Consider the following 218,644-nt stretch of genomic DNA (forward strand, 5'->3'; position numbering starts at 1 on the left):
GCGTGAGGGGGGGCGGGACCGGCTCGAACCGGATGGAACCGGTTGGAACCGGTTGGGGCCGGAAGTGGAGGCCCAGGCCTCGCCCCGACGCCAATTCCGTCGCCCTTTTGGGCTTCTCTCCAATCTGCCCAACGACCACCTCAACACCAACACCCCCCGAACCGTCATTATCGACCCCTTCCTTAAGCCTTTATTAAGCGCCGGGCGCTGTACTGAGCGCCGCGGCGGAAAGAAGCTGATGAGGACGGACACAGGCCTCGCCCCGCGGGCAGCTCACCGTCTTCATCCCCGTTGAACGGATGAGGGCACTGAGGCCCTGAAAATAATGATTTTTAATAATAATAATAATGAGGAGGATGGGATTTGTTAAGCGCTTACTATGGACCCAGCACTATTCTAAGCGCTGGGGTTGCCCCACAGGGGGCTCAGTCTTCATCCCTGTTGTACAGATTAAGTCATTGAGGCCCAGAAAATAATATTTCTTAATAATAATTAATGACGAGGATGGTATTTAAGCGCTTACTATGGGCCCAGCACTATGCTAAATGCTGGGATTATCCCACAAGGGGCTCACAGTTTGCATCCCTGTTGTACAGATGAGGTCACTGAGGCCCTGAAAATATTTCTTAATAATAATAATGAGGAGGAGGATGGTATTAAGCGCTTACTATGGGCCCAGCACTATTCTAAGAGCTGGGGATGTCCCACAGGGGGCTCACAGTCCTCATCCCCGTTGTACAGATGAGGTCACTGAGGCCCAGAAAATAATGATATTTGTTTATCGTAATAAGGAGGACGGTATTTGTTAAGTGCTTACTATGGGCCCACCATTATTCTAAGCGCTGGGATTACCCCACAGGGGCCTCACAGTCTTCATCCCTGTTGTACAGATGAAGTCATTGAGGCCCAGAAAATAATAACGATATTTGTTAATAATAATAATAATGAGGAGAATAGTACTTGTTATGCACTTACTATGGGCCAAGCACTATTCTAAGGGCTGGGATTATCCCTCAGGGGGCTCACAGTCTTCATCCCCATTTTAAGGATGAGGTCACTGAGGCACTGAAAATAATGATATTCGTTAATAATGATGGTATTTAAGCATTTACTATGTGCCAGGCACTATTCTGAGCTCTGGGGTAGATACAAGGTAATCAGGTTGTCCCACATAGGGCTCACAGTCTTCATCCGCATTTTTCATTGAGGCACTGAAAATAATAATGATACTTAATAATAATGAAGGTATTTGTTAAGTGCTTAACTATGTGCCAAGCACTATTCTAAACACTGGGGTAGATACAAGGTAATCAGGTTGTCCCATGTGGGGCTCACAGTCTTAAGCCCCATTTTACAGATGAGGGAGCTGAGGCAAAGTGAAGTGACTTGCCCAAGATCACGCAACTGTCAAGTGGCAGAGCTGGGATTAGAACCCATGACCTCTGACTCCCAAGCCCGGGCTCTTTCCACTGAGCCATGCTGTTTGTTAAGAGCTTACTATGCTCTAAGCGCTGGGGTAGATACAAGGTAATCAGGTTGTCCTGTATGGGGCTCACAGTCTAAATCCCCGTTTTGCGGATGAAGTCACTGAGGCACAGAGAAGAATAATGATATTTCTTAAGCGCTTACTATGCTCTAAGCGCTGGGGTAGATACAAGGTAATCAGGTTGTCCCACGTGGGGCTCTCAGTCTTAATCCCCATGTTCATTGAGGAATGGAGAAGTCAAGTGACTTGCCCAAAGTCACGTAGCGGACAAGTGGCAGCTGTGGGATTAGAACCCACGACCTCTGACTCCCAAGCCCGGGCTCTTGCCACTAAGCCACGCTAGATCTCACAGCAGATAACGTGGTCCTTTGACTCCTGAACTTGTGCTCTTTCCACTAGGGAACACTGCTTTTCCCAAGCGCTTAATACGGTGCTCTGAATATAGTAAGCGCTCAACAAATCGATCACAGCAGGAGAAGATGAAATGAAAGATTAGTGAGTGAGACAGGAGGGAAGCGGGAACAAACGAACTGACTGCACAAGAGCCCCCAGATTTAATCCTCAATCGAGGGGAATCGAAAAGGCCTTCAAAAGGAAGAAAGAAGGAAACATTTCTAAAAATTAAATAGCAAATCATAGGCAAAAACTACCAATGAACTCAAGGGAAGAGTTGTAGTTCCTAGAAAGAATTCAACAGTGACAGAAAGATGGTATCGAAATAATTTTTTTAAAAGTTACAAAGTATCTTGGGAAAGGGACCAATTAAAAAGAGAATAGACCTAGTAAGAAAACTGAAAACAAAGACTAGTGAAAAATTGCAAAAGTAATTTTTTTTTTAATTCCTCCACCCCTTCCCCAGTCCTATATAGGCTGAACTTGACCTTGAGACACAACTGGGTCCTTGAAGTCCATGACTTAAATTGGAACAAATATTCTTAAAGGAATTATGTTAAAAAATGAGGAATTGGTTCATGAACCAACTCTGGATTCCTAATTTCACTAAAATTAGCCCAGATTGTGTACTCAGTCAGTTATAGAGGGGTACTATAACTACATTAATTTACGGAGTCAGAGAGGTTCCAAGATCAGATAACTGACTTCAGAAGTGAAATGGACATATCGAGCTTCCTGGTGACTCCACATGGCAATCAGGTAATCCCTTGTTTCAGACTTCTCCCACTCTTTCCCCCTACTTACCCTCTTTACATTTTCCACCTTTTTCTTCCTTTCCCCCACCTCCCCCACAAAGCTGTCTTTTGAAATTGCTTTCCTATTTTCCCATGGTTACCATGAGCCTCCGGTTACTCCACACCACCCACATTCCTGGAACTCATGCCATAAAGGAAACTAGTGTTGGAGGGTTAAAACTGATAATAATAATAATGATGATAGTATTTAAGCACTTACTGTGTGCCAAGCACTGTTCTAAACACTGGAGTAAATACAAGGTAATCAGATAGTCCCATGTGGGGCTCACAGTCTTAATCCCCATTTTACAGATGAGTTAACCGAGGCACAGAGAAGTTAATAATGTTGGTATTTGTTAAGCGCTTACTATGTGCCGAGCACTGTTCTAAGTGCTGGGGTAGATACAGGGTCATCAGGTTGTCCCACGTGAGGCTCACAGTCTTAATCCCCATTTTACAGATGAAGGAATTAAGGCCCAGAGAAGTTAAGTGACTTGCCCACAGTCACACAGCTGACATGGCAGAGCGGGGATTCAAACTCATGACCTCTGACTCCCAAGCCCGGGCTCTTGCCACGGAAACATGCTGCTTCAAGTGACCTTCGGAATTTCAGGAAGTTAAGTGACCTTCCCAAGGTCACCCAGCAGTCAAGTGGCAGAGCCGGGATTAGAACCCACGTCCTCAGTCTCAGAAGCCCGTGCTCTTACCACTAGCCCATGCTGCTGGTTGTAAAGCCAAAGCTAAGTGTGGATCTAGTAATTTAGCTGCCATTCATCTTAATTGGCAACTTCTTAAATTGTGAACTACCTGTATTTCAGGTTTTCAGTACAGATTTAATGGAGAGAAAATCATGAGTCGCGAATCATCCAGCAAAAAATCCCAAACATGTCAATTTTCCCTTAATGGTAAATCCAGAGTTCCACAACAAAATATGAGAACAATTTTCCCACCAAAATTGAAGTGTGCAAGACAAAGCTAAGAGAATTGAAGGCTCAATTTGCTCCCAGAGCCTGCTTTAGCTTTTTAGCATTCTTAGGAAAGCTGGCATTCTGAGAAAGAAAGCGGGAAAGGTTAAAAGGGGAAATTACTTCTCCAGTAAGGTGATTAGATTTTCCGGAGGGCTTTAAGTGGGAAAGAGCTGGCAACCTCCCCTACCCTCTCCCACTCAGCCGCAGCTTTTTTGCCAGGGTTGCTTGCCCACTCCTGGCTACTCCTCACACGGTCCCCTGGCCGCAGCAATTCTGCAGGGCCAGGAGCTGGTAGCGACTGCACTTTAGCCACCACCAAAACTGGCCTTCATGGTCATAAACAGATGTGGGAAGATAGGATATTTCAGTGTCCAAGTTTACTGAAAGCTCCAAGGAAACATTCCAGCCCTGGTGGACAAGACAGCTTTGGCAGCAAATCTTTTGCAAGCCCAACTGCAACCTCTAATTAACTCTCCTCCCCTCTTCAAAGCCCTACTGAGAGCTCACCTCCTCCAGGAGGCCTTCCTAGAGTGAGCCCTCCCTTTCCCTCTGCTCCTCCTCCCCTCCCCATTCCCCCGACTCCCTCCCTCTGCTCTTCCCCCTTCCCCTCCCCACAGCACTTGTGCATATTTGTATATATTATTACATTAATGATGTGTATATATGATTCTATTTATCTTGATGGTATTTACACGTGACTACTTGTTTTGTTTTGTTGTCTGTCTCCCCTATTTAGACTGTGAGCCTGTCGTTGGGCAGGGATGGTCTCTATCTGTTGCCCAATTGTACATTTCAAGCCCTTAGTGCAGTGCTCTGCACATAGTAAGCGCTCAATAAATACGATTGAATGAGTGAATGAACGAACCTCCAAATCTGAGGGATTCTATTGGGCTTCTCCAGCTGCCTCTCAGGGTGCAAGACAGAATCACAAAACAGGGGCAATCTTGTTTAGAGCAGAACTTCTGGTCACCTATATAAACTAGAATTACCCTTCCCAAAGTGGAGGTCCTTGTCACCCGAAGCATGGCTTAAAGGTTAAAGAGATGTGAGGGTCTGGCAGTATGGAGCAATTGTGAGTTTATTCCAGAAAATTGTATATATTTGTCCTTTATATTTGAAGGGCATCACTGATGGTGAAGCAGCGTGGCTCACTGGAAAGAGCACGGGCTTTGGAGTCAGAGGTCATGGGTTCGAACCCCGGCTCTACCACTTGTCAGCTGTGTGACTTTGGGCAAGTCACTTAACTTCTCGGTGCCTCAGTTACCTCATCTGTAAAATGGGGATTAAGACTGTGAGCCCCACGTGGGACAACCTGATTCCCCTGTGTCTACCCCGGCGCTTAGAACAGTGCTCGTCACATAGTAAGCGCTTAACAAATACCAACATTATTATTATTATTATTATGGTGAAAATTGTGTGTGTATGTGTCTGTAAAGGCCAAGGTGGAACCCACAGTTCCAGTCACAGTGTACAAACAAAAACGTTACCCCTTGTTGTCAGAACATACCGCGTTACTAAGACCTGTAATTGTCTTCACACAGGGAATGAAAATTGATACAGGTCAATGACAGAAATTATATGCTTTTTCAGAATGGTTGAAGTATAGAATTTCATGTGAATTTTATCCAGTAAATATATCATTATTCTTACATTTCAATGGTGTTCTTCATTCTAACAATTTCCCATTATTCTATCTGGTACTCTGTTGTATTGTACTCTCTCAAGCATTTAGTACAGTGTTCTGCACATAGCACTCACTAAATACCATTGATGTATTGATGTAAATCACTTAACTCCTCTGTTAAAATGGGGTTAAGACTGTGAGCCCCATGTGGGATGTGGACTGTCCAACCTGATTAGTTTGTATCTACCCCAGTGCTTAGCACAGTGCCTGGCACATAGCAAGTGTTTAACAAATACCATTAAAAAAACACCCAGAAACAGCGGCTTTTTCAAATTGGCAGCACTAGACAACAATTCAGTTGACCTATCCACTTATAATACAAGCCCTGAGAATTCAAAAGCAGTTAAAAAAGGTTCCTTCCAACCCGTCATGTGTAAGCTAAATATAAGGCATTTTCAGACTAGAGGCATGATAAACCTTTGTTTTCTGAGGCAGGAAATTTAGTTTATTCATTTCAAAACTGATTTCAATTATTGAGGAAATTTGTTCAAATATGCTGTTACACAGTGATTAGTAAATGGGTGAAGATCTAAATGTGAACTCGGGCATTTAAATGAGTGTGTTTTAACTCCAGTTTGATGAGTCCACAGAAGAACTGAATGTGAACTCTGAGACATAAATAAACGAGCGTGATTTCATTCCAATTTGAAGAGTGTATAAACGCTATGCACGAGTACCTAAATGGCATTTTAAAATTTGCTAAGCAAGAATTTCTCACTGAAACTAGGTGGAACTAAATTCTCTCAGGAGTTTCCTCGGGTTATGCTCCAGGCCCATACAGCACAGTCATCATCACCACTGCCCTCTCCTCCTTCCCCTTCTCTCTTCATCCTTTTCTCCCTAACTGATTTCCCCCCTCAATCGCTCAGTAGTATCTACTGAGCGCTACTGTGTTCAGAGCACTGTTCTAAGCACTTAGGAGAGTACAACAGAATTAGCAGACATGCTCCCTGCTCATAATGAGTTTACAGTCTCTGCTTCTCCCACATTTTTCTATCCTCCTATCTGCCCCCACCCATTTGGCCCAACCTCATCCTACTTTGGGAGACGAGAAATCATCACTTCAATATATAAGCATCAATAAAAATAACAGTCCCAACTGAGTAAATAACTACTCAAAAGCTGATATGTAAGCTCCTTTTAGGCAGGGAACACGTCTGCCAACTCTGTTACATTGTACTCTCCCAAGATCAGACTACAGTGCTCTGCACAAAGCAAGTGCTCAAATACAGTTGATTGATTTGCTGAGGTTTGTGGGGGGTGAGATGACCGTGGTTTATTGAAGATTGCATGGAGAATATTTTTTGAGAGAATTTGAACAGAGAGGAGGCGGGTGGGCAGAGAAGAGAGAGGAGAGCATTTCAGAGGAGAATGATATGAGCAATGATATGATATGCTATGATAGGAAAATGTTTGGGCATAGGAAAGTCGACTCCAGAGGCTAGCTTGGAGAAGTTACAATGTAAGATAAGTTGTAGGGAGAAGAGGGGGAATGAGTTAAAGAGACAGCCAAAGACCAGGAGTTTCTGCTTGTTGTGAAAAGGAATGGAAAGCCACTGAAGGCTTTTGAGAAGTGGAGAGAAGTGTTCAGAACAACTTTTTAGAAAAAATGATTGAGACAGTAGAGTGAAGTCTGAACTGGAGAGGAGTGGGCTGGGGACAGAGAGATCAGGGAAGAGGCTGATGTAGTAGTCGAGCTGGGATATAATGAGCATCTGAACCAGGGTGGTGGCAGTTTGGTTGGAGAGAAAGGGGTGGGTCTGAATTTGGGAATCTAATTGATGTTTTATAAAATTGACTTTGAGCAATTATTTATAGGTTAAGCTGAAGAAGAGAGAGATTGGAGACAGGAAGACCAACAAGGAGATTGTTGCAACTGGGAGGAAGTCCAGAGGCTTTAAACTGTAGAAGGTGAGACCACAGACCCAGACCTCCATTCTGCCTCCAAATGGTGCTCAGGTGACATCGTGTTAGTCTGTGTTCCTGGTGCGATGCATATGTCTCCAAATGCACCTCTGTTTTCAGTATTTTTGAGTGCCGTCGGAGTCGTGTGTTTGCACCCGTTTGACCTGAAAAGTCTGAATAGTGTTTCAAAATTGCCCTGCCAAACCTAGTCTAGCTGTGACAAAGACAATAATTGACCGAATGGCATAAAGATGGTCATTTGCATACCGATGGCTCAATGCCACTGCCTGGCTTAAAGAAGAAAAAACAAGGTAAGGGCAAGGAAAACATAAACTACCTATGATGGACAGGAACTGAGGGACTTTTTACACTTTCATTCATTCATTCATTCAATAGTATTTATTGAGCGCTTACTATGTGCAGAGCACTGTACTAAGCGCTTGGGATGAACAAGTCAGCAACAGATAGAGACAGTCCCTGCCGTTTGACGGGCTTACAGTCTAATCGGGGGAGACGGACAGACAAGAACAATGGCAATAAATAGAGTCAAGGGGAAGAACATCTCGTAAAAACAATGGCAACTAAATAGAATCAAGGCGATGTACAATTCATTAACAAGATAAATAGGATAACGAAAATATATACAGTTGAGCGGACGAGTACAGTGCTGTGGGGATGGGAAGGGAGAGGTGGAGGAGCAGAGGGAAAAGGGGAAAAAGAGGGTTAAGCTGCGGAGAGGTAAAGGGGGGATGGCAGAGGGAGTAGAGGGAGAAGAATAAAGTATACAGTACGTTTTCATTTCCCTTTTTGAAGAGGGAAAGAGAATCAGTTTGGCGGAGGTGAGGAGGGAGGGCGTTCCGGGACCGCGGGAGGACGTGACCCAGGGGTCGACGGCGGGATAGGCGAGACCGAGGGACGGTGAGGAGGTGGGCGGCAGAGGAGCGGAGCGTGCGGGGTGGGCGGTAGAAAGAGAGAAGGGAGGAGAGGTAGGAAGGGGCAAGGTGATGGAGAGCCTCGAAGCCTAGAGTGAGGAGTTTTTGTTTGGAGCGGAGGTCGATAGGCAACCACTGGAGTTGTTTAAGAAGGGGAGTGACATGCCCAGATCATTTCTGCAGGAAGATGAGCCGGGCAGTGGAGTGAAGAATAGACCGGAGCGGGGCGAGAGAGGAGGAAGGGAGGTCAGAGAGAAGGCCGACACAGTAGTCTAGCCGGGATATAACGAGAGCCCGTAACAGTAAGGTAGCCGTTTGGGTGGAGAGGAAAGGGCGGATCTTGGCGATATTGTAGAGGTGAAACCGGCAGGTCTCGGTAATGGATAGGATGCGTGGGGTGAACGAGAGAGACGAGTCGAGGATGACACCGAGATTGCGGGCCTGAGAGACGGGAAGGATGGTCGTGCCATCGACGGTGATAGAGAAGTCTGGGAGAGGACCGGGTTTGGGAGGGAAGATGAGGAGCTCAGTCTCGCTCATGTTGAGTTTTAGGTGGCGGGCCGACATCCAGGTGGAGACGTCCCGGAGGCGGGAGGAGATGCGAGCCCGAAGGGAGGGGGAGAGGACAGGGGCGGAGATGTAGATCTGCGTGTCATCTGCGTAGAGATGGTAGTCAAAGCCGTGAGAGCAAATGAGTTCACCGAGGGAGTGAGTGTAAATGGAGAACGGAAGAGGGCCGAGAACTGACCCTTGAGGAACTCCAACAGTTAAAGGATGGGAGGAGGAGGAGGCTCCAGCGAAGGAGACCGAGAATGACCGGCCAGAGAGGTAAGAGGAGAACCAGGAGAGGACAGAGTCCGTGAAGCCGAGGTGAGATAAGGTATGGAGGAGGAGGGGATGGTCGACAGTGTCAAAGGCAGCAGAGAGGTCAAGGAGGATCAGAATGGAGTAGGAGCCATTGGATTTGGCAAGAAGGAGGTCATGGGTGACCTTAGAGAGAGCAGTCTCGGTAGAGTGGAGGGGACGGAAGCCAGATTGGAGGGGGTCTAGGAGAGAATGGGAGTTAAGGAATTCTAAGCATCGATTTTACACCAGAGTAGGGTGCCAGGAGAGCAAACTGCCGACGCTGTCCATTTTCAAAGAGCTGAAGAAAGCCACAGCTTGAGGAAAAGAATGTTGCCCTGAGAGCAAAAACAGTGACCATGATTTTCATCCTAGCTCAGGGAGTAGGAACATCCTTAACAGGATGCAAGTTTCAGCCCTGAAGTGGTATTTACTCAATCAATCAATCAATCAGTGATACTTATTGAGCACTTACTGTATAGAGAGCACTATACCAAGAGCTAAAGTGTTGAAGTTCCATCCTTAAATTCCACCCTCCCCGATGCCCTGAACAGACACCCTGTTCCTGTCTTCCCACCCTTTCTTGAAATAAGAACTGTGTTGAGCTGCTGCTTTGTGGGGCAGGATAGGGAGGAGGGGCAGTTTATTTGGGTATGGCTTGATGATGGTGGTGATGATTTTGATGATGTTGATATGTCCATTATTTTCCTCTCCCTGCCACTTGCCATGGCCAATGCCATGGTGGCATAAATTTCACTGGAGGAGAGGCACTCCCTAAGGTAAAGGGTGCAGAGCAATTGCCTCAATTGGCCTTACCCGAGGGACAGCCAGGCTAAGTGGGTTTATATTGTCACAGTTTGGAAAGCTATGAAATTAGCTCAGGTCATTAAATTCAGAAGCAAGGGCTAAATAATTTAGTGCACAGAGTACCCTGCTTTTGGTCTACAAAAAAATACAAAGAAATTTTTTTTCCCAGCCCTCCTGGCCTTTAGAGGTTTTCTGTTTTTACCCTACTCTGAGGTTTAATGTCTTTCAGTTGGGACACCGAAAGACTGGTACAAATTTAAAAAAAAAATGGTTGGATAAGAAAAGTTAGTTGGACATGAAAAATTACCCATCAAAGGTGTTTTTTGCTTGAGCAGTGATACCCTTTTCGAGGTGCTTTTCATGGGCAATGGGAAAATAAGTAAGAAACAGGAAGTCCAGTACATAAAAGGCTGAAGGGGTCAAGAAGAAAGATGACCAAGGAATAGATTTCCATTTTAAAGATATATTAAAGAAAGAAGTAGGATTTGGTGGCGGCCTGTATGTAGGGACTTCTTAAAGGTTAATTATGACAGGATAGTTAATTATTAACATGTTAAATGGCGTGTACTGTTATTACATGGTAATGCATTTGTAATGAGATGTTAAAATACAAATTATGTAAATTTGCATTAATTGAATAACTGATTGGCAATCGGGGTACCAAGAGTTATTGTACTAAAGGAATTGCTGAGATAAGACTGACTCATTATTGAAAATAAGAAATTTGACAATAGAAATGGTTATCTCCTTATAACATTGAGGAGGGACACCCAAACTACATCCACGCAGAAGCCAAATTACCCCTGCATAGGCCCCAAATTGTAGCATGAACTTCTGACAGGTTTCTCTGTGCATTCTTGAAACACCTGAGCACATGAGATTTCCCAGAAATGGATGGATATGTTTCTCTGGAAGAGATTGTTTGCACAGCTTTTAAAAATGTGCTCGGAAAGCTGATGTGAATGTTGAGAAAGAAGCCTGGTGAACACTGAACAATTCAGGGTTCAGAGCTGGTTAGAGGCGTAGGCAAAATGGGCAATTAATCTGAACCACTGATCCTCAAGGGACTGACATTATGAGGAAAAGTTGGCGCCAGGACCCATGTAAGGAAAAAGCTTTAGGCTCATAATTTGGGGGTGGTTTAAGGAGCAGAACTACTGCCCAGAAAGCCATTTTGGTCCATAAACCCCTCTCCACTCTGTCAGAAGTAACTCTGGTTGAAAGTGGACTCTGTGCAAATCTCTAACACTGACCCTGTCAAGGTTTTTCAAAAAACACTTTCAAAAATGAAACTTCCCATGTGTTTTTAATGGTCCAATTCTGGTAGGAAAACGTATAAGTGAACCCAACTCTGGCTGAAAGGGAATTTTGCGAAGCCCTGCACCAGGCATTCAGATGATGCTTTTGGCGGTGAAGCTATGTGTGTCTAAGTGTGTGCAGGGGGAGAATTAAATTTGCCTTTATTAATTGGCTATCATTTCATTGGTCCTATGCAAACTGGACTTGGAGTTTCTGCTCCCAAGCAACTTAGTAATTTGAAACAAAAATCAAGTGCCCACTAACATATTGAGAAATGAAAGGGAGAAATGCTAAAACCTAGAAACCAACCTTTCTACAACCATTTCAGGGGACAACCCTTCCTGAATAAAGTATACAGTACGTTTTCATATCTGGGAAGAGAAAGGTCATGGTTTTCCTCAGATACCTCTATTATCAGTCAATCAGTCCATCAGTGGTATTTATTGAGAGCTTATTATGTGCAGAATACTATACTGAGTAGTTGGGAAAGTAACAGTACAACAGAATTAGCAGACCCGTTCCCTGCCCATAACGAACTTACTGTATTATCCAACTTCTCAGGCAGCTGTGGAGCTGTTTGTTTTCTTAGGAATCAGTCATTTTGAGAAGTCAGCAGGTAGGAAAGTGAGGATTTGCTAATTAGAAAATGGATTGTTCCATTCCCCATGCTGAGCATTGTAACTAATGGTTTATTCTGACTTTCCACAGTATTATTATAGAATCAGAATGGCAATTTCTATTTGCCTTGATGTTCACACATAGCGAGATCGCTTTCCTTTTGTCTCCCCCAGGGAGTTTCATATCCATGATCATAAGTCTTTGGTCTTCAACCATCCACCTGCTGTGCGTTATTTTTACTCTTTGAAAACTGCTGCAGTTTTAAAATCTGAAATCTTCCATCTTCAGAGCACCGTCTGCCATACCCAGATCAAAAATCGTGGTTTTTGAAAGTGTAGTTTCCTCGCAGAGGTCATAGGTTTTGGGGCCATCCATGAAGTAGAAGCAGCAGGCAACCACTTATTACCTGTGCTAGCCATGTAACAGTGTACATCCACACCATTCCCGCATCACCACCGTTTTCCCTTTGGCAGGCACCTGAAGTCTGGGAAAAAAAAAAGACAACAAAAAAAAACAAATTGTGGTAAATAGCAGGCAAGCCCCAAGTCAATGCTGACAATTAAACAGTGCTTCTTATTAAAGTAAAATCACCCTGATATCATCCATTCCCCGCATTCTTCCAAGGACAGTTATCCGGGACTATTTCAAATGGAAATTTTGTGAGCATGCTCCTTTGTATGCTTCTTTGTTGCACTGCCGTATGGCAGCAGCAAGAAGCTCTTACTGAAAGGAGCTGTGTTATTACATGCAGGTTCACTGAAAACCTTCTTCTTCTATCCAGTTTTAACTCTACATTTTTCTTGAAGGGTAGACTTCCCTCAAGTACCTTGTGGAAAGACTCAAGTGGCCATCACAGAGAGGAAGAAAAAAATGTGTGGCATTCACGGTCAGGAAAACAAAACGTGTTTTAGGCTTTGAATAACGTTCTCTTACTGCAGTTAAAGTTTTTTGCGTTTTCTAATGATGCGCTTGATGTTCAATAACGTGATAGCCATCAATAGGCTGCATGATACAGTAGATAAATGGACAACATCATGGCCAATCATTTACAATAAATTCCTTTAATTTTTTGGACATTAATTAGCAGATTGAAGATAATTGGATCGATTGCTGCTCTATAAAATGACTATAGCTACATGGCGGTATCACCTGCAATCAACAATACAAGCTTCCGTGGGCTAAGAATATCTTTCTCTTACTCCCTTGCAAGGAGATCCGGGTTCAATTTCAGATTCCTCTCTCATTTGGAGGCCCACAGGGAACCCCAATAAGCTGCAGGGCTCAGCTTCTGCAGAACAGAAAGGAATTATTCACAATGCGTGATAATGCTCTCTTCAGTCAGTTAAAGAACATGTCCGAGAGTCCGAAGAGATTCCTGGCTAGCTTCCAGGATTAGAGGATGTTTGTCTTTCCTTATGATAGGGCCGGACAGGGAAGATGGAGTAGGGATGGAAGGAGAGATATATTCTAAGGCAGATCAGAGAGGAATGGATGAGTAACAGAACTCTTGAACCTCAGTTTGCATTTACACAGCATTGTGCTTATAAAACAGTGGCCTGATCATCCCTTCCCCCTCACCCTTTTTATTGTTTCCTTAGGTCAGGTTTATACCCAAGTGAAAGAGCAAATAGCTTCCCAGCTGCTATCCAATGAGCTTTGTTTTGCTACCTCAGAACTGGCATAAAAATTGCTCTCCGGGGAGCATACCAGCAGCTATGTGAACAGCAGAACTGCATTTTATATGCAGATTTAGGTTCCATCCCCACAATATTCTGGTCACCCCCCTCTTTGGAACAAAGAATTGAGTCCGTCAGAATTGTGATTTAGGTAGAGTGACCCTTCATGGAAATAATCTTCAAATCAATCAATCGATGGTAGTTATTGAATACCTGCTAAATACCAAATACCTTTCTAAGTGCTCCAGAGAGTATGATAGAAACGAAATACCCAGCCCCTGCCCTCAAGGTGTGTAAAATTTGACTTTTTTGAATTATTTCTAGGGTGGAAAGAACCAGGGTACCCATACATAGGGAAGCAGCATGGCTCAGTGGAAAGAACCTGGGCTTCGGAGTCAGAGGTCATGGGTTTGACTCCTGGCTCTGCCACCTGTCGGCTGTGTGACTGTGGGCAAGTCACTTAACTTCTCTGTGCCTCAGTTACCTTATCTGTAAAATGGGGATTAACTGTGAGCCTCACGTGGGACAAGCTGATTACCCTGTATCTACCCCAGCGCTTAGAACAGTACTCTGCACATAGTAAGCGATTAACAAATACCAACATTATTATTATTATTAGAAACAGAAGCAAAATGCCTTATCCCTAAATAAATATCAAGGCTTGCATTCCAGGGTGACAGAAACCACTATTGATATCTCACTGATTCTGTCCCTCTGGTTTCGGTGCACCACTTCATCAGCCCCAGGAGAACATCAGATCCTAGAATCTTGATAGGATTAGTTTATTCTATCTTCTACTGAGGGCATGAGACATTATTTCACAGGACTGGGAATCTAAAGTTTGGTTCAGGAGCTCCCACTCCAAGGACTGTGATCCACATCCCTCCTTTAATCTTATCTTCATTCAAGGAAGAGTTGAGGTGTAATATAAGGAGAGTAAAATTGATGGTTATTATTTAGATATATACACAACTGTACCCTTTGTGATAATCACCTAAGGGTAAAAGTACAAAGTTAGAGTACGTGAAAGATAAAGTGCATAAAAATGTAAAAGCAATTAGCAACATTATATTTTAAACATTCTGTGAGAGCAAGCTAGAGTAAATATGCTCTCTTGTCGCTAATGCTTAATTATCACCACCTAAGGTCAAACCATGGTGAGAGTAGATGTATCTTGGTAATATTCGTGGTAATGAATGTAAATTCTCCAAGGGGGTTTCTGTGGCATCCAGGATACTCTCCTCTCCAGTGGGTTCAGCTGTTCTTCTCAGTGAAAAGAGTTTCTTCTCACAGCAGCAGCAGTGTGCCCTCTCACTGGCACTGACTTTTATTCTTAAAAGTGAACAGCACTGACTTTTATTCTTAGAAATGAACACCTGAAGATTCGTTATGAGGATGGTTAGTGGGGTTTTAGCAAGTTTCAGATTAATGGGAAGAGGGGATTGGGGCAACTCACACTGTGATGGGTAAATGCAAATCTGTCCTAGAGCCCTCATTTTTGAAAGTAATAATAATAATAATAGTAATAATGTTGGTATTTGTTAAGCGCTTACTATGTGCCAAGCACTGTTCTAAGCGCTGGGGTAGACATAGGGGAATCAGGTTGTCCCACGTGGGGCTCACAGTCTTAATCCCCATTTTACAGATGAGGGAACTGAGGCACAGAGAAGTTAAGTGACTTGCCCACAGTCACACAGCCGACAAGTGGCAGAGCTGGGATTCAAACTCATGAGCCCTGACTCCAAAGCCCATGCTCTTTCCACTGAGCCACGCTGCTGTAATAGTAATGGTGGCAGTATTTGTTAAGCACTATGCTAAGCACTGGGGTTGAAGCAGCATGGCCTAGTGGGTAGAGCACGGGCCTGGGAGTCAGAAGGACCTGCGTTCTAATCCCGGCACCGCCACGTGTCTGCTGCGTGACCTTGGGCAAGTCGCCTAACTTCTCTGAACCTCCATTACCTCTTCTGTAAAATGGGGATTAAGACTGTGAGCCCTACGTGGGACAGGGACTGTGTCAAACCCAATTAGTTTGCATCTACCCCAGCACTTAGAACGGTACTTGACACATAGTAAGCGCTTAATAAAATACCATCATTATTATTATATTATTATTATTTCATCCAAGATAATCAGATCGGAGACCGTTCCTGTCTGACATGGGATTCACAGTCTAATGGGAAGGGGGATGAGAAATTGATTACCCATTTTACAGATGAGGAAACAGGCACAAAGAAGTTAACAATTCACCCACAGTTACACCTCAGAAAAGTGGCAGAGCTCGGGTTAGAACCCAGATCTCTTGACATCTGCCTGATTTCTTCCAAGTTTCTAAATTATCTGGTTTCTCTGATATTTGGAGACTCAACTTCAGTGACATAAACATAAGCTTGGCTGAGACCATTCAGGAGTTTCTCATGATACAGGTGCTTGTGGGAAAGGATTTACTGAGTAAAATCTTTACAAATGAGATTGAAACAATCCTAATTTGGGAATCTTGTTCTTTGGTCAGAGTGGTTCTGTGGTCAGAAGATTTTTAGAAATTGTGCCAAATTCCCACCCCTCACTCCCACTGTCCTTCTCTACCCTGGATCATTTTCCCTTACTCTAAGTCCCTTTCCAGCTCTCTCCCAAGAGATATCCAACAGTACACTAAGAGAGGTGGAAGAGGCCTCTGGAGAAGTTCCAGCCTGATGGGCTTAATTTTGTTAACAGAATAGTTTGTGGGGTCATCAGGGCCAAAGGTATGAACTCTTCTCCCAAGTAGTGGGTGGTTCGGTGAACATAAGGTCATTAATGGAGGAACTGGGAAATTAGATTTACCTCCACCTATAAGCAGCTACTGCCAGTTGAGCTAGAGCTGCAGCAGGAAGAACCAACAAAGCCAGTCCAGCCATCAAAGAACAGCTGATTACTAGGTAAAGAATTTGGTTGGATTTAAATGCAAAGGTAAGGTGAAGGTTGACGGTAAAAATTGGACGTGGATGGGGATTGTGGATTCAAGATGAAGACAGTTGGACTGGGGACGTGGCTAGACATGAAGTTGACGTGGGTGGAGGTGGCTAGGCAGAAGGTCTATGGAGAATGGGGTAAAGGGAGTCTGAGTGTCATTGATTAGTGGGGGCAGATAATCTCCCTAAAAATAGGGGTCCTCGGGGCCTAATTTCTCTCTTTTCCCTCTTTATCCCAACATACATTATTGGCAGGTTTAGCTCCATTGCTATAAATGTGGGATCGGCAAAGGCCAATGAAACACATATGGAGTATATGTAAATTTTAGTATCATCTGGCCCAGGTGCCTTGTAAGGATGTTTTGTTTTTCCCCTCCACATTATTTATAAGGACCAATGAGAAACTTCTTTATTATTCTCATAAATTGGGAGAGTTTCCTGTAAAATGATAGCAATTGGATGTTAGAGATTGGTAGAATCCTAGAGCTAGTTTATTTTAAATGGTAGTTTTTCCAATCGTACAGCTGCTGAGTTAATTTTGATTGTAATAATAATAATGGTATTTGTTAAGCTCCTGTTTTGTGCCAAGCGATTCTAGAAGGAACAGATCATGCTAAGACTGTGAATCTAAATCAGAGAGGATGGCTCCTTATTTGCCCTTCAAATAACTGCGGAGATCTGTGAATGTCTACTTGTCTACCCCAGTGATTATCACAGTGCTTGAATAATATTGAATGGAGTGTACAGTTATCTTCACATTCACACTGAGTTTATCAGTAGGTTCTCACCTAGGGAGGAGGAGGTGGTGGCATTTAAGGGGTGTGTCTAAGTGAAAATGGGACAAAAAGACTTCTTTTGATAAGGGATTGTTGCTATTCTGTTCTCTATTCTGTATTCTGTCACTCTGAAAAAGTGCAAATGGAGCCAGTCATGGAACGGGTCCCCAAGCACATATCAGAGTGCACTTTGGAATAGTCCGACCCTGGCGGTGGGCTGAAGTTGGGGTTTAGCATGTCAGGACCCATGCAGGCAGATGGTGTGGAGCCCAGGCCAATGGGCATGTAGTCAAGAACTAGCATGGGCTAGGGAAGCAGTGGTACCTAGTAGAAAGACCCTGGGCCTGGAAGTCAAAGGGCCTGGGTTTTAGTTCCAACCCTGCCACGGGTCTGTGGGATCTTGGGCAAGTCACTTATTTTCTCTGTGCCTCAGTTACCTCATCTGTAAACTAGAGATTAAGACGGGATATGGATTGTGTCCAAACTCAGTGCCTGGCACATACTAAGTGCTTAATCAAGAAATGATATTTATTAAGCACTTACTATGCACAGGCTATAGTAACCACCTGGGAGAGTACAGTACAGCAGAATTAGCACCCTCATTCCCTGCCCCTAAAGGGCTTACAGTCTAGGAGGCGACAGACATTAATATAAATAAGTAATTGATAATATATAATTTAAAGATATGTACATAAGTGCTGTGGAGTTGAGGGTGAGGCAAATATCAAATGTCCAAAGGTCACAGATCCAAGTACAACAAATACCATAAAAAAAAAGAAATAGCTGTGGGCGTCATCATCCAGGATGGTGAATGAACGTTTCTCACGTCCTTGTATGATATGGCTCGGGGTGTTTAATTGAAGGCAAGTTGAAGTGTGATTGAAGTGAATGAATGACTTCAGTGAATAATTTCAAGTGAATGAAATATGACTGAACAAAAGTGTGAGTAAATGACCAGTGATTTGTTAGCAATTGTTAACTTCAAGTAAATACCCAGTTAGCACCTCGGAAGAGTGTTAACCCAATCTGGGGGGATTAATTCTGTTATTTAGCCTGCCTGGATTAAACAGTCGCCTGTATAATTTAGCTTCCTGGTTTTTCCATTCACTTTATATCTGAAAAGAGAAGGTAGAAAGCAGCTAATGACCTGTAATCCGTTAGCAAATGGAAATGTAAAGTTCACTTATTATTATTATTATTAGGGGTAGTTGTAGTAATAACTACATGGTAATGATCATGGGTTCGAATCCCGGCTCTGCCACTTGTCAGCTGTGTAACTGTGGGCAAATAAATACTATTGAATAACTTCTCTGTGCTTCAGTTACCTCATCTGCAAAATGGGGATGAAGACTGTGAGCCTCATGTGGGACAACCTGATTACCCTGTATCTACCCCAGCACTTAGGACAGTGCTCTGCACATAGTAAGCACTTAACAAATACCAACATTATTATTAATAATCTTCCCATTCCTCCATACTAAAGTCGATTCACAATTCCCCTTCAGGGACATGCTCAGTTTGTTGAAGGACAGGAACAGAGGGGCTGCAAGAATGATTGGCTATCTGTGTCTAAATTACATTTTTCTGTGAGACCAAGTGGAGATCGGGGACAGAAATACAAGGCTGCCACAGGCACAGATGTACCCAATCGTGGCCCTGTAACCTTTTTTGAAAAAAAAGAAATCACGAAAAATTATCCTCCTTTAAAATTTTATTTTTTATATACATTCTAAAGCTATTCGCTCAAACTTGAATTTTAGAAACGTAAGCAACGGTCTCACATAGCAGTGAAGGCATTCCATAGTCAGCCAAACCCACGATCTCGGGATGATGGCACGAAAGGACACTTGACCACAGATGTGCGAATGACTGTGTGGTAGAGGTCAGGTAGGCAGCCACAGAAAAATGCCCTTTAAGAAACCCTGTTGGAGATAATACGGCAGCGTCCAAATCCCGCCTAAATCCTCTGTTTAGACCGTGAGCCCGTCACTGGGGAGGGATGGTCTCTATCTGTGGCTCAATTGTACATTTCAAGCGCCTACTACAGTGTTCTGCACCTAGTAAGCGCTCAACAAATACCATCGAATGAATTAATAACACCAATAATAATAATACTAAGGTTGGTATTTGTTAAGCGCTTACTATATGCAGAGCACTGTTCTAAGCTCTGGGGTGTACAGGCTAATCAGGTTGTCCCACATGAGGCTCACAGTCTTAATCCCCAATTTACAGATGAGGTAAATGAGGCCCAGAGAAGTTAAGTGACTTGCCCACCACAGTCACACAGCTGACAAGTGGCAGAGCTGGGATTCAAACCCATGACCTTTGCCTCCCAAGCCCCTGCTCTTTCCACTGAGCCACCGTGCTTCTCTAAAGGGAAGCACCAAGGGAACGGTGCCACCGATGCCAACAGCTCCAAAGGGGCACAACCCCACCCACCCACAGAATACAGAGACATGCAGAGACAGGCCGAGATATGAGAGAGAACAAAGATATGCAACAGTAAAGGGTTGTAGAAACCGATGAAGATGGTGGGGAACCCACACACTACAGAACAGTATTTTAAATATTCTGAACCGTGAACGTTTCCCCCTGTTCTTAAAAGTGTAGTTTTATTAAAGCAGCTGCTTCAATGCATTTTTCTGCCCGGACCGCCAGAGGGCTTTTGACATCCCACGCGAAAGGACCGCATCCGCAGGACATAAAAACATTTCCAGTAAAACACTGCGGGGCTCAGATTTTCGGGGCCCAACTTAAGCCGTCCAAACCCCATAAGCAGCAACTTCAGGACACGTAACGCCACACATTTCTTTCCCCTTAATGTGGGACACAAGCAGCATGGGGAGGGGGTGGCATTCAAAGCCCACCCTACCACCCCCGTAAGCCCAGCCCCGAAGGGTCTTGTCGCAGGCCGGGTCCGGCCTAGGCGTAGCTTTAAATTTATAGTACTTCACTCTGACACGTTCCCCCGAATCCTCCGTTCACAGCCCAAAGAAAGAACCTGCAGCAATGAAGATAGCATCTCTTCCAAACGCTCTCCATAGAGCTGATGGATCCATCACTGGGATTTATCGAAGGCAGAATGCTGTACTAGACGTGGGGGAGAGTATGACACAACAGAGTTAGTATACAAGTTCCCTGCCCATCAAGGGCTTACAGTCTAGAGGAAATCGCTCCAAGACACTATCCAGGAAACCCTGCCTTGAGGGCTGTGTGAATGCAGGGACCTGGGAGAAATTCTTAAAATTATTTGCATATCTGGGTAACCTCTGGACTGTAAACTCGTTGGGGGCAGGGAATGTGTCTGTCTATTGTTATGACACTATAACAATATAACAATAAATATTGTACGCTCCCAAGTGCCTACTACAGTGCTCTGCGCACAGTAAGTGCTCAATAAATATGACTGACTAAGGATTTGATGGGTTGTTTGTAGCCACAGAGTTAGAACTCTCCTTTTTCTTCCTCCCTACCCTATTCATCAAGATTCAAATTGTATTTGGGAAGTTGATTAGGTAAATCAATCAGTGATATTTATTGAGTGCTTACTTTGTTTAGAGCAGAAGAACAGATATACTGTTTCTCCTTTTTTCCTCTTCCTAAGGATGTATATGGAGGGTCACCACTGTTTATCATCAAAGCCTTTCTGAAACCCCACCTCCCCTAGAAGGCTTTTCCTCCATTTTTCCCCTCCTCAGGTCACATCCTACCAACTCTGCACCAATCAATCAATCAATTAATAGTATTTATGGAGCGCTTACTGGGTGCAGAGAGCATGATACTAAGCTCTTACAAGAGTACGTTATAGCACACTGGGTGGATACGCTCCCTGCCTACAAGGAGTTTACAGTGAATAGTCACCACCTTAGCACTTTTGCACTCCCCACCTTCTGTTACACTTTTGTAAATACTGATTCATATACTCCACCATTTATACACTCCTGCCTCTTACCTGTGAAGTATTTTGTTCTTCTTTCCCCCATTACACTGTAAACTCCTTGTGGGCAGGAATTGTGTCATTTACCTCAGTTGTCCTTTCCTAAGTGCGTAGTAGAGTATCGTGCACACAGTGGGGGTTGATAAATACTATTGATTGATCGACTGATCGATCAACAGCATTTTTTGAGTCCCTACTCTGCACAGAATAAGCTTGGGAATAAAACACAGAGTATAAAGCATGATCCTTATTCTCAGAAATTTATTCATTTATTCATTTATTCACTCATTCAATTTATGATATTTAGAGATCCGTATTTTAAAGAAGCCATTAGAGGACCCATTTTAAATTAAGAAAACTGTTCTCATAGTTTTGTAGTACTGCAATGTGGTCTACACTAGAAAATTATCCTGGTAAAGTTCCCCCTGAAATAGCTGTATAATTGAGTCCAGAGGGTTTCTTCAGGCCTGAATTTACCAGATAATCTCTTAGTGTGGTCCCAGTAAAAATTGTGGAGAATGCGCCACTCTAAAATCTGTTGTAGGTCTTATAAAAAACACAACTGGAATGACATCAGAGATCTAAATATGTTGCTGTTTTTTTGTACTAACAGGGTGTGGGAGGAGGATTCATATTGTAGGAAGCTGTTTATCCAGCTTCAGTTTTCCAAACAATTTAATAATAATAATAATAATGCTGGTATTTGTTAAGCGCTTACAATGTGCCAAGCACTGTTCTAAGCACTGGGGTAGATACAAGGGAATTAGGTTGGCCCACGTGGGGTTCACAGTCTTCATCCCCATTTTACAAATGAGGTAACTCAGGCACAGAGAAGTTAAGTGACTTGCCCAAGGTCACACAGCTGACAAGTGGCAGGTCCGGGATTAGAACCCATGACCTCTGACTCCCAAGCCCGGACTCTTTCCATTGAGCCACGCTGCTTCTCTTCAATTTATTATCCAAAGCTGGTTTTTAATACCATATTTCCATTTTATAATCCAGATTCCTGTGTCTACGACAGCCCCCACACTCCTAAAATATCACATCACACTTCTTTGGATATTGATACTCACCCTTCAGTTTGGCAAACATGATTCCTTTTGCTTTTATGTCATTCCAGGTAAGTGATAAAAAGTGCTAAGACATTTAATAATGATGGTTTTTATCAAGTATTTACTATGTGCCAAGCATCGTGCTAAGTGCCAGGGTAGATTCAAGATAATCAGATCAGACACATTCCTTTCCCTCAGCCTAAGAGGGTGGAGAGCAGGAATCTTATCCCCATTTTACAGATGAGGAAATGGAGGCAGAGAGAAATTAAATGACTTGCCCCAGGTCATAAACAGGTAGGTGGAAGAGCCAGGACTAGAACCCAGATCCCCTAATTCCCCAGCCTATGCCATTAGGCTATGTGAGATGATACTGGTAGTGTAATGTTTAAACAGAGCACCTAAATTGTTCATGGGTCAAGGAATTTTCTCAAAGGGAAATTCCAAGACACAAGATTTGAACTATAGGGCCAAATTTAACACTATGCACCCTTATTAACAAATTCAGTTCTTAGGAAAAGCATAGGAAAATTAATTGATCTGGATTTTTTAATTATGCCAAATACTCAACGTAGGTTGTACGTTTCATCTGGAAGTTAATATCTGCCCTGACTTTGGCTATATTTCAGCAAAAAATGTTTGGTTTTTTTTAAACAATTCTTTTTAAATAAGATGGGTGCTGTGATGGTGGTCGTGGAAACGGAAGTTAAGCAGCATCAGCGATTGATTGAGACATGTTCTTTGACCTCAGTGAGCTTACACTGGTGGTGAAGACAGACACAAAATCAATCAATTGTACTTACCGAGTGCTCACTGTGTGCAGTGCACTGTACTAAGTGCTTGGGAGAGTACGATATAACAGACGCGGTAGACACATTCCCTAACCACAGTGAGCTAGCTCACAGTCTAGAAGACGAACTCAATATTTACAAGTACAGTAATCAGAATAAATGATTTACTGTTTAATTGGCTATACTTAGCTATACACATACATGGATGTCTAAACAAGATTTAGGAGGGGTTACCGCTAGCAGACTTCTGTTGGACTCACTGTCCTTTCATTAGAACTAGTTGGACTTCTGCTTTCAGTTCTTCCCTAGAAAATGATGTGCGGAGCCAGTGTGATCATTTGGGCCTAAGAATATCTACTGCAGCAGCAGAGAGGCAAGGAAAGGTTCTGCAAAATCAGCCAGTTTATTGAGGACTTACTGTGGGCAGAGCTCTTTACTAAGTACTTGGGAGAGTACAACACAATCAAATTGGTAAGCAAGATCCCTGTCCACATGGAGTTTACAGACTAGAGGAGTCAGACATTAAAATAAATTACAGAAAGGGGAAATAGCAGAGTCTAAGGTTATGTACATAAATACTGTAGGGCGGGTGGTAGAGTGAATGTAAAAGTGTTGAAGGGTTACAGAGCCAAATGCATAGGCGAACCAGAGGGGAAGGCAAATACGGTGAGGAAATGAGGGCTTAGTCAAGGAAGGCCTCTCGGAGAGGATATAATTTTAGGCGGGCTTTGAAGGTGGAAGGTGGGGAAAGTGGTGGTCTATCAGATATAAAGAGGAAGGACATTCCAGGCCAGAGGGAGGATGTGGGCAAAGGGTCGGCGTCGAGACAGATGAGATTGAGGTAGAGCTTGGCATTAGAGAAGCCAAGTAAGTACATCGGCTGGGATCTAATAGGAGATCAGAGATAAAGTTACAGGGGACAGAGAATTGATAGAGTGCCTTGAAGGTGATAAGGGGTTTCTGTTTTATGCGGCAATAAATGGGCAGCCACTGGAGATTTTTGAGGAGTGGGAGATGTGGTTCTTTTAGAAAAATGGACCGGGCAGCAGAATGAAGTGCCTTGTTCTCGCCTGTCCCACCGTCGACCCCTGTCCCACGTCCTACCACTGACCTGGAATGCCCTCCCTTCTCACATCCACCAAACTAACTCTCTTCCCCTCTTCAAAGCCCTAATGAGAGCTCACCTCCTCCAGGAGGCCCTCCCAGACTGAGCCCTCCCTTTCCCTCTGCCCCCTTCCCCTCCCCATTCCCCCGACTCCCTCCCTCTGCTTTACCCCCTTCCCCTGCCCACAGCACTTGTTCATATTTGTATCTATTATTTATTACTCTATTTTATTAATGATGAGTATATATCTATGATTCTGTTTATCTATTTTGATGGTATTGATGCCTGACTACTTGTTTTCTTTTGTTGTCTATCTCCCCCTTTTAGACTGTGAGCCCGTTGTTGGATTGTCTCTATCTGTTGCCCAACTGTACATTCCAAGCGCTTAGTACAGTGTTCTGCACACAGTAAATATGACTGAATGAATGATTTTTTGAGAGACTGTCAGTAAGTCAATCACATTTATAGAGTGCTTACTGTGTGCAGAGCACCGTACCAAGTGCTTAGAAGAGTACAATATAACAGTGTAACACATATTCCCTGCTCAGTGAGCTTACAGGCTAGAGGTTGTGAAGTTAGAACTACCAGGATTTGGTGACAGACTAAATATATGCATTTGAATGAGACAGATGAGTTGAGGATAACATCAAGGTTACAGACTTGTAAGGCGAGGAGGAAGGTGGTGCTGTCTACAGATATGGGAAAGTCTTGGGGAGGACAGGGTTTGGGTAGGAAGATGAGCTGTGATTTGGACTTAAATTTTAGGTGTTGACGGATCATCTATAGAGGGAGGTCCTGAAGGCTGGAGGAAACGCAGGACTGCAGAGAAGGAGAGAGGTCAGGACTGGCGAAATAGATTTGGCAATCCGTCTCGTAGAGATGATAGTTGAAGTCATGGGAGGGAATGACATCTTCAAGGGATTGGGTGTAGATGGAGAATAGAAGGGGACCCAGAACTGAGACTTGAAGGACTCCCATAGTCAGAGGGTGGAAGGCAGAGAGCCGGTGAAGGGGACGGAGAAGGAGCAGTCAGAGAGATAGAAGGAGAACCAGGAGAAGGCAATGCCAGTGAAGCCAACATTTTTTTTTTTTGTGGTATGTGTTAAGCACTTACTGTGTGTCAGGCACGGTTCTCAGTTTTAGAAACTGTTTCCAGGAGAAAGGGGTGGCCCGCAGTGTTGAAGGCAGTTGAGTGACTGAAGAGGATGAAAACTGAGAGGAAGAAAATGTGGGAAATAAAGATTTAGAAGTGTATTTTAAATCCCTATTTGCCCAATCAATCAATTGTATTTATTGAGCACTTACTGTGCACAGAGCACTGAACTAAGCGATTGGGAGTGTTCAATATAACAGTTAATAATAATAATAATAATAATAATAATAAGTATAATAATGGTATTTGTTAAGCACTTACTACGTTTCAACCATTGTTCTAAGCGCTGGGGTTGATACAAGCTAATCAAGATAGACCCAATCTCTGTCCCACATGGGGCACACAATCTTAATCCCCATTTTACAGATGAAGTAACTCAAATAAATGAAGTGGCTTGCCCAAGGTCACACAGTAGACAAGTGGCAGAACTGGAATTAGAACCCAGATCCTTCTGACCCCCAGGCCCCCTCTATCCACAAAGCAATGCTTGTTGGTAGACTCCCCTGCCCAAAGGAACTGACAATCTAGAGATGAGCGTTAAATTCACTCATGTGATTAGGGTCAGTCCAGATTTTACCCACTTTGAGAATGAGGTTAGCTAACATCTTTTACTATTGACAAAGCACCTACTATGTGCAGAGAAGACTGTACTAAACCATTTGGAGTGTACAAAGTGAAAGAAAATAATAATGTTGGTATTTGTTAAGCACTTACTATGTGCCAGGTAGAGTTCTGGGGTAGATACAAGGTAAGCAGGTTGTCTCACGTAGGACTCAGTCTTCATCCCCATTTTACAGATGAGGACACTGAGGCACCGAGAAGTCAAGCGACTTGCCCAAGGTCACACACCTGACCCCATCCTTGTCCTCAAAAGCAATGTAATTATTCATTCAATCGTATTTATTGAGCGCTTACTGTGTACAGAGCACTGAACTAAGCACTTGGAAAGTACAATTCAGCAACAGAGATGATTGCTGCCCACAATGGGCTCGCAGTCTAGAAGGGGGAAGAGAGGCATCAAAACAAGTAAAGAGGCATCAGTATAAAGAAATGGAATTATAGATATATGCACATCATTAATAGAAATAGTTATAAATACGTAGATATATACCCAAGTGCTGTGCAAAGGGAGCGAGTTGGGGCGATGGGGAGGGGGGAACCAGCCATCAAAACGAGGCATCAAGATAAAGAAATGGAATTATAGATATTTGCACATCATTAATAGAAATAAATAGTTATAAATATGTAGATATATACCCAAGTGCTGTGCAAAGGGAGCGAGTTGGGGCGATGGGGTGGGGGGAGCCAGGTATCAAAACAAGTAAAGAGGCATCAAGATAAAAAAATAGAATTATAGATATATACACATTAATATAAAATTGTAAATATGTAGATATATGCCCGAGTGCCGTGCAAAGGGAGCGAGTTGGGGCGATGGAGAGCGGGGAGCCGAGGAAAAAGGGGGGCTTAAGAATTTGCAGGAGCATTTAAAAGCTTCAGGAAGAGAGAGACGGAAAAGTGTCCGGCGCCCCAAAAGCTGGACAAAGGGAACTGAGTGGTAGAGACCAGGGACCCACCGAAGTGGCAGCGGTGAAGCGAGAAGCAGCCTGGCCCAGTGGCAAGAGCCCGGGCTTGGGAGTCAGAGGTCGTGGGTTCTAATCCCGCCTCGGCCACTTCTCAGCTGGCGACTCTGGGCAAGTCACTTCAGTGCTCTGCACGGAATAAATGCTCAATAAATACTACCGAATGAAGGGGCCTCGGGCCCCTCATCCGTAAAATGGGGGTGAAGACTGTGAGCCCCACGTGGGTCCGCCTGGTGACCTCGTATCTCCCCAGCGCCGGGGTAGCAGGCGCTGCAATTACGAAGTGCCGAGCGGCGGAAAGGGGGACAAAGGAGGCGCTTATTGTTACAAAGTGCCGCGGTCTTCTGACCCATGGAAAGAGAGGTAGCGTCCGGGCTAACGTTTTTGGAGCGTCGGCAACGTTTGGGCAGCGTTGGTGGGGCGCCGGTGGGGCGGAATGGGGCGACGGGTCCAGCGCCCTCTCGTGTCGGAGGGAGGGAGCGGCCTTCGGCGGCGGCGGCGGCTCCTGACCCGGAGGCGGCGGCGGCGGCGGCAGCGGCGGCGGTGCCCGGATGGAGGCACGTCATTGTCCCCCGCCGGGCGGCTCAGCCTCTGTGCGGCGGCGATAGCGGCGGATGGAGGTGGAGGGAGCGACGAGCAGAGCCCGGTAATTCCCCCCCATCCTCCCCCCCCGGGGACGGGGCCGCCCTGCCCGCCTCCGCTCCTCCAGCCCGGGCCCGGTCCTCCGCTCCCGGCCTCGGGAAATAATGCGGGGGGGGGGGGGCTCCGCCCCTCCTGCTCGACCCCCGGGCTCGGGAGACGTCGAGGGACAAGGCACGGTCTGTGTGTGTATGTGTGTGCGTGCTGGGGGCTGCTCCGACCCTCCCCCCGAGATCGCCGGTGCGGGCACCGGGCTTGTCCTTCTCCCCCCTCCCATTTTACTTGGCGGGGGGTCCCCTGGACAGGGTGAGACCCCCCCCTTCCCCGCTCCGGTTGCCATGGACACTGCCTCCCAAATGGCGAGTCCGCCCCCCCCTTCCCTCTGTCCGCCGCGTTGCCTCGGTGGCCCGGGGGGGCTGACCCTCCGTGGGGTGGGGGGACGGGATTGGGGGGCCGGGGAGGCCGGCTGAGCCCGCTTCCTGGTTGTCCGGTTTTGGCGGGGGGCTGCGGCTAGGCCCCGCAGCCGGGGTCCTTCCCCAAGGGGCGGGGGTGTGTGTGCAGGACCAGCCTCGGCAGCAGCAGCCGGGGGCATGGAGACCACCGGGAGGAGGAGGAAGAAGGGGGTGGATGGGGGCGGCGGCCTCCCTCTCTCTCTCGCTCCTTCCCTCCCGCAAGCCGCTCGTCTCCGCTCCGCCCCCTTCCTCCCCGCCTTGGACTCCCTGCCGCCTCCCCTCACGTTTTCCCCGATTTCCCTCCTCCTCATCCCCGGTCCTCTAGCCACTCCCCCGCTCCCCATTTTAGCTTGATCCTCTCCCACCCGTGGCCTCCCTCCTTCCCCCCCCCCCAGCGGGCCCCTCATTCCTGCCCCGTTATCCCCTGTCCCCGCGTACCCTTTCGTTTTGGGTTTTGTTTTGGGGTGGTTTTTTTTGGCCTTGCCACCGTTCAACCCTCTCATTTCAGCTCCCCTGCCCTTGGGTGAACCATAAACCTAGAGACGCTGCCTGCGTCGCTTCTGGTTTTTGTGTCTGTGATTTTCCAGCGCCAGCAGAAAAGGGGAGGAGAGAGAGAGAAAGGGAAGGAAGGCGATGTAACACGGGTGAGTGGACGGGGAGTGTTTTTTAGGAACAGTGCACCACCTTGGTACTGGCTTTTTTTTCCCCCCTTCAAACGTGGCTCCCTCCCACTTCTTTTCCCCTCCCCTGCCGTATTCTTCCTCGCGAATGATGAAATGAGAAAGGGGGGTTGGGAGGTTGAATGAATCAAGGGAATGGCTCTGTAACGATTTGAAATGAAACGGAGAGCCGTTGGGATGGATATTCAGACCGGAGCTCTCCGTGCGTTTTATTTTTATTTTTTTTACCAAATCGTAATAACGCGCCTCGGCGGTATTGAAATCTCAGCTCCTGCTTTTGTTGGACGGCCCTGTCCGTTTTCCAAAAGGTCTCACTTCAGTGCTCTTAGTGCTAGCGTGTGGTGTGTGTGTTTATGGGAAGCATGGTGGCTATTTACAATAACTCCATTCAAATGCCATTAAGGTTGTAAAGTCGGCAAGTAGTAAAATCAAAACTGAGTCACTGTCGTCTCGTTAGCTCATTCCCTTTCCTCAAATTAAAGGGCGGCAGTCGGCTCAACCGCAGTTATTTTGATGTTCCCTAATTTTACATGTAATTCGAATGAAATGTCCCATTATGCTCCTGTCTCGTCTATCAGAAGGGAAAATTTGTATACACCTTTTTATCATTTGTATATTTTCTTGTAATCATCCGTCCGGATTACCCGTGGAAAATGAATGTCAATTTTATATGTTTTGCGTTCAGTTTCACTTTCTGTTTTATATTACAAATCTAAATGTACATCATTTGAGTTAACTGTGTTTCAAGGCTCAGAATTTAGTAATGGGATCGAAACATTGAAAATATTTCCTTTAGAAAGTGCGATTTACTAGAACTCATATTTGGGACCCAATCTATATGTGTCCAGTTTTTTTATTTTTTAGTTTTTTAAATTCTTACAAGTAGATGTGGCGAGATTGACCACAGTGCTGTATGCTCTTCTTGAGAGTAAAAGTTTCTTTTCTGTGCTAAGTAGAGACTTTGGATTAAAGGTCAAAAGTTTGTGAGAGTGTAATACAGTACTCTGTACTGTAATTATTAAAATGAAGTCTGAAGACTAATCACATCAATAATTGGATAAAATATTCTTAAGGAATAATTCTGTGAAAGTTTTTTAATGAAAATAAAAGACTGTGGCTTTAATTATGTAAACCCACAGACCATTTCCCGACTACCTAGAATGTAAGTGGCCAGGCACTTTGGGCAGACAGGTTTCAATCTGAGTTGCTGTTGAGTATTGTAACTTTGTTGTATGCCTATTGTCAGAAGCACGTGCTGCAGTGGAAGTTAACTCCTCTTTAAATAGTGGTTTCAAAGCGCTAGTGGTCATAACAGTGGTGATTCTAATTTAAGAATTAGTAAAGCGGTGACCTTACTAATCCTGTGTTTTGACAATCTTCACACACCATTGTTTGTACTGCATAAAGAAACTTGTGGTGGTAAGTGGGTTCGGTCTGATTTAACAGATGGTTTTAGAAATCCAAGAATTCATTAAAGGAAAGTACATATTTAGCCAGGAAAAAAGGAAAGACCTGCATACATTAATGTGTGGAAAACTCTATATGACCTCCTTGAATTATGGGTCCAAACTATCTAAATTAACAGTGATCATTTTTCTTTTAAAAAAACAAAATCAGAAGAAGTGAAGAATGCTTTCATTTTTGACATCTTTTGTTAATGGCTATCTTAAAGGAAATTTTATTCTTGGTAATCCAAAACATTTTAAAATCATAATTGTATACTTTTTTTTGTGTGTGTAGGTGTTTTAAATAAGACTAGGTTCTCTTCAGATCACAGAACTGTATTTTTCTTTCCATCTTAATATTTTTCCAGTGTACTAGCTGGTGCCATTGAGGCACCTTTCCTATTGACTGGAAAACAGTCAAAGGGACATCAAGTGGGTGTCCTAGCCCACTCTTTTGTTCAGGTCCTTATTGGACTCTGAGGGAGTTAACTCTTTGGGCCAAGGACCTGTTTTTTTTCTTTTCTAGTTGGCTATGGTCTAAGAGAGCTCCACATTTTTTTTAGAAGTCACTTTAGCAATTTAAAAAAAAATCTTTTTGTTCTTTTAAATTTCAAATATCATTTGAAGAATAATTTCAAAGGAAGGACAGCAAGAGATATGAAATTTCAAGTTTATTCCACTTTCTCATATTCACAAATTTTGTGGCTGTATGTTTCAGTACTTTGCCACAAGCTCCTTGGGCAGTATTAAAATCCTTTTCTAAAAATGCTAAACTTCATCAAAATATACCCCATTTGAAGGCTATAGTGTAAACAAAGGAACTGTTGTAAATTGGCAATGAATTTGTACTCTGATTATTTTTATAAAAATTTTCCGTAACTTTCTGAAATCCATTCTTTCAAGAGAACAAATCAAAATAGGCTCGTGAAGTTATAATCATTAAAATTAAGGCCTTGGGTCATGTTCAAACTATATAGTGCTTTAGGGGAATTTTCTCCTTAAGCATTATATGCATGATAAGAATGTAATGGTGTGAATGACTATGCTTCAGCATTTTACCATATGATAAAGCACTAAGTATATTACCTATTTCAACTGAGTCTGCGGAAGTCTTAAGTGATTATTGGTTAAACTATACAATGCATTTTAAAAGTTCTAGCAATAAGAGTGAAAAATGAGATCTCTTTTTCATTTTTGGCAGAGATGCTTGATAAATGTAAAAAATCTGGAGATATATTTGGAGTCGGAGTTGGACTATTGTATTTAACTGAAATGTTTTTGCCCAGTTGAGACACCAAAAATTGCAAGAGTTCTTTCCTGGATTGTGAGTGGATATACCAGTACAATTATAATTCCTATTAGAATGCAGGCTGCATTTCAGTCAATCAATTGGGGCATTTATTGAGTGCCGACTATGTGTGGAGCTCTGTATTAAGTGCTTCGGAGAGTACAGTCGAGTTGGTAGACAGTTTCTGCAGTTAAGGTGTTTGTAATCGAGCATGGGAGATAGACATCAAAATCAATTACTGGTAGGAGAAGCAGGAGTATAAGGATCTGCACATCAGTGCTGTGGGAGTGGGGTGGTTGTCCAAGTGCTTAAAGAATACAAGAGTGATACAGAAAGGTGAGAGAATAAGGCAGGGAGGTGAGAGGTTCTTTAGGGAAGGCTTCTTGGAGGAGATATGATTTTAGTAGGGTCTGGGAGATGGGGAGAGCTGTGGTCTGTTGGATAAATAAGGGGGGAAGAATTGCAGGCAGGAGGAAGGGAGCGGGGTGGGGGAGACAAGAAGTTGAAGGCCAAATAAATGAAATCAAGGCATAGTAAGTAGATTGTCAGAAGGCTGAAATGTGCGGGGTGAGTTGTAGTGGGAGAAGAGGGAGAGCAGATAGTGGGGAGAAAGCCCTGATTTTGTTTTCAGAGTTTGAAGGACTAGCATGAAAATATTTGTTCAGAATTAGCTTGGGGAAATTTTACAGTAGAAACATTTCACAATAGAACAAATTGATCTTTTCCCTCTGATCTTTTCAATATAATTTACAACTGTACTTTCTTTCAGATTCTTACTCAACAATGGTCATTTTTCACTTCTGCAACTCTAAGCCTTTCAGCTCGTCAGACCCAGCCTGACAGCTCTGTGCCATCTTCATCTGAAGACATGGACTCAGGCTCTGCAAGTTGGGGGCCTGTATCTTCTCTGACGGATGGCCCAAAACACATAGTTTCTCTAGGAACAGTAAATAATCCTGCAATTTATGCTAGCCCGTCTGTTTCCGATAAACCGAAGCCATCAGCACAGAAAGATCAATGTAAGTATTTGTTTTGCTTTTTTTTTTTTTTATACGCAACCATGACCAAAAATTCCCTGGAGTAACTCACTCTTCACTCTTTAAAAGCCAAACAGGATCTTATCTTATTTTGCAAAGTATGTTGCCAAGAAGTGAACTTCATTTTGATAGACTTCGTTTCCTCTGCTTTTATCTCGTGTGAGGTAGACATATAAATCATTCACAGACAGAAGGCATGTTTTTAGTTATTACAACTTTTGTAAATTGTCTTGTTTCTAAATCTCTGTAGCCTAAGCATCCTCCTAAGAGGAAAGTGAAAGGGTAGAACTTACCAAAGGAGGATCTGCAAATTGACAGTTGCTTACTTAACTCTAAGGACTCCGTGATAGATGGGGCCGTATGTGCAGTATCTGTCCACAAAGCATTTTATATATATATATTTTAAAATAATAAATACATGTATTTAAAACAATTTTTGAATAATAATTTGCGGGAGCAAGTAGGGACTCAGTTTGATCCATGTCCCTTTGAAAGTAACTGCTCAAGTAGGATTGTAAGGTTGTTTTGGGCAGGGAATGTTTTTCATTTATTGTTGTAGTGTACTCTCCTAAACGCCTAGTACAGAGCCCCGCACACAGTAAGTGCTCAATAACTATGATTGAAAGAATGAATGACTGTCCTAGAGCTGGTTTTGTCCTTACCTAAGTAAATTCACCACCTGTAACTTGAGAGTTGATGAATTTTATACCATTACTCTTTTTTTTTAAAGACCTGAATTTAGTTCCTGACCAAGCAGTTTACTTTAGTACTTAAAGAAGGACCAATCTGTCCCTGGTGCATACTTCCAGGTGGCATAACCTATATTCCCCTTTCCAGTTTTTTTCAGTTCCATGGCCATTTTTGGCCTGCCAAAGAACAAGTCCTTGCCCCACTGTTAACCCACTTAATACCTTGCCCCAAGCAGTCCTTCAGAGGCCCTCCTAACTGCTCCTCAGTTTTCTGAACGGCCTCATCCCTGAAAGACCCTGTTACTTCTCCTTCTGACACCCACCGAGGCTTCATTACTTTTCAATCCCCACTCTGCCCCTGCTCTTCCCCTACTGTATCCTCTCAAGCTGCACTTCTGCTTGAGGGCAATTTGGAGGTATTCTGTTCCTGTCAGAATCTTGGGCCTGCAGGAGATCCGTCCCCTTTCTCAATTTTGTGTTCTGCGAAGTCCTCAAAACTGGAAGCGAGACAAGATCTCTCAAGGGGTTCCTCCAACCTGGATTGGGTCTCAGAGGCCATTCAGAATTTAGATAGGCTGGGACAACCTGGGAATCCCTGCGAGGCTGCCTGGAATTAGGGGACTCTGGTGGGAAGGGGCATTGGAAGGGCATTAGAGAAGCAGCATGGCTCAGTGGAAAGAGCACGGGCTTTGGAGTCAGAGGTCATGGGTTTGAATCCCGGCTCGGTCACTTGTCAGCTGTGTGACTTTGGGCAAGTCACTTAACTTCTCGGTGCCTCAGTTACCCCATCTGTAAAATGGGGATGCAGACTGTGAGCCCCACGTGGGACAACCTGATTCCCCTGTGTCTACCCCAGCGCTTAGAACAGTGCTTGGCACATAGTAAGCGCTTAACAAATACCAACATTAACATTAATAATTCAGCTGCTTGTCCTGGCTGCCATTCCCTGGGTGACAGAAGCACGATGATCCTATTCCAGTTGGTTCTGAGTGCTGTTTTATGGTGTTGGGGGAAGTGGTCGAGACATCTTCTTTCCCCCTTTCTCACATAAAGCTGTGGAGGGCACCTTTCACAGTTACCTTGATTTGGCCATGCCACCAAGGGAGAATGACTCACTATTAATAAACTTTAGGCTATGTAAAATACGACCATCTTTAAAGTTCCGAGTGCTGGTACAGAGCATGACTTGTCCGGAAAACCTGCTCAAGGAACAGCTGTCAATGTGTTTCTCAGGTTAGCCGAATATCAATTAGCACAATTACTAAAACCAGTAAAATAACCTGTCATCCTTGCTAGACCCTAAAAAGGATGTGTTTTTCAATTATATGTTATTTCAGCCACAGGTGATGGCATTGCTCCTCCCCAGAAGGTCCTTTTCCCAGCTGAGAAGATTTTTCTGAAGTGGCAGCAAACTCACAGAGTTGGAGCTGGACTCCAGAATCTGGGCAATACCTGTTTTGTTAATGCTGCCCTGCAGTGTTTGACTTATACACCACCTCTTGCCAACTATATGCTTTCTCATGAACACTCCAAAACATGTAAGTCCATTTTCAGGATACGTATTTTTATTACTTTTGATCCAAATATACTTTGATGTCGCCGGAAGGGAAAATATGAACAGTGCCAAGAGAGCTGGCACCTGGTAGCTAGATGTCTTGGTGTCTTATAAAATACCAGGAAACGGATTTCTCACCCAATATGGCATTCTGAAACTTGGCAGCACAAGAAATATTTATTTATTTAATTGTTTGCCTATATTGTAAAGTAATGAGTTTAATGAGTATTTGAGATTTCCTGGTCTCCCGTTATTTTCCATCTTTTTGAAATATATAATTTTTGCTCTGGGCAGGATGGGTACTGACGATAAAGAATATCCCACTTTTCAATATGTTTTATGCAATCAATCATAGTTATTGAGCGCTCACTATATGCTTAGCACTGTACTAAGCACTTGGGAGAGTCCAGTACAACTGAATTAGCAGTCATGGTCCCTGCCCCTAATGTATTTACAGTCCAGAGGGGGAGACAGGCAATAATATGACTAAATAATGGATAATATATTTGTGTTTATGAAACAGAAGGATGTAATTCTCCTAATTGTCACCATTTACTTTAAAATTCTGTGACATTTAGTGTTCTGAGTTGAATATGAGTGAGTTTAAGGACCCCCAAGTGACTAGCAATGGCATGACTATGTTCCTTCTAATTTTGTTTTTCCTATGAGATGCATAGGGCTTGCTAGAGTCACTAGATAGTTCCCCCTTGTCACTTGGGCGGAAGAATTGGCTCAGTTTGAGGCAAGGGGGAGCCTCATTCTCATATCTCCTGCCACTGACTTCTTGCTCATGTCTACTTTGTGCCTGGAACTTCCTCTCCCTTCACTCCCAGTAGCCCACTGCTCTCCCCTTCTTCAAAGCCCTTCTGTAATTACTTGTCCTCTAGGAGGTCTTCCCCTCTCAGGGTCGCACCTGAAGAGTTTCCAGTACTCTACCAGCCTTGACTACAGGAGGGAGAGTCAAGCAGAGGTGTACCCATTCCATTCCTAGCTTGGGCAGTGGGTAGTGAGTGGAAGGCAATCTGCTACAAGTCAAAACTCCCCTGTGCTGGGCAGGAGCGGCATGGGAGAGAGTTGAGGGCAGAGACTCAAGTTTACTGTGCAGAAGGAGGCAATGGTAAACCACTTACGTATTTTTACCAAGAAAATTCTATGAATACACTACTAGAATGATTGCAGTGGAGAGTAGAGCGTTCTGGGAGAAATGTGTCCATGGCGTCGCTATGGGGCGGAGGCAACTCGACAGCATAAGACGACACAGAGGTCTTCCCTGATTAATCTATTATCTCTCCATCCCATATTTCCCCATCCCAACCGCCACTTCAACACTTCTCTGTCACCTAAGGACTTGGTTAATTATTGCCCCCCCCATCCCTCCCTGGAGTACTTACTTGCACGTCATTGTTGCTTTCTCCTCGTAGTCTCCCTTGGCTGAATTGCAAGATCCATGAGGACAGGGATCGTGTCCACCAACTCTCTTGTACTCTCCCAAGGGCTTAGTATAGTGCTCTGCCCACAGACACTGAATAAGTACTATTAATTAATTGATTGTTGCTAGGAGAGCTAGTCTCCTGGCATTGTTGCATTACTCTATCTCACTGTGCCCTTGGAGTATCCTGGGAAGGCTAATGCGGGTCCTGACAATTCGTCCCTCCAGTTATATGCCCTGCTATTTTTAATGCACAGCATCTGCATGATGATTTATATGACCGTATCCTGAGTCGGTGGGATGTGATAGTGGAAGAGAGATGGAAAACAAGGGTGGTGGTAGTGGGAGAGAAGGCCAGAGCTCGTCTAGAGGAAGTCTGTCATGCCAACTTCTCAAGTCCTGAGCTTTCCATGTCACTACTTCCACTCTTCCCCAAGGCTTTATCTCTGACTGTTTTCCCCTGAGCCTTTCTGCTGCTGCTAAGGGGGAGCAGTGGAACGGAGGTAGTTTGGTCAGAAACTCCTGAAGCGTGCCTAGGAGTTTCTGGTTTCCAAACAACATTAATATAGTAACTGTGTGGAAGTTGATTGACTTGCATTAGCTGGTTGTCATTCAGGTTGCAGTTTTAGTTTCTCTGTGGGAGAGGAAGGCCTCACTGAACAGATCTACATTTATTTTGGAAGAAGAAATTCTCTTGCAAAAAATTTTGTTTTGGCTTTGTTTGTTGACAGAACACGTCAGTGCTAAGAGCAAACTGGATAATAATAGTTCGAGAGTCATGTAGACGAAGAGAGGAGCAAAGCACTATTCCTCCTTCCGAATGCACCTCCCAAATACTGGTGTCCCTATATCCGGCTCACCTGGCCCCTTAATTCTTTAGCCTCTTCCTGTTGTTCAAGTAGTTTTCAGAATTCTGATAGGATGGGAATAGGGTACGGGGATTCATTCATTTTATTTTAATGATTTAAATGTATTTTCATTTCTTAGAAAACTTAGGCGCTTCATTTAGACATGTTTGTTAAGAATTTAAAGTATGTTTGTGACTGCCATCAGGCTCATTAGAACATTTTTAAAGCATTTTATCGCTGGGACTGAGATCTCCATCTTCTTATGCCCCAATTTCATTCTCAAATGGGATGTTTTTACTGGCTTGTACTATTTACTACCATGATTTTAACAGTACCCATTCACTAAACTAATGAGGTATTACATTACAGATGGATCTACGGTTACTCCTCATTCCCTCCCCATCTGAATGTCTGATTGCCATAGTCGTCATGGCATTCGTACTCTTAGGGAATGTGGGGGGGTATGGATGAAAATAGTAGAAGGAAAATACTAGAGGCTGTCTGTGAGAGGAACAAGAGTAAAATGGAAAAGTACTTATGGCCAGAGTGAAGCAGATTGAGTTCTTATCAACACCTTCCCTTCTTTATTCTTAGATTGCAAGAGTCCCTTGAGGGTCTCTAGGGACTGTGTCTCGATATTTATGTACTTTTTTCTCAGTGCTTAGTATAGTGCTTTGCACAATAGAGGCACTTCACAAATACTATTATTACTACGACTTCATCATTACCACAGTGATTTTTCTCTTTTAGCCACATGGAAAGGCTTTTCCTATTGGTAGGCGATTCTCAGGTGAGAGAAGTGTGAGAAGACGATATCCTTTATTCCCATTTTTTTCCCTGAAATAATTATTATTAGAATATTGTATTTAAGTGCTTACTATGTGTCAAGCACTGTTCTAAGTGCTGGGGTAGGTACAAATTAATTAGGTTGGACATAGTACCTGTCCCACATAGGACTCACGATCTAAGAGGGAGAATAGGCTAAGTGAATCCCCATTTTACAGATGAGGAAACTGAGGCACCTATAAGTTATTACTCTTATAGCATTTGTTAAGCGCTCACAGTCCTGTAGGAGAGAAAACAGGCATTGAACCCCTCTTTTTCAGATGAAGAAAATGAGGCACAACAAACTCAAGTGACTTGCCCAAGGTCACACGGAAGGCAAGTGGCGGAGCCGGAATTAGAACTGGGGTGCTCTGAGTCCCAGGTGCCCAAGGTCACCCAGCAGGCAACTGGCAGAACTGGGATTAGAATCCAGGTCCTCTACGTCCCATGCCCGTACTCATCTTTTATCATCTCTGTTGCCTATCTCTGTTCTATCTCTAATTTGAGATGCTTCCTGTCTTGATTTTTCAGGTCATGAACAAGGATTCTGCATGATGTGTACAATGCAGGCTCACATTACCCAGGCTCTCACCAACCCTGGCCATGTCATCAAACCTGTGCCTATCATCAATGATCTCCGTCGTAAGTTATTTTGGATATTTCTTTGCAGAATGTTTCGATATTTACTTGTTCTTTGTCCTTACTCGCCTCCATCTACCTTCTGGAGTGGGATTTCATCAGGAAAGAATTGTTAAAATGATGCTAAGTTGAAAATTCAGAATTTAGTATTCAGTATCTTATGAGAAGCTGCATGATCCAGTGGCAAGAGCATAGGCTTGGGAGTCAGAGGACATGGTTCTAATCCCCCTCCGCCGCTTGTTCCTTTGTGACCTTGGGCAAGTCACTTAACTGTTCTGTGCCTCATTTCCCTCATCTGTAAAATGGGGATTAAGGCTGTGAGCCCCATGTGGGACAAGGACTGTGTCCAGCCTGATTAGCTTGTAACTATCTACCCCAGCACTTAGAAGAGTGTTTAGCACATAGTAAGCACTTAACATATACCATGATTATTATTATTATATCTGTTATGAAAATTTTATTTTCATGTTGTAGGTATAGCAAAACACTTCCGTTTTGGAAGCCAAGAAGATGCACATGAATTCCTACGCTATACAGTGGATGCTATGCAGAAAGCATGTCTGAACGGCAGCACTAAGTAAGTGCATTCTAAGTAACAACTACTATTCTTCCTTGTATTTCTGGTTTATAAAAGCAAGTAGTCAAGTGAAAATTCTTTGATGCTTTAACATCTCTGTAATAGCCAGCAGATACACACAACTTAAAAACAGAGAAGAAAAGAATCAGGACTTTTTTAGTCCTAGAGGGCTGTCCTCAAATCAGACATGAGTTTATTACTCCTGTAAGAACTTGTTTTTGCGCTCTACTAACAGACACCAGCTTAGAGAATTATTGTGTTATACCTTGAAGGTCATCAGATTCTGGCTGTCATGCTGATGGGGGAGTCAACTTCAAAGTCAAGGGTTGTTCCCTAAAAATGTTTTGCTTCTTAGCCTTTTGAAAAGTCATTTGTATTCAGCCAGTTCTCCTACAATGTGCAGGTTGCATTCTTGACAAACCCCGCTCGTGACCTGAAAAACGAAGGCAGGAGGACTTGTTATGATAAATACGTGCACCTTCACTGATGCTGGATGCATGTGCACGACTGTTTTTTCCAACACCGTTTCTCAGGCTACTCAGGGAGACACTCATTGTCAGAAGAATGTAGAATGTGGAAAGTGGTGTGGCTCAGTGAAAAAAGTACAGGTCTGGGAGCCAGAGGACTTGAGTTCTAATCCAGATGCCCCCTTGTGCCTGGTGGGTGACCTTGGACAAGTCACTTATCTTTGCCTCAGTTTCCTCAGCTGCAAAATGGGGATTCAGTACATGTTCTCCCTCCCATTCAGAATGTGAACCCAAAGTGGGACGGGGACTATATCCGGCCCGATTAACTTGCGTCTACCTCAGCACTTAGAACAAGGCTTCACATGTAATATGCATTTAAATACCATAAAGAAGTACTCTCGTCCCCAAACAGCATTCTGTTCAAATGCACAATGAAACCCCCACTCAGAGAGAACTGGCTGCTTTATAAGGATAAGGAATAGGATAGGTTTTTAAGAGTAGAAACTTTGAGGAGATCATGAAAAAAAGAAACAGGGTTGAAAATTCATTCAATAGTATTTATTGATCGCTTACTATGTGCAGAGCACTGTACTAAGCGCTTGGAATGTACAAATCGGTAACAGAGACAGTCCCTGCCCTATGACGGGCTTACAGTCTAATCACGGGCTTACAGTCTAATCATGACACCAAGCATTGCAAAAGCCAACAACACAGCAAAGAGCAATTTAGTCTGAGAATAGTGTGGAAGGAATTGAAGGTCATGGATCAATCTTTTCAGCCACACCCATTGTGGCTTTCACCATCATCTTCAAAAAGAAGGCGAGTTTCCAATATATTCATGCACATTACTCCCCCAGTAAAGAGGCCTGGTGGTCATGACCCCTCACCCTGCAGGTTTAGCCTCTCTATGATCTAACGGTTAGGGACCCGGGGTTGTTGAGCCACTTCCTCAAGTGTCCCTCACTGGGCACTCTCCCCTGCTTGTGCCAACTCCTTGGTCGTTAAGTATGCTGAGAAGTGTTGAGGGGCCCAGATCAATTTGTATCACTCCCTGGGTTTCTCAGCAGTCAGCTGCCGTTTCTCAGGGACTGACTACTGACAGTTCACAAGTAAGTAGGAAGTAGAGTCATGGGAGCTTTGGGGAGCTTGTTCCAGCTCTGGACACCTCCCTCAGCGTTCTCTCCTGCCTGAGTCCTGAATAGCGGTGGCACCAGCAGTGACATCAGAAGCTTGTCAGCTGCTTGAAGCTCTCATGGTGCTTTTAATGTATATTCAAGATGGTGGGCACGTGGAGCCCTGAAACCTGCACCATGGAAGGGAGCAGGTTGGCCTCCTGCTTTTTTACTGCCCCCGACACTTAGAGATCTCCTGCTGGCAGGGGAGATGGCCAGGGCCTGCCCAAGACCACGGAGGGACTTAACTGTCCTGTGTGTATATCATGATGTAGAAAAGCCGCTTGGATAGTGGATAGGCCAGCACGGGCCTGGGAGTCAGAAGGTCATGGGTTCTAATTCCGGCTCCACCACTTGTCTGCCGGGTGACCTTGGGCAAGTCACTTCACTTCTCTGGGCCTCAGTGTCCTCATCTGTAAAATGGGAGTTGAGACCGTGAGCCCCTTGTGGGACAAAGGACTGTGTCCGACCAAATTTGCTCGTATCCACCCCAGCGTTTAGTACAGTGCCTGGCACATAGTAAGTGCTTAAATATCATCATCATTATTATTATTTTTATAATGTAGTGTAGTGAGGAGTGTTATCGATAGTGACCTAGATAAAGAAGCTTTCTCATTTTTGGTGGATGCTTTATGTAAGGTTTGCTCCTTTGTGAACTGCTTTGGTCTGTGTCTTTTCTAGGTTTCCCTGTTCACCTTCAGGATGATCTCCTGTTTGGTGCTGTAGCACTCGCTGATAACTTGCAGCTTCTGTATCTACTATTAGCAGCAGAAAACTGCCCAAAAGCTGTGTATCGCTCATTATTCCTCCCTACTTAATGTATTTCCATTTGCACACACACATTAGCTAAAATCGTTGGATGAAGAGTTTCACCTGATTTCTCTGTTAAGGATAAGCAGAGGCCATATTTCTCCCAGAACTAGCCGAGACTGAGACTGTGCAGTGTTTTATAAACTAAAACTAGAATTTTAAACTGAAATTAAATCGACAGGGTGCTTATACTGGTCTGTGAGCTTCTACTGGAATCACAGTCTACCCATTCAGGGATGGTTGAAGTGGTTCTCAAAGATGTCCCTCAATGAACAGGCTAGTAGTCCAGCCATGAGGCCATTAGTTTAGAGATAAACAGTGAGATTCTTCCATGAGAGAGAGACTTTAAGATTTGCTAACTGCAATTGGTCATGGTTATTGTCGGGGAGAAGCAAGGGGTAAAGTTCTAAAGAGAGGAATGAATGGAAAGAGGAATAGACCTCCAGATTAAATTCTTCAGGAAAAGGGCATTGTATTTAATATGGCCACCGCACCTCTTCGTATCATCTAAAACCCTTATTTATGTGATTTGGTACAGCTCTGTGATATTTTAACTCTTGTCCACCATTTTATGATGCTTTATGGCATGTATTTTGTAGGGTTGTTTGATCTTGCCGAACATCTATCAAAACTCTTCTTAACCGTTTTAGCCTCTGAACAAATTTTCATTCTGATTTTATTTGCAGATTGGATCGGTACTCCCAGGCTACCACCCTTGTTTGTCAAATATTCGGAGGCTACCTGAGATCTCGAGGTATACTTCTAAAATATTTTAAAAGTTCATAATCCGTTAACTATCTGTACTGTAATGTTAGAGTTTATTTATGGAAATGCATTTATATTCAGTCGTAATGGCCTTTAATGACTAGTCTCACCTGTGTGTGTTTTTTTTCCCCTCCAGGGCTTAGTACATTGCTTTGCATACAGTAGGCAGTTAATAAATATTATTACTACTGTTATTACCGTCCTCTGATGAGTATTTATGTTTTCATTTCAGTTAAGTGTATGAACTGCAAAGGAGTTTCAGACACCTTCGATCCATATCTCGATATCCCACTGGAGATAAAGGTAAATTATGTGTTAGTTATGGTAGTTGAACTTAATGTAATGTGCCATGTGACACTTTATGCACTCCAGTTCTTTGAAAATCTAAACTGTTACTTAGCTGCACCGCTATCAAGTGCATGTAAATGAATAGAACAAGATTTTCAGGCTTATTGTAGGTAGTGATATTCCAGTCTCTTTAGAAAGCTTTTTAAGAAAAAAATCTCTCACCCGCTCACTCTCCATTTCTACAGCACTACTGTCTTCCAGAGAGAGAGGTCAGACTGAAATAACCACAACTTAAGTCTTGGCTTTCTATGTGATCATCAGGTTTCATTGGTGTGTAAAAGTATAAAACCTTCCCTCCCCCCTCCCCCCCATCCTTCCCTTTGGGCAAGTGTTTTTTGTTTTTTTTTGTTTTTTGAAGACATCTGGGGCAGTGGTACTCAACATTGGAGGGTTGGAGACCCACCAAAACAGAGTCTCTAAAAGCCACAAAATAAGGAGTAATGATTAGCTCTGAGGCAAACTTCTAGCTAGCATGCCCTCATGGTTTTGTGCCCTTTATTGCTTCAGCTCATCAGAGATTCTTCTCCCTTTCCATTCCTGGCTTTTTAGAGAGACTTCAGTAATTAAAGCCTTATTTACACCATGTTTCCTGCCATATCTCACTTATATTAGGCATCATGGGAACATTACTGAGATTGGTGTTCCATTCGCTGTGCCAGAAAGTAGGCAAAGCAAGAGGAACCATAACGAGGCCTTCAGGCTCCCCAGAAAACTCAACAGAGTGTCCTGAAATGCTCCAAGGGAAAAGTTGAGTATCACTCAGGAAAGCCCCATGTATGTTAAATAATAGCTAGATTCACTGCAGATTTCGTCGTCAGGTTAACGAACGTGTTTGCGGTTAGAAAAAGGTGGAGGTCTTAACTGCAGTCCGGTGTCTCTCAGAATAGCTCCTGGTCTTTTTACCCTCACACACAGTTTTTTCTTCGGATTCTAGTTGAGGCTCACACCCATCACTGATGCAGTGCTGCACTTTTAGAGATGCAGTCCTCCAGCTGAGACACATTTAAACCCCAGTTTTTTTTTTCTTCTCGTCCTTTATGTCTGCCCTGAGGTCTTTTGGGAAAGAGTCAAGAGTAGTCTGGCCAGGGTCCTAGATTGTATTTTTGTTCTAAATGTACCAAACTCTGTTGATGAGTCTTTTCGAAGTACAACTCGGGCTGTCTGAGTCTATAAGTGATCAGTTTAAAACCCTTGAAAAACTATACAGTGTTGGAAATGCTCTAGATATGAAGGTTACTGTTTAAAATCTGTAGATTATAAACTCCTCGTGGGCAGCGATCGCAGCTACCAACTCTGTTGTTTTGTGCTTTCCCAAGCGCGAGTGCAGTGCTCTGCACACAGTAAGTGCTCAATAAATACCATCGATTGGTTGGTTGAGTGGGAAACATACACGGACTGCTTACCGTTACACACACGAGGATACTTTAAGCTAAAACAATAGAATTTGCTTTTTGCCATTGATCAATTGTGTTTATTGAGCACTTACTGTGTGCAGAGAACTGCACTAAGCGTTTGGGAAAGTATAATAGGGTTAGAAGACGTGATCCCTACCTACGAAGAGCTCATGGTCTACAGGGGGAGACCCTCTGAGTCTCCATAATGTTTATGGGATTGGTTTAGTAATATTAATATAGTTGTTTTTGATAAGTCACTATTTTATCCTTGTGATTTTTAGGCAGCCCAAAGTGTAAACAAAGCTCTGGAACAGTTTGTGAAACCTGAACAACTAGATGGAGAAAATTCCTATAAATGTAGCAAGTAAGATCAATATTTTTTTTATCTATAATAGTGGGTTTTTATGCATTGCAATTAAATAAACTTCAATGATTGTGGCTTATGCAACCTGTCAGTACCCTACAGGAAGACACACATTTCTTTTGAAATAATATAGTATTTTCACTCAAAGAGAAATAGAATCAGCAGTCCTTTCTCTAGTGGGTCTGTAAGCTCCTTGGCAGGGAACTTGTCTACCCAATACTGTTGTATTATACTCTCCCAAGCATGTCATACAGTGCTGTGCACACAGTAAGTCCTCAATAAATTCCATTGGTTGGTATCTTGTGTATGAGGTGGATTTTCAAGAAGACAGGATGATGTGTGATCCACAAAGAGATTGGAATAAGGCAGGGCATACAAGCCCCTCATTATTAAGCAAAGTACCGCAATTATACCTGTAACATCTAATTTTAAATGGGGGGGAAATTACCTCCAGAAATTATTGTATGCCTGAATTTCAGTGCACCCATCTTCTGTTTTTGGGAAGGACTCTGTAGAAGTCTATTTTGATCCACAGATTGCTGAATTAACCTTTTAGCTTTAATTTAGGCAGCTGATCCCTTAGTATACTCCAATCAGAAAGTTCAAAACTTGTTCCCTCTTTGCACATGTATCAGTAGCTTCTGTGGTTTCATCCAGATTTGCTTCAAGGAAAGTACAGTGTGGTCCATTTTAGTAGGCATCATTTACTTTTTAGAAAAGACCATCGTTTAAAAGAAATGTTCAATTTGAAATAACCCAGGGCATATTTGATTTCCATCTGTTCAAAATCAGAGTGTCTGTGTGGTTTTCCCTCTTGTCCCTTACTCTAAATTCTGTCTGTAGTGAGAGCAGCTAATTAGTTTACTTTTGTATAATCTTTTAACTTGATCTACATTGTTTGGCAAAACTTGGAAATGTAAAAAAACCTGTCTCCTTTTATTTTGGTTCTTTGTTTCTGATCACTTGGAGTTGAGCTACAAACAATTTGTTTCAGGTGTCAGTCGGTTATATTCTTGAGATCATCCTTTTAAAATGTCTCCAAATAAATGATGAAGTAGATCTCCCAAAGTATCGAATTATGGATATTCAGAATTTTTGAAATTTCCTAGAAATCTGGTGGAGAATGTCAGGGGAACAACAAGAGTTGGCGTGTGCCAAATCTGTGGAACAACTGTTCTATTTTGTGCTATTCTGATTCAGGCCTGGGGACCATTACCAAACTACTTTGTTGGTAAATCAAAGCTATTAAACATGAACTTCCCCACTTCTCCCCTTCATCTTCCTTGATACTCTACTTATGCTTCATTTTGCTCCTGCTTCCCAGCTGCCTCCAAGGTGAAATCTCCCCCCTGCTCATTAAATCCACTTTACCTTTCTGTTCTCTTCACCTACTATTCCCCAACTTACTATCTTTGTTCCTCTCAAGCCAGTCTTTTAGCTTCTCCTCACTCTTGGCTTTCCTACCCTGGTCTCCTTGCTCCTGCTTTTCTCTGCCTTGGAACTCCCTCCATCTCCACTTTAGACAGACCACAGATTTCTTCCACATATTCAGATCCCTCCTAAAGCCCCACCTCCTCCAAAAAGCTTGACCTCATTGATTTTCCAGCACCCTGAACAATATGATCCCTTCAGTCAACTCTAGCACCTAGGAGTTTATTTACATCTTCCTTAGCACTCACATATAGATGTCTGCTCAGTTTATTTATTTTGACCACTGTAGGTGTTAATATTTTTATGACAGTTTCTCCCACTGGAGTCAGTGAGTCGTACTTATTGAGCACTTACTGTATGCAGAGCACTGTACTAAGAGCATGGGAGAGAACAGTACAGCAGTAGATAGACCCAGTCCCTGACCACAATGAGGGTAAGGTCTATTAGTTCCCTGTTAGCAGGGAATTTGTCTCTCCTTTGTTCGGTACTTCCCAAGCACCTAGTACTGTGCCACACACTTGTCTTATATCGTCAAGTCGTTTCCGACCCATAGCGACACCACGGACATATCTCTCCCAGAACACCCCGCTCTCCATCTGCAATCGTTCTGGTAGTGTATTCATAGAATTTTCTTGAGAAAAAATACAGAAGTGGTTTACCATTGCTGCCTTCCGCACAGTGCACTCGAGTCTCCATCTTCGACTCTCTCCCATGCCGCTGCTGCCCAGTACGGGTGAGTTTTGACTTGTGGCAGTTTGTCTTCCATTCGCTAGCCACTGGCCAAGCTAGGAATGGAACGGGTAGGCCTCTGCTTGACTCTCCCTCCCCTAGCCGAGACTGGTAGAGTACTGGAAACTCTCCAGGTGGGACCCTGAGTGGGGCTGCCATACACTTCTGCTATTTAATATGGATTTTTTTTTTTAATTTCAAGTAAGAAAAATGAATGTGCCCCACATTAGCCGAAGGAGTGATTTGAGGAATATTTGTTAGGTCTCTCTTAGAGATTTAAGAAACTTGTTGGAGAGTTTTTTTCAAATAACTTTCAAGGTTTGTTAGAGGTCTGATACAGATGTGCTGTAGGAGGAAGCTATCGTTTGTCCCACTGTGATAACATTTAGAATTCTTTTTATCTCTGCTCCACACCCTAATTCACTTGAAAGTTTCTTTTGGAAAGCTTTAGGAGTAATAATAATCTGCAGGTTTGAATAAGGAAGAACATCAAATACTCAGGTTGGCCTACTGGCTAGAGCACAGGCCTGGGAGTCAGAAGGATCTAGGTTCTCATACCGACTCTGCTTTTTGTCTGCTGTATGACCTTGGGCAAGTCACTTAGCTTCTCTGTGCCTCAGTTACCTCACCTGTAAAATGGGGATTAAGACCGTGAGCCCCATGTGGGACAAGGAATGTGTCCAACCTGATTTGCTTATATAGTAAGACTTTAACAAATAACATTATTGTTATTGTTGTTATCTATTTTAAGGCTTAACTAACTGTATGTGCTTACTTAAAGGTGTAAAAAGATGGTTCCCGCTTCAAAGAGATTTACTGTACACAGATCTTCTAATGTTCTTACCTTGTCTTTGAAACGTTTTGCAAATTTTAGTGGTGGAAAAATTGCAAAGGTAAGCAGGACATTGTACTGTTGTCTTTTATTGAGATTTTTGCAGTATTAAAAAGCTGCAATGGATGTGTGACTTTAATTGTATCAAAGGATGATATGCCACAATTCCAGCACATTTGGGGGAAGGAAAAAAGCCTTCATGAAATAAAGAGCTGATCTAAGCTTTTTTCACTTATCATATCTTCTTGGTAGTTGACTGTCCAGACTGTAATGTCACAATATATTAATTTGCCTAGTTAAGCATTGGTGCTACTAGAACTTTCAATATGATTGTCTCTTGAACCTTCAGTCACTTATTGTTGTGGGCCAAGGAGAGCAGGGAAGTACCAGAAAACCAGATAATCCAGAAAGCATTTTTCAGCTAATGTTACAATACCCTCCAAACCTTCAACTAGAGAAGCAGCTTGGCCTAATGGCAAGAACAGGGGCTTGGAAGTTACAGGAAATGGGTTCTAATCCTGGCTCCACCACTTGTCTGCTGTGTGGCAAGTCATTTAACCTCGGGCAAGCCACTTAACCTTTCTGTGCCTCAGTTACGTCACCTGTAAAATGGGGATTAAGACTGTGGGCCCCATGTGGGACAGGGATTGTATCCAAATTGATTACCTTCTACCTACTCCAGTGCTTCGAACAGTGCTTGGTACATAGTAAGCGCTTAACAAAGGCCGTAATTACTATCACTGGAGCAACTTCCATGTCCCTACAATAACTGTTTTAAGCTTTGTCTTCTTTCCATTCCCCTCTCCATCCTTTTATGATGTAATACGGAGGACTTTAATAGTCAAAAGGCAGGGACCAGGAAGGAGAAGAATAATCAGCCCCTGAAAATTTCCAGAGATGATCATAGGTGTTTCTTCATTTTTAAACATTTATCTAGGAGACTGAAAGACTTGAGTTTAAATCCCATTACTGCCTGCTAATTGCTTCATCTTTTTTGGATCTTTATTTTTATAGTGAGGATAAATAATATTTTAATAGGAACATAAGAGCTAATCTACAATGGAAATTGATATAAAGTGTTGTTATTTAAATGTGCTTTCAAATAAATGATTTTTTTTTCCTTATCCCTCTTTTAGGATGTGAAATACCCTGAGTATTTGGACATTCGGCCATATATGTCTCAGCCTAATGGAGAACCAATTATTTATGTTCTGTATGCAGTACTAGTGCATACTGGTTTTAGTTGCCATGCTGGCCACTACTTTTGTTATATAAAGGTACGATGTTGAATTTCTTTTAAAATCAGTAACTTCAGAGCATTGACCTAGAAAATGGTGCTTTACAATATTACAATAATTGCAGCATTTATTAAGCACTTAATATATTCTAAACACTGGACTAGATAAAAATAGATGTACTTTACAGATGTACTTTCTTTTGACAGCTGTTAGTTTTTCAGTATTTTCCCGTGAAAGTTTGAATTCTTGTAGAAAATATAACCATTTTGTTGGTTTTCTTTTTTAGGCTAGTAATGGGCAGTGGTACCAGATGAATGATTCCATTGTGTCTACTAGTGACATCAGAGCAGTGCTTAATCAGCAGGCTTATGTTCTCTTTTATATCAGGTACTACCGTACTCATCGTTTTTCATATTTCTGTTGTTTTACAATTCCTTCCATCTCTTCGTTCCTAAGCAAAGTTCCGTCAAACAGATATTTGTAGTTTCTGGCTGTCAATTTTGGACTATCAGTTGCTAGCAAGTATCAGATCAGGAAGGAGTTGGAGGACGGGGAAAGAGAGAGGCACCAGGGTAAGAAGTGAAGGGTCAGAACAAGTTAACATTGTGGATGCAGGCAGGAAGGAAGTTTCTCCTTTGAATTGTACACATACACACACCTGAATAGGAAGAAGGGTAGGGTCAGAATGGTCACCATATTTATTTGCATATTTGCCTGACTTTGTTGGATTGCAAAAAAAATAAATAAATTGGGGCAATTATGCAAGTAAATGTGGTATTTGTCAATTCACATGAAAGTACATATCCAGTGGCACAAATACTCATAGATAACTGATTAGAGCTGTCATAAGTTTCAAGTATTTGGACCCGTGGGAAAAAATTGTGGTTGGGTTTGTGAAATTTGACTGGAACCAGGTAAGGTTGAATTGGACCTTGCCAGGCAAATGAATAAGTGACATTTAGGGACCTTTCTCTAGGTAATTATAATAACTACTCTGGTCCTCTGTCAATTTGAGAATGTTCCCCTACCTGTAATTTATTATTATTGTCTGTCTCCTCCTGTAGACTGTAAGCTTCTTGTGGGCAGGAATCACATATATCAACTCTATTGTATTGTCCTTTCCTAAGTGCTTAGTACAGTGCTCTGCACACAGGAAGCTCTCAATAAATACCCCAGTTTGATAGTTTGATCTTCATTTTCAATTCTTATTTTAGTTGAAGTTTTTCTGTTGAACAATAGTAATAATAATATTTAAGTGTTTACTATCCGTCAAACACTGTACTAAGCCCTGGAGAAGGTATGAGATAATTGGGTCCTACATGGGACCCACAGTCTAAGTACAAGGAGAACAGTTATTGAACCCCCATTTTGCAGATGAGCCAACTGAGGCCCAGAGCAGTCAAGTGACATGCCCGAGATCACACAGTAGGCAAGTGGAAGAGCTGGGTTTAGAACCCAGGTTCTCTAACTCCCAGACCCCTGCTCTTTCCACTGAGCCACATTACTTGTACATCGTTGCTGCAAAACGGCTAAATTATTCTTCTCGTCGTGGATCCCAACCTTAGAGAAGTTATTGATTTACAAGAGATGTGCCTCGTAACAGTGAACTAAATATTACTGTATTGTCCTTTTAGGTCATACGATGTGAAAAATGGAGGTGAGCATACCCATTCCATTCATACTCCCGGGCAATCTTCTCCCCGACCAGTCATCAATCAGCGAGTAGTTAATAGTAAGCAGGCTGGATCAGGCTTTATTGGACCACAACTTCCTCCTCATATGATAAAGGTAAAATTTTCATTATTCAGAAAATGCCGCAGAGTGGTGCTATACACAAACACACACACACATATACACACACAACACACACAGAGCCACCTGTCCTGGGGCGCTGGAGTGGGTCAGACAGCAGAGCCATGCCCCGGGACTGGTAGTGGGTAGGAAGTGCAGCGTGCGGGCATGGAGACACCGGCTGAACCCCGTGGAGGAGACTCCCAAGTGGTGGTGGCTCAGGCCCTGGTCGGGTGCTGCAGAGAAGAAGGGACAGGGAAGGAGAAGGGTGGCGTCAGTTGGTCGAAGCCTCCTCTGTGCGCCGCGGGGCCTCCTTGAACCACGGGGGCAGCAAAGTGGCTTGATTCTCCCTTCTCACACTGCAGAGCTCAACTCAGACTCTTGGGGTTTGGAGGTGGGGAGGGGAAGAAGCAGTAAGGAAAAACCACCACGTCCGTCCTGGGACGCCCCATGGCAGCCAAGGCTCTAACGCACAGGCCTCCGGGTTAGAGACCGTGCGGGGCTCACCTCTTTACCCTGGAGCCCTACCCTGAGGAAAGCAAGGCTAACAAGTGGACTGACAGGCATTTCTTCCTAACATCTTTCAAGCTTGTGAATGAGTAGATTTAAACTGTGAAAGTTGATCGTCTCCCTCTTTGAAACTGTATACCCCTCAATTCATTATGGTAGCCAAAATGGCTGAAAATGCTCTGAGACTCTGGAAAAACATCACTCTTCCATTGGGTGCTTAGGGTGTGTCTTTTCTAGCATTTTAAGAATGCAGTGCAAACTTGTCCATTGAAAGATTGGAAATCTTGTGCCCTTAGTGTAGACAGCAAGGTAGGTAGCTTTAAATTACATTATGAAATCTGACCCAGTAACATCTGCATGGAGCAAAACCTAACATTTGGTTGAATGATTCAGAATCCACATACTTTCTAACATCCCTGATACTCATTTTCAATCCAACAAAAGGAGGATTTACAATTAGTGGCTTTTGTCATCAATTCCCAGGAGTGGCTGAATCATCATCAGTGATATTTATTGAACACTTACTGTGTACAGAGTACTGTACTAAGCACTTGGGCGAGTACAAAAAAAGGAGCTGGTCGGCGTTTCCTGCCCACAGTGAGCTTTCAGTTTAGAAGGGGGATGGTTCTGGAGCCTTTGAGGAGTAGCCTGCAAGCAGCAGGGGGGATGAAGAGGTGCATGTGCTCTTCTAGTCCTCCCCTTTTGGTCTCTCCTCCTCCCTGGTTTTTAATGCTGGGAATTTCCTAAGTTTTTCAAACCAGTCTAGGTGAATAGTAGACTCTTTGGGGTTGAGGTTTCTACCCCAAGATTCTATGTGACAGGCTGCTGCCTGGGTGGCTGATTCCTTTCTTTTCTTACTTGCTAAGGATTTGCAATTTAGATTTTTTCCTCTGGCTGCCGAGCCCATGTGAGAACTGAAGAAGCTTTGGGGCTTTTGTTGTTTTTTAATACAGTAATCTGGAAGGGAAATAGCTTTTTTTAATTCTCTAAGTACGAGTTTTCTTCCCTGGGATATGATCATTCGGCTCCTACTATGTTAATCAGCAGTAGACAAGCACTCTTTAATAAGGTTGCAAACAGCTTCCTCTTTAGCCTGACTTTTCCCTAAATGAGGAGCCTTCTCTCCCCCTCAGAATATCGTAGAATTGGCAAATTAGTAAGGGTTCAGGGTTGGGATAGGTGAAAAAGCTCAAATACAGTCTTGTCAGTCAACAGATGGGCTGAAATCAGAGTTCTCTAGCTGGGCTCAAAGATAAAACTAGAACATGGCTCCAAAAACTTTAGCTTCATCTGTACGAGGAAATTTCTAATAACCTTAGTTTGGTGTCGAATGTTAGGTTGGTCCAGTGCAGATTCAGTTCTTTAAAAAAAAAATGCCTGAATCTTCCACTGTAAATATGCTTTCATCCATAGGCCTGATTTGTTCAGACTCAGCCAGTAGCTTCCTGGTAGAAGTCCCAACTAATCTAAAGTAAGAAATAGTTTAAGGCTGCTTTTTAATCTCCCATCTCAGGAAAACATATCTAATTTATGTCACCATTTATATTGCAGAGGTTTAGGTGATTTTGTTTTTTTCTTGATACGTTTTACTCATCTTTTAAAATGATATTTATTATGCATTTTCCTTGTGCCAAACATGATGCTTAAGTGCTGGGGTAGATCAAGAATTCAGATATTAATAATTGTAGTATTAAGTACTTACTGGGCATCAGGTACTGCATCTCCAGAGGAGATAGAAAATAATCAGATTGGTCACCATCCTTTTTTCACAAGGGGCTCACAGCCTGAGTGGGAAGGAGAATCTCCATTTTACAGATGAGGAAACTGAGGCACGGAGAAGTTAACCAGCCCAAGGTTACACGGCAGGCGAGTGGTGGAGAATAAACACATTTCATGTCCCCCACAGGGCTCACAATCTATGAGGTTTGCTGGCTCCCAGTCCCATGCTCTTGTCCTTAGGCCAGGCTGCTGAACTAGCCCCAGAGTTAGCGACTAGTCACTTTTAACAGTGTTACACAATTGGATTATAGAGCTTGAGCGTATGTGCAGTTTTAAAAATGATTAGAAATTAGTTGCCAGATTGCAAAGAAGAGTGCTGACTTCAAGAAGCAAGTATAAGGAATCTGTTCTTTCATTCTTTCCCATCCCTCCCAGTGCTTTTGAATCTCTGCAAAGGGAGAGGGGTCATCAGAGGAGTGGGAGAGTTCCTTTCTGATAGAGGCAGTGGAAGATAACTCAGGGATCTCAGGGGAGAAGGGGTAAGACATGATCTGCGGGTTAAGAAACGGTCCTTCTTCCTGTTTCCTTTAGGATAGTCAGGAGTTTGTTGGGGGCCCAGGAGGGATGTGGGTGACAAAAGAAGTGTAACCGCTTCTTGATCCTTCTCCCACCTTCAGTCTGGTTGTCAGACAAAATACTTGATTCTCAGAAGTAAATCAATCAATCAATCAGTGGTATTTATTGAATGCGTCCTATGTGCAAGGACACTGTACTGAGCGCTTGGACAGCACACCACTATAACAGACACGTTCCCTGCCCACAAGAAGCTTACAGTCTAGAGGGGCTTACAGTGAATGTATATGTATGTCTGCTACAGGGGTGGAATGTTTAAGATTCTGATTGGTGAAAAATGGAAACAAACACAAATTGTGACTTGATTCCAGGTGCATTATTAGAAGTCTCATCTTTTTGTTTATGATTCATTTTTAACAGCAGAATTCTAATCACTTGAATGGAAATGGACCATTGAAAGAAAATCCAAGTAGCTCCGTGGCAAGTGCTAGCAATTCAAACTTAAATAGGGCAAGTCCCGCTCCCACTTCGACTATTCAAAACTGGACAGTTAACAGACCGTCAATTATCCCTGAACCTCCCAAAAAGCCGAAAATTACCATCAGTATTCATAATAATAAATTGCCTGTTCGTCAAGGCCAGGCGCCAGCCAACCTCCATAACAGCTCTTTGGAGACTCTTAACAAGCCTCTTCCGTCATCTACCGTTACTAACTCTTCTGCAATACAATCTACCTCAAATGCATCGACGATGTCAGTTGCTACTAAAGTTTCTAAGCAGATTGTGCCCGGCGAGTCTTGTTCCAAGCCAGTAATGAATGGTGACTCCAAAATGAACTCCAATCTTCTGGTCCCTTATGGTGCAGAATCTTCAGAAGAATCAGATGAAGAGTCGAAGGGGTTAGGTAAGGAGAATGGGCTCTCAAAACCTTTCAATGGACTTCTGACAGGAAATGGAGTTGGTACCCTACAAAACTCCTCTTCCTGTCAAGATGCTGAAGATGAGTCTTCTCAGCATGAACTGCCAGAAACTGTTACTGTAAATGGTGCTAATAGTATAGCTTGTGACCTTAAAGAAAACGGACTGGTGTTTGATGATTCCACTTGCCAAGTCAAGCCTGCTATACACACGGAAAACCCCTTTTCTAAAACAAATGGACTACACGAAAAGGTAAGTGTTTTTGTACAGAGCACATTTAGAATGCTTTCTAGAGTAAAAAAAAAAATGAACTCAACAATTGCCTGAAAATGGGCGTGAGTGCCCACTTCATGATGGAGTCCCCATAGCTGCCTGAGCGGGACTTCCACAGTTGCTCATTCCAGGACTCTGACCAGGCCCGAGAGTTTCCAACTGGGACTGAAAAGACCCAAAATTGAGGCCTTTTTCCCGGCTAACTCTCTGAAGCTGTCCTCTCTCGGTCCACATCCCTACCTAAGGTCCCTGCTCCCTTTTCACCCCTGCCCTCAAAGTGAAAAGTTGGCACCTCTGTAGATGGGTAGAAATGCAATGTTTTACATAAGTGTGTGTTTTCTATTGTAGATGGTCACTGCTCCTTTACCACTTCTCCCTGAAGACAGAAATGTAGAGTCTCTCAGATTCAATAGCAAATTGAAAAGCCCGACTGATGACATAAGGTAAAATCAGAATAATCAAATGAAATTCCAGGTCGGGATTATAAGGGAAATCAAACGCTAAACCTCTGGAGTTTAATGATATTGGCTTGTTAGAAGTTTTTTGGTGCTTTCCTGAATATCACTGTATTCATATCATGGATTTCTCTGCAAGACTAGACTCTGTCTTAGGAAAACATGAGAAATGACTCTCTTAGGAAATGAGCCCAATTCTGTCCCCTTCTGGAGTAGGAAAATGGACTGTCCTAATCCTCAGAAGAATGCGAGAGGAGCAAAATCTCTTTCCCTCTCTCTCTCCAAACTGGCCCAGAATTGAGACGTGTGTCAGAAGCTGCTCTGCAGGGCTTTGCAGTTTTAAACACAAACAGCCATCAGACAGAGAATGTGTGAGGTTGGTTCTAACAGAAAATATGGCAGAGGATAGAAGAAAGTGGTTATCCTCAGGCACCCCCAGCAGGAGGGGAGCTGCAAGGAGAAAATACAGCTCATTGACCATATATAACCGAAAGAGTTCCAGGTGTTTTTTTTTCATGAGCAGTCTACAAAACTTGACTGCATCTCTTCTTTCCCTGTATACTCTGATATCTCTTTAGCTGCATTTCATGAGTAACATCACTTAAGTGGTATCTGGAATTTGATTGGCCATTGGTTACCATAGGTACCGTGTTGAGGGGAAAGAGTGTGTGGTGGGGGATGAGGGCAAAGCTGCCATCTCAGCCTTTTTTTTTTTCTTGTGAAGGACTTAGTATTGTATTATACACTGGGGAAGATACAAGATAATCAGGTTCCATATGGGACTCACAGCCTAAGTAGGAGGGAAAACAGATAGTGAATCCCTATTTTGAAGATGGGGGAACTGACGCACAGAGAAGTTAAGTGATTTGCCCAAGGTAACAGCAGGCAATTGGCGGGGCTGAATTTAGAACCCAGGTCCTCCCAGGCCTGTGCTCTCTCCCTTAGGCCGTGCTTTTAGCCAAGTCTTACAGAGATAGATCTTCTTGAGGGATGGTAATGTCCTGTGCAGGTCTCCCCAACTCTGGCTTCAGTGGGTGCACCTCCTAGCCTTCCTCACCCGCTCCCTGTCAAGCCTAGGCCTGGGCTCTCATTCTCCACTGCACCTAGGGGCAAAAGAGAGCCCTGCCTTCACCAACAGGAGGGTTGGCCTCTCCAGGCCGGCCCTCACTGATGGGGAAACCAAGGTTAGGCTTTCTTTGCCTCCTGTATTCATTCATTCAGTCGTATTTATTGAGCGCTTACTGTGTGCAAAACACTGTACTATGCGCATGGGAAAGTACAGTACAGCAATAAAGAAACAGTCCCTGTCTAGAGGAGGGGAGACAGACATTTATGCTCCCCTCTCTCCCTAATTCTTTTTCTGTTCCCCACCCCTTTTGCCTGTACTGCTGGCTCTCCACATCAGGTGACTCCCGTTATCATCATCCATTGTATTTATTGAGCATCTGTTGTCTGCAGAACACTGTACTAGGCACTTGAACTAGAAAAGTAAGCTGATCCAAGCTGGAAAAAGGATTTTTTCTGGTTGTTGGGCTGTACCCTGGGGAGATTTTGATTCTAGGAATATTTTCCCCCTTGTTCCCTACAAGTTCCATCCCTTATGCTGGGTACATGCAGAATTTTGCTGTACCTTTCTGTATTGTAGCTGATTTATAAATAAGTTTTCACACCTTAAGAGAAGCCCAAGTAATTTACCAAGCAACTTCCATTCTCAGTCAGTAGTAAATAGTTATTTTTGTGGGTTTTTTCCCTGCTCTCTCTCTCCTCTGCCACAGAAGGGAAGAAAGAGCTTGTCTGATTTGCCAGTGATTCCTTTCTGTATCAGTTCTAGTAGGTAGAAGAGGAAGTTTGCCTATCAGCTTATTTTTGTCCCTAAGTTGAAACAGAACCACGAAGACTGCTGCTTTATGCTGAGCAGGTTCTGTGGTCCCTTGAGCTTTTAAAAAAGGCCAAAGACTGCGTGAATAAGAATTCTGCTATTAGGAAATAATGCAAATCCTGCTGTGCAATATGTATTGCTTTATGCATATGTTGGGTCCTTTTGTTACCGTGGTCCTGCCTCTCAGTGTTTAATCACCATTTCCTACCTGTAATACAATGGCAACTCAAGGGGCACTTCCTGAAATAAGTGTGTTGCATTTTTAATGTGCCAGGCAATTTGCTTATTTTTGGGCAGTGCCCAGGTTGAGAATCGAGTCATATTCTTAGAATTTATTTTGATTTTAGCAGAGTAGACCTTAGCTGCTCTCTCAAGTTCCACTTCTTTGACGTATTAAGATATTTTTCAATCCTGAATTGGGAGGTTTTTGGAAGTGCCTCCCTCCAGTGTCTCCCTCGTGTGTATTTTTCTGCATTCTATAAACAGCTGACAACACTTCCCAGGGTTTCAAAATCACATTCTTGGCCTTATTTTAGGTCACATAGTTGAGGCCACGATTATTGAATGACTTCCAGGTGAAATAAGCAAGGTGTAAAGCCAGGGCATTAGTGTCCTTCCAAAATATATAAATAACAGTTACTTCATTGTATGTAAAGTAGCAGTCCAATCTCCCCCATCACGTCACCACCGCAGGCCTTGTTCAGTAGTTGGAGTCCTGGCTGAACCAGGCTGTTTGGAAGTAATATTTTTGATACAGGTGATACTTTTTACAAATCATGACTTTGGGCATTTACTTTGAATCTCCCCTGTTCGTCTTCCCCTTTTTGGTTAAATTTTGTAAACTCTTTTTGGGGGTGAAAAAGACCTGACCAATCGATATACCTGAAAATACTGTTTGAAAAAAGACAGCCGGTTCATTTTCTGTTTCCCCCGTATAAGTCAGTCAGACAGTCAAACAGGCTTACAGTGAGCAAAATACGGAATGCCAGGGAGACTTCGGGGATATTGTTCAGATACAATCCCAACCCACAAGGGGTTCAGTGTCTAAAGTGAAGAAGGAGTTGTAAAGGGGAACAAAATAGACATTGGGGGAAGGAGAGGAGATAAAGAAAACAGGACAAATGAAAAACAGCAACAGTGAAATGACCGTTACTGGTTGCTGATTGGAGTTTAGGTTCCCCATTGGCCCAGAGGATGGGGCCAAACTGCCATCAGGTCTCCAACATTCCACATTTGGTTCATGAGCTTTTCTCCCACAGGAGTGGACAGAAGGGGGGGGGCGGGGGGAGGAGAGGCAGCCCCCCCCCAATCAGCTGTGGAGGCTCTGGTCCACATGGATCTCGGCTTCTGAAAGTCTTTGTACTCTTCTTATTGGCCCAAATGAGGGAAGGCTCCCTTTTGGAGACGTTTGTTTTGGTAATCTAGGCTTGTGTGAAATTTACCGTTAGTGTGAACTTTTCTTGGGCAATTGTGAATATGCCTTTCATCTTAAGAGGAATTGGTGTCCCCGAGTAAATACTAAAGGAAAATTGAATGAAATTAGACTATCTGTGGCCAGATGTTTTTTTTCCTCAACTACTTCTGAGCACTTAGCAAAACATCTTTTATTAAATTGAAAGAGTTGTTCTCTTTCTCCTAGTAGTTATAATTTGTTTCTTCTGTAGCCCTAAGGGGAGGCAGAGTGATATGGAAAGTGTAAATAGGAAATAGAGGGTGCATGGAAACGGAGTCAGACCTAGCCCACCCCAAAATGCAAGTGTGTGTCGGGGGAGGGGCTGGGAGGGGAGCAGGGATGGGATGGAGAGTAGTTGCAGGCCCTCGTAAAAAAAAAAAAAAAAAAAAAATTCCTGGTGAGTGAGAGAGAGAAATGTTTAAAGGCCCTGAATGTAATTCCTCCACTGGATTCCAATTAAAAATTCAACCATTATTAAATATATGCCTAAAGTGCTTCTGAATAATTTTTCCCTGGTGGTACCAGCAGATGTTTTATAAGGGATTACAAAAGCACTGCATAATTGTGGGCATTTCTTATGGAAATTGAACCAATTTTAATCTTAACTTTTTTTCGTGTGTGTGTGCACAGTGCAACTGGAACTGAAAAAACTCCTGAAGATGGTCATTCCACAGATGTCGTGACGAGTAGCAACAATATTCTTGCTCACGAGCAGTTAGAGAAAGTTTCTGGAAGCCTTGGGAACAAAATAAAGAAGGCTTTCCAACCCTCAGATCCTGATGCCATTGGAAACAAAGAAGAAATCCCTGACAGTATTACAGCAGAAACGGAAGCCCCACATCCTGACGTTGGTGGACACTGCAGCACTAACAAAAGAAGCAGCAGCAGCGAGGAAGAGCCCTTTCCAAATGTGTGCGATTCTGGGAATCACACAAACGAGAGCATAGGATTACCCCAAGAAGCGACAGGCTCTGCAAAAGAGAACTCTCTGAATGCTGCACCACTCGTAGTGACTGTGGCCAATTTAGGCCAAACCCCCTTAGTAGATTCAGACCAATGTGACACTAATGAACTTTTAGTACTCAGTAGCACAGAAAAGTGCAAAGAGATGAAAGACGTTTCTAAAAATAAGGATACCTCTACTAATGAACTCCCAGTTGCCCAATTAGAAAAAGTTAGCGAGAATCATTTTTCGAAAGGCACTGAACCAGGCAGTAGCGGTAGTAGATGTGAAGAAAATAAGGTTAGGCAAAAAGTTAAGGGTCACTCTCCAGCTAAAGAAAAAACTAGTACCCCCCAAAAAGTTGACAAAGGACATTATCGTAACAGGAGAGGCCATTCTTCCAGTGGAGAGCGAGCAAGACAAAGCAGGAGCAAAATGGAGAACCATTATTCCAAAAAGAGGCATTCTTATAGCAGAGAGGGAGCCAAGCAAGATCGCTATAAATCAGAACACTGCAATGGAAACAAATACAGACCCTTTTATAATGAAAGAAGCAGCCCTAATAATAGACGATCTTTAGGAAAATACTATCACTACCGATCCAGAAGCAGAGGGAAAAGTGAACAGGAAAGGAGTAGATATTACCATTCAAAAAGAGAGCAGTCTTGGAGCAAAGAGAAATATTATCCAGATACAATGAGGAGATGGGACAAATGTCGTTATTATAACGATTATTATCCATCGTATGCAGCAAGAGATAGTAGGGACTGGAGGGCATTTCACAGTGACCGTGACTATGATAAAACAAGTCAATACAATAGATCACATAAGGATTATTATAAAGGCAGGTGGAGTCGTGATCCAGGAATTAAAGAGAAGGAAAAACACCATTTTAGCAGTCCCAGAATAAATCCATACTATTGTTCTAGTCTTCACCTCCATGAGAAATATTCCCCTGAGAAAAATGCCCTTGTAGCTGAAGAAAATAGTTTTAATCTTCCAAGTCAGTGTCATAAGCATGAGAACGCTAAAGAGAGAAAACGGAAATTGGGTAGCGTAGAGAGTAGTGAGAGTGAACTAGAAAAGAAACCCCGAAAAAACTTGCAGAATGAGCCACTGGAAGAACAAAAAGTGAAGAAGCACAAAAAGTCAAAGAAGAAAAAGAAATCCAAAGATAAACATAGAGATAAGGATTATAAGTGAGTGTGTGTGTCTGTGTGTCCGGGGTGGGGTGGGGGTTTCCTTATCAGGGTTTAAATTATATCTAAATAGCATTTTAGTATTTGCCTTAATTGGGATTTATTTTCATGTTTAACAGCAATTGAAACGACCTATCATTCCTGTCCGTTTGAGTTCACTGTCCAGATGGTTTGTGGAGATATTTTGGGGGTCCCTACTGTGGAAACCCAAAATAAAAAAAAATACTTAAGCTTTCTGAAATTCAGAGATCATAGATGGTAATGATATTTTTAAGAAAACACTGAAATTTTTGCTTTGAAAGTTTCTCTTTTCCCCTCCTGTGTGCCCCAATATGAAATCTCTGGAGTACGTTGGTTCTGAATACACTCAGCTGAACTGAGTGCAGCAAAGGAACTAAGTGAAGGCAAGTTCACAGTCTTATGAATTAAGTCCTGAAGTCCAGGCCAGTGTATTCGCTACCTTTTTAATCAGGTATGAACATATTAAGTGAGCATTATTCCCTAGGTCGTCTTCTCTCAATCTCATATAAAGAACAATATGATTGTAATCTGAGGAAAGAAACATGGTACAGTAAAGGACTAGTTCACCCTTGCTTTCTGGAAAAAGTGATTCATGTTTTTTCATTCCATTGGTCTATTTGTCCTAGTCATGATCTGGTAGGTAAAGGGAAGAGAGAAGAAATAAGGTAATTCGTCTGTTGCTGAATGGCCCAGGCAGAGTGGGGAAATTTTACTCCCAAGCCCATCCTCTTTGACCAGAATAGCTGCTGAGGGAAATAAAAGGGTGGAAGGGAGGGAGTTTTACATTTCTGTATATGAACTGTAATCAGTGAGAGCAGCTTTGAACTCAGAACTTAAGTCCTGGAGAAATTCAGGTGTTTTGTTTTTATTATTATTCTAGTGAGTGAACTAGAATGTATGAAGCAGAATGAACATCCATGACAAGACCGCTTTTCCTAATAAACTCTGGGTTCTTTTGTGTGTGTGTGTGAGTGTGTGTGTGTGTTTGCACGGGGTTTTCATCTAATTTGTATTTCCTTCAGGTTTAATATGTTTGGGAGCTGCTCTGACTCTGAGGTAAACAAATATAAAAAGAAGAAGAAGAAAAAAAAGAAACATGCAAAGAAATCGGAGGACTGTACTGAGCATTCAGATCTTCATAGGGTGGAGATTTCCAAACTTGAGACTGATAGCAACAGTAAGAACCAGGAAAAAAAGGAAAGTTTTTCACTCAAAGATGGCATGCCATCTGAGAACTGCCAGAAACACAATAGCAAAAGACCTTTGGAGGAAGATGGTGGTCTCCTCCAGAAAGCAAAACACTTAGGAATGGAAGGCCAGGAAGATGGCTGTCACCCCACTGAGTTTGACCAGGGTAAGAGAAGTAATTAAGAATGTAGAATTGTTTTACAAGAAAATGACATAAATTATCTAAAGCCATTTAATCGATGCATGTGTTAAGTGTCTGTGTGCGACTTCATATTACAGATCTTGAAAAATGCAATTAGGACAGCTATTTTTTAAGAGGGCTATTGCTTTCTCCCCTTCCCCCTATAATTCATGAGCTCTCTTCTCTAATGCACCCTAATGCTACAGCAGTAGGCACTATGTAAATAATTAATGGAATGGAATAAAAAGTTCTTAGGGAGATAACCTCCCTTAAGTTGGAATGCAGCTGAAGATGAGACTTGTCCTGCTATTAATGCCTGTTAGTATTTAGATCTAAGTACTTAGATCTGTTACAGAAGCTTCTGTGTCCCATTGAATGGTGAGGGGACCCCAGAGATATTGGCCAAGGGATCATCTGCTCTTCTGGTTGCTCTGGGCCTGTGGGTCAGTGAAATGTGTGTACTTTGTTTTTCCCCAATGCTCAAGATATCGTCGTACTTTTGGCCCTTTGGACTGTGGTTCATTTTGTAGCTCCCACTGTTGGGCTGGAACCAGGAATTCTGGCCTTTGACATTTAACATTAAACTATGAGCTCTTATTCCACCTGCACCCACCCCCAGGGCTTGTTGTCTCAGCAATAGCAGTGGAGCAGCAGGACCGTCTCACCCGTTTGCTGCACCAAATTGTTGAAAACCCTTCAGGACGGAATCTTTTGGAGATTCCAGTGCGGCCAGTCTCCCACTTGTACGTTTCATCATAGGTCACTTATCCTTCTACTCCACCGTGGGCTCTCCCACTTGAGGATTTAAGGATTCAATGAACTGGGGCAGTACTGTGCCAAAAATCAAGAAAGGACTAAAACACGACAGGAAATTAAAATGCCTCTTCTCCCTTGGAGTCTTAGGAATCAACACGAAGTCTTAGGAATCAACGTTATTTCTACCTGAAAAAAGAGAGATGAGCTGGACTATCTTCCTGTCTCTTTCATAATTAGTGGCGTGTACAGCCCATTTTTCAGTGGACAGGAAATTCAGTTGACTCCTATCTTGTCTACAATACAGCTTCCTCATATTCTGCACTCAGAGAAGGAGGCTTATTGATTACTCTCCCATCAGGATTTTAAGAATTCTACATCAGTATAAGAAACTTCATCTTTAATTTTAAAAAAACCCTCTCTCATAAAGCCTCTATTCCATTGGCTGACAATTCTACAGATGCAGCTGAAAACAGATGGCCAGCACATCCAATTTATCTGCTTTTATCCTGGACAGTTGGTTTTCTGATGGTCTATCCCCTCACCAGTCTGGATGCAGCACCAGGTGCCCTTAAGTGTGACATTTTTAGTTTCGTACTTGGCCTCTGCCTCGGCCCTTGCAGCCGGGTCCCATGGCTCAGAAGCAGTGTCCACGTTCACAGAACTTTGGGAGGGAAACACAGGGGCTCTCAAGAAAGGGATAGCTGCCAGGAATCCCTTCTACCCAGTGGCACACTCTGTATAGTTTCTCTGATTTCTGCAAAACATACATATTTACCTCCAGGTTGGTAAAAGGGGAATCTTTGAGGGCCAGTAATTGCCACCCTAATTTTGCATCATATGTGATAGAATAAATCTTAAAGGGGCAAGGTTAGTATGCACCCTATGCCTTTTGAACGTTTTAACAGTTCTAGCAGACTGGCCCTGTGGGAGCTGACAGAGGAAATTCAATTAGGTATACTATTGTCACTGGTGAGGATTTAAACCCTCAGGATTTCTCTTGCCAGAGCACCTATCCCAAGCAGCTGGTAAGAACCGTTAGAAAGGTTCTTAGCAGACATCTTTCATTCCATTTGTTTAAATAAATTTTTAAAAAAACCTTACTTTCCCAGTAACCAGTTTTTGTTATTTTGTTAAAAAAAAATTGTAAATGACGGTAAATTAGTTTTAAAATCTTTAGGCATGTTTAATCAAATACTGCAGATAATCAACATTAAACTCATATTTGGTTTGTTGGCACTGCACTTGTAGGACAGGAGATTAAGACCTCGCAAAAACAAATTTCCAAAATGTCCATTCCCCCTCCCCTCTCCCCGTGCTTTTTCTAGATGATTTTCATCCCGAAAAGAAACAATTATCTAGTTACTGGATAAGCCATCTTATATTTGCCTTGACTGCTTTTAGATTTTGAAGTAAAGAGAGCCGCTCTGAGAATTTCACTTGTTCGCGTAGATGAGGAGTGACATCAGGCACCACCCAGATCAGTTTTAACTTTACAAAAAATAACACCACGGGACTTAGTTTGTGTTAGTAGTTTTGTTGCTGTGCACATTAAGTCATTAACAGCGTGCTGTATTCTGCTATTGCTGTGATCTTGGGAGAGGTTATAGGTACAGGCCAAAAACTGGAGTCAAAGGATTTGAACAATCTGCTTTTTTCAGCTGGATCTAACTCCAGACTGCAGATCTTATGTAGAACAGAAAAAAGCTAAAAGTCAGAAAACTAGTTCATCGCATTCCACCTGGTCAGAGTTCCTCTATTGGCCTTTGACTTTGATGGGGAAGTCGTCCCTCCTAAATCATGCACCAAGAAAGAAGTCAGCCGACAGACCCAAGCAACAGAGCTGCTGGGAGCCCGTGAACTCTTACAAAAGAAGGGTGGTGTAGGTTACCTCCACGTACCAAATTCCTGCAGCCTTCCGCAAACTCCTGGGGCCGACGTAGAGGTTTCCGGAGGCACTCGATGGCAGCAGCGCTTCAGTTGAGTGCTGAAACCTTAATGAGGAGTTAGACATCAATGTTTGAAACCGCTCAGCTCTAAGAGAGACTATATTTCAACTTTTTCTGAGCCAAACTAGTTAAGTTGAACAAGGTTCACCCCTTAGCTCTGTTGGCTTCTTTGGATTTAGAGCCCAGCAGAGTTTTCCAAAACGAATTTACTTTAAAGGTTGCTGAGGCACCGACCCCTCTGTTGGATGCACTTGTGGAGCTGAATTTGGGGTGGTACCTTGCCTGCCCAGGCTAGTGTTAACAAATTTGCAGACCTGCCAGCTTGCCTTGTCCATCAAAGAGTTGTGGGATGAGGAAGTATCCATTTTTACCGGTCTAGCCCCTTAAGAGTTGATCAAAACCTTTTGAGTTGTGACTTAAAAATGAGTTCGCCAGAAACGGTGAAAATTGCTTCTTAGGATCCATTTGATGCACGGACACGGGCCAGTTACTATTCGCAATTGAAGTTTAAGAGGAAAGGCTTTTACCTTAACTAGGGGAAGTAAACCATACAAGCCCAAGAAGCAGGGTGGAGGGAGGGAAATAAATCAAAATTAGCCATTGATTTGGGGGCATTTTCTCTTTTAGTCAGACATCTGAAGTTGCCGGGGCCGGCTCTCTCGGCCCTGAGTGTCAGCGGCGCGGCTGTGTCCGGGCGCGGGGCTGGATGGAGGATCAGGCTCTTTCTGTAATGGAAGCCAGAGTGCTGTAGCAGCCCCCACCCTTCCCCTTTGCGGCGAAGATCCGATCAGGATCGTTCCACGTTGCCGCATTTTCGATAGGGTGGAGTGGTGCTGGCCGGATGGATCTTCAAGGAGCAGGATTTCCAATTCACCGACGGTATTTTTCCCTCCGACGTCCCCAGTGCATGTCTCAAGGGGGTCGGGTAGATTCCATCTGTCTGCTGCCCGAAACCATTATGTAGCTAGCCTGGTCACACTTCAGGAGAGGGTGAAGTCATCTGTCCAAAAAGAGAAGCTCCCTCCGTGTCCTTTGGGATCCTTCTGGATGCAAACTACATGAATAAGTGATTAGCATTAAGAAAACGAGAAAGAGCTGCCCCGCTGCGCCAACTCGGCTCTTTGTTTCTGAAACTTCCTGTCTTTGGAATGACTAATATCTACAGTGTATCTTGTCTTTCAGATTCAGAGTGTTCAACTGAAGCCATCCCCAACACAGCATAAATTACACTTACAAATATAGAAAATGTCTAAACATTCAAATCCATAAGTGGTGCTTCTTCAGTAAATACTGTACAGGATTTTACCATGGGAGAACTTTTTTTAATTTTTACCTTGAGACTTTTTCAATTACCCTTCATCCAAATGGATGAAAACTTTCTACAACTGTTGACCGTTGTAAAATACCATGTGTGTGTGTGTGTGTGTGTGTGTGTGTATATACAGATATATATATATATATATCACATTGAAAATAATGCCCTGGAATAGAACATCTCAAATGCTGCTTAATTACAGACTCAGGTTGATTACTTGTATTTCATGTAATGTTACTCCAAGTTAGACATCTGGTGCAAGACCAACCAGGAAACCATGGAATTATAAAAAAAAGAAAAGAAAAAAAACTGACAGTGTATATTTAATTTAAAGACTATTTAAAGATTCACAAGCTCTTACCTAGAATTTTTGAGAGCTGTCTGTGTTTTGTGATGTCTGATACTAGAAACTAATTTGCTTCACATTTTAGTTGTATTCAAGATTTGAAGATGTATTTTATAGACAAGTTCTGTTTCTGAACTCTGTGAAACACACCAATCAATTTACCAGTTATGATGAGCATTTACATTATGAATGTATAACCCAACCTTTATTTGTAAATCCTACAGTATGTTTTTTATGACATAACACTTTTTTATACAGTGTCACTTGTCTTGGCTGTACGGTATTGGAGTCTCAGTTGTCAGTTTTGTCCCTCTACAGTTTCTAGTTACAGACAAATTCATACTGTGATTTTATTTTTTAATATGGAAATGCTATCAAACTGTGATACACTTATAATTCACTGGTCCTGCATCAGGAGATGGAGTGGGGAAACTGTATTTAATACAGTTTATATCTGAATACTCTGTATGGTTTATACAGTCTGTGTTGTTCAGAGATGTCTAAAGTATGATCTTTGTTTTTTTAAAGATTAAAAAAGCACTTGCCCCACTGTAAATTATACAGCATGTAAAATTTATATAGAATATAAAATACAGCAAAAAAAAAACGACAACAAACGAGCAACCTTGGTCGTTATATTTTCTTCTTAGTTTCATGGAAGTGATAGTCACCAACTAAAGATGGAACAGGATACCTACATTTAACTGGAGAAGGTGATCGGCAGAGCACCCCAACCTCCTTGATGGTTGTTGCTGGGATGGGCGTGGAGAGGACTCATTACCCCAGGACCTCCCCCCCACAAGGTGCTTGGAAGAGTGGTGTTTTCCCTAATTCAAAGGAAGATTACATTCCTACTTAAGGCATTTAATACCTTTTCATTTGCAAAACTTCACACTCTGGTTTAACCATACTTTTAGCTTTTATTATAGTAAATGAACACAGTATTTGCAATAGGATTTTTACAGGTGTACAAACATATTATTAACTGTAGATGTTTTACAACAAAATAGTCTGAATACCTACAGAATGTTTCTTCATGCAAGACATGGGTGTACAATGAGTAACAAACACTCCAGAAATATATAGCTGTACATTACCTATTTACATATACACTTTATATTTAGCTGTAAATACAAATATTTTCCAAGAAAATATAAGAAAATGGTAAATCACAAGTCATAACTAGCTTCTGGTCTACAACAGACCTTACTTCTCAGCAAGCATATCTATTTAGATACATGAATTTATAACTTTAAATATGCTTTGCTTTATATGAAGCATTAAATGCTGCTCCATCTATAAATACTTCTTCTGTTTTGACCCAGTTTTTAACCACACACATCGAACTGCTCTAAATTTTGCTAAATGATACCATAGAAGATCTTACTTGACTGGAAAGCCAGGATATTGAGCATCTGAATTGGAGAAATGCCTTCTAGATGATACTCAGGGCTTGAGTGCAGTGATAACTGAGGCCAACAGTGGGGAGAGATGATGGGGAACAGCACACTTTCTCCTTACTAGAGAAAATATCCATTGAAGCTGACCATCGACCTCCTCATTCCCCATCAGACTAAAAGCCTTCAACTCTGAAGAGTATGCAGTCTTCGACTAGAAGTAGAATGATTGTATACGATGCAAGTGGGGTTTTTGGGTTTTTTTGGGCCCGAGGGAGGGGAGAAGAGGGAGAAGATTTTTCACAACACCAATCAGGAGGAATTAAAACACATGAATCAATCTATTCAGGCAAGACAAAGTCATGGCATTTTGGGGGGGGGGGGTGACTTTTCCTAATGGAGGCTCTAAAATAGTCCCTCAAGAGAAGAACTCAAAGTGCTAGGAGGGAGCTTATTTCCAACTCCCTTGTACACCGTACCTGATATGGCCCCCATTTCAATCAGTCACTTTCTCCCTGCAGGCCACCAAGGGGCTTGCCCTTTGGGCCTGATTGGTAACTGATGGAAAGGTTGGCCTAATTTCCATCCCTTAATACTGCTTTGAAGTCTGCAAATCAACCATTTCACACCTCAAAAAAACTGCTCTGTCACGCAGCTGGGGACATTGCCTTAAGGCCACCCAAATCTTACTGCCCTCCGCCAAAGGTGAAAAGAGCAAAAAGGAAAAAAAAAACTTTGATTTTTTAAATACAGAGAAATAAACCGCTTCCTCCTTTTACTACATCATTTTGGTCACAGAAGCTGCACTTGTCCCACATAAACATCTGGTTAAATCAAGTTCTTTCACCACATGAATATGGCAAATGAATAAATACGCATATCTAGTAAGGCATTTCCTTCATGCTTCCCTTCCCAAAGTATCAGTTTAAAGAGAAGGTTTCAGTGCAGTCCGACCAAGGTATCGTGTTCAAATGAACAGTTTGTGACCCCGCTCACTTGATGGAAGGGAATAAAGAGAAAACATGGAAGATTGAGCGCTTCCAGTTCTCGGGAGTGTGCACCATTAAACTGACTGCAACCGGGAACCCATTTGGAACTGGGAATATTCATTCTCAGCCTGAGTTGCTTAGTGTTACTGCTATAAACCCTAACCAGCGATGACTTGATCTGGCAGGTCCCAAAAGCCTTACAGCATGCAAAAGGTGTACGGGAATTAATCAGATACTGGCTAAGCTGGGCACGACTGTCTCAAAATTCAGAATTTTAAATCTGGGGTCTTAGTACAGTTGATAAGGCCTGGGAACACATTTCACATTTAACTTGACTTTAAACAGATGGATAAGGGAGGAAGAGTTGTGACTTGAGACACCTTTTGCAAAGCATCTAAAATAGGGCTTAGTAGATGAACTGCATCATTCCCTATTCACACCACCAAATGAAGGCTCCATTCTTTCCACAGAGCCACTGAGATTCTCATCGTTATCAAAACACAGAGCTCAAACATTATTTCTCACACGTAAGGTTGAACTTCAAAGTAGGAAAGAATAGAATTGAGATTTTTTTTTTTCCCCCACTGATTCTCTCTCTACAGCAGGTACTAAATAAAACATCTGTGGCCACTCCCTTTGGCAGTGCCTTTGCACTCAGGGCAAGTTTAGGGGGAGAAGGTCCCTGGTTTCCGACTTCCCTTCATGTAAGAAAGAACACTTTCAGCAGTGTTAGCTTCATAAATGAAATCTACAGTGTGAACAGACAGGAAAATAAATACATCTGGCATAGAAAAGCACCATTAATCATCATGCCCATTCCTCAGGAGCCACTGTGCCAATGTCCTCTAACTGCACTTTACAGGACTTAGGGGTGGTGGTTCTTCTGTTGGCTTGGAAATACACCTTCAGAAAAATATCTGCACCCCTACTCTAAACTCATGAAGTTAACTGCCCCTTAAAACGTTTAGTTCTGGTGAGAGCTGAAAATTCACAATTCTCAATGCCATGGACCTCAAGAACTTTTACCAAGGCTGGTGAGTGAGTTTGGGATTTAAATTGTATATGAAAATCAGCAGAGCAGGTCAGTTCGGTGGGGTAATATTTTGAAATGAAATAGTTCTCCCACACTTTTTTTAGCTATAAAATAGAATCACGAAACTCTTTAACAATAAAATGTGGTGAATTGGAGAGCTATGATTTGTTCACTTTTCTGCCTCTAGGACACACATGGCCAACTTGTTCAAAATACGTAGAATATAAGTAAGACGTACTGTCCAAGAAATTAGACAGTGTACATACGTGGAGGAGTGAGTGGGACCCTCAACAGTCAGATCCATATAGGACACATTTGTGTTGGGAGATTTAAGCTCAACTCCTTATTCTCCCAAATCTACATCTGAGAATCAGTGGTAGAGGCTCAACCCCCACATTGTATATTCTTTGGCTAAGTGGTTTTCTCTATAGTATTTAACAGGAGAAACAAAACAAAATAAAAAAAAAAAAAAACCATGAAGAGGCCTAAGGCAAGTTCTCTTAATGATCAAGAGAGTTGCCCTCTCTGATCACTAAAGAAGTTAAGCTAATGATTGCTAGTCCGGGCATGCCGGTTTTCCTTATCTATTCTAATAACTAGCCCTTATGGAAACTGACAAACATTTCAATACAGGACAGTGGGAAGGCTGTTCCGCATAAGATGGCAGATAGAAGAAGAATAATGCTGCTTTTTCTTTACTGCTTGGCAACTCAGTCTGAATGCGAGCAGCAAACTCGGTCCACCGGAACGCCCCACCCTCCCTCAGCTTCGGCCATCACTGAAATGCAACCCCTCATTTCCTAAATCCTTGGAAGCTGGGTATTTTCACAGCACACTATATTGTTGTGCCCAGGAGCTACTGATTTAGCTGCCGTTCCAAAAATACTATTGTTAGAAAGTAAAAGTCTGTCTCAATTTCAGAGTACAAAAAGCCATACAAAAGTATTTCCATAATATCTGAAGAAAAGAGTTCTAAATAAAACAGTGTGGTAGATTTCCATTTTTTATGAAATGATGGGTTTGGCCCCCTGCTGCTAACGATTATGGGTTTTACAGCTGGTAATGACAACAATTTTTACATTCAGAAAAAATATGAATTATACTGTACACCGGTTTTGAAGGCTTAATATGAAGCACTTTTGTTAAGTAAAAATCACTAAAAGAAGGTTTTTCTGACATCTCCTGTGTTGGGCAATATGCTCAACAAACAGGAAGGGATATTTCCTATTGGCTGTTAGCCTGATCAGTTGCTGTTTTTTTTTTTAATCTCTCATAGATGGATTGAAAAATCCAAAATACACATAAGGCTTCCATGTCTTCAGTTTAGTAAATTAAAATAATTCCAGTGCAGCTACCCCTCAGGAAGCTTGCTCCAATGCTGTAAGCAAAATATCACTCTCCCAAGCAGGGTCTCTCAGGAAGGTTTTTCGGTGAAGAGTTTGGTTTGTCCATTCTCCAATGAAATAGCGAATCATGTTCTCCAATTGCTTTTTGCCCATGGCGGTTTGGTTTTTATCTCTACCTGGTCAAATGTCATGGGACTAGTGCAGAACCTGATCCAGCCGGGAAGAGCTATTTCTTATTGGCAATTCGTCTTTTCCTCGTTGCTAACATATCGTAAAAAGGATCTCTGCTGATACTCGCTCTGGTGATGGAGGAGGAGAAAAAAAATCAATCAGGGAACAAGAGAGCGCTTAACACTTTTCTTTCACCAATTAACATAACAGTAGGGCCAAAAGAGAAGATCGACTTTCAATTCTTTGAAATTCTAAAACTACCCACCTTTCCTCCTAAACCCACTCCTAACCTTTCCAGCTCACTCAATGGCATAATCATACTAATTGTATTAAGCGCTCACTATGTGCCAAGCACTGTTCTAAACACTGGGGGAGATACAAGATAATCAGGTTGTCCCACGTGGAGCTCACAGTCTTCACCCCCATTTTACAGATGAGATAACTGAGGCGCAGAGAAGTGAAGTGACTTGCCCTAAGTCACACAGCTGACAAGCGGTAGAACCCACGAACCTCTGACTCCCAAGCCCGGGCTCTTTCCACTAAGCCACGCTGCATCCTTGCTGTCCCAAAAGCCTTTATCTCAGTGTAATCCTCAACTCCTCCCTGTCCTTGCGGTGCCACAGTCAATCTATTGCTGAATCCTGCTGATTCTTCATACACAGCTCCCGGTCCTGCCCTTTCCTTTCCGGCCAAACAGCTATCACACTGATACAAATTCTGGTCACACCAGAGCTAGACCACTGTACCATCCTCCTTGCTGCTTTCCTTTCCTCTAGCTTCTCCCCTTGCATCCTTCAGCACACTTCTCCACAGGCTTCCTGTGGCCCTTCACATCAAGAAAAAACTCCACACAATCAGTCTTTTCAACTGCTCTTCTCCAATTTGCTCTCTTTATTCCTCCCAAGCTAACCTTTTAATTAACTGCCCTCTCACTTCTACTTTTGCCCCAACCTTGACCTCCCTTGCCAAATCCAGAAGACCACAGCTCTCCTCATCTCAAAGCCTTCCTGAAATCCCACCTCCTCCAGTAAGCTTCCCCTGATTAATTCCCAGAACGAAGTTACATAAACCCATCAGCCTTTTCTAGCACTTAGGTGCTGGTGCTATCTATAACTATATCTGATATCAGCACACACATATATACATATTAGTCAACTACACATTCAATTCTGTATTTTGATTACTCTCTTTGTAAATATACTTATAACCACCTCCCCCATTAAAAAGTAAGTTCCACGTGGGCAAGGAATATATCGATTTGCTTTGTACTTCCCAAATGCTTAGAAAAATGCACTGAACCCTGTGGATGCTCGATACATGCTATCATTACTTTGATTCCTTAAAAGATGAATGCCTGTCAAAAGAAATTTAGGAAGGAGTATTCCAGTGCCCCTTAGGTTTATGGAATGTGAAGTTGGAACATTATTTGTTAGGGCATGGGGTAGGGAAGACCACACTGAACAAATCCATTGCTTTCCATTTAAGCCTTGTTACTCACTTAATCGACTTGATCCATTCTTCCTTCTCCTCGGGGGTAGGGGCAGAGATTCGATACACAACATGGTTACCTTCTACCACTCGGCCATCCGCCTCTGTTTTACAGGCTTTAATGACTTGTCCCTTATGGCTTGGGTTGTAGAGCTCAAAACAGTTCTGGGGAGAAAACCAAGATGAGAGGGAGAGACGTACTTGTGAATACTGGAACCTGAAAATGGGGAGAGCTCTTTCCAAAATATTTTCCATTCTATGTGCAAATTATGTCCACCATGGAAATGTAATTAAGAAAATAGACTTAGTAAAAAAGATCACTCATTCATTTAATTGTATTTATTGAGCACTAACCCTGTGCAGAGCAATGTACTAAGTCCTTGGGAGAGTACAATGCAACAATAAATAGACACAATCCCTGCCCACAGTGAATTTAAGTCTGGAGGTGGTGGTGGTGACAGACATCAATACAAATAAATTAGAGATATGTACATAAGAGCTGTGGGGCTGGGAGGGGAGGGAAGAGCAAAGGGAGCAAATCACAGTGAAGCAGAAGGGTGTGGGAGAAGAGGAAAGGGGGGACAGTCTGGGAAGACCTCTTGGAGATGTGCCTTCAATAAGGTTTATTAATAATGGTATTTATGAGCACCGTGCTATGTACTTAGGTAGGGACAGGATAAGCAGATTAATAGATTTGATTATAAATTCACTGAAGGTACAGACCGTGTCTTCAAAGTTTATTGTATGCTCCCGAGCACCTAGTACAGTGGTCTACTCAGAAAAGGTGCTCATAAAATACTGAAGAGGATGATGACGGGAGGGGAAGAGGGAAGGGGTGTGATGGACAAGGGTGGCGAGGAAATGTCTTACAGGTTTTCGTGGATCTTCCACTTCTCTTATGCTCAGGTTTTCCAAAGGGATAATCCCCCTAGGCTCTTTGTCCTAGAAGATATAAGAGCATTTTCATGTACATTTCAAATCACTCTCTTGGCTCTCGTTCTGGCGTCTGGTTACTTTTGGCAAGAGGATTAGGCCGAGTCGGAGCCTTATACTCACTGTTGTGTATTCGAAGTAATAGAGGCAATTATCTGTCAAGATGAACCACCGGCGCTTCCAGGTTTTCACTCTTCCTCCTAAAAACCCAAAAACCCAGTAAGTCAAATGTAGCTGGAGGAAGGAGTTTGGTCCTGGAACCTTATCAAAGAAGTTACAGTTTTCAAAACAAGCACTATCCAGCCTCAGAAATACTGCCAGGAAACTAAGCCCTGCTTAAGGCCTTTCCTTCCAGTCAGGGAGGGTTCGATGTTTTTAACAGACAGGGAAAATCTGAAACCAACGTTCGTTCGTGCACCTGAGTGATGAGGGGGCTTCAGGGCAAACTCATGAATAACTGAGAAGCAAGCTTACCCTTTCACAGCCTCAGCCTAAAACAGTGTAGCAGGACATGCCCTGCTAGAAATCCAAGTCAAGGAAACCCACCTACCAAAACAAAACAAAACAAAAAAGGGTCCCGGCTCTAGGCTTTTGTTCCCTCTAGCCCTGTTCTGGTTTGTTTGGGAAACCCTTTATAAACTAATTACTTTTCCAGGAGTTTCCAGGAAGAACTGGGAGCAGAGAAGACCCACACCTTAATGGGTGAACTTTACTATTCACCCCTCCTTCCCAACCCCCACCCTCCAACCCAGAGAAATGACTGCTGAATCACCTGCCTGTTCCTGGATTTATCAGTAGTCTAATCTCATCACACAGCGGTGTTTACCACATTTACTGCACAGTCTGGGCAGAACTGACAGAGATTATTAACCATTACCCCTTCCCCTGGGGAATTATCAGAGGGAAGGAATCATCACCAAATCTTTGCACTACCTGTTGCTTGCTCTCATACGGACCTCTTATTCTCTTTTTACCTTAAACAGCAACCATTTTAACAAAGAGAACACGACAGATACAGCAAAATTAGGCCCAGACTCTGACCTGCTATTCCTAACAAGCACCCTGTTGCCCATGAAATGTTATTTGGGGTGAGTAGCATCCTTCCAAGGCTCCGAGTCACTGATGTGGGAGCTTCGCAGGTGTTGAGCCAAATTGTTGCGTGGTCTCCCACGGTTTTACTGTGGGAATCTGGATTTAAAACGGGGGGGGGGGGGGGGGGGGGGGCGGAGACACAGGGAAGTGATCCAAAAGCAAGCGGAGGCAAGGAGGCAAGTGCTGAGATGCTGGAAACCCACAAACTGGGATCAATGCTGGAAGAGCTTGTGGATGGGTTGTGGGGGAGGGACTGGTGATTTAGTATTCTAGAAGAAGTGCACAGACAAGAGGCTGTCAAAGCTGATGAGGACCTGGATCTTGGTCTCTGAGTCTTAAGGTTTGCTCTGGCATCCCGGGGCTGGTAATGCCATCTTCATATAAGAAGCCCATTCCCGGGCCCCTGCTAGAAATACCTAACAAAGTGCCTGAATTTACCCCCGTGTGCCCAGATCTGGCAGAGAAAGAAACCAAAAATTGGCAGGTAGGGAGAACAGCTGTAACTGCAGCTATAAAAATTTCATCTAAAAAGAGCTGCACGGCCTAATGGAAAGAGCATGGGCCTGGATGTCAGAGGACTTGGGTTTTAATCCCGATCTGCCACTTGTCTTTGTGACCTTGGGCAAGTCACTCAACTTCTCTGTGCCTCAGATACCTCCTCTGTAAAATGGGGATTAAGACTGTAAACCGCATGTGGGACAGGGACTGTGCCCTACCTGATTAACTTGTATCTACCCCAGCACATTATAAAGTGCCTGGTACACTCTAAGCACTTAAATATCATTTTAAAAAAAGAGAGAGAAAGCCCAATGCCTAGTCTGGAGCTCTAAATTCTTCTAACATCATTGAGTAGTCCGGGATGGTGCTGTCTTCCCAGGTAAATTCTTGCAAGGGTGGGGGAAACACCTTTCAGGTGCTCATGACCTCCATTTTGGGGTACCCTTCCTTCTGCTCCAGAACTCAGACCTAAACAACTGGAAAACACCAGTGACTAGAAATTGTCCAGTTTTTGTTAACTCTTTGATTTAGAATGCCTGCTCCTATTCATAATCCCATCAGCATCCAGTCACCTCTTAATCTTATGACCCCTTAAAGTCTCTTCCTGCTAATTGCTTTCTGCCACTGTCGCTGCCTAAGAAAAGTGATAGGGGAAGAAGTGTGCCCTAGTGGCTAGAGCACAGGACTGGGAGTCAGCAGGACTTGGGTTCTAATCCTGGCTATGCCACTTCTCTGCTGTGTGACCTTGGGCAAGTCACTTAACTTCTCTGTGCCTCAGTTACCTCATCTGTAAAATGGGGATTAAGACTGAAAGCCCTATGTGGGACAGGGACCGTGTCCAACCCAGTTATCTTGTTTCTATCCCAATGCTTAGTAGAGTGCCGGGCACATAGTAAACAATTAACAAATACCACAATTATTATTATTGTTATAAAAGCAGGAGTGTTATGGAATGGGAGGTTTGAACCTCATCTTATCTCTGTTGTGCTCTGTGGCTTTAGGTAAATCATTTCCCCACCTAGTGCCTCAGTTTACCCATCTATGCAGTGGAAATAAAGGTTAGGCTCCCACAAAAAAACAAAACAAAAAAACACCACTGAGGCCCTCAGGAAGTTGAAGAAAGGATTGTAGTGAGAAAGTACAGTTGGATAGATGAAAGTACTTGATTACCCAACGCCTAGGATAAGAAATCTGAGAATATGCTATTGACCCAGAAGTCCTTTGGAAAGAGGAGACAACTTGATGTCCTGAACTGTCTAGTTACCCACCTGCCGGGAGGCAGGGGTTGAAGCAGATGGCCACTCGGACTCTTTCCAGCACTATGATTTTGTGGCTACAAAACTGGCATATGAATGCCACATTGGTGTAAATACCTAGTAGCAGAGAAACAGCATGGCCTAGTAGAAAGAGCACTCAGATGACCTGGGTTCTAATCCCCACTCTGCCACTTACCTGCTACTTGACCTTGGGCAAGATATTTCACTTTGTGCCTCAGCTCCCTCATCTGCAAAATGTTTTCCCTGCTACTTAGGACTGTGAGTCCAATGTGGGATCTGATTATCTTTTATCTACCCCAGCCCTTAATACAGTGCTTGGCACATAGTAAACCCTTCCTGAATACCACAGTTATTGGTATTAGCAATGGCACACCTTCGGCACTCTACCCTACCTGTTCACAGGACCAGATTCTGGGACGGGGGCCTCGGACCCTAACGGCCGATTGGGCTACGGGGCACCGGCAATGGGCTCGTATGAGCTGCCTCGGAGGGCAGATGTACTTCAGGTGGAAATGAGGATGGGGAGGTGGGGTTTCTCTTTCTCTCTGACCCACTCCACGGGGGAACCCTGACGATTAGCACTGAGAAGGAAAAGAAATAAACTAGGTTTATTTCTAGACCCTCTAAACAGTAAGTTTGTTGTGGGCAGGGAACATGTCTAAGATCTCTGCTATATTATATTATGTCTGTCTCCCCACTTCTAGACTGTAAGACTGGTGTGGGCAGGGATGGTCTCTCTTTATTGCTAAATTGTACTTTCCAAGTGCTTAGTACAGTGCTCTGCATATGGTAAGTGCTCAATAAATATGACAATGAATTATACCCTCCCAAATGATTAGTATAATGCTCTGCTCAATAAGTCTCAATAAATAGCACTGATTGATCAATCAATTGATCGATCCTTTTCTTTGGCTTGCTGAGCAGAATTAAGTTAAAGGACACCTTTCCCTTGTTATGGCATTAGGAAACCCTGTATTAAAATGCCAGGAATCAAATCTTCTTCCTCTCCACTCTGAGTTGTTCTTGAAGCTACTTGTTTTGTCCATCCTGTACCAATTGTTCTAGTAATACTATTTCTTGAGCACCCACCTATTACTTGTGAGTTCCTTGATGTTAGAAATCCAAATTCAAAGATTTTATGTAACCTGCTCTAGGCCCCTGGGCCATCTTGAACTCTGGTCAGATGCTAAGTAGAGGGACCTTTCTTAGCTGGTGCGTTTCCTAAAGGAAGCTTTGGGACAAAGAAACACTCAGGATTTCTTTTTTTTCCCCCAAAAAAACCTACCAAAAATCTTGGTTCCTATTTTCTCTAGCTTGCTCTTCCATGCTTACTGCTATTAGACAAACACAAATCACACTTGATTTGAGCATACTGACTGACCATTCTACAATTATTATAAAATAAGAGGACCCGAAAGGTAAAGGGAACGAACAGACAAGATAGATAAGGGTTTTCACACTAAATGAGATGTGAATGCACACCCCAGCCTGGAATCTCCTACACCTTCATATGTGACAGACCACCACTCTCTCCATCTCCAACAGGCCTTCCCTGATTAACCTCTCATTTCCCCACCTATTTGACCTCCCTTCTGCATCACTTATGCACTTGGGTCTTCTCCCCTTTAGCAATTTGACATTTACTCCAGCCCGGCCCCACAGCACTTATGTACATCTCAGTCAATAGTATTTATTGAGCGCTTATTGTGTGCAGAACGCTGTACTAACTGCTTGGAAAAATACAATAGAATGGGCAGACAGAATTCCTGCCTACAAGGAGCTTATAGTCCACAGGGGGAGAGGGACATTAAAATAAATAAATCACTGATAGGAGACCACCTGAATGCAAAAACGATAGAGAGGGAAGGGTGAGTAGGGAAAATGAGGGCTTAGTGAAGGAAGCCTTCTTGGAGGAGATGTAATTTGGGGCGGATTGGAAGGTGGGGAGAGTGATAGAGTGTTGGATATGAAGGGGGAGGGAGGTCCAGGTCAGAGGCGGGAAGTGGGTGAGGGTCGGCAGTGGGATATATGAGATCAAGCTACAGATGGTAGGTAGGTTGGTGTTATAGGAGTGAAGAGGGTAGATTGGATTGTAGTAGGAGATCAGCAAGGTCATGGAGGAGAGAAAGCTGAATGAGTGCCTCAAAGCCGACCGTAAGGACTTTCTGTTTGATGAGGTGGATGGGCAACCACTGGCGTTTTTAAGGAGTGGAGAGATAAAGACTGAATGGTTTTTCAGAAAAATGATCCGGGCAGAGGACTGGAGTATAGATGAGAGAGGGCAGAGTCCGGAGGCAGGGAAGTCAACAGAGGCTTTTGCAATAAAGGCGGGATATAATAAGTGCTTGGATTAGTATAGTAGCAGTTTGAATGGACAGGAAAGGGTGGATGCCATTTCCCCTAGCTGTAATTTAATGTTTGTCTCTCCCTCTTGACTGTAAGCTTCATGAGGACAGGAATTGTGTCTACCAGATCTATTGCAATTGTTCTCTACCAAGCACTTAGAACAGTTCTCCACACATAATAATAATAATAATAATAATGTTGGTATTTGTTAAGCGCTTACTATGTGCCGAGCACTGTTCTAAGCGCTGGGGTAGACATAGGGGAATCAGGTTGTCCCACGTGGGGCTCACAATCTTAATCCCCATTTTACAGATGAGGGAACTGAGGCACAGAGAAGTTAAGTGACTTGCCCACAGTCACACAGCCGACAAGTGGCAGAGCTGGGATTCGAACTCATGAGCCCTGACTCCAAAGCCCGTGCTCTTTCCACTGAGCCACGCTGCTTCTCCATAGTAAGCGCTCAATAAATATGATCGATAGACTGAATGTTACGATTATGAAGTCAAACAAGTGACTTCCTGCCTCATTGGAACATGCACTTTGCTTGGAAAGTGAAATTTCTAGTTTTAATATCTAAAATTCCTTGTGTAAGCATTTGGTAAAACATGTTTCTCTGTGCATGTCTGCGAGTGTCTGACATCTTATGGTCATTTCTGAAGAGAAATCTCTTTGAATGTTGGCCCACATCTTTCTCTGCCGTGCTGACCACCCGACTGGGGAAATCGTTCTAACAGGAACAATGGGTCTGCAACTGTCTTTTCCTGTAGGCCTTTCTTGGAACCCCTTAGGGTCCCTCGAGATCAGGGGGTGGGCGAGGGTGGAGAGGGTCTGGTGTGGGGCCAGATCAACAGAGCAGGTAGTAGGAGTTCAGATGGAGAAGGGTCTGATCTCTCATAATTCTGGCAACGAGTGTGGGAGGTGGAAGGATGAAAGTGGGGCACGGATAGTCTCCAAACGTTGCTGGACCTGTCAGTGATCGCAGAGTCTGATTAGAGAAGCGGTGTGGTTTAGTGGAAAGAACATGGGCTTGGGAGTCAGAGATCATGAGTTCTAATCCCAGCACTGCCACTTATCAGCTGTGTGACTTTGGGCAAGCCACTTAACTTCTCTGTGCCTCAGTTACCTCAACTGTAAAATGGGGATTAAAACTGTGAGCCCCACTTGAGACAACCTGATTACCTTGTATCTACCCCAGAGCTTAGAATAGTGCCTGGCACATAGTAAGTGTTTAACAAATACCACCATCATCATAAGTCACTTTTCCTGCCTGTCAGGAAGGTCCTCTCTGATTATCCTGACTCACCAGGAGCCCAGCATTGTCAGACGGTGACTGAGAAAAGTTTCTGATAGTCACGAAGACAGCAGGGTTAAAGGAGGGCATTTAGACGTAGCACAATAATACAGCTTCAGGAGCGCTGGAAGTTACAGCAACCAGGCCCACTTTCTGAAGGAAAAAAATACTTTCTGGTGTCCTTTCTCTACCTCTCTGGGTCGATTAGAACAATTATGGGCACTGTTACAGCAACTTCTCAGATATTCAAAATCATTCGGAACAATCCTGCTTCAGATTACAGATTCTTTTGGACTGCTGGAAGTCAGAGGATGCCTGGGTGGCATTCTCACACCAGGGGTATAGTCCAAGGCTGAGGCAGGGATAGGAAGGGGAGGGAAAGGATGACCCAGAGGCAGAAAGAGGACCAGGCATCCTCTCTCTTTCCTGCGGCCTTGACCCCTTATCCTTGTCCTTCTCCTCCTGACATGTGTAAACTATTTTGTATATGTCCTTCCATTAGAATGTAAGCTCCTGGAAGGCAGTGCTTACTTTTGTTGTAATCAGTTCATCAATGGTATTTACTGGGTGCTGTGCACAGCACAGTACCAAGCCCTTGGAACAGTACAACAGAGCTGACAGACCCGTTCCCTGCCTTCAAGGAGTGGTCAGTCTTATTCTACCAAACAGAACAGTGCTTTGTACTTTATAGGCACTCAATAAGTACCACTGCTGATGGTGATCCCCAGCAAAGGTAGGCTAAAACACACCTCCCCCACTACCATCTTCAGAGAACAAGGTTGGAATGGAGGCAGAAGGTGCCAGGATCTTATTTTTGTCCCAGTGCGGGTCCAGAGCAAGTATGGAGGAGCTATTTTTAGTTCAATCCCTATTTGGAGTCTTGGACTGGAGGGAAAAGAGGATTCCCTGCATTATTATAATGATTCTCTGAATTATTATAATTGCTAGAGCCACCAGGACCTGGATTTTCCCTAGCAGCTTTCAACCAAGTGCCAAGTGCCAAGTGCCTAAGTGCCTAGTTTCTCACCCTCATCAGTCCTTGGGTTGGGTCTATAAGGGAAGCAGCGTGGCACAGTGGAAAGATCAAGGGCTTGGGAGTCAGAGGTCATGGGTTCTAATCCAGGCTCTGCCATCTGTCCGTTGTGTGACTTTGGGCAAGCCACTTAACTTCTCTGTACCTCAGTTACTTCACTGTAAAATGGGGATTAAAACCGTGAGCCCCATGTAGGACAACCTGTTTACCTAGCAACTACCCCAGCGCTTAGAACAGTGCTTGGCACATAGTAAGTGCTTAACAAATACCATCATTACTATTATTATTATTACTACATCCCTGCTAGGTAGTCGAGGCAAAAATTGTCATCCCTGTCAAACATTTGGGTGAAGCAGAGCTCGGAAAAGAAATGACTTGTCCCAGGTCAGCAGCAACCCAACTTGTCCAAACAGCCTCAGTGTCAGGGCCTCAAGAGCAGTGGAGATGTAGGGAAAAGTTCGAGCTCCCAGGTGCTCCTGGGAGTTGTTTTCCCAGACAGAGCTAAGAGCCTGTGTCATAAGGGTTACAGGGTTAAACATGTTCTAATCAATCAATCAACCCACGGTACTGACTGAGTGCAGATCACAGTCTTGAGTGCTTGGGAGAGTACAAGAGATAAGATGATAAGATCCGTGCCCATGAGGGGCTTACCATCTAAAGGGAGAGACTTATTTTCAGAGAGGAGGAAGACATGCTTAAATGGTAGAGTACATAGACGGTTAAGTCCTTTGGGAGGTTAAATGTGCAAGCGCTGAGACGATGGTTGGGAGGATGTGGATTAGGAAGAGGAAAAAACCAATCAGAGAAAGCCTCCTGGAGGAGGTGGGGACTTCAGGAGGAATTTGAGGTTTGCTCTAAGGCCCAAACATGGAATTTGGGGCTCATGCCAAGGCTAGAGGGCGATGGCAATGGGTAAGGAATCCTGAGCTTTGCTGAGGCAGCCAGGGCTGCCCAGCCTTATGAATGTACCAGCCCTCTGGGGGTTCCAACGGCTGACCTGCCCCTTCCAAAGGTCATACACAGTGATGGAACTGCTACAGCCTTACTTGGGATGCCTGCCATGGCCCAGCTAGCCTCAGTTCTGGTCCCTCCTACTTGCCCCAAGCCGCACCCTAAAATCCAATATCTGAGCCTGGGCTGGATCTAGTTGTGATCGGAGGAGACTTGGGCCTCACTCACTTTCTTGGGGCTCTGCCCTGCCGCAGCCCCCGGCCAAAGCATAGCCCGATCCTGAGGGAGAGGGATGCTGAGGTCATCTGAGAGTAGCTAAACCTAGCTGGTTCTTCAGAACCAGCATGGTCCAACGTGGCCCACGGCACAGAACCAGTGGGATGACCCGAGTCCGAGCAGGACCGTAGGAGCTCCTCTACTTGCCTTCTGTGTGACCTCGGGCAAGTCACTTAACTTCTCTGTATCTCAGTTCCCTCATCTGTAAAATGGGGATGAAGACTGTGGGACAGGGACTATGACCAACACGATTATCTTCTACCTACCCCAGCGCTTAGGACAGCGCCTGGCACATAGTAAGCCCTTCAGAGATACCACAGTTATTAGGAGCCGGGGCTGCCTCTACAACACTCCACAAGGGCCCAAGACTGTAGGCAGTTCAGGTGAATTCTGTACTTTGCCGGGTCATTTTACCTCCTTGACCTCCTTCGCGTTTCAGCCGTGAAGGGGGTTAGAAAATGAATTCTTTAATGACCACTAGGAATGATCATGCTGCACTTCCACCACAAGAGGGAGCATATTGGCTAAATCAGTGGCCTGAGACTGACGCCTAATTAAAATTAAATGATCCGGACATCTGGTCCAAGATTCATTTGTCAGTACTTTGATACTACACTTTCGGGAACTGAAAGCTGCCAGCGGCTTGATTTTGCTGAAGGGCAGGCGGGTTGCGTGGAAAGATAGTTTTGGAACTCTGGAGCCAGGTATCCCAAACATCTCGCCGCCGGCTCCCCGGGCCACCACTCATTCATTCAATTGTATTTATTGAGCACTTACTACGTGCAAAGCACTGTACTACACGCTTGGAATGCACAGTTATTACTGTTGCCCCCGAAGCTCCACGCGGCAGCCCATCAAACCAGGCCATGAGCAAAAATGGCGGGAGCTGAGATTAAGCAGCCCAAAACTCACTAAAGGCTTAAACCATCCAGATTTGTAATGCCTGTGGTTTGTCTTTCCTCGATATAAAAACCATCGGCGTTATTGGGGACTGTGATGATTTATCCACCCAGTGTATCCACTTGTCTTCTGGGCTCTGACTGAAACAAGGCATTAACGAGTCGGTTCACTATTGAACCAACGCCCTGGATAAATGTCAAAATATGGCTCATGTCACAGTTCAGAAATAGCAATAGTAGTTATCCTTCATCTCTCTAAGGCGAGATCACTTTATTTTCAGTCCCAAGCCTCTTAAAGACTTAACCGAACTTTCCCGATCGGCTTGGCTTTCTTCCACTGGCTCAAAACTCTGCAGAGGTATCTCCGAGGCTGAAATGCCCCCGGTCTGGAGTAGGGGGGGAAGAGGGGCGGGCTCCCGGATCAGGTGAACGCCTAAGCCGTAAATTAAAGCTTCAGACAAACCGACAGAGGAGAGGGGGAAAATCAAGAGAGAACTGAGCAACTGAAGAAGGGGCTGGGAGTCATCCGGTACATACCTCCTAATGCAGAACAAGCAGAGACAGCCAGTCACAGAACAGAAAGGTGACAGTAGTCATAGGCCAGAAGGAAAACAAGAAGGCACATTTAAACCACTCATTAAAAAATCATAGCCAAACCAAAGCAAGAGAAACTCACAAATAATATGGAAAAATAAAGACACACACAAAAACAACTCTTTGGCGGTACATGCATCTGGCTTCTTGTACACAACAACTGAGTGGAAATTTTACTTAGAAAATCACTTGACAGTTTTCTGGGAAGGGTTCATGTAAACCTGGTGTGTGATTTCTCTGCCAAGGAAACTGGAGAGGATTAAAGTGCCAGTCTGCTGATGCCTCAATTATTAAATGCCACCATTTAAACACTTGAGATTGCAAGAGAGAGAGAAAGAGAGAAATTACCACCTCTGGGAAATATAACCACTGAGAAACGTATCTGCAGGTCATTGTGACTTTAAAAAGCTACTGCTTTTAGATTAGGGGCTGTTCTAAAAGGCTGAATTAGCAATTCAGTAGTTGTTAGATTTGAAGCAAGTGGTTAATCGGGGTAACAACCTATGGTTATACACACAAAGCAAAGTAGCAGAGCAAGCTGTTCTACTAACCTAATTTCAGTAGCCAGCCTTCTCTATCCGGATTAAAAAATGTGTGTGTCAAGTCATTCCCGTCGTCCTCCGGAATTTTAAACGGCTCATTTTTAATACTTTCATATAAATTCTGCAGTGGGGGGGAAGATAGCAAATTCAGCAAAACATAGGTGAAATATTTCTGCTAACACAAGCCCGGCCTACAGTGGGAACCTATTATAGTGAGAGAAAACAAAGACATTTTGTTATACATGATCATGTGACCATCGTCGGATATCGTGGACCATCATTAGAGGGAGTATTTTGCAGGAGGCTATGAATGCTGACTATCACGAGCTTTCGTTTGTCCAAGAAAAACATCCCCTCTTTACCCTTGGGTAGAGGCAGAGGAAAGACCAAAGCGGGATCAGAGGAACTGTAGCACTCCCACCAATTACACGTTCAATTTGTTTTTCGGTTGACAAATTGTTACAGATTGAGACAGAGAGAAAAATTTTACCTCTAAAAGCGAACAAAAGGCTAGAGACACTGAGGGGAACCAAGTCGGCAAGCTATCGCATGCACGTTCCAAATGTAACTTACCCTCAACAACTCCTCAGGGAGATCCCCGCCCTCATTAATGCCGCGGTTCATAGATATAAATCGCTCCACCGTTGGTTTATCCCTCACATTGTGGTTGTGGAGACTGGTGTTTAGCATAATGATTGCAAAAGACAGCACATAGCATGTATCTGAAGCAAACCAGAGACACTATTGAGCTAGCTGCACCAGGAGGCTGAGAATTTATTCCCAGGGGAATAAAATCACTCACGAATCTTAATGGGAGCATAGGAGGAAAGCCCTATCGGGGTGGTCAACCTGGACTGGAAACAATTCCTTGTGGAATGCCAATTCCGGAAGGTTTCTCTGGGGCCCTGAGTGTTCAAGGAGCCCATCTTTTAGAATCAGCTAAATAGTTTGAAGAATGATTTTCTCAGGGTGGGTCCATTAGGGTCACAAAACAACTTCTTGAAGGCAGGAGGCCCCCAGGAATGGCCTAGTTCTTAGAGAAGTAGGAATTGGGGAGGAAGAAGTGACTGCAGGGAACAATTTTAAATACTGTGATTGCTACTGGAAAGGGCACTTTTAGCGCAGACTTGAGCTTGGTTGACTGTCTAATGAGTTTTACAGAGTTTAACAAGGGAACTGAGGGACAGAGCTTCTTGGCTAGAAAATGCCATGACTCACCTGTAGATTGGAAGACTCCAGGGTTACACAGGCAATAGCGTGAAGCAAAAGCTTCCATCATCCGGTCAATTTTTTGAGCCTCTCCTGGAAGTCTGAAACTCCACAGAAACTGCCTGGAAAAGTGTGAAGGAAGAAAAAAGAGCAGTCAATCAATAACCAAATGCTCAAACACCCTTCAGTGCATGATGTAATTCTCGTGACTATTATAATTTACAAAGTAACCCATGCTTTCCGCTATGGCCAACCTGTGGGCCAGTTTCACTGTTTGATAGCCCCTCCATTTGGGAGTGTGCAGGATCAAAGAAAGGAAGTGAAATTCGGTTCGGGAAAGTCAATTTTGCTACTTGCTAGAGATCCTGGGGGGGGGGGGGATTGTGATAGGGTTACTGAGGTTGAAATAAAGGCCTAAACTGTGTTTTTCATTTTCAGTGGCATTTACATTATGCACACTATCCCAGCCTTCCAAAACAGAGATAATCCACTGGCAACTTTACTAACTAGACTTTAAAAGGAAAATACGCCTCTCTATATAACCGCCATTTCACCTTTGGCTCTCAGACAAGAAAGACAATCCCCAAATTCATGACCTTACTGAAAAAGAAAGTTCTGAATGTCCTCTTATCCTATGCTGCCTTATGCTGGAACAAATTCAGGAAATGAGGAGCAATGGGGGCTAGACGCAGTGAGGTAGGGAGAGCTTCCCTTTGGGGATTTCCACTGGCAACTGAATGTTACAGAACCACTTTCAAAGCAATGGATTGAGATGACAGGGCCGAAGAGCCCTTCATTCACCCCCTCCCACTCTATCAGGGGACTGTGCCAAGGGCAACATACCACCAAACTGAGATAACAGCTTGAACTCAGTTTGTAGCTCCAGGTGTCAAATGTCTTTTTTTAAAAAAAAATCAAGAACTCTACACAGATCTTGACATGAAGCTAACAAACGGTCGGAATTTAAGGTTTTAAATGCAGCGGCATAAGCACAAGAAATCAACCAATTTACTGAGGCTGTTATTCGAGATATATTTCCCATGATAACATCTCATTCCCTGTGACTTGCATTTCTACAAAATTGAATTAAGGGGGAGGAGACTAAGCTTGTTCAATATCGTTTCAGTATATCGCTGGGCCCAAAGACTGCCAGAAAACTCTAAACACAAAGATGGTAGTGTTTGGCAGGGAAAAGAATGCCAACACTTCAGATCTTAGCTGAAATGAGAGCGAGTCACAGACCACGAACATGGGATGATTCTGTGGGGAAGAACAGAGTGGGCACAGAGGAGGAAAGCATGTGGAAGTGATGCGGCAGGCTAAATTATTTTCACATTTCCCTCAGTCCCAGATCTGTTAGAGAGCTGTGCTACCCCACATCAAAGTGCTATTTGTGAGGGGTAGACGGGGCCGAAAGTGGGGGTCTTTGTCTGGGACGAGGCTGGGTGGGACCAGACCCTGCTCTTGTGCCAAGATAAAAGCTTCCAATAGTCAAAGAAGTGAACAAGAGAAAACGAATGAATGAGATGACCTGGACTGGAAGCATAGGCACAAGATTAAGACATGAAAAAGAAGAAACACTCTTCCTTTCAGTGCTACTAGGAGGAAGCACTTTGCTAAACAATCAATCCTATTTATTGAGCACTTACTGTGTTCAGAGCACTGTACGAAGCACTTGGGGGGAGTACAATATAACAGCAAGGCCTAGTGGATAGAGTATGGGCCTGGAAGTCAGGACTTGGGTCCTAACCTCAGCTCCACCACTTGTCTGCTGTGTGACCTTGAGCAAGTCATTTAACTTCTCTGTGCCTCAGTTACCTCATCTGTAAAAGGGGGAGTAAGACTCTGAGCCCCATGTGGGACACGGAAAGTGTCCAACCTGATTACCTTGTATCTACGCCAAAGCTTACAACAGTGTCTGGCACATACTAAGCCCTTAAATGCCATGGAAAAAAAAAAGTTGGTAAACACATTCCTTGCCCACAAGAAGCTAGAGGGCAAAAATCAACAGAGAAGCAATTAAAAGACATGGAAAGAAACTGTTGATATTCACCCCAGCCTTACAACATTTATGTACATATTATTAGACTCAATTTCCCCAACCTGTAATTTATTTAATGTCTGTCTCAGACTGTAAGCCCCTTTTGGGCAGGGATTGCACCTAACAATTAAAGTGTGCTTTTCCAAGTGCTTAGTACAGTGCTGTGTACATAGTAAATGTGCAATAAATATCACTGATTGATGGTGTTTGTAAAGAAAACTTATTCTGTTGGGCAGAAATGTGGTAGAAGCAGCAATGGGTCACCTTTGCTCTACAGGACAGGTGATGTCCCTCTATCGTGTGGGAGGCAAGATGACCTGTGGGCAAGGGGAAGGCTAATACCAATTTCTAAGCAAAATCTTAGACACTCTTGATCCTTGAGTTCTCAGCTATGCCCCTGACACTCTCAAAGGCCTTGAACAAGACATTTTTCTCTTTAGACCTTGGGCTTCTTTCCTATAAAATAAGGCTAGTGGAATGTAATAAAGTTTGCAGTGCATACCTGAGTATTAACTGCACTAGCCTTGCTATGCCTCTGTCCTTGAGCTTCCAGGAATAGCTCTGGCCATATCACTTAAGAATAAGCTTGGCATATCCAGGTTTTGGTCAAAACCAACAGTTCTTTAATAGTCATAAAAGGGCAAACGAGCTAGCTGCACTGAAATTCATCTGGGGAGGAATGACAGCAGACAGAACTGATTTAGTAGGGTGTAAGTTCCTTGAGGGCAGGGGAAATGTGTCTTTCTTCTGTTGTGCTCTTCTAGTGCTTCACATTCAGTTGGCATTCAACAAACACCCCTGACTGCCTGAAATGAATGAATCTCCACCTCAACATAATCAATCAGCAGCATTTATTGAATGCTTAATCTGTGTACACAGGGGTGCTCTGCACACAGCAAGTGCTCAATAAATACCAATGATCAACTGACTGATTGAAATACATAAGCGTGATCCCCTGCTCGCCACACCTGGGGGTAAAGTCCCACCCTGCAGTAGCAGGGTCAGCAGAAGCTGTCGTCAAATGGTTACGTCAGGAAAGCTGTACTCATCCCGGCTTTGCAACAGCCCTGCCAGAGGAGTGAGAAGCTTGAAAGTTGTTCCTTTGGCAGTAATGGACTTGTTGTCTCATTGTTATGTTTGATTTAATGTTTTTGATGCATTTATCATGCATATTCTTCTACGACCCTTTCTCTCCAGTAACCTATTACGGACCTTGCGTCCATGAATGTACCAATCGCTCGAAAGTACTAAGTGCCTGCTCTGTGCAGAGCACCGTACATTTGATATTCACCCCACTCCTAACCCCACGGCACATATAAATATCTTTAAATTACATATTATAAATTATTTACTATTTACTATTGCCCATCTCCCCCTCTAGACTGTAAGCTCATTATGGGCAGGGAACATGTCTGCCAATTCTGTTTATTGTACTCTCCCAAGCGCTTAATACTGTGCTCTGCACATAGTAAGCACTTAATAAATACCACTGATAGATTGGAAGAGCCCAACAAAATTGGTATTCATTCATTTATTCAATCGTATTTATTGAGTGCTTACTGTGTGCAGAGCACTGTATAAGCACTTGGAAAGTATAATTCAGCAACAGAGACAATCCCTATCCAACAACAGGCTCACGGTCTACAAGGCGGAGACAGACAACAAAACAAAACAAGTAGAGGCATCAATAACTTCAATATAAAGAGAATTATACCCCTGCCAACAAAGGGTTTACAATCCAGTGGAGGAGAAAAGCATTAAAATAAAATAAAGCAACAAAATATAAGGATATGAACATTAAGTGCTGTGGGGATTAGGGACAGTTGAGTATCAAAGTGCTTATAGAGTATGGACTTAAGGGCATAAGTGATGCAGGAAGGAGGGAGAATAGGGCAAGAAGATGGGAAGGCTTCCTGGAGGAAATAAGATTTTTGTACAGCTTTGAAGATCGGGAGAGTGTCTGTCAGACATGAAGATGGAGGGAGTTCTAGTTCACGCTGAGAAGCAGCGTGGCTCAGTGGAAAGAGCACGGGCTTTGGAGTCAGGGCTCATGAGTTCGAATCCCAGCTCTGCCACTTGTCGGCTGTGTGACTGTGGGCAAGTCACTTAACTTCTCCGTGCCTCAGTTCCCTCATCTGTAAAATGGGGATTAAGACTGTGAGCCCCACGTGGGACAACCTGATTCCCCTATGTCTACCCCAGCGCTTAGAACAGTGCTCGGCACATAGTAAGTGCTTAACAAATACCAACATTATTATTATTATTATAGAGGAGGAAGGGTGTGAGCAAGGGGTTGACAGTGGGAAAGATAAGGCAGAGGCACAGTAAGTAAATTGGTATTAGACGAGTGAAGTGTGCAGGCTGGGTTGTAATAGGGGAGGAGCAAGTGGGGAGGAAAGTTTTGGTTGCCTACAGGTTTTGCTCTGTGGCATTCATTTTATCTGACCCCCTAAAACAGTAATTTTTAAGAGCCTCTCGACTTTTAGTAAGTCACTTGTCTTTTTAGTTCTTGTTTCAAGCTTTTTCCAAAGGTCTACATTTTTTTCATAGTTCTTCCTAAAATTAAATGTTGGCTATTATGAAGAGTGATCTTAAGAGGACATGATGCCTCTAAAATAGAATAGAAAGTAACAAGGACCAGGACAAAGAATGTGGGTTGTGATATTTTTTTTTCTTAATGGCATAATGCCAAGATCTTAGCACAGTGCTCTGAACAGAGTAATCACTTAATAAATACTACTGATTGAAAAACAAAATCTTACCACTTCAAGTTAGGTTCTCCTTATGGGTAAAAACTACCCGTAAGGGCAAGAACTGCATTACCATTTCGTGTCTTCATGAAGCAATAATTTACCAAAAGGGACTTTAGTGGCCTAAATTAATGCCATTTTCAAAAATACTTAATGCTACCAAGGAGTACTAAACATCCTGATAAAATCTAGTTCAATATGTCCCACACAGTTATGCACAGTCCATCAATCAATGCTATTTATTAAGCATTTACTGTGTGCAGAGCCCCATAGTATGCGCTTGGGAGAGCACGATATGATTCAGTTGGTTGACACATTCCCTTCCCACAAGGGGCTTACAGTCTAGGGGGGAGATGGATGTTAATATAAATAAATAAATTACAGGTATGAATGGATTACAGACATAATAACTATATTATGACTATTTCTCAAGTCGTTGAACCACTGAACTGAAGGCAAAATAAGGAGAACATGGAAGTTGGGCCCACCCCCATTTACAGTTGATGAAGTTTATTTGGACTTATTAAAGAGAACAGACAAATGATAATAAAAAATGTAACTCTACAAAGCACAACACACAAAACTTGCCTTAAGGCCTGTACAAGGTTGAGGTCGGCAAACTCATGGAGTTCAACAAAGGCTTGAAGAACTTTAATATTAAATTCATCCCTAGGAAAGAAAGGCAGTGGTGAGAAGACAAGTTATGCTCAATACCTACATTCTGACCTTTTAAAAATGGGAAACTAGCTGATATCTAAAATTTGGAAAGCCTGGATCTAGAAAACACAAAACACCTTCTGGTTGCCAGGTGATACTATCTCAAAATCTTCCTAAAACTTGCATTTTGAGACCTTGAGATTTCTAGGGCAAAGAAAGGGAAAAATATTTCCTGCACTGTTTACAGGAATAGAACAGACAGCACTGCATGGGTTTTTTCTTCCAGGAAGACTATGAGTTGGCAAGATTTAAGAGGTGGTACACGCCAAACAAACTAACATGTGCCCTGGGCCTGTAACATCATCTTCCTGATTAGTGGTGAAATTTGCCCCAGCATATAAAACTCTTGGAAGAAAGCAATTTCACACTCAATCCTTTGTGCTTACTAACTTTTCAAAGCAAAAACAAAATACGAGGTTAAAGTGACTGGGCCTAAAACTATGTAAATTTAAATAATGCAACTCAAAGGAAAATGAATGCAACAGAATCAAGTGACTCAACTAGAATTTCAAAGTAGTCTCTCCATCCCCAGGCTAAAGATTACTGATACGCAGAAGTTCCCTGCAATTAGGGCAAGTTGCAGACATATCAGTCAGTGAAATGTTGCAGATCCTCTTCCACCCAACAACAGGTTTGGGGCTTAATTTCAGACTACAAAAACACTGTCAACTGCATTACAGAATAGATACATGCTGAACAATTCAAACATCTTAACAATGGAAAAGCCTGGATCCCATACTCACTGGAATAAACAAAGCATAAACACTTAAAAACAGAATGTTCATTAATTAGGATATACCCGAGATATTTTAGCATAAATATCATACAAACCGTGTCAAGAAGCCAAATGGATATGTCACCATAAGTAGAATAAAAGTGCTGTAAAAGTGTGTTTTTTAGAGTGGTTTTGTGGGGGTTTTTGGTTTTTTTAAATTTGAGGTCTTTGGAGACCCACACACATATTTTTTAATGGCATCCACTTTGGGGTGTTTCACTGCAGTCTTGGTTGACTGAAGTGACTGGAACACTGCCAAGGGTTTCAGATGAGTTATGTGTTGGACAGGCAGTTGCTCTTGAGTTCCAGCCATTCTCCCAGCTATTTGTGGCTCCCAAGTTCTAAAGAGCCCAGAAGGCTGCATCATAGGCAAGGTAAGGGAAGTGTTTTCTTGAGAGGTCAGGTCAAACCCGAGGGTCCCTCTGCATGAGAGTACTTTGTGGAAACCAAGGGACTGGATTTCAGTCTCTTGGGCCCAAACGGTCCATTCTGCCCCTTTTGAATGGTAGGTCCTGAGCACGCTGATGTTTCAAGACCGCTTTACAGTGGAGTATTGAACAAGGTTAAGTGAGGGAGGCTTTTCTCCTTCTTCCTTTTGTGTTAGAGGAGAGAGGGGTGGTAGCCAGAATCAAAACAGAAGGCCCAGGATTAGAAGCTGGTTTGGCTCCAGAAATCTGCAGTTACATGTTGTCTGCCTGTCAACTATGTCAGTTGGTGTCCAGGAGACCTGCAGAGGTAGTGCTAAGTCTGCCTATATATCTGAGACCTTTCACCATACCCAAGTCTGTTTTATTATGCATACTCAGTCCCACCTAGGGCTTGGAATTTTTATTGTCACGGGATCACGACAGGAAGTTTAGACAACAGTTGGTCTCTGAGGAGTGTTGGTTCCCCGAAACTCAAGGCAGCAGCTGTCACCTAGGGCTTTAACGTTTCCCTTTCTCTGTCTTCCTCTCCCCACTCCATACCCTGCCACTCTCAGCATCTAGTAGGGCAGGCCAAAAGGAAGGCTTTTTTTGGAATCCAGCAAAAACCTGAAGACTCCAGGCTGAAATAGGAATTAACAGCTCTAACAGAATCCTTTCGGAGAATTCTCTCCCATCGGGGAGGACTACAAAATGGACAAAACGGCCATTTTAATTATGAGTGAAGGGCAAAACTGGAAAAGAAGATAGAAAAATCATACTAAAGGGCATATCCAAATACTGGCTCAAGTAGCAACCTCCTGAGAAGTATCCCTCTTCACCCCCCCCACCCCCCCCACCCCCCAAAACACACACTCTGCTTTCAAATTAGCTCTCTTTACAAGTCAAAAGGTTTCCCACTCCACCTGGGACCTAAAAATCTCCTACCAAGCTAGGTGCTTGGGGCTCCTTCCCTCCCTCCTTCTACCTGACAGCTAATAAAGATTCTGCTCTAAGACAGATCTGTGACTGAGGCAGACCAGATCCCAGGTCTGTTAAAAAGCCTGGCCCTTAAGATGAGAAAAATAAAACAAAACCACACTCTCTCAGTCACGTCAGCTGTTAGAGCTGAACACATGACAGGAGTGAGCAGGCTAGAGTAATATGGGGTCAAATTCACCTGGCATTATCTTTAACTCTGACTGCTAGGTTCTCAGATTTTTTTACTTGGAATCCCTCTTTTTACCTCCATGACTTTGCAAGCTGCCAAACTGGTTCTGAAAATAACTTTGGTGGATCCTGGTTTTCTGTTTTTCTAGCATAGTATCTGGCATCTGATCAGTGTCCCAATTTCATTCCAAGCTCACGGTTTTAGACTTGGCTTCCTCTTCTAAACTGTACACCGGAAGCTTGTTAGAAAAGGATTCTGGGGTAAGTCTTGTTCAAAGCAGCCTATATTTGTCCCATCAAAACTAGTGAAGTCATCACCTACTTCTGAATGCAACCTAATTTTGAAAACCATTACACTGAAGCTACAAAACTTCAATGGGAATTGCTCAGGTAGAGAACTCTCCCTGTGAGTTCATTAAAGCAAATAAAAGAGTCAACTCTGGGAGCTGGTTTCACTCCTTTTTCTCAGCAAATCCCTTGGTACAAGGGACTCCGTCGGCAAAACCGTAACAACCCAGTGTAGGATTTTCAGGCTGCGCACAGTAAAAATGTCATTATATAATAGTAACATGTCTATTGTGCACAATGCAATTTCCAAAGTTACAGAACAGCTTTAAGGTTAATATGAAATAGCTGGGGCTGCTGCTTCTCGAGCACATTATGTCATCTAAGTTTCAGAGACCATGTTTAACTTCTGCTCTAGCATTTTTAATAAAGAGCTAGAAACATACACCCTTTGGCAAACAGCTGCTGAGCACCCCCCTTTTTTTTTTTTGAGAAAACACTTACTTGGGTTAACTGCAAATGCCTGCTTAGGGTACTCAGGGGATATGAGCTCACTTCTAAGTCACCACCCTGGCCTCCATTAACTTTAATGGAACTACCCACATAATGAGCAGACTTTTCACTAGGGAAGGGTGTGGGATAGGTCTGACTAGCCACGCCCCCTCCTTAATACTACTTTTTTCCTACATCCAGCCTTCCCACCGAAAGGGGAAAACACTATTAAAAAAACTGTAATTTCCACAAGGCCCCACTTCTGGGCAAACCATCAAGGCGTGATTCTACAGGCTTCCAAGAAGGTCTAAAAAGAGCAGTCACATCCACCCAGCAGGAACCCTTTTGGTTAAAGATCCCAAAGCCACAGACAGTCCAAGTGGGTGTCAGGACAATCCAGAGTCCTTCCCCATCATGCCCGCTAACCCCGGATGAAAGTGGAGGCTCAGCAAATTAAGTAATGTACTGGGGCAGAGCTGGAAGTAGAAATAAAGAGTTCCTAATTATTATAGGTTGCTTGGAGAATAACTTGAGTAAAGCCATCACTGAAAGAGAACAACTGTGCAGAAGCCTTAACTTGCCCAGGACCGATGACAGGACACCATCCTGAGCCAAGAACTGTATATGGAGCCCCGGGGTTGCTGTTCCAACAAAACTGCTTATTCACAATCGACTTACCTTTCACCAAGGTAGTCCCCGATTACTGTTTTATTTAGTCCTTCCCCTTTATAAAGGAACTGGGCTATGTCTTCTGGGGTACTCTGCAGCAGGTCATTCTCTATAAGAAACTGAATCCCCTGAAGAGGAAAATAAAGAGAGAAGGCATTGTTTGGGAGTTCATGCTGACATTCATTTTCAAAGACAAAAACATGCTTAGTTTTAAATACGTTCCTGGTTGAGACACACTAGAGAAAATGTCCACAAACACTGAAGCATAGGTAAAATGACAGCTACAACGAAGTTTAGTAGTAACTAAAAAGGAAACTAAGCTCATTCCCTCCTGGAATTCAAAATGTGGGATAAACTGGAAGATTACCTTCTCCATTCAAATAAGCAATTGTTAATTAACTTTGGAAAGATTACAAGGCAGAAGAGATTTAAAATTTCCAGTTTTAGGAATCTCATTTATTGGTGTAATCAGTTCCCATTAGCCTTGAAAAGCAAACTGCAGGGAACTATACTGTATTACATCAAGTTTAATTCAGTCAGGACATGTCCCCACCCTAATGACTGGCAGAAAATATGGCAAGTGAAACCACATACTGAAGAGCTACCCAGGGTGCTGGTGACCCACATAAGTTTGTGCTTCCCCTCCCCGCCCTCCGCCCCCCTCAAAAATCCCAGAAGTATGCGGCAATACAGAGTTATCACTGTAGCAAGTCCTCTACCTGAGTTCATAAGAAGTTTTCATACCTCAAGTTCTGACAAGAAGGGTTAGAGGAAATAGCAAAGGAATGAGAAACAGTGTCAACGCTCAAGGATTATTTAGGTGAAAATTAAATTTTTACAAATACCAGTGCTCTTCCAGGGTTAAACAGTAGGTTGCGTGGCAGCTAAAAAGAATGGCCACCTCATCCTAATTCCTTTGCAAAGAGTCATTTAGTACCAATAAGTGCTTAGTACAGTACAGTAAGTGCTCAATAAATATGACTGAATGAATGAATGAGTTTAATTCACCGAAAGCCTATTTGGGAAACAAGCCGGTAAAAAAAAAAAAAATTGATAGGTTCATAAATTTCTCATATTTATAGGCAAGGCTACTTGAAAATCTAATACTGACTGATGCACTTCTAAAGAGTGTTTTCTATATAGAGGAGTGTAGTGAAATCCATATTCACTGGAAGAGCAACTCAAAGAAAAAGAAGGCCCACAATTGGAATGAAATTTTGAGCCTGACTGGAATCTCATTTGCATAAGATCTGAAAAAGGAATAAGCTAATAGAGGGTAACATATAATAACAATCCTGTCAGTTTTTCCTCCACAATATTTTGAGATCCACACTTCTTCTTCAGCCATTCTGGCGACCATGCTGGTCCAGAGGCTTGTCATACCCGACTTGGCTACTCCATCAGCCTCCTTACTTGTCTCCCTGCCACCAGTCCCTTTCCTTTCCAAACTTCTCTCTGCTGCCCAGATCATTTTTCTAAAATGTTGTTCTGTACATATAATAATACTAAATAATAATTATGGCATTTGTTAAGCGTTTACTATGTGCCAAGCACTGTTCTAAGCACTGGGGTTGATACAAGACAAACAGGTTGTCCCACACCGGACTCACAGTCGTAATCCCCATTTGTCTGATGAGGTAACTGAGGCACAGGGAAGTGAAATGGGTTGCCCAAAGTCACACAGAAGACAAGTGGCGGAGCCGGGATTAGAACCCACATCCTCTGACTCCCAAGCCCATGCTTTTTCCACTAAGTCATGCTGCTTCTCATCTTCTCCACACGAAGCAGAATTTTGACTTCAGGGTATTCAAGTGCTCTTTCCTTCTTGTTTATCCCTTCTCTTCTCTCACCTCATCCCAGCTCATACTCTGCACTCCTCTTTAAATTAACCTGTGCTTCACTCTTTGTCTCTCCTCCGCCCTGCCTGGAACTCCCTCTCTCAGGGCGGGGAGAAATCCCAGCTTTCCCCATCTTCAAAGTCCTTAAGAAATCACATCTCCTCCAGGAGGCCTTCCTCAATTAATTTTACTATTATTATGGTATTTGCTAAGTGCTTATTAAGTGTCAAGCACTAAGTCCTCTGGTAAATACAAGTTAATCAGGTTAGACACCCCCCATCCTACTGAGGCTTATAATCTAATCTTCCCAGGATATGTCCCACCAACTGCCATTTTTGTGTCACATGAGCATTTGGGTACTCAAAACTTCCTGAAGCCCTTAGGTTCTTATCTTGCATACCCTCTTTCTTAAGCATTAAATCCTTCTCTCCTCTTTTCTTTCTTCCTCCTATCTGCAAATTATTTCAGTGCCTGCTTCCCTGGTTGGAGTGTAAACTCCTTAAGGGCAGGGAGCATGTCTACTTATTCTGTTGTACTCCAAATATTTAATACAGTCTTCTGCATCCAGGGATTGATTAAAAACAAGTGAAAGGGGGAAAAACTCAAAGCATCTTGCTAAATTCAACTTTTCTTGTTGGGCCCATATTAGCAAAATACCCTTAGATAAAAGGAATCATAATGGAGGAAGAGAATGACGATTTGCTCATCTGAAAGTTCTGCCTTAAGAAAACCCATCTCTGGCGATGTTGACAAAGTTGGACATCAACGGAATTGCTATCGCTGTGTGAGTACAAGCAACCCTTTTATACTGTCCTCTTCCAAGCGATGAGTACAGAGCTCTGCATACAGTAAGTGCTCAATAAATATCATTGATTGATGGATTGATTTTCATAAGCTATCGTCTCCGGTCTTTCATGAAGAGATCCTCAAAACATTTTAAAGGGAAATTGTATTTATTTCATTAATTCTCTCATCTTTGTGAATTAGAAAGGCTATAACCACCAGGCCCATTGTTCATTTAACAGAAGTAAAGCAAGAAGTGTAAAAACCAAATTGACTTAGACCCCAGTTAGCCCATATTGACTCAGGAAAATGTAACAAGGGAGCACCAGTCCTATGTTCCCAGCTCTGATCAGGAGAACGAACTTCTCCTTGGACACTTGGCTCCCTAACAGTGTCTATTCCTAACACTTCATCAAAACTGCTAACTCAAGATGTTGGTTTTGACTCCTTGGTCAGTACAAATCATTTTAAGAACAAATGGAAGCTGGGGCTTTCAGTTACTTCTTTCCTTGATTTATAATTCCCAGGAAGTCAGCATTTGGGCGACACACACTGTACACAGGATTTCCCAAGGAAACAGACAGCAGGGCCATGAAAGTGTATTGAAGTTTTGAAGAAAAGCCCTTGCTGTCTGCAGCCTGTGAGAGAGCTGGCCACGGCAGGGAAGTAGAAAGAAGATTCAGCCCAGTGACCCCCCTCCCCACTGCTGGGGTCAGCAGTTCTTTGCTTCTGCTCTGGGCTGAAGGGGCAGAGTGCTGCTTCTCTCAATAATTTGGGAAAGTTGACTTCCGAGCATTGTTACGGTTATACCATCTATCGCCTCTAATTTTCTCTGCAATAACTCATCTACCTCTCATCCGTGAATTTCTCCACATCTTGCTTGAAGTACCTGATATTATCTAACTGCACTATTTCCTACAATTTAAAAAATCCTACATATTTACCAGTTGCTTTGAGAAAAATCATCTTTTTGTTTTGAACTGTCTACCTTCAAGCTTCCCTGGGTGCCCCCTAGCTCAGGTGATGTGGGTCTTGGGGAACAACAATTCCATGCTTGCCCTGTGCCCAGTCTTACAATTCCAAAAATTCCAATCATGACCCTTCTCGGTCTTCCCAAAGTGAAGATACCTAATCTTTTTAGTTTATCCTATGAAGCTCCTTTACCCCCTGATCAACTGCTCTCTTTTGTACCTTCTCCAATTCTACTATGGAAAGGGCACAGCTTTGGGAATCAGGAAACCTGAGTTCTAGTCCTGGTTCTGCAAGTAGGAGAAAGCCTGCTGGAGCTATATCACGAGAGGTGAAGTTTTTTGAACAAAAAATTACCTAGGATATAACACGAAGTTGGCAGGCCCAGCAGGAATCCTGAAAAATACGGGCAATATCGGGGCAATATCCTGGCAAAGACCAAAGTGACTAACAAAGAGTAAGAGTCTGAAACTCCAACCCCATTTTCCTAACAGCTATGATGATAAACGTGCACAAATATATCAAACACATTCATGTCCCTCTGCTCTTTCTGGGAGTTCCAAACCTTGGCAGCTTTCAGGAAAGTGGAACCAGGGTTTCAGATGAGCACTCAGAACTTAGCTTAGAACTGGCCCCCAGGACTTGGGCCTATATCACTGTGCTCTGACCACACGGTCATATGACACACTGCTCACCTACCCGGAGAGGAAACAGACCCCTGCAATGATGGTGAGCTTTTTCAGGACTATAATCCCATTTCCAGAAATGCCATCCTTTCAGTCACTGCAATTGCTTTTGTGCTCCATAGGCCAGTTTTACAACGTGTTCAGAAGGATATTGAGAGGAACCTTTTAAACTGTTGAGGAAAACTACAAACTGTTTCTGGAAATTGAAAACGATTTGGGGTCAGATAAGCTAAGTCTTATTTTCTGAGATGTACACACACTCCCCAGTATTTACTCACAAACAGATTCCACCTGGCGTGCTCTTTCTGCACTAAAAAACAGCAGTACAGCAAGTGAAAAATGATACACTGAGGGAAAACTAATCAAAATTACAACTACATGATGATGACAATATCAGAGATCACTACTTGGGAAAGAGAGATCTCAGCATTGCTGGTGAGTCTTCTTTGTTGCTGAGTCCAACATGCGACAACTGCAGCCAAAAACACCAGCCAAATGCCAGTGATCATTAGGAAGGTGACATAAAATGAAACACAAGGAACGGTTTGGCAACTCTGTAATTATGACTCACTGCTTATAGTTTTGTATTCTATTACTCCACCCTGTCTATAATTTAAGTGTCTTTCTTCCTCACTAGAATGTAAGATCCAGGAGGGCAGCGATCACGTCTTCTCTTTCGTATTTTCCCAAGTGTTTAGTAATAATAATAATAATGTTGGTATTTGTTAAACGCTTATTATGTGCAGAGCACTGTTCTAAACGCTGGGGTAGATACAGGGTAATCAGGATGTCCCACGTGAGGCTCACAGTTAATCCCTATTTTACAGATGAGATAACTGAGGCACAGAGAAGGTAAGTGACTTGCCCACAGTCACACAGCTGACAAGTGGAAGAGCTGGGATTCAAACTTTTGACCTCTGACTCTCAAGCCCGGGCTCTTTCCACTGAGCTGCACAGAGAAGATGCTCAAAAATGTGATCAACTGACTAATTGATTTGTAAGTAGGAGAATTAGGGCTGTAGAGGGGTAAACACGGGGTTGGCAGGTGGTATCTCTCTAAACATTAGATTCAATATTAAGGAGGGCAAGCATTACCTGGTCCCTCTAAAGTGGTGTAGGTTTGGCAGAGGCTGACTTTATCCAATGCTGGCATTTCCTATGTTCTTCGTAGGTCCAATTTCCATTCCTGGGATACCCCTCTCTGCTACTCCTAGGAATATTCTTTGGGTCCCCTGCCTATAGGATCCATAACCCAGGACTCATAATCTCCTTGAGACCCACACAGTCTGGCTCACTTCACTTTGAGAAAGAATCTGTGGTTCTCCTAAGCTACTGCTCTTTGCACTGACAACAGTTTTCATTTTACTTCATCACAGAAAATAACATCCCTTTTTATGGTATTTGTTAAGCACTTACTATGTGCCAAGCACTGTACTAAGCACCGGGGTCAATACAGGCTAATCAGATTGGGCACAGTCCCTGTCCCACATGGGGCTCACAGTCTTACAGCCAGAATTAGAACCCAGGTCCTTCTGACTCCCAGGCCCATGCTCTATCAACTAGGCCATTCTGCTTCCCAAGATTCCCAGGATTCTTTCAGGACTCTTCCTGAAGCATCATGGATTGTTGAACATGAGTGCCCAACATGGCACTTTCTGTAAAGATCACTGATTTTTTTTTCCCGTAGAAGTGAAACTTAAAGCAACATGTAAGTTATCATTTTTAGGCACTCCATAAAATTCTAAAAAAATTGTTGAAGGTAATTACTTCAGTTTCTGTTTATTCCTTCGTCTGTAATAATTAAGTTTCAGAGATTTTTTTTTTAATATGGGAAGAAACTGAGCAAAGCAGTTACAGTAAATGGTAAAAAAATAAAAGCCTTAGCGAGAACAGCACAAGCAATCCAGGAAAAGTTCTGAATGTTATATAGACAAATGGGTCAGAGAGATCCGTTTTTTCAAAAATGTTGAAAGGGTAAGAGAATTATTGCATTGCATTATTGCATTGTTGACCATAATAAACACAGAATGCTAGCTGTCTGAAATTTCCAAACTAAACTCTGTTCCATTTCCAAACCAATCTCAATGTCATCAGTGTCTGCCTTTTAAGAGATTTCAGCCTTCTAGATCTGATATATTGAAGCGGCAACAACGCAAGCATCCAGAAAACATTACAGACCTCACATAAAATAAATGAGCAGCGAGAATAGGTTCAATGTCAGGGACCTGGACACCCATACTAGAAGGAGTCACTTTTCAGCTCCAAGGACCAGTTGGGACAATACATATAACTCATCTGAGACAGGAGAGAAGAACTAAATCAACTCATTCTCTAGATCTAAGACTATGGTAAGCATTCTCAGGAAAATAACCTGGAAACTCAAATCCATGGGGAAAGGAGTCATATTCCCAAATATCCTAAGCAGAGGGCTATTTCTGATGGCCTACAAAGAAATTCCCTAACAGTCAACTTTATCACCCCGTGAAAATTCAAACATAAGCAATGGCATCCCGGGTGAAGACCAATGGCCAGCTCTATGATAAACAGCATTCTGTCTCCATTAGTGGTAGTTCTCAATGGCTTCCCTCCAGGATATTCAACAGCACGGTTCAGCATAAGGGCATATTTTTCTTTTTAAGGAAGAGGAAAGGGAAGGGGGTAGAAAAAGGAAGTTGGAAAGATGTAGAAAGACCAGTTTTTAAACTACTTTCAGTGACACTTTTGAGGCTAGAGAAACTTGAAAGAACTCAACTTCTTCCTTCCCCTGTGCTTGAACCTCCAATCAAATCTGGGTTTCTAGAGAGGCTATGAAAACTATTTTGTGTGCTACTATAGCAATCTAAAATAAGCAGCAGCAGGTTTCAATTTTCTTTAAGAATTTATTTTACAATTTTAGAGTACAGTTTTCCTAAAAGGCTGGCCACTAAGACAGGTGTCTTGACTCTGCAGACACTGTGCTTCCTTCTGTACAGAAAGCTGTCCTTGAATCTCTTTAAGAAGAGCAATGGGCCTAGCTTAACTGTGAGGAAGAAAAACTACTACTTACTCTGTTGTCTTTCACCAGTGAAGTTATTCACCTCATAAATCCTGTTCTCCCTATTAGAGCACTCTGATGGATTTTGGAAATTGTTTTGCCACATCTGACAACAGGTTGGAATAAGTTTGGCCTGCTTTGCCAGAAAAAAATAGATTCTACAGTTTTATTATTATTATAATAGTTTGTTAAACACTTACTATGTGTCAAGCACAGGTCTAAGTGGGATGGATACAAGCTAATCAGGTTGGACATAGTCCCTGTTCCACATGGGCTCACAGTCTTGATCCCCATTTTACAGTTGAGGTAACTGAGGCACAGAGAAGTTAAGTGACTTGCCCAAGGTCACACAGCAGACAAGTGGTGGAGACGGGATTAGAACTCAGGTGCTTCTGACTCCCAGGCCCATGGTCTATCCACTCAGCCACGCTGCTTCATAAGCTTATCAACCTTTTATGTTATTTGTTAAGCACCTATTGTGTGTCAAAGACTGTTCCCAGTGCTGGAGTAGATACAAGTTAATTGGGTTGGACATAGTCCCCGTCCCACAAGGGGCTCAAAGTAAGTAAACACTTCTGGGAACCTCACCCTGGCAAAGAGCATAAAAACACAATAGGACACTGTCTTCTTTGCATCATCCTGTTCAGCTTCACAACTCACACGTGGACTATCCACAGTATACAGTGAGTATATGATTTCTGCAAAGTGGACAGGCCTAGGTACTTAGTAAACAACAACAAAGAGTTACTCAGTTCCAACCAGTTTGCACTTAGAGTCCCTGGCTGGGTTCACAAGCAAGTCCAAAAGCAGTTTAAAAATGGGAACACTATAACTCCTCGCCACACTGTTCCCTTCGTAAATTATGATAGTGCAGGAGCCCAGAGGGATGTTACTATAAAGGAAATACCTTCACCATCCACCACAATATCACTAATTAGAAACAATCTACCCAAAAGACTTGGAGGATGAGGACCACAAGAAAAACCAAAACTCAGAGCTTAGAGAAGATTGGCAAACTAGCACATGGAACTAGACTGTAAACTCTTTGAGGGACAGGAATTTGTCTTTTCTTTCTATTGAAAGATCCCAAGAACCTAATATTGTGCTCTACAAACAGTAGGCACTCAATAAATGCTGTTGCTGAATAGCAATTAAATAACTAACAGGGTGTTTTATGTCTTTCAAATACATTTTGATGACTTTTGAATGCACATGTCAGCTGATACATTTAAAATTCTATAAGGTCCTTGGGACCGCTGTGGTGTTGCAGTCATCCTCAGTCCAGGTACTTCGTTAGTCAAGCCATGGTCTGACTGCTGTAGAGGAAGTGTCCACAGCACATTTCTGTTTCTCTCTAGTGAAATAACCCTTGCAGGGGAAGACAGGAGGCAACATGATGGTTGGAGTAACGTGATCAGAGCCAGGGTGGCTATACAACGAATGAGATGGGTAGATCAAATATGGGTATAGCTGCTTCGTGACTCTCAAAGAGTTTAGAAATTGCAGAGCCCTGGTAACCTCCTGCAGGTGTCTTCCTTCCTCCCCAAGCTTGCAGGGAGCTTTATCCCTACTAAAGTGACTGCCCCTCTCCAAATCCCTGTCCTGGCATGGTCAAGTTCCTTCCTCCTTCCTTCCCTCCCTCCCCACAGAGGATGACTGCCGCTACCTGGACAGCTCATAGGCCTTTGGCCCTCTGGCTCCTTCCCTCCTCTCTGTAGTGGCTCATCTAATTCCTCTCTTCCCCCTTCCCTTTGCTACTGCTCCTGTTGGAGCAGCATGAAGTGCTTAATAAGGTACTCCACCCAAAGTGCTCAATAAATAATATTGATTGATTGGGTCCCCGTCTCGCAGGGACAGGAGGGCAGCCGTGTTCGGCTTCTAGTCCCAGGTCCTGTTGAGACTGGAGGGGTAGAGGAAAATGGACAAAGGTATATGCCATTCATATCTGCTCCCCTGACTTCCCCAAGATGCAAGAGCCACCTTCTCCCCACTACCCAGGGCCAGCCCACCTACTCGAGCAAGCAGTCCTGAACCTAGGCTTCATGCTTTCCTAGATACAGAAATGGAGTTTAATGAGAAAGGAAGGACAAGAGAGTTCTTTAGCCAACTTCAAGGCAAGTAGCATAACCTACTCTAGCCAAAGAAGATTGTCATGACAACATTAAAATAGGTTAAAAAAGCTGCGGTGGAGGTAAATGAGGATGGGCAATTAAGACTTTCATTCACTAAAGTGGAAGGAAAGAAGATAATAATGAAAAATAATCGTCTTTAACCACAACTATGTAATCCTGTCTGTTCCATACACCAGTGGCATATATGCCATTTACTCAGCAAATACCACTTAAACTCTGAAAGGAAAACTGGGCTGGCTTTATTCTTATTCCCACTTCAAATGACCACATTTGACAAATCAATTATGGGCCATCTCATCCGTGTTCTTTTCTCCCAGCACTCAGTACAGTGCTTAGCACATGGTAGGTGCTTAATGAATACAATTACTTCTACTACTACACCTTCATAGCACCAAATCCCTAGGTAATTTACCCCATTGCTTTCATTCAACTGTATCTATAACATTAACTCTCATCATCTATCTGCCATGGGAGAGATTATGGCTTAAGCAGTGTTGGCCAAGGAAGGGATACCACTCTTTCCCCTTTTCTAATTCCAGTTCTGCATGTGAAAAGGAGGGTAGCCTGAGGGAGCATCAGCTTTGGGAGACAGTGAGATCTGATATAAAACAAACCTCCTCCCGCCTTGATATCTAACTGTCCCCCAATCATTCTACCTTAAGATGCCCTTCTAAAACCTCTTCTCCTTCAAGCAGTCTTTCCTGATGAAGTCCTCATTTCCACTATTAGCCTTTCCTTTTGCATTGCCTATGCACTTGGATCTGAACCTCCTAAACAGTTGGCATTCATCACACCCTCAGCCCCACATACATTCATAGTCTTACACTCTGCCATTTATCCCACCTGTTATTTACTTTAATGTCTACCTCTCCCACTGGACTGTAAGTTCCACACAATAAGAACTCAATAAATACCACTAATGGATGGGGCTGGGAGTCCTGGGTTGCAGTGCTAGCTGTGTCAACGACCCGGTGTATGACCTTAGGCAAGTCACAACCTCCCTGGGCCTCCATTTCCTCAATTTCTCATCTGTAAAATTGGGATAATAATATTTGTCTCTCCCACCACATACAGATTATATGAATGGACTTTAGAAGAAGAAAAGTGCTTAAGCCGGTGCAAGGTACTATTATTATTACTATTTCTATTTGGCCAACCTAGGTCAAGAAAGATGGCGACGATGATTACTCTTGTCTTGCTAATAGTGTGCTGCCAATCCAAAATAATTTTAAAATTCTATTCTTACACTTTTTTCCTCCTAATTTGAATATTTTAAATTAAACATCTGAAAATGGATCAATTTTGCTAACATACCAAGCTGAGAAGGAGAGTGCTTCTGTGCACAGGTTTCCTGAATTTAATGAATTGGTGGTATTTACTGAGCACTTATTGCATGCATGCAGAGCACTGTACTAAGTGCTTGGGAGAGTACAACATAATAGAGTCAGTAGACATGTTCCCTGCCCACAAACTGAGAGGGGGAGACAGGCATTAATATAAATTACAGATATGTACATCAGTGCTATGGGGCCGAGGGAGGGATGAATAAGATGCATATTCAAGTGCAAGGGCAACAAAGAAGAGAGTGGGAGAAGAGGAAATGGGTTAGTTGGGGAAAGCCTCTTGGAAGAGATATGCTTTTAATAAGGCTTTGAAGGAGGGGAGAGTGATTGTCTGTCAGCAATGAAGAGAGAGGGCGTTCCAAGCCAGAGGCAGGATGTGGGCAAGAGGTCGGAGACAAGATAGACAAAATCGAGATAAAGTGAGTACGTTGGCATTAAAGGAGTGAAGTGTGTGGGCTGGGTCATGGCAGATAGGAGGGGGCAAGGTGATTGAGTGCTCTGAGGCCCATGGTAAGGAGTTGGATGGGCGACCACTGCAGCTAAATGTCAGTGAAGAATCCCCGCTGAACATGTATGCACTAGCCGTGTTCGCTGAATCACTTGAGTTCAACGATAAGTTACTGCATTGAGTAATTGCTTTCACCCGTTAGAAAGTAGGGCAAGGCTGGCAGGGGTAGGGGGCCCCAGGTTCACCTCTCTGGCCTTTTTGACGTGGACCAGAGGTTCAATGCTCAGAATGGGCACAGACCCTGCTGAAGTCCTTGGAACCAGGGTAGAGTTGGGGTAGGGAAATGATCTGTGGAGCAAGCAGAAGGTGGGGAGGCATGGGGGTGGATTAGGATGATTTAGCCCAGAATGGTATTACCACATACCTGTGGGCCATGAATCACCACTGATAGGCAACAATTTTAAAAAGAAGACTTTTGTATTTCAAACAAGTCTAAATGATTTGTTTACCTTTTTAGGATCCATGTTGAATTTCTTCCTTCCCATAGCTATTTGCTTATTCCTCTGGGTAGTTTTGCTATTCATTTGAAATTAAAACAAAATGATTACCAGATGTTCTCACAAAATGCCCCAATTTGGGGGATTCTTGAAAATGCAGCTTTCTCATACATTTTTCATTTAAAAACAATAGAGTAGAGGGAGGAGCATATTTACTCTCAGAAAGACATCCCTTAGAAGCTTTATGGTTACTCTGGATTACGGCTAATGTTCAGCAATTTCACATACACTTTCTCAGATGAAGCCAGTAATCACAGTTTCATCTCTCCTTACACAGGATACACTAAGCCAAAGCTGATTGTTCCTGAAATACTTCAGTTCAGCTCAGAGGAAATAAAACTAAACAATGCACTAAAAAGCAGAGAATAAGGAATACAACCTGAGGGAAGGAGGGCGGGGGGAGTGAATTATTTTTACCTGGTCTTGCATTTTGTGGGGAAGGGAGAGGAGGACTTAACTGCAGGTGTGCAAACAAGTGGCTTACCTCTCCTCTACACATGTTAGGTTATCGATCTCCGTCATCACTTCTGCTATTTCAAATTTTAGCCTCTGTTGAAGAAGGAAAATAACTCGGTGAAAGAATTTGAATCCTCCCTGGCCTCTGGAAGGTGATTTGGGCCTCCTAAAAATACTATCTACTACAGTTTCTACTGGGACACCAAGTATTATTGTTCACTGGCATGTTGGAGGGTTAAGGATAGTTAAAAATAGTACCGAGTTTCTCAGAACAAGTCCAGCAGAAATCAAAAGCAGTAATATTGAGATTGCCATGTCAAGGAAGAGGCCAATTGACCACTGAGAGCTCCTGAGTAGACGGATGCTGGAACACCCTCAATTTTTGTAAAATACACTAAGAAAAGACTTGCAGAGAGTATGACGATGAAGTCAGTCCATTGAACACTAGCCTGCATATGGTCTCCGATATTCCCTTTAATAACCAATCATGTTCTCGGAAGAATTTGACAAGGGCCCTCCTCTTCCTAATGAAGACGGCAAATGGACCTTATTATCATGAGCAGTTAACAGGGGGTAGATTGGAAATAAACCAACCAAAGATAAAAAAACCTTTTCTCCCACATCGAGTGCTTGAACTAGGCAGTCTGATTTCCTCACGCCAGGAAAGGAGAATTTCAAGAGGAGAGAGTTACACAGCTTAACGCTTTGTAAACAATGCAGAAAGCCATTCTGGATCTTGCTTCTTTTTGTGCCAAAATAAGCAACATGAGACGATTGGGGGTTCTATTTTGGGACCACACTTCTCCTTCCAATAAGTCCTCTGTTCTATTAGATTTACCTTGGCACCACCATGAGTTTCTTAAAAGGAATGGTAACATTGCTCCATAAGTCTTCTCCTTGTATCAGGCAATTAAGCTGTATTAAATAAAGCCTGGGCCTGCTTAGGTTTCGATACTTTCTCTGGCATTACTTTCCTGGGCAGGGAACAAACACCCCTAAGTGGTTGCTGACTCCTTTTAGTTTCTGCCTGATTTTGTACCCTCTAAAATGCACCCTCTGCCAATTCACTTAGCCATCCCCCATGTTCCTCTGAATCCCACTTTCTAATAGACCCTAGTAATTAAAAAATTATTACATTTCTTTGAAAAAATTTCATTAATAAACCAAGTTACTGGACCGCTTTCCTAGATTTCAGGTTTCATCTGAAACAAAGATTTGTTACCTCTATATCGTCAATAAGTTCCTTTTTTCTGCGCCGAATGTTTACAAGTTCTTCTCTCTCTTCTAATGAAAGGTCATCTGGCACTGAAAGTAGAAGAATGAGAAATTACTATATAAGCAGAATTCTTACACCAGAGATGTCAAAGGCTTCACAAGTCATAATCTGGAGAAATTAAAGAGAAAAGTTATGCTTTTCTAAATCAGTGGAGTAAACTGAACATAACAAAACTGAACTGTACATACTATTTCTCACATAGTAATACTAATAATAATTGTGGTATTTGCCAAGCACTATACTAAGTGCTGGAGTAGATACAGATAATTAGGTCCCACATGGGGCTCATATTCTAGGTAGGAGGGAGCACATTTGGCAGATTGGGGAACTGAGGCACAGAGAAGTGAAGTTACTTGTCCCAGGTCACACGGCAGGTGAGGAGCGGAGCCAAAATTAGAACCCAGGTCCTCTGGCTCTCAGGGCCATGCTCTTACCACAGTGCCATGCTGCTTCATTTCAGTAAATCTCAGGATCCCTTCAATTCAGTTATTACTTTTAACATCACTTGTGGCTGAAATCAACTTTCTAAACTGGACATAAATGGGTCAAACACAAATAGGTAAGATGACCTATGGCAAAAACTTTCTTGCTCTACTTATCTCCCACTAGAACGATTACAAAATCCAGTTGCCACTTCTACAGCACTTGCAAGATCCATTTCATCTCTCCCTCCCTTTATGACATTACTGACCTGGATCATGGTTAGCTAATGTCTGTAATTCAGGTACTACCTCCTATCTACTGCCTCACCTCATAATGCTCACCCTTCAATCTGTCCAAAATTGCCTTGCCAAAATCATCTTTCAAGTCTCTCATTCTGTCATAATTCCACTCCACTAGCTCACCATCCCTCCAGAGCATACTCAAATGACAGTATTTACACTTCATTTCAGGTTTTTTAACTGGTTTAAATCCACTGTGGGCTACACGGCTTCCCTCATCTCCCACCACACTACTACCCACTCGATTTATTCCACCCAAGTAAAATTGATCCCAGATCATATTGCTTTCTTCTATTTTTCTTTCTTCCAGGCCCTTTTCAATGCCATCCTTTGTCATAAACTACTCAGTTCTTTTCCCACATTTAGAACTCTTCTAAGCCCTACTTCCTTTAGGAAAATTCTCCCAAAAGAGTGAGTTGGAGAATGGATGTGGTCCTTTGAATCCCTTATCTCCAATTTGTTTTCAGTCACTCCTCCATAGATGCAAGTCAACAACATCTCACCATTCAAGTCCCTCCCAAATATTCTGAATCCAACTGGGTCTGCCCAGTAGGCTCTCGGTGTTAAATGCTGGCATTTCAGCTCCTGGGTCTAAGCTGCTCCACCCATCTTCAATCATCCATTTGGAATATCCAAAATTTGGGCACCTGTACATTTCCTAATTTCTTTGATAGGAATGCTCTCTTGAAGTTCTATCTCCTTTTCATTGGCCTTTTTAATAATAATAATAATAATGTTGGTATTTGTTAAGCGCTTACTATGAGCAAAGCACTGTTCTAAGCGCTGGGGTAGATACAGGGTAACCAGCTTGTCCCACGTGAGGCTCACAGTTAATCCCTATTTTACAGATGAGGTAACTGAGGCACAGAGAAGTTAAGTGACTTGCCCACAGTAACACAGCTGACAAATGGCAGAGCCGGAATTCGAACTCCTGATCTCGGACTCCCAAGCCCGGTCTCTTTCCACTGAGCCACGCTGCTTTCTTCATTACCAGTCCAATCCATCAATTAATGGCAAAACAGTGGCATCAGAATGTCCTTTTTTCCACAGATTGTTTACCAATGTGTACAGTCAATCAATCAATCAATGGTATTTATTGAGCACTTGTGTGCAGAGCACTCTACTAAGTCCTTGACAGAGTACAATACAACAGAGTTGGTAAACACATTGCCATTATCATTTCAATGAACCAGATTTGCACTGTTCTCCTGTTCTATTCTCTGTTAAATATAATGGCTCTACTTGTGTCCTGGTCATGGTAGGTGTCCCTTTCCATTTCTTGGGTTTCTCTTCCATTATCCTTTTGAGAAATATTTGCTTCTAGCATTATCCTTTCCATTTCTGCAACCTCCTTTAAATACACTTCAATTGCCAGTGAGGAGGTGTGTCAGTGTGTCAAAACAAATTCCTCCTTCTCATTGGAGTTTCCTAAAAATCACAAATCTAATGTGGTTGTGCATAGCATAAGCAAGATCGTGTCACTCTGGTCTCTCTGTGTGGGTTTATATAGCACGGGCAATCAATCACCATGATTTTCAATTTCCAATTGCAGCTCATTTTCTCCACGAGTTCTATGTAGGTCAAGTCTATTCCAGCTTTGTTCCAGCACATGGGAAATGGTGCTAAATTCCCCTAAATTAAATGCAAAGCATTCTAGGTTTGGGTATTACAAAAAACTTTCATATGAACAATTTTTCCAATTGTGCCCCGCAAAATAGAAAAGAATGTTGTAACAAAGAAAACAATACATTGGTTTTCCTTGTTTGTGGCTGCCCATAAGTAAATCTGAAGTAGGAACAGAATGGTTGCCTAAGTGAGACAGTCTATTTTGTTATGTTTTTATTTATTTTATTAAGTGATGGACAATACAGATTGAGTGGAGTAAACTAGCTAAAGAAAAAAACAATGGAAAAAATTGGGTTGTGATGGAATTATTGTCATTGATCTCCTATAACAGCGCCATCAATTCCTTTGCTAAAAAGAAGGTAAGGCACCGTGTGCTGGAAATTCCTAAATAAGTTCATAATATAATTACGGTATTTGTTAGGCATTTACTATGTGCCAGGCACTGTTCTAAACACTGGGGTAGATACAACATAATCGGGTTGGACACGGTCTCTGCCCCACATTCCAAGCGCTTAGTACAGTGCTCTGCACATAGTAAGCGCTCAATAAATACTATTGAATGAATACGGTTTGCAGTTTTAATCCCCATTTTACAGATGAGGGAACTGAGGCCCAGTGAAGCTAAGTGACGTGCCCACGGTCACACAGCAGACAAGTGGTAGAGCTGGAATTAGAACCCATGACCTTCTGACTCTCAGGCCCAGGCTCTAGCCACTAAGCCATGCTGCTGCAGTGGTCATTTTAACTTCGATCACAGCATCCATACTGGACATAAATATGTTTTTATATTTGTTTTTACAATACATTAAAAATTTTTATAATTAAAGTTCTATCATTAATAAACTAAGGGGTGGCAATACGCTTTGTGCCAATGCATGGTAAGAGGATGAATCCCACCCGCACTGCAGTGGGAGTACAAGTGATGAATAATTGAGTATCACGAGCCGAACCCTGCTTACTCTCTTTCAGAATAGACTTTGGAGTCATTCGTGATGTGGTTTAATATAATTCTGTTGAAAAGTGTGCATGTGTGTGAGAAGAATTGAAGGATACTTTCAAAAATCTTTAGCAACTCCTTTCTTCATCAGGAATATTATTTTCATTACCCTCCATGCACTTGGGGTGTCTTTTCCTGACAGTTTTGTTGAATCATGTTGCCAGTCTCAATAAAGAGGGACTGCTGCTTTCGCTCATTCTAACTATATATTATTGTTGCCTAGGCATTTTCTGCTTTTCAAACTGTAATCTGTTTCAACATCTTCCCAAATTACTCCCAGGCCCAGTTCTTGTTTAACTCTTTGTTGAATGCAATTTACAACCACTTTAGATGAATAACAGAGTACGGTATACACTTCCCTCTTCTTGCTTATTGTACTCTCTCCATTTTTATCTTTCAGTGTTACTGAGATATTAGGTTTAAATTTTATATCACTTTGGACCCTCTTCAAAGCTATCCTTCATTTCGGCTTTTAATTTCTTTCATTTGAACTCTTCACAGTCTTTTTTAATCATTTCCAAATATTCACTCAAGGCATCTGAATTCATCCTCGTGTTGCCTTTGGATTTCATGCTTTTGGTGGATTTCTATTTTCAGCAGCTCCTCCTTGAAGCTTCATTTTGTACTTGGTGCTATTTCCACTTCTGCTTCATTTGTTGATGAGGTTACGTGTGCAAGGAATACATAAAAATCATCGTCCATTTCTCTGGTAGAACTATATTTGAAGATCAACACATGCAGTGCCTCAGCAATCACTTCTGTGCCAAAACTGGGACTTCCACACTGACTACTGAGCTTAACGTTTGTTTCTGGACGTTCTCACAGTTAACTTCAAGGCCTTCCACCACTTCAACCCTTCTTACAACACTGTCCTTTTCACCCGCTACTCCCCTCCTGTCTTTGTTCTTCCCAAACCAACCTTCTAACTGTACCTCATACTAGGCTCCCCCACCTACTTCCCCTATCTCACTCTGTTTCCTTAGCTTGGAACTCCCTTCTCCCCAAAATCCAACAGATTACAACCTGCTCCATATTTAAAGCCCTCTGACACATTTTCCTTGAGTAATGCCCAGCACTCAAGTTGTATAAAGCCATCAACCAACTCTAGCAGTTGGGTACTTGGTCACTTTCAGCACTTCTGTATATATATGTTCATTCACCTGTGCATTCAATTATTTAGAAATATTGTATTTGTAAATATTTGTAAATATTTTTATGAGCTTGTCTCCCCTGTGAGAATGTAAGCTCCTTGGAAGCAGGGAATGTATCACTTCTTTGTTTGGGTCTTCCTAAATGTTTAGTACTCTGGGTGGGCCCTCAATAAATATTACTGCTGCTAAAGTGGTCATTTTCACTTCAGTCATAGCATCCATAGCAATCATGTCTGGATCAGCACAACTGACTCACAAGGGCTGGTAATCCAAATACTCTTCTGAAAAAAACACTGTCCAAGAACAGAGAAAGTGACCAAAAAAACCTTCACTGGAAATCTTGGGAAGGAATGAAAAAGCAGCAAATAACCATGGGATAAACATAAATGAACAGAAACGCAGTCACCTTAGGTGACTGGGAAGGTGAAGAGAAGCAGCATGGCCTAGTGGATAGAGCACAGGCCTGGGAGTCAGAAGGTGATGAGTTCTAATCCCAGCTCCACCACTTGCCCAAAGACAAACAGTAGACAAGTTACAACTTCTCTATGCCTCAATTCCCTCATCTGTAAAATGGGGATTAAGACTGTGAGCCCCATGTGAGACAGGGGCTGTGTCCAACCCAATTATCTTTTCTCTACCCCAGTGCTTAGAATAGTGACTGGCACATAGTAAGCACTTAACAAACACCATAATAACAATAATTATTATTATTAACCAGGGCATATCTCATGGCTTTTTGCAGGGCTTTGAAGGAGGAAGTATAAATGCAGTAGCAAACAGTAGAAAACAGCTACTAATATTTTTAATGTCTACATTTAATAATCCATCATGAGTCAATCCAGGTGTCTATTTAGCTCTTTTGGGGCCTTCTAGTTTATCTAACTTTTCTTTCTAGTAATTTATTGTGGATTCTTCCAATGAACCAGTACTATTTGAGTATAAACTGTGTGCAGATCACTGTGCTGGATTTTGTGGGGTTTTTTCAGTATTTGTTAAGTGCTTACTATGTGCCAGGCACTATACTAAGCACTGAGGTAGGTACAAGCTAATCAGGTTGGACACAGTCCCTGTCCCATATGGGGCTCACAATCTTAATCTCCATTTTACAGAGGAGGTAAGTGAGGCTCAGATAAATTAGGTGACTTGCCCAAGATCACACAGCAGACAAGTGGTGGAGTCAGGATTAGAACCCTGGTCCTTCTGATTCCCTGGCCTGTGCTCTATCCACTATGCCATGCTGCTTCTGTTTGGGAGAATACAACAAAATCAGTACACATGATCCCTACCTTCAAAGAGTTTACAATCTAGTTACTGGGAAGACATGTGCTTAGGTAGTGTAGAAGTGCTAAAATGACAACTGGGGTTATAAAATAGGTAGATTATAAATGGTCAAGGAAGGCCTCCCGGAGATGTGACCTGCAGAGATTAGAAGATGGGTACAATTCTTTGAACATATTAAGTGTTCAATAAACAGCAGGGAGATCTAAACAAGAAGGAGGGAGTGAGCAAGAAAAGAATGGTGAAAGAGATGAGAATAAGGCAGAGTGGGATGAGTTTAAGAGGAACAAAGAGTGCAAGCTGGAAAGACGTGGAAGAAGGAAGATACGTGGAGGGGGGAGAGAGAGGGAGGGAGAGAGAGATGGAGGGAGAGAGAGAGAGAGAGGGAGAGAGAGAGGGAGGGAGAGAGAGGAAGGGAGGGAAGGAGAGGGAGGGAGAGAGAGAGAGGGATTGAGAGTTGACTGAGTGCCTTAAAGCCAATAATCAGGAGTTTCAGCTTGGTGCCAAACAGGCAACCACTGAAGGTTTTTGAGTGAGGAGATATGTACAGAACAATGTTTAAAAAAATGATCCAGCTAGTAGAGGGAAGTATGGACTATAGGAGGGAGAGATTGGAGGCCAGGAGATCAGTGAGGAGTATGTTTTGTTTGCTTGAAGCCTAACACCTTCAAAATCCAGAGGGTGGTCCTTCATCCTGGATTTATGGGATTTGAAGAACAACCATTCCATGTTTACCCTGCCCATAATCCTTCATGATTCTGTCAAATTGGGGGCCCCAGGCAACTGACTCCTTCACCTGCCCCTAAAATCAGCTTGTGCACTGATCCTCCTGGGTACGGCAAGAAAGAAGGGATAAGTAGCCTCTGGACAACCCCCACCCCCAACAGTACACTTCAATTACGCCTTCCTCTGCCTCTGTGTTTCCAGAGTTAACAAGATCTAATCTTTTCATATCTATCCTTCTGTGGAAGAAACGCTAACCCCCTGATCATTTTGGTTACCCTTTACTGTACCTCGATTATGTTGCTTCTTATGGGGGCAACAGTACCTCACTCAGAAATATAGGTGTGGATGTACTATTGTTTTATATAATCAATCAATAGTATCTATAATGCTTTTTATTTTGTTTTGTATCCCTTTATTATTATGCCTGCTTTTTTGTTCACTTTTTGTCTGTGCCCTACATTAAACCAATAACCTGAAAGAGAAATCAATGGTGATTTCAAAAATTTATTCCTGAATCGTGTCTGGTAGCTTAAACTACAAAATGTGATTTTTAGTTTGGATTCTTATTTTCTAGATACATTACCCTGCATTTGTTCAAATTAAAACTCATTTGCCACTCTTTTTGCTTACTCAACTTTTATGAGATCGTCCTGTGGTTTATACTCATTTTAAGAAAGATGATATGTGCTTGTACTTAAACCAGTCTCTACACTGCATTCAACTCACTATAGCAATATATTCGGCATTGTCTAAATGTTAGCCACTCAAGTCTGGTTTTGGATATGATTTCTTTTCACCTTTGAAAGCACTTATTCTTAGAAGCAGGAGAGCACCCGCCCATTTGAAGACCACTAACTGTTCCATTTACTTTAATTATTTGTTACTGCCCTGCTGCTAGGAATAATTGCCATTTAAGACCCAAGTGCAGTTCTACTATCAGTCGAACTGATTTGATTCACCTAAAAACCCAACTTCACTGGGGAAGGGCCAGTTCTGTTGTTTGCACTCCTGAAGAAGAGCTATCCCCCTTAATGGTCTACACACAGTAGGCGCTCAATAAACATGATTGAATGAACTGGTCATTTCATCCCAGCCGGTCCTAACTCTACCCTTTGCCAATACAGAAATGGTATGCAGGGAAAAGGCAGGAGACTAGGAGGGGTGATTTCCAGTCTCATGGCCCACAGCTCAGCCCCAAGTCTGAGGGAATGAACTCGGGGGCGGATAGTCAGGCTGTAATGGTGGTGAGCTGGGGCAGTTGGGGCACGTTGGAGGTCCAGAAAGCAGGCCAGCCTTGGCTGCAGGGTACCTGGACTGATGTTGAGCCAGGCTTGCCACCCAGGGGGACATTATCCAGAGGTTACTCCTCATTTAGTACAGTGCCTGGCACATAATAAGCACTTAAATACCATAATTATTATCCCCCTCCTTCCTGCAGTGCTAAGTAGGGTCAATGCACAATTGGTTTTAGGGGCAGGTGAAGCAGGCAGTTGTCTGGGGCCCCCAGTTTGAAAGAATCAACAATTCCATGCCCAGCTCCTCTCTAGCTGTCCCCATGGGTTAAAGATCATAGCAAGAGCTAGAGAAAATCCCTCTATCCCTCTACCCTGCCACGGATAATAAAGGTACAACAACAGTCCTGGGCAAGTCAAAGATGGCAATAATGCCGGGGAGGAGAGGATTAAAAAGTGGACATTTCTGTCCTTGCAATAGGTGGGTGTTCTGTCATCAATGGTATTTAACATCATGTGTACCTGGCAGAACTAATGATAATTCATTCAATTGTATTTATTGAGCATTTACAGTGTACAGAGCACTGTAATCCATTTTAGCCTGGAGCTTTCCCCAAAAGAGCTGAATCTGTGTTAAATGAATCCATCCAAATGATAATAAAAGGAGTTTTATGCAGAAAAATCCTTTGTCCAAATATTCACTAGTCCTTTACAGGCATGGATCCTGTATGCCTGTCATCAAACTCATGGAGAGAGGTCCTGGAACACAGTGAGACCACCAGCATGAAGCAATGGGCCGCTCATCATACCTTAGATGGGCAATACAAGTGAGGGGAAGGAATGCTAGCAGGGGAGGCAAACAACTACTCTCTTATGAACTGAATAGGAGAAACCATAAAATAGGTGGACAAAAATATTTTAAAGGCACCTTGAAGCAAACCTCAAACTATGTAGTATCACAATGGACAGATGAGAGATAGCAGCAGCCTGGGAAGCAATTAATCAGTGATTTTTGGGCCTTAACTGTGTGCAGAATTGTGTACTAAGTGCTTGGGAGAGCACGACACACCAGAGTTATTAGATATGTTCCCTTCCCACAAGGAACTTACAGTCTAGAGGAGGAGAAAGTGTGGCATAGTGATAAACACAAGCCTAGGAGTCAGAGGACCCAGGTTCTAATCCCAATTCCACCACTTGCCTGCTGTGTGACCTTGAACAAGTCACTTCACCTTTCTGGGCTTCAGTTTCCTCAACTGTAAAATGAGGGTTAAATACCTGTTCTCAGGTACTGCTACTGGAACCTCAACTTAAATTGGACTGTCTACTTCCGTTAAGTGTGACTACTTTGCCTAAAACTCTCTGTACGATGTATTAGATTTTCTCAAAAACATCTAACATCTAACTGGTTGGCTGTTTCTGAATGTCCAAGATTTACTTTAAATCCAGTAAACACAGGGATTTAATAAAATTCCTTCATGACTTTTTGCATACAAAATAACACCTCAGCCACATGATCTTTGGAAAACTACCCAATTTTGTATACGCAAATACCATTCTCAAAACTACATGCCAAGGAAATTTGTTTACTCCATAAGGACACATTTTAGGGTTTGGATTCACTTGCTGACACCACCCAAGAATTTGTACTTGGAACCTGACAGTGAGATAACACACTTCAGAGATATTTTTTCTCCCCAAATTCTAAAATTCAATCTTTTTCAAGGCCACCCTAGTTTTTATGGGAATTAAAAGGCTAAGAAAGGGAAGTAGCCTTGGAATACAGGAATCCGCTGGAATGCAAAATTGGAAATATAAAATTACAGTCCTGGCTGCACCACTGACTTACTGGGTGGCTTTGGATATGTTAATTGATCTCTCCCTCAGCCTCCACCTCAACCTGGTAAATGGAGATAATAACTACATTTGTAAGTGCTTACTACATACTAATACTGCACTAAATGCTGGGGTAGCTACAAGATTATCAGGTAAAGCACAGTTCCTGTTTCACCGACTATTTCATAAGGAGGTGGGTGTCTTGGGTTTTTCTGATATCGTGTAAACTCGAACAAATATGAAAGGGACCCTCTTTTCTTCCTTTCTCTTGTTTCCAAAAGCGGAATTATCTCAAAACTATCGACTTTGTATGAGGCTTATTATTATTCTTGGCTGGTTTGCTAACAAAATCAGATCAAGCAAGCTTTTCACATACCCAGACGTTTGGCCCCCAAATCCTCTTAATAAGTGCTGAGATTCAGCTTAGAAGAAACCAGTATATAGTGTTGGCAATGGAAATGTAGCTGGAGGAGTCAAACAAGCTTGGTATTACAATTGTTTCCTGAACTAAAAGTACTTGGCTGAGAAAGAAAAATAGATCATTTTACTGTTCTTTTCCATGTGAGTTCTCAAAGGAAGATTTCTCACTCCTTAAAATGGTTCCGAAGCATTTTCAAGTTGTGATAATCTTAAATAGAATGATTGTTCATATTATTGTGGCTGTGGGGGGTGTGAGTAATTTTATGATTTGAGAATTAAAAATAACCAAAGACTGTCTCCTATGAGTCTTAGATAAGGCATCATATGACAAGTTTAAAATCATGGAATTTTTTCAAAAGTAGCACTCCCTATTTAGTCAAATGTAAGTGATCGGTTATTTGAAATGGCTTGGGTGTCTTTAAACATCATCTCAACCTTATTAGTCTATTCTAAACTATTGGTCCTGCAAAAGGCAAAATGACACAGGAAGAGGGCTATTTTAACTGAACTTTACCGACCCCACTCTAAGCGAATTTTGCACTGTGAAAATTTACTGTCAGAAGCAGATTACATAAAATTTACAAGTCTGGCAGCTCAACCACTCCAAAGTATTCATTAGGTCTTAAATTACAGCCATTAGATTTTAGAGGTTAATAATTCAAAAAGCCTGAAATGCTGAAGTCCTGTATGTCTACTTACATCTCACTAAATTATCAAATCATTCTGTAAACTGCCTGAGCTCAAGTAATGTGATTATGAGACTTACTGCAGCATGCAGTGCTGGCCAAGTTAGCTTATTTATGCAAGTTCAGATATTTAAATGTGGGAGCCAGAGATGGAAAGAACAGAGGGTCAGTACTGCTTGCCCCCTGAAATTGCAAAGAAAATGCTCCTAGGGAATACACCCACCTAAATCCAACCCAGATACTTCCTGCTCCCAAGAAGGAGGAGGAGGGGAGAGGGGAAAAAATGTGCAAGTCCATCACCAATTTTTTGGATGAGAAAATTCCTTCTCAATCCCCAACTTTGATATAATTCTTATCCGCGTATATGTGAGCTCTAGCTCAACCAATCTACCAATCAATCAGTGGTGTTTATTGAGTACTTACTGTGTCCAGAGCACTGGACTAAGCATTGGGGAGAGAACAGTGTAACTGAATTGGTAGATAAGTTCCCTGTCCACAAAGAGTTTACAGTCTGGAGCCTCACTTGCCTATTTCAGACTTCTATTGGTGCAATCTTCCTGTTTAGAGAAATCTGGGAGACAAGCAGATTTCAGTGGCTTATACAATGATACGAATGTTTACTCCTCTCAATGGCCAGGCAAAAAACTGCGAGCAAGCACAATTATTCGATGCATTTCCATTTCTGTAGTACTAGTTTTAGTATCTATTTAAGAATTACTTGAGGTAATGCATCGTTCTAAGCGCTTGGGAAGCATCAATCAATCAATCGTAATTATTGAGCATTTATTACGTGCAGAGCGCTATACTAAGCCTTGGGAGATACAATATAAGTATAAACAAGGAGGCACTTACCCTGCAAGGACCATGCTCCTGAATGGGAGTTAATCACATCCCAATAAGTCAAATTTGCAAGGAATCAAATGGAATTCCACCCATTAAACTTATCACCTATCACATTCCATTCTGACCCTGGGGGTTCATGTCTTGACTAAAGCAAGTCCTGGGAAACCCCTTAAATCATTAATAGTTGTGGGGAGGTCCAGACTCTGCCTGATTTTAAGGAATCTGTGGAGACTATACATTCGCTATGGGCAGGGAACGTGTCTACCAGCTCCGTTATATTGTACTCTCCCAAACGCTCAGTACAGTGTGCGGCACAGAATAAGCAATCAATAAATACGAATGATTGACTGATGGTTTTGGCTCTTAAAACCTTCTGGGGTAGGGGTTCTAAGTTAGGCAGCCCTGGGACAACCCAACTCTCCCAGAGGCCCCAAGCTGACCCCATCTCTCCAGGGATGACTAGGAAAATAACGCTAAAGGGAATGGACTCTTTTCATGCCAAAGAAGGGAAATTTCTTTTTGAAGCTATGAGGGCAATGAGGATTTTGCCCAGAATGGGTCAGGAACAGGCCATTAGCAATGCAAGAAAATTATTGGGCAGAGTCACTAATAGTGGCATTTTAAAGCACTTGCTATTTTTAAGTAGTGCAGTAAGCTCTGGGGAAGATGATCAGGTTGACCTCAATCCCTATCCCACAAGATGCTCACAGTTTAAGGTAAAAAAATGGCATTTAATCTCCATTCTACAGATGAAGAAACTGAAGCAGAGAGAAAATTAAGTGACTTGCCAGGCAATCAATCAATGGTATTTGAGCACTTAGTATGCACAGAGTACAACACAACAAAATTAGCAGACAAGTTCCCTACCCATAACATGCTCATAGTCTAGAAGCAAGCAGCAGATCCACTCCCAGACCCATGCTCTTTCCATTAATAATAAAGCAGATACAACCTCGTTGAAACGAGGAATGGGCTGGCCAAGCTCGGCTTCAGATGGTCACTGGCTGAGGCCATCACTGTCTCAGTGGTCAGTGGCAGAAGGAGCGAGATGTGGTGTGGCAGAAGTTAAAAATTTTAAATTGCCTGTCCGAGTCTGGGAGGTTCCTATGGGAATGGGGGCTAAGGAGGGGTTTTCAATGGAACTGGGGCAAGGGGCTTGGAGGGGCCCAATCAGTCGATCAAGAGCAGGTGATTAATAAATATTACTGATCGGTCAAGACTGTTTATTAAGCATATACAATGAGCAGAGAGCACAGTTCTTAGGAGAATACAACAGAATTTGTAGACATGGACTCTGCCCTCCAAGAGTTTACAAGCTTGCAGGTGCGGGTGAGACAGACCATAAATTACAGATAGGGAAGAAGAAGAATATTTAAGCACTTACTACATGCCAAATGTGTCTGTTTATTGTTATACTGTATTCTCCCAAGTCCTTAGCACAATGTTGTGTACCCAGAAGCTCTCAAAAAATACAATGAAAGAAGCACTCTACTAAGCACTGGGGTAGACACAAGATAATCAGGTCCCACATGGAGCTCACTCTTTAAGTAGAGGTAGAACAGGAACTGAGTTTCCATTCTGCAGATGATAGTACTGAGGCAAAGAGGAAGTGAAGTGACTTGTCCAAGGTCATCCAACAGCAAAGTGGTCGAGTCAGGATTAAAACCCAGGGCCTGTGACTCCCAGGCCCAGGCTCTTTCCACTAGAATATGCTGCTTTCTAGGATGGGGGTTTAAAAAGACTTCTGAATGACATCATTAAGTGACGTTGTATACACAAGCAACACAACGTAATGATATCATATTGAATGGAGACATGGGGGTGAGAAAGAGGTGGGGAAAATTTTCCCCCACCTCACGATAGCCAAGGACCAGCTGACAAGAATGGGAGTTTATTCCATGATTGAGGAACATCCTCATTTATTAAGTAACTTCCTAGGCTGAGGGGCGTTACAAGAGCAGCATAAGACAAGACCCCTACCCAGAAAGCCTAATCAAGAATGGGGAAAGACAGGTAAACAAACAACATGAAATAAATCAGAATGTAAGAACAGACATGGACATAATTTCTGTGGAATCACTGGATAATGGTGCAACGGGATAGCAAGAATTAGTCAGATGAATTTACGAAGTGAGGTTTTTGTAGACTTCTCGAGGGTGTAATGGAAACATTTCCCAAAGAGAAAAAAGAAAGGATGTGGAGAGAGCAGAACAGGATTGGTTCCAAAATCAGCAGCAGAGTATAATTTACCCTCTCCTCTCTTCTTTTCCTAATACTAAATGAGAAGCTCTGAAAACATCAAGGCCTGGTAGCTCGATTGATCCAATCAGCTAAGAGGGCTTTAGCCTTATTTTGTCTTGTCTTATGCTGTAGAGTCTCATGGACTGTGAAAGCCTAGAACTCCTATAAAAAAGACTTTTGTTTTCTGTGATAGGTCATTTGGGGTACTAGTGTCTCTGTGATTGGTGAAAGAAAAATGAAATCATAGAAGGTGCTCAATAATGCAACACATATCAAGACAACAAACAGGCTACTGGCATTAGTACCAACATTACTGGGGAGTCTGTCTTCTCTCCCCACTTCTCTTTTCCGCCCCCAATCTGCCCCCACAACCATTTTAGTCTCCCAGCCAAGCTAAGACCTCAGGAAAAAAGAGAGACACTGTCTGAATATTTTCAACCTCACAAATCACTGCAACATGTCTAAACAATCAGGAGCTTTCCTTGGTATGTGAATCAAGGTGAATTTTCAGCCAAGACTGTTTCCAGCTCACGAAGATGAAAAACATACTGGAGCTGTTCCTGAAAACCATTTCCCATATATGCACTGCCTCGGATGAAAGCTCCTTTTTGCAAATTTCCAACTATTGTACAAAAACACCTTGTAGGGCACTTCGACCCTTCTGCCTCTCAGATGAAATGTAACAATTGGAGTGTTTGGCTTTTCTGTTTGGTGAGATATACATAAAAACCTCCAGGCACAAGGAGCACAAAGCCACAAACCCATAACCACCCTTCTGTTTAGGATAAGAAGGGAAGTGAGCCACTTCCGAATTCCACCAAAACCTCAGGGGGAATTTGTAGAAGGCAGGGCGACTGTGCAGGCTGGAATTTTGCCAGGGCAGGTTGGAAACTCCATCGAGGCATTTATTTTATCCACGTCCCGCCCTCCCCAGAAGGATGTTCTCAGAAAGCAGGCATGATCTAATCATCTTTGTTCACTTTCTATTGAATCACTCCCCAATAAAGGGATCCTCTTCCCTTTAGAACATAAAAATATACAAGAGAGATGGGCTTCTCTTGAGCCAAGCAGAAAAGCAGCTTCCTAAATTCATTAGACAATGTGTGTTTCAGTTTAGTGGCATCATTGTAAAAACCAGATACTTCGTTAACATTGTTGACTCTGTCCATGAGAAACACTTTCCAGTGATGAAGTAGTAGAAGAATCAATCCATTTATCGGGCCAGATGGATTCTGTGTTTCCGGGAAGCTGTTTTGATCTTGTTTGTAACTGCAACAATCTAACAGCCCCAATAATCAAGCAACCTATATCATCTGAAAAATCAGTTTCAAGACCTTTCTTTCCCTAATCATGACCCTTTAACTGGCTAACCATCAAACTGTTTTGAAAGATCAATCAATGGCATTTATTGAGCATTTACTGTATGCAGAGCACTGTACTGAGCACTTGGGAGAATTCAATAGAGTTAGTAGACAGAATCCTTCCCCACAAGGAGCTTACTGTCTTTCCATCCTTTCCTCTCTCCAGACTGCTACTATGCTGATCCAAGCATTTATCACATCCCACCTTCACTACTGCACCAGCCTCCTCACTGACCTCCCTGCCTCCTCTCTCTCCCCAGTCAGGTCCTCCACTCTTGTCCCAGGATCATTTTTCTTAAAAAAAAATCACTTCACATCTCCCCATTCCTCAGAAACCTCTAGTGGTTGTTCATCCACCTCCACATCAAACAAACTCCTTACCATTGGCTTTATAGAGCTTGATCAGCTTGCTCCCTCCTACCTTACCTCACTGATTTTCTACTGCAACCCAGTCTCCCCCAAAGCCAACCTACTCCCTGCACCTCCATCTCGTCTATCTGGCCACTGACCACTTACCCCCAACCTCCCTTTGGCCTGGAGCTCCCAACCCTTTCACATACAGACTACTTCTCTCCCAACCTTCAAAGCCTTATTAAAATCAAATCTCCATTAGGCCTTTCCCAACTAAACCTTCCGTTTCCCCTAATTCCTCTTTCTTCTATGCACTTAGATCTGTACCTTTTAAGCACTTGATATTCAACCCCCTCAGCCCCAGAGCACTTATGTAAATATCCATAACTTATTTAAATGTCTCACTCCCCCACTAGACTGTAAGTTCCCAGTTCTCTCCCAAAACTATAGCACAGGGCTCTGCACATAGTAAGCATTCAATAAATACCATTGATTGATTGACTAGAGGAGGCACAACTGTCTAAGCAACAGGTTATATGGTTTCACATCGTTTCCATGTCCTACTACAACTCTACTACTTCCAATGGAAACCGGCCCTTTTTAATAGTTTGTGTGCCTCATAAAAGCCAATCATTTGCCTTACTTCTAACTTCTTGCCTACATTTCCTTCTTCTTTTTTCTTTCCTTAAACCTCTCACTGATCTAAATTTACACTGAATTGTTAATGTTTTAACTTAGAAGTAGCCGTAGTTCCCGTGAGAGAGGTAGGGGAACATAGGGAGTTGGATTCTTTCCGTGATTTGCAATGTGAGATGAGGGGAAATTCCATAGAAGACTGGCTCTTGCTGGTCCTCATTTTCTCCCTCTGGGAAGAAGGGAATTGTACTAATTTCTGGTCCTAGCAGAATATCATGAGTGAAATGTCTAAAATGCAATGACATCCTTGATGCTACTGAAGTACCTATGGAACTGAAGGCTTGATTTTTCTACAGAGCCTGGCAAAAACAAACATGGTTGCTATACTGTTGAAATTCAGAGCACCAGTATTTGTGTTTCTTGCTCTGGATCCCATTTAAGAAGGTTTTACCATCAATAAAAGGACAAAGAAAACCCACAATCACCCAGTTAACAAAAGCAGTCATGCATTAGCAGAAAATATTAAAATCGAAATCAGCAGTAAAAGTCTATGACTAACTGTGGTTCCCAGAGTTCATATTAACTCCTATAATCACAAACTTCTCTCCCAGTCTTTTGGCCAGAAGAAGCAAAAGTGAGAATTTTAAGATCAAAATAAGCAGTGAAAAGAGCATGGGCTAGGGAGACAGAAGACCTGGATTCTAATCCTGGCTCTCCCACTTGCCTGTTGTGTGATTTTGGGTAAGTCTCTTTAACTTCTCTGGGCCTCCATTTCCTTAATTGTAAAACTCTTCCTCCCACTGAGACTGAAAAGTGTCCCCAGGTGGGACAGAGACTGAACCTAACCTGATTATCTTGTGCCTACCCCAGCACTTAGTACAGTGCTTGGCACATACTAAGCACTTAAGTACCTACCACAATTATCATCATCATCAAGAACTGGCCATTCTTTTCCAAGAACTTCACTTCTGTGTATTTCTGTGCATCAAATTCCAGTTCCTTGTGCTGCTATTATACAGCGTTTAAGTTATTAACCGATGTCTACTTTTCAAATTCCCTATGTTTTGCTGAATTCTGTATGCCAAATTTGTTCCCGCAAATATCTCATAACAAGAAAAGTATTTTAAAGACAAGCAAATTGCTTCAAGAGACTGCTCACAAAAAATACAAATCAATAACAATGGATTACCAGAAGTATAAAAAGGAAAAAGCACAGTAAACTGCCTTGAGATCATATTTCTAATGCAGTTGCTGCTGTTCATGGCAGGTGAAGGTTTAAATTCAAAAACAGCCAAGTGGGTAATCTGGAGTTTTTTTTGTGGGTCAATATAAAGAGAGAACAAATTATCTTAAAAATAACTTACCACCAAACTGCCTCTTAAGACCTTCTAATGTAAGAGACTCAGTACACCTTCGACTTTTCAGTATCCATGGTCTACTATACAGTTTGGGAGGTACCTAAGACTTCGCTCAGGTCCTCATTCCTCCTGCTACCTGCTATTCCTCCTGCTACCTTCTTATTGGTAATTTCCCAGCTGCTTAACACTGTCAAACAGTAGTCTTTAATGGGAGAAGCTACTAGAGAAACAGCATGGCTTAATGGTTAGAGCACAGGCCTGGGAGCCAGAAGTCCATTCCCAGATCTGCCACTTCTCGGCTGTGTAACCTTGGGAAAGTCACTTGACTTGTCTGTGCCTTGGCTACCTCATCTATAAAAGGAGATTAAGACTGTAAACGCTATGTGGGACAGGGACTGTGACCAACCTGATTAACTTGTGTCTATCCCAGCACTTAGTACAGTGTCTGACACGATAGTATGCACTTAAATACCATAAAAAGTGCTTACTCTGTGCAGAGCACTGTACAACGCCTTTAGGAAAGTACAACTGAGTTAATAGATATGAACCTTACCCTTAAGGAGTTTACAATCTAGCAGGGAAGACAAACACTAAAAGAAATTGTAGGTCTGGAAAAAGAATAGATCATAAAAATACGTATATATGTGGTATGGCATTTGGGGAGTGGAAGGGGTCAAGTACCCAAGTATTTGGAAAATATGCACATATGGGCTATGGTATTTGGGGAGTGGAAGGGGTCAAGTACCCAAGTATTTGGATGATGATGAAGTGCTGGTCGCAGAGGGAAATAGATTGGGGAAAAGGGGATCAGTCAGGGAAGGCCTCCTGGAGGAGATGTAAATTCAGAAGGGGCTTAAAAATGGTCAAAGAAGTGGTCTGATAGGCAGAAGGGAAGGAGTAAACAAGAGATCGGTAGTGAAAGAGATAAAATGGTAGGAAGGGAAAATGAAAGGATGTATATATGAAACTATATATGACTCCTGATGGTCAGAAGAGCACAGAAGACAACCCAGGAGGAATAACTAGTATACTAGCAACACGAAGTTTTATGGGAATGCTCAGGATCATTATAAGAATAGCACCTAGCAGTATATAGAAGCAGTCACTGTGCAGCTCCAGGAATATGAGAATGATGTGCAAATGCTTAATCTCACAAGAGGGTGGCCATTTGTCCAGTGGTATACTGCTCTGGTACAGATACTGCACTGGTCTTTATCTCTAGGACTTCTTGCTTGCATCCCAGCCTCCCTCCACCTTGGTTTATGTGGCTGAGTTCTGTGAAGCAGGGCCCGTGTTCAGAGGGACCTGGACAGGGATGCAGTGGTGCTGGATTAGAGGGTGGGAGGAGGGCTAGACCTCCCCCTACAGAAACAGTCTCAATTCAGGCAGGCTTCCACAAAATGGCCCAGGCCATGTCATTATATTACACTGCCTTCGCCACGTAATGCATATATGATTATGTGCATCTGGGGTTCAGACATCCACAACTGCCCTCACTGGCCACCCTCTTCTGCAGCAACTCTCACCTGTCTGTAAAAGTGGAGAATATTCGCATATTTCTTCAAGGTCTTCCTATTTCCTAAATTGTAGTGACAGTCTTTTACAAAGGAAGATTTCTGCTTTCCTGGACTCTAATATCCAAGATCAAAATGTCGCCCTGTTCAACCTAAGGTGACCAGTTGCCCGCCTTGGGACAGGACAGTTAAAGCTTTTGGAGATCCCAATCCCATCTCTGGCTAGACTGATCAAGGTCCTGTTTTTGACCCATTTGCCTGAAGGGGAATCAAGAGCTATGGCAGAGATGGCAGCAGCATTTCAGTTGGTATAAAAAGCTACCTACCCCCTTCTTTCTGCTCCTCCTTCTTCTCTTTCTTCTTCTCTTTCATGGCAGCAACAAGGAGATTTGAATAGTGAAGTGCCAGGATGGGCCAACTCAACAACGCAGCTGCACTAAGACTGTGAGCCCCATATGGGACAGGGAATGTATCCAACCTGATTGATTTGTATTTTTCCCCAGAGTTTAGAAGAGTGCTTAATATAATAAGCACTTAACAAATACCATTTTTTAAAAAAAGAAAAACCTCTTTCTCAAGTGCTTGGGCCACAGAGGACGGTAGAAGGAGATGGCAGGGCCAGCTTAATGAGTTGTCTCCCTCCCTCTCTATCTTTTCTCCTTTCTTCCCTTTCTCTTTCCTTGAATTTTTTACTTTTCTTCTCTTATCTCCTGACTTCTATCCCCCTCTCTGTACCTCCCCTTCTTTCAAGCCCACCCCCACTTTCCCACCCAAGGAGACCAAAAGTCTGGTTATCTTTCTTCTGCCTAGAGCTCTAAGAATTTTGGCAGTCCTTCAGTAAACAGAAAAACATTAATGATGTTCCTGAGGTTTTATTTATCTATATATGTGGAACTATTCGGTTTCAGAAAGTAAATGAACACCCACTTTTTACGGTCCTTTGAAAATTTGTTTAGTACAGAAAAACCAATCTGCTTCATTATCTGCGAAATCAAGGTAAAAAGGAAAGGAGTCTCTCCCCATTTCTGTTCCTTTTACTCTCCTCCTCATCCATCTCCTCTTCCTCTCTCCCTCTTTTCTTCGCCCCCTGCCACTCTGTTTTTCCCTTCTCTCTGACAGCCCCACCTTTTTGGGGTCCTGCCCCTTGGAAGCCCCAATCCTGTCCCATCTAAATTACTCAGAAATCTGGTCACTTTTTGTACTATACTTTTCCTTCTTCAACAGAACCTACATAGGAAAGGAGAGGTAAGAGTAGCAAGAGAGAAACAGCATGGTCTAGTGGAAAGAGCACAGGAGAGGAAGTGAGAAGACCTGGGTTTTAATACTGGATCCACCACCTGCCTGCTGGGTGACCTTGAGTAAATCACTTGACTTCTCTGAGCCTCAGTTTCCTCATCTGTAAAATGGGGATTAGATTCCCATTTTCTATCTCCCTTAGACTGTGAGCCCATGTAGGGCAGAGATTGTGTCTGATCTGATTCCACTGTATCTACCATAGTGCTAAGCACATAGAAGGTGCTTAACATATGCCATTATTATTATTATCTGTAACAACAACAATAAGGGGCTGGGGTGGGTCAGCTAGAGTCATTAAACCGGATTATTTATTTATATGAATGCCTGCCTCCCCCTCTAGACTGTAAACTCACTGTGGGAAGAGATCGCATCTGCTAACTTTTGTATTGAACTCTCCCAAAAGCTTAGTATTGTTTAGACTGTGAGCCCGTCATTGGGCAGGGATTGTTTCTACCTGTCACCAAATCCAAGCGCTTAGTACAGTGCTCTGCACATAGTAAGTGCTCAATAAATACTAAAGAATGAATGACCTGCACATAGTATGCACTCAATCAATTGATTGCTCTACCTAATAGTATATATTACATAGAGTATATGTTTTTATAGCTGCATAATCTGGTCTTAAGGAAGGTGTACCTCATTTTTAAAATACTACAACAGTAGGAAAGTTTAGAAATGTTATTTTTAAATGCTACTAGGTTCAGTTTCTTGGTCAAACCACACCTTCATCTAAGAAATCTCAGGAACTCCAGTTGAGGATTAAAAAGCAACCAAGAGAGGAGGGAGAGAGAGAAATTTTCTCTAATAAATCTTAAACTCTTGTGGGTCAAGCTGTAAGAAGGCGGCAATGGAACAAAGGTCTCCCTCTTCACTGGGACCCTGAAATTTTGCAGTTAGAAAAGAGATTCAATACTTATGGTCCCGCTTTTAGGAGAATTGAAATGAAGACATCTCGGTCTCTCAAAATTGCATTTGTTTCCAAGGACAGGCAATAGCAAGACAGAAGAGACTTATCGCTGCTGTGGGGATAAAAGGAAATTCTCCCGTGTTCATTCCCAAATGCTAAGAACATGAAAAAAGTTATTCTGGGGTGATTGTAGCAGGAATAATTAATTCACTCCCCGAGAGAGTGAGAAATCTCCGCTACAGTTTTTGGGATATACATTGTTCTCAAAATATTTCAAAATTGCATTGTGATGATCTTTATCTGTAGTATTACAGATTTTGGTAAAACATAGGGAAGATTTTCCCAGCAGTGAAAATTGTTTTTGTTGGAGCCAGTTATTAAAATTCTCATTCTCTGGAGTTCTTTAAAAATAGGACAACTTCTCAACTGTCTGGGAGTGTTTAAAGTTTAACTAAAGACAGAAGCACATACATACTTAATAATCTCTCAAGATACCTACTAGCCCTAAAATTCTTTGACTCTATATTTTCACAGAAAAGTGTAAAAACCAGGACCATTTTTTTTTAGTTGCCTTATTAAAACACACACACACACACACACACACACACACCCCTTCAAACCCCCACCACCTTCCCCAGAAAGTGCTGACTGCGGCTAGCAGCTAAAGGAGTATTTATCTTGTCAAGAAATGGCAAAAGACGCCTTCACTTAATTTAAAAGTGTTTTTGGAAGAAGAACAAACACATTACCAAATGTGATACGAGATGCTATCTTTAAAAATTACAGCTGACATTCATATGATGGTTCTTCCACCCCAGACACTGGTGTCTGTCATAGGATTAGGAAGATAGCATTTTTACACAACATAAAGATGACAGATTAGATTAGCAACCAATTTGGAAGTACAGAGGCAGTGGTAGGTTTTGAAAATAAGTGCTTGGCCTTCAGACACACTGGATGTGGCAATCTCTCCAAAATCAGGCTTTGGGGACCCAGGTGTATAAACATCCTCTTCACAACCAACCAGTCAACCCACAAATGCTGTTCTTCCTTCTTTCTTGGCTGGTTCTTCCAACCACTAGCAAACCACACTGCAAAGTCTATCCTGACCTGCCAGTAAAATGGACCTAAGGATTTACCATGCACTGAGACATCCTCACCACCACAAAGATTCTTCCACATCAGTATGTGAGCAGTCCATGAACTGTAACCACTGCTTCCATTTTATTATTTTACAAATCCATACGGTGCTGCTAAAATTATATGCCCACAAATCCACACTTACAGAAAAATCAAGTTACCTGGGACCAAAAAATAATATAAGATGGACAAATAAAGGGTGTCATTTATTTTTCATCATCAGTGATATTGACTGAGTGCTTACTGTGTATTAAGCATTTGGGAGAGCACAATGCAACAGGGTTGGAAGACACGTATGACAGACATATTCAGAAGGAGGTAAAACAGCAGAAAGGTTTTGTAAATTAGTAGAAGTTTTTTAATTAATTTACAAAGAGCCAAAAAATTAGTATCTCTAATTCCCTAAGACTCAGGAGCAGCTCATATTTCCACTGAATGCTCCACCCTGAAGTTTGAATTAAAAAAAAAATCAGCCTGTTATAAATATGCAAGAAAATTGACAGAATTAGTGGAGTGTTGAAGACCTAAGAATAGTTCTGACACTGACTCCTTGTTAAAAGTCAGAAATGCAAATCTAACCTGTCATCTTTATGTTGCGCTTCAGTTTCCCCAATTGTAAAATGGAGATGTTATTATAAAGCAAAACTTCTCCTTGCTTCTCAGAAAAGTTGGGAAGATTTAAAAAAATATGCAGAACACCCGGAGCTTCTTAAACAAAAATGTTTCAGAGGACAGTCTCTTTAGGCAAGCAAAGAAAGAAAACAATGGAAAGAAAACACCCTTTTTTTCAGAGGAGTCTATCAATCTCTGATGCCTTTAAAAATATGAACGCCCCTGCAGTTTTCCATTTACTGTGTTTTTATCAAATTTTTCCAACATTAGGGTGACCAAAAAAACCCTACACCCACTTGGCATTTTAAAAAAGAAATCATACAAACCATTCTAAATTCAAAAGGAAGCTGCTGTTTCAGGCCCAGGAATTCCCCATTGGGCAACCAGCTCCGGAAGGGGCCCAAATCCTCCAACACAATGCAGGCAAGTGCACGCCCAGGGTCCAGAACTGGACTTGGAATCCAAACAACTAAGCACACCCGAAACAACAAAATTAAAGGCCTAAATGGAAATTAGCATGTTCTTATAGCCGGAATGGTTTTCTAATTCAGCAGACCAGTGGAACCTGTGAGATCAACTGCCCCTTTATAGCCAGACCCAAAGGATGCACAAGATCAAATAGTATTTTCCTCATTCAAATCCAATTACCATTTCCGAGAAAAAAAATTAACATTTTCAAGTGGTGTAATCAGAATGCTTTCCCAGTAGAAGTGACTACTTGCCATCACAGGTAAGAACCGTCCTAGATCTATATACGTGTGATACTGGAGGAAATGAGGTATCCTTGCTTTAATTCTGAAAGGTGTTGGGGAGAGGGATATGTATGTAAAAATTATAGACTTTGCCTATTTTGCTACCATAAACAGTGCCATGGCTCAGAACAACTCTGGTAGTAAGTGGAGAGAGGCATAACTCATAGGAAATATCCAAAAATACAGCCTTCCAAATGGAAAGCATCAGATTGTCAATGAAACATCGGACTCTCAAAGACGCAAACATTAATACTGCTGGCTGTTGTGTAGAAAATTATAGTTATTACTCATTTTAAGCATAGTAATACAAGAGGCCTCTGAGAAGTAGGAGTCAACAACTTGACCTCACAGTTCTGCTACCAAATCCTTAAATGGTTTTAGGCAGTCTCTCGACCTGTTTCCTCTTTTGTAACACAGCCATAATGACACCAGGGTGTTGTAGGGACTCATTAACATTTGCAAAGAGCTTGAAATGTAGGGATGAAAGGTGATAGGCAAGTGCAAAGAAGCATTATAAAGCATTAAGAGCTTCAAACTTAATCTGTTCACTATGTTTTGCCATAATGTAGCACCATTCCACATGGCTGAGGTGGTTAAGTGATGCAATATGATATGACAAAATTTACGAACTCCAGTTTTTTCCACTTGGTTCCCAAGCAAGACCCTTTTTTGGTCATCTCCTTTTCGGAGCTTTTTCTATAAATTCAATAAATAGTCGATTTCTGCCTTGTTATTTTAAACATCCAAGTGTAATTTGGCTCGGTCTCAACATTCCCATTCCATTTCCTCCACTGAACCTTTCCCAGGTAAGTGTGACGGCCAGCACCTCTTCATTCCCAAAATACACTAATACACAATACAGTCATAGATACTATAAACATCAAAATTACATTAGTGAGCTCTGGCAATGTTGAAAAGTCACCTGGGTTAGCGGAAAGAGCATGGGTCTGGGAGTCGGAGGATCTGGGTTTAAATCTCGGCTCCGCCCCCTGTCTGCTGTGTGACCTTGAGAAAGTTACTTCACTTCTCTGTGCCTCAGCTACTTCACCTGTAAAATGGGGATTAAGTCTGTGAGCCCTATGTGGGATAGGGACTGTGTCCTCACTACTCTCCTACTACAACCCAGCCTGCACACTTGGCTCCTCTAATGCTATTCTGTGCTACTCTGTGCCTCCATCTCATCTATCTGGTGAGGACCCCTAAGCCAATACCTCTCTCTGGCCTGGAACGCCCTCTTTCCTCAGACAGACAGTTACTTCTCCCCACTTCAAAGCCTTATTGAAGGCACACCTCCTCCAGGAGGCTTTCCCTAACCCCACCTTTCCTCTTCTCCCACTCCCTTCTGTCTCGTCCTGACTTGCTCCCTTTGTTCTTCCCCTCACCCTGCCCCAGAGCACTTATGTACATATTTGTCATTTATTCATATTAATGTCTGTCTCCCCGTCCTCAAGACTGTAAGCTCGGTGTGGGCAGGGGATGTGTCTGTTTATTGTTGTATTCACCCAAGCCCTTGCTACAGTGCTCTGCACACAGTAAGGACTCAATAATAATTATATTTGTCAGGCATTTACTATGTGCCAAGCACTGTACTAAGCTCTGATAAATACAATCCAAAGAATGAATGATTATCTTGCATCTACCCCAACACTTAGTACTGTGTCTGGCACGTAGAAAGCGCTGAAATATCACTTAAAAAATCACACTTACTTGAAGGCTTTATATTTAAATGTGACAATCGCATGCTTCAATTACAACACGTACAACTACGTCAACGTTTTGTTTCAGCAAGCTCCCGAAGAGCAGAGATTCTCCTTTTGACTTTGATCACTATTTAGTAGAGCCTGAGGGCAATTAGTTAAAATATTGAATTATTAATCAACAAAACATACAGACTTTTGGGAAAAGAGAAGCCCTGTCTAAACTGAGTTTTGCCATCTTTAAATACAGCAATTCTTTCGTATTGTCTGTGCAAACAGAGCAAAATCCCTGCCTCATTATAGTACCTTTGTCCTTTTAAAAGAGATTCTAATGACGCAAAGTCTCCAGTTGAAATTTCACGGTTTTAACCTCTATCTCCATCTGTCATGATTGCCCAGAAAAGCACGTGTATAACACATGATCAGGAAAGCTTTTGGTCTGAGTAAAGTGCATTATATAATTCAGGAGGATGACATAAAACATGATAAAAACACGAAGAGTGTTTGACTCCAGTGTGTAGGCTTTTGCTATACTACAAACTAGGAAGAGAAGACTAATATTTAATGATATCTAGCTTTTTATGCATTAAAAACTAAAAAAAGATTGTTGTTTAACAGGATAAAGTCTGTTTTTGGACACAGAGCCTTGTAAATCCCTTATCTTCACACCAGCTGTTACCATTAACATTTACAGACAACTGGAGCAAGCACACTTTGGACTTCAGAACTCTCTCAGCTGAGTTTATACTGTTTGAGTCAGAAAGACCAAAGGATGTGTTCAGTGAATAACTACAAATAATCAGAGATTTTAAAAAAACTAGGAACTAATAAAATCTACTTAATACAAAATGACAGTATTGAATTTTATAAATAAGTGACTTTATAGAATTTGTCATGAAAAGCAAACCTGAAGGTTTTACCAGTTTGACACTAATCCTTAAAACTCCCTAGCTGCCAATATCCTGTTCAATTATTAAATTCCAATAATAAAATGGAGGGATTAATCAAGCTTGATGTGGGCAGGGAATGTGTCTGTTTATTGCTGTATTGTCCCTCCCAAACAGTGCAGTGATTTGCGCACCATAAGCACTCAGTAAATTTGAATGAATGAATGAAAGGACAAAGATAACTCTAAGTGCTATTCTACAGCCCTCCTACTTCACCATTAGCTCAGATAAATGGGGTCTATAGTATTCTCAAGCATCAGAAGATAGTCTTGCATGATACATCAATTCTCTATTTCAAAGGAATAATTAAAATGGACACACAGCCTGGCCTAGTGGAAAAAGCACAGGCCTGGGAGTCAGAGGACCTGGGTTCTAATCCAGGCTCTGCCACTTGACTGCTGTGTGACCTCCGGCATATCACTTAACTTCTCTGTGCCTCAGTTTCCTCATCAGTAAAAGGGGGATTAACTATCTGTTCTTCCTCAGACTATAAGCTCCCTCTAGACTGTAAGCTTGTTGTGGGCAGGGAATATGTCTGTTATACTGTATTCTCCCAAGTGCTTAGTACAGTGCTCAGCACACAATAAGTACTCAGTAAATACGACTGAATGAACAAATGAACTGTGAGCTCCTGGTGGGGCAGGGACTTTATCTGATCTGCATAAACTGTACCTATCATAGCTCTTGGTAGAATGCTTGGCACATAGTAAATACTTAAATACACTTATTATTACAATTATTCAAAAGCCTTATAATCAAGAACATTTTACACTATCAAAATTGGTCTTCTTGTCCTGCCTTCATTAGTAATCAAACTCTTCAGGAAGCAAATTTTTAAGTGGGATGAAATCTAATCAGGAGGATCTGTCAAGGAAAGAACTCCTGGCTAAATTAATCTCCAAATAAATGATGCCCTATTTAACCTGGTCCAAACCCAATGTTGAAAGTAAAATAAACCAATAAATTCTAAATCAAATTCCAGCAGCCCCCCCGGCCCTAGCCAGTGGGCTTTTCAGGGAGGCAGTGCAGCAGCAGCAAACAGATATGTTGGCTAGCAAGCAAGTTTTTCTCTGGAAAGGATGCCAGGGTCTCTGGGCAGGGTAAAATGGGAGAGGTGAGGCTGCAGCTGCTGGGGACAGGGCCGTTTGGGTGGGGATGCCATCTTTCACTCTTCACTGTCCCGCCCATTGCTCCAGAAAACTCCCTTTCTGGGATTATTTTCTTAGACCGGAGCTGAGTTCCAACCAGTTCCTACTTACTTTTCATACCCATTCACAGAAATTAGCAAATACCCTAGTGTTTCTACCTGTCTGTCTCTCTCTATATATAATTTGAGTTCAAAAATGACACCTCTGACAGTAAGAGCGTTTACTCACCGTGTATGAATGTGATTGACAAAACCAACACATGATCAACATTGTTTTCCTCTAAAGATCGTTTCTTATCTCATGGTTGCATTTGTTACCGACAGTACCTGGTGCAAGGTTCCATTTTTATTTCTCCCTAAGGTCTTTGTTCTAGCAGCAAGAATTAGTGGGTAGAGTATCAGTCTGGGAGTCAGAAGGTCATGAGTTCTAATCCCAGGTCCGTCACTTGCCTGCTGTGTGACTTTAGGCAAGTCATTTCACTTCTCTGTTACTCAGTAAAATGGGGATTGAAACTGTGAGCCCCCATGTAGGACTGGGAATGTGTCCAACTTGATTTGCTTGTATCCACTCCAGCACTTAGTTGAGAAGCAGTGTAGCTCAGTGGAAAGAGCCCGGGCTTTGGAGTCAGAGATCATGGGTTCGAATCCCAGCTCTGCCACTTGTCAGCTGTGTGACCGTGGGCAAGTTACTTAATTTCTCGGTGCCTCAGGTACCTCATCTGTAAAATGGGGATTAAGACTGTGAGCCCCACGTGGGACAACCTGATTCCCCTGTGTCTACCCCAGTGCTTAGAACAGTGCTCTGCACATAGTAAGCGCTTAACAAATACCAACATTATTATTACAGTGCCTGGCACGTGGTAAGTGCTTAACAAATACCACTATTATTATTATTTTATGATAGTCACTCTGTTTCTAAATATTGTACATCAGGACAGTCTATCTTCTGCTGCCATTTCCCACCTGCCTACTGCTATGCCACATAACTTTAGATTTCACTTCACTAGAGACAACTGTGAAAAAAAACAAACAAACAGGGTGGAGAAGTGGGTTCTCCTTTCAGCAGACATAGCAGCAGTAAGGCAGAGTGGTATTCCAATATATACAGTAATAATAATTATGGTATTTGTTAAGTATTTACTATGTGCCAGGCACTATACTAAGTGCTGGGGTAGATATAAAATAATCGGGTTGGACACAGTCCCTTTCTTAATCCCCATTTTACAGATGAGGAAGCTGAGGCACAGAGAAATTAAGTAACTTGCACAAGGTCACATAACAGACAAGTGGTGGAGCCGGAATTAGAACCCAGGTCCTCCGCCTCCCAGCCCCCTCCTCTTTCCACTAGACCACTAGTGGTGCTTCTTTACCACTTCCTGATGTATCCTTATACATCCTCCTACTCCCTCTACTTTGTAGTTGTTTTCTGCCTCCTCTAAAGTTGAAGTTTAGACTGTAAACTTCCTGAGGGCAAGGTACCTGCATCTTATTTATGCTTTACTCTTCCAAGTGACTGGAACCAAGATTTGTACTCAGTAGGAGCTCAATAAATACCATTGTTTGTTTGACTGATTAGTACTGAGAGAAGACAATCTAAAACAAAACAAGCCAAAAACAGGAAGAAGCAGTGAATATCTAGGAGTGGTCATTTTGCCGGCCTGAGCTAAATACTGAAATATGGACTGAAACACCGTATAAAGTCTTTACTATAGGAAATAAATTGGAAATTCATTCATTCATTTATTCAATCATATTTACTGAGCACTTACTGTGTGCACAGCACTGTACTAAGCACTTGGAAAGTACAATTCAGCATCATTATGGCACCATCATTTTATTTTTGCCATGGAAGGAAGGCTAAAAACACCCAACATAAGAATATTCAATCTTAGAAATGGAATGCAAATTTTAGAGGACCGCGCTAAGTGCTTGGGAGAGTACAATACAATGGAGTTGGCAGACACGTTCCCTGCTCACACAACTAGGTCTTTTAAAAACATCTATTAAAAGCCCCGGTAAAATGTGGGCGACAGACCAAACAAAACAACTAGATGATCAAACCTTCTCCTGCCAAGTAAAGAGGTCATCAGAAGAAAGCATGGCAAGTCAAGGGTGAACAGGAAATTAGTCAAAAAGGAGTGTGAGAAACAGCTTGCTAGAGATTCCAAGCCTTTATTGCCATTGTTCTTGTCTGTCCATCTCCCCCGATTAGACTGTAAACCCGTCAAATGGCAGGGACTGTCTCTATCTGTTGCCAACTTGTTCATCCCAAGCGCTTAGTACAGTGCTCTGCACATAGTAAGCGCTCAATAAATACTGTTGAATAGTCAATCCATGAATCAGTGGTATGTACTGAATACATACACTGTACTGTACTAAGCGCTTGGGAGAAATCAATACAGTAGAGTTGGCAGACACATTCCCAGACCAGAAGGAGCTTAAAGTGTAGAGGGACAGACATTATATAAATTACAGGTATATATGATTTCTTCAAATACAGACATTTCAACCATAATGCCAGGACTGTGATCCTGAATAATAATAATAATTCTGGTATTTAAGTGCTTACTGTGTGTCAGATACTGTATTAAGTGCTGGGAATGAATAATAATTATGGTATTTTAAGCACTTTGTGCCAGGCACTGTACTAAGCACTGGGGAACCTTGCAGTCTCAAAAACTCACACTGTAATAAATAATAATGATGGTATTTGTTAAGCGCTCTGTGCCAAGCACTGTTCTAAACACTGTGGTAGATACAAGATAATCAGGTTGTCCCATGTGGGGCTCACAGTCCTAATCTCCATTTTACAGGTGAGTTAACTGAGGCACAGAGAAGTAAAGTGGCTTGCCCAATGTCACACACAAGACAAGTGCCAGAGCAGGAATTAGAACTCGCATCCTTTGACTCCCAACCCCGTGCTGTTGCTGCTTCTCTAGTACTCCCGCCATGACTGACGCTGCACACGAGAGCAAAACTCTTTCTTCCAACATCACGTCAAGTCCACAGAGATGTGCACTGTCAGAAGATAGTTCCCTATATCTACCGTAAATTCCTTCCAAAATAAGGAATGAAAATATGCATAGTGATAGAGAGAACTTGACTGCAGTCTCAACTAGCCAGGTGCAGCACGTCCATGTGGTGGATTAACATTGCCCTTCCAGAGCCCGTGGCTTTGCCATGGGAGTCATGGCATCGAGCAGGGTTTAGCCTCCAGTTCTGCTCAAAACTGTGACATTTGCTGCCAAACCTGGAAGGCCTTTGGCTAGGAGAGTCACTGCATCTGTTGTTCAGGCAGCATTCCCCAAGCTGAGGGGTTTCTAACTTTTCCTTTTCTTCCACTCCTTTCTTCATCTCCCTGACTTGCTCCCTTTATTCATCCCCCACGCCCAGCCCCACAGCACTAATGTACATATCTGTCATTTATTTATTTATATGTCTGTTGCCTCCTCTAGACTGTAAGCTCATTGTGGGCTACGAATGTGTTATATTGTCATACTGTGCTCTCCTGAGCGATTGGTACATACAGTACAATAAATTCGACCGATTGACTACCGTAGCCAAGGTTGGAGGTCTTCCGTCTCTGGTGCAGTGCCCAAGAAGTGGACCTGACATGCACCTGAGCCGAAGAACTTCAACCTTCCCCGCGCAGGTCAGAAATCTTGTGGCTCCAGTTCATCACCCCAACAGCTGATACACCCAATCTGAAAAGCCAGACCGTCACCGTGAAAGACATTTTTGATTATCCGTCCTGTTCACGTTTCTGCTTCTCCTGAGTTAGCAGTTAAACTGGGTAATCGATAGTGTCCCACAAAGCAAATACAAGGGGTTAACTAGGGAATTTAGTTAAGTCACTTGATGATCGTGGAATAAGAGATACACTCCAGGAAGAAAAGGAGAAGAGTGGCTCAATAAATTTTATACCGCAATTCTTACTGAGAAATACCTTAGGGAAGTTTCCAAATCCAAATTGCTTTTTGTGGCAGACAGACTAGAGATTCCGGATCAAAGTCTGGTAAGCATTTAGGAAGGTTTCAACCAAACTGATTAACTATATTTCCCAGTCACTAGGACCAGAGGGCATCCACCTGACATTTCTGATGGAACTTGGCACAAGTTGCAGAACTGCTGGCAAGAGTGAGAACTATTATTACAGATAGCCACTGTCCTGAAAGACTGGTGGTTACCAACCTAACACCCATCTAAAAGAAGTCCTCTGGAGATGACTTTGGGAATTATAATTTATGTTATTTAGACTGTAAGCTTAATATGGGCAGGGAACATGTCTGTGAATTCTGTTGTATCGTACCCAGTGGTCTGCACATAGTAAGCACCAATAAATAGATTGATTGATGCATCAATTCCATCCTAAGCATTATATATAGTCAATTATTTATTTCTATCTCATTCATATATGCATGGATGAGATAGCAGAAATAAATGAAGAACATAAAGTGTAATAGCATGATCCACTTCTTCCATTCATTCAATCATATTTATTAAGCACTTACCTTGTGCTGAGCACTGTACTAAACACTTGGGAAAGTACAATACAACAATAAATAGTGACATTCCCTGCCCACAAGGAGCTCATAGTGTGTGTGTGGGGGGGGGCGGGGAGGGGTTAGGGAGGGAAGGGAAACAGACAATACAAATAATTAAAATGACAGATAAATACATGAGTGCTGTGGGGCTGGTTGGGGGGAGAGCAAAGGGAGCAAGTCAGGGCGATGCAGAAGGGAGTGAGAGATGAGGAAATCTTTGTTTTTCCTCCTGCTCTCACTATATATAAATTACTTTTAAGTATGCATGACCCCCCAGAAAAGAATAGTGATGTCACGTACTCTCTCAAATGCTTAATATTGTGCTCTGCACAAAGGAAGGTGCTCAAAATATAATGTATAATTGAAAATGATGATGGTGATAAAGCAGTGACTCTGACTTCAATATCTAGTTACACTTGTAAAAATCAAAATCAGGTTTATAATCTGTGACAACTTACAGAAACATAACCTATGCTGGAGGAAAAAAACCACGTGATTTCTATGGAGGGAAATCTTATCCCACTAATTTCTTGGTGTTCTTTTAAGGAGTCGATAAGCAAGTGGATAGATGGGAACAGGTGGACATGATATATTTAAATTTTGAAAACCTTTGCCCAAGTTTCTTACCAGAGGCTTTTCAAAAAACTCAGTAAAAATAGAATTAATAGACACATCCTCTCATGGAAAGAAAGCTGACTAAAAGCTAGAAAAAAGCAGGAATAAGAGATTACTTCTCTGGATGAGGGACTGCATGATAAAATCTCCAAGATTACAGTTCACCCTAAGCACTTCTAGGAAGTGCAATGTTATGTTTTAGTTGGGAATTAATTGCAAGAAAATCTCGTGAAGCTGAAAGAGGGGAAAGAAGAGCAGCAGATGAGTTTCTATGTGAGCAAGTGCAGTTAATACATCTAGAGAAAAACAATCCAAGCTATAATTACACGATGATGGGTTTCAGCCATCAGTCATGACTCAGGAAAGACAGAGTGAAGCTAGCTCGTCCTTCAGATCATTGGTTGAGTGTGTGGTAGCAACTAAAATGATAAAAAATACCGGGTATCTTCATGAGTATAAAAAGTGCAGTATAGTCGCAAAAACTAGTCATCTGTCTGTCCCTCAGTTCTGACTGGCACATTAAACAAACTGAAAAAGGAACAGAGAAAGGTAGCCAAAATGATCAGGGAGAGGAAGCAGCTTTCATAAAAGTAAAGAGTGAAAAAGATTAAGACTCTTCATCCCGGAAACTTACAAATTCAAAAAGTGCGTGGCCAGGGAAAACGTGGAACTGTGTTCACTGTATCCCCTAAAATCAAGATTAGGGGACAGACTTTGGATTTTGAAGACTTTAAGTTTAAAAATGAATAAAAGTAAATTCCTCTTTTCACCGTGGGTGAAAACCTAGGAAGACTGGAGAGAAAACATCAATAGGTTCAATAAGTATTTGCGTAAAATTAGTGAATGAGCAATTTATAATGGGTTACAAGAGGGAAAAGCCGCTTATGACGCTGCTACTAAACCCTGCAACCGTAAAAAGGCCTCCGCCACTGCAAGCCAAGCCACTGCAACCTGAGCATGCCACCACCACCGCTGCCTGATATAGTATATTTTCTTCAGCTCTGTATCACGTACCTAGTGCCGGTTCCCTTTCACTGGGCTCGCTTTCCGCATGGAGTCACCTCCTTCCCACCTTCTGCCCCCCCTTTCCTCCCCCCACACCCAGTCATGAGAATGGGGACGGGGACAGGCCACGACAGAATGGAGCCAACAGTCACCTCTGGCGGCGGAGGGGGACACAGACGCAGAGCTACCAGTGAGGTCACACGGCCCCTCTCCTTTCCCTCCCCATTTCCAGCTTGTCACTGATTGACAGCTGAGGCTGGAGATGGGGGTCAGGACGAGCGACAGAGCTGGCAGCCACAGCTGTTGCTATTGTCAAAGTTCAATATCAAAAAACTAGGGCATGAAAGGCGGAGGAGTTGGGGGAAACTGGGGAGAAAGGTGGGGAAAGCTTCTAGGAACGGGGAGGAGAAGGGGAGAAGAGGTGAGGGAATGGGGCAGTGGGGAGGGACTTAAAATGCAGTTTATTGAAATGTAGGCTCAGTCATGTTAGGACTGGTTTGGGAATCAATCAGTGGTATCTGCGTCACCCTTGCATTTGGATTTGTACCTACCCCACCCTCAGCACTTAGGCCTACATCCAAAATTCATTCATTTATATTACAAGTCTATCTCCCCGTCAAGACCGTAAGCTTGTTGTGGGCAAGGAAAGTGTCTACCAACTCTGTTATCATGTACTTTCCCAAGCACTTCATATAGTTCTATGCACACAATAAGCACTGAATCCACTGCTTGATTGGTTGCTCACTGTATGCAGAGCACTGTGCAAACATCTTGGGAGAGTACAATATAACAGAATTGGCAGACACTTTCTTTGCCTACAGCGAGCTATCATTCTAGAGGGACAGAACCTAACAAACTGTGTATAGCTATCTTACCTTGCAATACTGCTATATTTCCAAGGAACATATTCCAACTGTAAGATCAATACGCAAAAGTAACGTGTCCACTACTTCTGTTGTATGGTACTCTCCCAAGTGCTTAGTTTGGTCTCGGCACATAGTCAGCACTCAAGAAATACCACCGATTGACTGTAACAAGAGTGTACCTGTACAGTAGAAGGATTACTCTCTCATCTTGCCTTTATCCGCCTGTCAATATAACCTATATGATGGCTTTGTCAATAACAGAACTACATAACTAATTCACAAGCCTCTCTGGACAATTCTGATCCCAAGTCCTTTCTGCTGTTATTGATTTTTATTGGGTACCTGAGTGTGAAACACTACACTAAGCACTTGTAAGACTGCAACAAAAGAAAGACACATGCTCCCTTGCTTTCAAGGAGCTCTAAATCTAATAGGGGAGGCAGCCAGACGAAAACCATTTCCAGATGGTGGGTAGAGGAGGAAGAACAGAGATGTAACGTGTAGTATAACCATTTTGGAATGCAATAGCCAAATAAAAATACACAAATGTACATCAGAGCTGAGAATCGGATTAAAATTCAACTCTACTATAGGTGGCTGCCAGGTTGACGTGTCTGATGGGATGCGTGTACCTGTTCAGTTTTTCCCCCATCTTGAATCTTATGTTGTCTGATTTTTGTCTCCTAAAAGCAGAACTCTGCACACGTCTCAATTGAATTTTGTCCACATTATTGCAGCATCATTTTTCCAATTTGTCTAAATTCTTTTAAATGATATTCCTGCTTTTCATAGTGTCAGCAATCCTGTCCAGTTGAATAACTCTAAGCTGCTCTTATGTCCTCCATCCAGGTTATTATAGAAGATATTGGAAAGGATCTGCTCTGGCCTGTCAATTACCACTCATTGCAATTTCCAGACAAACACTGGAGAGATGGAGAGAACTATCCTGCTTCAAAGCCCCCCTCTAAGCACAGTTGCACCCCACTGTGCCCCTTCATATCCTAGGGTGCCCTGGTCTTCTGCTTCTTCCCTCTCCCTCTCCTTCTGTGGAGTCAGTGATTTTCAGGGCAACACCTTTCAATTCTAATTTACTTGTAACAGGTGCAATTCATTCACAGTTCTTGGTTTTTGAGACACAGTTTAATATTAATCAAATGTCTGTGCTAGATCCAGGGAACTTGCACATTACCAAGGGCACATTAGCAAGTATTAAGGGAAAAGGAATGGTTTTGGGGAGCTATAGTCAAAGTGACCGAAACCTGTACAGGGATGGCAGGAGAGACAACCAGGAGAGCTAGGCTAAGGAAGTTGGGGGGTGGAAGAAAAGTTGCAGAGCCAAAGACCCAATCTTTTTTCACCCCCTTTCACATTCCACTCCAAGGCTCCACTAGAACAACTCCCTCACAGCTCCTCTGCCACTCTTAGAGAAAACAGCAGAAGACTGGTCACATATACAGGGGTTTCTGGTAATGGGGCAAGAATATAAGTGGGTTAATATTGCAGATTCAGAAGGCACTGGGAGATTGAATCTTCCACAGCCCAGGGCCGGTTCGCCAGACTCTGAGTCCATCTGGCCCATGAATTGGGTTAGGTTGGATTCCTCCCAAAATCCGGCTGCATTTGAGCAAGGTCCTTCAGAATCGCTAATTAGGACATCTTGAGTACCAAGGTTCAGTTTGAAAGGACTAGGATTAGGCTAGAAGCAGGTTAGGTGGGCCAGGCATATACCATGCCTGCTACCCAGCAGCCTTTTAGTCCTGCGGGACTTGGGCCAGCAAAAAATCAAGCCCAGCAGACTCAGAGTTAGATAGCCAACCACTTAACAACCACTCTTAGCATTTACACCTAGCACTTTTTTTAAAAAAACAGTATTTGTTAAGCACTACATGCCAGGCACTGTACTAAATGCTAGGGTAGATATAAGCTAATCAGGTTGAACATGGTCCAAATCCCACATAGGGCTCACAGTCTTAAACCCATTTTACAGATGAGATAATGGAGGCCCAAAGCAGTTAAGTGACTTGCCTAGGGTCACACAGAAGACAAACTGAAGAGCTGGGAGTAGAACCCAGGTCCTTCTAACTCTCAGGCCCGTGCTCCAGCTACAAGGTCATGCTGCTTCTCTATGCATGACTTATGGATATGTGGATACAAATGTAAATAATACATTTATTCTGTTAATCCTTATATTTTTTCCTCTTCCTCCTGTATGAAAATAATTTATGTCTGCCTGCCTCCTCCAATATACTCTAAGTCCCCAAAAGGCTGGACCATACATTTTGCTTCTGCACAGTGTTCTCAGAGAGGATGCTCAAAAACCGGAACAAATGAAAAAGCAACCACGGATTTATTTGGGCAGATGTCCATAGCATGGTGACAAAAATGCCCCCCAACTGGAAACAAGCCCAGGTGAAACAGGAAAAACTGAAGGAACAAATGTACATATGGAATCGATCAATGGTATTTAATGGGCACTTACTATGTGCAGAACATTGTAATAAGCATGTGGGAAAGTACAACAGAATTAGCAGACATGCTATTTGCCCATTATCAATCTAGAGGGGGGACTTTAGTAAGTCAGGGACACTTTAATTTGGCCCAGGCTCAAGTCCAGTTTGACCACGCCCATCCACCATGGCATAAACAATACAACATTAGAATACGCATAGGCAAGGACTAACGCAGGTCAAACCAGGCCCTGGATTTCTGGCCTGTTTATGTCTCTGCTATCGGATTCAAACGAGAGAGGAGTCAAAGGCAACTACTAGGTTGTCCTGCAGAGCTAGGAAAAGAGCCCTACAAAAGTTGGAAACTCACAGACGGACCTAACCGGTTCATTCCTAGCCAGCCCACCCCTAATAATAATAATTGTGGTATTTGTTAAGAACTTATTATGTGCCAGGCACTGTATTAAGTGCTGGGGTAGGTAAAGGCAAATGGTGTTACACAGAGTCCCTGTTCCACACGGGACTCCCAGTCTTAATCCCCATTTTACAGATGATGTAACTGAGGCCCACAGAAGTGAAGTGACTTGCCCAAGGTCACAAAGAAGACAATTCGCAGAGATGGAATTAGAACCCAGGTCCTCCTGACTCCCAGGCCTGTGCTCTATCCACTAAGCCATACTGCTTCTCCAGGAAATCCTAGACCCCAGCACCTGAGTCTTTTCTAAGTCATGATGGGACAGGAATCAATCCTAGCCACGTTAGTAGTGGATCTGAGCTTCTCTCCCAGGAGGTGATGCTGCATATTTATGCCGGTTTTCTGCTCACAGGCTCGCCCTCACGGATTGATGGGAGTGTAAGTGCCGGGCTCAGTCTATAAAGGACTCTGTAGAAGATTGGACCATTATCAGCAATGGGAAACTGGGAGAGAATAAAGATTCTAACTGAACTAGAATGAACTCTGTGCTTGACATGTTTATATAAATGGTGACAGGAGACCGGAGTAGAGATGTCCTGCAGTCAGCAAGACCTAGAGAAAAGGGGAAAGGTCAAGCTAGAGGATATCCACTAGTGCCTGTTGCTTATGCTATGTTTCATCCTAAATGTAAACCAGTGATGATCAGGAAAAAAAAATAGGTTTCAATAACATGACCCACAGTGACTCTTAAATCGTGAATTGTGTTATTAGGCATCTGAGGTTCTAATCTCATCAGAAAAACAGAAACCAAATAAAAGCTGGATTTTAAAAAAAAAATCAAAGCAGTGTGAGAGTATTTGTTCAAAATGATCATATTGTACTTTCCATACACTTTTAAGCAGAAATCCCTAAACACTCTCCAACATTACTAATGATGGCTTCGGATTTTTTAAATGGCTCTATGATCTTTGAAAGTGAATCTTCTTTTGGATTGCTTGGGTATAAAGAGGACAATATTAGCAAAGGAGTGAATTTCTCTTTAAATCTCCTGGGGAACTAGAAAGAAATCTAGAAGAAGCTTGTGCATAGTCCCTCGGTTTGTCTGTTTTCTTTCTTCCCATCCTTTTTTCCGCTACTGCTTAGGGAGATGCTTCCTATTCTAAGAGCAGCCCTGGGGGTCAGTGCTTGGCAGTTACGAATGACATCCAACCCTCCAGGATATCGTGTCCAGCTGCAGGATCTCCAGCATTTCCTGTTTCCCACAACATTGTCATAGGAGAGGTACCGAACTTTAGGAATTCGGTGTCTGGCCTCAGAAACAGCTAATGTTACTTTTAGAGCCATGCAGTTGATGTTGGATGGAGTCCACTTGATCCAATCCTGCCTCCCCTACAAGTAAGACCCACTGAACTCCCCCACCATGCTATCACCAAGGTCAGGCTCCGTCGGGCTGGGCCAGAACGGGCCAGAATGTGGAGTTGAGGCCCTGGGGGGATCCGTCTCCATCTGCGCTGGGCGGGCAGTGATCTGTGGAGCACTGACTCCCCTCCCCCACGTGCCGTCCCCAGGGGCAAACCTTGCCCTGATGGAGCAGAATGGGCAGAAGGCAGAGCTACAGCCATCCCAGCCCCTGGGGCCCTTTCTTCCATCTGCAGCGAGCTTGGCCAACTGCTAGATGGTTGTGACTACTGGACTAGGGAAGTGAGGTGACTGGCAATAATAAATGCTCACAGCTCTTTTTTTTTCTTTTTGCTAATTTACTGGTTTTGTTTTATTATATTATTCTTGACTTGGGAGCCTGTCGCCAGTCTCTTTCCCCTCTCTGGCCTCCACCGCCGCCTTTTATAGATTACGAGTTCCCTCGGGGCTCAGGACCTGCCTGAATTATTATCCTCAGCACTCAGGGCAGGACTTTGCACAGAGTAAGCACTTAACAAATGCAATAAATTAAAATGATTAAAATAATAATGAACTCACTGCCTGTAAAATGAAACAGGCAGCCTGGATTCAAAATTCACAGTCTGGGAATGGCAGAGGCCACCCCACTGTGAAGCCCCAGGGGCAAGCCATGCTCCTGTCGAGTGATGCAAAACTGCAGTTGGCTCCTTCGCCTCTCGCTGTGTGGATTCTGAGTTTGGACTATGAACTTCACTCAGAAGCACAACATGAAATGTCCCTCAAACCATTACAGGAACTTGAAAGTTCCTCAATAGAAAAACAAGTATGTTCCCACTTTAGAAATCCCAGAAGGCTGCCAGCAGGTCTCTCAAAGCCAAAAGCAAATTAGCTTTTGATACAATTAGAGAGAAGCTGAGGAGCAATAATTAGCATGTGTCATTTTGTGCCGCCCGCCCCCCCCCCCCCCCCCCCCCCCGCCCCTACCCCTAGTCAATTCTTCTTAACGAGGCCACTAAGTACCTCCAACAGAACAGGCAGTCTCTACTTTCCTTCTCTACAATCCTTACCTATTTAGAGACAACTTCACACCTGCTTAATGGCTCTTCTGGAATTGTTAGAGATATTCCAGAAGTGGGATTCTTTTCCAAATTACTTTGGGCAAAATACTTCTCTGAACCCCATCTCAATCAACTGTATCAAGTGCTTACTCTGTGCAGAGTGCTTGGGAAAGAGTACAGTATAACAGAGTTGGTAGACGTATCCCCTGCCCCTGTCTGTAAACTGTTTTGCGCTCCACATCTAGGGGAGTAACATGAAGGGTACAGATACTTCTGCTGGTGTACTCTGTCTGAGTTAATATTATTTTTCCTTAGAATAAAGTGCCTCGGTGTGTGGCATTTGCCCACTTTCTTACTAACTAAAAAATGGTTGGCAGAACACCAAAGAGTCCTGCTTCCAGTCCCAGAGGCCAAGGTAACAGCAGAGATCCCAGCACAGGATAGTCGGCAACAGAACTAACCGGCAAGAGAACCCAGTCCTCTCCCAGACTTCCCTATCACCGTGGATAGCACGACCATCCTTCCCGTCTCTCGGGCCCGCAATCTCGGTGTCATCCTTGACTCGTCTCTCTCGTTCACCCCACGCGTCCTATCTGTTACCGAGACCTGCCGGTTTCACCTTCACAATATCGCCAAGATCCGCCCTTTCCTCTCCACCCAAACGACTACCTTCCTGCTACAGGCTCTCGCTATATGCCGGCTAGACTACTGTGTCAGCCTTCTCTCTGACCTCCCTTCCTCCTCTCTCGCCCCGCTCCAGTCTATTCTTCACTCTGCTGCCCGGCTCATCTTCCTGCAGAAATGATCTGGGCATGTCACTCCCCTTCTTAAACAACTCCAGTGGTTGCCTATCGACCTCCGCTCCAAACAAAAACTCCTCACTCTAGGCTTCGAGGCTCTCCATCACCTTGCCCCTTCCTACCTCTCCTCCCTTCTCTCTTTCTACCGCCCACCCCGCACGCTCCGTTCCTCCGCCGCCCACCTCCTCACCGTCCCTCGGTCTCGCCTATCCTGTCGTCGACCCCCGGGCCACGTCCTCCCGCGGTCCTGGAACGCCCTCCCTCCTCACCTCCGCCAAACTGATTCTCTTCCCCTCTTCAAAACCCTACTTAAAACTCACCTCCTCCAAGAGGCCTTCCCAGACTGAGCTCCTCTTCTCCCTCTACTCCCTCTACCACCCCCCCTTCACCTCTCCGCAGCTTAACCCTCTTTTCCTCCCATTTCCCTCTGCTCCTCCTCCTCTCCCTTCCCATCCCCTCAGCACTGTACTCGTCCGCTCAACTGTATATATTTATTACCCTATTTATTTTGTTAATGAAATGTACATCGCCTTGATTCTATTTAGTTGCCATTGTTTTTACGAGATGTTCTTCCCCTTGACTCTATTTATCGCCATCGTTCTCGTCTGTCCGTCTCCCCCGATTAGACCGTAAGCCCGTCAAACGGCAGGGACTGTCTCTATCTGTTGCCAACTTGTTCATTCCAAGCGCTTAGTACAGTACTCTGCACATAGTAAGCGCTCAATAAATACTATTGAATAAATGAATGAACTAAAGAAACAGTGGTCACTGTGGCCTGCTCCAGCGTCATGGAGCTCTGCTGCCGGTGTGTTGCACTGTGCCATGAAACTACTCTCTGATGAAAACCCACGGAGCAGTCTCCCACCCTGGCAAGAACATTCACGTTAGACTATAAACTCATTGTGGGCAGGGAACATGTTGTATTCTACTCTCCCAAGAGCTTAGTACAGATTTCTGCACACAGTAATTGCTCAATAAATACCACTGATTAATCATAGAGGCACTATGGGTAGGGGGCCAGTCCCAGGGTAGTATGAGCCCCTCCATGTCCCTAGCTGAAATCATGTGCTGCACCCCATGTCACATCATGGGCAGGGAGCATGTCTGCTAATTCTATTGTATCGTACTCTCCCAAGCGCTTAATACAGTGCTCTGCACATAGTAAGCCCTCAATAAACGTGTTACCCAAATGATAAAACAAGAAACATTCTCTGGAACCCCTGCTAATTCATCTGGGATACTTGCTCTGGTCCTGAGCACCACCTGGCTACTATTACTAACAATAATCGTGGTTTTTGTTAAGTGCTTACTACATTCCAGGCACTGTTCTAAGCACTGGGGTAGATACAAGATAATCGGGTTGGACACAGCCCCTGCCCCATGTAACGCTCACAGTCTTCATCCCCATTTTACAGATGAGGGAACTGAGTCACAGAGAAGTTAAGTGACTTGCCCAGGGTCTCACAGTTGACAAGTGGTAGAGCCAGGATTAGAACTCGGGTCCTTCTGACTCTGTGGTAGGTACCAGGCCAGGGGAGGAGGGAGCAGGGCAAACACTCCCCAGGGTAAGGTCATAGAGCCAACCTATCCCCAACATAGCGGGACTCAGCTGCTCGGCCCGGTTCCCACAGTGCCCACCAGTTGTTGAGTTGCAGGTTTGAGGAAGAGGGATACCAGCCACTATATTCCTGCACCTTCCATCCAGTCAGCAACAGGAAAAGTGCTTGGCCACAGAGACAGATTGGCACCCAAGCCTCCTCTTTTCCCCAAAATACTCCCACCCAACTCCAAGGCTACTCCTTCCCAGAGCTGCGGTGGAATACCTGCTTGGGCTTCACAGGGCCTAAACAGTCACTACTTCCCAGCTAGGCTGACTTTTCGCCACCCAACCCCTCCTGCCACTGCCCAGTTCCCCCCGACACACCCTGCTGCCCCTCCATTCCCCCCCGACAATGGCATGACATCTCTGCCAGGGACTGGGATGGAAAGAAGGGTAGCGGAGATCCTGTGATGATTTAATAAATGAATAAAAAGCAAGTCTTTGGAGATTTTATTTCATGGGAAACCCTGCTTTGTGCTGCACTAAGACAGCTGCTTACCTTGCTTACCAACTGTAGGAGGCTCCATCAGCCCCCATTCTTTTGTTCCTGATACTATCTGCTCTGTGCCATAGACATAATTTTGGTAAGATTTGGGGTTTCTGTGAGTGAGGCTGCTTCTGAATCAATTTCTCTTCCTCTCCTCCTTTCTTCCCCTTTCTCTTCTTTCCTTCCCTATTCCTTCTCCATCCTTTATCCACCCCCCTCTCCTTATCCCTCCCATTCAAGTCTCTTACCCCTCCTCCCTATCTCTCTCTCTTTTTAGTGTGTGTGTGCGCGCGCATACACACACACACACACACACACACACACAGACCTCTCTTCCCCTGAGTCAGTTTCTCCATCTCCTTATCCTTTTTCCTTCCCTACAAAATGAAAAAAATTTCACACTGTGGGTGGTAAGCATATGGAATTTGTTACCAAAGGAAGTTGGTGCAGGCTGAAAACATCAGTAGATTCAAGAGGAATTCAAGGACAAGAGGTCCAAAATGGATCACTAGAGAAAAATTTTGTGATGCAGATTAGGAAACTTAGGGAGGTTATAAAGTACATCCCTATTTGGATGAATGTTAAGAATAGCAACCAACACATGGTTTCTCCAAGCATTGTGCTACTGCTGTTGAAAACAGAATCCTGGGCTCGATGGACCACTGATTGGACCCAGGAATGGCATTCCTTTTTGCTTGTTTTGCTTGGATCTTTGTCCTTGCCCCTGAAGATCCCATCACCTGCCCCACTATGAGTTCCAAAAAAGATGGTGATTTTATTTTGGAAATGTTTGTTGCTTAGCTTTAGTGCACCTTTCTTCACCAATTTATTCCAGAACAATCTTGCCCATTCTTTTTCTTCTGAACTCAATTCTCCCCCAGAACAGACCAAGAAAGTAGTTCCGACTTCCCCTTGGCTTTAAGGGTCTCTCATTTCTCTACTAGAAATCCCGGGTCAAAGAGAACAAGTTAGGAAGTTCAGCCTGCAAAATGTCATATGGTCCAACCATAGGCTCCCAGGCTTGCTGATAGCCCAACAGGTCATTTCTGATGGCCCAAAGTCCAGTGATCCCTCCAGGAACTGGTAGCCACTGGATTCAATCACAGACTCCCTTCCTGGGTTCTGTGAGGCTTCTGGCCCCTCACATGGCTTCCAAGACTTTCTAGAAGCTTCTAAATGTGGTGGTGTAGCATGGCATAGAGGTTTCTAGACTCTGAGCCCATTGTGGGGTAGGGAATGTCTCTCTTTCTCTGTTGCCAAACTGTACATTCCAAGCGCTTAGTACAGTGCTCTGCACACAGTAAGCACTCAATAAATACAATTGAATGAATGAGTCCCAAGAGGTGATATGGCCACTGTGGAATTGAATTCCCAAGCTACAAGTAACCACTGAAACTAAAACTCATGGTTGATTAGAATCTGGAAGGAGAACATTCTTCCTTGTCTGTGATTCCACATTCAATATTGGCCCTTGTGGATTCTAAATTTGGATCATCCCATTATAAAGCAAACACAGCAGAAAGCAAAATAACCTTGGCTTCAGAGGGTCATTCCAAATCATTATACATTGAGTTGCATGGAAAAAAGTGAGGGCAAAAGTAAGTGCAACACATGGCAGGAGAACATGGTTAAGAGTCGCTGCAACTAAAGCTCTATTCAAAACTGTTCAGCCCCAAAGTTCAGCAATTAGAGGAAAAATTTTGGAAAGAAAGTCTTTGTATGCAAAGGGTTGAGCTCAGAGTAGTGTGGGAGAGTGGGCTTTGGGGGTCAGATGACATTGAAAGAGAAGGCTAAGAGCAAAGAAACTTATTAAAAGAGCCTTAAAACTGAAAAATGTGAACAGCTATTTAAGAGGGAAGGGTGGTAAAAGGACTTTTCAACTGGAACCAAAGCACGGCTCAACTTTAACATTTAGCTTTTTGGAGGTCTAGGTTCTTGGGGGGGGGGGGGGGGGGGAAGGGGGCTCATTTTTCTTTCCTTTCACAGAAGCCATCTCCCACTCATCCGATCAATCCCTCCCACACTGCTTCAAACCACAAAGGAATTCCCTCATATTCACTTCTAGAAAACATTGGTTCACATTTTAAAATCTTGATGCATATTTTCCCTGTCACATTCCCTGTTTCCATCCTTCTTAACCCTCTTTCTCCCTATCCTTTCAATTGAAAAATTCTGCCTAATAACTGTCAGAAAAATTTTATGGTAATTAATGAGTTACTAAGGAAACCTGAAATATACAAGATATTGATGAATTGTAATCCCTTATAAGGATCTCAACGTTCTTAAAACATTACAAACAGGATGTATAGCGCCACTGTACACACTCAAAAACAACTGCACCATTCCCTGAAGTGGAAAGCAGCAGATGTTTAACAGCTGCTCAGCAACTGTATACAATAGAGTAGGAAAGAAGAAGAATGGAATAGCCAACTGAAATTACCAAGGAATATCTAAGTAGGAAACATGAAGTTACTAAGGTTAAATTGGCCAGGACACCAGATGCTTCAGCAATCCCTTCGCCATCATGAAAGCAAGCATACAAACTTACTTTAGTGAAATCCCTTAGAGCCTAATTCTGGGCTATGTTCAAAAGACTGATGATACATTTCCACATCTAATTTAAAAAAATACTACTTCAGAGGGGGAAAAAAACTATTTTTAACCTTCTGAAAGAAATCATGTTGTATTATTATAAAATACGCTTTATTTCCCTGTAAGTTCTCCCATTACCTCCAGCTCCACTCATTAAAGCATGCCAAAGTACACTTAACTACGCCTTTTGGCCAGGATTTGTTAGTGAATTAGGGAGTTCGTCTGATATTGTGAGCCTGTTTGGATCCAGTGTTTTGTGGTGTCAGAAGGAACAGACTGTACAAATGTAACACAGTGTAGGACCTGGATATTGCTGAGGTGGTGCCAAAATGCAAGTTTTGGGGAAAGCAGTGTGACCTGGGAGCCAGAGGACCAAGGATCTAATCCCGGCTCCAATACTTGCCTGCTGTGTGACTTTAGGCAAGTCATTTAACTTCTCTGTGCCTGTTTCTTCTATTACAACAAAATGAGGATTCAGTACCTGTTCTCCCTCCTTAGACTATGAGCCCTAGTGGGACAGGGACTGTAACTGGCCTGATTACCTTATGTGTACCCCAGTGTTTTGAACAGTGCTTGACACATAGTAGGTGCTTAAATACAATAAAAAAAGTCTTCCTTAACAAAGGGCTTTCCAAAAAGACAACCCCTACATTATGAGGATTTGATGTATTCTAATTAGAGCCTGATGCACCTTCTAAGTAATTACTATCGGCAGCTTAGTGGAGGGAGGAATGGAGAGGCATGGAACAGGTAGAATAACTTGTGACAGATACAGACATGGATTTTGTATTTTATTCTCAGCAGATTCAGAGAAAGAGCTACCCCTAAGAGCACCAAAATGACCTTAGTAGTGGCATTGGTGAAAACTATTATCGCTTGAAATTTCCCAGCAACATTTACAGCCACACAAGAAGCTCCTGGGTGACAAAAGGCTAGAAAAATTAATTCAAGACCCTGAAATGACATCATGGCTGGTGCTGTCCAGAGGAAAGCACTCTGGGTATGGCAGAGAGATTTGGTGTCCATTTATACAAACTGTTTTTACTGCACTTTAGGATTGAAAGTCACCAGGCAGAGCCAAATCAAGTGGTCCTTGTTCACCTCTCTTAAAAGAATGAAGAATAAGGTTTTGCATTATAGAGGCCATTAGGAAAATTAGCCCAGATGTGTACTTAACAAACCTGCTGGGTAAAAAGTTCCTCTTGGAATGTTCAGAAGTGATTGGCTATAGTTTTTAAAACCAAACCAACTGGTTTTGGATGACAGGAAATTATACACTATTTCCTTAAACACCACCGATTTCAATAACCTGAACAACCAGTATTGTTACTGGTGCATGTGCATTAGTGAGTTCTTCTAAGATATAATTTTTCTTTTTTTAATTGATCTGAGTATATTTGAGGGGTATTTCTATCGTATAAGGTCCCCAAATCCTAAATAAACTGATTTATATATGATTAATTCATGCCCAAGGGGCAGGGGGTGGGGAGGAAAGAGTCTGTGGGAGAAGGAAGAGATTGCTTTTCCAGCAGCTGGGCCAAATGACTAATCAATAAATATCGTCACCACCCATAGAGACACAAACACATTTCCCCTTATTAGGTAGGAATAGCACCCTGAGAGGGCAAAAAGGGATGTAGAGCAGTAATTTCAGTCTTGGGCCAAAATGAGGAGTTGGAACCTCTTGAGGGTGTCATGAGCCCATCTCACACCGGCAGGCACTTACTCTTTAAGTCCGTCCCTGGTCCTGTCAGGCACCTCTCTTATAGGTACATCACCACCTCACACCATCAAGTCCATCCCTGGGGATCCACATCCTCCTACTGTCCCATCAGGCACTCAAGGACAAGTCAAACCACAGTGAAACCAAACCACCATGGTATATAGCAGAAAGCCTTATTAAATTCTTAATAGTCTAACTGAAGGGGAAAATGTGCACACACACACACACACACACACACACACACCCATTTTCCCCAAACTCGTGCAGATGGTCCCCACTGGTCCTGACTGGAATCTTAGAAGGTTCCCAGAGGCCGTGCCATAGGGGTGTTAGGTCGTTTTCTACCACTGCCCTGGGTCCAGTTCTTAGCTCAGGGCGATCACCTTGATTCAGTTGTTCGGCCAAGCCACAGTCTTGTTCTTCCCCCTTTTATCCACTCATGTCCATTGTTTCGGGGGGTCGCGGCAGGTCCTGATTCGCTGCTTCGATTTGCCTGCTGTCTCAAGCCCATTACTGGGTAAAGCCAGGGGAGATGGCTACCCCTCCCCCGCATGCCCCCCCTGCGGGCTGCTTTTGCAAGGTAGTTTATCTCGTGTACCTCTGGCAGTCTTTCTTCTACCCAAGGGCAAAGCGGTTCAGTGCCCCCTCAAGGTCCTTTTTCTATGTTGTCAGTTCCTCCTCAAATTCCTCCTTCTGTGTTGTTGTTCATGAGGTCAAATGATGGTCACTCATAAAACAGTTTCTCTGTCAGAAAATGGAGTCACTTGTTCACCACAGAGGGATGATGGATAGGAGAGGTAGAAGCTAAGAAGGCGGGAAGGGACTTACGAGGCAGACCGAGGTTCTATGGTTCACAATAAAATTGTGAAATAAGAAGGGACTTTGAGAAATGTAGAAAAGAAAAAAAATCACTTTTTATGCAGATCTAGCAATATCAACTCTCCTGAGAATGAGGTTCTATTCAACTTCCACTGATCCATGTTTCGCAGTTTACCTTTATTTCAAATTGAGTGTACTAGAGATGAAGATTCTCTTTTGTACACCAGAAAAATAAAAAAAATTTGGATAACATGCACAATATGCATGAGTGTGACTGTTCATTTCAATGACAATTTAAAATAACGGATGATGCTTCAAGGTTGGCAGTCCTAGATCAGCTTGCAACTTCTTACAAAAGAAATATTTTTTCACTCTCTACAAATGTGACAACGAATTCTGCTATGCAGGTAGCACACTCTTCAGTGATGTACAAATGAACAAAGAGATAGAAAACTAAAACAAAGTTTTAAGAACGTTGTGTTCTTACCTTCACAACGTTGCCAAGATCCGCCCTTTCTTCTCCATCTAAACCGCTACCACGTTAGTACAGTCACTCATCCTATCCCAACTGGATTACTCCATCAGTCTCCTTTCTGACCTCCCAACTTCCTGTCTATCCCCACTTCAGTCCATATTTCACTCTGCTGCCTGGATTATCTTTCTACAGAAACGTTCTGGGAATGTCACCCCACCACCACCCCCCCCCCCCCCCGCTTCAAAAATCTCCAGTGGTTGCCTATCTCTATCATCCTCCATTTCAAACAAAAACTCCTCACTATTGGCTTCAAAGCTCTCCATCACCTTGTCCCTTCCTACCTCACCTCTCCTTCTATATCCCAGCCTGCACACTCCGCTCCTCTGATGCTAAGCCTCTCACTGTGCCTCCTTCTCACCTGTTCCACCGTCAACCTTGGGCTCATATCCTACCTCTGGCCTGGAACGCCCTCCCTCCTCAAGTCCGCCAATGATACTTCCCCTCTTCAAAGCCCTACGGAAGGCTCAGCTCCTCCAAGAGGCCTTCCCAGACTCAGTCCTTCTTTTCCTCAGCATCGCTCTGACTCACTCCCTTTGCACTACCCCCTCTCCCCACCCCACAGTACGTGTATATATGTACATATCTATAATTCTATTTATTTACATTGATGCCTATTTACTTGTTTTGATGTGCATATATCTATAATTCTACTTATTTATATTGATACCTGTTTTCTTGTTTTGATGTCTGTCTCCCTCCTTCTAGACTGTAAGCCCAGTGTGGGCAGGAATTGTCTTTGTTGCTGAATTGTACTTTCCAAGTGCTCTGCACAGAGTAAGTGCTCAATAAATACAACTGAATGAATGAATGAATGAAAACAGAGCGGTAAGAGTATCTTTTAGGAGACTGACAGAATCTGGCACCAACCTGCATTAAGATTCAGACCAACTACAGTGTCCAACCTTCTTGGCAGCTGTGAGATCTAGACCTACCACCAATTCTGCATTTGACTTCTAGAGCTGGTCCAACAATGCCATAGCTATATAATACCTAATAAGACAGAATCCCAACAAAGAGATAATGGACTTAAGTAATAGTCATGATATCACACTAGGTGGGAGATGTGAAGAAAACGGTCAACAGCAGAAAATCCAAATAACTGGTCTTTCTTGGGCTGAAAAAGTGAAGAAAAACCTCAACGAAGTGGCTTAGCAGTTGACAGTTGAGACACCAACAACAGACAGACCAGCTTGGTGCGCGCAATTAAGAATGGAATAACTGACTGAGAAGAGAGGCTTAAGGGAGATCATGACCCCAACAGAGATAAATGAAAATGGTAGCAGGCACTGCGGGTAACAAATGCAACAGCCCAGCAAGGGACAATCTTTACTTTCACGTAACGTGCAAAAGATTATCGGCCATGCATTGATCTTATCAGGCACATCCGTTCGTATTAATAAAAATTTCATTTACAGAAGGATCAACTTTGAATCCAAATGGGCAATCAGATGAGAGAAACAGCTTCCACAAAAGCTGAGTAAAGTTAATACAGAAACAGTCTGGCAAGGGCCCTTTTCTCAGTCTTAACTATAAACCACCCAAAGAAACATTGTAATCTCTAAAAGAAATACTGGTAACAAGTTCTGGCCACCTGAGTTCTTAGGCCAGTGGACTTTGCTGACTTGTTGCCGACTTGTTCATTCCAAGCACTTAGTACAGTGCTCTGCACATAGTAAGCGCTCAATAAATACTATTGAATGAATGAATGAATACACCAGCACCTAAATCTGTAGTATTTTGGTTTAAGTGATAGGCAACAGGGAGCTTGTGTGTTAGTAAATCCACTAAATCGGTGTAGTGGCCCTCAAAGATAAGGACCCCCTGCCTTTCACTTCTAGTGAATGTTCTCATGCTCTAGTACATGCTGAATACACAGTATGAGCTAAATAAATCTGCGTGATATTGATGGTGATTAAAGGTATCAAAGAACAAAGTCTTGGATTGCCCATTGACTGTGTTTTTCATTTGGCTTATGGGGAAGAGCTGTTGCCCTACAACTATAGGCTCCAAATTTTTTTTTTTTAAGAAGGGGGGAGAGGGCTTGATCAAAGCACATACAGCTTGTATTGTGTTGATGAAGCTCATCACCAGCTGTAGCTTGTGACTTTTGTCTGACTTGTTGCTTTGGCTCACATAAAACAGATGTCTGTTTCTATAGGAATTAATGACAATTGGAAATGACAATTTATCTGAATGTGCTCTGCTCATTAATGCACGCTGCACTGTGTTTTCTCTGTTTCTGGGAACCTCAAAAGGCGGTCAGTTTAATGTGGCTGGACATCTTGTATTAAACAAGAAAATCACAAATTTGAGACTTCAAAAAGCCTCAAGCAGGTCCCACTTTTGGTCGAGGAACTAGTACCACAGTTTCCAACTCCCTGGAGATATTGGAGGTTGTTGAGTCTATGCATTTCCAGCTGTGGGGAAGAAACTATTGTTTTCATCCCCACAGCTCTGAGGCAAGACTCCTAACTTGATTTAATCGCTACAAGACTTGAGAGCTTCTGACCAGTCCTCAAAGCAACTAAAGAGTTTTTGGGCTATGGTGAAAAGCCTCAATATTGGATCTTTCTGATCCCATATGGTGTTTAAAGCTTAGCACCATATCCAAACCCCTTCCTTCTTACTCCCCATCCAAAATCCCTGGACTCAGGGTGGGAAGGGACCTAAAAATCATAGCCGTCATTGCACAGCTGCAACAGCAGGGGAATGTCAGAGTGGAAGAAGAGGCTATGCATACCCTCTTCCTCCACTTTTCCTTTTTCCTCAGCAGCACCAGCCCCCACTGCCACCTCCATATATTAAGAGAGAGAGAGAGCCACCTCAGAAAGCACTCTCAGAGAGGCGGAGCAGCGGCCTGGCCGCTCTGGAGATTCGATCAGTTGAAGGTTTTCTCCTTAGAACTTTTGAAGGATGGTCATTCTGTGATCCAAATTAGTGACAAACTTCAGAGAGGAGGCAGGTCCAGGCATAAATTGGGGAAAGTTCCAGTATGTGAAAATTAGGATTGGAAGGAGGCACGCTTCCACACAACGTTCCATATGACCTCATTACATAACACCTTGAGCTTTACGTATCATCACTGACCACTCCAGGGAGGCGGTGGCAATCCCCCGCCCTCCACCCCCAATCTCAGGGTGGCTAAAATATCTGAATTTGGCTCTGCTGCTACCTTCACAGCTGAAATGGCCACTTCCTAATAGATTCCAAAATGTCAACTATCACATGATGGTGCTAATAATAATAATGGTATTTGTTAATATGGCTAGCACTGTTCTAAGCACTGGGGTAGATACAAGTTAATCAGGTTGGACACATTCCCTGACCTACATGGGGCTCATAGTCTTTATCCCCATTTTACAGATGAAGTAACTGCAGCATAGCGAAATTAAGTGATTTGCCCAAGGTCACATAGAGACAAGTAGTAGAGTGGGATTCAATCCCATGTCCTCTGACTCCCAAGCCTGTGCTCTTGACCCTAGGCCCTGCTACACCAGATATTCCTAGATAAAATCTGTTGGTGGCAGAGAGGTAGTGGTTCATGAGGGGACATCAAAATGGAGATAGCGGTAAATATTACCAAGTGTGTATCTGTATGCATGTGCCTCTGAATGTTTGCATGAAAAAGGATGAGTGCGTGTGCGTAATACCTATTCCCTTCTTTGCCTCCTCACCTTCCCTCTGAGCACTCTCTCTCTCTGTTGTTTTCTTTCTTTTTTCTCTCTCTGTCCCCACCTCCACTCCTTACCCCCTCAGATTACTTTAAGGCTCTCTATTTTTCTGTCTTTCCTGATTTTTCCAGGCCCCAAACCTGAAGGCCCCATCCCTGGGCCTATCTTTGGTCCACTTTATGCTCCCTCAAATATGGTCACCTTAAAGTCACAATGAAGCTGAACACCAGAAATACCACAGACTTGGCTATCAAAACATTCAGTGTACATATACACGGCTGTGTCAGGTAGCATTTGAGGAAAGCAAAAAAATGCCATTCCAGCTCAGGGCAATAATTCATCCAATCCAGATATGTGCCTCTGTCAGTGGCAGCAAGGAATCAATCAATGGTATTTTATTGACCGTTTAGCGTGTGCAGAGCACGGTACTAAGCGCTCAAAGGCCTGGATAAAGAGTGTGAAGGTCACCCTCCTCCACATGCATCCTCAAAATTGGAGAGCAGGCAGAAACTCCAGATGGCACAATCCCGAGCTACCCATTCCACTGTAGCTACAGGGGCTGAGGAAGCCAACCCGATGGTCAAGGCTGCCCAACACCTTAAGTTAAATCCTGACTCGCAGGACGGGCAGATAGAAGCTACTTCTTAAGTACTTAGAACAATCAGATTCTGGGAGCAACTTCGTATTAAAGAACTATTTCCTTGAAATGTTCCCTCCAAATAATACTTGCTGTATTTATATTCCTGTTGAGCCCATCGTTGGGTAGGGACTGTCTCTATCTGTTGCCGAATTGTACTTTCCAAGAGCTTAGTACAGTGCTCTGCACATAGTAAGTGCTCAATAAATACCATTAAATGAATATGCTTGAATTGTTGAATTTTAATCTGCTTTTATTTTTGGTTGCATTACATTCTTATTGTCAAATGTACCTGCCTTCCCCTTTTTAGATTATGGTGCAGGCCGGAGACGGTGTCTTAATTGATTTTCACACGATGACCCCGTGACTTGGTATTCATTCATTAATGAACTCATTCAATTGTATTTATTGAGCGCTTACTGTGTGTAGAGCAGTGTACTAAGCACTTGGGAGAGTACAATATAACAATAAGCAGACATATTTCCTGCCCACAATGAGCTTTCAGTGCTTTGCTCATTAAAAGAACTTAATGTTAGCAATAATAAAAAAGTATTTAACCAACCTCTCCTTGAAAATAGTGATATTTTCAGCACATAAAACTTTCTGTAAATTTCACAAATACAGGGATTTCTTCTTACAGTTCTTCTGCATGACCCTCCTTGCAAAATATGTGCTCTACACACAATAGGCACTCAAACATTATTGATTATGATACTACAGCAGTACCGTGAGATAAGAAGCACCTTACTAAAATATCAAAAATAAGAAACATTAATAGCCCTTCTTCAAAAAGAAAAGAGATGTGGAATCTGACCAGGACCTGAAAGGGAACTCTGGCGGAGTACACTGAAGAACTATAAAACTCTGATTATCCATGCCCATTAACAAATAATATTTTAATCAGAGAGAGAGAACTGCAAAGAATGCAAGAAAAGGTAATTCATATAGAGATTTAAAACTGCAAACCATGATTTACACCAGGAAAATCCCAACACAGACCACCAGTTAGTTCCCCACTCCCCTAGCCTACTTTTCAATAAGCTTAATTAGCCACATAGGGCCATCTGACCAGAGGTAAATGAAGAACCTCCTCACTCAATTAGCAACAGGAGAAAAAGAAAGAACCAGAAACACTTTCTCTGCTCTCATCAAAAAAAACCCAAAAAAACACTGAAGGACTTGGCTCTGCCCAGGACTACCCACCCCTTTCTGTGATGTAAAATGTGCATGTCAGCTCCTTTGCTTCCTAGAAAGTGTAGTTTTCTCCTTTCCTTCTCTGCAATTCCCCTGCCAACCTTCAATAAGATCTACTAGGGGTGTCAAACCCACAAAGGTCTCATCGAAGACTGAACAAAATGTACCATAATCTAATAGGTATAATATGCTTAATATACCCAAAATAATGAGGAGTGCTTCCTTTTGGTTTGGTCCTACCACCTTCAGTAGGTAGCATGACATCCTGGTGTTGTGAGATTTGTTGAACAATTCTTCACATTTTTTGAGACTTGGTAACTTCAATCTTGTTCTCCTCAGACTTTCCCAGCTAAAAAGCCCTCACTTTTTACATGTATCCTCTTGTGGAAGCTACTCCAAGCCTTTATCCTTTGGCTGCTCTTTTCTGTACCTTACCCAGCTCTACAAATCCTTTCCAAAATGTGCTGACCTAAGCTGAATGCATTCCAGGAGGGGCATATAATGATTTTATATACCACAAATAAGGCTTCAGTTTTGTTTTTGTGTCCTTCCTGAGGATGCCCATCATTTCATTGGCTTTTTTTTTTGGTAATTCTTGTACATTAAAAAATAAGTAGCATGGAAGTAGTGTGGCCAAATGGAAAGAGCACAGGCCTGGGAGTCAGAGGACCTGGGTTCTAATCCCTGCTCCATCATTTGTCTGCTGTGTGACCTTAGGCAAATCACTTCTCTGTACCTCAGTTATCTCATTTGTAAAATGGGGATTAAGACTGCGAGCCTCATGTGGGACATGGACTGTGTCTACTCTGATTAGCTTGTATTTACCTCAGCACTTTAAGCACTTCCTATGTACCACATACTGAACTAACACCGTAAAAAAATTAAAGGGACAGTTGACAATGACTCTAAATTACTGCTATCTCAGAGTCCATCACCATTTGGTTGTAATTTAGTTACCTTACCCTACACCTGTTCTCACCAAAGCTCAGGGAAATCACCTACCACCTTCCCCGCTTATTCATTCACCCTTTTGAGGTCTTTCTGTAATTTTTTTCATATCTACCCAACACTGTGCCACGGGAAGAGCTTAATGACATACAGACTAATCTTCAAGAACACTTATGGATATAATAAATAACACCGACCTTAGCACTGATCCCTGGAGAAGACCACTATTTGCATTCCTCCATTGAGAAAAGTGGTCACTAATCCCTGCTCCTTTGTCTCCTATTTTTAGTCATTTTTCTGTCTCTGACAAAACATTCCCCCCATATCCACGGCTATTCAGCTTTCCAAGGGCCTTTTGAAAAATCTAGAAATATTATGTCCACTGGTTCCCTTCTGTCCACATGTTTATTGACCCTTTCAAAGAACTCCAGGAGATTAATGGGGCATGAATTCCCCTCAGAGAAAACATGTTGCTTTTCCCTAACAGACTGTGTTTTTTAATGGCTTAGTGATCCAAAACTTGATTATAGATTTTTTCCAATTTGTCATGTATAGAAAAGCAAGACTAATTGATTTAAAGTTCCCAAGATTACCTCTGGAATACTTCTTAGAGAGTGGAAAGTCATTGGTGATCTGCCAGCCCTCCAGGACAGTGGCCATTTGTAATTATAATTTACACACTTGCCAGGAGTTCTGCAATTACCCCACCCAAATTCCTTGATTTGTTTACATGTAGTTCAGGGGTGGCCAAGCCTCATGAATTGAATTGCCACAAAGCCATAAGTGTATTGTGGTCCAAGAGTCACAAGTCAAAGAAAATTTCCTTTAACAGCCATGGTACCCAAGGGACCTGGGGTGGGAGGGGAACAGGTGTTCCCATGAGAATGAGGGAGGTGTTAAGTGGCAATGACGAAAGTCATAATTCAAGGAAATTTTTCCTTCATTGTGTCAAATTTAGGGGGGCATTCTTGTATCACTATAAACCAGGACCAATAGCCACTAAACAAAATGGATTTAGGAACTCCATCCAGGATCCAATTAAAAGTCTATGTAGGTCCCAGAGTCCAGGTTGGAACCCAAACTCCCAAACAAGGTAAAATCAAAATCAGGATTTAACTATTTACACAAACCATGGAATATTAAAGAGGTACACTAAATACAGAGAGCATTTGCAGCTCCTGAAGAGTTAAGACCATCAGCCAACACAGAGCAGCATGGTCTAGTGGAAAGAGCATGGGCCTGGGAGTCAGAAGAACCTGGGATCTAATCCTGGCTCCGCCGCTTACCTGCTGTCTGACCTTGAGCAAGTCACTTCACTTCTCTGTGCCTCAGTTCCCTCATCTGTAAAATGGGGATTAAGACTGTGAGCCCCATGTGGGACAGGGACTATGTACAAATTGATTGGCTTTTCTGCCCCAGCACTTAGTACAGTGCCTGGCACTTAGTAAGTGCTTAACAAATACCATGAAAAAAAAACCCCAAAACTTGATTATCTGGTATCTACCCCAGAACTTAGAACACTGCTTGGTAAATAGAAAGTGCTTAACAAATATTATAACTATTATTATTATCAAACCATGAGGTTATGCCATGTGCTGGCTGAGTGCCCTGCTTGGGGAAAATTAAGAAATCATTCAATTGATAGAATCTACTGAGTACTTTCTATGTGCAGATACCTACATTAAGTGCTTAGCAATGTATTAAGCACTCAAAAATTAGTATTAGCCTATTAACCACTCACATCTTATGCTCATGGCCAAATTACCCCACATCTAACTTCCATTTTATGCCAGATCCAGCTTGGTTACCACAGGGAAAGTTTTCTGGCTGGATCCCAGGGATAGGAATTTCCAGCCAACAACCCACTGAAAAACTTCCTTAGTACAGCCCTCAAGACAGTTCAGCCCTACCTCCAAAAGGGGGGAAGCAGTGGTCCACTGCAGCAAAACAACGTCCAGCCTGGAGCAGCCATTCCAGCAAGCAGACGCAACCTAGATCATTATCAAGAGGAGTCGTGAGACGGTGGCTTTTAAGCTGTTTGGTTACCCAGACCTGGTTCGCCAGTCTGGTCTAAAAATCCTGTATGCTTACCACGATTTGACTCAGGTCATCTGAACTGTTGTCTATAAAAAGCAATTTAAATGTGGTTATCTCTCCAATATCCTCCTCCATGAAGAAATGATAGAATTGATTCTCTTGTCTCTTTTTCATTTCCAGGCCCAACATTTAAAACTCAATCATCAAGTAGGCCAAATAATCAAATACCTACTCTATTTCCTGCCTTTGCTAATCCTGAAGAATCTTTTATTATTTATTAGCTTTGGGGTCCCTTTCAAGGTGGCTTCCAGATTCCTTTTTCATTCACCTAATTTCCCACTTGCACAGATCTGCCACTCTAACAAGCCTTCTTATTCTCCTCAGAGGGCAAGCAGTTTTTGAAAGAAGACTTCTTCCTGTTGTTGACCTCTTTGGCTTGGGCATGCAGAGTTTCTTTTGGTCACTTTCTTTTTGTTCTGTGTCACATATTTTATCTGGGTTATAAACCTGGTGCTTTTTAACAGCTTCCAAGCTGCTTGTTGGTTACATTGCTTTTTAGCTAATCCTTGTAGTCTTCTCCTAAGGGTCACGTTTTAATCATTGTATTTTTAAAAATATTTTAGCCTTGTATGGGGTTTTTCTTGGATGTTAAATATAAGAATGTTACACTTATTTTTTTCATGGTATTTATTAAGCATTTACTGTGCCAGGCAGTGTACTAAGTGCAGGGGTAGATATAAGCTAATCAGGTTGGACACAGTCCATGTTCCATACGGTACTCTGAATCTTAAACCCCATTTTATAGATGAGGTAACAGAAAAGTGAAGTGACTTGTCCACGGTTCCACAGCAGACAAGTAGAAGAGCAGGGATTAGAACCCAGGTCCTCTGACCCCAGGCCCATGCTTTCCAGTAGGCTACGCTGCTTCCATGCTGCTTGGAGAAGCAGCGTGGCTCAGTGGAAAGAGCACGGGCTTTGGAGTCAGGGCTCATGAGTTCGAATCCCAGCTCTGCCACTTGTCGGCTGTGTGACTGTGGGCAAGTCACTTAACTTCTCGGTGCCTCAGTTCCCTCATCTGTAAAATGGGGATTAAGACTGTGAGCCCCATGTGGGACAAGCTGATTCCCCTATGTCTACCCCAGCGCTTAGAACAGTGCTCGGCACATAGTAAGCGCTTAACAAATACCAACATTATTATTATTATTATTTTTTCCTCACCTTCGGCCCCCATCCTCCCACATACTTAAACGGACAAAAACTAGGATGGCCCTTTCTCTGGTTTTATACTGGTCAGTTCAATTTTCGGCTGATAGGTCTCCCACCGTGCAGATACAGCACCCGATACCTTTATGTCCGGTATCTTTATTTTAAAGGCCTAGCCTCCCTCCACCAAGGCTCCAGCTACTAGGTCCTGGAGCTTGGAAGCGTTTCAAGGGAACTGTGAGGGGAATCAAAGGTTTTTGGAGTTAAGGGAAAGGGAGTCACCGACCTCTTGGGGACATGGCCTAAGTTCTGCGGATTTCTGAAAAAGGTTCCCTATGACATCATTATGGTACATCACATGACCTATGTAACACAATAAGTAATGCACATCTGCTTCTGGGTGAGAAAGAGTAAGTGCTGTCGGTGACCACCTCGATAGATACAAACTCTGCTCATTCATCAAAATATCCTCAGCACGAACCAGACCACAAAGGAACAGTGAGAGAAGAAAAAGGAAAATGTAGGCTGCAATGACTGCTGCACCATCACTGCCTCCAGCTGACCCAAATTCCTGGCCCTGATCCAGGAGGAGTCACTGTGGGAAATCTACCTGCAAGTGACAAGGGGAGGGAGGTGGCTGGGCCCTATTTCACTTACCTTCATCTGAGTCTGTTGCTGTCGTTGCCTGCCTAGTTCTCCACACTGGCTCCAGCCAGATTTGCACCAAGAATTCTGACCAGCCAACGGCCTCTTTCGCTTACCTTCCCTTCTCCGGTCCTCTGTGCACCGAGGACAGATCCAATGTTACACTGGCTCCGGCACTGATATCGGCACGCACGGATATCAGAGAGTGTGTGGGTGTGGGGAAGGTCAGTAGACTGTCTCCCTTCTTTTCAAGATTTCGCCTGCCCTGCTCAATGGTGAATCAGGGTTGGCAGGAAAACAAAAAGGGAAAGATATTTGGATTCACGGCACTTACCCATAATTGATTTATATTAATGTCTGTCTCCCCCTCTGGACTGCAAGCTAATTGTGGGCAGGGAACATGTCTACCAACTCTGTTACAATGTACTCAGTCAAGCTGTTAGTACAGTGCTCTGGACACAGTAAGCACTTAACAAATACCACTGTTTGATTGATTGAACCCTTCAGGGCCATCCTGACCACCAACCTGCTCCAGGAGGCAGGGATGCAAGAAGGGATTTCAAGCTGTGTTTTGCTAGGGCACAGGGCATGTTCTCCTGACCCGTCACCTCCTGGGGTCACCTCCAAGACAATCAGAGCACTGGGCAAATTTCTAAGTTCAATATATATTTAGAGGAAGACATTTTTTGTTTTGTTTTTCATGGTATTTGTTAAGCACTTACTATGTGCCAAGCACTGTACTAAGTGCTGAAGTAGGTAAGAAATCAGGTTGGACACAGTCCTTATCCCGCATGGGGCTCACAGTCTTAATCCCCATTTTACAGATGAGGGTACTGAGGCCCAGAGAAGTGACTTGCCCAGGTTCACATAGCAGACAAGTGGCAGAGCCAGGATTGGAACTCAGGTCCTACTGACTCCCATGTTCTTTCACTGGGCCATGCTGCTTCTCGATTGTCACCATCTGGGTTGCCTCCCTCTGGTTCCCTTGATGGCTAGGAGAGGATTCCCAGATGGCAGTATTGGCTTCTGAGGTTAAGGTTCGAAGGGTGGAGGGAATGTTTGCACACAGACTTATGCGTGACCCCTAATCCCTAAAAACAAGGCTCTGCCAAAAAAAGCTGGGCTCAGCTATATGAATGACTGAAAATGAGACGGGGTGTCTGTGCCTCCCTGTGATCTCCCTGTGTGATTCTTTGTGGGGGTCTCTCTATGGTGGTCCTGTGTCTGTCTTCCTCAAGATGCTCCTCTGTCTCTCTTTGCTTCCCCTTGGGGCTCCCTCTAACAACATTTTTACTTCTTTTACAAGTGCTTAAGATACAGATCTTTCTGCTAGTTTTACATGTAGGTGAAATAAAATGGGCAGCATTTAACTTCTTTCTTATGTCACACTCTAATCATGACATATAAAAATTTTGATACATGAGAGTTTTGAGGCCCCATTATATGTCAAAGAAAAAGGTAACTGGCCTCTTAAAAAACAAAAAACAATACACACGCACACACTCACTATCTTCCGTGACCATTTTAAAATAATTATAATCTTGCTACAGGCTTCTGAACATCATTTTCATCACATGATCAGTTCTGGAAATGCCGTAAAGTCTCACTGAAAAGCCTAGCCCAGGCAGGAACATCCATTAGTTGCCATTGAAAAGAAAAGGGAAAAAAAATGTTCACCAACGTCACTCTGGCATGTCTCTTTAAACCTCTCTGGGGTAGCCTAGATCTTTAAACAGGACACTAACTTTTGTAAAAACAATTCTGCTCCTGCTTGAGAGTCAACAAAATTGTCCATTCCTCATGCACTTTATCTAGGTAATAGCACAGATTCAATAGTACCACTTCAGATCAGCTTCTAGCCCACTTGCCAAATAAATCTACACCCCATTTCCTTGGGAAAAAAATATGATGGCACCTAGAAATGACAGGGAAGCAGTGTTGTCTAGTTGAAAGACCACAGACCTGGGAATCAAGAGGACCGGGGTTCTAATCCCAGATCTGTCAATTGCTTGTTTTGTGACCTTGGACAAGTCACTCAACTTCTCTATTCCTTGGTTTTCTCAACTGTAAAAAGGGGATTAAATACCTGTTCTCACTTCTACTTAGATGGAGGGTCCCGTGCAGGACAGGGCTTATGTCTGACCTACTTATCCCAGCGCTAGAACAGTTTTTGACACAGAGTAGGTGCTTAACAAATACAATAAAAAAAGATCTCCCAGAATGCGGGGGGTCTTCGTGATCATGGGGTTAAACGAGATCTTTAGGAGTACCCTTTACCTCAAAGCTGACCCCAAAAACACCTTGCAAAGAGTTTACAATCACCCTGTTCCCCAGTCATCTTTGCAGGTTCATAGCTCAACCTTGCAACACTTCACTAGAACAAGCAACAGAAATTCCGGAGTCTCTCCAAACTCTGGTACCATGAAGGGCAGGAAGTCAGGCCATCAGTCAAAACCAAGAGGTCAGCCACAAGACCATCTTTATATTAAAATAAGAAAACGAGTAATTGAATCCAGAAGGAGCCCATGTAATGTGTAGAAACATACACCCACTAAGCATCCCACCACCAGCAGAGTATAAATGACATCCATAGGCCTCTTTCATTATGAATCAGAACTGTTCTGTAAGTGTGGAGCAGCTCACCTTAACAGTTCTGTACTTAAAAATGTGATTCTACTGCACAACTGATTCCCCATTTTGCTTGCCAATTTGATCAGTATAAGGCACTGTACCAAATAATTAGACTGGTGAAGTCCTGGATGTATTAGTACTATTGTACTGAGGTGCTGACTCATAGAAACAAAGGAAGACCATTTGGGAATATAGCACAATATTTTAAAGAAATTTACCTCCAGAGCCCGTCTTAAAAACAAGGATAAAAGCAGCAAATTACTAAAATGCTGTTTGTTTTCTCCACATGCAACATTCCTCTCAAACAGCCCCCAAACAGGATGTCTGGCTGCAATTACAAGAAACCTGAGAAATCTGACCTCCTTAATATGAAAAAACACAAATTGTTTGAGACACGCAAATATGTGCAAACCACTAGTCTTGCGATAAACATGTGTGTGTATATATATGGGAATAAACTTTATGATATGTGTACGTATACTCTTTACAAAGGTAGCTGGGTGCAACTGTGTTTTGGGCTCTTCTAAAACAATCTTAATTTAAAGGCAAAGCCTTTAGAATAATCAGTCAAAAGTACTTACTCTGCTTATTCTGGGCTGAGCATTGCACTACAGACTTGAGAGAGTACAACTAGACAAGATCCCTGCCCTCAAGGAGTTTACGGTCCAAGCAGAATTGTCAACTCCTCGAAGAATATACAATCCAGAATAAAATCTGTTAATACCGATGCCCTGTTATTTTCCATTCTTTTTAGTCATTACCAGTTCTACATACTATTTTACCCACCTCAATGTGCCTCAGTTACCTCATCTGTAAAATGGGGATTAAAACTGTGAGCCCCATGTGGGACAACCTGATCACCCTGTATCTACCCCAGAGCTTAGAACAGTGCTCTGCATATAGTAAGCGCTTAACAAATGCCAACATTACATATGGTGTATACAGAACACCCAACTCTGTTGCTTCACCCATTCCCTTAATGCATACTAGCAAAGTCCCTGCAAGATCTTAGCCTTGCTTTATTTTAAGAGTAGGGAAGTGCAGGCTTTCAGAGCTAGTGAGACTTCTTGGCTTCCATACGTTAGAATTTTCTGCTTCCCATCCAAAATTGTCTGCCAACACCGTTTACTGCTGCCCTACTTAGTTACATACACAATTTTGTTATAGAAAGGGGGAATAAAAATACCTAATGGACTAAAGTCACAAACAAAAGAAGGGGCTTTAAGTACTTTGGACGGAATTTAAATCAGAGGTCTGAAATGGAGACTCCTAGTTCCTGTTGCTTTTTCTTGCCTACTTTCATTGAGGGTCATTTTTTTTCCCACCCTGCCCTTTCCTTTACTAAATTTTCATACAATGACTTTGGTATGACCATCACCGGACATGTGAACAACAACAAAAAGTTACAGCTGGATCCTGTATTAGTCCCAGCTGTAGTTAAAGTTGCATTTTTTAAAATCCAATAGAAAAGTGAAGAGGGTGGGGGAGGAGGGGAAAGGAAGGAGAACTTAATTCCTTGGAGAGTTAAGAACTTGTCCTTCATCCAGAGTTCTAACAGGGAAAAAAAACCTTCTCTTTTGTACTGTGTAGCTGAAGTTTGACTTATGAAATTTTCAAGGAGCATTCATTAAAAAAGGCCTTTGCAAAATATTAATAATAAAATCTTTACTACACAAAGCCAGAAAACTAATCATCACCATATGCGCTGAAGTCTAGCATACCACTGTGAATAACTGTGCCAAGTTCACCCACCCACATATTCCACAGCCGTCTGCGTGAGACTTTCAAGTAATTCCTCTGGGCTACAGATTTGATGTACGCTTCCCACAAAACAAGCCAATCCATCTCAGACTCAGGTAGAAGATGCAAAGGTAAATTGAACTTTTGAAGAGAAAATGCCAAAACACAATACTCCTTCAGAATTTGGCTTTTAAAACTATTAACTAGAGTGACCAGAGGTCCTGCTTAAGACAGATCTGTCCTAATTTTTTCTTTTGAAGAGGGCTTTGGGAGGACAGTCTGTCTCATATTCCAAAATGCCGAAAGCAGGGCCCATTCCAGATCCCACTTTCCTACTTTAGGTCAGAGTGGCAGGACAGAAACTCCAAGTTGTGATTATGATAGCTTCAGCGGTTACTGCTGTCAACACTGAGGAAAAACACTTCTCCTCCTCCTCCTCAGCTGCCACTGCTTCAACAACCAAGCCAGCTCTTGCGGCCTGGACAGGTCATTTATTCAATCGCATTTATTGAGCGCTTACTGTGTGCAGAGCACTGTACTAAGTACTTCTTTCCAGAAGGTTTAGAAGATGAATTTCCAACCAAGCCAGAAACTGCTTTTCTCAGTCCCAAGGTCTGGTTTTCATTTAGAGAGCGGCCACAACTGTCCCTTGGCTCCCTGACCACTTTCCCTTGGAAAACTCATTGGCTCCCATGGCTTCAACTATGAGGATGATCCCCAGATCTACATCTCTAGCCCTGATCTCTCTCCTTCTCTGCAATCTGCATTCCCACCTGCCTTCAAAACATCTCTACTTGGATGTCTCGCTGACACCTCAAACTAAACATGTCCAAAACAGAACTCCTTATCTTCCCACCCAATCGTGCCCTCCCCATGATTTTTCCATCACTGTAGACGGCCCCATCATACTCCCCATATCACAAGCACATAACTTTGGCGTCATCCTCGATTCGGCTCTCTCATTCAACCTGTCACAAAATCCGGTCGACTCAACCCTCACAATACCGCTAAATCCACCCTTTTCCCTCCATCCAAACTGCTACCATGGTAATCCACACACTTATCCTATTATGCTTTGGTTACCACAACAACCCTCTTGCTGACCTCCCTGTCTCCCATCTCTCTCCGCTCCAGTCCATACTTTGCTCTGCTGCCTGGATCACTTTTCTAACAGAAATGTTTAGTCCACGTTTCCCCACTCCTTAAGAGTCTCCAGGGGGTTACCCATCCACCTCCACATCAAACTCCCCACCATTGGCTTTAAAGCACTTAATCCTCTTTCCCTCGCCTATCTCACCTCCCTGATTTCCTACTCCAACCCAGTCCCCACACTTTGCTCCCCTAATGTCAACCGACTCACTCCACCTCCATCTCGTCTATCTCACCGCCAATCCCTTGCCCACAGCCTGCCTCTAGCCGAAATGCCCTTCCTCTTCATATCCAAAAGACTCTCCCCACCTTCAACACCTACTTGAAAACATATTTCCTCCGAGGGGCCTTCCCCAACCTAGCCCTCAATTCTTCTCCCACTCCCTTCTGCAATGCCCTTGCATTTGGATTTGCTCCCTTTAATTACTCCTCCCTTAGCCCATAGCACTAGTGTCCATATCCATAATTTATTAAGATCATCTGACCCTTCATCTAGGCTCTTAGCTCACTGTGGGCATGGAACATAATTACCAACTTTGTTATAGCATATTCTCCCACATGCTTAGTATAGTACTCTGCACTTAGTAAGCACTCCATAAATACGATTCATTGATTGACTGATTGATTGATTTTCTGCTGCCCAGCCAGAACTGCTGGAGCCAAGGAGGGGCAGCAGAAGGGGGCAGAGAGTTGCAGCAAGCAACAGCAGAGCATCCCAGGCAAAACTGCTGGAACCAAGTGTCAGAGGATGACATGGGAGGTCGGTGGCAGAAAAGGACAGCAGGAGAGGCCGGTGGCGAGTGACGGTACAGAGAGGAAGTGGCCCCTTTTCATTCCCGCTCAAGTGGCACTTTCTCTTCCCTTTTCCTCCCGCCCTATCCCCTCTCTCATGTTTAAATCACCCTCCCTTTTTCTCTTTTCCCTCTTTCTCCCACCTTTCCCCCTTCCCATCTCTCATGTGCCTTTCTTTCAGTTCTCACCACTTTAGGCCCCCAGTCCCATCCCAATTTGTGTCCCCCCAAATTTAGTCACCACAACAATCTCTCATCTGCCAACATTTGTTTATGAGTAAGGCTAAACATTACAATGTCTCAAAATTCCTCTGCCCATCAGAGCTAAAAGTACTCATTTCAAAACAAAACACCAACAACACAACATTCAAGCTCACAGAATTAAGTGGACAGCGGCAAGCACCCAGAAATTCCTTCTAATGCAGCCGGGAAAAAGAGCCAATACAAAATTCATCTTCTGTATATTTAAGCTAGCTAAAATGATCTGAAATATAGACATCCTGATGGAATAAGGAGGAGGGGGTGTGAGTTATGTCAGGATCCCCTCCCAGGCTAGAGTAATTGTTCAAACTGAATGGCAAAACCCCATCTATATGGCAAAGTCTATTATGGGAAGGAAGGAATGAAACAGCCTTTATCAAGTGTGTTCCTTTCTGGTCAGGCTCAGCGATGATTAAGAGACTAAGAAAGAGAAGTTAGAAATTTACTGACAGTACCAGCAGAGAAAGATTTTCACTGCAAAGAGATTATGATGTCCTAATTTTTCCACCTCACTAATGAGCTGAGAGCAGGCTGTGGTCCCCGGTTGAATGTAATATAAGGCAAACGCTAAGAAATCCGAGAAAACAATTACCCCAACAAAACTGTGGGAAACATCTCTTATGGTGTGAAAAGGTCCCATTGGAATGCACAGTTTTGGTATCTAAAATAAATGCTGCTGCTAGGTCCTCGGATACAACAACATATTCCAAAATCTGGTATTGGGGAAAGCCAGAGTGAGCGCAATAGTCTATTTCATAATTTAAGCATCACTAACTTTAGGGCTCTCCCTTCAATTAAGGAAATGACCTTCTCTGTAAAATCTGCTCCCAAGATTCCTAGCTTCCAATCTGGCCTAATGGGTTTCCTGATAGCTGTAAAATAAAACAAGCACGAGCCAGGCTAATGGGATTAGAATATTTCTTCTTTGAGATGGGAATTCCTAAATGTGCTAGGCAGGCATTCCCCAACCCTCTCCAATGGTATTGAGTTCAATGGCACACCCTACCTCTTTACAAGGAGACCAGCCCGGAGTTACAAGGTGGGTGGCTGGTCTTGACAGCAGTTTCTCCCATCAGAAATAAGCTCTGATTTAATATAGCTCTGAGTTCTGTAAGGAGACTAGAAAAAGGTAGGGCTTTGGCCTGGAGAAATGGCCCAAAAAAGTAAAAAAAAAAAAAAAATCATTTATTTCTGAAACAGATATCCTACAGCACAGTGCAGCTTGCCACTCACCAGGAATCATATCACCTGACGGAAGGAAGAGTAGGGGTAGGGACTGATGCTGACTTTAATGCCATTCAAGAAAGCATTTATTCCAGCAGGCAGAGAAAAAGAAGAGCTTAAATCCAAATGTTGATGTGGCTGCAGCAGAATGCAAGGGGAGCATCTTGGCTCCTTGTTCTTTCCAACTTTCCATCTTCATTCATGTTCTGTATATCCAGCCAAATTAATAGGCACTAGAGAGAAGAAAGAACAGCCAGGGAGCCAACTGAGGGAGGGGGACACAGCATGCAGTCTGGTGGGAAAAAAAAAAGTTTTACACCCCCTGTTTTCTCATTGCCGAGGGTGAGGAAAAAAATGAGATCTGACGAGCAAGAATAAATTGTGTTTAAAGGAAAGATTTGACCACAGAATGGAAAGAGGGAATATCATTCTAGTGACTGTTGGGCAATCAAAATTCAAGACATTTGGGGGCCTCTTAAGGGTGTGCACACCACAGGAAGAGTGCTGTACATCTTATAAGCAAGGCTGAAGGAAGGGTGGGACGAGTGGAACATTTGGCCCAGGTCTTGTTCAGAGTGGGAGCTGGTAGTTGGGACAGTGCAGATACTGGCCAGTTCCCCTGGGAAGGCTCCCTTGCCACCAAACCACTGCCACTGAATTCCCGGGTGGCCGCGAGGCCACAATCATTTATAGGAAAAAGTAGTTGGGGGAACCTAGCGCCGGCAGTGAAGGCCGACATCCAGAGCAGTCCAGCTCCTCACATGGGCAATACTCCTTACTAGCTGGTACATCTCAACCCTGGACCGCCAAGGGCCTGGCCCCACTCTAGAGCCCATCCCACTTACCAGTTATGTAAAACCAACTCAGCTTTTACAACTTTGGGGATTTATAGCAGAGCTGTAATAGGAGGGGATCATTTTTGATGACGTTCTGATCCCTACAATGGTAACCCATGAAATAACATATCACCTAAACCTTTCCATCACGAAAAAAATCCAACAGTAAATATCTGCAAGGTGTATTTTTTTGCAAAAGTCAATTAGGAATAAAATTTTGTCCCAGTATTTTATGATATTATTATTAGTATTAATAATAATACCATCATATTCTGAATCCAAGTCAACAGTCACAAATGCTTCCAAATAAACCACCAAGACACCCACCAAGACACAGAGCCTTATGCTTTGACAGGTAATCTACAAAACATTTATAAAGCTTTTTTCTCATCTTTAATGTGCTGGATCCTTGTCCCCCTATTCAGGTGGTGTATCCACTAGCCCAGTGTGAATATGACCCAAAGGATCGAGAGAATGTAAAGGGCAAAACAGGGCAAGGGGCACTGGGCAAACCACTAGTGTTTTAATGGATTTCTTTTTGCAGGTTCTCGGTCTCAAAGGCTCTTCCACTGTTGATGATGACAGGCTCCATCACCGTCATCACTTCTTACATGTTTTTATCTAATTCTTTCTCTATTCAGCACTTTGAAATCTACTGAGCGGAACTTGAAAACACACGTTTTCATTTTATTTCAGTTTTGTTCCCTCTAAGAGTAAAAAAAAAAGCCACGTGCTTCAGTCTCCTCATCTGTAAAATGATGATAAAATACCGGTTCTCCCTCCTTCTTAGACTGTGAGCCCATTGTGAGACAGAAACTGTGTCCAATCTGATTATCCCAGCGCTTATCATAATGCCTGACAGATAATAAGAGCTTAATTGATGCCATCTTTTTATTTTATCATTTTCTATAAAATAAATATTCAAACCCCTACTTGATGACTGTCAAAAGATCTGCATGCTGAAGGAAACACTCAACTTCTGTTTTTCCTTTTAATTGAGTGGCTGAAAGTATTATCTAATTTCAAAAGGCTTTGAAGAGAGGCTTCTAAATAGCTATTAGGACAGAGAGATACCTTCCAAATTCTCTTCTAAGCCTGAAATGAGTGTAGACTGAATTAGTAGGACATTTACCCACAGAATCTTAGCTGTCTGCCTACTTAGTTTGTCAAGGTACCTAGCTATCATGGGTAATAGGCACTTTAGAAATAATACAAGATGAACAGAGAGGTTACCTATGGGTAAATATTATGCTCTTATTTTATGGCCCCAGAAGTCATCTTCTTAAAAGTGGATTTTGCTGGTAAAGTGGATAATGAATCTGTCAGGAGCACCAGCACTTAAAAGCAACAATAGAAATAACCAGATATTACTGTTTTAATGAAACACTGTATTATCAAATTATGGTTTTAAAGAACTTCCAGAATGTAATATAATAAATGCAAGCCAGATGTTCACCAAAAATGAAAACAAGATTGTTTTCATTTCATAGCAACCAAATAGGTCAACCCATTTCCTTCTTTAGACAAGTCTCAGAGGACCACAAACTCCCTCAAAGAGCATGTGTTTCATATGAATCTGTCCTCAGAAAAAGGAAATTCTACTGTCCAAAATAATGTCCACTGCTATAGTTTTATAGTTTCCCTTCAAATTCAATAAGAAAAATGAAATGGTTATCAAAGTTGAATCACTCTCCCTTTTACTTTTTTGCAAAAGGAAGACAGATGATGCTACGATATCTTTAAGCCTGTCAATAATTAATTACAGGAAAATTTTATATTTGGCTTGTACAGAACACAGTTCTTTGACGCTCGTAACCTAGCCAGTTGGAACCAAGAAGGTAAATTCCTAAATGTTCTAAATCATCTGAATTTACCTAGTCGACAGTCTTGTCACATATTTTATACAGTGTTAAGTGTCTGCAAAAATCTGGCTCCTCTTCAGCCCAAATTCATCACACACACTCCAGCCAACTGAGGAATTAAGACATACTACAAAAGAGTCATCTATGTCCTCTAAAATATGCATCCATTCCCTGTCCTCCCTATTCCACAAAAGACAAAAGACAACTTGGGTCTGAAAGCTCTGACAATAACAAAAAAACTGCCCCAGGTTGGAGATTCAGATTTTCACTCTCATCCTGAAAATCTTCCATTACTTCCCTCCATTTAAAAATGTTTAACATATTTTAGGGCTCTTTTTAGGATTGTTTTAGAATGTGGTTTCTTGCTCTCCCCATTCACTTTTGAAGTTTCATGATTTCATAACAACAAACACTAAACTGAATGTTATATAAAAATAAGTTACTGAGCTACATCAAACCTAACCTCTTCCATGGCTACATTTCTTATAATAAGCAGTGAAATAAAAATCAACACTCTGCATTACTTGCCTGCCAAGAATTGATGTGGGCCTACCTTGAGCACATAGCAAACTAAAGCCAGGTTTAGAATACTGAGCTACTAAAAAACAATTGCCAATTTAATTCTTGATCCCAGATATGATGGCCAATGTAAAGTTCCAATCAACAGACTCAGAAAAAATAGGAAACCACATCCCATTGCTTGATTAGAAAGAAGCTATTCAAATGAACAAAGTACATGAGGGGAAACAAAGTCCCGTCTCTTGTTTCACTGCAATAAAAGGAAAATACAACATAAAGCTGACAGAGGTAATAATTTAGAAAAACAAATTTTCTACACCTACATTAAAAGATGCAGAAATATCCACCAACTGTCAAGTCTTCGAAAAGAACACAGTCAAATTCGCTTTTATAATTTGCCATTTTCTTTTAGAAGTTTGAAAAGTGTGTCTAGTAGAAACACTTCTTCTGTAACAAAATAGCAGTGAATAGAAACATGAATTCAAGGTCTGTGAATATATTAAAAAAAAATCACAAAGTGCCAAAGCGAAGGTCTGAAATCCACATACAATTCCAATCACTACCTACAACTAATAACTTATTAAGTGTGTAATTTGTTGGTAGGCACTGGAGGTAAATGAAACTGAATAAGCATCAAGTCTTTTTCTGGATCATTACATCGACTAACACCTGGTCATTACATTAAACTTTGGCTCTCAAGGCCTTCTACCTTGATGTCAGAGCTGTGAATTAATAATTCTTCAATACTACTCCCCATTTTGTCATAACTTTTTGTTGCCTAAATCTGGTGACAGATTTAAAAAAAAAAGCATCTAAAGAGACCCAATCAGCTTCTTCTTAGCAGTCCTCCACTTCCTTCATCCACCATCCTCCACCACACTGTCAGTTAGCCTGGGCTCTGGCTCTGGGCCACCCAAGATGGGATCTGACGGCAAAGGGAAAAGTGATTGGTCACTCAAACAGCACAATATACATGATCACACTGACTGCAGAATTCCTGTATTGGGCTCAAAGACAGAGACTAGTGAGCCACGAACCGCTGTTTAGACACTGCAGGTGTTTAGCGCTATACTAAGCCCTTGAGTAGATACAAAATAATGCGGTTGGAGGGCACTTCCTTACCACATGGGGCTAACAGCCTAAGCAGGAGGGAGTAGGATTTTATCCCCATTTTACAGATGAGGAAACTGAGGCACAGGAGCAAAGTGACAGAGCCGGGATTAGAACTCTGGTTTTCTGATTCCCAGGCCCAGGCTCTTTCCATTAGGCCACCCTGCTTCTCAGTGTTTAGTTGTCAAACAATACTATTTACTGAGCACTTTACTGGGTGCAGAGAGTTGTTAGGCATGATCCTATTCATTCAATCGTATTTATTGAACACTTACTGTGTGCAGAGCACAATATTAAGCGCTTAGGAGGATACAGCAATAAGCAGACATATTCCCTGCCCTCTGTGCTTACTGTCTAGATGATTTGTGAGGAAATAGAGATCTTCTCAAAAATTTTTGGGACCAACCCTCTCTTGGTGCATCTCTGAATCAATTATTCAAGCTCCTCTGCTTTCCTATCAATTAAAAAAGGATAAAAGTGATCTGCTTCACTCTAACTGATGATTGACAGCAGAGTATTTTGAAAATATAAGCCATCCATACTTTATGAATTAGATGACAGCATATTGCTTTCCAAAAACTGAATTTTACCCATGAATTTTTAAATAAAGATCTACAGCTAAATTTTCAAGGACTGTAACCCTAAGGACTTGTTCAAATGAATATAATTATTTCTCGGGTTATGAAAAAGCAAACTATAATCCGCATTTAAGCCTAACAATATACTACGCTGAAATAAGGACTCATATTAAATGGGGTCATTGATATCTGATTTCTTCTTCAATCCAAAGAATATTATTTTCAATTTCAGGAGTCCTCCACAATTCACAGAGGACATCCTAAGGTTAAAATTCCCTTCTTAGCTGGATTAAATGTGAGTTTAAGGATACATACAGCTATGCATACCTTTACCCTACAGTAATTATAGTTACTCATTTAATAGCATGTTTGTTTCAGAGCTCAAGGTCTGTAATTTGTTCACATTCACCTTAGAGTGCTCAATGTCCACCGACTCATCAAATCTTACATATCTTTTAAACAAAGTTCTCAGCACATACACCTTCACTTACAAAACGGAATATCTGACGTTTTCTAAAAACAAGAAAATCACGGGCGGTGGTTGGGGGGAGGGAGAGAGAAGAAGTGGATCCAATAACTAAGGGAAAACCAGCGTCTCCAGACAGCTACCCTTCCTCCAGCGGGGCTTCCTACAAGATTCCTTCTTCACCAATGCACTTTTCATAAACACCACGCCCTCCCAGGGTCACAGAAACCTCCTTTGCTTTAACTGAAAATAACTCACTTTTTAAAACGCCGTGCCTCTTGCCAACTATTTCTCAGCGTCTCGACCGCACTGTTTCTTTGGGTAAACACATTTCCCTCTGTGCGGCTGTTAAATTCCAGTTGGCACCTTGATTAACCACTTCATCCTGAAAATCTACTGCTGATTTGTACAGACAACAGCTGAGCAGCCATAATCAGGATCAGCAAATAAGCTCCTTAACAGAGGGGGGCTTTGGCAATCTAGACTACGGGGGGAAGAAATAGCACTGTGCCTGCAGAAGTGAAATACTGTACTTGCGTTGGGGGCTCCTCAACTGAACGATGCTCAGCCTGTGGAATGGGACGTGGTGAATAGTGATTATTGGAAAGCTGGTTGGAAATACCGATTTCACCGAACCTAAAGCAATCGCTTCCCCGTGATGCAAAGTGCATGGCAAAGCTGGGTAAATACAGTGTCACGGCGCCGTCTCAATAATAAAAGATTTCTTCGTAGGGATCCAACAGATACAGCCTTTCGGCGGGGATAAAATATTAGAATTTCACACACGCCTTATCGGGGGGGCAGAGAACATCGGGTCACGCCCAAATGTGAGAACTCCTCTCTCCTAGCCTCCCCCAAACTAACTATTCCTAGGTCCTCGGTTCTTCGAAAAAACATGCACGTCCAACCCCTAAAGTGGCCTTCCCTTGCCCCATTTCTTTGTCTGACCGTCGCCGCAGGCGGCTTCCAACCCTGACCTTCAGCACCTCCTTCAGTTTCCCCCTCCCATCATAATAATCATAATAATGGCATTTGTTAAGCCCTGACTATGTGCCAAGCACTGTTCTAAGCGCTGGAGAGGATACAAGCTACTCAGGTTGTCCCATACGGGGCTCACCGTCTTAATCCCCCTTTTACAGACGAGGTAACAAGGCCAAGTCACTTAACTTCTCGGTGCCTCAAAGTCACACAGCTGACAAGAGGGTGCGTCGGGATTCGAGCCCATGACCTGACTCCCAAACCCGGGCTCTTTCCACTGAGCCCCTGTGCTTACATTTCACCCGGGGGAGGCGACAATAAAAGTAAAACTTGGGAGGATCCTGGACTCTTTCGTGCTGGCGGGCCGGAGCCGAGCAGGAGGGACAGCACTCACCCAAGTCTTCTTTTCCAGGGATTAAGAACTGTCATTTTCCGGGTGCCATTCGGCTCCAGGGAGACGACCCTCCCAGCCCACAGACCCCCCACCCAGGATGGGCCACCCCGGGAAAAACAATTTCCAGTTTTCGGGGGACCTTTTAATGAGCAAGGATGGAAGACGGGGAGGGTTCCCAGCCTGCCAGTCTCCATCCTGGCAGGAGAAGCGCTTCGATCTCTCTCGCCTTTCTGCACCGCCCCACCGATCATCAAAAGGTCATTCGGGGGGGGGGGGGGGCATCTGGCCCCCATCGACCTGGGTTTGACCAGCCGTTCCCTTCACCCCGCACCCCTCGGTGGCCCCTCCGGACCCCGGCGTCCGGTCCTTGGGCGCCTCCGCCTCCCTCTCCAGCCCCCGGACGGCGCCGCCGCCGCCACTCACCGCCGCCGCCGCCGCCGCCGCCGTTTTCTTCCATTTTAGCGTTGCGGAGCGTCCGGAGGAGACGGGGATCCCCACGGGCTGGGAGCCGGGAGCCGGCCGAGGCCCCTGGAGCCGTCCGGGGCCGGACCTCGTCCCCGCGGCCGTGGCCGGCGGCGCTCCCAGCTCGGCGCTCGGGCCCGTCTGCTTCCCCTCGCTCCGCCTCTCCGGCCCCACCGCCCCGTCACGTGACTCCCCGGCCCGGCCCGGCCCGGCCCGGCCCCCCGCCGCCTCAGCCCCCGCGGGCGGGAAGGCGCCATGGCCGACGAGGCCTCAGCGGGCGATTGAGGCGACGGATAGACACCGCATCCTCGTCTCCCAGGCGGGGCGATGGAGGGGCCCCCTATGGCGTCGCCAAACCGAGCCGTCCATGGGCTTCTCCCCCAGCAGCGTGACTGGCCCTCCGCCTCTTCCCCTCCAACTGAAGCCCAGACGGGCCTGTCCCCCGCCACCTCAGCCCGGGCGGGTGGGAAGACGCCATGGCCGACGAGGCCTAAGTGGGCGATTGAGGCGACGGATAGACACCGCATCTTCATCTCCCAGTCAGGGCGATCGAGGGGCCCCCCTTGGCGTCGCCAAACCAAGCCGTCCATGGGCTTCTTCCCCAGCAGCGTGACTGGTCCTCGGCCTCTTACCCTCCATCCGAGGCCCAGTTGGGCCTGCCCCCCCAGCACCCCAGCCCGGGCAGGTGGGAAGACGCCATGGCCGATGAGGCCTCAGCAGGCAATTGAGGCGACGGATAGACACCGCATCCTCATCTCCCAGTCGGGGCGATCGAAGGGCCCCCTATGTCATCGCCAAACCGAGCCGACCATGGGCTTCTCCCCCAGCAGCGTGACTGGCCCTCGGCCTCTTCCCCTCCATCTGGGGCCCAGTTGGGCCTGCCCCCCGCCACCTCAGCCCGGGCAGGTGGGAAGGCGCCATGGCCGACGAGGCCTCAGCGGGCAATTGAGACGACAGCTAGAATCCGCGTCGTCTCCCAGCTGGGGCGATCGAGGGGCCCCTCTTGGCGTTGCCAAACCGAGCCGTCCATGGGCTTCTCCCCCAGCAGCGTGACTGGCCCTCGGCCTCTTACCCTCCATCCGAGGCCCAGTTGGGCCTGCCCCCCGCTACCTCAGCCCGGGCGGGTGGGAAGACGCCATGGCCGACGAGGCCTAAGCAGGCGGCTGAGGCGACAGACGGACACTGTGTCCACATCTCCCAGCCGAGGTAACCCAGGGGGCCCCCTCGGCGTCGCCATCCCGAGCCGTCCGTGGGCCTCTCCCCCAGCAGCGTGACTGGCCCTCGGCATCCTCCGTCGTCACCCGACCTCTCCATCCGAGGCCCAGACAGGGCTGCCGGCGACTGGGCCTCAGCTGGACAACCACCATTCGGCGGGCTCTTGGCAGGGGTAGGTTATGCGCGTCAAAATTAGCCTCCCCTCAGAATTTTTGCCCCGTGAGTTGTAGAAGCAGAAATCTTTCCTCATCCTTTCAGGAGATTTCCAGAGGTACACCTCTCTCCCACTCTTCTTAAGTAGCTAACTACAAAGTTGAGGGTTGTCAATATGTGTGAAGGCTACAACCCTATACGTCTATAATCATCATCATCATCATCATCACACTTGGTGAGCGCTTCCTATGTGCCGAGCACTGTTCTAAGCACTGGGATAGATACAAGGTGATCAGGTTGTCCCACGTGGGGCTTACAGTCTTAATCCCCAATTTACAGATGAGGGAACTGAGGCAAAGAGAAGCAGCGTGGTTTAGCGGAAAGAGACGGGCTTGGGAGTCAGAGATCGTGGGTTCTAATTCCACCTCCGCCACTTGTCAGCTATGTGACTTTGGGCAAATCACTTAACTTCTCTGTGCCTCAGTTCCCTCATCTGTAAAATGGGGATTAAGACTGTAAACCCCATGTGGAACAACCTGACAGCACTTAGAACAGTGCTTGGCACATAGTAAGTGCTTAACAAATACCAGCATTATTATTATTATTGATTTGCCCAAAGTCACTCAGCTGACAAATAGAGAATCCGGGATTAGAACCCAAGTCCTCTGACTCCCAAGCCCGGGGTTTTTCCACTAAGCCATGCTGCTTCATATATATTTAATGACTGAATTTAATGACATGAATATATTCTCTCTATATATTTAATGCCTGAATGCTCAGAAAGGAGGTTTCATTTTAAGACCTTGAAAATAATTGTTGGGTTTCCTCAAATAGGAGAAGTATAGGATCTACAGAGACCGTGGTGTGGTACCTTCATGGAAAATGAAGGAATGAACAGGTTTGTGTCATATTGAGATACTCTATGCCTGACAAGGATAAGAGTAGCTTTCTCTTAATACAGAACACAGATTCTGTTTAAAGATTCTACAGCAGTTCAACCTTTTTGTGTGCCCAAAATGGCCAGGACTGTGGATCCTTCATTGGCCTTTTCAGCCACCGTGAGAAGGTGTCCTGGTGCTGTCCCCTGATACAAAGGACAGCTATATTAAAGATCTAAAGGTCTCGAATTGCCCCCTTGGCTGAGACATCCTAAAATAATGAATTGGTTTCGTAATTTCCCCTTGCCCTTGGTGGGATTTTTTTTCTGTTTACTCAGTTGATTTGGTAGAAGAGCTAGCAATATCCAGTGTTTTTGGTTAAGGTTTGTAAAATCATCTATAATGTACGGTGCTTGTGTAGTTTCTGGCTCAATGCAGATGGCTAGCCCCCCACAGAACATTGGCAATACTGCTCAGCCCCTGGTCTGCAGTGCCTTCCCTGCTTAGCTTGTGGTCTTCCTTGAAAAATAGCTGCCAACCTTGCAGTGAACTTTTGATGTAGACAAATGGGAGAGTAGAATGAGACCTCTAACATTCATTTTCATGTGGGACATCAGCCAGAATCAAGAGCAGAAAGGAAGCCTATAGCAAATTCCCTCTCCTTTTATTCTCTCCTTTCCCAACTGCTCCATCTTTTCCTGTCTAAACCCGCCCTTTGCTTTCAGCTCCTTTTACTAGTTCAGTCTTTTCTATTACAATTTTTTTTTTTGTTAGCACCAAAGTCTTGGGGATCAGCATTCATTCCTTCACTCTTGCAAGGCGTAGTCATTGTGGTCACCATTTCTTTATCTCCTAATTTCTATCCATTTTGCAAGATGCAGGTGAATGAAACACTTTTTTAAAAATGCAAACAACATTTCAATGGAAATATTTGATACCTAATGTAATTTTCCAGAAACTGGTAATATATTTTTATTTTGCAGCCTAGCATTTAAATGCCACCTATCAAATGATCCTTCTCCTGTGGTTTATGAAAATAGTCACCCCTCCCCTTTCTCACCCCACTCCCGCTCTCAACCGTCTCCTCTACTTTCCCTTCCTTGCCAACAGTATCTTCAGGGGAGATCTCCTCCCTCCTCGCAAGTGCCACCCTCTCCACCTCTGCTTCGGACACCATTCCTACTCATCTTATGAAAACTATCGCCCCTTCCCTCCTCCCCTCCTTAGCTTCCATCTTTAACCATTCACCCTCCAATGGCTTCTTCCGCTCTGCCAATCAGCATCTGGGGAGATGCATTGCATTGTGTTTGTTTAGGTACTTTCTGATCAAATATTATAGATTTCTTCTTTTATCTATTTTACAGTCCATTGCTTGTCTACCTTCATTTACACAACTTGCTCTAGGTACCCAGTTAAATTGTAAGAAATAGGTATTAGCATTAAATGCCAATTTGGATAACCTAAATTGCAAATCTTTTAAATTTCCCTTGCCTGGGTGACCCAATATGAATGAAACAGTGGGGGAAAGATGGGGGAAAGAGGGGAGAGACACCAGCATACAGGCCCTTAATGGAGCCAGTCGTCAAGTCATCATTTCTGGTTCAGTGCTCTAAACTCTCAGTAATCAATCAATCAGTCAGTGGTATTCATTCATTCATTCATATTTATTGAAACCTTACTGTGTGCAAAGAACTATAGTAAGCGCTTGGGAGAGTACAATATAACAACAGACATTCCCTTTCCACAATTTATTGAGCACTTACTATGAGCAGAACACTGCACTAATTAAAAGCATGTGATTAACCCAGGCTACTCTTATGCCTAACATAATTCATCTTCATTTAAAATTAGAAATAAATTCACAAATGCAGATTTCATTCATAAGTGATACTATTTAATGGAATTGACTATTTCCCCTATTACTCTACATTTTCTCTATCCCTAATTTTACCATCTGTCTCCCCTGTAGACTGTAAGCTCCTTGTGGAGCGCTTAGAGTGGTTACTCTGCACACAGTAAATGCTCAATAAATACCATTGGTTGGCAGATTGGTTGATTGGAGGTACTAATCACCATGGTCAGTGTTTCCAAGAACATATATCATACAGTCACAAGGAAATGGTATTTTTCCCTACTAAATTTTCCAGAAGAAATTTCCATTTTAGCCATGATTCCCTGTGAGGCAAATATGATCTTCACCACTATTATTTATTGAATGACTACTGTGTGCAAAACACTGTGCAGGACCCATGAGGAAACATGTAATAGAAATAAAAAATGAAATCCCCGTCCTCAAACCATTTAAAATCTAATGATACTCAATGCCAACTTTTACCCTCCATGTTTTTGGGCTGTATAGACACACCTCTATTAGAAAAATTTTCATTCATACTCAATCATTGTCATCATCAATGGCATTTATTGAGTGCTTACTGTTTGCAGAGCAGTGTGGCATGGGAGAATACCACAGAGTTGGTAAACACATCCCCTGCCCACATTGAGCTTACAGTCTAGAGGAAGTAGACATTAGTATAAATAAATAATTTAATATATAATTTATAGCTATGTACATAAGTGTTGTGGGGCTGAGGGTGGGGTGAACAGCAGATGCCCAAAGGTCATAGATCAAAGTGCACAGACAACTTAGAAGGAAGAGGGAGCCGAGGAAAAGGGGCCTTAATCGGGGAAGGCCTCTTGGAGGAGATGTAACTTTAATAAGGCTTTGAAGGTGGGGAGAGTGGCAGTCTGGTGTATATGGAGAGTAGTGAGCTGGGGTACACGCCTCCAAATCTGTCCCAGATTCTTAAATATCACTACGTCACTTGGATTAATAGAGAATTTCATAATTTTTCATCCACCATTCCTGGCCCCTCATCACCCTTGGTGCCTGAGGGCACTTTCGAGTTCTAGCAGGCAATATTAAATTCAGGGGGGGAGGAATATCAAGCCACTACCAGCCTCAGACATGAGCTATGAATCACGTGGATGCTCAGACCAGGCAAGAGAGATGTAAAGGATGCAAAAGGTGGCACACGTACTGTGAGCTCGTTGTGAGGAGGGAATGTGTTTGTTTTTGTAGTATACTTTCCCAGGTGCTTAGAACAGTGCTTTGCACACAGTAAACGCTCAATAAATATGATTGAATGAATAAATGAACAGGCAGCATGTTCCCTCATTTCAATGAGCCCAACCCAGCATTTGCCAGGTGAATCATATTGAATTGTCCTTATTTAATCCTAATTACCATTTGCTCTTTTGTAGAGTTGAAAATGAGGCAGAAGCTCTATTGGCCCCATTAACAGCAGGCTGGTTCTGTTGGAATACAGCCCCTAGCATAGTGCTCAGCAGAAAGTAAACCTATTATGGGTGGTGATTAAAAAAAATTAATGTTAAATTAATCTGTTGCAAGATAAAACAGAGCATTGTCATCAAAACTGGTTAATTTAGGATTGGAAAATTCTTCAAATAAATGTAAGGAAGAAACACATTTATAGAAATTTCTTTTTCAGTATGGCATCCATCTCTCTGAAACCAAGAAAAAAAATAACCCAAATCCCTTGACTTCTGTCCAGTGTCTTACTAACATAATGCTATCTGTTTTCACTCCGGTATTTACCGCAGAGATGGGAAATTTTTATAGGTATCCCTTAGGGACACTTTGATAAATTTATGAAAAAGCTTATCCAAACCCAAAAACTACAATGATGCTTTTCTGATACATTTTTTTAAATGCCTCATTTTTCCTTAAAATTCTAGACAGCAAAATTGCCCAGTGATGGGAATAATTTGAATATATTTGAGTGCTTACTGTGTACAGTACTTGGAAGAGTACAATGCCAGTATGCTAGCAAATATGAATTTACCATCTCACTTCATGAGCAGTTCATCGGTGTCATATATAAGCCACACAATATCAAATGGCAAGATAGAATCACAAAGATGATCCTAGATTATAGCTAGCATTCAAGCAATGCTCATCACAATACAACTTCTCCTGAGGGGAGAAGAATGAATCATAATAATGATGGTATTTATTAAAGGCTTACTGTGTCCCAATCCTGGTGCTAAGCACTGGGGTAGAGGAAGGATAATCAGATCAGATACAGTTCCTGTTCAGCATGGGGTTCACAGTCTAAGAGGGATGGAGAGCTGATATTTCATTCCCCTTTTTCAGATAGCAAACAGACATTGAGAAATTAAGTGGAGCTGGGACTCGAATTGGTGTTTCTTGACTCACAGTTCCTTGCTCTTTCCGCTAGACCGTACTGCCTCTGCAGTAACTCAAACAGCTATTGTACTTGGCTGAAACAGGCTAACCTAAAGCAGGTGGGACAGAAGAAATCATAGGGAGACGGTGAAACATGATCTTGAAAGATGAAGATGGCAGAAGACTTTTAGGAGACAGCCACAGCAGATCAAACTACTTGGCAAATGATAATCAAGAAGAGGGTGGCTCTTGTTGAGCAGTAACTTTGGAAAGAAAAAAATTTACTGGCAATAAAAATAGTAATAGCATCGGTGCGCACAAAAGGTAGCTTACGCTGCCTTACTTATTTACAAAGTATCTTACAATCCAAGGTCTCGAGCAGGATGGAGGATAAGATCCAGGCAACAGAACTGATGATTTGTTTTTGTTTTTAAATGAACAACAATGTTCTCAGATATGTTGGAAGTGAGATCCCCAGATTAATGGTACTATTTTGACTCGGGGGTTTGACAGAGTAATCACAACTCAAGGCACTGCTTCTTAAACATACTCATTTCACTTTCAATGGAGATCCTTCTTAGAGTACCGGAATTTCCCCAGTTTAATAATAAATTGGACTAGATACTAACACCCTTCTCCCTAAAGTGTTTTACAGCCAAATTCCAGTTTGCATCAGTTTTTTCCAAGCTCAATCAAAAAGAGGTTCTATATACTGCATTGACAGGACTACTGTTCCAGGCTTGATAACGGGCAAGTAATGAAGACACAGCAGCTATAGCCACCAGATGGGCCGTGTCAGCTAATAGGTTAAATAGGTCTGGTCTCCATCCGGTGGACTGAATATGCACAACTGCCAACTTGCTGTCAATTTATATTTGTGAAATAATGTTTTTTGTTGCAATCTAATTTGGTAAAGGAAGGAAAACACTTAATAAGAATGGAGAGGATTCTTTATTGGTTTTGCCCAGATAAACAACCTTCTTAACCTCAAGTCTTCATTAAATTTTCAAAAGTCGCTTTAACATCAAGTTCTTTACAGTGCTTTAGTTTCTCCATATGCCTTTTACATTCTTTTTTACCTTATTTTCATCATGATCAGCTCTGTCAACATTTTGGCCCAGTGTTATCAGGGTGCAATTTAATTCTTTTGGGTTTGATGAGATGCTTTTGCAAAAGGTCAAAAGGAAGATCATTTTAACTGCCGAAAGCTTGAAAAAGCATCAGCTATCACTTGGAGACACCCCCCCCCCCAAGAAAAAACAAGGGTTGTATTAGTCCAAAGTATTACTGATTTTTGAGCCCAATTTGTCAATTGTCTAAAGTTATATTGAGCACTTTGGGAGGAGCATTAACTCTTTCAAACAGTAGGGAGAATTAAATGCACTGCTTCAGTGGATGCACAGTCTCTTACTGGTATGAAAATAGTCACCTTCCTCCCAAAGTGCCTAATTAGAACAATCAGTTCTTCTATTTGTACTTTCATCACACATTTTGACACAACACTATGAAGGAATTGGGAAACGTTCTTCCTACAACACTTACACGATGTGGCTTTGGAAGAAACATTTTTGCTCATGTGGGCAGCATCTTTAAGGCACGAGAACTATAGCATGAATTTTCTGAAATGCAGGATTCTTCAGGAACATAAGCCTGAGTTACAGAAGAACTGACAGTCAGGGACTGCCTTTAAGCACTGCAATAAATCAAAGTGGTCACTAGTGGTGTATTTTTGTAATAAAACCAAGGTAATATTACTTTATGTTGATCAGATGCCTCTTCTTTTAAGAAGTTCAAGGTGCATTATAATGGGTTAAGATGCTGATTATGCCCCTCATGGAAAGTATCAGGCCTTATCGTTCAGAAACCATTTAAACAGTGTAAAATACTGTGTGGAAAGGCTATACAGAAATCATACAGTCCCTGCCCAACAGGAGCTTACAATCTAGATAAGGGGGGAGTGGGAGACAAACAGAAAAATGAAAAATTAAAGATCAAAATTAACCTTTTTCTCCAGTGCAATAACAGCGAAGTCCCAATATTGTAGTTTTTTTTCAAAGGCAACTGTTCATCTATCATCTGCTCCTGCAAAGGAGGGGTTGGGTGGGGAGGAGGAGAGGCGGTGATTAGATGGCACAGTAGCATAAGTGGCTTATCTGGACATAGAGTGTGAGGCCATGAACCCCCAAATGGCCCAGACTCAATGTCAGGGGGCTTGAGCCATTTCATTCACCCTAAATGCAAATTAGAAATAATAATAATAGTAGTAGTATTTATTAAGGGCTTACTATGTAGTAAGCACTGTTCTAAGCATTGGTTAATACAAGATTGGAATCAGGTTGGACAGTCCCGGTATCCCTGGAGATCCCTAGAAATCACCTGTCGCATCTAAACTAGGATCCAAGAACCAAGATAGGTGGGTTCTAAATGTTTGATGCCAAAGTTTAAGAACAAAAAAACCCCAATGACAATAATATCCACAAAGAAAAATGGCACTTGATGAATATGAATGAACAAGATAGAGTTAGACAGCACTGAGCTGAACAAGACTTTCTGATAAAGGACAGTTGGAAAGAAGTGCTGAATAGATCATCTTTGTAAGTCTTCCCTCCTCTTAGTGAAGGCTAAAAGATGTATGTATTATCAGGTAATCACTTGTTTCAAGATTTGCCAACTTGCCCAGAGGCATAACGAGAATTAACGATCGTATCCGTACCTTTGAAACAGAAACGCTGTCCAACCATGCATGTAACCCCAAACCATGATTGACATAAGGAGAGCGATTCTACAATATAGAAATCTCATTATGACAGTGACAAAAATCATTGGATCACAAGGGATTAAAAAAGATAGTCTATGCGTAGTGAGCTGACTAAACGTCAGTACATCACCGAGTGGTATCCATCTCAAAGAGATGACAACGTCAAACTCTTGGAGTAAGAAATGTTTGCAAGAAGCTTCGCAACATCAAAGAATCCCTATCAGAGAAAGAAAATCTATCTGCTTCTTTAATGTAACCAGGGAATGGCTGTCCCTTTGATATACTGTTTACCAGACTGTCATTAAGAATGTGGGCAATCTTAGCAAACTCCAGGGTTAGCTTTGCAAGCATGACTGAGATCAAATTGCTATTTGCAGTTTCACTAGCAATGGGTGGTCAACTCTTGGCAGATCCTCAAGACTTTGACAAAGGGATGCTTACATCATGACTTTCAAGACAAACTAAGGAACAAGTAACGTGTGGGCAGCAAGTTACGGAATATCAAGCGGTCAAGCAGTGGATCGGAGGCAGCATAGTCTAGTGTGAAGAGCCAAGGATAGAGAGTCAGGAGACTGGGGTTCTAATCCCAGATTTGTTTCTGGCCTTGGGCAAATCACTTAATCTCTCTATGCTGGTTTCCTCACCTTACGAGACAGGGACTGGGCCAGCTCAGTGTGGGCAGGGATTGTCTCTCTTTATTGCTGAATTGTACTTTCCAAGCCCTTAGTACAGGGCTCTGCACACAGTAAGCACTCAATAAATACAAGTGAATGAATGAATGAGTGATCTTTGTATCCATCCCGATGTTTTGCACATGGGTAACTGCTTAATAAATGCCCACACCCTTCACTCCTCTAATGCTAACCTTCTCATTGTACCTCAGTCTCATCTATCTTGTGGCTGACCTCTCACCCACATGCTGCCTCTGGCCTGAATCACCTTCCCTCCCTCTGACAGCCAATTGCTCTCCCCCAAATTTAAAGTCCTATTGAAGGCACAGCTCCTCCAAGGGGCCTTCCTGACTAAGCTCTCCCTTCCTCGTCTCCCACTCCCTTCTTTGTCACCCTGAGTTGCTCCCTTAATTCATTTCCCATCCCAGTCCCACGGCACTTATGTGCATATCTGTAATTCGTACTAATTTCTGTTTCCCCGTCTAGACTGTAAACTCGTTGTGGGCAGGGAATATGTCCATTTATTGTTGTATTGTACACTCCCAAGCGTTTAAGTACAGTGCTTTGCATACAGTAAGAGTTCAGTAAATATAATAATAATAATAATAATGTTGGTATGTAAGTGCTTACTATGTGCAGAGCACTGTTCTAAGCACTGGGGTAGATACAGGTTAGTCAGGTTGTCCCATGTGAGGCTCACAGTCTTAATCCCCATTTTACAGATGAGGTAACTGAGGCACAGAGAAGTTAAGTGACTTGTCCACAGTCACACAGCTGACTAGTGGCAGATCTGGGATTCGAAACCATGACGTCTGACTCCCAAGCCCGTGCTCTTTCCACTGAGCCACGCTGCTTCTCTAAATATGACTGACTGACTGAATAAATGGCATTATTATGAGTCCCATATGGGGTAGGGTCAATGTCCAATCTGATTATTTTGTCACTATCCCAAAGCTTAGTAGAGGCAAATAGTAAGCATTTAACAAATACCATTACCAAGAAATATTCTCTAAGGCTACACAAACACCAAATCAAGGATTGAGAGGATATTTTGTACTCAAACAAGCAAAATAATGAAAGTAAAGCTCAAAAAATCAGGAGAAAATGTGAAAGTATCAAGCTTAGAAGCAATAGTTCTTTAGTGTTAATTTTGTGGGTGGTGATTTTTAGGGCAAGTATAGTCCTTTGTGGAGTATGAATGGAGCGGGGGAAATGTCACCGTCATGGGAGCATTGCAGAGGAGCCTTGTAGCTGAATCAAGTTTCAGTTAAAATTAGAGATTGAAGAATATTTTCTAAGAACAGAGAAAAAGTCTTAAATACTTGATCTTTTTGTTGTGTGTCAAAAAGTAGATTGTGGTGGAGGGAAGAGAAGGAAAATAAGAAAAACCTCAACACACTAGAATCAGATTCTTTAGTTGCCACACCAGTTTGAAGCCTAAGGCACATTCTTTTCTTTTAGCTGCTGCTTTTCATTAGAGCATTTTTGGGTCAGCTGGTAGTCTGGAAGCTTAACCACCTCATTTTGAACTTTCCTTGAGAAGAGACTAAAACTGAGCCCCGAAACCCATAGGAGACTACAAAAAAGACCCTTTATTAGGTGGCATCAGTTTACTTGTAAAATGACAATCATCTCCAACTGCTGCTCGGGCATGAGCTCTGATGAAGCTCGCTTTTGGTACTTTCTCTGGGCCCTTCCCTAACAGGCCAAGATGCCACTGTGCTCCACCTCTTGATTTTCCTACTCCTGTCATTTTCCACTTTCCCCTACTTGCCACTCAGTAGGGGTAAATCTACTTCAGGCTTATGATTGGAATTTAAAGGGGATTCTTGCCTAACCCCCCAACCCCAGAAATAATTAAAATACCAATTCTAATCTGCTCTAATCCATCTGGAAATTTCTCCTGCCTTTGGCACTACCAACCTCCCCGTCGTAGTCAAAACTTTTCAGGTCTTGATTCAAGACAGCGGTTCTATACTGTTTCCCTTCCAATCTCCTCTGAATCCTTGACAAGCTCCTCTTCCTCTTGCTGCCTTACAATTACAGGTGTCCCTTAAGACTCAGGTTTGTTTTCTTTGTTTTTCTAATTTTCCCTAAGGAGTTCAGCTGCTCACTATCTTTCATCTACCCAGCACGGATTTTTTCTACAAAATGGACTCTTTCAACTTTTCCATCTGTGCCTGAACATCAGTATGGGGAAGGAGGAAGTATGTTTCCTCAAAAACATTGATTCCTTGAAACCAGAGTTTGGGGATCTCAGTGCAGGGACAGGGATGCTTTTTAAAGAAACCTGCATTTACTAATCTTTTCCTAGCCCAGATACTTGCTTATTCGTTTACTGTTGGTATTTATTGAGTGCCCCTATGGTTATATTTCTTACCAACCCTATGAACAGAGCATCCTAAAGGTTCCCAGAAGGATTGTAGGAGTGGGGAAAGCTCTGTTGTTAAAGTTTTCAAATCACCCATAAATCATAAATGATGTCTGTTACTTTAATATTAACTTGAGGCATATTCTACTTGGTGTAGTTTGCGGTAGATACATTACTTGGCCACTGATAGGCCATTCAAAGTATATTTTATACAGGTACATTACATCATCAAATCAATCATATTGTCCAGAGACTGTAGTAAGCATTTGGGAGAATACAATATAACAGAGTTGGTAGACATATTCCCTGTCCACAAAGAGCTCAGTCTAAAGTATCAGTGTTTATTGATTAATCTCCCCTGATTAGACTTTAAGCCCGTCAATGGGCAGGGATTGTCTCTGTTACCGCATTATACATTCCAAGGCTTAGTAAGCACTCAATAAATACTATTGAATGAATTGAGCACTCAAGAGCATAATAAGTACTCTAACATGGTCCCATCTTTGATGAGCTGGGTTTTTCATAAAATTTCTCTAGTTTCTGAATGTTTCACTCTTCTCCTGAATTTACTTAGCAAAATAAACTTACTGATAACTTTTGGGTTCTTGAAAATTTCAGAGTTCTGCACCATAAGGGTAATAGTTAAAATCCAGGCAGCATTTGCAAAAGGAGCTCTATTATAAAGGTGGACCAACAAAGGAGAAATTCATAGTTATACCAAACATTTCAAATCAACTAGAAAAGTCATATACAGAAATTATATTTGGGAAAGAGAGCAGAGCAAGAAGCGTTATTCAATTTTTTGGTAGTTCCATAATGAAAACAAGCTTTCTTTCAATAGTTAAATGAGGTGGCAGATAGGCACACCAAGGAAGAAGGGAGAAAGCTCCTCCTCTCACAGTTTGGAAGCTCTACTTGACTCACTGATTAGTTGAGCTTCTCCTAGGCTCCCTTTAGGCAAACTCTTTTTCTAAAACATTCCAATTTCCAATGTATTCTGGTAATGGTAATTCCCCAAGAAAGGAGGGCAACAGAAATAGTTTTCATACTCCTTTAGTTACCTTTGCTCATAGTTTCACTTCCCCTATGCATGGGAAAATGTATTTATAATGGTATTTGCTAAGCGCTTATTGTGTGCCAGGCACGGTACTAAGCGCTGGGGTGGATACAGACAAAACGAGTTGGACACAGTCCCTATCCCTTGTGGGGCTCAGTCTCAATCCCCATTTTAATAATAATTATGGGATTTGTTAAGTACTTACTATGTGCCAGGCACTGTAGTAAGCGCCTACAGATGAGGTGACTGAGGCACAGAGAAGCAGAGTGACTTGCCCAAGATCACACAGCAGACAAGTGGCAGAGCCGGAATAAGAACCCATGACCTTCTGACTCCCAGGCCCATGCTCTATCCAGTAGGCCATGCTGCTTCTCGACAGTACTGGATTTGGAGTTATCAGGTACAATACAGGAAAGAGGTCTGAGTCATTATTGCCTGTTCTTTTAAATCATCATTCTAATGTGTAATCAACATCCCGGCATATCAAGGACAGCAACCTTCTCATACTTCTTCCAAGCATCCTGTTGACATTGCTGTAGGCAGACAACCAGACTGGATGGTTCACTTGCCTGACCCAGTTATTATAATTTTTCTTGTAGTACTTATGAAAAAACAAAGGCTAGATATTACATATAAGCATTATGCACAACATTAAAGGAAGTCAAGTTTGAGCTGTACAACCATAAAAAATATATTCCTGATCAGGTTCTTTGGGAAGCATTGCTGTATATTTGGCCACAAGCAAAGTGTGATTCTATGACACATTTGTGGAATTTACAGGAAAATATCCGGTGGGAGGTCAGACCTAATCTCTTCTTAGCAAAAGTAAGAATAAATTGAAAGGACCTAACAACCTGGTTGGCTAACGTATAGATTTGCTGCTTTAACAGGCAACAGTAATCACCTCTATGTAACCTTTAATTGTAGCTGGCAACAAGACATGTAGTAAAATAGAAAGTGTCTAAAGAAATCAAAAAGACACTGTTACCTTAGAAGTCTGCCGAGAAAATAATGGGCATAAACATGGAAGTATTAAGTATATCAAAAGCCATAGGAGAAAATTTCAGATGTGGCTAGCCTGTGGTTTTCCCCTAAAGCTTTCAGAAGATTGCTAATTCTCAGTAATGGGAAAACCCATTGGAGGTTACTGGATTTTGTGAATTGGTAAGCGAAGCCCAAGAGGGCCGAATCATAAAATGTACTTTGTTCATTTATTTTCTAAGTGTTGCTTAGAGTTAATTATTTATGATAATAAATAATGAAGCCTCAGCAATATGAGCCCTTTCTCTTTCCATCTATTAGACATTTCAGAAGTAGAACAAAACTGCTGGAGTAGAATTAAAAACAGAATAGAAATCCATGAAAATGAGAATCTAGGTTCTAGTTTTAAATCTACAGCTCCAAAAATTAAATGAAAATAGATCTTCATGATTAACCCATAAAAAGATAAATACTCAGAAATTGGAGTGTCAGTGGAGAGGAGGGGGAAGAAAAGATGTGAACACTGATCACAGCATTATAGCCTTCTATAAATGAGTTTCCTTCTCTCTGCCCTCCATAAAACAGACTTTTATTGGAAACACCTATGTTAAGTCACCTATTTTCAGTGTCCTACCAGGAAGTTCTACTTAGCTAAACTATGCCCTGACAATGTAACAAGTGTTTTTTACCTAACAAAATGAAGCCCAGAATCAGTCTGCAGCAAATTTGACAAAATGAGCTAGACTAATTTTTGTGTTCATTTACATGGGTCTAAGAGACCAAGTAGAGAGTTCTGAACAGCTGTTTGAATCAGGGAAGGAGAGTTCTTTCTTTTAAAAAAACAAAAACCTTCCACCATCACTTATCTTGTTCTAGCCTTGATGTTTGCTCTCCTGACCATCTCACCTTCAATGATCGTATAACTTCTCCCATTACAATACTAGTATTCTATAGAAGAAAAATGTCTAGGAGAGCACAAAGGTGAGGATCTCCTGTGAATCAGAGCAATTTTTTTCAACTTTCATCTTATATGGCTGTTACTTTTGAATAAGTAGTTGTTAATATTTTAAGTCAGAGGATTATCTTTTTCCCTTGCTACTTCTCCTCCTTCCTTCAGCTGCTTAACCTCTGAACATTTTTGCTGCTCATCAGCTCCTCCCCACCAAAGGATTAGAAGGGGAAAGAGAAAGTAAATAAGGCTCTAATCAATCTGGAAAAAGGCATTAAAGAGAAAGTCTAAACTGAGAGAATCAGTGGATTTAAAATATGTGTACTGTGTCATCCACAGAGCTAACTGTAGTTAAACAGCTGGAAACGTGAGGCCTGACAGTTGTTGTTCCCACCAAAATACCACCTTTGTGGCATGGGAAGGTAACTGAGGCAGCAAATGCTAGAAATTGTGTTTATAACCATGATACCAAATAAACATAATATCTGAATGCAGTGGTAGGGAACTATGACTCCTGACCTACTCATGTGTCTTCTTGGGACCCTTGGGACCCCTTGGGACTCCAGCTTTGGCTCTTAAAACCCAGACTCCCACCCCTTGACTCAGCACCATGAAGGTGAAGCCGTAAGTTTGCTTCCACAGCAAGAAGCTATGCTGGAAGCTGGGCAGGGTGTAGCTGGGGCATTGTACCCCTTTGAGCAGAAAAGGGTCAGAGGGGAGGTAAAGATGGCAGTTCTGTTCCTCACCAGATGGGAAGTGTTCTCGTGCTCCCCTTCCCCTGCTTTTGCCACTTGCCCACCTACATCAAGCAACAGCAGCAGCAAGCTCTGAGGTGGGGTCAGTCAAGCTGGGCAGGGAAGCAGGCCTCCCCCAGACACACGGAGCCCAAGAGTAGCCCCTGCACTGGCATCTGAGGGCACTGATAGTGTCCATGGGTGGGGAAAGACAGTGCTGGGCAGGAAAGCTGTACATCAAGGGGCAAGTTCAGTTGCTATGCTGAGTGACATGAAGACTCATCACAGACCCTAGGTGCATCAGGTCTGGGAGCAGCCGAGTTATGCAACAACTGCTCAAAGATTTCATTTTATTCTGGCCCCTTTTGGCGGCCCCTGCTTCAATCAGTCGATCACGTAATGGTATTTTTTGAGGGTCCATTGTGTTTAGAGCACAGTATTAGACATTTAATAGAGTACAATAGAATTATTAAAATACCTTCAGCATTTTGAGTATGGAATTATTAGACTATCTGCCCTCAAGGAGTTTGCAGTCTAGCAGGGAGACAGACACTGAAATATATGTACAGAAGTGCTCTAGGTTGGGGGCGTGGGGGAGTTGTTATATGAGAAATTAAGTATCTAGGTAGCCCAAGTGTTGATTGAGCAACTGGGGGACTATAAAGTAGAGATATTAGAATTTAATCATGGAAGGTCTCCTGGAGGAGATGTGATTTCAGAAGGGCTTTGAAAATGGGGAGAGCAGTATCCTGTCAGATACAAAGGGGGAAGAAATTCCAGGCAAGAGAACATGAGCAATAAATCAGTGGCTGGAGATAGAGCAGGAAATGTGTCTGTTTACTGTTGTATTGTATTCTCCCAAGCACTCAGTTCAGTACTCTGCACACAGTACACACTCAATAAATACAGTTGAATGAACTAATGAAGAAGGATGCCCAGTGAGTAGCTTAGCTTTAACAGATGATTTGACTTCTCTGTAAGTTCTCTATATCCTCATTGTTGGACTGGATTCCTATGAATTATCTGGCATGACATCACACTCAATATACCTCAGTAGGGATTATTCATCTCGGTGAGAAATTTATTTCAAAAACATTTGTTCCTAGAGCTCAGCATATGCCTGACCTGAAGGTTTGAGAACAAAGCGCCTCTAAGAAAATCCTGGCTAGGGAGCTACTTCTGGGCTCTTAATTCTCGTAGCAGGGAAGCTCCAGAGAAAGTGTAAGGAAGGGAGGAAGTGGAGGATAGCATAGCAGTGGCAGCCAGTCAAGTTTCTATCACTTCCTCTCCTGGTCTGTTTATGAAAGAGTACAGATGGTTTACACAAATGAATGTCCCACCAACACCTCATAGGTCCAGATCTGGTGAACAGGCACACCCATTAACAGGATAACCCTGTTGGAAAACCTCACTAACCTGCAAGATGACTCTGGTTTCCACTGCAGATGAATGAGCTTCACAAATGAGTGAATAAACTAAAAGTCAATAAACATCAAAGCTTCTCCATCATATCATGCTTCGTGCATTTATGCTGACAAGTGAAGCCCAGCTCGCAACAACGCCTCACCACATACCAGTACGTGCTCTCCAATTACGAGAGTAATTTGTTTGGGGGAAAATCCCTCAGTACATTTCTCTGTGGCTAACTCTTTGCTGAGAAGGGGGCTTCAGGAAGTTGCATTACTATGAAGAAAAGGTTACCTGTATGTGAGCAGAATTAGCACAGGAGGACTCAATGAAATTTGTTATTTTAAATATGCATATCAATGCACACTAAAGAATAAACTCCACAGTTGCTCATTTAAATAGCTGCAAAACTACTCCAAAAAACTGTAGCTTCTCAGAAATGAACAAATCTCAATTGAACACTTAAAATCTAATTTACTGAGAACATAAAACCCTTAGGTATATGTAATATTTTGAGTGTTAACCGGATTTATCACATTTTCTTGGTTTATTTTTCTCTCTGTAAATTGTAAACATAATTATGATTGATGAAGAAAAAATGTTGGCATGATTTGCCAAAAACAAGTCTCAAAAGCTGTTTAGTTTAACAAACACACACAAAGTACCTAGTAAAGAAACATAAATTTAGAAGGAGCAGAGCATGACCAAATAGTTTTTAAACATCAAGTATTCATATTTCAAGACAATTTATTGATTTTGTTTAAGGACCCCAGAACAGTCTGTTCAAAAGTGCTGCAAAATTCAGGAGTACTACACAAAAACAAAACTTGTTTTAATATCCAATCTAATTTTGAAAGCCCAAGAAAATAACTGCAATTTAGTTGCGAGACAAAGCCAGAAAGATTATCAAATAACAGAAGGAAGTGGTTTATGATAAGACATATCAGCTATGGTCAACAGACTCTACAACTAGAAATTAATATGGACAGGCTGCTATATTAAAGAACACAAGACCTTAATAAACCCCCCAATAATATATTTCATGGGAAAAGGACATTTTGAAATATCTAGTTTTTTGGGCAACATATGTACATATTTTATTTCACTTTCCTCTGTTTGCTCAAATGCTTCTTTAAAAGGTTTCCTGTAGTCTTATTTCCCAAAATTGAGCAAGTTGCAAAGCTATCAGCATCAATCAATGGTATTTATTGGGTGCTAACTGTGTGCAGAGTACACTATTAAGTATTTGAGACAATACAATGCAATGGAATTGGTGGACACTTTTCCTGCCCATAACAAACTCATAGTCTAGAAGGGGAGACAGACATTAATATAAATAATTTACAAGTATTTTGGTAAGTACTTTGGGCCTGAAAGTTAGGTGAATACCAAATGCACAAAGGGTACGGATCCAAGTGTTATAGAAAATGCAGAAGGGAGAAGGAATTGGGGAAAAGAGGACTTAATCAGGGAAAGTCTCTTGGAGGAGGAGGGACCTTAGTAAATCTTTGAAGGTGGGGAGAGTGATCGTCTGTCTGATATGAAGAGGGAGGGAGGTCTGGGGCAAAGGTAGGATGTAGGGAAAGGTCGGTGGTGAGATAGATGAGATCGAGGTACAGGGAGTAGGTTGGCATTAGAGGATTGGAGTGTGCGGACTGGGTTGTAGTAGGAAATCAATAAAGTAAGGTAGGAGGGGCCACGGTGATTGAGTGCTTTAAGGTCAGTGGTAAGGAGTTTCTGTTTGATGTGGAAGTGGAAATAATAATAATAATAATTATGGCATTTAAGCATTTACTGTGTGCAAAGCACATAGTGCTGGAGAGGATACAAGGTGATCAGGTTATCCCACATGGGGCTCACAGTCTTAATCCCCATTTTACAGATTAGGTAACTGAGGCACAGAGAAGTTAAGTGACTTGCCCAAAGTCACACAGCTGACAAGCGGCTGAGCAGGGATTTGAACCCATGACCTCTGATTCCCAAGCCCGTGCTCTTTCCACTGAGCCACGCTGCTTCTCTAAGCCAACCACTGAAGGTTCTTGAGGAACGGGGAGAAAAGACTGAATTTTTTTCTTAGAAAAATGATCCAGGCAGCAGACTGAAGTATGGGCTGAAGGGAGAGACAGAGGGCAGAGAGGTTAGTGAGGAGGCAGATGCAGCAGTCAAGGCAGGACAGGATAAATGCTTGGATTAGCGTAGTAGCAGTTTGGATGGAGAGGAAAGGGAGGATTTTATTCATTTAATCGTACTTATTGAGCACCTACTATGTGCACAGCACTGTACTTAGCACTTGGGAGAAGACAACAATAAACAGATACACTCCCTGCCCACAACGAGTTTACAGTCTAGAGGTGAAGAGACAGACATTAATAGAAATAAGTAAATGACAGATAAGTACATAAGTGCTGTGGGGCTGGAGGGGAAGAACCAAGGGAGCAAGTCAGGGCAGCACAGAAGGGAGTGGGAGAAGAGGAAAGAAGGACTTAGTCAGGGAAGGCCTCTTGGAGGAGATGTACCTTCATTAAGACTTTGAAGGAGGAGAGAGTAATTGTCAGATTTGAGGAGTGAGGGCATTCCAGGCCAGAGGCAGCACTTGTGTGGCAGCGAGATAGATGAGATCAAAGGACAGTGAGCAGGTGAGCATTTGAGGAGCAAAGTGTGTGGGCTGGGTCGTAGTAGGAGACTTACAAGGTGAGGTAGGAGGGGGCAAGGTGATTGAGTGCTTTAAAACCAGCGGTGACCATTTTTTATTTGATGTGGAGGTGGATGGGCAACTACTGGAGTTTTCTGAGGAGTGGGCAACCCTGAACGTTTTTGTAAATGAATGATCTGGGCAGCAGAGTGAAGTATGGACTGGAGTGGGTAGAGATAGGAGGCTGGGAGGTCAGCAAGAAGGCGGATGCAGTAATCCAGTGACGTTATGAAAGTAGAGCCAACGAGATTCGGTGAGTATGTGGGTTTATGAGAGGGATGAGTCGAAGACAACAAGGTTACAGGATTATGAAATAGAGAGGATAGTGGTATTGTCTACAGCGATGGGAAAGACAGGGAAGGAGATTTCGGAGGGAAGATAAGGAGTTCTGTTGTGAACATATTTAATTTGAGGTGTTGGTGAGACAACCAGATTGAAATGTCCTGAAATGTCCTGAAAATGTGAGACTGCAGAGAAGGTGAGAGGTCAGGGCTGGAGAAGTAAATTAGGGTATCAACTGCATAAAGATGGTAGGTGAAGCCATGGGAGCGATTGAGTTCTCCAAAGGATTGGGTGTACATGGAAAACAAAGGGACCCAGAACTGAGCCTTGAGGGCCGCTCCACTGTTAGAGAGTGGAAGACAGTAGGGAATCCTAAGAAAGAGACTGAAAAGGAGCAGCCAGAGATAGAAGAACCAGAGAAGACAGTGTCAGTGAAGCCAAGGGTGGATAATGTTTCAAGGAGAAGCAGGTGGCGGTTCAAGTTGTCAAAGGCAGCTGAGAGATCTAGGAGGATTAGGATGGAGTAGAGGCCATCAGATTTGGCAAGAAGGTCATTAGTGACCTTAGAGAGGGTTGCTTCCATGGAGTGGAGGAGGAAGAAACCAGATTGGAGAGGATCAAGGAGAGAATTGGAGGAGAGGAAGTAGAGACAGAGGGTGTAGACAACTCTCTCAAGGAGTTTGGAGAGGAATGGTAGGAAGGAGATGGGACAATACCTGGAGGGGACTTCAGGGGTCAAGGGAGGGTTTTTTAGGATAGGGGATACCCAAGTATGTTTGGGAAGCAGCATGGCCTAGAGGATAGACCACAGGTCTGGAAGTCAGAAGGACCTGGGTCCTAATCCCCACTCCACCACTTGTCTGCTGTGACCTTGGGCAAATCCCTTCACTGGGCCTCAGTTACCTCATCTATCAAATGGGGATTAAGACTGTGAACCCCATGTGGGACAGGGACTTTGTCCAACCTGATTAGCTTGTATCTACCCCAGTGCTTATAACAGTGTTTGACACATAGTAAGCACTTAACAAATACCATTATTATTATTATTATGTTTAAAAGCAGTGGGGAAGAAGCCATTAGACAATGAATAGTTGAGGATTGCAGTCAGGGAGGGAAAAAGGGAGGGGGCAAAGACTTTAATAAGGTATGAAGGAACGGGATCAGAGAGGCAGATGGAGGGGATAGATTTTGAGAGGAGGCAAGAGATTTCTTCTTGAGATACTTCTGGAAATACTGGGAGAGTTGAAGGGGTCAGAGGAGGGAGGACTGAAGAGAAGCAGGGGAGATTTTAGGGAAATTGATGGTTTCAGTTTTAATAAACAATGTGGTTAGGTTTTTGGGGAAAGAGATGACAGGAGCTGGGAGACAAGAGGTCTGAGCAGGGAGTTAAATGTTTGGAACAGCTGACTGGGGCATTGGGTATGGGAGTCAATTAGGAAGGAGAAGTATTATCAGGCAGAGAAGCGTCAGTCAATCGTATTTATTGAACATTTGCTGTTTACACAGCACTATACTAAGAGCTTGGGAGAGTACAGTACAACAATAAACAGACACATTCCCTGCCCATAACGAATTAAAGCAGAAGAGAATGAATTTCGGTCTACAACTGAATCCGCAGTCACTCTTAGCAACAAGCAAATTTCCATGCACCCTAAGTGAAATAGAGATTGTGATAACATAACCGAAATATCTGATTTCTACTAATATTTGAATTCTTGCTATACTCTGGGGAACTTATTTTGCCTAAATTCTTCCAAATGACAAGTACAAATCATATATTGATTTCACTAATCACATACACAGAGTTAGCAAGTATAGTAGCTATTTAGGAATTCAATTGTCCCATGAGATTTAATAATAATAATAATAATGGTATTTGTTAAGCACTTACTATGTACCAAGCACTGTTCTAAGTGCTGGGGTAGATACAGGATTATCAGGTTGTCCCACATAGGGTTCACAGTCTTAATCCCCATTTTACAGATGAGGTACCTGAAGCACAGATAAGTTAAGTGACTTGCCCAAAGTCACACAGCTGATAATTGGCAATGCTGGGATTAGAACCCACGATCTCTGACTCCCAATCCCATGTTCTTTCCACTAAGCAATTGTAGGCCAGCTATCCTGCTTGTTTAGTTCACACCACAGACTAAACATTTTAGCTTGATATTCCATTTGGGAAAGTCACTTCTCATCTAAATAGAAAAAATTAGAAACCACAAAGGCTATCAAACACTAGATAGATCACCAAGAAAGTTAAGGAATCCATCCCTAGAGAAATTAAAAACAAAGACAGTTCTCTCCTGGATGGGACTTTCTGATGTCCCTTCAAGTTCTGGTGAGGAGGACATTTAACTAAAATATGTTGGCCTATCACTTTCACTTCAAAATATGTAAGGATTAATTACAAAAGATGCAATTATATGACTAACTCAACCAAGTCTTATTTTGTTGTCTTCAGACTAAACATCTTAGAATCAGATTCCTAGATGAATAGAGCTAAGGTTCTGTTTTATGCTAAGTACGTGATTTCTTTCAGGACCCATGAAACCAGTAAAATAATGCAAGAGATAACATAGTAAAGGATGCATTGACACAGTTCATGCAGCTCCCCAAAAGAAGAATTTACTCCCAACTCAGCAGAAGCAAGCTCCCTTTTCACTTGCAAATGATCAGTTATTTATTCTTTTCCTGCTGAAATAATCCCTGTAAGGGGAACTTTACCTCTAGTTTTGTGTAAATCATTTGTTTTGGCTGGAATCTATATCAAAGATTAGGAAGTCAAAAAGGAAACAGAAATGTGGAGAATGTTGGTTCTTTCAAACGTTCTGTCATGAGACTATAATGACAACGACAGAAAATCTTTACCCTGAGAAACATATAATGCTTTTGCCATCAGACTGCAGGTGCTTCATTAGACTGGTAATATGGGATGTTTACCTCAATTCTAGAAAAATCCAGTAAAAGAAATACTAAGCCTGTTTTCTAAGTGTTCACTGGAATATGAATCAATTAAATGTATTTTCTGAGCACTTACTTTGTGCAGCAAACTGAACTAAGCACTTGGAAAAATTAAAATACAGTTGGTAGACACAATCCCTGCCCTCAAAGAGCTTGCAATACGAGGGAGACAGACATTAAAATAAATTATAGGTAAGGGAAGCAATCAAGTATAAGGCTATGTACATAAGTGCTGCAGGGGTGGGGTTGGCACCTAAGTACTTAGTATGTGGGACTAAGTGCATGGGTGAGGCAGTAGGGAAGGAAAATAGAGTGGAGGAATAAGAGCTGCATCTGGGAAAGTGCGCTGAAGGAGATATAAAGGATGGTATTACCCTTCTCTGCTGCCTGATTTATATCAGGAATAAAAGAAAACTGGAAGAGAAACTGGGTGGTGGGGGGTGGCGCGCAGAAATCCCAGATACTAGAAAAGAAACAACAAAAAACAACAATAAAACAAAACTGCCACAATTTTGTGTTTTCCTAGTACACCCCATTCTCTTATAACATGTAGATTGTGTTCTTGCAAAACAACAAAAGAAACAACAATAAAACAAAACTGCCACAATTTTGTGTTTTCCTAGTACACCCCATTCTCTTATAACATGTAGATTGTGTTCTTGCAAAACCTCGCAGAAAGAAAAACTCACACTGTAGTATTCACCAATTCAGATGCGTAAGCAATTTCTAAGCACTTAGTACAGTGCTTTTAACATAGTAAGCGCTCAATAAATACCATTGATTGATTTTGACATTACGGATGCCGCATCCAAACAAGCTCACATTGTTGAAGAAATATTCCATAATTCCCTAACAAAAATTCTAGCCAGAACATGTGCTTAAACTATGAATTACAGCAGAACTGAGTGTGTTTGATAAGTAGGGAGCCTTCCAAGTTATTGTTGCCAAATACACTAAGGTGTCTTTGAGAGAAGAAAGTCAATGGTAAAGCAGCATGGCCTAGATCTGGGAGTCACAAGGACCTGGGTTCTAATTCCAGCTCCACCACTTGTCTGTTATGTGACCTTGGGCAAGTCATTTCACTTCTCTGTGCTTCAGTTTCCTCATCTGGAAAATGGGCAATTAAGATTGGGAGCCCCATGTGGCACAAGAACGGTGACCAACTTGATTAACTTGTATACACCCCAGCGCTTAGTCCAGTGCTGGGCACATAGTGAGCACTTAACAAATGCCTCAATTATTATTATTATTAATTAAATCAATAGTATTTATTGAGCACTTACTGTGTGCAAAGCACTGTACTAAGCACTTGGGAGAGTACAATAGAGATGGGAGACATGTTCCCTGCCCACAAGGAGATTACAGTCTAGAGACAAACAACAAGGGAGACAGTTTAAAAATATGTATTCTATGGGTGAAAGACCATGTAAGTAGCTGTAATTCAATTTCAACCACTTTTTATGGGCAGAAAATGAAATGACACGTAAATTTAAAGTTATTAAGGGGGGGAGAAAACATAGTTATGTTGCTTACAAAAACTTTGCTTTGCAAAACCAAAAAAACCTTATGTCTCACATATAGAACTATGGATCTCTTTTAAATTTGTAAAAATTTCTCCTTTAGTGAGGGAGGTTGTGTTCTTGAAAAATTCCTCATTAAGGGGAAATTGTGCTGTTGTATTAGCTCATTGTGGGCAGGGAATGTGTCAGTCTATTGTTATATCACACTCTCCTAAGTGCTTAGTACAGTGCTCTGCACACAGTAAGCGCTCCATGAATGTGATTGAATGAATGACCAAAGCTTGACACATAAGCAAAGCCATTTCTCCCATCACTGTGTTGTGTTCTATCCAGACACAAGTTGTGAGACTGTTTCCTATTCCTTAAAACTGTTCTGGCCAAAACATGTGGTGAAAGCAATATTATGGCAGAGCTGACTATAGCTGGGTTCATGGAAGGGCCTCTGATCCAGACTGAGCCTCTCTCAACAATACGCTAGAGCATGATATTTATTTCCTCAGCCAAGGATTAATGAATTCTCTTTAGGAAACCCAAACTGAGAATCACAGCTCTGGTCATCTTCTAATTTTTTCTTTTTAAAAAAATTTGCCTAGGTAAATCACAATTTAAAAATGATACAGTAATATTTCAAAGTCTACCATAATAGCTTTTCAACAATTTGAATTTTATTAATACTAAAATAATATTAAGAGCCCACAAAGATTAGTAGATCAGGCACATCTACAATGTTGGACTTTGAAAGCCAAATTTTAAATTTAGTTTAGATCTACTTCTCTGTCCATTGGTAGTGATAAGTAGCTTCACCCCCGACAAACAGCTTCACCTACCCAAATAGGCTACCACTTCTTAAGCTTAAAAAAAAATTAATATAGGAATATGTGATTCTTGAAAAGCACAAAACTCCAGCAAAAGAGTTGGAAGAAGGTATTCCAGGTATTTTAAAGTTAACCAAACCACTAAAACATTTGAAATCTAAATGGAGATCATTTCAGATCACTGAGTTTTGTCCGAGGTGGAACCAAGAGGCATAATCTGTTGCTGAGCTCTATTTTGCCTGCATCGCCATATAAGGAGGGACAGAATAAATAAAATGAAAACAACTTCTTAAAAATCACTTCATAGCATTTCTTTGGGGAAGACAACTAGTGTTTCATCTTTCACACTGTCAAATCTCCAGTCCGGCAGCAGTCAGCAACAACTGCTCAAAGTTTCCATTGTATTTGGTTCTTCTGCACAAAAAGGTAGCTGACCTCTGCTCTAATCTTTAGTTGAGGCCAAAACATGGCTCAACTGTAAATATAGTTGACCAAGCAATTCACTAGCTAAAATAATTGCTGGCACAGTGTCAGAGGATCTAGAAGACAATGACAGCCTCAGACAAACTGAATTGATGAGTGAAGAGGTGATAGGAGATCATGTTTTTCCATAAGAGTTTAGCCTACCTTTACTTTAACTTAGGCCTTCCTCTCACCAGAACAAACCTTGTGTATTTTCTAGAGAAGAGGAACTTTGGAAAAGCCAAGATATGATACTCAATTGTGAGAGCCTGCTTCTTCCTCGTTTTTATGATATTTGCTAAGCACTTACTATGTGCTAGGCACTGTACTAAATGCTGGAGTAGATACAGGATAATCGGATTAATTAATCAATCGATGGTATTTACTGAGTGCTTACTGTGTATGGACCACTGTACTAAGGACTTGGGAGAGTCCAATAAAACAGCTGGCAAATGTTCCCTGCCCACAAGGAGCTTACAGTTTAGAGAGGGAGACAGACATAAAATAAATTATGGATCTGTACATAAGGACTGTGGGTGTGGTGAATAAACAAGTGCTTAGAGGGTACAGATTCAAGAGCGTAGGCATCGCAAAAGGGAGAAGGAGTAGGGGAAAGGAGAGCTTAGTCTGGGAAAGCCTCTTGGAGGAGACGCGCTTTTAGTAAGGCTCAGACCGATGGTCTGTCGGATATGAAGGGAGCGGGAGTGCCAGGCCAGAGGGGAGGACATGGGGATCGGCGGTGACGTAGATGAGATGGTTTGCGACCTTGCTGCCAATATTGTTCTGGTAACAGTAATTAAGGGATTTATGAAGTCTCTGCACTGTGCCAAGCCCTGCATTAGATACGAGTCAGATCAGACAGATCACACAGGGCTCACAATCTGAGAAATACTGAGCAGAGAAAAAGGTATAAATCACTACCAGGTACCAAAACATTTGATGGAATTATTAGGAGCAGGGCCAGAGCAGGGCAGGAGGGAGGAAGGGGTGAGATTTGGGCAGTGGAAACTCCTCTCTTTCCTCCCACCACTCTCCTCTCTGGTCCTAAGCAGTGAGGGATCCCTTGCTTGCTCTGAAATCTGAATAAGGAGCAGCTTTGACCCCAGAAATGACCTAAAGGACCCTCCAGGTACCCTCAAGGCCATGCAACCAGTCCAGCCTTGATGATGTGGTTTTATCTGTTGTGATTTAATATTGCAATAATAATAATTGTGGTCACTGTTAAGTATTTATATGTGCCAAACACTGTACTAGGCATTGGAGTAGGTACAAGATCATCAGGTCCTACATGGGGCTCACAGTCTAGGTAGGAGGGAGACAGGGATTGAGTCCCCATTTTGCAATTGAGGGAACTGAGGCACAAAGAAGTTAAGGTGATTAGGGCTGTGAGCCCCATGTGGGAAAGGGACCATGTGCAAACCTTGTATCTACTCTAGCATCTGGCACATAGTAAGCACGTAACAAATATCATTTTTGACAGAGCTGGAATTTTTATTTTTTTTGGTTGTTTGTTAAGCACTTACCACAGACCAGGTGCTGAACCAAGTGCCAGGATAATAATAATAATAATAATAATGACATTTGTTAAGCACCTACTTTGTGCCAAGCACTGTTCTAAGCGCTGGGAGGGATACAAGGTAATCAGGTTGCCCCACATGGGGCTCACAGTCTTAATCCCCATTTTACAGATGAGGTAACTGAGGCCCAGAGAAGTTAAGTGACTTGCCCGAAGTCACACAGCTGACAGGTGGCGGAATTGGGATTAGAACCTATACCCTCTGATGCCCAGGCTCTTCCCACTGGGCCATACTGCTTTTCACGCTAATCAGGTCTGGCAGTCCTTATCCCAGTTGGGCCTCACAGACTTAATCCCCAGTTTACAAATGAGGAATCTGAGGCATAAGAGAAGTTAAATGTCTTGCCCAAAGTCACACAGCAGATAAGCAGCAGAGCCGGTATTGGAACCCAAGTCCTTTGACTCCCAGGCCCAGACTCTTTCCACTAGACCACACTGCTTGCTGACCTGGAGAACTTGGTGTGATATCCCGGGGCTGGACTAATTGTGGGGTTTCTCTCTAGTATGAGTTCTCTAGTGTTTAATAAGATTTGAGTGACAGCCAAAGGCTCTTCCACCTTCACTACAATTGTAGGATTTCTCTCCAGTATGAGTCCTCTGATGTTCCTTAAGGTGCATACTACACTTGAAGGCTTTGCCACACTGGCTACATTTATAGCATTTCTCTCCTGCATGATTTCTCTGATGGGTTAAAAGGTGTGAACTCTGCTTGAGAGTTTTTCCACACTTGTTGCACCTGAACGGTTTCTCTCCACAGTCCCCATCCCACATAGAGCTCACAGCCTTAATCCGCTTTACAGATGAACTAACTGAGCCACAGAGAAGTTCTTGCCCCAGGTCATACAGCAGACAAGTGGCAGAGTCAGGATTAGAACACAGGTCCTCTGACTCCCCGGCCCGTGTTCTTTCCACCAGGCCATGCTGCTTCGCCATGCTGCTTCTACTACCTCTATTTCCTCTCCACTTCAACCCAGCCCACACACTTTGCTCCTCTAATATCAATTTATACACTGTGCCTCCCACCCACCTGGAACTCTCTCCCATTTCATTTATGGTAGACCATAAGACAATTAACTCTTCCCTTGAAAGCCCTATTAAAATCAAATCTCTTCCAGGAAGCCTTCCCTGACTAATCTCTCATCTCCTCACTCTATTTGTCTTCCTACTGCTTCACTTATATACTCAAGTCCTTAACCCCTAAGCACCTAGCTACTCACCCCACCCTCCAACCCCACAGCACTTATGCACATTTTTTCCCCTACCTGTAATTTACTGTAATGTCTTACCCTCCAACAAGATTGTAAACTCCTTGAGGGTAGGGATCATATCTACTGAGTCTATCATACTCTCCAAAGCCCTTAGCACAGTGTTCTACACTGAGTCAGCACTCAAATACCATGGATTGATTTTAATTCTTCTGTTGGGGGAATAAATAATTCATGGAATATAAAATTACTCCATTTTCCATCCTTTGGTTCCCCTGCTCTTGAGAATCCAACAAAAAGTAAATAAGTTATTGATTTTTCCAGTGTGTTTAGTGAATAGTTAACTCAATAGTTAATCTTTGAATACATCTTTAAAAGAGCAGATAAAATGTGTAATTAGTTTCCTGCCAGTATGCCTGGTGTTAGATGGTGCATGGTCTCCTTATATGAAAGGCAGATTAGAAAGTGAAAGTAGAAACAATGAAGCATTCATTCAAAAATATTTGTTTAGTGTACACAAACTGACCTACCTTGAATGTGGAAGAAGCTATTTAGAGGTTATAGAGATGGGAATTCTCGGTATAATTAGAGGCCGAGCACAGTCACAAACACAGAGTGGTTCAGTTCCCCCTAGTGCTTAGAATAGCTGTTTACATTAGGAAGGGAAAAATAAGTGAACTGCTACGCAGTATGTATGTAGTAAATGTTCCAGTGTGCAAGTCACTACTTTGTAAATCAGCTTCCTGTGAATACTGTGAGATCTAAGTGGGACAGGGGCTTTGTCTGACCTGATTACCTTGCCTCTACCCCAGCGCTTAGTATAGTGCTTGGCACATAGTAAATGCTTAACAAATACCACAATGATGATTAAACGAGTCAGTGAAAACCTTCCTTTGGTGCACTCGTAGACCACTCCACCTTCCTTCAGAACCTCACCCACCCCTAGCAACCACAAACACATCCCCTCGCCCTTCACAAAGAGGCTGCTGATATAACCTATTCCAATAAATCGAATTACTGGCCACGGGTAACATCCAAGTCACCCAATAGTAAGTGGGGAGTTTATGTCGGGCCATTTTTGGGATTCTCATTAGATCTACTGGTTTTAATTTTTATAGAAGAGATTTCTGGCTCAGAGCCACCGTGAAGAGAAGAACGTGGAAAGTTAAAGTATAGGATAGGTGGTCTTCTTGATTATCCCTTTGCTATTAAAGTTAAGGTTCCATTTAAAATTTCCTGGAATTTTTTTTTCCATTCACCAGACCATTTTATATTCAGTTGACTAAGAATGTGCTCTCCTAATAGCAAAACAAAATTAAAACTATTTCCCATTGGTCTTTTAAAGTCATTGTATTCCTGCTCCAAACAGCACTTACTGTCAGTTAATGCAGACAGCAGAGCATGAGTTTCCATTTCAAGTTAACTTTAATTTCATGCTTATGGTCAACTTAAAAAGAAGAAATAACTTATGCAACAATAGTAACATAGCGACCAAGGCAGAATTGAACAATGCAGGACTTTTTTTTAAAGGAATGAAGGAGAGTACCCCCTCTACATTAGGAAATGTCCACTTTAGGGAAGGGAGTTGAAACATCCAGAAAGAGTGGTGTTCATTGTAGCACATGGGCTGGCCAGATATACAATCAATATTACAGTAAGAATGAGACTAAAGAAGATGGCTCATGATATGGGTGTTGGACGTACCTTGTTTTGGAGACGTATTTCCCCGCTGGGACAACCTGTACTAATGGACTTTGGAAGGGAACACAATAGCTTTGGGGCCAGGTGCCCCCAGAGAAACACCCTAGGTTCAGGCGTTCAAAGGAGCCTCTGAATGATATCATACAGAATGTTGTGTGCACCTGACAATATGATGATGTCATACGAAACAAGAGGGTGGCCATCCCATCTTTTCCCTGCCTCTGTTGGTCAAAGGTCTAAAGCCAGCCCTGATTCTCAACAGTGTATTAGGAAATGGATGAGGGTACACTGGGGTCTGAAACTATTATGGATTGAAAATATCCTGATCTCCACCTCCACTGGCTTGCAATGGGTGGTACTGGGCATGGGGGGAAAAAGAGTGTGGATGATTTCGCACAAACTATCATCGTTACTACAAAAACCAAAGCACAGGTCCTGATGGTAAAACATATCTTTGCCTCTTAACTATTACGGTCTGAACAAAAATCAGCTCAAATGGCAAGCTGCCAGAAAAAGTGCCACATTGTATTTTCACAGGGAGTAGGAGATTCTCAGTGTGACACTTTTACACACATGGATATAATCCCACTATCAGTAGCATTATCTTTTAACTACAAGACAACTCTACAAATTAAAAAATTCTTAAAAAACACCACCCCCAATCCATGATGAATATCACAATCCACCATCCTCTGGTTCTGAGGTCTTAAGTGGGAGCATTTAACAAAGAAACCTCTCCTAAACCAGAATCGTAAGTTAAATTTTAGAATGGAGAATGGGTAGCCTCTCAAATTCAACTCCTAGGGACTTCACCAGACTTGGCGGGAAAGACTCATATCCTGCCTTTGAGGGCATTTAGATTCATTAATGGAAGATAAAATATTCCAAATTCCACATCTGAGATAAAAAGTGCCTAGCTGGGGAGACACAGTCCATGTCATTGAGCAAGAAGTCCCGCCATCTACCACACCCTTCTCATGCAGATCTAGAACATGTGCTCTGAAGCTTGCTTTCAAATTAGTAGGCTCTTGTGTTTTAATCATACACAGAACTTCCTGATCTAGCAAGCCTCTCCCAGAGACTTGCAGTACATGATATTCTTATGAATCATTCTAAATGGGATTAACTGTCATGTTCAGACACATTGATACATCACTCACTCTAAGATACAATTTCAAACTTGAACATTTGTTTTCTTTGGAAATTCAATGTTCTTATTCTGTCCTTAAAAATCATAGTCTCAGGGATTTTGTAAATTGTAAAACTGTAACATTCCCAAAACACTTTTCTATTTTGAAATATACAGGTTCTTTGGAAAGAAAACCCAAACACATTTATGGTACAGTTGCAGCCAAAAAATGTTCAATAATTTCTCCATTTATCTTCCCCCAAAAGTCTGCTAGCAAAAAATGGATTTATGAAAGCACAGGAAATGAAAGAATTACTGTAGGAGGAATTCAATAGAAAAGAATTCTCATTCAAGTGATGGAATACAATCTTACTAAACAGGAACTGTGACTTAAGCTTCTCTAAGGAGGATTACACTTTTTAAAGGGCAGTGTCACTATCAATCACTTCGGCCTTGTGCTGCTCATTAAAATAAGTTCTCCCCTTCTAAAACAATAAGAACAGGATGGGTAAAGAAGGCAGAATTCCCATCTGCAGCCAGAACACTAAGTACTCAAAATGATGAGGGCTTTTTCTTTTAAGAGAATGTTTTTAACCTATCACCCTCACTTATCAGCATAAGATGAATCAACCATTCAAATTTTGTGCAAATGAAAGCACTGTTTCAGCTCTTGCACTCTGATTGCAATTGTACATGATGAAAGCAGAATGTGTTGCTCTAACATTGTTACATTTTTTAAACCTACTGGGTTTTATTGTGTAAATGCAGTCCTTTTTCAATATAGATACACCAGAAAGTTCTTTGACTACATTAGAGTGTTAAACCAGAGCTAGAATTGTAACAATATGCTGAGAGAATAAAAGAGAATAAGGAAAGTGCAATCAACAATCAAGTTACAAAGTTCATAAGACTCTTCCCTTTAAACCTTCTCTCCTCCAAAATAAAAGGAAATACGGCCCTAGTGACCACTGGGTGTGGCCTTTCAGGTGAGAGTGTGAAAAAACTCTCGCAAAGTAATCAGAGAATAATGATGATGGTGATATTTACTCTGTGCCAAGCACCTTTTTAAAACTAGTATTTGTTAAGAGCTATGTACCAGGCACTGTTCTAACCAGTGGGGTAATAATAATAATGATGATGGTATTTGTTAAGTGCTTACTGTGTGCCAAGCAGTGTTCTAAGCACGGGGGTAGATACCAGGTGATCAGGTTGTTCCATGTGGGGCTCACGGTCTTCATCCCCATTTTACAGATGAGGTAACTGAGGTGCAGAGAAGTTAAGTGACTTGCCCAAAGTCACACAGCTGGCAAGTAGCGGAGTTGGGATTTAAACCCACGACCTCTGACCCAACCCCATGTTCTTTCCACTAAGATGCGCTGCTACAAGCTAATCAAGTTGGATATGGTCCATGTCCCCTTTGGGCTCACAGTGTTAAAATCCCCATTTTACAGATGAGGTAAATGAGGCGCAGGGAAGTTAAGTGACTTGCCTAAGGTCACCCAGCAGACAAGTGATGGATCCAGGATTGAATATAGGTCCTTCTGACTCCCAGACCCGTGCTCTATCCACTACGCCACACTCCTTCACTCTTTTAATGCTGTGGTAGATGCATGATAATCAGGCCAGGAACAATCCCTGGCCTCCACACAGCATTCACAGTCTAAGAGGAAAGAAGAACAGGTATCTTGTCCCCATTTTACAGATGAGGAAACTGAATCACAGAGAAGTTCAAGTGACTTGCCCAAGGTCACAGAGCAGGCAAGTTGAAGAGCTGGAATTAGAGCTCCGGTCTCCCGACTCCCATACCAACGCTCTCTCCACTAGGCCAAGCTGTTTCAAAAGAGTTAAAAGAAAATGTAGTACAGAATTCTACAAAATTTTTCAAATATAACTTGCTTCAATTCCAAAAGAGTTTGTTAAAAAAAACCCCAAAAACAAACCAGGAAGGAAACAGGGTTGGAGCAAGATCCTTGGGGGAGCATATATATATTGCCTGTAAAGTATATATAAATGTTATATAATTAATCATAACTTGTGTGAATTTGAGATGAGAAAGAAAAAAGATCTACATCCTCACTTCCCTTGGCGTTTCAAATATTTTCCAATAACTTTTGGTAACTATGAAAAAAAGTCCATGTGTTAGAGCCCAGAGTCAACCACCCTAAATTTAATCCAGAAATAAGTGGGCAATAGCCCAACAGCTTCCACAGAAACAGACGGACCCAAACACAGATCTCAAACAGAGAAAGCTGAAGTTAATTCAACACAAATTGTTTTATTTAAAAAGTTCTAAGCAGCACTCAAAAAAATTTTGCTAAGTGAATTGCTTTCTGTCCAAACACTCTCTTTTCTAAGTTGGAATCACTTGGAAAGTTACACAACTGAAGACTTTTATTACGAAATGTGAAGAGCTATAAGGCATTGAAGTTACTGAACAATAGAAATTCATCTAATGAAAGCAATTTATAGCCGACAACTAAACTTAAACATATTTCACTAACCAGTGATCTAGAACCGTGACTGCTGTGGTTAAGCATGAAACTTCATTCTGTGTAGCAAGTCATCCTTCATGTGTCTCCAAGACAGTTTCATACCAAGGTCAAGATCTGACACAAGAAGGCCAAAGATTTCCTTTGAGGGCAAACCAGCGTAGAGGCACCTGAGTTTGCATTTGCCAGGGGTGAAAATAAAAGGGAAAGTTCCATTTTAAACGTTACCTCGAATGTGCAGCTGTCGAATGTCCACTTGATTTTAGAGTGAAAAAGCATATTTCCCAAATTGAAAACAAACCTACTTGTTTTTCCAACACACGATTTATTTTCCTTTTTTAAGAACACCTCAATAAAGTATTAACTGGTATTGACTAGCATAGTAACTATAAAGTTCCAATAAATTATTACTGTATTAGGAGGCTTGATACAATTCATTTACTGAAGTAACAATCCACGTAGTAAGTTAAATACATAGGGTTGGTGGGGGGGAGGGGGTTGGAGGAGGGGGTTAGGAGGGAGGAATAATCAAATACATACCAGAAAAATCAAGGCCATCACTTAAAGCAAAATAATCCCCAAACTGAATGCTTGGCTCCCTCTTGTGGAATAGGCAAACACGGCATTCAATATAGTGGATTTTACACTATTACAAAGACACCACTTTCACAGTAGAACAGATTTCCAAATGACTACAGAAACTCATCTTGCATTTCATTAAAACTTTCATAATAAACTGTTAAAAATCATACAAAGTTGTAAACATCTTCCTTTGTGGAGAAAAATCAACACCCCTAATCCAGTGTGGCTGCTCACAAGTACTATAAATGACCCTATGGCTTTTTCAGTTTAAGCAACCAACTGGAATTTGGTGGGGTATTTAGAAGCTTTTAAATTTCCAAATAAAGTAACTGGCGTTAAAAAGTTTTATAATTTTAATGGCAATATCAGTGACTACCTAGGTCCAACTGGTGTGAGAAACAATTATGTTGTACCCCCGTGTACGTTGCCTTTCACTTCCCTGCTTCCCCTGAAAAGAACCGAAAATGCTTAGTTTGGTCGAATGAGTGGACTTTCCAAACCAGCAGCAATTCAATATTCCCCAATCTTTCATGCTCACATGTATGCGATTCCATTTTCAAAGTATGACTGAATTACTTTTTAATTAAGAAGCTAAAGTTTATAAAGGCATCTACAAGGTTTAAAAAACTGCACTCCTGACTAAAGTGGGGCTTATTTAGTATGAGGCAGTTACAGTCTTCTAAAAAAATACCTTATGCTTTCTTTTATGAATCAAAAGATTCCTTACCATCTCCAAAGGTTGCAATTGGGACAAGGGTAAACAATTGATACTGATTATCTTTAACAATCCTTTGTCTAAGATTGTATCAGAACCTAGTTTGTTTTTTTAAGATAGTAGGGATGAAAACAGAAAAACAATCCTGAAAATAGAAATGATACAGATATTAGAACAAGATGCAATGAGGCCTAGTGGATAGAGCAAAGATCTGGGAGTCAAAAGGACTTGAGTCTGCTGTGCAACCTTAGGCAAGTCACTTAACTTTTCTGTGCCTCAGTTATCTCATCTGTAAATGGGGTTTAAGACCATGAGCCTGTATATCTTGTATCTACCCCAGTGCTTAGTATAGTGCCTGGCAGATAGTAAGCACTTAACAAATACCATTAAAAAAAAAAAAGATGGCTAATTCTGTAATGAAAATGCCCTGGCTGAATTCACAAGCTCGTGAAAGGAGGTTGAAAAACTGACAAAGGAAAAGTGGGCCCAATGGCAAGTGCTGAATATTCGAATGAAACCCCATTGAAAAAAAACAAATTTTCATTGAATTATATGTGTGTACGTAGATGTATACACAAACCCACATACGCGCATACACACACTTGACTTAAATACAGCTGCCCATTTTCAAAAATGATACCACTGATAGGAGCATTTTATCCCTAAATGTTCACAATGCAACATAACAGGGGCCTATTGGTAGACCACTGACACAGAAAGACCAGCCTGGCATTTGCTCTCTTAGAGCAAATGAGTTTTGTGTTAAATATACCAATACAGGAAAGAGGTTTGACATTAAATAGGAATTCCAAAAAGCTAATATAGAATCCAGTGCTAAGCCATCAGTCTACTCTTTCGGCAGATCTCAATTTTGGAATCGATCAATGGTATTTATTGAGCGCCTACTATGTGCAGGACACTGCACACTGGGGAGTACACAGCACAACAGAATTAGCAGACATGTTCCCTGCCCATAATGAGCTTTTTGGAAGAGGAAGGGAAAAATAAAAAGAGCACAAAGAAATAGATTTTACAATGAATGATACTTTTATCTGTAGCTTTTTTCAGCTTACAGGATTCAAAAAGATCCTTGGTGAAATGTTCAGCCCCCACAGGCTAAATTCACCCCATTTCAGATATCATTTATATACATACTCTGGTTTTTATATGACCTTCCACTTAAATGGTACAGAACAAAATACTTGTTGGAAAGTATTTTGCAGTATGGCCTAGTAGATAGAGCACAGGCCTGGGAGTCAGAAGGACCTAGGTTCTAGTCCTGGCTCTGCCACTTGCCTGCTGTGTGACCTTGGGCAAATCAGTTAACTTCTCTGTGCTTCAGTGACCTCATTTTATGGGGATTCA

General features: G+C 42.6%; 2 protein-coding genes and 2 non-coding genes across 11 annotated transcripts; 2 read left to right on the plus strand and 2 right to left on the minus strand.

The window, feature by feature from the left end:
• The first annotated feature begins 1,926 nt into the window (after positions 1 to 1,926).
• USP42 (ubiquitin specific peptidase 42) lies at positions 1,927 to 66,486 on the plus strand. 7 transcript variants are annotated; one of them, XR_003756764.1, is made up of 19 exons: positions 1,927 to 2,638; positions 7,144 to 7,236; positions 22,069 to 22,186; positions 32,021 to 32,270; positions 34,315 to 34,515; positions 38,166 to 38,276; positions 38,748 to 38,850; positions 41,986 to 42,053; positions 42,297 to 42,367; positions 44,088 to 44,170; positions 47,112 to 47,223; positions 48,299 to 48,439; positions 48,687 to 48,787; positions 50,035 to 50,188; positions 53,414 to 54,163; positions 54,533 to 54,627; positions 58,602 to 60,113; positions 60,233 to 60,585; positions 61,157 to 61,249. XR_003756764.1 is itself a non-coding variant. In XM_029057419.2 (19 exons), exons 3-19 carry the CDS (start codon positions 22,157 to 22,159, stop codon positions 65,426 to 65,428), a joined length of 4,155 nt encoding a protein of 1,384 aa, XP_028913252.1. In that variant the 5' UTR covers positions 1,927 to 2,638; positions 7,144 to 7,236; positions 22,069 to 22,156; the 3' UTR covers positions 65,429 to 66,486. The 7 variants fall into 7 exon arrangements, 6 of the variants coding, with proteins under 6 accessions (XP_028913252.1, XP_028913255.1, XP_028913257.1 ...); XM_029057419.2 differs by lacking the exon at positions 60,233 to 60,585 and adding an exon at positions 65,388 to 66,486 and having other exon boundaries at positions 61,157 to 61,488; XM_029057422.2 differs by lacking the exon at positions 60,233 to 60,585 and adding an exon at positions 65,388 to 66,486 and having other exon boundaries at positions 53,417 to 54,163; positions 61,157 to 61,488.
• On the plus strand, positions 35,428 to 35,565 carry LOC114809572. The gene has a single exon (XR_003757348.1). It is a non-coding gene; the product is annotated as a small nucleolar RNA SNORA7 (small nucleolar RNA).
• On the minus strand, positions 46,345 to 46,482 carry LOC114809647. The gene has a single exon (XR_003757423.1). It is a non-coding gene; the product is annotated as a small nucleolar RNA SNORA7 (small nucleolar RNA).
• Positions 66,487 to 66,766: 280 nt separating the features above from the next.
• CYTH3 (cytohesin 3) lies at positions 66,767 to 181,899 on the minus strand. 2 transcript variants are annotated; one of them, XM_029057428.1, is made up of 13 exons: positions 181,731 to 181,899; positions 108,003 to 108,085; positions 106,809 to 106,873; positions 106,277 to 106,343; positions 94,544 to 94,662; positions 90,611 to 90,691; positions 85,241 to 85,353; positions 84,596 to 84,744; positions 84,032 to 84,143; positions 73,347 to 73,423; positions 73,161 to 73,232; positions 72,301 to 72,455; positions 66,767 to 70,930 (listed from the first exon to the last, which is right to left on the minus strand). In XM_029057428.1, the coding sequence occupies exons 1-13, from the start codon at positions 181,762 to 181,764 to the stop codon at positions 70,858 to 70,860; spliced, it is 1,200 nt and encodes a 399-aa protein (XP_028913261.1). In that variant the 5' UTR covers positions 181,765 to 181,899; the 3' UTR covers positions 66,767 to 70,857. The 2 variants fall into 2 exon arrangements, with proteins under 2 accessions (XP_028913261.1, XP_007667482.1); XM_007669292.3 differs by lacking the exon at positions 181,731 to 181,899 and adding an exon at positions 180,194 to 180,265.
• Between the last annotated feature and the right edge of the window lie 36,745 nt (positions 181,900 to 218,644).

This window comes from Ornithorhynchus anatinus, chromosome 2, assembly GCF_004115215.2.
Source record: "Ornithorhynchus anatinus isolate Pmale09 chromosome 2, mOrnAna1.pri.v4, whole genome shotgun sequence".
Classification (NCBI taxonomy): domain Eukaryota; kingdom Metazoa; phylum Chordata; class Mammalia; order Monotremata; family Ornithorhynchidae; genus Ornithorhynchus; species Ornithorhynchus anatinus.

Excerpts from the sequence above, each read along its gene's own strand:
- USP42 (XM_029057419.2), top strand. The coding sequence starts at position 22,157 with ATGATTCCTTTTGCTTTTATGTCATTCCAG. Across the intron at positions 22,187-32,020 it reads TTGCTTTTATGTCATTCCAG|ATTCTTACTCAACAATGGTC; the intron begins GTAAGTGATAAA and ends ACTTTCTTTCAG. Across the intron at positions 50,189-53,413 it reads TTCCTCCTCATATGATAAAG|CAGAATTCTAATCACTTGAA; the intron begins GTAAAATTTTCA and ends CATTTTTAACAG.
- CYTH3 (XM_029057428.1), bottom strand. The coding sequence starts at position 181,764 with ATGGAAGAAAACGGCGGCGGCGGCGGCGGCGGCG. Across the intron at positions 106,874-108,002 it reads AACTTATTGACGATATAGAG|AGGCTAAAATTTGAAATAGC; the intron begins GTAACAAATCTT and ends CTTCTTCAACAG. Across the intron at positions 73,424-84,031 it reads AGGCTGGCTACTGAAATTAG|GAGGAAGAGTGAAAACCTGG; the intron begins GTTAGTAGAACA and ends TTGGGTTTTTAG.